Source organism: Schistocerca piceifrons, chromosome 2 (assembly GCF_021461385.2).
Source record: "Schistocerca piceifrons isolate TAMUIC-IGC-003096 chromosome 2, iqSchPice1.1, whole genome shotgun sequence".
In the NCBI taxonomy this organism is placed as follows: domain Eukaryota; kingdom Metazoa; phylum Arthropoda; class Insecta; order Orthoptera; family Acrididae; genus Schistocerca; species Schistocerca piceifrons.
The window spans coordinates 267,946,422-268,234,779 of NC_060139.1; the positions used below are offsets into that span (position 1 = coordinate 267,946,422).

At 42.0% G+C, this 288,358-nt stretch overlaps 1 protein-coding gene across 1 annotated transcript; it reads right to left on the reverse strand.

The window, feature by feature from the left end:
* Nucleotides 1–88,662: 88,662 nt before the first annotated feature.
* Nucleotides 88,663–215,231, reverse strand: LOC124777135 (xaa-Pro aminopeptidase ApepP-like). Its single transcript, XM_047252428.1, has 13 exons — nucleotides 215,050–215,231; nucleotides 185,341–185,520; nucleotides 158,902–159,013; nucleotides 156,998–157,120; nucleotides 152,300–152,561; nucleotides 144,956–145,076; nucleotides 144,677–144,823; nucleotides 140,390–140,603; nucleotides 120,154–120,387; nucleotides 120,032–120,073; nucleotides 104,693–104,769; nucleotides 103,934–104,029; nucleotides 88,663–89,113 (listed from the first exon to the last, which is right to left on the reverse strand). Exons 1-13 carry the CDS (start codon nucleotides 215,158–215,160, stop codon nucleotides 88,979–88,981), a joined length of 1,854 nt encoding a protein of 617 aa, XP_047108384.1. The 5' UTR covers nucleotides 215,161–215,231; the 3' UTR covers nucleotides 88,663–88,978.
* Nucleotides 215,232–288,358: the final 73,127 nt, after the last annotated feature.

Sequence of the window (288,358 nt, forward strand, 5' to 3'; positions counted from 1 at the left end):
CATCCATAGTTCGTGGATATCATGTGAGAAAAGGAGCAAGCTGAGTTTCACACACACAGTGCTTATTAAAACTGTGCTGATTTTTGGACCGAAGATTTTCCCTCTCTCTCTCTCAAGTAAATTTATGACATTCGAAATGAGCATATGGTCAAGGATTCTGCAGCAAATCGCTGTTAAGGAAACTGGTCTGTAATTTCGTGTATCCGTTCTTTATCCTTCTTATACATAAGTCGCCTGTACTTGTTTCCATTTGCTTGAGACTTTGCGCTATGTGAGAAATTCGTGATAAATGCAAGCTAAGTAAGGGGCCAGTCCTGTAAAGTACATTTTGTAAAACCAAATTGGGATTCCATTAGCACAGTCCCCTAAAATCTTTCAACAAAGTTTGTAAAACCAACTCTATGTGAAAAATCTAGAAACATACTAAACTCCTCAGACCCTGCGTATCGCTCCCAAAGCGATCGCAAAAAGAAGAATTGACTAGTTATAGTGAGCACAGACACATTTCCATATGTGAATGGATTCAGAAAATGACCTAATAAATGGTACAATGGAAAGTACCCTCCTCTGCCATGCACTTTAAAGTGGTTTGCAGAGAGTAGATGATGCTGTAGAAAGAGGTTTTAAACGCAAAGTTTTGGATATGTCGCTCATTTCTGTTGTAATTAAAAACACATAGTGAAAAACACCAACACAGTGAAGCAACAAAGAAAAAGATGTCGAAGAAAGAGAAACGCAATGCGTAATAACTTCCACCAAAGATCAAGCAAGATTCTTCAAAATGAAAACCGCTCCTGCATCTCCCTGACAGTCATGAAAAAGATCTATAAATCATTCCATAAAAATTAATCCTCACATCATTCAATAGCCACTACAGTTAAACAAGGTGACACACTAAAAGAATATCACCTGGAAAAAGACGATCATGTTGTGGTAAAAGGTGACTGAAATGATGCTTATAAAACTGAGGACAACGTTCACCGACAGGTTAAGCAAAATTGTATGATATAAACGTCATCATTTCAACATATCAGTTAGTCATGACTTACAATAATGAAAGTGCGAAAACAACTTAGTTGAAGGCAAAATTTGATGTTCAGGAATTTGTCAAACATTTAATTGTTGAATTTCTTAAGACTTTTTTTCTAAAATGAGCCATTGTGAACACAAAAGCGAAATTTCGGGACATAGAAATCAATTAACATATCTGTATATTTTAATTTACTGATGTCCTTGGGATAACATTGTACGTGAATTCCTTATTTAGGTGAAAAGAATTCATCACACAAAAAAGGTATCATAATTAGAATTATATGTTGGGTCCACACACAAACATCTAGCAGACATCTGTTTTAACAACTACAAATATTAATTACAAACTCCCAGCACATTTATTCAGTCATGAAAAATGTTGTAACAATCAACTGTAGTTTGAGAATAATAGAGATATTCACTAGTACAATATTAGATGGAGAAGAGATCTGCTCTTCCCTCTAGGGCATCCAACTTTAGCACAGAAAGGAGTGGACTACTCAGGTTTTTATGTATTATTGCTTATTTGTTTTCTAGTTACGTAGATCCTTGGAGTGAGTGTACTGTTAGGATGTAGAACGCATCAGATTATTATAGTACTAACCAACTATATGCAAACGGTCATGAGACTTACAATCTAAATCATATACAAACAGATAAATTTTTCAAAAATCTAGCCAACATGAGTTCCCCAGTGTCAGGCTGAAAAACTGTGCGTGACCTATAACAAAAACTGCAGAACTTACCATAGAACTAAGTAATAAGTTGAGTGTGCTTGAAAATAGCACAGAGATGGAAGAATGGTCGAACTGTACTACTGTCCATATGGACAGTTCTATGATCAACGCTAAATTGAGTCTGCAAAGCAAAAAAGATAGTCCTATTTGTAAACAAAGTAAAAAATATACGCTAGAAATAGACATGATCCCTTTATTCTCGCAGACAGCCATGAAAGAGGTATGGCTGAAATCATGAGTACTAATAAAACAGGATTCCAAACAACAGGCACAATCAAACCAGGAGCTTCACTACATTAAGTTTTAAACAGCTGTAAAAAGTCTTTGATAAGTGGTACCACAAGCGATAATTGGAGATGCCAACAATGTACACTACAATGAAACTAGATGTGCTATGGAAATTTTAAAAAAGTAATCTGCATAATGCCCGAAGTTAAATTTTTAGTTGTCAGTATTCCTCACTGGTCTGATCCCATGGAAAACACATGCATCAATAATGAGATTATTACAGTCAACAGACTTTTTGCCAAGATATGTAGAGGTTATCCTAATGCTACATATATTAGGATAACTACTGATTGTGGAGAGCATTTTACAAAGCATGGTCTTCACAGAAACACGAAAGGGAAAGAAGCCATCAGTGCTGAAATATTGAATGCTATCAAAGACTCTAAACTACTGTCACGCACTATCACACTATAAGTTTACAAAACAAACAGTGAATATCATGATTATTGTACAAGAAGTCAAGATGATCTTCACAGAGATACAAAAAAGTGTGGTACAGAAAGGAGTACATTATTGAAGCATAAAAGTCTACACTAAACTACCAGTTCAGGTCAAGTAAGTCATTGTGGAGACGACTAAGTTAAAAAAACAGCTAAAATATATTTTTTGATAGCTCTTTCTATTCTCTGCAGGTATTTTTTGACAACGTGTGATAAATAATGAAATGTGTATAATTTTAAGCATTCCTATAAGAGCTGACATATAGCTCTGGTACATAAATTATATAGATAAATAAGTATGCCTTATAATTTGTTCATTCTACCGTTACTACTACCATAAACTGTGTTATTATCTGAACACTTGGACCTCACTTTCATTCATTTCATTGTATTATCTTCCTGTAAATCGTTTTCATGATAGAGGCATTGTCAGAAGTGTAATTAGCATGCTAAGCACGTGTAAAACAAACATAATAACAGAATACCACTTAAATAGCTATTTTCAATGCGTTTTTGAGAGCACAACATTTGTCATGAAAAGGTACAGAAATGTTAAGACAAAAGCTTTCCACACATTCAAAGTACTCATTTATGTCATAGAAACTTTTGCTTAAAAGGTGATTTTTAAACTCAGTCATAAATTTTGCTTCATCTATTACTTCCTTCATGTACACTGACAGAACATTGTAAAGTTTTATTCCAAAATAATTTACATGCTTTTGAGTTTCTGTTATCCTTACTATTTGCATATGTAAATTTGTACAAGTGAGTATTATAATTGTGCCAATCCTCATTGGTACGTAAATCATTCAAGTGCGCTCTTGTACACAAAATGCTTTTAAATATATACAGTGATGGTATTATTAGTGTAAGTATTTGTAAATGTTTGAAGAGGGGATTACAGTGAGTTCTTAAAGATTGTGTGTTATAATTTGAATAGCTCTCTTCTGTAGTTTGAAGGTATCTCTTAATCGTGATTTAGTTTTACCCCATAGTACTATATTATAAGACACAAAAGACTGAAAGTAAGCTAACTACACTGCTCTAGCACTTCTGTACTGCATACTCTAGATATTATTCTCAGTGTGAAACATGCCGAATTGAGCCTGTGGGATAAATACTTGATATGTTCTTTCCAGTTTAGGTTTTGATCAAGTGCATGCCCAGAAACTTTGTGGATTGCACATTCTCTCTCTCTTTGTCACTCAGTTTTAACTGGAGGTCATTTCTTTGGGTTCCTTCGTTATACTGTATAAAATCTGTTTTACTTAAGTTTTGGCTCATTTGTCGTATATACTTCAAGACTTTGTCAGTGGTGGTGGATTGTGATTTTTTACGAGGGCTATCCACTAAGTACATTACGTTTTGGAATTAAAAATAAATAAAGTATTGGAAATTTTTTTATTATCTACAGATGAAAGCCACACTTAAATACTACTTTTCTACATAGTTGTCATTTAAATTAAGGCACTTATCGTAGCGATGGACGAGCTTGGAAATTCCTTCGTCGTAAAATTCGGCCGCCTGCGCCTTCAACCACGTGGTTGACAGCTGTCAGCAGTCTCATATGCCAGGCATCTCAAGGCATCGCTTGTCTCTACCATTGAAGGCTTAATAGCACAGGGCGTGTTGACACACACACACACACACAAATGGTTCAAATGGCTCTGAGCACTATGGGACTTAACTTCTCAGGTCATCAGTCCCCTAGAACTTAGAACTACTTAAACCTAACTAACCTAAGGACATCACACACATCCATGCCCGAGGCAGGATTCGAACCTGCGACCGTAGCGGCTGCGTGGTTCCAGACTGTAGCGCCTAGAACCGCGCGGTCACCCCGGGCGGCACACACACACACACACACACACACACACACACACACACACACACACACACACTTGTTTAACCATACTTAACTACACAGCATGGCTCTCGCCTCGCCGCAAAACTTCTGCTGCACGACAACTCGCCATCTAAAACGTTCTCAACGTTATTCTTACCTCACATGGCACTGTAAAAAAATAACATACAAGTCAACCTCTCGGAAATTGTATAATGTCCCAGAAATACACTCCTGGAAATTGAAATAAGAACACCGTGAATTCATTGTCCCAGGAAGGGGAAACTTTATTGACACATTCCTGGGGGTCAGATACATCACATGATCACACTGACAGAACCACAGGCACATAGACACAGGCAACAGAGCATGCACAATGTCGGCACTAGTACAGTGTATATCCACCTTTCGCAGCAATGCAGGCTGCTATTCTCCCATGGAGACGATCGTAGAGACGCTGGATGTAGTCCTGTGGAACGGCTTGCCATGCCATTTCCACCTGGCGCCTCAGTTGGACCAGCGTTCGTGCTGGACGTGCAGACCGCGTGAGACGACGCTTCATCCAGTCCCAAACATGCTCAATGGGGGACAGATCCGGAGATCTTGCTGGCCAGGGTTGTTGACTTACACCTTCTAGAGCACGTTGGGTGGCACGGGATACATGCGGACGTGCACTGTCCTGTTGGAACAGCAAGTTCCCTTGCCGGTCTAGGAATGGTAGAACGATGGGATCGATGACGGTTTGGATGTACCGTGCACTATTCAGTGTCCCCTCGACGATCACCAGTGGTGTACGGCCAGTGTAGGAGATCGCTCCCCACACCATGATGCCGGGTGTTGGCCCTGTGTGCCTCGGTCGTATGCAGTCCTGATTGTGGCGCTCACCTGCACGGCGCCAGACACGCATACGACCATCATTGGCACCAAGGCAGAAGCGACTCTCATCGCTGAAGACGACACGTCTCCATTCGTCCCTCCATTCACGCCTGTCGCGACACCACTGGAGGCGGGCTGCACGATGTTGGGGCGTGAGCGGAAGACGGCCTAACGGTGTGCGGGACCGTAGCCCAGCTTCATGGAGACGGTTGCGAATGGTCCTCGCCGATACCCCAGGAGCAACAGTGTCCCTAATTTGCTGGGAAGTGGCGGTGCGGTCCCCTACGGCACTGCGTAGGATCCTACGGTCTTGGCGTGCATCCGTGCGTCGCTGCGGTCCGGTCCCAGGTCGACGGGCACGTGCACCTTCCGCCGACCATTGGCGACAACATCGATGTACTGTGGAGACCTCACGCCCCACGTGTTGAGCAATTCGGCGGTACGTCCACCCGGCTTCCCGCATGCCCACTATACGCCCTCGCTCAAAGTCCGTCAACTGCACATACGGTTCACGTCCACGCTGTCGCGGCATGCTACCAGTGTTAAAGACTGCGATGGAGCTCCGTATGCCACGGCAAACTGGCTGACACTGACGGCGGCGGTGCACAAATGCTGCGCAGCTAGCGCCATTCGACGGCCAACACCGCGGTTCCTTGTGTGTCCGCTGTGCCGTGCGTGTGATCATTGCTTGTACAGCCTTCTCGCAGTGTCCGGAGCAAGTATGGTGGGTCTGACACACCGGTGTCAATGTGTTCTTTTTTCCATTTCCAGGAGTGTAGTTAACGCTCGCGTTCTAGCTTTCTCAGGTTTTGTGCACGGAAATTCTTCCCATAACAGAACCTGTTTACGAAAATAACATCCAGTCCACTCTTCCCAACGCTCCTAACGTGGTACTCTTCCAGCTGTCAACATACGCAAACGTTCCCTCCTATATCCCATCGCAATCGATCCAGCATTCTGATTAGCTCTTATCGAATTTATCCGCCGCATTAGTGATGCAACCGGTATCGGAGCATGATCTACTTTTTCTTTCTGAGGTTTCCTGTGCTTGTATTGCCTAGATCGCTAAATTGCACTGACAGTTAAACACGAAAAATTGCCTACACATTATCAAATACATACCAGATTCACAAGAATGTTGGAAGAGAGGAAGACATTTACCAGTGTAACTAAAATTAAATATTTCTATTGCTACTACATTCTGACACTGGACAAAGTACAGTTAATCTCTCCTCTTGACGACTGCGCCTCAGTATCTGTAACGCATATAATTTTCCACGTAAAAAATTGATCACCGTTATCCATGTACTCAATCTATATGTTCCTCACGATAGGACACGTAGTCATTCTCTCTAGTCATCCCATAACACAAACAATAGTAACTTTACAATGCAATATATACACACTTTACACAGTGTAAGCCACACTAACTTTAAAATACAATACATGCACATTCCACACAAACAGCGCACTTACCTTTTATATCTGTACAGCATCCGAAAAAATTATCGTACGACCACACTCACACCGCCTATATGTCACGGTGCTTCCCCAGTCCTAGGGAAAAACTGTCTTCCTCTTCTTTCTTTCTACAGACGCTACACTCAACGGTAATACACTATTTTACACTGATCACCATTTTGCACTGACAACTAAACATCGCAATGTTGTCTACAGGTCATCATATACATACCAGACTCGCAGGAATATTGGAATGTCAAACCGATCACCAACCAGGGAATATAACACCGAGTACAGTCTCGATATAGTAAACATGCGATTCATATTTCTCACCATACCAAATCATCCCCTTTACTACAGCGAACCGACGTCACTCTCAGAACTGATGTGCAAGGAGAGGGTCGTCTCCCGGTGGCACAAACGCGTTACGTTTTCCGCTTTCTTTCTCGCATTTCTACAGACATCCCCAACTCGCCAAGTACAAGAACATCCATATTCTCGCTATAATATTATGCCATTTTAGCTGTACTTCTCGATATCAAGCACCAGGCAGCATCCTACCGATCACTCACGCAACATAATTCTGAACATATAGACTGGGAATAATTTCTTTACAAACATGAATCTTTACCTAAGTGGAGCCTGCTCTAGACATTTCAATAACTAGAAACAAACAGACAATCCAACGTCGTGATAAAATCAGTGAATTTTGAACGTCATTCGGCTAAGGAACGCGGATGTAACCGGTATATGCAACTCCTGCACACCGCTAGATATTTATCCAGCATGTGTACCATCTTGGTTTACGTCAGGAAACGGATGATAGTATCCTCTGCTGGTGGTACTATTAGACCTCATGGAGAACACACTGTTTGCCGATATCATGAATAACTACTTGCATCATCAGTTGGTGTCACTGTGGCGTCCTCCGACGGCGAGAAAATGTACTAAGCCAGTTGGGGTCTGGAGCTCGTGGGGAACACACTAGATGGCGCCATCTTAGATTACGGTACTTGCGTGACTACAGAATCCTCTAGTGGCATCGATATGAACTAAGTCAGTTGGGCTATGGACTCAGTGGCGAATACACTTGGTGGTGGTGCTGCCTCTAATTGTTTAAATATAGGCTGGTGTATGATTTCGACAGTTGACGATTAGCAAGCAGAATCTTTTACATGGATTATTATTTTGACAATTTAGGGGTTGTTTGGCTATCTGGACCTAAGTGATCTGCATTGTTTATGAGTGGTTCACATGTCTATAGGCTGTGTAATGTGTTATTTTTGACGGTTTGCAATTAGCAAGAGTTTGTGTAGAGGTTTATACATGAGTTATGTAGGAGTAGTTTGGAGGTCTGTATGCTGTGGGGACATGTTAGAGCGTGTGTTCTGTGATACGTGTACTCCATCCCTAAATAAATTGCTCCCAAATAAAAAAAAGTACACTCCATCAGCATAAAACATGCTGAGTCCTTTTAACACCCGCCCCTAGGAAGAGGCGGCATGACAAAGTTTCACCATTATCTGTTTCGCTGGAAGTTTTATCTAGTGACAGATCATAAGCCACTTCAGTTTTTGTTTCATCTGTCCAAACCTGTTCCCCCACACAGGGTGCAGAAGCTGCAACTTGGTCTTTGTTATTGTCTCAGTAGCAGTACAAAACATTATACCGCCCAACGTAGAGGCATGCAAATCCGACACCCTCTCTCGCCTTCCTGTTAGTCCTCATTCTGAAGTGGATGCTACTGTCACATCTTGTCAGATCGACGAACAGGGCACTGAAGTTTTACAACCTTTTCCACTGAACTACAGGAAAACTGCACAGGCCACAGAAGCACAGCCTGACTCGAACCTTTTGTATACTATGTCCATACTGCTAGATATCGTTTCATAACAAACATTCAGAAATCTTTTATTCACCAATATTTTGCTCGTGGGCATAGTCTCTCCATCCAGCATAATGTGATTTTATTGCAAAACGAATCTGGACAATTGCGGCTGTTGCAAAAAGATGTGTTGCAATTGCTTTACTGAGGACCCTGGGAAACTGTACGCACAAAACTATTATTGCATTGGCATTGTACCTGACTGGGCATGAACAGCCACTTTAGAGAGATGACATCAGTGTTGCACTGGTGCTGAAAATCTACTGGCTTGGCCGAAGTCTCAATCGCCATGGCGACGAGTACTTATTGACTTTGCTGTTCTTTTTAGAACACTCATTGGCTTATTGTGTGGACTCTTTTAGCTAAGATCCGTTTGCAAACCCCGTGAACTCGACTTGTTGTGTAGTTCCGTTCAGGCTTTGTCATCTATTTTTTGTTTGGGGAGTCTGCCTACAGTGTTGGTTACAGACAACGGACTACAGTTTATGGCTCAGGAGTTTGAACAGTTTTGTACAGCCAATGCTGTCACTCACTTTACCAATGTTCCATTTCATCCCAGTCGAACACAGAAGCTGAGCGATTCGTGCATACATTCAGCAGCAGACGAACGAACTATGTGCCTTCCACACACGGGAGCAAATGCTGCTGCTCTTCCTCAGAATGAGCTGCTCCCAGCTCGGCGATGGCCCGTTACAGACGGAGCTCCTACATGGCCGGCGCCACCACACGCTGCTCCAGTGGCTGCACTCACCACAGCACATGGCGCCTCTCATGTTCTACAATTATCGATTTGCGTCTAATGATTTTATTATTTTCAGAATTTTTGGTCACACCCGGCGCTGAGAGAGAGGAACTATTGTTCGAAATTTGGGCGCTTGCATGTAATTAACACAAGGTCCTGTTGGGGTGCTGCGCCGCTGTCTCGTTGCCGTCGTTGTCGTCATCGTCGCCCTCTCCATTTTTCGTTGACCCAGCTCAAGAAAAGGGGTGGCGCGTTTTCAGGGGTTATCTGACCGACATTGCCCTTGGAGCGCAGGACGGATATTGAGGTGCAGCCATGGGCTTAGCTGCAGGCCCGGCCAGGGGCTCAGTATCAGTACCAGTTGAGGCTCCCAGCCCCTTACACTTCCCAGCTTCCTGCCTCCCATTCTCCCCCATTGTTGTAAGATGGCTTCCTACAGGACAACGGTGCAGCAGTTGGGGGCGGGGGGGGGGGGGGGGGGGGGTGTGCAGTCCCAAAGTGCTGACTGCACACTGACCAGTAGGCTGCTGTAAAAAGTCATCAAGAAGGCACTGACCCGTGTGCCAGTGGAAAGAGGGGGCAGCACCACACCTCCAGTAAGACAAGTGTTCAGTGACTCCTGTCAACGCTGACTTAACCTGCAGCCCATCACTGGTTGGGCCCATTTTGGTAACACACTTCGAGAGCATCAGTACTGAGTATTAGGAAAATGATACTTAGCCTGCATTCTGCGAGCAGTAATAGAGAGTAAAAGTTATAGCATGTAGAGACACAGGAAGCACATCAAGCCATCCCATAATGAGAAGTTACGTTAGGTTTCTTTCCTTTTTCAGAAATAAAGTGCAAGTGTTATGTAGAGATCATTTTGAATTCCTGCCACTGGCCATCTCATCTTCCCTCCTTCCTTATTTGTAACAGTGCTGATTCCTACAGTAGCCAACACAACAGACTCCATGTGGGTGATCTCCATGATGGCGACATCCAGGGTACAGTGACCTTACCTAAAAATTTTACAAGGACCAGAGTATGGAGGTTGACGACCAAGCCTCACACCAACTCAGACCACTACGTGCATGGCAGAGACCAAATTTATATGAACAATGGAAGATGGGGTGCCATGCTGAGAGCCGGGTTGATGACATATGTTTGCAATAGGGGAGCAGTGTCCATTCAGGAAGGTTGGAATGTCAGAGGCAGAACTGGTAGCAGAGGGCTTGACTAATTCTCCAGGTATCCTAAGGGGCTCACAGAAGACTATTTCAGCTGCTGAGGAGTCGAAGTCCATTTTGATGCTGGTGCGAATGCCGAGAAGGATAATGGAGAGTGCAGTAGTTCGTACCATGTTGCGGCAAAGTAGAGCAACTTACAAAGTGTGATGCCATCTGTCGACCATATCCTTGTTGACAGGGTGCTATGCTGTGGTGTGGTGATGATGAGTGCCACTGAATCAACAAGCTTGTTGAACAGTTGGGATTCAAACTGCCTTCTATAATCTGTGGTGGTGGAGAGTGGGAAACCAAAATGGGCAATTGATGTACTCACGAACACTCATGTCTCAGTTTCAGCCAAGCCCCTGGCCATCATGTGACATGATTCATGATAGTGAACAGATGCTAATGTCTGTCAGAGATGGGTAGGGGATGGATGTCGTCAATATGCACATGGGTAATCCTCCCTGTAGACTTGGGGAAATCACCAATGGGAGCATGGATGTGCAAGCCAGCCTTACTATGCTCACAAGCAGCACACCAGTGGGCCCTGTTGTGACAGTCTGACTTGATGCCAGGCAAGACGTAGCAATGGGTAAGAAACCTGGCACTGAGCCTAACAGTAGGGTGTTACAGGTTGTGGATGCCATAAAAGGCCTGCCAGCAGAAAGTGGCAGGTAGGAATGGTCTTAGCCGGCCAGGGTGGCCGAGCGGTTCTAGGCGCTACAGTCTGGAACCGTGTGACCGCTACGATCGCAGGTTCGAATCCTGCTTCGGGCATGGGTGTGTGTGATGTCCTTAGGTTAGTTAGTTTTAAGTACTTCTAAGTTCTAGGGGACTGACGACCTCAGAAGTTAAGTCCGATAGTGCTCAGAGCCATTTTTTTTTTTTTTTTTTTTTTTTTTTGAATGGTCGTGGCTTGCCAGTGGAGATGTCACAGAATAATTTTGTGTCTGCACCAGGGATAGAGACACAAGGGGCCAGTGTTTAGATCTTGGCGATGTGAGTCCAGATCCTTATTGACCTTTTGTGCTGCACTGAGTGCAGCAAAATCGATGCAAACAATGGCCGTGACAACTCGTGCCAGGCAATCGGAAATAAATTCGTCCATTCCCAAAACGTCCCGAATGTCTGTGCTGAACTGCGAGATATATTCCAAGTGAAAAACTGGTGTGGTGAGCAGTGATTATTCGTCTGCTGGAAGGTGTATGTGATGGGTTTGTTGTCTGTAAATATCATAAGGTTCCTGTCTTCCAGTGATGGGCGAAAGAAGCAGATTGCCTGATAGATGGCAAGCAGCCCCCTGTTAAGGCATTCAATTGGCTTTATGTAGGCGTAAGCTTCTTTGCAACGAACGCCACCAGTTGTTGGGAAGCACTGAGATGTTGCTGCAAGGTTGCACCTAAGGTATGCTGGCTGGTGTCAACCGTCAGTGCCAGCAATGTGTCATGTGCTGGGTGAGCCAGGCATGTAGCTTCAGCAAGGCTGTTTTTAGCACCAGAGAAGGCAATGTATGTTTGGTCCGTCTAAGGGACGAGATTGTTGCCCTTTGTGCCAGGGACAGCAAGAGTCACTGTCAGTGGCTGCTGAATGGGGACAATAGAAGTTCACCATTCTGAGGAACTGGTGGAGTTTTCGAAAATTTCATGGGTACTTTGAGGGCTTCAATGTGGGCTGAAAGCAGCTAAAATTCCTTCCAGGTCACGGTAGGTGCTGAGTATTGTCGTCCACTGTGCAGGAAGAAGGTGCAGCTCTCGTGTCAGTGGCGGTGTTGGTTAGCCTGGTTGCAGCATTACGAGCTGGGCCAGAAAACAGGGCTGCAGTGAGGGCCTCTACCACTGTGTCAGCGGCAGTCACTAGTTGTTGCTATAGAAATGTCTGCTGAGTTGTGAGAATGACACGTGATTGGCAAAGCCAAAGCACACAGAGGAGCTCGAACTGTGCCAATTTCTACCTTGCTGCTAAGGTAGCACAGGAGCTGTGACAGGGTACTATCGCCAGTGTCATCGCCAGTAATCAGGCGACATATGTTGTCAGCCTGGGACACACAGAGGTGGGATATGAGATCACTCTCGCGGCACTGTTGTGTCTCAGTAGATGGGCATGCATTGATAATATTGGCGATCTTAGCTGCACGGCATCAGTTGAGCTGGCTGACAACATAACACACTCTGTCAGTATGCCAATGCAATGGAAGCAGGCTTTGGTCTACTTGAACCAGAGGGCTGGACACATAGGCTAGAAATGTAGTAGTTGGATGGTGAGGTTTTCTTTTTTTTTTTTTTTTAGTTTAGGGCGCTCAACTACTAAGGTCATTAGCGTCCAGTCACAAACGTTAGTGCACTAACAGCGTAGAAAAACGCAAGGGGGCAACATCAGAAAGTACTTACAGAGACGCAGAGAAACAAAATAAAAGAGTTAGATCTTTGTGGACAAGTCCATCAGCATAATAAAACGAAGGACACGAGCAGCTGCAGGAGTGTCATCAGTTAAAAGTTCCTGTAAGGTAGTCGGCAGACATAGGACAATACGAGAGTGAATAACGTGGGGACAGGACAATAAAACATGGCGCACCATCACTGGATGACCACAGGGGCACTGTGGGGCGGGGTCACTGGACAACAGGTAGTGATGGCTAAATCGACAATGCCCAATCCGCAACCTGGCCAAAATAAACTCCTCTCGCCGGGAATGGCGTGAGGAGGTCGTCCAAGCCTCAGGATCGGTTTGATGGCCCTAAGATTATTTTCATGGAGAGAGGACCCAGCCTCATGCCACAATGATGACATGCGCCGACAAAGAACCCCACTAACACCAGTTGATGGGACACAAAAGGAAGCTCTCCGAGGCAGGAGGACAGCAGCCTTGGCCACAGCATCAGCAGCTGAGTTCCCAGGCACACCAACGTGTCCAGGAATACACAAAAAAAAGGACACGAGCGCCGGTATCAGCTAGCGACTGAAGGGACCGTTGAATTCGTTGCACGAGAGGGTGGTCCGAATATGGGTCACGGATACTCTGAATGGCGCCCAAAGAATCAGAGCAGATGGCATAGGGAGAATGACGATGGCGGCGGATATACTGAAGAGCCTGATAGAGAGCAAAAAACTCAGCTGTAAAGCTTGAACACTGGTCAAGGAGCTGGTATTGAAAGGTATCATCCCCAACGATAAAGGCACATCCGACGCCAGCAGTAGTCTAGGAGCCATCTGTATAAATAAAGACGCTATTAGCGAGTCTCGAACGAAGTTCGACAATCCCCGAACGGTTTATCGAATCCGCGGTAATCTCCTTTGGGAGCGAGCTGAGTTCAAGGTGAACGCGAACCTGAGCCTGGAGCCAAGGTGGCGCCGGTCTCTCACCCACTCGAAAAGTCGTAGGGAGGGTAAAATCAAGTTGCTGAAGCAGGCGACAAAAGCGAACTCCAGGAGGCAACAGGGCAGAGACATACAGCCCGTATTGGTCGTCAAACAAAGAGAAATATGACGGGTGGTCGGGCATTGACATCAGTCGGCAGGCGTATCGACAAAGCAACATATCGCGCCGGTAGTTTAGCGGTCATTCGGCAGCTTCGGCATACAGACTCTCAACGGGGCTGGTGTACAATGCTCCAGTCGCCAGACGTAACCCCCGATGGTGGATAGAGTTTAGACGGCGTAAGATGGACGGCTGGGCAGAAGAGCAGACAAAGCTCCCATAATCCAGCTTTGATTGGACAATGGACCGATATAAGCGAAGCAGGACCATTCGATCTGCTCCCCATGACGTACTGCTGAGAACACGGAGGACATTGAGGGAACGGGTACAATGAGCAGCCCAGCAAAGTTTCCTGTCAAATGTAAGACCTAAAAATTTCGTTGTCTCCACAAATGGGAGAGCAACGCGACCGAGATGTAAGGATGGTGGAAGAAACTGTTTGTAACGCCAGAAGTTCATACAGACCGTTTTCTCACCAGAAAAACGGAAACCGCTAGCGACACTCCAGGAATATAGACGGTCGAGACAATGCTGAAGACAGCGCTCCAAGAGACATGTTCTCTGAGCGCTGATGTAGATCGTAAAGTCGTCCACGAAAAGGGAGCCTGAAACGTCAGCTGGAAGACAATCCATTATTGGATCGATAGCTATGGCAAAAAGGGCCACGCTCAAAACGGAGCCCTGGGGCACCCCATTCTCATGGCGAAAGGTATCTGACAAAACAGAACCCACACGTACCCTGAACATTCGATCCATTAAAAAGGCATTAATAAAAAGAGGGAGGCGACCACGAAGGCCCCAAGTGTGCATGGTGCGGAGAATGCCCGCCCTCCGACAGGTGTCGTAGAGGTGGGAGAGCACAGTAAGCAGCTAGCTACACAATGACGTGGCAGCATCGTCAGCACCAACGCCATGGTCGGTGGGAAGTGCCTCGTTGTGGTAATCCTGATGTATGCACACACACCAAGCAATTGATCTGTGACAGCTGGGCATCACCACTTTGAGGTAATTTACATAGGATGTATAACAGACATGATCTGGCGTATAAAAGATAAATTGCTCTCTAAGTTAACATTTATCAATAGCACTGTTTATTTAAGAACCTAGTGACATAACTGTCATAATGTCCTGAAAAAACTTCGCAGGAGCGACCACTTATGCACCGTGCAGGAGCAACCAATGAAAAATATTGTAAACAATCCATTGTTCAGACGACTACTGCACTCACTCACTGACATAGCTTGTTGCCCAAGCGACCACTGAAATCACGACACTGTCACAGCACATATGCTGGTCCAGCGAAGCTGCAGCAGAAGGGGCACAACTGAAACCTTCATTCGATCCGGCCCCCTTAAATTGGGCACAGAGTGGGATAAAAAACCGTTGATAAAAATTGGATATCAAACTCGCAGCCTACGTCATTTCGGATGCTGTATTATATTTCTACCTGGGTAGGCACATCTGCATAGTAGTTGCGCCGTAATGTGGTCGACTCCTTAAGCTCACAGCTTGACTAACTGTGCTAGTAGTGTCAACTATCGGTCTACACTGTAAGCGTTTGCAACAAAGTTCCAGAGTTTCAAGGGCTCCTAAAAAGCATTGAAGCTGGCAAATATTAGGCCAGAAAGCTCGTTAAACCCTGAAGTTGACAGTGGAGAGATATTTGGGGAGAATTTAAGCATGTACTGAAATGGGAAATGTAGGTAGCGTCTTTGTCACAGTTGACAAGAAACTCAAATCCACCTAGACAGAAACCGAAGCAGCACGTGAGACTGTTTGGGCAAGACTCAGTGCCAAGGGAGGGAATAATTTATAATAGGGTCATTATCGACCGCCAGAGTCACCTACTGATGTAACTGAACATTTAGAGTAGTACAGTTCACTCAGGTTTAAGTTTCTCTTACTGAGAGTACCTACCTCATGAAGTGATCTATTAATCGGATTCTGTTCGTAATATATTCTTACTGTGGCCTTTTCGCCGATTCTTCATACAGTGGTCCTGTTATATGATGCCAATAATTTCCATCAGCGGTGTGTTGAGGGCTATAGAGAGGACTGTATGCTCTAGTAACTACCTATAACATCAAGTAACCCTGTTTTTAAGAACAATTTTGTATTTATCGGTTCTCATAAACCACCGTAACATCAAGTAAACAGATCTCTCACACGCAATATGCCCATAGCTAGTCTGGACACGATCAGTCATCAGATGACAGACAGTAAGTAAGACGTTACATAATATAGCTTCATTTTTTCTGGGGCTACACCACTGTCATCAGGACCTTTTCCTCTGGAGTCCACAGCATCCCCAAAGCGCAACTGCAAAGTGTAAATGAATTCTCCATTGCAAGTTCTCATACTCGCTCGTCGTCGCGTCTTGTGGATGCACTGTGCTCACATTTCACCCTTCAGATCCGCACATAATTCCAAAAATGCGCTCACGGGGTGTAGTTCTTCCTACACACTGATTAACAAAATCATGAACAAACATCTTTCATTGGTGTAGCAGGAAGAAGTGAGACGTGTAGGCATATTAAATGACAACATATACCAGTACACATTTTACAGAAAACCTCAGACCCCTTGTACACAACTTGCCTAATGATATTGTAATCGTTGGAGGACATTCTAATCCCCCCACAATCGACTGAGATAAGTATACAGTACTGGAAAAGAATTAGTACACCCTTTTAGAGGTTTCCAATTGACTCAAGATTTATTGTTGGAATAGTGTATATAGAGTACATGAAACGATTGCATCTACAGAGCAAGGGTACAAGTGGTTCTGGGCTACCGGGCGTCGACCCACACTGAAACACCCATATTAGTACGAGGTGTAGCTTCCACGGGCATCACTGCACACCCTTGACTCTGGCAGCCAGTCGATCGTACAGATGGTGATTACTGTCCTGGGATACGTCACGTCACGCATGCTCGACCTGTTCACGTAATTCTGCAAGAATTGTTGGCTGAACAGTAGCACAAGCCACTTCTCCACCCGTAATATCACACGATTGGAGACACGTCCGGAGATCCTACAGGTCAGGGAAGTTGCTGCACGTCTTTCAAAGCACGCTGAGTTTCACAGGCAGTGTGTGGGCGAGCATTATACTCTTGAAACAACATCACCTTTTGTTGCAAGAAAGCCAAAAGAGCAGGCCTAAAAACATCCTGCATCTACTGAGCGCTGGTCAGTGGAGGAAACGACAAAGGTGCACTAGAGTTTTAGCTTATCGCACCGAGGGCATAAGGAATGGGGTGGGGCCAGTGTTTTTGGACGAATGTACTCTACGAGACAGCAATCGCCAGGTCTTCCTCGCACGCAAATACGACTGTTACTTGCATGCAGGCAGAATCTGCTTTCATCACTGAAGAGGTGTGTGTGTCCATAGTCCCACTGCTAATAACCAGGTCGCAAAACTTCGCGTTGACATGTCTGGTCTCACAAGCCCTCCTTTTTGTGCTGTGGAAGCTTGACAATCTGTCACTACTGCTCTTACAATGCGACGATCCTGGTGGGCATCTGGGCTGCATGGACGTCCAGAACCTCGTCTATGGGTGTGAGAATGTTTACGTGACCACTGGTACAAGCATTGTTGCACAAGTTACACAAGTAGTAGGGCAAAGACGGAATCACCCCACATTGCATTGTTGAAAAATTTATTCAATATGGGGGATCCAAGATGGCGGATCCAAGATGGCGGATCCAAGATGGCGGTGGTAGATATGGCAACGTAGCAATGACGTCATCCTGGGAAATTCAAATTTTTGTGGGAAAATAGGTCACTTGGGCTACCTCCACTAACCTAATTCCTCCAACCACCACCTCTTCCTTGGAATTTGCAGGAAAAGGACTCATCCTGTGCTGGGCTGCTGGAAAGAATGGATGTAAGTCTTCATTTTGCAGGCGGTCTTTATTTAAACAATTAGAGGCAGTAGATCCATCCAGTGTGTTCACCATGAGGTCCAGAGTCCAACTGACCTAATACATAGCACTGCCACCAGAGGGCACTATTGTTCCTTCCATGACATAATCCAAGATGGCGGTCTGGGGGAAAATGGTGGGAAAAGGACTCAGCCTGTTCTGGACTGCTGGAGAGAGGAAGGACTGTACTTTGTTCATTTTTGAACATATTAATTTAGGGACGGATTTCACGTAGTTTATTTGTTACACTGATACAAAACACTCAAAAAATGGTTCAAATGGCTCTGAGCACTATGGGACTTAGCAGCTGAGGTCATCAGTCCCCTAGAACTTAGAACTACTTAAACCTAACTAACCTAAGGACATCACACACATCCATGTCTGAGGCAGGATTCGAACCTGCGACCGTAGCGGTCGCGCGGTTCCGGACTGAAGCGCCTAGAACCACTCAGCCATTCCGGCTGGCTCAAAACACTCACCCTGGCGTGCTTCGGATCACAGTAAATAGTCTATAGACCTGCAAACTACTCATAAATCACCGAAGTAGTGCAGTTCACTGATGTACAGACACACAAACAACACTTAAATTATCGAAATAATTAATAGCACACCATACAGATCTTCAAACTACTCGTAGATCACCGAAATAATAGATGTAAAACACTCTGCAGACATGCTTGCTAATTGTAAACTGTCGAAATAATGCATTGCACAGCCTACAGACCTGCAAACTACTCATAAACCACCGAAATAATGCAGTTCACTGATGTGCAGACACGAAAACAACGAGTAAATTGTCAAAATAATGCATGTAAAACGCTCTACAGGCATGCTCGCTAACTATAAACTGTCGAAATATTGCATTGCACAGACTACAGCGCTGCAAACTACTCGTAAATCACCGAAATAATGCAGTACACTGATGTACAGACTCAAAATAATGCATTGCACAGCCCGCACACCTGTTCGAAAAGTAATGCAACAGACATGGAAACAACCTGTAAATTGTCAAAAAATAATGCGTGTGTAACACTCACATCACTTAAGCAGCCGAAAATGATGCAATGCATATACACTCATTGCATGTAGAAACACTTTTGAACTATTGTCAACCGCAATGTATCAGAGGCTCCAACACGCGCACGTGCTGACACTGCAGACCCCAGATGGGTGCTATTTGAGGCAGCCGCCAAAGAGACGAATGCTGGGGCGTGAGCTATTGCTTTCAGGCCACTACTGCATGCAGCCAGTAGATGAAAGTTGCATCTGTTTTCGGGTATACAGTCGGAATTCTTTGAGTGATATACTGACATCACATGTCTATGTAAATAAGAGCCATGTCACCTTCTGGACATGCACGTGTTACCTTTGCTGGAATGACGCCTCTCTACCTGCTGTCCAGCGAAGACCTAATTGCTGAGCAACTCACCATGGTAGGTGCAGATAAAAGGTTCTCAATATTGTACTGACAACACAGGTCACACAATAGAAATCTATTGCAGGGCTTCCGAGAATAGCACAGGGTGCATTGTTTCTAGTGATCCTAACAGGACATGAGAAATGTGTCCAGCTGCGCACGTGTTTACTGTGACTGACGTCTACCTGCAAGTCCAGTGTCAAGTGAAAGATGTCTGCATAGCGGCTCACCCGCACAGGTGCAGCAAAAAGGTTGACAATTTTCTACTGATGTCACATGTCTATGTAAATAAAAGCCAAGTCTACCTCTCAAAAATAGTAAAGTGCTGCAGAAATAGTTAACAGTCGCTCTTGTAGGAGCTTTTGTGATGTCTCAGCTTGTCTGTGTCAAAATTCGTGTCCTAACAGGAGCTGTTTACGAAAATATCCCAGACTAACACCAACTGCATTCTTCCCGATGGTCCTCACAAGGCACCCTGTCCGTCACGTGTTACCCTTCCTAGAAATTGTGATGTCCTGTTTTCAACATATGTCTCATAAACGGTAAATGTTGTCATTGCTATGTGGATGCTCCTACATCCCAGCACAAAGGATGTCTTGCAAATAAATTGAGCATTCTATTCAGCTCTTACTGAATTTACCCACTACATTACTGATGCTGCCAGTGTGGAAGCACTGGCTGCCTTTTTCATTCTTTCTGCAGGTGAGACTTTCAGCAGCAAAACTATTTTGTACAGATCGCCATATTACACTGACAGTTAAACCCTACAAAAGTGGCCTACAGATCGTCAAATATGGAAAGACACGCTGCTCTGGCACTGAGAACGAAAGCTTGAATTTTAGAGCATGAAACTGATCTCCAACCCAGCATTATATCACCGCATACCATGTCGATGCAGTAAACACATAATTCGTATCCTGTGCCATCCAAAATCGCCCCTTTTGCATCATGCATACAACTATTGACCGCCAGAAACTCATACATATACCGTGAAGACAGACAGCATAAACACATACACTGTAGGTATACTCCTCACTGCACTAGATATATCCCACGAGGTCGGGTGGTCGTCCACCGCAGCCAATGGTCACAAGTCATCTGCTCCCAACGCATGACCAAAGTACCTTCAGCAGACTGAAGTCACTCTCAGAACTGTTGTACAAAGTCAGGGTCGGCTCCCCTTGGCACAAAGGCATTACTGTTTCTGGCCCTGACCTGCTTGCTTGCTTTCTGCGTCCATCTCAGGACTCTGGGATTACAAGAACAGATGTAATTTCACATGTTTGCCAGAATATCATGTCATTTTCGCGAAACGCTCGTACATATGCCGCGAAGACTGTTGTACAAAGGCTGGGTTACTTCCCCTCTGCACAAAGGCATCACCGTTTCTGGTCCCAACCTGCTTGCTTGCTTGTTTTCTACACCAATTTCCAGACCCTGGGATTACAAGAACACATGTATTTTCACATGTTTTGCAAGAATATTATACCATTTACGCCATACTTTTCGATATCAAGCACAGAGCAATATTGCTTGCATAGCAATATCACTCACACAATTCCAAAGGTATAGACCGGAAATTATTTATCTAGAAACCTGAAACTTTAGAGAGGTGAAGTGTGCTGCAAACCATTGAGGAACTAGAAACTTATCCCATCTGGAAAGACCTTTACATGAAAACTCTAAAAAAGTAAGGATACTGACATTTCCACTTGCGAAAACCAAAGCTGGCGATGTAACAGATTCCAAATCAAACCTGTAATTTACAAAGTCAACTAAGGTGTTTCTCATGTCTAGAGAACCCGCAAACGTGTCGTCCATCTGTCTTTCACCTGCTAGATGCACACACCATAATCGATGTTCTCTCAACTAATAAAGACGGGAAATGTGAAGAAGCTGTCAACCGGACAATTTACATGGGAAGGAAAAATGGACCAGCGCAAACACATGTCCATGCCGAATCTTCTCAAATTTCCACACGATCACGAAAGCTGTCCAACACATACCAAGTATTAGTTGGCTATTCGAACATCTAGAGGACGACACAGTTAAGTCAGCTACATTCCTGCATCCCAACAGGCCTCTCCATTTGGACAACTCCTACCATTAGCCGGAAACATGAATCATTCCTGCTACAGGCCACCACCGGCGCACCACGTACCCCTAGACGGAATTATCCTAGGAAACCCATCACATAAATAGCTGATCACTATACTTATAATTAAATGCTACGATTGTGGTTTCAGTTGAACGACATTCGACAATGAGCGAAGTATCGGAAATACACTCTGCTGGCGGCTGTGGCTCTGGAAATAGAACTATCTGTGCCATTCTTATGACTTGACATACTCTTCCCTTTGCTATCACAGTATTCCACATCAAATCCATACCTTCCTTACGACTGGATGTAGTTATTTACTTTGCACATGTCGGAACACAAACACATACTTTATAAGCCTGATGTTCAAGGCGAACCTATCATACATCCCCTACTACTATGTATAATACTTCGTCAATGACAGATTGCTAGCGATGCGAAATAATACAGACCGAAAATCAGCGATGGGTGGACATGTCTCATAAGTTTTTCTTGCGAGTGGTACCACTGTGTCTTAGAAAGAGACGCATATTCGTCTTACAACCCGCCATATGTTAAAAAATCGGTTGCAACAACAATATGTTACTGTCACAAGCGGTCTTGATTCTACAGGTGCATACAAGTATCCATGTTAAAAGCTATAACTGGCTTTATAAAACGAGACATGGCATTACCTCCGAATGAAGTGGTTTTTCCAGACAAATACCGCGACACTGAATATAGACAGTGATCGCTGGAGTGTATATTATCAGACCAACAGTGCGGTTACACGTCGCCGATGGTGCAACCTTGTGATAAAATCACTGAATGTAGAAAGTGATTCAGCTAAGGAACGTTGTATGAAGACAGTGTTTGCATCTTCCTAACGCTGCCGCTAGGTATTTCTCCAGTATTTGTAATGCATTCTGTCTCAATGCCATGTCGGAGGTACGGCGATATATAGACTGGGTTAAGGCAATGATTGATTGAGAAGGATCACAAACAGTAGATGGTGTACTGATTGAGGTCGTAAGAAATGTACACTAGCTTTTCAGATCTGTAGTGTTACGCTTTCCGGGTAGAAATGATTTCTATGATTTGGAATCAAGTCTTTCCATTCATTCACATACCTGCGTTGTATCCGATGGAGAAGTCCTTTCATGATTACAGCCACTAGTGTATCATATTTCTGGCACTTTCATATCTCGAAACGAGTCACATTTTCGAACCTATCTACTACCGTAAAATTTCAGATAGCCCTATGCTTCTTGCAACTGCTGCCATTTCTGCAGCTTTTCGCATGTGATTGTTCCAAATCTATTACATTCCGCAACCTTTGTAGAAACAGAGTGACCTGAGTTAGTACGGCGGAACCGTGTTTTGACCATTCGGTGGAAATGGGAACAAGTTGTCATAGCTCAGCCAACAGTGTACGATGTGTAAGGTCAGCGCCAAATGAAGTCCGTTCCTGCAACATAAGATAGTCTAAAGACAGTACTGGAAATGGGAGAAGGATGAGAATTTTGCCACAGCGTTGTGGTGCTTCTCCCAACTACGTACAGATACTGCAGTCCAAAGCAGATTTGTGTCCCTCAAGGCCCATTCACGTTTATCACCCCAACATGCTATCATCATTATACTGTACCATCCAACAGAGAAAATTACGAACTATAAAATTCCACTTATTTCATCTGATAGAAAACTCAATAAGATACTTACAGCGTCTCTCTCCTCCCATACATCGAAAACAAATACTCTGTGCATGCCGGCATCCAGCACATGTGACGATCCTATTAAATATACAGTATTGATCCATTGTGCAGACCAGTTTAAAGTTGCATCGCCTGTACTGTAGGAGGATGACATATCCCACAAAATACACTGTAAGTCGCAAGATACGCTCCCTGTGACCCTGTGTTGTGGTTTGAAAAATCGTTTTTGTTTTCTGCTGTAACACGCTTTGTACGCTGCCATACATTTTGTTTTTTCCACCACGACTTCGACTACCAACTGCGCCAGACTCAATTTTTATATGGGCGTTGCCCACCGCAGCGCCGTATTTCGTCTGTTTATGTATCTCTGTATTTGAATACGCATGACTATCCCAGTTTCTTTGCCATTTCAGTGTACTGCGCTCATGATATACTGCATCGAAAGTATTCTTTGCATCGCCTTGGTGAAATAATTACGACAATGCAAAGAATACTAACATCACTACAACTGAGTGTCAGCTGTTGGTAGACCGCTATCGGTAGCCTTTCGCCCTGTTCGCGAGTAGAGAATGCGAGGCAATGCCCACGGGCAGCTTCACAGGCAGCTCACGCATTGTCATTGAAATACCCAACAAGTTGTTAAAAAAAAGCCTTGTCACTTTTTGAACGGAAATGTTTGTTTATAGAAACATAGCTATCTGTGTCAAAAATTCTGAGGTGGTCAACTTTTCCTGCTGGTCGATCGTACAACAAAATGGTTCAAATGGCTCTGAGCACTATGGGACTTAACATCTGAGGTTATCAGTCCCCTAGAACTTAGAACTACTTAAACCAAACTAACCTAAGGACATCATGCCCGAGGCAGCATTCGAACCTGCGACCGTAGCGGTAGCGCGGTTCCAGACTGAAGCGCCTAGAACCGCTCGTCCACACAGGCCGGCGATCGTACAACAACTCATATGGAAAAATGTCTGGAAGCAACGGCTTTCCAGTATGATTTAAAATGTTAGACTGCCATAATGCAAGCCTCTGCCCACAATCCTCTTGGTAGTTTACTTGTGTTCTGCACCGAACGTGCAGCTTTAACAATTGTTCTAATTTTAAATTCGGCCATACTATTTTATTCAGGGGTATAGGGTAGAGGATCCAGTAATTCTGTTCCCTTATCTATAAGCAATTCCTTAACTCTGTTGTTATTAAATTATTTGCCTCCATCACATCTGAACTGTTTAACAGCACATCCAAATGCACGCACACTAGAACCTAGTTTTCTAATGTAACCACTTCAGGAATATCCAAGTCACTGAGCAAAATAAAATACCATTTATTAGAGGTAAAATGCTTAGGAGCACCACTTTCACAATACCATTTATTTACGTCAAAGCAATTTTTAGTAGGTGAACCCATGGACATGAGGAAAATACAGCATCTCCACTTACTTCTTCTTGCTGCACGCTACTGCAGTCAAGAGCGTTCAATGGACTCTCTGCTGCCTATTGACCTAGTTGTTTACATTTACTACACGGAAATTTTTGTTTACTCAATACAATGACACAAAGTTTTTCAATATTCAAGTTCAAACTCTGGTTTTCACCGTCATTGTATTCCAGAGGTCTTTAAAATTATCATATTCCTTGCCCATCATAGATAAAATTTGACAATTTAATATTCCTTCAGACAATGTATTCTCTTCATATTTCGCTAATTCGTCACTAGATCTACAAATAACTTTTTACGCTGTTTCGTCGCGTTCGACTCGAAAAAAATATTACATTTAACATGTTCAATCGTTGCGTGCTGCTATGTTCAAATCGCGCACATACTTTGTCCCATATTTCTCTAGCAATATTGTATGTCAACATAAGCTGTTGCAACTCGTTTGATTAGCGCACTTGCAATCAGATTTCCTGCTTTTACCTCATTCTTTTGCCATTCTGTGTATGGATAATAAATGGTTCGAGTTCATATGAATGGAGCACCACACAGATGTTCCATTTCTACTTTTCCCAAACCTCAGGCTCTTCAACTTATCAGTATTCACATTATAATCTCCATTTGTAGCCATGTTCTTGCCGTACAACTCGTTTCAGTAAAAAAAAAAAAAATTTCTCTCAGCACACACTGGATCAAATAAATCTTTTTTTAAAAAATGTATTTTGTTCAGTTAGACGTGGCCTGTGCTCATAACCTGTTATTAATCAGTAAGTCTGAACAACACAGCTTCATTTATGAATGGCAATTATCTTAGGACAGAGCTTTATTTCGCAACTAAAACGAATTTCAAAGAGACTGTATTAAAAACAAGGATATTCCAAAATATACCAAGGCGTAACACTTTACTATGAACGCTAAAATATTTTTCCTTTTATCGCAACAAATCTCATCCAAGTCGCGACAGGCGTCTACGCGTCATTGTTTTTGTTTGAGAGTCAAGGTGTGCGAGCAAACTTTGAACATACTTTTCTCTTCTTCAGAACATTCTGGAGAATGTCTTGAACACTTGATTTAGAGTTGTTGGTCCAGTGTTATTTGTGACACAACTACGTTGCTCACTACGGCCACTCGTCCCCCACTTAACACTCGTCACAGCAGACTCGTCGTCTCTGATGTTATTACGCCGACGTTGCTTATTTGCCAGGAGTTAAATAACTCTCTCAACTTTTCGTACGGACGGCGTAAGCTGCAGATTTTTTTTTTTTTTTTAAAAAAGGCAGAGCAAGACTACCGTCCTATATTGTTGACATCCAACTGTTGTAGAAACTTAGAGCATATTTCGAACGCGAACATAATGAGGTATCTCTAACAAACGACATCCTCCATGGCAACCAGCATGGGTTACGAAAATATCTGCCATGCAAACGGCTCTGAGCACTATGGGACCTAACATCTGAGGCCATCAGTCCTATAGAACTTAGAACTACTTAAACCTAACTAACCTAAGGACATCACACAGATCCATGCCCGAGGCAGGATTCGAACCTACGACCGTAGCCGTCGCGCGGTTCCGGACTGAAGCGCCTAGAAGCGCTCGGCCACCGCGGCCGGCTATCGGTCATGCAAAAATGACTTGTGCTATCATATGACATCCTGAAAGTCATGAATCGAGACAGTCAAGTGTAAGCAGTATATCTTGACTGTTAAAAAGCATCTTACTCAGTTCCACACAACGGCTTTCTGTCCAAAGAAAGATCTATGTTGTTGTTGTTGTGGTCTTCAGTTCTGAGGCTGGTTTGAGGCAGTTCTCCATGTTACCCTATCCTGTGCAAGCTTCTTCATCTCCCAGTACTTACTGCAACCTAGGAGTATCATATATAATGTGCAACTGGAAAATTACTTAGAACAGATAGTTCGGAACACCAACCATGATGGAAATATACAAGATCTGATGGCAACAAATAGATCTGACCTATTTGAGCATGTCCACATCGAAACAGGTTTCTGTGACCACGAGGCAGTTATAGCAACAATGAATACCAAAGAGCAAAAAAAAAAAGCACTCCGTCTTCAGGCCACGAGTGGCCTACCGGGACCATCCGACCGCCGTGTCATCCTCAGTGGAGGATGCGGATAGGAGGGGCGTGGGGTCAGCACACCGCTCTCCCGGTCGTTATGATGGTATTCTTGACCGAAGCCGCTACTATTCGGTCGAGTAGCTCCTCAATTGGCATCACGAGGCAAAGGGAAACTAAAACAAATAGAAAGAGTTACACTGATTGGCCGGAACATCATGACAACTGACCCACTATCGATGCAAACCCGTCCAGACGATAGCAGCGTCACCTGGCGGGGAATGACTGCTAGTCACACACACGTACAGTGTCTGCGTGAGCCTAAGTGAGCGTGCTGTTTGCGTGTTTGTCGAATGAGGAAGGAGTGCGATCTATCTGAATCTAGCCGAGGGCAGACTGTGATGGCGCAGGGGCTCAGCACGTGCATTTCGGAAACTGCACGACTTGCTGGATGTCCGAGGAGTGCTGTGGAGAGTGTCTGCAACACGTGGCGAAACCAAGGTGGAAACATTTCCAGATGCCGTGGGGTTGGGCGGCCACTTCTCATCACAGATGTTGGACATTGTAGGCTGGGCAGACTGGTAAAAGAGCACACACGGCAAACTGTGGCGGAACTAACGTTAGACTTTCATGCTGGACAGAGAACAAGTGTGTCAGAACATACTTTGCACCAAACACTCCTAACGACGGGCCTCTGCAGCTAACGACCCATGCACGAGCGAATGTTAACAACACAACATCAACAACTATGACTGAAATGAGCACGTGATCATGGGCACTAGACCTTGGCGCATCGGCAGAGCGTTGTACGGTCTGATGCATCCCCCATACCTTCTTCATCATGTCGATAGGAGGGAGCGAATACTTCGTCTTCCAGGGGAACAGCTCCTTCACACCTCTACCACGAGACGGAGACAAGCTGCCAGCGGCTCTATTGTGTTATGGGGAACATTTACGCGGGCATCCATGGGTCTGGTGGAGCTCGTGCAAGGTACCACAACGGACAAGAAGTATCATACACTGGTTGCAGACTACATACATCCCTTCACGACGGTCACATTTCCCAACTAGAGTGCCATTTTTCAACAAGATAACGCGCCATATCATAAGGCCAGCAGTGTAATGGAGTGGTTCGAGGAACATAGTGGCGAGTTCCAATTGATGTCCTGGCCCCCCATCTCGCCAGATCTGAACACATCTGGGTTGTGACTGAACGTGACGTGTTATCAGAACTTATCGGCCCCCTCCCCAGAATCAACGGGAATTAGGTGACTTGTGTGAGCAGATATAGTGGCAACTCCCTGCAGCGGCCTACCAAGGACTCACTGCTTCCATGCCATGACATGTCACCACTGTTATCTGTGCCAATGATGGACATGCCGGCTATTAGGCAGGTAGTCATAATGTTCTGACGGATCAGTGTATATGCACAGCAAACTAGACAAAGAAGCAGTAGTATCAGAGCTCAAAGAGGAACTTGAAACTTTTAGTTCAGGACAGGAGGATGTAGAGGAAGTATGGATCAAGTGTCAAAAAATAGTTCACTATGCATTGCATAAATAAGTACCCATAAAACAGTCCGTGATGGGAGAGATTCTCTATGGTATACAGTCAATTTAAATAAACTTCTAAAGGAACAGAACAGGTACAAAACAGAACAAAAAGGGTATAGATAGAGAGACGTTGATGGAACCGCGTTTGGTAGTCAAGACACCAATACATAAGGCCTTCAGTGACTACTGCAGCAGAATATTGTCGAAAAATCTTTCACAAGAAGCAAATAAATTCAGGTCGCATGTAAGGGTGTTAGTGGCGCCAAAGTTAGTGTCCAGTTACTAATGGGCAAGACAGGAACTGAAATTGAGATTGGCAATGCAAGGCAGAAATGCGTAACTCGCTTTTCAAATGTTCCTTTACAAAGGAAAACCAAGGAGAATTGGCAGAATTTAATCCTCGTACCACTGAAAAGATGACGGAAATAGACATTAATGTCAGTGGCGTTGAGAAACAGCTGAAATCGTTACAACTGAACAAAACTTCAGCGCCCAATGGAAACCCTGTAAGTTATCATATCCAATTCGCGGTTGAGTTAGCCCCTCTTGTAACTGTAATCTGCCGTAGACCCCGCAAACAGAAAACTGTGCACAGTAGCTGGAAGAAAGAGCAGATAATATCGTCTACAAGAAGGGTAGCAGAAGTGATATACAAAACGACCGTCTAATATCCTTCACATCTATTTGTTTTTAAAAATCTTAGCATGTATACTGAGCTCAAACATAATGAGGTATCTCGAACAGAACGATCTTTTCCTTGCCAATCAGAATGGATTTCGAAAACATCGATCATGTGGAACCCAGTTCTCACTTTTCTCGCATGACATCCTGAAAGCAATGGATCAATGCAGTCAGGTAGATACAGTTTTTATCGATTTACGAAAATCTTTTGACTCAGTACCACATCTAAGCTTATTGTCAAAAATACGATCGTATAGGGTATCAGGCGAAATCGGTGACTGGATGGAGGATTTCTTGGTAGAGCGGATGCAGTACGTTATCTTGGATGCAGAGTCATCGAAAGATGTAGAAGTAACTTCGAGTGTGCTCCAGGGAAGTGTGTTGTGTCCCTTGCTGCTCATGTTGTATATAATGATCCTGCGAACACTATTAATAGCAACCCCAGACTTTTCGCATATCATGCAGATATCTTTAGCGAAACACTGTCTGAAAGAAGCTGCAGAAATATTCAGTCAGACTTTGATAAGATTTCAAAGTGGTGCAAAGATTGACAATTAGCTTTAAATGTTCACAAATGTAATATTGTTGGCCGGCCGCTGGTGGCTGAGCGGTTCTGGCGCTACAGTCTGGAACCGCGCGACCGCTACGGTCGCAGGTTCGAATCCTGCCTCGGGCATGGATGTGTGTGTTGTCCTTAGGTTAGTTAGGTTTAAGTAGTTCTAAGTCCTAGGGGACTTATGACCTCAGCAGTTGAGTCCCATAGTGCTCAGAGCCATTTTTTTTGTAATATTGTTGATTTCATGAAACGAAAAAAGCATTGTATCCTATGAACATACCATCAGTGAGTCACAGTTGGAATCGACAAACTCATACAAACACACCTCAGTGTAACACTTAATAGGGACGTGAAATGGAATAAATACTTAAGGCTGAGTAGTGGGTAAAGCAAGTAGCAAACTTCAATTTATTGGTAAAATACTAGGCAAATGCGATCAGTCTACAAAGCAGATTGCCTACAAATCACTCCTGCGATCCATCCTAGAATATTGCTCAAATGTGTGGGATTCGTTCTAAATGAGACTACCAGGAGATATTGAGTTCATACAGAGAAGGGCGTACGACTGGTCACGACTGTGACAGGAGAGTGTCGCAGAGATGTTGAAAGAGTTGAAATGGCAGCCTGTTGAAGATAGATGGAAACTATCCCAAGAAAGTCTACTACCAAAATTTCAAGAACTGGCTTTAAATGATGACTCTAGGAATATACTACCTCCCCTGCGTATGACTCCCATAGGAATCTTTAGGACAAAAATAGTTTAATTATATTTCCCGCTCTCCATATGCGAATGGAACGGGAAAAAGCCCTAAGAACTGGTACATACGCTCTTCCATGCACTTCACAATGCTCTGCAGAGTCTCTTGGGACTCTTGGCGTCCATATTGTATATTTATGGCCTGTCAGACGACACTAACAACAAACTCAGTCATTTTGTAGATGAATAAGTAATCTATCATGGAGTAAGCATCTGTAAAAAGCTGGACAAATATCCAGTCATATCTTGATAAAATTTCAAAGTGATACACAGTTTGGCAACTTGCTTTTAAGCGTTATGTAATCTATAACTGTTCACTTCATTAAACACAAATACATACTGCCCTGTGACTGCAATATCAAGTTAGTTTCATGTTACATGGATTAATTGTACAATAGATCTAATAATGTGGAATGGGAGATTTTACTTTCATATTACACATACATATGGTAAATATTGCTACATAGTGACCATTTACAAGTCTATTTTTGAAGTGTAAATTAATAGTTTTTGCCCACTACCTTTTACAAATTACATAAGTAGAAATTTTTCTAACAAGAGTTTATTTTCAAATTTAAGTTTGTTGTCTGTCAAAAATTTTATACCACTGGGTAAATAACTAAAAATTAGTGTCACAGCTGGAATCAATCAACTTGTACAACTATTTGAGTGTGAAAGTTTTGGGAATATGAATTCCAGTGTCGAAGCGAAAGCAGATGTCAGATTTTGGTTTGTAGGTACGGTACTTTGGGCCTGGCAGCAAAGTTTCTTTAAAATATAGATGATCAGTTAACTTCGTGCTGCCAATGAAATTATTTTTTGGAGGTTTTGCTGCTATTGTGTGGCATCCTTTTTTTACATACAAAAAGAAACACGCACTTGACAAGAATATTTCTCTCTAAAACCATTCCTGTCTAATTTGGAGTATTATTTATTTTGCCAATACCTGCCAAATCAGGCGTTCTGTTGGGTCATAATTTTTTTTGTTTAAGGCTGATACATTGACCGTTTTCCCCAATGTGCAGAAGGAGGACAAGCCTTGTGTGTCTTCCCTTGGACTTGCTTCCTACAGTGTCCTCCCAGTATGTGTTCACAACATGTGTGACACAGTATGGCTGCACTCTCTTGTAAATACTCCTTTGCGTGGCCTGTACCCTTTCCCCTCAGCCTCATCAATCATCACAAGATCAAAATTAGTGAATAATTTTATTAATGTTTCCCAAAAGTAATAACTGCAATAAAAGACAAAAGCATTCATTAACAAATAAAATACTGCTCCACTGTACAGAAAAAGGTTAAGTGGCTCAGTTAGTAAATGCGATGCAGATTTTAATGTATGAATCTCACACACTGGAGCAGAGAGTGCAGAGTTTTGAAGCCTTTGAACAGATTAAAATGTGCCCCACATTAAAATTTGAGCATGGAAGCTCGCCTTATGTGGGCAAAACTTTACTAACGAGGGATGTCAATTATATACGTTCTGTAATGAGTAACATGTCGTCCAAGAAACTACATACCTTACAGAGTGCATTAAATTAACCATCTTTCGCAAAGAAAATTCTTTGGGCTTTGGAAAGCAATGAGACACATAGAATTTATTTAAAAGCAATACAAAATTATAACTTAAACATAAGAAATACCATAGTTTGATAAGCTGAAATCCAGTCTTACATCCTTCTTGAGAGTAGGTTGCCTTTCGTGCACTTCTATTTTTTTTATATCTCTAGTCTGATATTCATAGATTTGCACATTATTAACACTTCAAGTATTTTACAAGTTCCTCTGTTTCCCTATGTATCTTTCCTTCCCTGTCACCTGATTGTAATTGTATATGTGAACTTCTACAATGGTGAGTAGCACTGGCTTCAGTTCAATCCTCAAAGGAATAACTGATCACTTTGTTACTCATCCTAACTTATTGTCTCATCGTACTTCCTATTTATAACAACACCAACAGCGTATTTGACACCATTCACCAGTGCTGTTGTTGTCAGAGTATAATCATTTGACTGGTTATTTTCCATTTCACTTCACTAAAACCATAATCATCGTCTGAAAATGCACATTATACTTATAAGTGTGATACTCTTGCAGGTCTAAATTAGTAAATACCTTGCCTTCTTATCAAACATTCTCATATCCACAACATAGTTTAACTTTCAGTTGAGCCTACTGCCTACTGTTATTGTTATATGTAGTGAGAGCTCATCAAATATTCCAGCTACGGGTTCTGAAAATTATTACGTACAGTTATGTTTCATCCAGAATTCTCACTACTCTTCGTATATCCTTAAGTGACAGGTCAAGATTCGACTTGATTCAGTGTCAGTTGTGAGCAGAAACAGGAAATATTACGTACGAATATAATTATACAAACGATTCAACAAGATGATATTATGGTACTCACCACCCACTCTTCTGGTTCCAACGCAATTCTATGATACTCAAAATTCGGAAGACGCTGCGACAGAAAGTCTGCAAGATAGTCTGCATGGGCAAATTCTGTGCAGTGTACGCAACCAGCAACGACGATGAGTACCATCCCTCACTTGTTTATTCAATATGATCGCTCTTGCCGTCTTCAATGTAACAGTAATGCTTGACTTCGATTGTTAACTTGAACTCAAACTTTCACTAAGCGTAATATCTTTGATCATCTTAAAAAGTTTCAAGGAACATAAACAGATAATTATATGCCTCACATGACACAAAGAGTGCAACAGTAAACACTCTTGATAATAATAAATATAATCGCAATTTCATAGCTCACATTCATTTCGTTCGTTCATGCGTTTACTATGCAATATAGTAACTTCTTCCCATACTACAAACTTACAGAACGAACAAGCCAATAATGCACTGTCGTACACCAGTCGAAGTACTATGACGTTGTTATTTCGCTAACAAATATAGCCGGAGGCTATTTCTTGTATGCACGATATGGATACCCTACTTTAACCACAAGTTTCCAAAAGATATTGTTAACTTTCAGGTTTTATAAACGTAGTGCTTCGTCGACAGTCGTTGTCGGTTTAATATTTCGTTATGCTAGTGCGCAATGCGTGATCCAGAAGAGAAGAGCTTCTTAAGAGTTTTGTTGAAGGAAACATTATGGAAGTTATGTCATTATAGTCATCAGTGCACTTATGGTCTAAGCGGCTCTTCTGCTCTTTTAGGAATCTTGTAATTTCTGTGACAAATATTAGGCTGTTGTTTGCGAATACGTCACGATTTCAGCGGTTGTGGTTACACCGGGACCTAACAACATTGCTTAAATCGTTGCGAGTGAAATGAATATCAAAGATGTTTACAACCACTTTTATCATGAACGTTACACAGTTTTCTATAATACATCACAATTTCCGAGATGCTTGTTAAGATGAGACCTTATAGCTCAGCTTACATTGTTGTGAGTGAAACAAAATACCGGATACCTTAATTTACAAAGGAAAGGAAACTGTAATCGCTCAATGTGGTTGGCTACATTTGTCCGACTCATGATCCGTCGTGTTTATTTCCCATAATTCATCACGCGGACTATGAGCAACAGCACTATGCAACAGAATACCCGCGAGTGCACTTATCATTTGGAATAAAACTGTCGACTTTAAAGGTGCTTCTTTCTTTCCAACATAAAGCCCTATTTTCATTGCCCTTGCTTTCCGCATTGTGGAATGTATTAGTAGTGAATAAAGAATAAAAGTACTGTTTCCATAGGCAACGAAAACTTGCACATGCATTTCCTCAGGACCGCACCGGCCAGTCAACTAACATGCCAGCTTTTTGACTGTCAGAAAAGTTGAAAGACGTTTTAAGAAGCGGTTACACAGATAACGTCAACTGAAATAAATCGTACAATACGTAATTGTGCGTGTTGCTCAAGAGATCACAGAAACGTTAGCAAAAAGGTCATGATCCCCATAAATATTGGCACGAAAATAAGTTTCCCGTAGAAACCATTTGGGGGCGAGATGCACACAAAGAAGTGTTATCCTTGGTCTCCGAGAGCCAGATGCAAATTTTCGTTGCCTATGGAAACGCGGCGGAGGTACGATTTTTCTTTCACTTGGCATCTGTTATATTTTTCTTTCGTGTGAAACTTGCATCGACTACTGTTGAATGCAAATGTTGTCTCTCATTCAGAACTGCAGCTGCTTTTTGTCTCTGATAGTAAGCCACCCAGGGCTGAAACATTTCCATTTATTGTCTACTTCTGATGTCTGCAACACTTACTGAAATTCGTGTACGTAACGAAATTAGGAAGTCTTGTGGACTCGGAGCACTGTAGAACAACAGAGTTTACAAAGATGAATGCTTTTCTGAACACATCTGTAAATATTTTGTCATTACGTTTAAAATACATGAAACACAACAGGCTGGAGTCAGTCTGCAATTTCATTTCTTATAACTGTTACTCAACCTTCGATCATGCAATAGTCCTTTTTTCTCTTGCTCGAGTAATGCGAGCTTTTATGTTCGAATGGGTCACTGATGATTGCAAAGGTCATAACACCCTACTAATGCTGTCTCTCTGATTAATTGAGTGTCTGATCTGCGTGTAGTACTGGGCTGATGAATCAGCCGAGTCTCGGCGAGCCATCGTAGCAATGGGAGTCCTGACAGGGAGAGAGTGGAGGTCCCGTAAAGTACAAATATCTATGGAGCGAGCGTGCGGATGCGGAGAACGAGAATTCTGTCCGCAGTATATCTTGCAGTTCAAGTCACGTGATTTTGAGACGGCTCATTTTAGCTCATTCAGCGTTCAGCGTATTTTGAGTGTTATTACTTCGCTGCTACAGACAGATCGCATTCAGGAGTATCGGGAAACTTTGCAAAAGACTTTACAGACATCTTAATAATTTGATAATAGGAACTGAAGTTGACTTAAAAAATGTGGTATTGTGCTTTTTCGCCATAGTATCATTGCTTGGATTTCATTTTATTTAGGGTTTTCTGGCAAAGGGATAAGAAGCCAATAATATTTTTTTACGTCTTCTTTTGAATTTATTCATACTGTCAAATCTCTGTTCTAATTAATTAGGTTACAATGACACTGTAGAAGGCACCGAAGTTTCACAAAAGAAAATAAAGCGTTTGGAACTATGAAATTGTTACAGTAAGTACAGTAAGAATTTCTACCATTTGCTCGTCAGTCACTATTTTCAATTTTTCTTTATTTACCCTTCTGATTTTTATAGACAATTGTAATATCTGTAACCTTTTTTCGCCATCTCATCGGAAAAGTAAAACCATACACAACACATAAAAAATAAGAAGTACAAGATCAATGCTAGAATTCTGGAGTTGGTTTTCTATTGCACCGATTCATATTGTTGAATCTGTTCTAATTAATTATGTGGCAATGATACTGTATAGGAAACTGCCTTGTGCAGAAATGCTTAGATACGCACAAGGGTTTGAGAACCTGTATAAATTGGAGGAAATTAATTAGACTTTCATGTATAACTGTCTTCTGCATATGAACATAGCACTAATATGTATACAATGACTGGCAGTTTACTCAAACACACTTGCAAATTTATCTAGAACTTATGTCGTAAACACATGACCATAAAATCGCAGAAATTATTTCTACAATACAAGACTTTATAATACCTTAACATTTTTCAACATATGGAGTGCCTCATATCAATGTTGCATTTACAGTTATACACTTGTTGTACATACCTATGAAAAGTAACTAGTTCTCGTTTCACATACTTCCCTTTGCTTCCGTACCAACTGACAGTACTGCACCATAGCTGTTACTAAAAGTCAAACATGCAGAAATGTGTATAGCTTGTTCAAAAATCCCCATTTCAACCTTCTAGCGCTTGTACAGCGCAGTGAGTACATAATATTTTGAATACAAACCCATGTCCAGAAAAGGACCGTTTCCATTCTACGATGGTTTCAATTCAAATATTTAACTCATCCACTTCTGCTTCAGGAACTGAATTAGACGCGATGCAGTAGAATTATTAGGTAACAATTCGAAAGAAAACAGAAAGAAACATTTATTTATCACTTAAGCACATTTGCTTATAGTAACATTATTCCAAACACAAAAAAACCAAGATTCTGTATGTACAGAATAGTGCTGATGCATGAGAACAGCAGCTTGATGGGGTGACCACCAATGTTGCTACAGACATTGTATCTACGAAGTGTGTTGTGGTCACACTGTCCATCTCACTTGGTGTCTCTCCTGTTTGTAGTGCAGCAGCCAGAACTCATGCCTGCACATCTTCCTCTGTCTCCACACGATTCTCGTAAATTAAACATTGCATGTGACCCCACAAGAAGTACACATCTACCCTATTGCATACCAGGAAAAGCCACTGCTGAGACTTTTCTTTTCCACTCAGCAGACGTGAAGGCGCTACACAGCTAAATTGAAAACGTCGTAGAACGAAAACGGTATGTTTCCGGACATGGGCTCCTGTTTAAAATATCATGTTCTCACTCTCCTCTTCAAGTTCTAAAAGTCTGCAACGGGAATTTCCGAACGCCTTGTATAAAACAAGGTGTAATATTCACGTTTCTCTATTACCGCAAATTGCAGATAAGCACCGTCGCCCCAGAATCACGTGACTAGCCTGGTTTGGTGTAGAGAACATCCGCAGTAGACTGTGCCACTCCACAGATATATATGCGCAGTAGACTGTGCTCACGGCACATATATACATGCTCTATCCCAAAAAGAGATAGCCTAACTAAGAGCCGTGCCGTGTGGACAGGCCAGCTCCCCGCCCTTTGTTGAGCCCTGTCCGGTGGCCTGTCGCTTCTCGGCTGACCACTGCGGTACCGGAAGGCTGCAGCTAAGCAGCTGGAAGACTTTTTCAGAGAAACTGATTAGGCCTGTGGCGAACAGGCTGTACGATTAACCTGTAGTTATAGGAAATGAAGAAAGAGCTGCAAATGTAGGAGACCACACTGTGTCCAATTCGACCAAATAGTACACCCTGCAGCGCATGCTGGTCGCAGGTCATAAAAGGACAGAGTGCGGGTAGCTGGAACGAAGATAGAATCATGGCAGCTCCATGGAAGTGCAAAACTTGTGGAATGTTGGGCTTACTTTGAAAAAAGCCGGCATGAGTTCATGTTGGCATGTATATTACTGACCGATTTACTGAAGAAATTGGGACGCACCATGATTGGACGGTGCCTAAAGAAGTAGACAGAGTTGGAAATTAGGCGTCGTTTTCCAAGAAAAGGAGGCGTCGGTTTGTTCTCATTGGTCTGTGCCACAACTTTTCTCGAGAGTGGGAGACTGATATCTGATTGTTAGCATTTTGTTTAACTTGGAGAAATAAGGGATTGGATCTACATCTACATCTACATGGATACTCTATAAATCACATTTAAGTGCCTGGCAGAGGGTTCATCGAACCACCTTCACAATTCTCTATTATTCCAATCTCGTATAGCGCGCGTAAAAGAATGAACACCTACAGGGTGTTACAAAAAGGTACGGCCAAACTTTCAGGAAACATTCCTCACACTAAAGAAAGAAAATATGTTATGTGGACATGTGTCCGGAAACGCTTACTTTCCATGTTAGAGCTCATTTTATTACTTCTCTTCAAATCACATTAATCATGGAATGGAAACACACAGCAACAGAACGTACCAGCGTGACTTCAAACACTTTGTTACAGGAAATGTTCAAAATGTCCTCCGTTAGCGACAATACATGCATCCACCCTCCGTCGCATGGAATCCCTGATGCACTGATGCACCCCTGGAGAATGGCGTATTGTATCACAGCCGTCCACAACACGAGCACGAAGAGTCTCTACATTTGGTACCGGGGTTGTGTAGACAAGAGCTTTCAAATGCCCCCATAAATGAAAGTCAAGAGGGTTGAGGTCAGGAGAGCGTGGAGGCCATGGAATTGGTCCACCTCTACCAATCCATCGGTCGCCGAATTTGTTGTTGAGAAGCGTACGAACACTTCGACTGAAATGTGCAGGAGCTCCATCGTGCATGAACCACATGTTGTGTCGTACTTGTAAAGGCACATGTTCTAGCAGCACAGGCAGACTATCCCGTATGAAATCATGATAACGTGCTCCATTGAGCGTAGGTGGAAGAACATGGGGCCCAATCAAGGAATTACCAACAATGCCTGCCCAAACGTTCACAGAAAATCTGTGTTGATGACGTGATTGCACAATTGCGTGCGGATTCTCGTCAGCCCACACATGTTGATTGTGAAAATTTACAATTTGATCACGTTGGAATGAAGCCTCATCCGTAAAGAGAACATTTGCACTGAAATGAGGATTGACACATTGTTGGATGAACCATTCGCAGAAGTGTACCCGTGGAGGCCAATAAGCTGCCGATAGTGCCTGCACACGCTGTACAAGGTACGGAAACAACTGGTTCTCCCGTAGTACTCTCCATACAGTGACCTGGTCAACGTTACCTTGTACAGCAGCAACTTCTCTGACGCTGACATTAGGGTTATCGTCAACTGCACGAAGAATTGCCTCGTCCATTGCAGGTGTCCTCGTCGTTCTAGGTCTTCCCCAGTCGCGAGTCATAGGCTGGAATATTTCGTGCTCCCCAAGACGCCGATCAATTGCTTCGAACGTCTTCCTATTGGGACACCTTCGTTCTGGAAATCTGTCTCGATACAAACGTACCGCGCCACGGCTATTGCCCCGTGCTAATCCATACATCAAATGGACATCTGCCAACTCCGCATTTGTAAACATTGCACTGACTGCAAAACCACGTTCGTGATAACACTAACCTGTTGATGCTATGTACTGATGTGCTTGATGCTAGTACTGTAGAGCAATAAGTCGCATGTCAACACAAGCATCGAAGTCAACATTACCTTCCTTTAATTGGGCCAACTGGCGGTGAATCGAGGAAGTACAGTACATACTGACGAAACTAAAATGAGCTCTAACATGGGAATTAAACGTTTCCGGACACATGTCCACATAACATCGTTTCTTCATTTGTGTGTGAGGAATGTTTCCTGAAAGTTTGGCCGTACCTTTTTGTAACAGCCTGTATATTTTTCCGCACGAGCTCTAATTTCCCTTATTTTATCGTGGTGATCGTTCCGCCCTACGTAGGTCGGCGTCAACAAAATATTTTCGCATTCGGAGGAGAAATTTTGTGATTGGAATTTCGTGAGAACATTCCGTCGCAACGAAAAACGCCTTTCTTTTAATGATTTCCAGCCAAAATCCTGTATCATTTCTGTGACACTCTCTCCCATATTTCGTGATAATACAAAACGTGCTGCCTTTCTTTGAACTTTTCCTGTGTACTCCGTCAGTCCTACCTGGTAAGAATCCCACACCGTGCAGCAGTATTCTAAAAGAGGACGGACAAGCGTAGTGTAGGCAGTCTCCTTAGTAGGTCTGTTACATTTTCTAAGTGTCCTGCCAATAAAACGCAGCCTTTGGTTAGCGTTCCCCACAATATTTTCTATGTGTTCTTTCCAGTTTAAGTTGTTCGTAATTGTGATACCTAGGTATTTAGTTGAATTTGTGGCTTTTAGATTAGACTGATTTATCGTGTAACCGAAGTTTAACGAGTTCCTTTTCGCACTCATGTGGATGACCTCACACTTTTCGTTATTTAGAGTCAACTGCCACTTTTCGCACCATTCAGATATTTTTTCTAAATCGTTTTGCAGCTGTGGTGGGTAAAATAAACTTTTCAGGGGGGAAAGCAAGATGTAACACGTAGCATCCCATTGTAAGTGCATTTAATAAACTTCCTGACTGGCAAAAGGCTGTTTTTGATGGCTTCTCTGCGGAGAACTTGGAGGAGCATTGTTTTGCAGACTTCTTCTTAGCTTGCGGATTCGGGAAGAGATAGATGATTTAGACATGGAGACATGAAGACAGGAGGCCATCTTCGCTCTGAAGATATCTGCTTTGGCTTTTCGTTTGTCCAGGTGGTGACTGCAGTCTACCTTCTTGTGACTAAGAACCCTGGCAAGTTCCCCCTGCGAAGGCGTGTGAGATGACAGTGATGACACAATTCTAGGCGCGTTTCTTTGATAGAAGTTTTGCTTTGTGCCCGATGGCTCATGCATGATTCAGGCAGTTGGGGTTCCTTCATGTGATACCCTTCAAGTGATTTACCCGACAGCAGATCGACGCAATTTTCATGTCCGACACGGAATCGTATATTTGATTTACTTCGGTGGAAAGCGACTTAATTACCAGATTCTCTTCTCTGCTCCTTCCCCGCAGGCTTTGCCTTTTGGTGGTTATATGTAAGTGAATTTATTATAAGGTTTTCGTATACAAGTTTTAGCTACTCTGCGTTGGTTTCGAGAAGTTATTGTAGTTTTTCAAAATCATGTTTTTGTTCTCATTTTGCATTTTCATAAAAATAAACTGCAGTCAAGTAGACCTATCTATGCTTTCAGTAGATAGCTGAACGCCTTAACTCCATTTATTACTACTGATTTTGGCAAGGACCTAATAAAGAATACGATGCTCCAAAATTTTTTTTGTCTTTTCACCTAGCCATATGTAAAAACGATAATCATCGCGTTAATAATGGGAATTTCAGAGAAATTAGGTAAACTGCACTACTGTGTTTGTAATACTAATACACTCCTGGAAATGGAAAAAAGAACACATTGACACCGGTGTGTCAGACCCACCATACTTGCTCCGGACACTGCGAGAGGGCTGCACAAGCAATGATCACACGCACGGCACAGCGGACACACCAGGAACCGCGGTGTTGGCCGTCGAATGGCGCTAGCTGCGCAGCATTTGTGCACCGCCGCCGTCAGTGTCAGCCAGTTTGCCTTGGCATACGGAGCTCCATCGCAGTCTTTTAACACTGGTAGCATGCCGCGACAGCGTGGACGTGAACCGTAAGTGCAGTTGACGGACTTTGAGCGAGGGCGTATAGTGGGCATGCGGGAGGCCGGGTGGACGTACCGCCGAATTGCTCAACACGTGGGGCGTGAGGTCTCCACAGTACATCGATGTTGTCGCCAGTGGTCGGCGGAAGGCGCACGTGCCCGTCAACCTGGGACCGGACCGCAGCGACGCACGGATGCACGCCAAGACCGTAGGATCCTACGCAGTGCCGTAGGTGACCGCACCGCCACTTCCCAGCAAATTAGGGACACTGTTGCTCCTGGGGTATCGGCGAGGACCATACGCAACCGTCTCCATGAAGCTGGGCTACGGTCCCGCACACCGTTAGGCCGTCTTCCGCTCACGCCCCAACATCGTGCAGCCCGCCTCCAGTGGTGTCGCGACAGGCGTGAATGGAGGGACGAATGGAGACGTGTCGTCTTCAGCGATGAGAGTCGCTTCTGCCTTGGTGCCAATGATGGTCGTATGCGTGTTTGGCGCCGTGCAGGTGAGCGCCACAATCAGGACTGCATACGACCGAGGCACACAGGCCAACACCCGGCATCATGGTGTGGGGAGCGATCTCCTACACTGGCCGTACACCACTGGTGATCGTCGAGGGGACACTGAATAGTGCACGGTACATCCAAACCGTCATCGAACCCATCGTTCTACCATTCCTAGACCGGCAAGGGAACTTGCTGTTCCAACAGGACAATGCACGTCCGCATGTATCCCGTGCCACCCAACGTGCTCTAGAAGGTGTAAGTCAACTACCCTGGCCAGCAAGATCTCTGGATCTGTCCCCCATTGAGCATGTTTGGGACTGGATGAAGCGTCGTCTCACGCGGTCTGCACGTCCAGCACGAACGCTGGTCCAACTGAGGCGCCAGGTGGAAATGGCATGGCAAGCCGTTCCACAGGACTACATCCAGCATCTCTACGATCGTCTCCATGGGAGAATAGCAGCCTGCATTGCTGCGAAAGGTGGATATACACTGTACTAGTGCCGACATTGTGCATGCTCTGTTGCTTGTGTCTATGTGCCTGTGGTTCTGTCAGTGTGATCATGTGATGTATCTGACCCCAGGAATGTGTCAATAAAGTTTCCCCTTCCTGGGACAATGAATTCACGGTGTTCTTATTTCAATTTCCAGGAGTGTATATCAAGTTGTTCAGTGGTTAAAAACGATGTTTGATTTCAGCTAAATAAGTAGAAAAACTGTTTACTGTCGGATCCACTTCGCATCCACGTCTGCATTAATGCTCAGCAAGCGGCCTTATGGTGTGTGGTTGAGGGTAGTTTTGGCACCACTAACTGATCCCCCATACCCTCTTCCGTTAGAGCGAATGGCGCTTGGGAAGAATGATTGTCGGCAAATCTACGTATTAGCTCTAATTTCTCGAATTTTCTCGTTGAGGTAATATAGCAAGACATATGTGGGAGGAATCAATACGTTGCTTGATCCTTATTGAAACATACTCTGGCAGAATTTCACAAGCAAACCACTCCATACTACAGAATGACTTGTAGCGTCCGCCAGCGGAGTTTTTTGAGCATCTCCGCGTCCGGTAAACAGTGCAGTGTCACGACGTACTCTCCAAAAAAGAAGAAATTTAACGCTTCATCGTGTAAAGTGTGCAATAAACGTGTGACGAAGAGTATTTTATGTATATCGTGCAGCAGCTGGAAACATGAAAAATGTGGGAAAGTTAATCTAAAATACATTGAGGACGATTTTCGGTGGGCGTGTCCCGAGTGCTTATAGTGTGAGAAAAACGAACTTATAAGCGAAAGCATCTCTAAAGACCATATCATTAAGGTACTACAGAACGATGTTGAACAACTCAAATTAAAAATAGAGTTACTTAGAAAAGAAAATTATGATCTGATACGTAAAAAAAAAAGTCATATGTGAAAATTCTCCGAAAGTGTCTGTAACTAACCGCAAAATTCCAAATAAGAAAAACGACACAAATAACGATCCAAGTACTCAAAACAAACAGAATTAACAGACAATTAGAGCTCCCATATAACTTTACTTGCGGGAAAAGAAAATAAGAAAGAAAAAAATTGTGAATCTAGGGGAAATGAAAATAAGGACGACAAAAATTACGAATCCAGTGCTCGCAGAGGGACCAAAAATAAAATGGAATTAATAAATAAATATAAATGGACGCCAAAATCATCCACCAAAATCAAGGAGCAACGGAGCAGTAGCCAAATTCTGAAGGAAAATTATTTTCTTATTATTGGGGACTCTTTGCAGAAAAACGTGGAAGTCCAAAATTGTAAAATGGACGTTCTGCCAAGAATCAGGAAACACCAACTTAACGTTCTCAACTGTCTCAGCTCAAAAGAAGGCAGTAACTTCGATATAAATATGACCTACAAAGCCGTTTTTGTTCATGTGGGAACAAATTCTCTTTGGAGCAGCAGTGAAGAGAGACTTATCAACAATACAAAAAACCTAATTCGATCTGCAAGAAGCTTGTTCCCAGCATCCAGACTTATAATTAGCGGAATTATCGAGAGGAAAACTGTGAGTGACAATTATTAAATATAATATTAAAAAATTATTAAATGTAATATTAAAAATCTTTATAAAATAGAAAATTAGACATGTGTTTCGAAATATTGGTACTAGTTTAGTGCTATATTACTATATTAGTTATTTTCAAATACTTAAATATTTTTAGGGTGTAAGACACTATTAAAACCTGCAATTTATATACTTTTTGGCTAAAAGTGTTAGGCATGCTGTATTAACGTTATTAACTGTATTAAAGCATTGAGATCTTGTTTTTATTTAATAAACCCTGAGCCTTATTCAAAGTAAGCTTAAATTAGCTATTTCACTTACTTATCAAAGTGCTATTACAGTGTAACAGCAATATTTTATGTTTTATTCTTTTAATGATAGTTTAGGATTTATTTAAACACAATTTTAGTCTTTTCAGAGCTATATATCCACTGCTCTGTAATAGTCTATAAGCATGATTATTACTGTAAATTAAATTAGCTTTTTACGAAAATACCATGTGTGTTTATTTTTTGTTTCTTTTTTCAAAGCCAAAAAATGTGTCAGGGTTGTCGAGTATCCTGGAGTGTCGGCTTATCGAGAGTCCAGTTTTTGGGGTTCTAATGTTGACTATCTAAAATGTTTAAAAAACTTTATAACTGACTATTTTTCATCTGAAATTTGGAAAATTTCCTGAGGCAAGACCCCAGTATGCCCCCCCCCCCCTCCAATGTTTTTTATAAGTCAGCGCCCCTGTACATCAGCATACAACATGTTACATTATTAATGTCATCGATATAGGCCTGTGGATATTACGCGTCTTAGTTCAGTAATAACACACTTTAGCTGTTGAATGGAAATTTATTTAAGCACAGAGCAAGGTGAATGCAACATGGCTTTACAAACGTAGCATGCTGAGAAGAAATGGAGAAAAGTAAGGTAAAAGGTCCTTGGGGTCCAAAGATATGGCGCTTTACTCCAGAGGCTTCACAGAGAACCCCCCCCCCCCCCCCCCACTGGCAGTGCAGAGCATGGCTGAGGGAAACTCTCAGTTTAACACAAAATCTTGGTGCCAGCATGGCAGTTGAAGGCCATGTCCAGCGCGAGAAGTGGGCGCCTCGGAAGCCGCGCCATCAGCGTCATGTGCATCTGACTGCTGCGCAGACAGTGGGGTATCACTGGAGGTCAGGTCGGCGGCGTCAGCGGGCGAGGCGGCGACGATGGCAGGCAGACCAGAAGCTTCAGAACGCAGTTCAGCGAGGGACCACACCCGTTTTAATCCGTTGACTGAAATCATATTGGGTCATTCATTGAGAAGTATCACGAAAGTATTCGCTACGCAGTGTTAGACGCAGTGCGGACTCGAGTAAGGTGGTTGCAAGGCCGCACATACGGGGTCGTCATACAGCATTATGAACTCGCACGATTCCAGATCTTTGTGTACAAACACTGGCAATGAGGAATGAGAGTGAGGCAGGGGTGGTCAAATTGGTCAGTCGGGGGTGCATCCTCGGCGAATTCAGCTGGCAGGAGGAGTGATTCTCCATATAACACCTTCGCCAGAGAAGCATTCAGGTCCTCCTTGTGGGTGGAACGGATGCCGAGTTAGAGCCAAGGAAGTGCCTTGGACCAAAGCCCACCATGGCACATGAGAGCAGCTTTTAGAGTTCGGTGCCATCGCTCAATCAGGCTGTTCACCTGCAAGTGATAGGCCATAGTGTGGAATTTTGCTAAACTGCACAGCTTGCACAGTCTAGCGACAAGTGTGGGTGGACTCGAATTGTCATCCCTGATCCATAGTAAGTGAAAGGGGGCAGCCAAATCTCACTACCCACGCCGATAGGAAAGCATGAGCTATGGTCTCTGCCATTATGTCGACAGGAGGGATTGTCTCAACCCAACGGGTTGCGCATTGGATCATAGACAATATGTATTTGTCGGAAGGGGGGAGAGGACCGACCATGTCAATGTGCACGTGCCAAAGATGACCCCTGGGGACGTCGAACTGTCCTAAAGGAGGCTGCATTTGTCTGCCCACTTTACAATGTTGGCAAGGGACACATGTGAGGGTCCAAGAGCGGCAATCATGCCGCACACCAGGCCAGACGAAACGCTCAGTGACTAGTGTCGTCTTTGCCCATGTTCTGGGGTAGGCCAGGTTGTGTAAAGCATCGAAGATCCCGCACTGAAGAGTAGACAGCACCAAGGGGCAGAGGGAGCCCATAGAAACGTCGCAGAGGATCAGGGTCGTCGACCAGTTTAGGACAACAGGTTTCATAGTAAGTAAAGACTCGTTGTTCGAAACCAATTGCTATGTACCTGCATCTTCAGTCTGAAGTCAGAAGAGGTCTTCTAAGGTCAAGGGTGCGGAGAGCACCAAGATACGAGATAGATAGTCAGCTATAACATTTTCTGCACCGCAAATGTAACAGGTGTCCGAGGAATTTTGGCAAATAAAGTCCATTGCCGAAAGTGTCACAGCAGGAGACCCTTCACCAGGTTGCATATTGCCTCAATGAGAGGTTTGTGGTCTGAGTAGATAGTGAAAGGACGCCCCTCCAGGTCGCTTCAGAAGTGTTTGACTGCCTCATAAACCCCGAGAAGCTCGTGGTCAAAAGTCGACCACTTAATTGACTCCTGGTTAGGTTTTTGAAAAGAAACAGAGTGGCTGAGTGGAGTCTGGGGTGTACTGTTGCAAGACAGCGCCCACAGCTGACTAGCTAGCGTCGGTCGTAACAGAAATACAGGCCTCAGGGTTGGGGTGGGCGAGAGTGACCGTTATTGCAATCACAGTTTTCAGATTATCAAATGTGTCGAGCATGGGCTTAGTCCAGTCAAATTTTCGCTTTCCTGTGGTATTTTTACCGGAGAGGGCGTCGATAAGGGCTGATTGGACAGAGGCTGCCTGAGAGATATGGCATCGATAAAAATTTACCATACCCAGTAAACGAGGGAGTTGAGCATAATCCTAAGGAAGAAACAGTGCGAGAAAGGATTCGACTACAGAACCTGATGGTCGGAGGCTGTCGGCCGAGACAGTATGGAAAAGGAATGTAACAGATGTAGAACAGAGTTGAGATTTGTCGTGGTTGATCACCACACCGTTGGCCGTGAGAGCCGAGCAAACTGCGTGTAGGTGAAACTGGGGCTCCACGGCAGACAAGGAAAAAATCAGGATGTCATGCAAATAAGCGAAAGCGAAAGGTAGAGGTAGTAAAATGGAATCAATGAACCATTGCCACGTCTGCACAGCATTTTTGAAGCTGTAAGGCTTGTAACAGTATTCAAATATTCCGTGGGATGTGATGATGGCCATCTTTGGAATATTCCGCAGGTACATAGGGATTTGGTGATATGCCTTCGAACAATCTAAGACAGAGAAGAACTTTGAGCCATATAATAATTGCGTGAAATCCTGGATATGAGGGATGGGTTAGCTATCGATAATTGTCTGAGCATTAAGGGACCTGTAGTCCCCACACATGAGTAACGAGCCGTCCTTCTTAGAAAGAAGGTGGATAGGCGAAAACCAGTTGCTTTCCAATGGTTGGAGCATACTGGAAGCCAAACAATCCTGTACAATTTCTTTCATGTGCACAAGTTCGGAAGCGTTAAGACATCTAGCTTTACGTGTACAGGTGGGCCACCTGTGGTGTGGATTCTATGGCAAGTGCCATTGCTGTTGCCCAATACCCATGAACGGAGGCAGGCAGAGGGGGGCGAGAGGGGGGGGGACCAGCGGTTCACTGACCATGCCGGGCCAGAATGGCGTGGGCAGAGTATCAGCAGCAGATGATTACGGAGGGTGTGGTGCAGAAGCCACGTGATATGAGGGATCCCGCGAAGCGAGAGCATGAGCTTCCTTGCTGGGCCAGAATGGCATGGGCGGGGCTTCAGCAGCTGACCATGATGGAGGACGTGGCGTGGTAGCCACATGATGCAAGGAATCTCAGGAAGGGAGAACATGAGCATCTTGTAGATTCACTTGCGGCAGTGTGGAACCAGCAGCAGGAGAAGGGAAACTCGAACAGTGTGAAGTTGCAGTATAAGTAAATGACGGTTCCAAATGCTGTAGCTCTGCAGGCAGGCTGTGAATCAAACCCTGTGCATGAACCAATTCAGCAGAGGTGGTGGCAATGCAGGTGTGTAACGCTTCATTATGTGTGCAGAGCTCGTTGATCTGTCTACATATGTCCGATAAGTCAGAGAGTCATGCAGTAATACCCTCGATCAGAGATGCGCATATGGAAGTGGTAGCCAAGGGGGTGGAGAGCAGAGTCAAGCCGAACTTGTTCGAGCACAGAACGGCAGAACCATACACGTGTCAGAGAGTTGTGGCCTGGTGGTCTGGCGAAAGTTCGTAATGGTATAGAAAATCCAACCTGATCACAGGTTCATCCATATTGGCTACGTGCAAAGTCCAAGGAAGGTGGCGATTGGTGATAGTTGACGCGACATTTTGATGGAGCCTAGGACTGTGATAGGAGAGTGATTTGTGGCGATCAAAGCAAGGTTAGCAGAAGAAAGCATTTTGCCTGCGTGCTTGGCCGGGATAACACTGACGTTGGCGTCGGTGTCGACAAAAGAGCGGGCGCCTGATGACAAATCCGTGACATAGAGGCAATGCGTCACTGGAGCAAGAGGTGTGGCGGCAGACGGTAGGCACCATGGACAATCATGGTGGGACGTGGCACCTAAACGTGCTGCTGGAATCGTTTGGGTATGCACAAGGTGTGTGGCAGTTGCAAGTGGCATCCCCGTAAGTCGCGGGGTACCAGCATAGCAGGTAAGCTTGGACGCGTGGCGGAATGGAGTGTGTGGGGGAAGCAGCTGATGGCGTCGTTGACCAAGACCACTTGGGCTGCTGCTTGAGCAGGGTCTGCCACTGTCGGGAGGTCGCATGCAGCACCTCCTGTAGGCCACCAAGTGGCAGCTCCCGACAGGCTGCTGAGCTGCTGAGGCGTGAGCACTGGCCCCTGCTGGCAGGGCACGGAACTGAAGGTGCGGGCGTGCCAACTGAAGATGATGATGACGTCATCCGTGACAGGCAGTGTGGCTGACGAATGACTGTGTACGCCTGATCAGCCGTGCGTAGAGGAACCTCGAGAGGGTCAGCTACATGAGATACCAGGTGAAGTTGCAGGCCCAACAGGAGTCTGACAATCCACAAGGTCCAGAGCATGGTGCCTGGTAGTGCTTGATCATCAATTAATGCACGAAGGCGCCACCAAAGCTGCGAAGGTGTGCAGTCATCGAGGTACTCGTCATGAATGATGTGGTGGATAGCCTGTGCTGGTGGGCAAGGAAGGCGTTCGACGAGCAATGTTTTCACTGTTAAATACTTGGGTGAGGTGGACAGTGAGAGGAGCAGATCACTGATGAAGTCTGGACGAGCATGTAGGTGGCTCACCAGGTAGACGAAACGTGCATCGGCGTCCGAAATACCGTGGCTATCCAGTAGATGATCCACCAAAGCGAACCAAGTGTTTGGGTTGTCATTTTGCAAAGCAGACAGCTTAGGAAACCTGCTGGGTAACACATGTTGATGCCGACTGGGAGGCAAAGATCTGAGTGAGCAGGGTAGGAACCCCCAAAACTTGGAGTGCAGTAGTGGTGGACAATGCGTCGCCTGAGGTCTGGGGAGGGGGGGGGGGGCACAAGCAACACACAATGTGGAGTGAGCTGGTGCAACCGGCATGATGTATCCCAACTGCAGGCCCAAATGCGAACGCGGTGCATGTGTAACGGCTGGTGCCATTGCAACAGCGGGTGGAAGGTGGTCATGGTGCAGCCACAGGAGGGCTGATCTGGTAACTGGCGGGGATGGAATGGCTGGTGCTGTTAAGAAAGTGGGTGGAAGGTGATCATGGTATGACCACAGAGCTATGCTGTACAAACGTAGCGCACTGAGAAGATATAGACAAAAGTAAGGTCAAAGATCCTTGGGTGCAAAGATATGGCCCTTAACGCCAGAGGTGCCACAGGCCTATCGTTATGTACATCTGTTCTACGACTCTTCTTGAAAACCGTTACGATTTGCTCTTTTTTTCCCATTGCTACATACTCTTCATTCCCCCAGCGATCTATTATAAACTGTTAATACTAGGTTGGTGCATGAGTTTGAAGCATTTTTGTTTTGCATGTAGGTGTTCCAGTTGCTATGGGTTTATTTACCAATTGTCATTTTTTATTTTTATTTCGCTGTTGCTACTTGAGTTTATGTATTGTCATCTTGCAATTTGCAGATAGTAAATAGAGCTGTGGACTCTGGAAAATGGAGCATCAAATGGGAAAATCAGAACATTTTCGACATATTCTCCTGTTTGAGTTCCATGGAGGCATAACAGCAGCAGAGGAAGGAGAAACATTTGCTCCGTGTCTGGGGATAATACCATCGGACAGAGAATGAAAAGCAAACGGTTTCCTCGTTTTAAGGAGGACCGTTTTGACATTAGTGACCTTCCACTTGCAGGAAAACCTTTCGGGTTTGATGAAGATCGTTTTACGCATTAACCTACAATGACCCACCTCATTGTACACGACAACTGGCAAATGTGATAAACTGTGCTCATTCCTCCATCATGCGACATTTGCATGCATTGGGGAAAGTTCAAAAATCGTGTGTATGGGTAATACATGCACCAAGCCAAAACCACAAAAATCAGCAGATGAGCAAATGTGCGCCTCTGCTTGCTCGTCATCAAATGCCTCGTGAACAACACTGACAAATCCTATCCTGCATCTTTACTGGTGACGAGAAATTCCGTCTTCATGCCAAAATAACACAGCAAACACAAAGCACAAACTCCGCATACAAAGACCTGCGAGCGTCCACAAAAGATAATGTTATGCATCTGGTGGAAGAACGACGGTGTGGTGTGCTACGAATTGCTTCCTCGAGGCGTAACCATCACTGCTGACATTTATTGTCAACAACTGAGACGTCTTGCAGATGCAGCCAAACAACAACGGCAAGGAAGACTGATAACACCCACCCGCATTCTGCTAGACTGACAAAGAACACTGTACAAGAGTTGGGTTGGAAAGTCATTCCGCATTGGCTTTATTCATTGGATCTTATGCGATCAGATTTTCATCTTTTCCGCTCTGTACTAAACAACCTTCAAAGAGCTTTCTTTCTGGATGAAAATGTGTTCCGAATATGGCTCGACGAATTCTCCTCAAAACCAAGTGGTTTCTACAGTCGCGGAATCGAAAAATTGCCCCATCGTTGGCAGACAGTTGTAAATAGTTTAGGAGAATATATTATTGATGACTACACTCTCTATCAAGAGTGTCTTTATGTTTACTAAATTTAAGGAAAAACGTTACGAGCTTATGCGTCAACTCAATAGAAAAGGAGTAAGTTCTTTCGCATTATATCTGTAGAATCTAAGATGTGTCTCATGTCAGTATCTGCCATTTCGTCATTCGTACAATGACTGAAAAGAGTGATCGTATGACGATCTTCTGCAGTGAAACAGTTTCGTAAATCGGAATTCAATATTTCGGTTTTCTCTTCGTTCTCCTCCGTTTCGGTGGCAGTATGATCAACGAGCGTCTAAACAGATTATGGATTTTACATAAGGCAAAAATTTCTCATAGTTTTTAGTCAGATCGATTCACAAAATTTTACTTTCAGATTCACTGAACGCTTCTCTCTTTGCTATTCTTACACTTATTTTCCCTTTGTAAACCTTTTGGTCGTTAGCTAGGTTGTGACATAGCTCAACCCTGTGATGAAACTCTCTTTGTTACTGTAGCAACTTTCTAAAACGGTTGTTAAACCATAATTGGTATTTCCAAATCCGTTACACCTAGCTCAGTACGTTTTTGTCTGAGGCATACTGAAAGATGCTTTTGAACTATATCCATTTGTGCTCAACATCGCATAATCAATCATGACAGAAACTCGGTCTTTCACCTTCCATCACGAGACTTACATGTTGGCTTCAAACCTCAACATGGCAGAGTAGTGCTGACAGACCAACCACTGATTCTGACATACACTATGTGATCAAAAGTATCCAGACACCCCAAAAAGATATGTTTTTCATATTAGGTACACTGCGCTGCCACCTACTGCCAGGTACTCCATATCAGCGACCTCAGTAGTCATTAGACATCGTGAGAGAACAGAATGGGGTGCTCGGAAGAACTCACGGACTTCGAACGTGGTCAGGTGATTGGGTGTCACTTGTGTCATACGTCTGTACGCGAGTTTTCCACACTCCTAAACATCCCTAGGTCCACTGTTTCTGATGTGATAGTGAAGTGAAAACCTGAAGGGACACGTATAGCATAAAAGTTTACAGGCCAATCTCGTCTGTTGACCGACAGAGACCCCCGACAGTTGAAGAGGGTCCTAATGTGTAATAGGCAGACATCTATCCAGACCATCACATAGGAATTACAAACTGCATCAGGATACACTCCAAGTACTATGATAGTTATGGTGTGGTCGTGTTTTTCACGGAGGGGGCTTGGACCCCTCATTGTTTTGTGTGGCACTATCACACCACAGGCCTACATTGATGTTTTAAGCACCTTCTTGCTTCCCATTGTTGAAGAGCAATTCGAGGATGGCGACTGCATCTTCCAACATGATGGAGCACCTGTTCATAAGGCATGGCCTGTGGCGGAGTGGTTACACGACAATAACATCCCTGTAATGGACTGGCCTGTACAGAGTCCTGACCTGAAACCTATAGAATACCTTTGGGATGTTTTGGAACGCCGACTTCGTGCCAGGCCTCACCGACCGACATCCATACCTCTCCTCAGTGCAGCAGTCTGTGAAGAATGGGCTGCTATTCCCCAAGAAACCTTCCAGCACCTGCGAGAGCAGAAGCTGTCATCAAGGCTAGGGACGGCCAACAACATACTGAATTCCAGAGTTACAAATGGAGAGCACCAAGAACTTGTAAGTAATTTTCAGGCAGTTGTCCAGTCACTTTTGGTCACACAGTGTATACTAGATCCCTACATAACTCAAGGACCACGACTTACTAGTCCCTTTCCTTGTATCGCAGATGAATAGCATGGATGAGAGTTGGAAGATTTGAAAGTGAAATTTATAATTACTAGTGAATTTAACCACTGGAATATAGAAATTCATTGCGATTGATTAACATGCGGATAATTTGGTTCTGGGATCTGCCAGGGTATTTCTTAATGCTTGTGTTAATGCATGAGGAGAGCTGGTGTACATTTGTGTTTTTTTGCTGGATGATAAGTGGAATTTTCAGACTACTGAGTTGATAGTAAATATGTGTTAGATGGAAGAGAGGTGCGTCAATAGTGATTTGGAAAAGTCTGTTCTGTAGCGTCTGTGTCTTCTTGATATACATGTCTGCCTCCAGAGCCCAGATTTCTGAATTGTAGGTGATGACTAGTAGAAAGAAAGTTTGAAACAATCTGATTTTTGTCTTTAGCGTAAGTCCATTTCCTTTAATAAAACGATACACTTGATAAAAGTTGTGCGTGATCTCTATTGGATGTATGTTCCTTGTGTGTGATATGTTCAGTATACCAGATAAAAAATCGGTAGTGTCAAGTCTGAATGAGTAACTTGAAAGTTTCAGCATGGGGTAGGAGCATGAAGAAGAACTACGGCTCAAGTTTAAAAGAATAGTTCACCATGCACTGGATAGATATGTACCTAGAAGAAAATTTCATAATCCGAAGGACCCTTTACGGTATACAGTCACTGTAAACAAACTTCTAAAGAAACAGAGACTACTGGATAACAAGTGTAAAACAAAGCATAGGACTGTAGGTAGACAGATGCTGAATGAAACACATTTGGCTGTGAAGAGAGCAATGCGTGAAGCCTTCAGTGACTACAATGGCAGAATACTGTCAAATGAACTTTCACAAAACCCAAAGAAATTCTGGTTGTATTAAAGGCTTTTAGCTTCACCTAAATTGGTGCCCAGTCCCTAGCGAATGAGACAGGAATTGTAATTGAGGGTAGCAAAGCAAAAACTGAAATGCTTAACTCTGTTTTCAAATGTTCATTTACAAATGAAAATCCAGGAGACTTATCTCAGTTTAATCATCGTACCACTGAAAAGATGAGTGAAATCAGAATTACTGTCATTGGTGTTAAGAAAACTCTGAAAACGGTATAATTGAACAAAGCTCAAGGGCCCAATGGATCTCTATTAGTTTCTTTATTGAATTTGAAGCTGAGTTAGCCTCTCTTCTAACAATAATCTGTCGTAGATCTCTCAAACAAAAAACTGTGCCCAGTTGTTGAAAGAAACCACACGTAACACCCGTTTACAAGAAGGGTAGTAGAATTGGTCCACAATACTATTGACATCGATTTATTATAGAATCTTAGAACATATTCTGAGTTCAAACATAATGAGGTATATTGAACAGAATGACCTCCTCAGTGCCAACCAGCACGGATTCCGAAAACATCGATCATGTGAAACCCAACTCCCACTTTTCTCACATGACGTACTGGAAGCTTTGAATCAAGGAAGTCAGGTAGAAACAGTATTTCTTTACTTCCGAAAAGTATTTGACTCAGTACCACACCTCCGCTTATTGTAAAAAGTTGGATCATATGCGCTATCAATTGAAATTTGTGACAGGGATCGAGGACTTTTTCGTAGGGAGAACGTTGCATTTTATCTTGAATGGAGAGTCATCATCAGATGTAGAAGTAACTTTGGATGTGCCCCAGGGAAGTGTGTCAACACCCTTGCTGTTCATGTTGTATATTAATGTCCTTGCAGATAATATTAATGATAACTTCAGACTTTTTACAGATGATGCAGTTATCTATAACGAAGTACTGTCTGCAAGAAGCTGTCTAAATATTCATTCAGATCTTGATAAGATGACAAAGTGGTGCACAGATTGTCAACTTGTTTTAAATGTTCAGAAATGTAAAATTGTACACTTCACAAAACGAAGAAAACATAGTATCCCATGACCACAATATCAATGAGCCTCTGTTGGAATCGGCCAGCTCATACAAATACCTGTGTGTAACATTTTGTAGGGATATGAAATGGCTAAGCAGGCATGGCTAGAGGACAAATGTAAGGATGTAGAGGCTTATCTCACTAGGGGTAAGATAGATATTGCCTATAGGAAAATTAAAGAGACCTTTGGAGAAAAGAGAACCACTTGTATGAATATCAAAAGCTCTGATGGAAACCCAGTTTTAAGCAAAGAAGGGAAAGCAGAAAGGTGGAAGGAGTATATTGAAGGTCTATACAAGGGCGATGTACTTGAGGGCAATGTTATAGAAATCCAAGAGGATGTAGATGAAGATGAAATGGGAGATATGATACTGCGTGAAGAGTTTGACAGAGCACTGAAAGACCTGAGTCGAAACAAGGCCCCGGGAGTAGACAACATTCCATTGGAACTACGACAGCCTTGGGAGAGCCAGTCCTGACAAAACTCTACCATCTGGTGAGAAAGATGTATGAGACAGGCGAAATACCCTCGGACTTCAAGAATAATAATAATTCCAATCCCAAAGAAAGCAGGTGTTGACAGATGTGAAAATTACCGAACTATCAGTTTAATAAGTCTCGGCTGCAAAATACTAACGCGAATTCTTTACAGACGAATGGAAAAACTGGTAGAAGCCGACCTCAGGGAAGATCAGTTTGGATTCCGTAGAAATATGGGAACACGTGAGGCAATACTGACCCTACGACATATTTTAAAAGCTAGATTAAGAAAAGGCAAACCTACGTTTCTAGCATTTTTAGACTTCGAGAAAGCTTTTGACAATGTTGACTGGAATACTCTCTTTCAAATTCTGAAGGTGGCAGGGGTAAAATACAGGGAGAGAAAGGCTATTTACAATTTGTACAGAATCCAGATGGCAGTTGTAAGAGTCGAGGGGCATGAAAGGGAAGCAGAGATTGGGAAGGGAGTGAGACAGGGTTGTAGCCTATCCCCGATGTTATTCAATCTGTATATTGAGCAAGCAGTAAAGGAAACAAAAGAAAAATTCGGAGTAGGAATTAAAATTCATGGAGAAGAAATAAAACCTTTGAGGTTCGCCGATGACATTGTAATTCTGTCAGAGACAGCAAAGGACTTGGAAGAGCAGTTGAATGGAATAGACAGTGTCTTGAAAGGAGGATATAAGATGAACATCAACAAAAGAAAACGAGGATAATGGAATGTAGTCGAACTAAGATGCTGAGGGAATTAGATTGGGAAATGAGACACTTAAAGTAGTAAAGGAGTTTTGCTATTTGGAGAACAAAATAACTGATGATGGTCGAAGTAGAGAGGATATAAAATGTATACTGGCAAGGAAAGCGTTTCTCAAGAAGAGAAATTTGTTAACATCGAGTATAGATTTAAGTGTGAGGAAGCCGTTTCTGAAAGTATTTGTATGGAGTGTAGCCATGTATGGAAGTGAAACATGGACGATAACTAGTTTGGACAAGAAGCGAATAGAAGCTTTCGAAATGTGGTGCTACAGAAGAATGCTGAAGAGTAGATGGGTAGATCATATAACTAATGAGGAGGTATTGAATAGGATTGGGGAGAAGAGAAGTTTGTGGCACAACTTGACTAGAAGTAGGGATCGGTTGGTAGGACATGTTCTGAGACATCAAGGGATCACCAATTTAGTATTGGAGGGCAGCATGGAGGGTAAAAATTGTAGAGGGAGACCAAGAGATGAATACACTAAGCAGATTCAGAAAGATGTAGGCTGCAGTAGGTGCTGGGAGATGAAGAAGCTTGCACAGGATAGAGTAGCATGGAGAGCTGCATCAAACCAGTCTCAGGACTGAAGACCACAACAACAACAACATGAAATGGAATGATTACATAGGTTCAACGTGGGTAAAGCAGATGACAGTCTTCAGTTTATTGGCAGAATACTGGTGAAGTGCAACCAGCATACAAAGGAGATTGCTTACAAATCACTCGTGCCACCCATTCTAGAATATTGCTCAAGTGAGCACGACCTGTACCAGACAGGGTTAACAAAGGATATTGACTGTATACAGGGAAGGGCAGCACAAATCTTCACAGGTTTGGTGACCAATGAGAGAGTGTTACAGTGATACTGAAGAAGCTGTACTGGCAGGATATTGAAGATAGACGTGAGCTATGGCAAGAAGTTCTTATAACAAAGTTTCGAGAACCAGCTTTAGATGATGACTCTAGGAATGTACCGCAATCACCTATGTATCGCTCACTTAGGGATCATGAGGACAAGAATAATTACACTACATGCAGCGGCATTCAGACGATCATTCTTCCTGCCCTCCATGAGTGAATGAAATGGGAAGTAACTTTAATAACTGGTACAATGGGACTTACTCTCTGTGCCATGCCATTCACAGTGGTTTGCGGAGTATGGATATAGATGTAGACATGTTTCTGAAATGTTGATTGAGAGTCAATTAATCATCCTTAATATTTGATGTGAGTTTTCCAAGGGATGTCATTCCTATTTAAGGAGGGGTAGGTATCTTGAGGTAATCCTTTAAAGGTAAAGATGATGGATTGACTTTTTGATGAGTTGATAGGAATTTTCCAGAGGAGAGCCCATTGGTGAATTTCTTCTATGTGCCCTTTAAGTTTTTGTGCAACGTAAGTCAGGCTGGAGTTATTTATTTATATAACTGTATCATCAGCTGAGAGTGATAACTGGCAACCTAGTTGATGCAGAATATCATTTCTGTATATAAATTATAGAGTGGGACTCCTGAAATTGTTTTTCGAATAACCATTGTAGTTTTGTATAATAGTATAAAATTGTCTTTTACGGAGAAAGGGATGAATGATCTTGACCATGAGAAGTAGGCAGCTATGTATGCTGACTTTGAGGGTAAAGCCATTGCACCAAACTTTACCAAAGACCTTTTCGGTATATAAGAATATGCACCCAGGACTATGTTTAATCTGACGAGCTGCACATATGTATTTGTTCCAGTAGTCTCATTGTTTGATGAATGCTATTACAATTGTTGCAGAAGTTCAACTATTGGGGTATAATAATGTTTGTTAAGAGAAAGTTTTGAAGAGCACTCAGGATGATGCATTAGGAAATCTTGCTGGTACAACTCAAATAAGAGACTGGTTTATAATTTTGAGAAAATAGCTGATATTTACCTAGTTTTGGTAAGGTGATGACCTATTCCAATATCCATGGTTTTGAAAAGCAGCAATGTGGTGAGATATGTACTGCATTTTGGTGGGAAACGTTTAAGGTGAAGATGTATGTTCTTGTCTGGCTAAATGAAGGGAGTCTTCCTGACGGGGACTCCTGTATTCTTGGAGTTGTGTCATAATTTGTTGGCTAAGTTGGTCTATGTGGTGACAGTCTGCTGGACTTCAGGATTCTTGCCAGCATCCTGTGTGACGTCGTTTCTTTTTTCTGAAAGGCAGTCCTGGAGGTGCTGTGGAAGTGAATTTCTGTTGGTGTAATGAGTGATAATAGAAGTAGCTTCTTAGCTGCTTTCTGTGATGATTGCTGTGAGTGACGTAATAGCTTCATGATGATTTCTTTGCAGTTTGAAACAGATATCGGTGGAGTTCTGTTGGAAACGAAGGTTTTAAATCGCTTCCAGTTGATGTGGCTGGATTTAAAGGATTTCTACATGTCTTGGTGTTGAACTTCTCCTCCCAGATAGACTTGTGGTCTGGGCCTAAATCGTTTAGATCTGAGTGTCATCGAATATTCTTCAAGAAAAATATGTCCAAAATGTTTGGACGAAGGAGATGGTGATAGTGGAAATGGATACTTGTGTTCAGAGCAACAACAGTAATGTTCCTTGTATTTTGAACGAAATCGTGTAGTAAGTGCCCATTCCTAGTAATTGCTCTGCAATTAACGAAGAATGCTTCGAATTTAGATCACAGTGGTCTCTTATCTGGAGATCAAGATCAGAGAGTTCAGGTCAGTTCTGAGTGTTCAGCGGATAATACACAACTATTAGGGTTACTGTTATGTTGTGAATTTGAAGTTCAATCCTTGAAGCCTTTGCTCTGTTCAGATTTGGAGGGCAATTTCTCTATGACCAATGTGGTTTCTCTTGAGGTACTGTTGCCAGGGCAGTTTATATGGTCATTCCTGTAAGTGACATTGTTTCGAATTCTGAAAGGTAGTCATGGTAGGAGATATGTTTCAGTGATCAATGCGATTTCCACTCTAAGCACATCTAGGAATTCTTCAAGGATCTCACATCGTTGTAGAACCCCCACTGGCGTTCCAGTTTGTAAAAGTGAAGTGTTGTGTTCTGTTAGTCTGATCCGTTGAAAAATTATGGACAGCAGAACAAATTACTGCCTTCGAATTTTTAGGACAGGTCTGAGGCCTGTCAGAGCTGTACTACAGTTTTCTGAATTGTAGTGCGGATTTTCTGGCATTTCAGTTCTGAAAACATACCAGAAAGAAATTTCAAGTCATCTCCGAGGCCAAAGGACTGCAGGTTGTTGAGCTGGTTGCTGGTGTAGCGAAGCAGAAGGGGTGAAGTTTAAAACTGATTTTTCTCAGGTCAGCAGCCCCAGAAATTGAACTGAATCCATGTGGAACTCTGCCCCTGTTGATTCTCAGACTGAAGTGCTCTTGCTTTCCTCGAATTTCATTGATTTAGGATGTCGACATATGCAGGGCATTTACAGTAATTTGTCGTGTGGTCGTCACCATAGTTTGCTCTTTTGAGGTGAATTGCAGGTAGTTCTTTGCAGTCAGGTGTTTTGTAGTTTGCACCACCTGTAACACAACGAGGAGATAAGCTGCAGTGCCTATAGCCATGATAGAACTGGTTGGTGTTATGGCGTTATAAAGGATCTTTTGGAGCTCTGTATGACTCCATCTTCACTCTGAGAAAGTAGAATTCGAAACTCATAAATATGCTTACCTGCATCGGGGTTTTCTACACTCCTGGAAATTGAAATAAGAACACCGTGCATTCATTGTCCCAGGAAGGGGAAACTTTATTGACACATTCCTGGGGTCAGATACATCACATGATCACACTGACAGAACCACAGGCACATAGACACAGGCAACAGAGCATGCACAATGTCGGCACTAGTACAGTGTATATCCACCTTTCGCAGCAATGCAGGCTGCTATTCTCCCATGGAGACGATCGTAGAGATGCTGGATGTAGTCCTGTGGAACGGCTTGCCATGCCATTTCCACCTGGCGCCTCAGTTGGACCAGCGTTCGTGCTGGACGTGCAGACCGCGTGATACGACACTTCATCCAGTCCCAAACATGCTCAATGGGGGACAGATCCGGAGATCTTGCTGGCCAGGGTAGTTGATTTACACCTTCTAGAGCACGTTGGGTGGCACGGGATACATGCGGACGTGCATTGTCCTGTTGGAACAGCAAGTTCCCTTGCCGGTCTAGGAATGGTAGAACGATGGGTTCGATGACGGTTTGGATGTACCGTGCACTATTCAGTGTCCCCTCGACGATCACCAGTGGTGTACGGCCAGTGTAGGAGATCGCTCCCCACACCATGATGCCGGGTGTTGGCCCTGTGTGCCTCGGTCGTATGCAGTCCTGATTGTGGCGCTCACCTGCACGGCGCCGAACACGCATACGACCATCATTGGCACCAAGGCAGAAGCGACTCTCATCGCTGAAGACGACACGTCTCCATTCGTCTCTCCATTCACGCCTGTCGCGACACCACCGGAGGCGGGCTGCACGATGTTGGGGCGTGAGCGGAAGACGGCCTAACGGTGTGCGGGACCGTAGCCCAGCTTCATGGAGACGGTTGCGAATGGTCCTCGCCGATACCCCAGGAGCAACAGTGTCCTTAATTTGCTGGGAAGTGGCGGTGCGGTCCCCTACGGCGCTGCGTAGGATCCTACGGTCTTGGCGTGCATCCGTGCGTCGCTGCGGTCCGGTCCCAGGTCGACGGGCACGTGCACCTTCCGCCGACCACTGGCGACAACATCGATGTACTGTGGAGACCTCACGCCCCACGTGTTGAGCAATTCGGCGGTACGTCCACCCGGCCTCCCGCATGCCCACTATACGCCCTCGCTCAAAGTCCGTCAACTGCACATACGGTTCACGTCCACGCTGTCGCGGCATGCTACCAGTGTTAAAGACTGCGATGGAGCTCCGTATGCCACGGCAAACTGGCTGACACTGACGGCGGCGGTGCACAAATGCTGCGCAGCTAGCGCCATTCGACGGCCAACACCCCGGTTCCTGGTGTGTCCGCTGTGCCGTGCGTGTGATCATTGCTTGTACAGCCCTCTCGCAGTGTCCGGAGCAAGTATGGTGCGTCTGACACACCGGTGTCAATGTGTTCTTTTTTCCATTTCCAGGAGTGTATTTCGGTAGTGAAGAGAGCTTCGGGAGTTTGCCTGTACCATCTTTGGCAGGTTCTGATATCTGAGCAACTCTTATAATAAGGAGATCCAGTGAGGTCAGACATTGGTGGATTAATTGAGATGACATGTTGAGCAGAAGTCTATTTATGACCACTTTTAGTGGCTTAACCAGATTCAGTTCGTGGGTGTTGGTATTTGTTTCTTTTTGAAGAGTGCACACAGCAAATGAAAGTTGGCTGATTCAGAAAAGAAATAGTTAATTTTACCTTTCACTGGTTCCGTTCTGAGAGATACTGTCATCGTTGGTTTGATGGCTTTAAAATGTTTGATGTAGTCTTCTGTGTTGGGTGGTACATGTGGTTTTGGTGGATGTTGGATATTAGTATCACATGATACATTTTGAGGTAGTGCAGCAAAGCTGTTAGAAGTATGAACGTTTGAGATTCGGTCTCCTTCCAAGTCTGAGCCTCCAGTAGTGTTCTCTTCCTCATCACAATCAGTGTTTAAAGGATCATCTGGTTCCTCACGTTTGGCTAATTTTGAGTCTTCGAAAGTTCCAGCACTTCTGGCAGCTTGTGACTGCATCTTGTGAGAAGCTTTCGTTTTGTTTTCTGGTTTGTCTCTCCACACCATTCTTCCATATAAATGTGTGTCATGTGTAATCTGTGCTTGTGTTTGTAGTGATAGGAGTTATTAGAGTGGGTAGATTTCACTCTATTGACCTCAGAAACTCAAGGGAAACCAACAGTGGACTGGGAAAGATCGAATGTGAAGAACTTATTACTAACACTAAAAACAGGAATTTAGCCTTGGCCTCTGTGTGCGGCGGATATAACCTAACTTGAATAGGGCCCTGGCACACAATATATTTCGCCCCTGTACTTGATAACCACCTGGGGTTGGTTAGGAAGTGAGTCCACAAGGCACTGAAACAAGTCTTACGTCCTCTTGCAACAGAATTCCTCCTTTTCGTCCGACCCGCTCGCTCGCTACTACTGACTCTCGTTACCACCAGACAGACACTGCCCGAGTGTATGCAGTAAATGGCTGCAGATCTCATGTGTGCAGGTGACAAATTTTTAATCTACTGCTTGCCAGCCACCTGTAGCTCTAGGAACGAATTTTTTAACAACAAGCAGCTACCATCCCGCAGAGGTTTGTGGCGCCTCTGGCGTAAAGCACCATATCTTTGGACTCTAGCACCTTTGTTCTATGCTTCCTCGGCGCGCAACTTCTGTACTGTAGTGTTGTCCTTACATACTTCAGCGGTAAATAAGTGTATAAAGACATCTAAAGTGGTTATCACCTATCGTAGGGAGATAATAACACACTTTGGATGTCATTTGTTTCAGCTCTGGACATGAACTCGTGAGGCAAGAAATTCTTCTGTGGTCATTATTCACAACTGCCTTTAAAATTCTTAACAGAGTCATAGGTGCAAATAACGATGTAAACAGTCAAGACAGTAGCCCCTTAAGCGACAGCAGTTTTCAAATATTTTCAAATATTAATTCACTTCGCGTCACAACCAGGTTCAGCCACTCGCTGAGGATTTGATTGTGCAGTTCCACCAAATTGTGAGGATGTAGTTGTCGGCATTTTATCCACTCTTCCCACATATCTCACAGATTTTTTGTATTGGGCTCAAGTCAGATCATTTTGCAGGCCAGTCGAGATGTAATAGAGTGGGGGGGTGGGGGGGGGGGGTCCAGAAAACCAGTCACACATTCTTCAAGCCTGATGAACTTTGCTGTTGTCATCTTGACAGGGAAGTGTGGACTCGAGTCGTTTACAGTGCAGTTTTAAATGGAAGAGATGATACAGCCAATCAGCGATGAGGTTTCATAATGAAGAAGGAATAGCAGCCAATGAGGGAGAAGGTTCTATGCAAACAGCCATTGAATACAGGAGCAGTCAATCGGCACGCAGGGTGACACACCCTTGCCGAGAGAATTACAACATGCCACAGCCATGCAGACGATGGACTGAGATGACAACCGTACCAGCGGCAACAACAGCAATGAAAAATAAGGTAGTTCATAGTAAAAGCTGTTTTGTATATTAAGTGATACATAATGAGTCCTCTTAACAAACAAGACAGTGTGACTGAAAACAGAGTTGTAGAGGTTAGGTTGTTAGATGAACAGAAAGACCTAAGTGGGACTGGTTCTGTAGCCGATTATAAATCAAACATGAATGTAACTTTGAAGGATGGGTACGAAAGTCCTATTATAGATGAAATGACAAAAGTTTCATTTACATTGTGTGGTGATGTGAGCGAAATGGACGAAAGCTTTACTGAAGTGGGTGAGATTGTTAAGGTTAAGGAGGACGAATCTAGTAGCAAAAGTCAGCAAGGGCAACAGCTTATGGGAGATGGAAATTTGGAAGCGATGTTAAAGCCAATTATGAGTAGTTTGAGTTGTTTGAGTAATATGAGTACGAAAGAAGACATGAAGAGGATGGAAAGTAGTATGAAAGAAGACATTAGTAGGGTGAAAAATAGTATGAAAGAAGACATTAATAGGTTGGAAAAGAAAACTAACGGCATTAGAACAGATGTGGTTAGCTTAAAACATGAAATGAAGAAATAAATTAAAAAGGAAATTAAGGTAATTAGATCAAATCTTTCAGAATTAAATAAGACATTTGATGCAGTAGTTAAGGATTGTGATAATACTAATGAGAAATTAACGTTGAATAGTAAATGTGTAGAAGAGAGAAAGTAACTTTCTGATGAAAATAGTATGAAGGTGGAGGTTTTCGAGAAACAGTGTCCTGAAAATAGAGTTAAACTTGAGAACCAAATCGATCACATTAGAAATGATTCAGAAACGGAGGTAGAAACCAAGTGTGCGTCAGTGGTAGAGGAAAAAACTGGTGAAAGTAAATGAAAATGTAGATTCAAAATTGACTGAAATGGAGAAAAAGGTGGAAGAGGCACAAAAATCTAAAGCATAGAGAAAGTGAAAATGGGTCTGATTCTAACAGCAGTTGTGATGATGATAGCAATGACGAATCCAGTATCGGTAGTGACGAGGATTTAGATGAATGACGAACACTAACATCACTTAACAAAGGTTTATTCAGCACTTGCACATACAAGAGTGCGGAGCAAATTGCATCTGGCCAGAACACATACAGTATATATACAGCTACAGAACATTCCAATACAATGATTCTTGACATTTGTGGATACTCCTAGCATGTACTCGATTCGAATATACACTCCTGGAAATGGAAAAAAGAACATATTGACACCGGTGTGTCAGACCCACCATACTTGCTCCGGACACTGCGAGAGGGCTGTACAAGCAATGATCACACGCACGGCACAGCGGACACACCAGCAACCGCGGTGTTGGCCGTCGAATGGCGCTAGCTGCGCAGCATTTGTGCACCGCCGCCGTCAGTGTCAGCCAGTTTGCCGTGGCATACGGAGCTCCATCGCAGTCTTTAACACTGGTAGCATGCCGCGACAGCGTGGACGTGAACCGTATGTGCAGTTGGCGGACTTTGAGCGAGGGCGTATAGTGGGCATGCGGGAGGCCGGGTGGACGTACCGCAGGATTGCTCAACACGTGGGGCGTGAGGTCTCCACAGTACATCGATGTTGTCGCCAGTGGTCGGCGGAAGGTGCACGTGCCCGTCGACCTGAGACCGGACCGCAGCGACGCACGGATGCACGCCAAGACCGTAGGATCCTACGCAGTGCCGTAGGGGACCGCACCGCCACTTCCCAGCAAATTAGGGACACTGTTGCTCCTGGGGTATCGGCGAGGACCATTCGCAACCGTCTCCATGAAGCTGGGCTACGGTCCCGCACACCGTTAGGCCGTCTTCCGCTCACGCCCCAACATCGTGCAGCCCGCCTCCAGTGGTGTCGCGACAGGCGTGAATGGAGGGACGAATGGAGACATGTCGTCTTCAGCGATGAGAGTCGCTTCCTCCTTGGTGCCAATGATCGTCGTATGCGTGTTTGGCGCCGTGCAGGTGAGCGCCACAATCAGGACTGCATACGACCGAGGCACACAGGGCCAACACCCGGCATCATGGTGTGGGGAGCGATCTCCTACACTGGCCGTACACCACTGGTGATCGTCGAGGGGACACTGAATAGTGCACTGTACATCCAAACTGTCATCGAACCCATCGTTCTACCATTCCTAGACCGGCAAGGGAACTTGCTGTTCCAACAGGACAATGCACGTCTGCATGTATCCCGTGCCACCCAACGTGCTCTAGAAGGTGTAAGTCAACTACCCTGGCCAGCAAGATCTCCGGATCTGTCCCCCATTGAGCATGTTTGGGACTGGATGAAGCGTCGTCTCACGCGGTCTGCATGTCCAGCACAAACGCTGGTCCAACTGAGGCGCCAGGTGGAAATGGCATGGCAAGCCGCTCCACAGGACTACATCCAGCATCTCCACGATCGTCTCCATGGGAGAATAGCAGCCTGCATTGCTGCGAAAGGTGGATATACACTGTACTAGTGCCGACATTGTGCATGCTCTGTTGCCTGTGTCTATGTGCCTGTGGTTCTGTCAGTGTGATCATGTGATGTATCTGACCCCAGGAATGTGTCAATAAAGTTTCCCCTTCCTGGGACAATGAATTCACGGTGTTCTTATTTCAATTTCCAGGAGTGTAGAAATTAAAATTGGACAGTGCAGGTACGTTTTGAACCCACAACCCTCCATGCAAGAGTTTAGTATCAAAACCACTACACCACAGTGCTTCTCAGCTTCTTCTGTGACATTGGTTCCTCCTTAAGTGAAAAGCGTCTCGGTGCTACATCATCCTAGTCCGGGTACGAGTCATCGGTCCTGCATATTCCGACTCCCGCTGACTGATTCTCGCCCTGGAGGTGGTCTTCTTAGAGTTTCTTTTGCCGCTACGCTCTTCGTCATCTTTCCGCTTGTTGCTTGTCGCTGGACCTTCGAATTTACCCTGGGTTGCAGGATCCTGGTAGGGCTTCATTCGAAGGACGTGGACTTTATCTCTGTATCACTGATCTTTCGTCGCCTTGTGTTGGGGTCGAAATCTTCAACTTCATAAGTAAATCAGACAACTGTCTTACAACCTTATAAGGTCCAAAGTAGCGCCCGAGAGCTTCTCAGAGAGCAACCTGCCGAACAGGAGTGAAGATACAGACAAGGTCACCAACTGGTAGACAACAGGGCAGTGGCTTGTGTCATACCTTCAGCGATCGTTTTCTTGAGCCTGCAGCATGTGGAGTCGAGCTAACTGCCTAGCTTCCTCAGCTCTGCTTAACACCTGGCTGATCTAAAGTGCGCGTCATATATCTTGGCGGCCGAGTTTAGGTTCGTTCTGCGCATCTGACGTCACAAAACACAGTCAGCCAATGAACAGAGAACGACGTTGCCAGATCTCGACAGCAGTGCAGAGCACGGACGAGTGTCTTCAGTTTTAGAAACGTTCAGTCATAAATAAAGTAATAGAACAAAAGCAATGTCTTGATAGCAGACTTTCTTTTACAGAAAGTTTGGAAAAAGCATTCTTTATACCAATTGCTTCATATTCTATTAATTAATTAAACCAAACAAGCAATAAGGCTCCTAATTCAGGCGATAGCAAGGAAAGGTGTTTGTTTCAATCTCACGAACTGCTTTTTTGCAATAAAGAACAGCGGTAATTGTTTATTTCCTATTGTACTTCGACGAAGTGTGAGTAATTCATAGTCATACCAACAGTGTTTATAAGTAGTTGCGTGAGGTGTTAGAGTTCTTATGGAGCTACACTGTTCGATGAGCTGAGGTAGCGGAACGGTTAAGGTGTTGGGCTGCCAAGTGAAAGGTTATGAGTTCAAACTTTGTGTGGTGCTTAATATTTTCTTTATTTAAAAACAATATTGGAGTGCCTTACTTAACGAATTTTATTCGTTTGAATGAAATTTCTAGTGCTTTACCTCTTCATTAACTTTTTCGCTGCTGCAGACACGTGCTCCCCGCATTCTGTGCTGTGCACGATTTTGTCATCACTGCACTTCTCGTCTGTGCAGACACATGGTGTTCCCACTGCTTTGACACACTTATCATTCGATCTCACAAAAACTATTTGGCCAAAAAATTTGATTTTTACAAGTCTTCTTGCCTGATACCTTCCCCCCATAAATGACTTGATTTTGTTGTGATGCGCAGCATTAAATGTAGTAAACCATTACACGAAATTTTGAAGAGTTTGCAGAGGTAAAAGTGCATAGCGTATACTTTCCGTATGGTCGATTTTAGTTGCCACAATGTTGAGAATGAAATGTGGACAAGATACCTAAATTTCATATAATATTTACTGTATAACAATATCTCATTTAATATAAGTACCACATAGGTGTCGTATGTAATATTGAGAAATATACCGTCTTTCACGACTGTAACAAAAGTATTATTTACACCGGACGCGTTTGGCTTTATTTTAAAGCACTTCAATCAAGGAAAGGTATGGCACATACACAATGGTATTCATGTTCTATTTCTTGTTTTTGTTCCACAGTTGCAGTTTTACCAATAGTATTGAAATATATCCCTCTTCTGCAACTGTAATAAGCGACTTATTTAGACCAGACACGTTTGAAGCATCATAAGAGGACTGTATATTGTGTCCTCCATTGCCAAGTCACCTTTCGTAGTTTTGTGCTGCGGTAGCACAATATTCAACGTTTGTGTTGGCTCATCAGTGTTTCAGCAAATAAATGCTGTTTATGTGTGCCACACACAAAATTATATTTGACATAGCTCTGAGCACTTCACTGACAGATGGTATATTCAAGTCCTAATGTTTTTGTAAGTCCACAGTTTTGTTTAATGTATTTTGTCTACTTCCTTTTGATTGATTGAAGTGCTTTAAAATAAAGCCAAACGTGCCCAGTGTAAGTAAAACTTTTGTTACAGTCACGAAAGGTGGAATATTTCTCAATATTACATACGACACTTATGTGGTACTTAAATTAAATGAAATATATAGGTATCTTGTCCACATTTCATTCTCAACATTGTGGCAACTAAAATCGACCATACGGAAAGTATACTCTATGGACTTTTACCTCTGCAAACTCTTCAAAATTTCGTGCAAAGGTTTACTATATTTAATGCTGCATAATAACTGCGTTGAACATCGAAACAAAATTAAGTCATTTAAGGGGGGAAGGTATCAGTCAAGAAGATAGGTAAAAATCTAATTTTTGAGCCAAATAGTTTTTGTGGAATCGAATGATACAGAGTGTCAAAGCAGTCGGAACACAATGTGTCTGCACAGGCGAACAGTGCAGTGACAAAATCGCCCACAGCGCGAAATGCAGGGAGCACGTCTTTGTAGCAGCGAAAGGGTTAATGCGGCCGTGGTGGCTATATTTCATGAACTGCGCGCTCCCCCCTACACGTAAGCTTGCGAACTATGCTATACTATGGCGCTGCTTCTATTGGCGCGTGCGTCGTGTGCAACTGGCAACGCAGCAATCTCCAGCGTCTGGGCGGGCATGCGCGAGCCGCCAAGATAAAAGAATTGAAGTATAGTCATCGTCCACGTCATCAGAATGTAACGGAAACACAGTGTCCATCATCGTAGTCGCCTCATGCCCACGAGGAAGGAAAAAGGACGTAAATCCTGTGGTTTCTTGTTTGGGGGTGTTGTAGGCAAACGTCACGAAAGGTAGCACCTCATCCCAGTTGCTCTGCTCAACATTGACGAACACTGATAGCATGTCAGCCCAGCCAAGGTCTTATTAAGGCATTCAGTAAGCCCATTAGTTTGCGGATGGTGGGCAGTCGTCATGTGATGAGTAATGTTGCACTGACGGTTTATCTCTGTCACAAGATTTGATTGAAAAACTTTCCCTCGATCCGTAATTAACGACCTTTGGGCACTGTGTTTTAATACAATGTCTTCCATGATGAATTTGGTTACCTCAGATGCTTCGGCTGTTTTCAAAGCTTTTATAATGGCATAACATGTCAGATAATCAATGCAAACAATAATCCGTCTATTGACAGTAGCAGACGTCGGAAATCGTCCGAGGAGGTCAATCCCAAAACGCTGGAAAGGCGTTTTGGCTGGTGGAATTGGTATGAGTTGGCCAGTTGTTTTCTGGGAAACTGCCTTTCTCCTCTGGCACTCTCGACAGTGCGACACATAGTGACGGACACTCCTAAAAAAAGCTGGCCAGAAAAATCTCTTGCAGATTCTGTCATATGTCTTAATAAATCCTAAATGTCCGGCCTCAGGAGTGTCATGGAATTCCTGTAGAACATCTAAGCGCGTGTGTTTAGAAATCACTGGTAGCCACCTCTGTCCAAACGGATCAAAGTTTTTCTTGCAAAGTAATCCATTAACTAGCATAAATTGTCCTTTCACATCCTCTGACCGTTTTAAGGCAAGCATAAATTGAGATATCGTGGCGTCCATCTTCTGCTCAGCAGAGAGATCCTGGAGTGCAGTGGGACAGTCACTCTTCATCAACGTCTTGATGGTCTTGCCATGGTTTCTTGAGAGACAGTCAGCCTCTTGGTGTTTTCTTCCACTTTTGTACAATATGGTAATGTCATACTCTTGAAGACGTAGTGTCCACCTGGTGAGTTGTCCTGTTGGATCCTTAAGACCTGTCAACCAACAAAGTGAATTATGGTTTGTAACAACTGTGAATGTCCTTCCATAGAGATACTGTCAAAACTTGCACATGGCCCAGATCACAGCAAGACATTCTCTTTCTGTAGTTGAGTAGTTTCTCTCTGCGTTTGTAAGTGTCCTAGAAGCATAGGCTATAACCTTCTCTTTTCCATCCGAAATTGGCACCAGAACAGTACTGATCCCAGACCCGCTGGCATCTGTGTGTAGTTCGGTAGGTGCTGTCTCATCATATAGACTAAGTACAGGGTCAGTCGTCAGAGCTTTTCGCAGCACTTCGAAAGAATCTTGTTGAGCACCATCCCAGGTAAATTTAGCATCAGCTTTTAACAACTCTTGGAGTGGCCTGACTTTGATACAAAAGTCTTTGATAAAATGACAGTAATAAAAACATAATCCGAGGAAGCTTCTCACATCTCTAATACTTTTAGGATTAGGAAATTCCGTTATAGATTTCACCTTTTCTGGTTCTGGCCGCACACCTTCGTTTGACAGAAGGTGTCCAAGTATTTTGATTTCTTCTGCTCTTTCTTGGATTAAGTTTCAGTAGGCCTTGTTGGAGACACTTAAGAACGGCCCTCAGTCTTTTTATATGTCCATCAGATGTGATCTAAATAACAAAGACACATCATCCACTTCAGGTGCCTTAGAAGATTATCCATCATCCGTTCAAGAGTTGCTGGTGCATTACACAAACCAAACGGCATTACCTTAAACTCATCGAGGCCCTCAGGGGTGATGAATGCAGTTTTTTCACGATCATCCTCATCTACTTCCATTTGCCAGTACCCCAAGTACACGTCCATGGTTAAGAAAAACTTAGCCCCCTTCAGACTATCCAGTGTATCGTCGATTCGTGGAAGAGGGTAAACGTCCTTTTTAGTTATCTTATTAAGCTTCCTGTAATCAACACGAAAGCGCCAACTGCCATACTTCTTCCTGACGAGGACCACTGGTGACGACCATGGGCTCTGCAACGGCTGAATGTTGTCATTCTTCATCATTTTCTCTACCTCGTCGCGAATTATTCGACGTTCCATTGCTGACACACGGTGTACTCTCTGGCTTATTGGTTGGTCTCCAGTGCTAAGCTGGTCCTTCACCGTCGATTTGTCTAATTTGATCTTCACCTGTTGATTTAAGCATTCAGAGAACTCTTGAAGAATGGCAAGTAGTTTCTTCTGTTGTTCCTTAGTGAGATCTGGTGATTGTTGAACTAGAAGATCTTGTCTCATAGTGGTAGCGCTAATTTCGCCCACAGACTCAGCATGGGAGGTTTCTATGATGCTCAGCTGTTCTTCAATTAACGGCTCAGAGTTTGCTACACACATTCGTATTGGAAGGATCTGCAGTTCTCAGCAACAGTTAACTATCCACAATTCACTGAATCCGTTATTAAACGAGATGACAGAGCTGGGATGACCAAGTTAGTCTTCAGTTGTATGCTTCTCTTACATTCCACTACAAGATCCATGGGTTGATGCATGACATGACATGTGACAGTTACCTTTCTAGCACTGACTGCAGGAATTATCACTTCAGCACACATAGTCTCCACACACTCAGATGTGCATCTTCCTGTCCACAGTATCTCATCTTGTCTAGCATAATCTTCGAGTGACCATGATCTATAATTGCCTGAGAAGCTTTCAAAAAGACTCATCCGAGAATGACGTCCTGACTACACTCTTGTAAGATGATGAATTCTAAGGGCTGTATATGGCTACTTATACCCACATGAATGAAACATCTTGTACCCACATGAATGACACATCTTCCTGTAGGTTTTACATATTTCCCACTAGCCACTTTCAGGAGAGATGTTTTGTTGTTGACGAATACGGTTTTCTGCAACTGGTGACGCTACTTGTCCGAAGTGACTGAATATGATGCTCCAGAGTCAACAAGAGCTTGGGCTGGTTGGCCATCCATGAGGATATCGACGTAGTTTCCTACCATTTTTGTAGTGATCGACTGTGGAGGGTTTTTCTCTTTGGCAGCCTCACCTCCAAGGAAGGCCGCACCCTTTAGTTTTCCAGGTTGCGGCGGGCTAGGTGATCGGCTGCAGCTTCTAAACGGCGATGGAGACATTGATTGGCATGTTGGGGAGTGTCCTCTTCAGCGGCTAGCTTGCAGCGATGGTGACCTACGTCGTCCTGCACTCACATCTTCTTGTTCATCTTTGTTGTCCCAGAGTTGGCGTCGGCTAAGATCGGTCTGCTGCCTTCTGGCGCGGGCGTCATCAAATGTCTGCCGCCTTTCTCGACAATAGCGCACCACATGCCCAAGTCGTCAGCAGTGGAAACATACTGGTTGGTTATCCTGGGTTCTCCAGATGTCAGTCTTCCTTGGTGCCCAATCAGGTTCCTCATGCGGCATTGTAGGAATGTAACTCCGCCTGGGTATCGACTTTTTCACCGTTTTAAAGGGAAATGAAGGACGAGAGATTGGGTTAAATGTCTGTTCTACTTCCTCCCTTACTACCTCTTGAAGCGCCTCGGTTTTTTGCTCGCTGGGCAATCCAAGTGGCTTTTGAACTTTGTCTCTCACTATCTGATGAAGAACTATTGTGAAATCAGTTTCTTCTTCCATCACAGACATCGATACGACGTTTGAAAGCCGTTCAAACTGCTTGCCTGTAATTCTTTTTTGATGGATTGTCTCGATATACTGGCACCATTTTATGAAGCCGTCTGCTGTCGAAACCTCCTTCAGGTGTAGGGCTTGATACATATCCACAGCAACATCCTTCATGAGATGTGCAACCTTATCTTCCTCCTTCATTCTAGGATCCACTATTTTACACAGCTCCAAGGCGTCTTGAATGTAGGATGCTGAAGTTTATCCTGGACGCTGTGCCCTCCACTTTAGTTTATCTTCATCCTTGCACTTCTGTCTTTGTGTGACGCTGAAATAATTGCACAGTTCCGCCTCAAATACTTCCCAATTTGTAAACGTCTCCTCGTTGTTCTCATACCATTGCTTGACAGTGTCCTCCAAGTAGAAAAATACGTTAGCCAAACACACGGTGTCATCCCATTTGATAAATTTGGCTATACTCTCATATACCTTCAGCCATTTGTTTGGATCTTGGCCATCGTCACCAGAGAACCCAGAAGGCTGTCTCATGTGGTGGCACACAGTTGCTGTCATGGTAACGTCCTCTTCTTCTTCTGTCTCTGATAGATTGTGATCTGCTGAATATGGCTCGAACTCAGGTTTCTCACCACGTAAACGGGGGCTCTGTCATGGCCTGACGGGAGCCACTGTGTCGTCGATAATGTGCTGTATCACAAATTCCACTAACCAGTGCCTCCACCAGAAAATGTCATGTAGAGGAAGGTGTAAGTAGATTAATGACAAACACTAACTTCACTTAACAAGGTTTATTCAGCACTTGCACATATAAGAGCGCAGAGTGAACTGCCTCTGGCCAGAACACATACGGTATATATACAGCTACAGAACATTCCAGTACAATGGTTCTTGCCATTTGTGGATACTTCTAGAATGTACTTGAATCGAACATAGAAATTAAAATTCTACAGTCCACGTGAGTTTTGAACCCACGACCCTCTATGCAACAGTTTAGTATCAGAACCACTACACTAGAGTGCTCCTCAGTTTTTTCTCGAGACGTAAGGTAAATAGAGAATGAAAGGTGTCAGCATATGTGGAGGATAATTAACATCTGAAGTAATCAGCTCATTGATGCAACAGCAGAGGCAATATGCAATAAAACCATCTTAAATACTAGATCTTAATATTAATTGTGGTATAATAGAAGTGTTTGTATTCAGTGCAGTCAGTGTATGGAGGTAACTATCTACCTATAGAAGTGTATCATGGTACAACCTGTTCTAACATTAAGGAATTCCAACTCTGAACGTAGTTGCCTGGAGTAATGTGTGGAAAGAATAAGCAAGATTTATAGGTAGGTCACCCTTCAGGCTAGAATAGCGAGCAATTTGATAGAATACAGGGAAGTAATAGTATTTCTTACAAGGGAACCTCCCCATCGTACCCCCCTCAGATTTAGTTATAAGTTGGCACAGTGGATAGGCCTTGAAAAACTGAACACAGATCAATCGAGAAAACAGGAAGAAGTTGTGTGGAACTATGAAAAAAATAAGCAAAATATACAAACTGAGTAGACCATGCGCAAGATAGGCAACATCAAGGATACTCAGAGCTCACGAGCGCCATGGTACCGTGGTTAGGGTGAGCAGCTGCGGCGTGAGAGATCCTTGGTTCAAGTCTTCCTTCGACTGAAAAGTTTATTTTCGCATAGTTATGATCTGTCCGTTCGTTCATTGACGTTTCTGTTCACTGTAATAAGTTTAGTGTGTGTGTTTTGCGACCGCACCGCAAAACCGTGCGATTATTAGACGAAAGGACGTGCCTCTGTAATGGGAATCGAAAACATTTGATCGCAAGATCATAGGCCAACCTACTCCTCCACAGGAAAACACGTCTGATATATTCTATATGACACTGGTAACGGCATGTGCGTCACATGACAGGAATATGTTGTCGACCCACCTAACTTGTACTCTTGGCGAATGGGTTTTACCTTGCCCGATTTAAGTTTTCTTGCGGATGTGATAATCACTCCCAAAAAAGTGATGAAAACATAAATGTGTGTCACATAAACTGCAACAAATGAATGCAACAGTTTCACAGTCGCACAGTTTTCCTTGTGCTCTGTCAAAACATATGATTTTAACGGCTTTTAAGTTTTAAAATTTTTCCTTGTGTAGACCGCCAAATCCTGCATATGTCCAAGCAAATCTGAACATGTCCTGGAATTTTGGAGGGCGAAGTTGATTATGTGCGAGTGCCCGAACTTTGATAATTGTCTGAAAATAAAACATTAAACTTTTCACTCGAGGGAAGACTTGAACCAAGGACCTCTCACTCCGCAGCTGCTCACGCTAACCACGGGATAATTTTGCCTGATCAGTAATGAGAGTTAAATTTGCCTTAGCATAAGGGTCTGTTACTGTGTTTTTCAGTAGAGTCCATTTTGCATTAGATAAGGAGCACAGGTGTTTGTTTATTAGATAACGAAACAATAATGAAATAAGAAAATAATGAATAATGTTAGGGTCTTAATGGTTAGGGAGCATATCTCTGCAGTAGGGATATTTTTTGAGAATGCAGTCCACTAGTCAGCAAGGTAAGAAATGTAAATAAAATAATGGAGCTGACAGATATGCTTGAGTAATGAAAAAGGTAACTGTATACAAACCAATGTAGTGTAACGATCTTGATAATCTATTTGTGAACCAGGCAACATTAAGAACTGTTTATATTGTGCAATTCATGACACTGCAGCTGGAGTGAGAGATTAACAGAAAGAGCAATATTTACAAGTCATATAATGCTGCATTATTGTATCTACACATATCTGAAAACTTCTGTTTGGGTTTTGAGGAATTACGAGCTTAAAGTGGTAATGTTGGATCAATGAAAATTAATTTTACAGATTAACTGTTAACTGTGATGCTAGACTGATGTGAATATTTGGACAGGTCAACCATTTGGCAGCATTTTGTGAGGATTTAATTTTCTATTTGACTGAGAGTAGTGCTCCGAGTTGAGTAGAGAAGTGGGGTTATGATTTGCTACAACTTACATCTCCTTTATTTTGATCTGATTAGTAATTAAGTTATGTAATGGTGTCTCTATTCTTTTTTTATAACGTAATGATTAGTGCATCTATGCTACTGCACATCTTGAGTTTCTGCTATTCTGCAAATGCAAAAGAAAGAAAAGTCTTTCAAGTTTAATCAGTTTCAGACAGTTATGACTTAAAGTAATGTTTTGTGGTGTAATTTGTACTTGATTTAAATTTTTTTTTCATAGTATAGTCAGTTTTAGTGCTAGTATGGGAAACGGGAATACAGATAACAGTGTACGCAACAAACTGTTCCCATAAATGTTTATACATACATATATTTCAGCACAAAGAAAGATACACTTGTACACTGTAAAAGGTACAAAGGCTGACTGGAAATCAACATGGCGGTTCGTCAGAGTAGTTAGAGTTCAAAGATCATGCTTTATGTGGCGATGTGACCTATCGAAGCCACACTAGTAATTGTAATGTTATGAGAACTATGCAATTTATTTATTTATGATGTAATGACTATCATTTGCCATTAGTGTTAAACATTTTTTAGACTTAAAAGTAAAAGTAAGCGTACTAAAGTAGGATATTTTGTCTATTTTTTTATGTATTGTGGCAGAGGAGAACCACTTCCAAGGGAACTGATAGCAGTGCATTTCCTTGGTAACTGCCACTTGGAACTGTTGAAGGCATGGACAACTTGGTGAGAAAATGTGAAAATGCTAATTAAAAATGTGAAAGTCTTAGTGTAAAATTACTAAACATTAAGCAAGTGAAATTTTCTATCTAAGGTGCAGTGTAATTTAACTTCTTTGCTATCCATGAGGACTAATTGTTTGTTAAGCAAGACAGGACTTGCATAAAATGATACATATCTATAAATGTAATCTTCACTTGCCCAAGAAGGGCATCACTTATGATGAAGATGCTTAATTTTTTGTTAAAAGTATAACATGTGGATATTGTGTGATATTGCACAATAATACACTGTGTGTAATTATTTTGTATGGGTATTTTCATATGGCCAGTTCACATAAGTATAAATTTGAAAAAAACATATATACTGTAGTTTTTATAAGACTTCTTATGTAATATTTTTGTGTGTATATTTTAAACCCAATTTCTGGCGCCACTTGTGGTCATCGAGCTGTCCAGTTAGCTATTTGCAGTATCTATCTGGTCAATACAATGAGGGGGTGATGTCACAAAGCAAGCTGGGATAATTTTACTTTTCTTCTTGTTTTGCCATCTGCCTCCTTAAAATTCATTTTTTCAATTTTGAATTAAGTACCATTAACATACATGAACATAATCTGCATTTTCGTTAAAAGAGAAAGGTTGGCCGTTTGTCTTAAAGAATGTAACACTAGAACTAATTTTGTGCTTAGTTTTATGAATGTACTTGATTTTCTAATTTATTTTGACTATTACTAGTTAGTATCTTTTATTATAGGCCGAAATCAGTAATTGTTTCGTAACTTAAATTCTACTGTTGACGTATAAACAAATATAAATTCTATACTAATTATAAACATTTGGAAGACGAAACAATAGTGTTCTTAAAGTATTTATTTGGCTCTGTTCAAAAACTTGTTAGCAAAGCCAGCCATTAATTAATTACGTAGTAAATAACAGTCTTAACAAAAGTATTGTTTGCGTAACTATATGTTAATTTCATGGTTTAAACAAATAATTCGGCCTAACTCTTGCAATACAAGAAACTGTTGAAAAGATGCAATTTTTCAAGATTTAATTGGATTTTCTGCAAATTAAACTTCGAACAATGTGTAGCTTCAGCACCTATTTTTGTGATGATACATAAGGGCCTGATTTTTGGTCATGAGACAGTCAGCCCACGGCCAAGTTTCAGACGAGAAATCTGTGTTGGTTATAATGACAACAAGGCATCAACTTAATAGTGAAATAAGTGTTAAACAATTAGGCTGTGTGTAAAAACAATGACAATGTGTGCTCCATACGTTCCTTTCCATTCTTCAAGAACTGTGAACTTTGTGGTTATGTTTTTACTGCTCATAGATGGTCAACAGGAAACTATTGTATCAGTATGTTGATGTTAGTGCGCAAACTATTAATGAGGCTTATGGGAAGGTAAAACAATAATGCACTGGCCATATAATTGTGTATTATTGGGGGGTTGTGAAAAGTGAAATAAAAGACTGTGAAATACAACTATGCATCTGTCAGCTACATCATTTACCGTAGTCAGTGTCCAAAATACAAACCTCATTTTTCAGCCAGTGTAGCAAAGCAGTACGTTGTCACTGAGGACAACAAACGAAGAAATAAAAATAGGCGAACCGCTAAATACTGTATTGGATTCATGGCTTGCAGCCAATAGGCTACTTCTTAATGCAAAAAAGACTATTGGCCTAACATTTCATTCAGTCCAGGACAGAAATCCCACCGTCCCAACTATACAGATAGGTGGAAATAGTATCGAACTGGAAAATGTAACAAAATTCCTTTTAATATTGTGGCGGCAGCACCGTCCAACACACGAAGGGCTGAACTACGGCACTGCCGACACAAGTAGGGGCAGCTGTACTGTTACGCCGAATTTCGGCAATGGTGCGTGGCACACCGGACCGCACGGGGACAAAAGCAGGCGGACAGTGCGAGCTAGTCGGCGCGACGCGACACACGTCTCTCAGTTCTCCCGCCGCGGACCACGTGCGTCGAGTCAAAGTGACTCCACCGTAAATGCGTACGCGTGGTCGTAAACGCAGTCGCTGTTCCGCAGTGTGCACCAGACTGTTGAAGTGTCTTTCGCTCCTTCGCGGACGTTATGGTGCCTCCGGTCGCGCCAGGAGCAGAACATTCAGTGACGCAGCCTTTTGTCTCGCTCGGTCCACGCAGTCACGCCACGGCTCATCACTGGAGTGTACACCCTCCGGGATTGGTGATCGAGCCGTGCCGCCAGTGCAACGCATCTGTATGGACGGACATTAGCGACAAATGGTATTCGTCATTTATTGTAATGCTAGGAAGAATAAATGTGTCCTGTCCCGAAACTGCTTTAGTTGTTTTTTGTCACCAAGCCTCTCCCTTGAGCATAGTGTGTGGGTGCAGCGATAAAGCCGGTTCAATGCACGTGAGTGACTGTAAGCGGAGATACCACACGTTCCCGCTTCAATATCTATTTTTGACACTCTAAGCTAGAAAAGGTTCACTGACAGCTTAGCTACCAAGCTAAGAAAAGTATGTTTTATGCTTCTGTCACTCAGGGAAGTGATGAGTATAAATATCCTAATGTCAGTGTACCATGGTCTTTCTCACTCAATCCTAGCACATGGCCTCATATTCTGGGGCCACAGTTCTGAGTCCAATAAAATATTTAAACTCCAGAAGAAAGCTGTCATGATAATGTTATTTAAAAAGCAAAGAGCCTAATGTAAACAACTATTCTGAAAACTAGGTATTCTTTCACTTCCAGGCCAGTACATATTGGAGGTACTAAGTTTTACCAAGCTCAATATTGGCAGCCTGAAGCAGAATCTTTACTATCACCAGCGTAACACTAGGGGGAAATACTTGCTGACACAGTTTCCTCATTCCATCAAATTATATGCTGATAGTGTAAAATGCATGGGGATTAAACTTTATAATATTCTACGAATAAACATAAAAAACATCAACAACCCAGCACAATTAAAAAAAGGCTTACATTGATATTATTAAAATACTCTTTTTATAACTTACATGAATGTTTTGAATGTGATTTTTCTATGTAATATATCTGAATACTTATCTTTCTATACTATAATTTATCTTCAAAATGTAAATTTCCATAAGGCCTAACTGACTGTTAAAAATTGAACTACTTGTATGTACTTATTATATTTATCTAGTAAAACTTAACTATCCTATGAATTATTTAATGCTTATCTGTATTTAATATGGTTTTAAATGTAACCACAAATTTTAATTTTAATTAGGCCTTGTTGACCTTAATTTTGAACAACTTATTACTATACTAACACTATACCTTGTAATCTATAACTACAGGGCTGGCGTAAGGCACGTGCGAAACGTGCCGCCGCATGGGGCGGCACTTTCCACTTTCCACTTTCCGAGGGGCGGCAAATCTGCCGCCCCCCCCCCCCCCCCCCCCCCACTTTTTTTTACAATCTCAACATTGATGTCCAAAAGGGGATTCGAAACCAAGCCTTGGAGGGAGCGGCTTCGGAAACTGTGGCATGGCGCCTCGACTACCTGCCGGCCGCCCCTGTTGAACAAGGGGAGGGAGGAGGACTAATTTCTTCCTCGCCAAAACCATCATGTTTACACCGGAGGAACAGAGAGGGGGAAGCAGTTTGGTGTACACGCCAGTATTCTTATGAGTGGAGCGCTGCCAGCCTGTTACGTGCCGTGCATTTACTCACAACTAATTTTGCAGAAGACGAAATATAATTTGGAAATTCGAATGCAATGTTCGATACTGCGGTTACATGTTTAGCCTGAAGCAATTTTGCTAAGCCCTTCAATGGCAGTTTCCGAGTGTTTTATTCTTCTCACTTTATGGAAAAAAATGGTTGAACATCACTACAGTCAAACACGTCCAGTGCCTACAGTGGCTAGACATATTCTGAATGGGTAAATATGCTGCGAGTAATTACAAGGGATAAAGACATTGCTAATTAGCCTGGCATAAGTTGGGCTTCGACATATGCTCACCTAGAAGTAGTACACATGTGACTGACTATGTGATTTGATCACCGCACCATCTATAAAGGCTTAGTGATTCATCTGTGCCTACATGCTGGGGTGACCAGTTTTTTTTGCCCAGTGAGCATATTGCACCAGCCAGTTCTCAGTGAGTTTTCACAGTCTGTGAAACTCTTGCACACACTACAGTGTAGGATGAAAGTAGCAGGAAGAGGGACAGATCTAGGTGACACTCTCCTATGCCGCTTTGAAAACAGTCGGGCATGGTACGACTATGGGCTAGACCACCTGCAACTATCTGTCTGTACCAGTGCCTGTGCATACAGCAAATCGCTGCAGATCTCATGCGTCCATATGACACATTTTTCATCTACTGCTTGCCTGCCACCTATAGGTCTAGGAACGAGGTCTTTAGCGGCAAGTGGCTACTGTCTCACAAAGGTTTTCTCAGCTCTGTTTTCATGAGGCAAGAAATTATGCTGCGGTATGTATTCACAACTATCCTTAAAAATCATTAACAGAGTCAGATGTGGAAAGAATGATGTAAATGGTAAAGACAGCAGCCCTTAAGTGACAGCAGTTTTCAGATATTAATTCACTTCATGAGTTACAACGTCAAGCTGATGACTTCATAAAATTATTTGTGAATGAAGATGGAGAAGAATACAAAGTGAGTCATGTAAGGCGAAGTACCCATTTTATTTCTTGAATGGTTCCAGATATTGATACGAGGTTTTCGGCTATTGACAGTATGCTGAGGTGCACATAATGTTTTGCATGTGTAGTGCACCAAACTCCAACATCAACCAAGGTATTGAACCAAGTATTTTTATTTTAATGGAACCATTTACTTTTCATAACTATCTACATTCAATAGCTCTTGGAAAGACATTGATATAACTGTTGATATTATTGACATTGAAATCTTTCACAAAAGAATCCAAGAAATGTACTAAAATTGAAAAGCAGTGTGACCAGAATTAGCTATTGTGGTGGAAGCCCACCAAGCAGAGCTCTCAAGCCAGCCTCTGTTATATGCAAAAACAGGCCTACACTACTAAGATCAAACCTCATTTCCTATGTCCTGTACGACACAGCTACAGTGTCAGCTATGACTTTTGTATGTAGTGCTATAGTATAAGATACCTTTTGGCCCTTCAGCTGAGGTTTAGGAAAACTATTTCAAAAGTTTGTACATTTCAGTATTTTATGGAAACAACTACAGTTTTGTCAGACAGTTTTCCATTTAAATCCTTCCCATTGCAGCATATTTGTCAAAACCAAAACAGAAACGTGGGTCGTTCATCGTTCATAGTAATAAACATCCCTATTCATGGAGAAATTACTATATTAGCTTTCTTAGATTTGAAAAAATGCAATACCTAACTTGTCTTTGTCTAGAGATGCCTGAATGTTTCTTAAAGCTAAAACAATGTGTTCTATATACTACTAGAAATTTTAATTAGACAGAATATACTTTAAATAAACTACCTGTAAACATTTTATTCAGGTTGGTTGATGAATTGTCATCAATTGCACTGGCCCTGCCTGTGGCAGGGTGGGGCAGCTATGAGCCAGGATGGTGGTGAGCAAGTGGTGGGGGCAAGGTGGGAGCACAGGTGATTCCAGAGAAAGGGAGCTGCAAATGTAACAAGTTTTTTTTATTGACAGATCTGCACGGGTCGATACATTGGTCCAGTGGCTGGCTGGCCACTGAATCCAAATAGGCTAGCTGCCCATACACCTTGCATTGCTGACACTGTACTGCAGCATGCTGGTGGCCTCATCACATAAGCTGGCTGTACAAACCTCACACCAGCAGTGTGCAAACTGAACGCTGCTGGCCGGCCGCGGTGGTCTAGCGGTTCTAGGCGCGCAGTCCGGAACCGCGCGACTTCTACGGTCGCAGGTTCGAATCCTGCCTCGGGCATGGATGTGTGTGATGTCCTTAGATTAGTTAGGTTTAAGTAGTTCTAAGTTCTAGGGGACTGATGACCACAGTAGTTAAGTCCCATAGTGCTCAGAGCCATTTGAACCATTCGAATGCTGCTGTGTCCGTTACACCCCTGGTGCTGTCTGGTGGTGTCACTGCATGAGATTCCCATCTGACAGCAACAAATGGTGGCTGGTGTGTGTGGAAAGTGATCCACTGCCCCCCTGGGCAGGAGTCGACCATATTACTGGAGGTGACATAATGTGCCCATCTGTGCCATGGCATTAAGTTTGAGGAGGGACTTAATGTACAGAGCTGTTGCCCTGCCTTGACACAGAATCAGTGACCTCTTCTGGCAGGTCTGTGTTGTGACCTTGTCCAGCACAGCCCCATTGTCCTTGTCAGCTGAAAGACTCAGAATAATTCTATTACAAAAATGACCAGTACTTACAGTTGGCAGCAGTGTTCTTGCAGTGCATATGCACCACTACCAATCAAGTATCTTAAAATGATACTGCCATTGCCATTGTGGAAACCTGCCTTGCCCCTTGCAGCACTAGTTAGTGCAGAACCACTGAGATTGCTGTTTCAGCAAGCTAACCTGCCTCACAACACTGCACTGGCCTTGTCGAATTGTTACAGTGACATCATCTTCTGCTTGCTCACAATCAACGCTGCTGCTATGCACTACTCAGGCTCACACTAATATGCCCATCTATTGTCATTACACTACGCCACTGTCTTCTATGAACAAGACCAGATCCATGGGTCAGCCTTAAACCCTAAAATTGGTTTCCTATCAAGCTGCGTTTTCACACAGAATGCAAAGAAATTTTATAACCAAACAATTGCAACTTGTTCTCATGGTTTAGTTAAGGCATCCAATCTTACTTCTTATGCTGCTTATTGCTGCTTAACCTATGAATCCACTTCTTACATCTGTTTTATGCTTCTGGCAGTTCAACTTTCATGGCTTTACATCCATTACATGTTCACACTATGAGGTTTCACTCTCAGTCTCTCTTATGCTCTAGGGAACCAATCTATTGGAATCTGGACTACTAGCAGTTTATGCTGATATTTGGCTCTCCACCTCAAAAGAATAAAAGGTATTCACAACAGAGTTAGACCCACTGTAGCACTTGTTACTGTGATACTCGCCATTGCTGTTATATGTCATTGTCCTTCTTTGAAATGTGTCCTTCCTGTACAGCAATGAACGATCCAGGGAATGCATTAGGTCAGGGTCTGTAGTTTGATTTAGAAATGCTGTATTTGGTGCTGGCAGAAATTCCAAAGATACACCTGGCCAATGCAACTGTGGTTGTCAGGTGTTCATTTGCATGATTCCCATAATTGTGTCTGGTAGATGGAAAATTGGCTCTATTATGTTGTATGTAGTCTCAATGATCAATAACCACTTCTCATCAGTTCAGTCTCTCTGGCCTAAACTGATCATCACCACCATCTGCTTGGCTTGGCTCATCTCTCTTCCTTGTCGTGTTCCTTTAAAGTGTTCAATGTGATAAACAGGCTTCATTGGCAGTCCCTGTGTATGGAAACTGGTATATCAGAAAATACCTATCACGTGGGCTTCTGCTGCAGCACTCACTGTGCTGAAAAGCGGAAGAACAACACTGTATTCTGATGCAAGACACAGCTGATTTCTACAGTAGAACTTGAAGGCAATATTATAGAAGAGGAAGTAGATGAGGATGTGACACGAGATATGACACTGTGAGAAGAACTTCACAAAGTACTGAAAGACCGAAGTTGAAACAAGGCCCCTGGAATGGACAGCATGAACAGCATTTCATCAGAACCACTGATATTCTTGGGAGATCCAGCCATGACAAGATCTACACTGATGGAAAAGAATCACAACACCAAAAAGCAATTACTGTAGGATGACAAAATTTCAGGAATACATTTGTTTAGGTAACATGTTTAATTGATCAACATTGCAAAATCACAGGTTAATTGATGCATGAGATAAGCTATTGCAAATGTGAATTGCTGATGCGCTTATAACCAATGTAACCACCAGAATGTTGAATGCAGTCGTGCGGGTATGCATGTGTTGTCTTGTACAGATGCTGAATGTCAGTGTGTGGGATGGAATTCTATGCTTGTTGCACTTTGTCAGTCAATACAGGGGTGGTTAATGCTGCCTGTGGATGGCACTTGATTTGTCGTCCAATGATGCGCCATATGTGTTCAACTGCAGACAGATCTGGTGATCAAGCATGCCGAGGTGTCATGTCGACACCTTGTAGGGCATGTTGGGTTTCATCAGTGGTATGTGAGTGAGCATTATCCAGTTGGAAAATACCCCCAGAAATGCTGTTCATGAATGGCATCACAACAGATAAAATCACCAGATTGATGTACTGTTTTGCGGTTAAAGTGCATGAGATAGCCACAAGAGTGCTCCTGCTGTCATTCAAAATTGCAGCCCAGGTCATAACATAAGCCCAGGTGTATGTCCAGTGCATCTATCAAGCAGACAGATTGGTTGCAGGCCCTCAAGTGGCCTCTTCCTAACCAACACATGGCTATAACTGGCACCGAGGTAGATCCAGCTTTCATCAGAAAAAACAACAGATCTCCATTCTGCCCTCCAATGAGCTCTCACCTGACACTGCTGGAGTCAAAAATTGCAGCGGTTTGGGGTCAATGGAATGCATGCTACAGGGTATCTGGTTTGGACATGTCCTTCAAGTGACTGATTTGCAACAGCTCATTGTGTCACTGTAGTACCAAGTGCTGCTCAGATTACTGCTGCAGATGCAGTATGATGCACTAACTAGAGCTGTACACCGAACACCATGATCTTGCCTCTAGTTAGAACACTGCATCGGAATAACACAGGCTCTGCTATATCGTGTTTATCTGCCGATACTGGGCAAGCGACTTTCAAGTAAAATTTCTCCCCTGTACCAGAATGTACAAATGGATGTATGAGTTCAGGTTGTAGATACATGGTTGACAACATATGGAAGTTTGTGTCTGGCCATGAGTTGTGCTCAGATAGCCAAATGACAAGCTGATCGCTTGCGATAAGTGGGAAATCTGGGATCAAGTCTCAGTCCGGCACAAATTTTCATTGTCATTATTCCATTATACAGCTGATGGTTGTCTATATTCGCAACTGCGAATACATTTCCTGTATTTCACAATAGCTGTAGTCACCACAGTGACAGGAGCATTGCATCATAATTCAGAATAACACAGGCACCGCAATATCATTCAAACAAAACCAGTTTCCCCTTGACAACTTCTACTCTGTACAAGAATTCCTATTACTGTAATTTGCAAAAGGTGGTAGGTAGGAATTAATAACTCACATTTGTAGATATTTTTTAAAAAAACTTTATAAACGTTTAGAATGTAGCCATATTTAAAAATTAAGTTTTGATGTGTGTTTAAAATGTCTCATTTCACATAATTACAGTTTTCATGCAAATCACCCATGGATCATGAAACTAACTGATAAACTAACCAAGAAACTGCTTTTTGTTTGTAACAAAACAAAAATCTGGGATAAAATTTGCTTATCTCCTGAAGCAACTCAAATTTTTGTTTTGTCATATTTATTCTCACTAAAAGACTCACATAAGAAACTCAAAAGTGGCAGAAAATCACATTAAAAACTCATATTTCACAGCCATAAATAAGACACACTGGTTGTTTCAAGCTGATCTGAATCTTATTTGTGTTTAAAATCTCCTGTAGTTTGCCAGAAACACTCCATGCCATTTTTAATCTTCTGGTTATTTCTTTTGCTCTTTACCTAGTTAGTGTCTTCAAGTGCCTAAATTTTAAAAGTCATAAGCTAAAGCTATTACTTCATTGTTAATATGTACAATTTTTCTACTGGTGTGCTGATTATACATCTCTTTAGTCTAACAACAATCCTTTTTTTGGCCTAAATGCAAATCTGTTCTATTAAGTTTTTGTATTTGTTGTAGAAGTTTATCTGCACTATAAACAATCAGTATAGTTCCATGATAAAATTAATGTACTTCACTATGCCAACACAGGTAGAACCACTGCCCTGTTTCTCAATGGCTGTTAGTACAGATTATGTTGAAATTGAGTCAAAAGTTTAGTCAAAAATCTATGAATCCCAGAAAAAGTGGTAATTCAAACTCACTGCAACGTTTTATAATTTCATGTACAACTTTCAAATGTGTTGTGCCACACCCAATTCGAAAAACATCATGTTCCTTAGCTTTTTTCCATGTGTACTGCCTATTTTCTTTCTTGTAAAGTAGAACAGTTAAGCAGTGTTTGAATTTTGGGGATATTATCTTCTTCCACAGATCATATGCAAATAATGTCACCAGTACCTTTATTACTATTTGGTCTCTGGTTTCAGTTATGTCTATTGAAACGTTATCATTCCAGCCACTTTGCACTGAATGGCTGTTGGTAGGGCCTCTTCAACATTTTGACAAAGTCCTGCAAGCACACACATCGACAACACATTGTGATCTTTCCTATCCCTTGCAGCTTTTCCTCAGTACTATATTCAAATTATCTGCTTTAAACATACCACACCACACTAGTCAGGATGTTAGATAATATGAGTTGCTTTTAGCACTGGGAATAACATACAGACCATTTGAAAATTGTAAAGCAATGGAAAGAACCAATAGATCACTTTTCTCAGAATTAAAGATTTTGAGAAGGTAACTGGATTTTTTTTTTATTTTAATACTCACATGAAAGATCTGAATCACTCCTGGCATTATTTTCATTAACCAAAAGTGCAAAAAATTATTGTTTCGTGTACTGCCTAATCAGTTGTGTTTTGTGCAATTTCCATTAAGTGTAAGATAAATGGGTTCTCCTTTCATCAATGAAATTTGAAAAAAATGTTGTCTCATTTACTGTCTAATCAGTAATGTTTCGTGAAATTCCCATAAAGTGTGAGATAAATGGGTCCAAGAAGTGGATGATATTAAACTTGAACATTAATACAGCACCCTGTAAGTAGTTTTATAGCAACAGCTTACTCATTTTTTAATATTTTGGATGACCAATGAATAAATCAAGGCCACATCTATCTCAGACTTTGATGCAATGCTTATAACACATCTCTAACAGGATATATATATCACACAAGGAACTAAGATAAAAGAATTACACACATCTTCCTGCAGAGATAGCATCCATCCTGTTGGAGTTGACAGTGTGTGAGATGTTGTACGCTAGAAAGACAGCACTACATTGACTGTACCAAGTACTCGTATGTCTTAACTTTGTGTACAATTGTCCACATTCAGAGTAATAAATGTATGGAAAACATTGACACATTATTTACTAAGCAGAGTGATCAAGTTATGTAATTTTAACGTATTGATTACAGGTTATGTTCAAGTGTTACTGTTGAATCACAGATTTATTTTATTTGGCTTGCTCCTTCCACTACAGTAGAGAGCACCAAGTATCAAGTGAAACTTAGTATTTGAAGTTGTGTTGCTCCAAAGCTAAACATGAAGCAGCTTGGAATTTATGAAAAACTTCATTGTATCTCATGTTACATGAATTCTGAGAACATCTATCATGAATTAATAAGAATTCATTTAGTAAATATGGAAAACAACTAATAAAAACTATGAGCAAGTATTAATTTTCTACATAATGTCTGACTCAGATGTAACTGGTGAAACAGGAGAAGACTGTGGGAGAAAGTGTGGAAACTGGTGTGCAAAAGAAATTGCAGGATGTATTGTGCAGTCTGCAATTGGACTTATAGGGCTTGCATGTATGGGGCTCATGTCATGTATCGGTAGGTGTTGTGGTTGTGCTAAATAAGAGCAGTGAATGATACACACACTCATTTAAAGATTAACTGTAAAAGATTGCACATCAAGATTCTTGTTTCAGTAATGTGCAATTGTGTTGTTTCTTTCTGCTAATGCTATGGTTTCATTAATCCAGTCAATTATGTTGAAAAGTAGCTGTGTTACCAGAATATCTTCCTGTGTAATCTATGTGGCTACAAAAATATAGCTTGTAAAAATTCTTTTGAAATTTAGTAGCATGTAGAGGAATATGAAATTTAAGGAAAGATGTTTTTTGATTACTGTTAAATAGAAAGATGTAACAGTTTGTTGATACAGTAAAAGAAAAAAAACTTTAAAATAGACCATCATTATTACAATATATATGTGAAACCATCATTATTACAACATATATGTGAAAGCAGTTTCAATCACAGCCTGAGAGCACCAGTAAATCAAGAAGTTGTTCATACAACAGTAAACATTATTTTGCAAGTAAAAGAAATTTATTTGGTGGCTAGACATCAGATTGACACATAATATTTTCCTTTCTTCTAACTGCTCTGTCATAATGAATTTGGGCTGAAGCTCACAGCTGTTTACATGGTCAATAAAATTACATTCTGAATCTTTGTTAGAAAAATGTCACAATTTTTACTTATTTGGTATGAGACTCCAATTCATTGTTTAAAATATGAAATCTTCTAAAATACATTTTGATCAACTATGCAGTAAGAGACTATTTCACGGAAGTTAGAGGACAGTAACACAATAATTCGACATTGTGGTGGATAGAAATTACATTATATTTGCCAGTGACACTTGTATTTATAATTTAAATTTAAATATATATATCTAAAAACAAAGATGATGTGACTTACCAAACAAAAGCGCTGGCAGGTTGATAGACACACAAACAAACACAAACAAACATGTGTGTGTGCGTGTGTGTGTGTGTGTGTGTGTGTGTGTGTGTGTGTGTGTGTGTGTGTGTGTGTGTGTGTGTGTGTGTTTGTTTGTGTTTGTGTGTTTGTTTGTGTGTCTATCGACCTGCCAGCGCTTTCGTTTTCTTTGTTTTTAGATATATTTTTCCCACGTGGAATGTTTCCCTCTATTATATCCATAAATATATATATATATATATGTACATGAGACTGAGTTTCATACCCAAAATGCAAGAGACAGTAACTGTTCAGTTGATTTGTAAATTTATTTCAGGATTATCAACATAGGAACTTCATGTTAGAATTTCATATTAACTAAAGCATACAGACAATGTTCATCACAGAAGTTATAATTACACTTAATAATTCAAACTGCTTCCTTCTTCTCACACATTTTTATGTGGCAGTCTTTTTTGTGACCAAAACTTACTCTAAGACATTGTTTTTCATTTCAGTTTCTTTTGAATTAAGTGTGTTCTTTCACTAATTAATATTTCCATACATTTTGAAGGGGCAATGTCTTCTCAACAAGCCATGAATAAGTATCAAAGTCATTTTCATATAACAGTTGAGCACCCACAGTTTTCCGAACTCTATCATGATAGCTGTTCAGCCATTTAACCTGTAAAGAAATAAAAAAGAAATAGAAAAATTTACTGAGAAGAAAGTACAGAGTTAACAATGTGCCTGGTTAAATAAGACGTAAATTTTTATTAACTTGCATAAAGCTCTGTAAACAATAAAGTTAGAAAATGTTAAATAATTGGTTTAGGATGATACAGCAGAGAACATAGGAAACATGAACATAGGAGACATTAAGAGATGAAATGTTTTTTGAAATACAGCTATCTTTTTCTAAAAGCAGAAAATGCAAAAACTGTGCATAAAACTGTGAATTGAACTAAAATTACATATATTATGCATCCAAATGTAAGCAGTAACTTCTCAAACAACAGATGTTCAGAATCAACAAATTACAGTGTTTTCTGTCTGAGTGTGAAAAAGTTAGACATTTGTTTACATCAAAATTGACTTGTAGAAGATACCATTGGAATCTTAAATAAATATGAAAATTTCGCAGTACCTAACAGCTTTTATGAGATTTTTTAAAAATTTTATTTATTATTTGTCCATCTTTAGTGGCTATGGTGGTCTAGCAGGTAGAATGCTACACTCCAGCTATGGAAGCCCCTGGGTCTGTCCCAGGTAGGGATGCAGATTTGTCTTCATTCCAGTCCCTTCAGGATGGCTCCAAGTCCACTCAGCCTGTTATCAAATGAGTACCAGGGATCTCTTCTGGGAGTAAAAGACAGCTGAGTTCATAGGCTCACTACAAACCCCCTGCTAGTTCTATGATGAGTAAAGGTTGTACTACTACTCTTATCTACAGTCACACCAATAGCTCAGTCAGGGGCTGTGCACCACAGACTTCACCTTTTTACCTCATCCATTCTCCTTTAAACGTTTGCATGTAATTGAGGTAATGATGAATTTAAAATGGCTTTAATTCGGTATGCTCAATGTGATAGAAAACATGGTTTTATACCTAAAATCATAATATCAAATGGTATGTAGTAAGCTATAAGAAACAAATGTTAAAATAAATAACCACTCATCTTGCAGAGTCCTTTTTAAGAATGTTCTTACATTCATTTCCTAGTACATTTACTCCTTAACAGTTCTTTTTGCTGATAATAAAAATGAGTTTCATCTGAACTGTTATTTGCACAATTAATTTAAAAATAAAGAATCTCTATCAACTCCAATGAAAATTTAGAGGAAGACACCATTAGTCACAGCTTCTGTGAATTATCTGATTACCTGGATTCAGGGATTGAAACTTCCTGTTAACCACATAACAAATAGCAGAGTTGATAGTGAAGCTGCATGACAAGTAGTATTGTACTTACTTAGTTAGTTACTTACTTCATATAACATATTCATGATAAATGTTATAACGTGGGATGCATCAACTGAACAACTCTGTCATATACCAGCTCTGCTGCAATCACTGCATGGACTTTTAGTACTTCAGTACAACAACCAACAAGCAATCCATGAGAATGAATGGCCACCACCAAACTGTGGCTAAGAACAAAATAGATCACCCATTCGCACAACATGCACCTGAACACAACATTCTTGATTTAAATTTTTGTTTCATGACTTGGGTTATCTAGATTCTCCCCTCTACCACCAGCTTTTCTGAAATGCTCAAATGGGACATGCAGATGCAACACATCCTTCACTCCTGGAACCATCCTGGCCTCAATATCTGTTAATCGACTGTCCCCACACCCTTAAACAAACAGCTTGCTCTTCGTCTGTCCTGTCACCCCCTCCCAATTCGCCTCTCCTCATCCACTTCATTGTTCACTGCTCCTCAGTGTATCCAATACCCATGCATTACATGGATAGCCCAGGCACCTGCCACATCTCTCTCCTGCATTCCTAGCCAGAAAATCAACTGCGTCCCTACAGGCTACTAGCTACCCAACCCAACCCTCTTTGTGCCTCACACTTCTTTTCCCCTCTATCCGCTCTTTCCAACACAACATCTGCCCGCCATAGTCCACCTGCCGAACTGCATTCCTCACACTGTGCATCCAGCTGGCACTATGTAGAAGTATAGAGAGCAAGAATTTGTGTGTGTGTGTGTGTGTGTGTGTGTGTGTGTGTGTGTGTGTGTGTGTGTGTGTGTGTGTGCACATGTGGATGCAAGTGTGTGCTTTTGTACTCCAGCTCAAGAAAAGATTTATTCTCAAAGCTAGCAAATTTTTTGTCATTTTTGTGTGTGCCTGTCAATGACTCGACACTTGTCCATTATGGTGAGTGGTGTCCTTTACTCCCACAGTATCAGCAATCAGCTGAACAAACATGAAGAGAGAGAGAGAATGAGCGGTGAGGGGGTGGGAAGAATGGCGGGGGGTGGGGGGGGGGGGGGGGAAGGGGGGTGCAGTGCTCTGTTGTAACAAATGTTGGGGGGCAGTGCTTTGTTGTAACAAATGTTGGTACCTGTTTTCTTTGAAAAATACCAGTTTATACATGTAAATATTCAGCTACCAATCGAGAAATTACAGCAGCTCTTTAACATAACTAGGAAGCAGCAGCTATTTTCTAACTAGTGGCTTTCCTTCTAATGTGCTAGATTACACTTAGCTGCATAAGCAAAAAAACTGTGTTCAGCAGTATGATGACAGATCACAGACTCTAAATCTGTAGATTGTAGACTGTTTAGTGCTATTCATACCTGTGACACCTAAATGTAACCAAGTAATTTATGCAGAAAGCTATTGTTCTGAAAAAAAGTTGATGCCTCCTCAGTTTCACAATGAAGCTGCTGTTTACTTGCTATTATCAGCTTAACATTTGTTTGATCACAATGGTATTAAAAAAAGGTTGGCATAAAGACACATTAATATCTGACTATACAACTACAGAACAATCACTGGACTAACCCACATCTATTAAATATCTGGGAAAACGCAATTTAAAATGGAACTACCACATAAAATTAATCACAGGTAAGGCAGATGCCACACTGAGATTTATTTGAAGGTTCCTCTGGAAGTGTAGTCCACTGACAAAATAGTTAGTGTAGAAAAACCCTGTTTTGATCAATGCTTGAATACTGCTCGGCAACAGGGATCTATGCCAGGTAAGACTGATAGAAAATATAGAGAAAATTCAAATAAGAGCAGTGTGTTACATCACAGGTTCACTTAGAAAATGTGAAAGTATCACTAAAATGCTCACCAACTCCAGTGGCAGATGTGCACAATTGATAACAAGATCACATGTTCCTAGAAGGATCAACTGATATACTACCCCTCCTACATATATCTCGTGAAAAGACTACAAAAAACATTAGTAGGATTTGAGTTCACACAGACACTTACCAAGACTTCTTCATTCTGCTGACCTTTTGAGAATGTAACACGAAAGGGGTGAAGTGGCACTGGTATACTAAGCACCCTCTGCCACACACCATAAGGTGGCTTGCAAGGTATTTACATAGAAGTAGAAATAACTTGTTGTGTACACCACAGAATGATGTCTAGTTCAACATATTACTTCATCACTGCTGCCATTGGTACAAACTCACCATGAACATTTTGATGTGAAGATGATTAGTTAACAAAAACTGGTCACCAAGTACAAATGAAAAGTGATTTTGGCTGTTTGAAGGTAAGCTTTTTTTATTTGTGTGTTTTTAGGAAAAAGTATTATTTGTAAGACACAGAATGCTGTTTATAGTAGTTTGGGAATTTTCTAGCTATTTTTCTGCTTAATGATATAGATATGCTTATGTACCTTGTTTCAGATGTCTTGAGCAAAGATAAGTAATGCAGGCATCAAAACCAAACTCAGTAAGCAACATCTGTGCACTGTAGAACCTCCTGAGAGCAAAATATAAGGTTCTGTCTTTCTCAACAGCCATTCATAAGTTTCATTGTCTCCCACCTGAACCAACTGTGCACCAATTATATTACGAACTTGAAAATTATAGTTGTTTAACCACATTATCTGTAAATATAAGAAGATGACAGTAAGCAGAATTGCATTTGTTTGCAAATACAACAAAGCTTTGTGCCATGGATAACCTGTCCTTGAATCTGTTAGAATACAATAGTGAACAATGGTTTTTCTGAAGGAGGACTCAAAAGTAGGTACTTAATTACATCTTAAGGTGGATTCACACCACACCGCTATTAGTACCCATAAATTAACAAACTTGGTGGAGTGCCTTATTGGAAACAAATGTGGATGGCTTATCTTCAAACTGGATTGCAGATACCCAGTTTAACACAGTCTGCTAGGGCCCAGACCAAATGTGTCATTGGTGAGACGAACCCTGACACATTGCTAAATGACAATACTGAGTGACAGATTAAGGGCTTTGCAAAAAATGATGCACACACCATCTGGTCATCTTGTTCAAATGTTGTGAGAACAGAAGCACTAAGGTCTGGGTTTAGTATGCTGGAGCACAACTCTGCCAAAATTTAACACCATTTTTGCCTCTCTCCAAAATCTCAAGGTGTGAGACACATGACTTCCACGAACATTGAGTGAGACAGTTCAGTGGTTAGCACAATGGACTCTCATTTGGTAGGATGTTGTTTCAAGCAAATGTCTGACCATTTTCATGCAGGTTTTCTGTGATTTTTCTAAATCACTCCAAGCAAATGCCCAAATGCCAGGGTGTTTCATTTGAAAGATCATAGTCAATTGCCCTTCCCAGCCTTGAAACATTCTGAGCTTGTGCTCTATGTCTAATGACTTCATTGTCAACAACACATTAAACCCTTATCTTCCATCTTTCTTCCATCCAGGAACATCAGTATTCCGTCTCAGGTGAAAAAATATTGTGAGCAGTGAACTGAGGGAACTCTAGCAGTAGCTTCAAGACGTGGAAGGAAGCTTGGTCCCTTTTGTGCAGGCACGTTGTAACTCAAAGTTTAGCTAAATGGACAAGAACAAGGACCTTTTTTTGTGCAATCTATGTCCTTGATTATTTATGTACCCCAACCTCTGTCTTCCTCTACCAATGTTCCCCTCCACAGCTCCTTCTAGTACCATGGAAGTCATTCTCTGATATCTTCACAGATGTTCTCTGTCTCTTCTCCTTGTCAGTGTTTTCCACATATTCCTTTCCTCTCCAATTCCGCACAGAACCTCCTCATTCCTTACCTTATCAATCCACCTAATTTTCAACATATGTCTGTAGCACCACATCTCAAATGCCTCCATCTTTCCTGTTCCAATTTTCCCGCAGTCTATGTTTCATTACCATACACTGCTGTGTTCCAAATGTACATTCTCAGAAATTTCTTCCTCAAATTAAGGCCTATGTTTGATACCAGCAGACTTCTCTTGGCCAGGAATGCCATTTTTGTTAGTGATAGTCTGCTTTTGATGCCCCCCTTGCTCCATTCATCATTGGTTATTTTGCTGCCTAGGTCACAGAATTCCTTAACTCCATCTATTCTGTGACCATCAATCCTGATGTTAAGTTTCTCGCTGTTCTCATTTCTCCTACTTCTCATTACTTTTGTCTTTCTTAGATTTACTCTCAATCTGTATTCATCAGACTGTTCATTCCATTCAGCAAATCATGTAATTCTTCTTCACTTTCACTCAGGATAGCAATGTCATCAGCAAAACATATCATTGATAGCCTTTCACCTTATAATTTAACCCAGCTCCTCAACCTTTCTTTTATTTCCATCACTGCTTCTTCGATGTACAGACTGAACAGTAGGGGCAAAAGGCTACATCCCTGTCTCACACTCTTTTTAATCTGAGCACTTTGTTCTTGGTCAGCCACTCCTATTATTCCCACTTGGATCTTGCACATATTGTATATTACCCATCTCTCCCTGTAGCTTACCCATATTTTTCTCACAATTCCGAACATCTTGCACCATTTTACATTGTCAAACTCTTTTTCCAGTTGACAGATCTTATGAACGTGTCTTTATTTTTCTTTAGCCTTGCTTTTTTCTTTAGTCTTGCTTCCATTATCAAATGCAACAACAGAATTGCCTCTCTGATGCCTTTATCTTTACTAAAGTCAAACTGATTATGACATAACATGTCCTCAATTTTCTTTCCCATTCTTCTGTATATTATTCTTGTCAGCAACTTGGAGGGATGAGATGTTACGCTGATCATGTGATAATTCTTGCACTTGTCAGCTCTTGCAGTTTTCGGAACTGTGTGGATGATATTTTTCCGAAAGTGAAATGGTATGTCACCAGACATATATTCTACACAACAACATGAATAGTCATTTTGTTTTGCCGGCCGGAGTGGCCACGCGGTTAAAGGCGCTTCAGTCTGGAACCGCACGACCGTTACGGTCGCAGGTTCGAATCCTGCCTCGGGCATGGATGTGTGTGATGTCCTTAGGTTAGTTAGGTTTAAGTAGTTCTAAGTTCTAGGGGACTTATGACCACAGCAGTTGAGTCCCATAGTGCTCAGAGCCATTTGAACCATCATTTTGTTTTGTTATCACTTTCCCCAATAATTTGAGAAATTCTGATGGAATGTTATCCATCCCTTCTGCCTTAAGTTATCTTAAGTCCTCCAAAGCTCTCTTAAATTCTGATTCTAACACTACATCCTCTATCTCCTCTGAATTGACTCCTGTTTCTTCATCTATAACATCAAAAAAGTCTTCAACCTCATAGAGGCCTTCAGTGTACTCTTTCTACCTATCTGCTGTCTCCTTTGCATTTAACAGCAGAGTTCCCATTGCACTCTAAATGTTACCACCCTTGCTTTTAATGACAGCGAAGGCTGTTTTGACTTTCCTGTATGCAGAGTCAGTCATTCCAGCAATCATTTGTTTTTCAGTTTCTTCACATTTTTCATGCAGCCATTTCATCTTAGTTCCCCTGCACTTCCTATTTATTTCATTCCTCAGCGACTTGTATTTCTGTATTACTTAATTTCCCTGAATATTTTCGTACTTCCTTCTTTCATCGATTAACTGAAGTATTTCTTTGTTACCCATGGTTTCTTTGCAGTTACCTTCTTTGTACCTATGTTTTTATTTCCAACTTCTGTGATTGCCCTTTTTAGAGATGTCCATTTCTCTTCAATTGTACTGCCTACTGAGCTATTCCTTATTGCTCTATCTATAGTCTTAGAGAACTTCAAGTTGACTCATCATCCCTTGGTACTTCTGTATCCCACTTCTTTGTGCATTGATTCTTCCTGACTAATCTCTTGAACTTCAATCTACTCTTCAACTCTACTACATTGTGATCTGAGTCTATATCTGCTCTGGGGATGACTTAAAATCCAGTATCTGATTTTGGAAACTCTGTCTGACCATGATGTAATCTAACTGAAATCTTCCCGTATCACTTCGTCCTTTTTTAGTATACCTGCTCCTCTTGTGATTCTTGAACAGAGTATTCACTATTACTTGCTGAAATTTATTACAGAGCTCCATTAGCATTCCTCCTCTCTCATTCCTTGTCCCAAGCCCATATTCTCCTGTAACCATTTCTTCTACTCTTTCCCCTGGGCTATAGATTTCCAACTATTGCTACTATTTTTTATTTAGAGGCAACAAACTGCAGAGGTCTGGAATACAAAAACAGAGCTTAATAGAGTTGGAAGAGGATTCAAATCACATCATGTAGATTATAGTAAGCTTATCAAAACTGAAAATAGAGGGAGAGAGAAAGAAAACGATTTATTGCAAACAAGAAACTCAAAAGCATGATAACAGAATTGAAGTAATCTCAGGGAGAATAGAAAGACTTGTTTTTAAAAATAAATTTAAGTCTATGCATCAATGTGTTCAAATTCTAATGTGAAATACAAGTCTTATACCTAATAATTTAATTGGATAGATAGAAAATTCACTCACCAAGTGGTGGCAGAATACACACATAAAAATGTTATTATTAGGCAAGCTTTTGGAGCCTGTGGCTCCTTCTTCAGGCAGAATGGTTGAAGGGGAACAAAGAGGGGTGAACAAAAAGGACTGGAGAGGTCTAGGAAAAGGGGTAGATTTTGGGAAAGTCAGCCAGAAGTGCGGGTCAGTGGAGATTCACCAGACAGGATGAGAAGGAATGACTGATTGTTGGAGACTGCATCAGGCAATATTTGAAAACATGGAAGCTTAAAGGTAGAAGACAGGGTAATATACAAGACAAAGATTACTGCTTAAACATCATGCATGAGTTAATAAGAGTTAAAACCTAAGTGCATTCTATGTAACAGAGGTGGGAGGGGGCAGTGAAAAATAGATGGGTAAGACAATGAAAGATGTAGAAAACTAAAATGAAGTGAGGAAAAGAGTAGTTAATGTGAAGAAACGCTGAGACAGAAGAAATTAACGTAAATTAAGGCTGGGTGGGTGTCAAGAGCCAAGGACATGTTGTAGAGCTGCTTCCCACCTGCGGAGTTCTGAGAACCTAGTGTCTGGTGGAACAATCCAGATGGCGCGTGTTGTGAAGCAGGCACTGAGATCACAATTGCCATGTTATAGAGCTTGCTCTGCAACAGGATATTGTGTGTTGCCAGTATAGATGCTCTGCCTGTAACGGCTGGTATATGCCATGTCATTTCACAGGTGGTTCTCCCTCTGACAGGATATGTTTTGCCAGTTACAGGACTGGTATAGGTGGTGGTAAGAGAGTCATAGGGCAAGTCTTGCAGTGGGGGGGGGGAGTCACAGGAGCAGGATGGGTCTTCACATAAATTCCTGGAACTGATCCCTCCAAAAAACAACTTCAGAGCACGCCACTGGTAACTCAGTGTTATCCTGGTCTGGAATGTATTAATCAGCTACTTCAACAAGGCCATGACTTCTTAAAATCATGACCTGAAATGAGATCCATTCTATCTGAGACTTTACCCACCACACTTAGAATAGCTTTTCAGTAGTGAAGCAACTTAAATCATTTAATAAAAGCAAATCTTCTGGTCCAGACTGTATACCAATTAGCTTCCTTTTGGAGTATGCTGATGCATTAGCTCCATACTTAACAATCATTTACAACCATTCGCTCAATGAAAGATCCATACCCAAAGACTGGAAAGTTGCACAGGTCACACCAATATTCAAGAAAGGCAGTAGGAGTAATCCACTAAATTACAGGCCCATATTGTTAACGTCAATATGGAGCAGGATTTTGGAACATATATTGTGTTCGAACATTATGAATTACCTTGAAGAAAACAGTCTACTGACACACAGTCAACATGGGTTTAGAAAACATCATTCCTGTGTAACACAACTAGCTCTTTATTCACATGAAGTTTTGAGTGCTATTGACAGGGGATTTCAGATTGATTCCATGTTTCTGGATTTCTGGAAGGCTTTTGACACTGTACCACACAAGTGGCTCATAGTGAAATTGTGTGCTTATGGAATATCATCTCATTTATGTGACTGGATTTGTGATTTCCTGTCAGAGAGGTCACAGTTTGTAGTAATTGACGGAAAGTCATTGAGTAAAACAGAAGTGATTTCTGGCATTCCCCAAGGTAGTGTTATAGGCCCTTTACTGCTCCTTATCTATATAAACAATCTGGGAGATAATCTCAGCAACTGTCTTGGGTTGTTTGCAGATGACACTGCCATTTATTGACTAATAAAGTCATCAGAAGATCAAAACAAACTGCAGAACAATTTAGAAAAGATATCTGAATGGTGTGAAAAGTGGCAGTTGACCCTAAATAATGAAAAGTGTGAGGTCATCCACATGAGTGCTAAAAGGAACTCATTAAACTTTGGTTACACGATAAATCATTCTAATTTAAAAGTGATAAATTCAACTAAATACCTAGGTATTACAATTATGAACAACTTAAATTGGAAGGAACACATAGAAAATGTTGTGGGGAAGGCTAACCAAAGATTGCATTTTATTGGCAGGACACTTAGAAAATGTAACAGACCTACTAAGAAGACTGCCTACACTATGCTTGTCCGTCCTCTTTTAGAATACTGCTGCATGGTGTGGGACCCTTACCAGATAGGACTGACAGAGTACATCGAAAAAGTTCAAAGAAAGGCAGCACATTTTGTATTATCACGAAATATGGGAGAGAGTGTTACAGAAATGATACAGGATTTGGGCTGGAAATCCTTAAAAGAAAGGCGTTTTTCATTGCGACAGAATCTTCTCACGAAATTCCAAATCACCAACTTGCTTCTCCGAATGCAAAAATATTTTGTTGATACCAATCACCATGATAAAATAGGGGAAATCAGAGCTCGTATGGAAAGATATAGGTGTTCGTTCTTCCTGCGTGCTATACGAGATTGGAATAATAGAGAATTGTGAAGGTTGTTTGATGAACCCGCTGCCAGGCACTTAAATGTGATTTGCAGAGTATCCATGTAGATGTAGATGTAGATCACCCTCCCAGTCTTCACAATATTCTTGTCAGATCCTACGCTTCTTCTGCACCCATCTTCCTACCCTATGGTTCCTACTCCCGTGACCATCCTCACTGCAGGACTTGCCCTATACACCCTCCTACCACCACCTATACCATCCCTGTATTTGGCAAAACATGTATGATCAAGGGAAGAGCCACCTGTGAAACAACAATCATTCACCAGCTGTTACGTAAACACTGTTTGACCTTTTACATCAGCATGACTACAACCATATCATCAATTAGAAGGAATGGGTATAAGCAGAGGGCCTACAATATCCTGTTGTAGAGCATGCTCTGCAACAAGACAATCATGATGTCAGTGCTTGTTTCACCATACTGCAATCTGGGTTATTCTGCCAGAAACCAGTTTCTCAGAACTCTGAGGGTGGGTACTAATGCTACAACATGTGCTTTGCTCTTGACACCCACCTGGCTGTAATTTATGTTAATTTCTTGTGTCTCAGCATTAATTCACAGTAACTACTCTTTTCTTCACTCCATTTTAGATTTCTACTTCTTTCTTTGTCTTACCCATATATTTTCCACCCTCCCCCCCTCCCACCTCTGTTACATACAATGCACCTTTATTAACTCATGAGGCATGATATTTAAGCAATAATCTTTATCTTGCTCTTTATCCTGTCTTCTACCTTTAAACTCTCAGATTTTCAAATATCACCCACTGGAAAGGATGAGGCCACTCTGTGATCCAAAATAAACCTACAAATTTCTTCTTATTGCAGTATGGCTGTCATGCAAAAAGAAATATTTTGTGGGATGAAAAAGATCACCATACTAGTAGCAGGTTTTGGACACAGTACGAAATGTTGAGAAGTACGGAATAGAAAAGAACAAGAATGTGAGAAAGGATCTGGAAGGCTACATAAGCCCCCACCTAGACAGACTGAGGCAGAATGAACTGAGGGAGGGTGAAAGAAGTTGCGCATGCCACATTTCCACTAATCGCCATCAGAGGGCCATAACCTTCAGACAGCCAAGCACACTTAGTATGAACAACTGCTTTTGTGCATGTTTCTCTGTAACTATCATGCCTTCCATACTTGCTTGTTGGCTGAGTACTTGGGGCTGAGGGCACTGAATTGCATGTACACTATGTGATCAAAAGTATCCGGACACCCAGCTGAAAATTACTTACAAGTTCGTGGTGCCCTCCATCAATAATACTGGAATTCACTATGGTGTTGGCCGACACTTAGCCTTGGTAACAGCTTCCACTCTCACAGGCATACATTCAGTCAGCTGCTGGAAGGTTTCTTGCGGAATGACAGCCCATGCTTCACGGAGGGCTACACTGAGGAGAGGTATGGATGTCGGTCAGTGAGGCCTACCCTGAAGTCGGCATTCCAAAACATCCCAAAAGTGTACTATAAGATTCAGGTCAGGACTCTGTGCAGGCCAGTCCATTACAGGGATGTTATTGTCATGTAACCACTCTGCCACAGGCCGTGCATTATAAACGGGTGCTCAATCGTGTTGAAAGATGCAATCGACATCCTCAAATTGCTCCTCAGAAGTGGGAAGCAAGAAGGTGTTTAAAACATAAATTTAGGCCTGTATTATGATAGTGAAACACAAAACAAAATGGGGTGTGAGCTCCCTCCATAAAAAACATGACCACACTATAACACCACCACCACCAAATTTTACTGTTGGCACTACACACACTGGCAGATGACATTCACTGGGCATTCACCATATCCACACCCTGCCATCAGATTGCCACATTGTGTCCATGATTTGTCACTCCACACAACGTTTTCCCACTGTTCAATCATTCAATGTTTATGCTCCTTACACCAAGTGAGGCATCGTTTGGCATTTACAGGTGCAATGTGTGGTTTATCAGCAGCCGCTTGACCATGAAATCTGAGTTTTCTTGCCTCCCACTTAACTGTCATATACTTGCAGTGGATCCTGATGCATTTTGGAGTTCCTGTGTAAGGGTCTGGATAGATGTTTGCCTGTTACACTTTATGACCCTCTTCAACTGTCAGCAGTCTCTGTCAGTCAACAGACAAGGTCGGCCTGTACACTTTTGTGCTGTACATGTTCCTTCCCATTTCCACTTCACTATCACATTGAAAACAGTGGACCCAGGGATGATTAGAAGTGTGTAAATCTCACGTACAGACATATGATACAAGTGACAACCAATCACCTGACCCTGTTCGAAGTCCGTGAGTTCCGCAGAGCACCCCATTCTGCTCCCTCATAATGTTTAATTACTGTTGAGGTCGCTGATATGGAGTATGTGGCAGTAGGTGGCAGCACAAGGCACCTAATATGAAAAACGTATGTTTTTGGGGATGTCCAGATACTTTTGATTACATAATGTATAAGCGGGCGTACTCCATTCAAGACTGTATTTCATGTTTCTGTCCTCTCAGAGAACCAATTAATACACTTGGCAATTACTCTATAGGCGTAATTCTTTGTTTTCTGACAATGGTGGCATGAGGTCTCACTGGTGATATTAGAGTTCATAAAAAATAACGTGGCCCCTGGGCAGAAATGCATTCTAGTTCCCTGCATTGGGCATCTCCAGCCCTCTGTTCCAAAGGGGCGCCTGTCTCGATTTGCTGTAACCTACTAAGCTGTGCTTTTCATCATTTATGAACAAAACATTCTCTACCCACTTTGGTGGTGCTGCTGACCAACTCGCTGCACTGTGGAAATGAAGGTGTAAGCATGCCCCCAGCTCTGCAATCTTTCTCAAATGTTTTAAAAGAAAGTATGTGGTAAAAAAAATTAGGTTCTCTCACATTTCATAGATTCATTTGTCAGCTTCATGATGAACTACCTATTATTTTGTTAAATGGTCATAATTATTGTGATATACCAACATTAAGTAAATTATTGCATGACATTTCAATTAGTTTACAATAAAAAATATAGGTTGCAATGAGTCTGCATTTGGTACATGTCAGGTAACACATTGCTGCATATGAAATGTAGCTAACATATTGAATTTTTCTGTTAAATTTGAAACAAGATTTATATCTATCTCCAATCTCAAGAAAATGGATTGTAAGTAGTGCACTCACTTATGCTCACATGCACAAAGGACAGAGTGAAAGTGAAATATTCGAAGCATTTGTCTTTGCTCACAAACAGTTGAGATACAAAATGAGTTTTTGGTAAATAATTGCAAGCAATGCAGAGAGCATTTTTCCATGTAGTTCACATGCAAAACTTCCTACTGCAATACACAAGTAATTACAGACTTTTTTTCAATGAAATAATGCAAGTGGAAGAGGAAAGAAAATGACTAATCATGGTATGTGTACCATCCACCACACCCCATATGGTGACTTGCAGACTATGTATGCAGATGTAACTGTAGATGTGGATGTGGATGTAAGCGGACAATGAACATTTGTTATGTTTGTAGGCCGGCCGCGGTGGTCTCGCGGTTCTAGGCGCGCAGTCCAGAACCGTGCGACTGCTACGGTCACAGGTTCGAATCCTGCCTCGGGCATGGATGTGTGTGATGTCCTTAGCTTAGTTAGGTTTAAGTAGTTCTAAGTTCTCGGGGACTGATGACCACAGCACTTGAGTCCCATAGTGCTCAGAGCCATTTGAACCATTTTATGTTTGTAGTCTGAAGCTCTGTTTGTGAACTGTATCTGACATCATCACCATCATATTTATTTTGTTGGAGGAACTGCCCAGAAGTAGTAATTTCATGTGTCAGTATTTTCAGTTAATGCTAATTTCATTTCAGATTCTGATGCACCACTAATTTTGATATTTTAGGCTTTCACTTCACAATGATAATGGATGGAGATGCTTGATGCAGTAAGGCACATGGGATTAGGCTGGAAAATGTTTCACCTTCTTTCTACGTCCTCCGCTGAGTAGTTTTAAGTAATAAGAGGTATTACTGTCACTAAAATCTTCCACCAATGGGCAGCAAGTAAAGAAGCGTAAGCTGAGAACTGCATCAAAATGCAGTCATATTAATAATGAATTTCTTCCAAGTATTCACTGATCCAGTCCCAGTCTATAAAGGTATCCAATGCATACAAGGGTTTGATAAGTTGTTTAGTATGTCTCAAGCCAGCTGTTGGACCATTATGTACCAAAACCCAGTCATATTTGGACAGTTGCTGTTGCAATAGTTACAAAAACCAACTATCCAAAATGTAAAAGTTTGCAGCACTTTCTATCCAGCAAGAAATTTAATTGGTAGTAAATGAAACCTGCACTGTGTCTACATTCTCATCAGTGTTATGGTTTCTTGTTTTGTGTCCATAATGTTCAGTGTCCTTCTCAAGATATTTACTCTCCCTATATTTGCAGACATCTACAAATTCACAAAATAAGTATGCAATTTGATAATGAAAGTGATACAAAAAAACGAGCTGGAACCTGAGAGTAAAGTCATTATTACATTGTGCTTCTTCCTGCATTTCTTTTTGTTTTATTTCATAACATCTGTTAAAAGTTTTAAAGTTGACTTACAGTGTATTACATCTGAACTCTGTTCTGTAACTCTACATACCTGGTCTGCTGTCATAAGTTGGGTGTTTATGAGCTTTGGTTCATAAGGGACTAGAGTGACAGTTTCAAATGTCAAGAATGTTTCTCCAGACTCGCCCTGCAATTATAACATGATAACATAAATTATTAGCTCTTGTTACAGTTCAGAATTCAGTATTATCATTATTTGAGCCAGAAAAGAGATGGCTGTTTACCATTAGATGAAACGGGGCATTACAGAGCAGGACTGACACACAGAAATTAGAAATCAAGCACTGAATTTCAGCACTTTCTGATTTTAAATGAGATTGTACTTCAAGAGAAAGAAGAAGACAAGAAATGAGGAAAGCTCCTCTGACATGGTGTGTGAAATTACTTTCACTTTATTTTCTCCTTTTTTCAGTCTTCTTTCTTTTCTTTCCACATTATATAAGAACTACATTGAAGTATTTGAATACTTTAATTCACAAATGCTTAATAATGTGTGTTCAGCAATGCTCCAGTTGCTGCTGTTGCAGTGAGTGGCGAGTAGATAATAGTGATCTCTTCCAAGCAAAGAAGTTTACTTATGCATACTAATGACACTGTGTGCAAGGGTTTGTAGCAAAGGAAAGAAGGATGAGTGCAGAATAAAGATGGTGGAGACATTCATAAGGTCAATGGGAGGCTGGTGAAAAAGAATAAGGGCTAGTTATTCCTTATTCTCTGCTTTGTCATCTAGTGGTGTAAAGCGTGTTTCCAAATTATCGGAGTAGGTTATGTTTTTAAATATTAGACTTACTGAGACATTAGCAGGAACAACAGTCACTATATTTTCAAGTCTCATTCCAAACTCATTAGCTCTGTAGTAACCAGGCTCTGAAATGAGAAAAATTATTGTCAGTGATAGTAACTTGAGAGGAAATTTAAAAAAGACTGGGAACATGAAAATAAGTCACTGCATGACAAAAAATACTTTCTAGCAGAGACAGTTTATACAGAAAATGATTCTAATGGCATTTTGAGCTCAAACATCTAATTTTAGCAGAGTCAACAAACATCTTTCTTGTAATGTAGATAAAGGATCTGCCAGTTAGCTAGCAGGTGTGATCAACCTGTTCCCTGATTTACTTGGTCAGACTAGTCTAATTGTTGCAATATAATCACTTGTACCACTTTTATTTTTATAAAATAAAGTCATTTTAATAATTCTACTTGTAATAACTCTATACTGCCACAAGTTGTGATGTATGTAGTGCAGCACAGCAGTTAGCGTCACTGGTTGGCATGCTGTGGGTAACCACTTCAAATCTGACTACCAGGAATTATTTGTTGCATAGTAGTTATCATTTCTGGAATGTTCTTGAAGTATGTATTTTATGTTTATAATGTCTGTATATTCTGGAATATTCAGTGCTTTATAAATACCAGCATTCTGGATTATTTGATGTATGTTTGTATAAATAGCTGCACTCTCTGTCCAGGAAGTCAGTTCTGGTCTGTCTCTACATTGGTGTTCATAATAAATGTGCTTTCAGTTCCATATGTTGTACTTCACTGATACCACTGCCTCTGGATTTGGACTTAATTATAGTTTTGATGTGACACTGTTTGGTAGAAATGCCCCATACATCAAAACATCTACATCACTGCGGTTCCAATTAGGCAATGTGAAAGCTGTTCTCTCCTTGTACAGCAACCAGAATACAAGGAGTACATCATTCCCATGGCTCACATATTCAGGACACCTATGAATTCCAAGTCAGCAGTAAGTCACTTGTACACCAGTGTTCACTGGAGATACTGATCACGACCCAATGAAATATCTGAAGGGATTCAACTGTGTCCCTCAATACAACAGGTGGAATGACATGATGTGGTTGACAAATTTATACATTTACTTGAAAGACATAGCCCAGCAACAGTTTGAGAACAATGAAGAGAAGCTCAATAGCTCGAATAAATTCCAGGCTGAACTAAAGAAAACATTTGGTGATAATCAACAGCAAGATACCTCATCAGAATTACAACTGAAAAACAAGAGCCCAACATCAAGTGAAATTACACAATTGTACATAAAAAATGTTTTACCCCTATGCAACATGGTGAATTCAAATCTGACAAGAGTCAACAAAATCTCATGTCTGGTGAAGGAGATGCAAAGACAATTATCAAGCTGTTCTCGGAAAGGATGTCATGACAGAAGAATTCATCAGATAGTGCCAGTGCATCAAGGAAACACACAAAAAAAGAAAGATCAGATGAAAGAGGTATGGTTATCTCCCAAATGTGGTCCCTATGGCAGTTGTAAGAGCAGAGATACAGCATTTCATGGTGTCCAGAACTGTCATAAAGTGCACACAAGACATAGCAACTATAAACATCAACCCCATAGGTCAGGAGGTAACAAAGAATGTTGAAGAAGGGGTGAATCAATCTTTGGCACCAGTCTCAATCACTACTCAAACGCATCTTGAAGAATGTACTTGTCCATTACCGTCAAACAACAACCCAGTCTCTGGCTGACTCAGGAAACCCACTTTTCCACCAATTAAAATGCCCCACAGGAAAACACACATTCAGAGGACAGTGGAGAACACACTGCTCTGTTTTCACTGTGTCAATAATTGTTATGCTGCAAGACATCAACAATCACAAGAGTCAACTGCAGGCAATTATAGTTGACCTGTGGGACAAAGCTCATCATTATACCCAGCAGAATCTCACTCCCCAACATACTGTAGGCATTTCTCTTTGCCATAAAGAGGACCAGCCACTTGCCTAACTGACAAGATAACCCTGTATCCATGGATGACAGTTGCCTAGATACTTGGAGAAATGAATGATACACACTGTGCTATCTTACAATGTATTTTTTTTTTTTTCACAACTGGTTTTGACCATGGATCATCTTCACAGTGGAAAAATATGTATCGTGACAACTTCACATCATACATGCTATTTAACCAGGGACGTATACACCATTTCTGGGTAAATAGCATGTATGATGTGAAGTTGTCACAATACATATTTTTCCACTGTGAAGTTGGTCCATGGGGTCAAAGACAACACAATGTGTATCATACATTTCTCCAAGTATATTGCTGCTGTTGACAGCCACCTGAAAAATTTTTTTAATTGCCAAGATGTCAGTAAATCTCATTGATACTATCATTGACAGTCAACCAGCATAGGCACTTGTAGACTCTGGGATTTCTTTGTCTGTAATGATGAATGCTTATCACAGCCAGCTAAAGAAGACTGTGTTCCATGATGATGAAAGCAATTGCACTAAAGTTGCAAATAAGAAATATGTTCGGCGAACAGAAACATGAACTGCAAGAATAACTATCAGTGAAGGAGCACTGCCCTTCCAATTTTTCATTTTAACAAAATACAAGTATGATGTTATTCTCAGAGGGGCTTCTTGCAGGCTTCACAAGCAGTCATAGGCTGTGAAAGATCAGAGCTCCAAATTTATGAAGCTGTTCCAACAATCACACATTCAATGATCTCTCTGGGTAGTTATTTGCCATTGAAGGTAAGTACTTCAGCTGCTGCCACCAATAGTGATAATAACAATAATAATAATAATAATGTTGACAATAACAGTATTGATAGTGGCAGATATAAAAAGAATTTACTGGTGACAAAATAGATGTTTAATGATATTTTGAGGTCTGGGGAAAAGAAATTTATGGAGACTGCACCAGCTAAGTATACAGGGAAATGGGGAAGACCTTGTTGAAAAGAAGGATGTACAAGGGTATGAAGTGCATATAGGGGCAATGGTATTTCTTATTGTTGCTTTAGTAGATTTGTCATTAACTGTCTTCTGAAGCTGGAGATGTTATTCAGTTCGCTAATACAAAGCGGAAGGTTTTTCCAGAGTTAGGTTCCTACTGCCGAGAAGGACTTTGAGAAAGTGATGTGGACCCTGACCACAATCTATTGGTTATGAACTGTAGATTAAAACTGAAGAAATTGCAAAAAGGTGGGAATTTAAGGAGATGGGACCTGGATAAACTGACTAAACCAGAGGTTGTACAGAGTTTCAGGGAGAGCATAAGGGAACGATTGACTGGAATGGGGGAAAAAAATACAGTAGAAGATGAATGGGTAGCTCTGAGGGATGAAGTAGTGAAGGCAGCAGAGGATCAAGTAAGTAAAAAGACGAGGGCTAGTAGAAATCCTTGGGTAACAGAAGAAATATTGAATTTAATTGATGAAAGGAGAAAATATGAAAATGCAGTAAATGAAGCAGGCAAAAAGGAATACAAACGTCTCAAAAATGAGATCGACAGGAAGTGCAAAATGGTTAAGCAAGCATGGTTAGAGGACAAATGTAAGGATGTAGAGGCTTATCTCACTAGGGGTAAGATACATACAGACTACAGGAAAATTAAAGAGACCTTTGGAGAAAAGAGAGCCACTTGTACGAATATCAAGAGCTCAGATGGAAAGCCAGTTCTAAGCAAAGAGGGGAAAGCAGAAAGGTGGAAGGAGTGTATAGAGGGTCTATACAAGGGTGATGTACTTGAGGACAATATTAAGGAAATGGAAGAGGATGTAGATGAAGATGAAATGGGAGATACGATACTGCGTGAAGAGTTTGACAGAGCACTGAAAGACCTGAGTCGAAACAAGGCCCCGGGAGTAGACAACATTCCATTAGAACTACTGACGGCCTTGGGAGAGCCAGTCCTGACAAAACTCTACCACCTGGTGAGCAAGATGTATGAAACAGGCGAAATACCCTCAGACTTCAAGAAGAATATAATAATTCCAATCCCAAAGAAAGCAGGTGTTGACAGATGTGAAAATTACCGAACTATCAGTTTAATGAGTCACAGTTGCAAAATACTAATGCGAATTCCTTACAGACGAATGGAAAAATTGGTAGAAGCCGACCTCGGGGAAGATCAGTTTGGATTCCGTAGAAATACTGGAACACGTGAGGCAATACTGACCTTACGACTTATCTTAGAAGAAAGATTAAGGAAAGGCAAACCTACGTTTCTAGCATTTGTGACTTAGAGAAAGGCTATTTACAATTTGTACAGAAACCAGATGGCAGTTATAAGAGTCGAGGGGCATGAAAGAGAAGCAATATTTGCAAAGGGAGTGAGACAGGGGTGTAGCCTCTCCCCGATGTTATTCAATCTGTATATTGAGCAAGCAGTAAAGGAAACAAAAGAAAAATTTGGAGTAGGTATTAAAATCCAGGGAGAAGAGATAAAAACTTTGAGGTTCGCCGATGACATTGTAATTCTGTCAGAGACAGCAAAGGACTTGGAAGAGCAGTTGAACGGAATGGACAGTGTCTTGATAGGAGGATATAAGATGAACATCAACAAAAGCAAAATGAGGATAATGGAATGTAGTCGAATTAAGTCAGGTGATGCTGAGGGAATTAGATTAGGAAATGAGACACTTAAAGTAGTAAAGGAGTTTTGCTATTTGGGGAGCAAAATAACCGATGATGGTCAAAGTAGAGAGGATATAAAATGTAGACTGGCAATGGCAAGGAAAGCGTTTCTGAAGAAGAGAAATTTGTTAACATCGAGTATAGATTTAAGTGTCAGGAAGTCGTTTCTGAAAGTATTTGTATGGAGTGTAGCCATGTATGGAAGTGAAACATGGACAATAAATAGTTTGGAGAAGAAGAGAATAGAAGCTTTTGAAATGTGGTGCTACAGAATAATGCTGAATATTAGATGGGTAGATCACATAACTAATGAGGAGGTATTGAATAGAATTGGGGAGAAGAGGAGTTTGTGGCACAGCTTGACTAGAAGAAGGGATCGGTTGGTAGGACATGTCTTGAGGCATCAAGGGATCACAAATTTAGCAATGGAGGGCAGTGTGGAGGGTAAAAATTGTAGAGGGAGACCAAGAGATGAATACACTAAGCAGATTCAGAAGGATGTAGGTTGCAGTAGGTACTGTGAGATGAAGGAGCTTGCACAGGATAGATTAGCATGGAGAGCTGCATCAAACCAGTTTCAGGACTGAAGACCACAACAACAACAAGTGTTTGTACAAGTTTCTTTTTTGGGTCAAGAGGGAATAGCCTTTTTACATCTTTGTAGGTCATGGAGAGATACTGATGGGTTCTTGCACATTGCAGTTGTCTGCTCAGTCCGTTTTAGATTGTCTTCCATTATTACTCCTAGACTCTGTGCTGAAGTAGAGAAGTTGATATTTGTCCCATTTAGGGTTAAATATGGTAGGGATTCCTGGCATTTGAAGCTAATGAGCCTAGAGTAACCAACTAGTACCTCTTAGGATTCGGATGGGTTGAACTTTAACCCTATACCCTGCATCCATTTAGACAGTGCACACAATTTGGTACTGAGATTCTCAATAGCAGCCTTCAGGTTTATTTGTTTTGTACTTAGATACAATTGGAGGTCACCAGTATACATGTGGTATCTGCAGCAGGACAGAACTGATGATACATTATTTACATACAATGAAAAGAGGTCCTAACACCAGAGCCTGGGGGAAGCCTGATACTACCTTCCTCCATTGTGACTTTATGGTGCTGAACATGATGCATTGTTGGTAAGGCGTCAGATATGCGGGAAACCACTGCACTGCACTTGGCAAAAAATTTTGGCTGCTAAGTTTGGCATGTAAAATATCATATTCGACAGTGTCAAAGGCTTTGCTGAAGCCTAAGAATAAGATGATAGTTGCCTCTTGTGCATCCATGGCAAACTTCCAGTCCTCTGTTACCTTTTGTTAAGGCAGATGTTGTGCTGCAATGTTTACAGAAACCTAATAGTATTCGTCTAGTACATTGTTTGTAGGCAGGTAGGTTAAATTTTATATATATATATATATACACACACACACACACACACACACACACACACACACACACACACACACACTGGCATACCTAGTCTTTGTCTTCAGGCCTCAGGATAAGTTACCAAAGAACTTAGTGAACTGGAAGAACATGACAAGTTCCACAGAATGCCCAACAACATTACATCACAACTTGCAAACTTGTGATCAAAACCACGTGCTTATCAAATGCACCACTGAAAAGTTTTAGTTTGACTGATTGATTGAGAGGTGTTATGGGACCGAATTGCAAGGTCATCATTCCTGTGATTCCAAAGTTACTCACTAAAAGTGAATGGGTCCAGTCAGGGGAGTCAAACTATAAAATGAGGAAGTTATAATACACACAGCAGAAGGCATCCAAGGTTATAGATCAAATCTAAAAACTGGGAAAAAGATCAGTTTTTACATGGGGGAGTGGTCATGGTGTCCCAGGCCAAGAAAACGTGAAGAGATGCCCCAACCACAACCACCCTGCTCCTGCTCCAGGAGTAAAGCAGAATCTTATATCTGGAAATAAAAACCCCACCCTGCTCCTGCTCCAGGAGTAAAGCAGAACCTTATATCTGGAAATAAAAACCACTTTCACAGCGGAAACTGAGGACCACTTCAACCATCCATGGATCGTCTGCTAACATTAATATTAAGGAATTGGGAAGACTATACTTAGTACATAGGGCCAAAAGAAGGGGACATTCCACCAATACATGGGATACCATCAGTCTGGTTCCACAACCACATTGTGGGGGTGGTTTGTTACACAGGAGGAAACAATGGATGAGCCTGGTATGATCAATGCGTAGACAACATAAGACAGTGGACTCCTTGCGAGAGGAGCAGAAGTAAGAGCACCAAACTGCAGTTGTCTCCTTGATTGTGCAGAGTTTATTACTGAGAGCAGTAGTGCACCAGATGTCATTCCACGTTTGGGCAAAGAGAGATTTGATGTAGATCTACATATCCACAGCTTGAGTCATGAAAGCAAATGTGAGGTAAGTATCAGCTTCTCTAGCCAAATGGTCAGCCAGTTCATTCCCGGGGATACCCACATGACTTGGGACTCAAAGAAAGACAACTGAGCAGGCGGCATGGCCACAGGCAGAGAGAAGGTCATGGATAGCAGAGACCAAGGGATGATGAGAATAACATCGGCCGATCACCTGCAGGCTGCTCATTGAGTCGGGACATATTAAAACACTATGGAGGGAGGCCTGAATAACAAAATGGAGGGCTCTGGTAATGGCTAGCAGCTCTTCTGTGAACACACTACATGATACCATCAAAAAATGGCATTCTAAGCCGGTAGCTGAAGTGAAAGCATATCCCTCTTTATCTATCATCTTAGAACGATCAGTGTAGAAGATGGTAGCATCCTGGAACTCTGCAAGGATGGAATGTACAAGACGCCAGAAGAGCATAGGGGCAACAGAGACCTTACAACCCTGGAATAGGTAGGTCCAAGTTCATGGTCTAGGCACCATCCAAAGGGGGGGGGGGGGGGGCTGAGAGGAAATACATAGGGAGCATTTCAATGAGTGGAGATGGAGTTCCCGACAGAGAGAAATGAGACGCATTCCAACCAGCAATTCCACCCATGAGCAGTGATCAGGAGGGAGACATACCTCGTTTGCAAAGAGGACAGGGTACATGGGATGGTCAAGAGATCTACAAATGGCGATTGCATAAGAAACTAGGAGTTGGCTTCACCATGTTTGTAGAGGGGGAATCCCCACTTCTGTGAGGGGACTACGAACGGGACTAGTGCGGAAGACAAAAATAGCCAGGCACACCCCACAGTGGTGAACAGGTTCAAGTATTTTCAGAGGAGCAGGAGCCCCTGAGCCATAAACCAGACTACCATAATCTAGTCTGGACAAGACCACAGCATGGTAAAGATGGAGAAGAGTAGCACGATCTGCACCTCAAGTTGTGTGGGCCAGGAGGTGGAGAGCATTAAGCTTCTGCATCCCTGTAGTCTTAAGGTGGCGAATATGAGGCAGTCGTGTCAGCTTTTTATCAAAAATAAGGCCCAAGAAATGGGACTGTGCTACAAGATCTAGCAACTGGGTGTCTAAATTAAGTTATGGATTGGGGTGTACTGTGGGTTGGTGACAATAATGCATAACCTGCATTTTGGAGGGAAAAACTGGAAGTCATGGGAAACAGCCCACACAGGGGCACCTTGGAGCCAGCACTCAGCAGATGCTACTGACTGGGAGCTACACCAATGCAAAAATTGTCAACTTACAACATCTGTGTAACCAAAGGCCCAGCAGAGGTTACAAGCTCATTGATGGCTATGAGGAAGAGTGTGACTCTTAACACAAAATCCTGTGGGATACTATTCTCCACAATCTGAGAGGGGTGCTGAGTGAACTGACAACTCAAACCAGGAAGACCTGGTGGGATAAAAACTCATTAATAAAAATCAGAAGGGGGCTGTGAAAGCCCCAGTCATGGAGGGTAACTAAAATGTGATCACACCAAGCCATGTCATACGCCGTACGTAGCTCAAAGAAGACTATGACAAGGTGCTGGCGGTTAGTAAAAGCCTGACCAATTGCAGTTTCCAATCTGAGTAAATGGTCAGTTGAAGATCATCCTTCCCGAAAGCCATACTGATATGGGGACAAAAGACACCGAGATTTTAGAACCCAACATAATCAGAAGCTAACCATCCTCTCAAGCAGCTTACAAAGTACATTTGTCAGGCTAATTGGGTGATAGCTGTTGAGAGATGTTGAGTTCTCCCGGGAATAACTATACTGTCTCACCACTGCGATGGGAAGGCACCGATGAGCCAAATGTTACTGAAAACCATGAGTAGATGTTGCCCCTGCATAACATCCAAGTGTTGGATCATATGGTTATGGATGGAATCCGGGCCTGGGGCCATGTGAAGTGAAGAGGTAAGAGCCTGCTAGAATTCCCATTCAGAGAATGGTTCATTATAGGGTTCAGCTTGATGAGAAGTGAAACAGGGCAGGGTCAGTTCAACCTGGTGTTTCTGCCAGAACAAGGAAGAAGTATAGGAAGAGGACACCAATGCTGTCGCAAAGCATATCGCAAAGTGTTCTGCAAGGACCAATGAATCAGTACACACAGCACTTTGGAGGATAAGGCCCTGGACAGTTGACTGTCACTGGCAGCCCAGAAGGCTGCAGAGCTTGGAACAAACATGTGACCAAGAGGCATAGATCCCCAGGGAGGAAAGACAGCACTCCCAGCGTTCCTTTCTACTCTGCTTAATAAAGTAATGAGCCTTAGCATGGAGACACTTAAAAGTGAGGAGCTTGTCTGTGAAGGGTGTCATTTAAATAACTGCAGTGCCTGTCAGTGGTCCTGGACAGCGACTACAACGTCCTTGGTCCACCACAATATTGTTTGATGTCGAAGAGGACCTGTGGACAGGGAGACAGCAGTGCCAGAAGAATGAACAATAGTGGCGGAGATGCCGTGCACGACCGCATGTATGCAGTTCAAGAGAGAGGTGTTGAAGTGTACAGCATACATATATAAAGGCCAACTGGCCCTGCAGAATGCCCAATGTGGGGACCTGTCTACCTGGCGATGTCAGAAGAATGATAGAATCACTGTAAAGTGGTTATTGTCACAAAGATCATCATGGAGTGACCAATGTAGGCAAGCCATGAGAGCAGGGGAGGAGATTGTGAGATCAATAGCAGTAAAAATTCCATGAGCAGCACTGAAGTGGGTAGGGGAACTATCATTGAAGAGACACAAATCAAAGTCTGTAATAAGGGAGGAGATATGAGGGCAGTAGTTGCTTTATTAAGGTAGATGGTTCAACATAAGGAACTGGCCTAGAAGGTAGACATTGCAAATGGTGATTGCCTGAACTGTTGCACTCTAACCACTACTGCTTCCAGGTTGGTATGAAGGGGGATCCAGTCGCTGATGACATTAGTACTAATCAAAGTTTAGACCCCTCCAGACACTATCCCAGGCCTGTCACGATTCCAACAGGACACTTGATAACCATGAAATATTGAAGAGAGGTCATCACAGAAGAGCATTTTTTGAAGAGCAAGGCAGAACACAGAGTAGGAGTAAACAAGGTGTTGTATTTCCAGTTGGTGACAGTAATATCTGTAGCAATTCCACTGGATTATTGTGTGGTGAGAGTCCAGGTGAGACGTAAAGAAGTCGAGGGGAGGTCATGTCACTCAGTCAGTGGTTGTCAGCAACAAGGATAGGGTGACATCCATAAAAACTGGGTCTAATTTGGGCTGAAGAGGAGGGGCTACCATCCAGGCAAGCCTCATCCTTTGACTTGCACTGCTTCTTCTCCTTCTCCCTTGGAGGGAGGGAGGAGACTTCACCAGTAAGAGATTAGGTGCAGTGAAGTCAGAATCTGACAGAGAACAAGTGGCTTTGGTGCTCTCAGAGCGTGGGTCTCTCGTCCGACCCAAGGGTGCAAGCTTCCTATCCCAAGAATACTAGGGAGGGGTGTTCTGAGAGGGAGCCCCACCCCTAGCAGGAGCCAGCGAAGAGAATGTCTTCCCTGGCTGAGGAGGAGAAGGAGGAGGAGGAGGAGGGGTTCCTGGAGGGGCTGCGATGGGAGCCGCCAAGGGTGAGGAGAGAGAAGGGTGGTAGGATGAGGGTAAGGGGGGGGGGAGTGTGAGGGGGGAGGGGAAGATGTAACTGAGGCAAAAGCAGAGGAGAGATTGATAGGGTGAAGTCTGTCAAACTTTTTCTGGGCCTCAAAGTAGCTGAGACAGTCAAAGATATTTATTTTCTGAATTCTTTTTTCCTTCATGTAGACTGGACACTCCAGTGAGTGGGGAGAATGGAGATGAGAGCAGTTTACACAGTAAGGCAGTGGGGTGCAACGTATTCCAACATGAAGATGACAGCCAAAGTCGCCACAGATGGTAGTGGCATTGTATTGCGAGGACATGTGACTGAACTTGAGGCCACAGAAGCAATGGATGGGAGGTGGAATGTATGGTTTCACTTTGCATCTGTACATTGTTACCTTGAACTTCTGAAGCAGGGTATCCCCCTAAAATGCCAGAATGAAAGTGCCAGTGCGAATGCCACATCATTCAAGATTAGCTCTAAGTTCATCATGGGACTGGAGGAGAAGGTCCCTATGAAAAATGGCGCCCTGTGTCATGTTGGGTGACTTGTGGGGAATGATAGTCACAAGGATGTCTCCTAAACAGTTGCAGTCACAGAGGGAGGCTGATTTACTGGCAGAAGTTGTCTTTATATGGAGACAGCCAGATCTCATCTTGCTTAATGACTCAACTTCACTGAACTTGTCCTAATATGTTCCACAAAGAAAAGAGGTTTGGTGGCAGTAAAAGCCTCCCCATCAGTACTGGTACAGACTAGAAACCGTGGAAAGGGTTTTGCCTCAAGCCAGTGGGCCTGGCCCTCCTCCTAGGGGGCAGCCAAGGAGGGTAAGACCGGGAAGGCAGAAACAGGAATTGAGACAGAACTCTGTCGAGGAAGAGATGCAGCTGCAGAAGAGTGGCCAGAGAGTTTAACACATTTTATGTGCCAAATGTCTGCCCTAGTACCACCCAATTTGAACAGGGGCTTGGCTTTTGGGTGAAACCCAGCCACAGCAGTGGCTGCCTGGCAGGATGGTCACTGCCTTGAGTTCCGATTCCCTGAAAAGATGGGCAACCATTCCTAGGCTTGCACAATGTGTTCACAATGCAGGTACCAGCAGTGTGATCCCTGCGGTGTCAGAGGACTTAGCTAGATGGGTACATAACAGCCCCACCACATGGACTGGCTATCAAGCTGGTGACCTAGCAAGGAGGTGAAAGGGCTATGGCAGGGAGGCAGGGGAAGGGGGGAAAAGGGAGAGCCAAAGACGATAGGGAGGGAATTCTTCCCCATCTGACTCACACTACAGATTTCAGGTTTAGAGATGGAGGTCAATCCCTGAGGGAGGACAAAAAATAAAAGCCAAAAAGGAGGAAAAAACTTAATCAATGAAAACTGCAAGAGGAAGCAAAGTCACAAGGATAGCCAGGCCAACATAAAGAAGAACACCAAGAGAGGGAAAGGAAGAGGCAAAGGGAAAGGAACAAGGACAGGGAAGGAGAAGGAGAAGGAAGGGGAAGATAAAGGAGTCCGGAAAAGTATAAAGGCTGCAATAGCTTGGGGACACATGTGCACCACACACATACCAACAAAAGAGCTGTGGTTCCCCTGGGGGAAAAAGTTTAGGTTTTTAGATCCCAAAGGAAGAATAAACAGTACAAACTGCAATGGAATGTTAAAGGTTACAAAAATGATGCTGTATGATGCCTGGCAAATTAATTATTAAATGAGTGGAAGTTCTATAGTTTGAAAAAGATGACTCATCTTTATATAATAAAGGCATTGACAATTACTGGCAGCAATACATTTCAAAAACAGGCTTATCATTCACAGAATTAAAGTACCCAAATGTTTCAAAACTTGTTAAGATTTTGCCTACATTTTTCCATGGTAATGCAGACATAGAGATATTCCATTTTAAAGCACACATTACATTAAGACAAGGCAGGAATGATTGAAAGATTTGTAAATAATATTTAGACTGTGAGGGGTGCTCTGGCACAATATACCCATTTACCTTCAGTACCCAATGACTGACAATTCATTATGTATGGAGAGCACTTGCAAATTATGCTGCTTACAAGGAATAATGTGAAAATGAAAGCAAATCTGAATTAGAAGAAAAGCAAAAGGAGACACACAACTGAATGTATCTTGAAGAGGAGATTAAAGAGATGAATAACATGGAAAAATCAGTTGACTACCAGCTAGCTGCTCTGAAAGAAAATAAAAAGGAACTCCAACTATCTAAGGAGGCATGAAAAGAGCTTGTCCCTCAAGTTTCAGATAAACTGAAGAAAACACGTGAAGAAAATGATTTACAGACAGCAACATTGGCCCAGAGTATGCTTGAGGATGCACAAGTCATGAAAGTAGAAGAATGAGCGAAACAACTCTTGAGAAAAGAAAATCTAGTATGATTATTTAATTTTTTCTAAGATTCCTAAGAAACAGTAATACAACAATATTTTGTTGATCTTTTTTCAGTATTGAAGTGTAGAATGTCAATATTTGTAAAAATAAAAATGCATTGGAGATTTTGTTTGTGAATTACGATTACCAATACCGAATTACCAATGTACCTGCATACCAGTGCATTAATAAATTTGTATGAGGAAGTTTATTATGGTATTAACTGGCCCTTTTGATAGAGAATATCAAAAATGAAAATAATTCATCCATGCCATATTTTTTGTGGAAATAATTTGTCAATTTTAATCACTTTCTTAAAAGGTCTTATCACTTTTTTCAAATATTTTGTTATCTCTCTCGCATTCTTCAACTACCATCATGGCTCCTCACCCTGAATGATATGATTTTGCGGGTACATTCAGTGGTATATGTGCATACTATCTGCACAATATGTTGCAAATAGAATTAGTAGTAAGGAAGTAATACATTAAAATGTCACACCTGATAATGAAGTCTTACTGCATGAACAGTAAAAATATAGTAAGTGATAAACTTTTTTTCTTTTTATCATTTTGTGTGAAGTGTCAGTGAGAAAAAGTTTTGTATAGTTTTGAAATTACTGTATAGAGTTTGTTGGAAGTTGCTAAGTGCTCCATTCTTAAATCTGGATGAATACAGTCTTGGTGTCTATTTGTGGAGACTTAAGCCATCTCAAAACATATACAGAGTTTCTGTCTGTAATATTTGTCTCATTGCATTAAATCTTTAACACAAGATTATACATCATGTCGAGTAGATTATGGCCAATTTTTAAATTTCCTCAGTAATTATGTAAAATAATGAAAATCAGCTTTTTGTTGCCCACTGGAATCTGTTAGATAGGTAACCTACAACAGAGATAGGACACGGACGCTCATTCGAACCAAAAAGTCTAGTAAACATGGGCTGCAAAATGCACAGCTTGAAAGCTATGAGCAATTCTTCATCTTTGGTATTGTCAAACTGATCTCTCGTACTGTAAGCTCTTTATATAGTATATTTTGGGAGGAGGTAATATGGACCAAAACAAGAAAAAAATTATCTAGTAAACATAAAAATATGTGCCTTTAGAGCTATGAGCACTTACTCACTATAAGAGATGTTTTTCGCAGTAGTGAAGATAAATGAGTCCTCATAACTCTTAAGGTTTGCACTTTAGAGCCCTTGTTTGTTTGACATTTTTTTCTTTTTTTGGTCCATACTATCAGCTCCCAAAACATGGGAAGTAAAAAGTTTGTAGTATGAAATATTTGTTCCACAATATCAAAGAAGTGCTCATAGCTCTTAAAGTGTGCATTTTAGAGCTCACATTTATTACACTTTCTTCCTTTGAATGATCATTCCTGTCATATCCTTGAATACTGACCATTCCTCCTGGGACACCCAGTAAATATGCAAGATCAAGAATCTCAGGAGCATGATTAATATCAGTCACAAGAATGCTGAATTGAGATCAGAAAAAGAATTCATGCATTTATTTCTTAACTGCTAAGTCAACTTTATAACATAGGTTTGTGATACTTTCTCTCCAAAGTGCAACTAAAAGTATAATTTTGTTATCTCTTAACATGAGTGCATGGTGGAAGAGAGAACAATGTTAGTTATACCATGCTGAATGATTGTCGCTCACAGCATCTAGCAGACATATTACGATAAGGAAGGAATCATACCTTATGACAAATGTTGGTGATGAAAACGTTTTCTGAGTGCCTTGTGTAAAATTAGTGACTTCTCTCTTCCCTTGTTAGGAAACAGAATTTCAGCAGCAAAGGCATTTGGGGACAATCATTCAGTAAGTCCAGAATTATGGTATTGGTAAAGCAACATGCTTCAACAGTACTACTTGATAAAACTGGAACCACCCCCATCTTTTTATGCTCACAACATATAGATAACACTGTTTCAAGAGGCTCCCTTGCTCATGGAATCTGGAGACTTATGAATTGTTCTTGTAGATATATTAGGAAGGAATAGTAACCCATAAACATATGTACACTAAAATAAAATGGGGTTCAGTGTTGTAAAGCGGTCTATGCTGTCATAACAGCTAATAAAACCATCACAATTACATGAAATGGCTTGTGATTTCCATGCTCCATATCTGCTATTGTCAAATTTAATAAGGAAATGTTGGGTCCAGTAATAATTTGGACACCCTGAAATACATCTCTTCATGGACAGTTTGTCAACCATTTGTAAGTATGATCCATCTCTCTTCTTGTAATATTATCTTATGCAAATGACTACACACCTTGTGATCCAAAGAAGTTCTCATGGTACGTAGTGTTGAAAGCTGAAAATAAAACTGATTGTTAGAAGAATGTAAATGTCCTAAGCAAGTAATAAGAATTTGAATTAAAAGAATTATAAGACCTTCATGCACAGCTAAAAACGAGCCAATCCCATGTGTACTTCCATGTCCGTAGTTCAATCCAAGACTGTATAAAGGTGCTCGTATTAAAATCTCAAGTTCACTTAAAGTTTTGCCTTCAGGAAAAATAGTTGTTGCAATATTAATGCAACCCATGAGCAGTTTAGTGTATATAGTACGTTGCTCTTCAGTTGGTACTCCATAATGCATTGTGCGAGTGACATCTGTTGTTCCATCTACATAAACAAAAATTTAAATTTGAGTACAACACTCATTACACACGTACTCTGCAAAAAAAAAAAAAAAAAAAAAAAAAATGTGATAGTAAAAATATCTTTAGATGTTGCACAAAACAGAAAAAAATATCTTTAGATGTTGCATCTGTAAAAACTATAAGTAACTTATTTGTGAAACAAAATAATGGTTGGGACAGGTCACCATCAACCTCTTAGATGGAGTGTATTATGATGGATACATGAACGTACAGAAACTGATGTATCTGCTTAGCTCTCAAATTTTTTACTGTCCCAATTCCTGGATACTTATTACTAAAACTCTGTCTTCTCATCCCCCTCCCAACTTCTATCTCACCAGATGCACATGAACAACAGACAAAAATCATATCTTCTGAAACAAGAGGAAATTGTTGGAGGAAATGAGGCTGATACAGAAGTAGACAGTTTCTCAACCTAAAATCCAAAATGTGTTTTTGGACAAACATGTACTATCTGTTACTATAGGTTATCCGTCTTGAGCTGACTGCTACTGCTGTGGAAGATGGCCATGCAAACACATGTATTAAACATGTACTATGTTGTTGTTGTTGTGGTCTTCAGTCCTGAGACTGGTTTGATGCAGCTCTCCATGCTACTCTACCCTGTGCAAGCTTCTTCATCTCACAGTACCTACTGCAACCTACATCCTTCAGAATCTGCTTAGTGTATTCATCTCTTGGTCTCCCTCTACGATTTTTAGCCTCCACGCTGCCCTCCAATACTAAATTGGTGATCCCTTGATGCCTCAGAACATGTCCTACCAACCGATCCCTTCTTCTGGTCAAGTTGTGCCACAAACTTCTCTTCTCCCCAATCCTATTCAATACTTCCTCATTAGTTATGTGATCTACCACTTTAATCTTCAGCATTCTTCTGTAGCAACATGTACTAATTTTGTACATAATACTCTTTTGGATCAGATCACTTTGTACAGAATTTTTTTCCTTGAGCAGATTCCATTCCTGAAATGTGATTCTGGATGATCTACTCTTACTTTTTGTGCCCATGGCATAAGCTATTACATATATAGTGCAGTGGTGGAGAAAGTCAGCTAAAATAAGATGGCCATGTGATGATTACAAGCAGCACCAACCATGTATATAGAAACAAAATCAAGGCAGCCCTGCAATGGTTGTGAAACTTAAAGCCAATACAACTGAATATAAACATTTTCATCACAAACAAGCCACTGTGACATGATCTGCCACAACAGTCATGTAAATGCCACAATAGTCACGCAAAAAGAGAAGTACAGCTCTACAATTATGAGCTAAAAGAGTTGTGTGATAAGTTTATCTATGTAGATTTGCTAGAACTAAGTAAAATGAACCATTAAGAACACATGAGCAATGGACTGAATATAAACAGAAAGGGAAATACCAAGCTAGTTCCCCTGTTGAGTGAACTGTGCAACAAAGCTTGTAAGCAAGAGGATCAATTGTCCCTAGACTACAACCATGAGTCCTTTCTAGAACAAAGACCATCGTACAAGTATTCAGAGATGTAACTCAAATGTGTCTGAGTCCTATTCACTGGATATATATGTAATGACTCCTGCTATATACATTCCACAGTACAGTGGTGTAGACTGTATGAGAGTTCCATGGTTCTATACCCCATTGTGTTTATTCTTTGTTTTTGATTATATGGTTAATCCTTGTTTTGTCTTGTTGACATGGAATATCATGCAAACCACATAAACAGAGACAGAAAACAATGGTGTATCAAAAAGTTTGCTGTGTAAAACATGAGAAATGCATAGTTCTGCAGAGAAATTAAAAATTAAGCTATGAGTATCAGTGTCTAAAGAAGGAAAACTGCAAAGATGTCTTAACAGATGGCATTTCCCAATGTAGGTGAGAAACCATGGGGAAATCACAGCCACTTATGATGCTTTACCTCGATAAAGTGAAATGTTTCTTGTTAGGAAAAAAAAGTTACTCATTTTCTAGTAGTTCAACAACAGAATGAAAATACCCTTCGGAATTGTAAGGTAGCTACAAACAATATGGCCACACAAATGAAGAATTTACTTTTGCATAATTAATTTAAATGTGGAAATAAACCTTTTCATGAGTTAACTACATATAAACGGTGCCGTGCAACATGATCATGCATAACAGTGGTTCCATGCTGGCCTGACATTCCGTGACATGTGAAAACTACAACTGTTACTCCTGCACCAACCATGTCAGTTTTTCATTCAGCACAAAGATGAGTTCCTCACCAGTGCCTACTGAGCCAGCCTCACGTAATGGAAATTTTAGCAAGGTTACGATCAAACAACAACCTTTTTGGCAGCATGACCCCTTGCTTTGGTTCACAGAATTAGAGAGCCAGTTCATCTTAGCACAGATTACGACAGATGAAACAAAATATAGTTAAGTGGTAGCTGCATTAAGGGATGATCTTGCCACAGAAGTCCAAGACATTCTTCCTACACCTCCTGAAATCAAACGATATGCTGCCATAAAGAAGGCATTGATTATGTGGTTGTCCCAGTCTGAAGCTAAATGTCTGGAAAAGTATTTATAAATAGAGGGATTAGGCAAAAGAACTCCATCACAACTGCTTCATCAGCTGCATACTCTTGCAGGTAATACTGCCAGTAATGATGTATTATGCAATACATGGCTATCCTGACTACCAGTGGATGCACAGAAGACTTCTAGCTGAGCTTACAGTACAAGTGACTGCATTACAAAAAGCACACAAAAGGTAACACACAGGTCAATGGTCAAGGAGTCGAAATCATTTGTCAGTGATACACAACATATGTTGGCACCACAGAAAATTTGGTGAAGATGCACATAAATGTATACTATCTTGTAAAGTAAATCGTGATGCCGATACAGTAGCAGTTACAGCCACGTCAACAGGCAGTGCACAACACTTGTTTATTAAGGAACACAACACAAAAGTACAGTGCCAGATAGACCACGTTACCTTGTCACAGTCATGATGACGCTTGCCTGTATACTGCAAATAATACAAATATTACGACATATGGACACATCACTTTACTACTCCACTTCAGACTGCATAGTACCTTCGAGTGGCGGTATACTGTGGCTGATGTATCACACCCCATACTAGTAACAGACTTCCTGGCATTCTATGATCTTGTACCTGACCTATCACAACAGCAATTAGGTGATGCTACAATGTACATGCCTGCAAAAGGTAAGGTGAATTGTACTGCCACCACAACAGAGTGATCGCTGGGCACATGTAATATACACGACTACTAAAAAATTTCCCAGAGATCACAAGGCATTCATTAATGTTAGCACCTATCAAACACTTGATGGTTCATCATATCCTTGCTACTCCAGGTCTGCCAACTGATGCAGGCCCTTGACTTTTAGCAACAGATAAATTACAAATTATCAAAAAAGAGTTTTGTAGCATGTTAGCTCAAGGTATTTGCCATTCTTCAAGTAGCAGCTGGGCAGACCCTCTTCATATGGTACCAAAAAGAAGAACGGTTTGGCATCATGATGCATTCTTATCCAAAACTGCAAAGAGCGGTGTCACTGGAACACTCATCCAATTGCTAGAAACATATGTAAAGGGTTTACAGCAATGCATGGAGATTCTGTACTTTAAAGGAGAAATACTGGAGAGGAGAAGGTCAGCTACAAGAAATACATATTTTGGTGTTCCTCAGGACTATTCATATGCTATGTAAATGATTTCCCTAGTTCTCTTACAATGAGCAGTTGATCACTATGTATGCAGATGATAAATCTGGTGTCTGCTATGCAGACAGTGAGCCCAGCCTAACTGAATAGATACATAACTTTACTGAAAAGGCAAGAACTCACTTTGAAAGAGACAACCTAAAGGTAAACATAGAATAAACTAATACTATTCATTTTAAGCCAAGTGGTCCAAACAGTCAAAATTTGTGACTGATGAAATTCTACCAAAAACTATACAGATAGTAAATTCTTGGTTTTATGCATAGATGATCAACTTTCATGGAAGCAATAAGCTGATTATGTCTGTATAAATGACACCCAGTCCATATGTATTAAGAAGATTATCACATCTTAATTCTGAAACCCTAAGGACTGTATATTATGAATTGATGTACCCTTTCTTCTCTTATGGAATAGTACTGTGGGGTGGGACATGCCAAACTAACATGAAAAGGGTTTTCATACTGCAGAAGCATACTACAGAACCAGGATGAGGATACACAGCAACTTCTCAACAGCACCTCCACTTTGCTGTCTTTCACCAAAGCAAGACTCGCCAGCATCCGAGAGGATGTCACCGTGCGACTCATCCACCAGCACCCTCCAACCCCTCATCCCCACCGTGCCCCACTGTTTAGTGTTTGACACACTACTTTCTCTCGGACATCCTGGAATTACCGAGCGAGGTGACGCAGTGGTTAGCCACTGGACTCGCATTCGGGAGGACGACAGTTCAATCCCACGTCCAGCCATCCTGATTTAGGTTTTCCGTGATTTCCCTAAATCACTCCAGGCAAATGCCGGAATGGTTCCTCTGAAAGGGCACGGCCGACTTCCTTCCCTAATCTGATGAGACCAATGACCACGCTGTCTGGTCTCCTTCCCCAAACCAACCAACCAACCAACATCCTGGAATTAAGTCATCGACATTTATCATGTCAGAAAGGTTTGTGTGGCAAGACATGAAGCGCAGTTGTCAGACCTGGGCATGGAACTGCATCACCTGCCAGTGCAACAAAGTCACCAGGCACATGTTCCACCTCTTCCTTGCATTGATTGTTTATCTCGATGGGTAGAGGCTGTACCTCTCACCAACATAGTTGCTGAAACTGTATCTAAGGCTTTTGTTTCTTCCTTGATTTCCTGCTTCGGCTGCCCCACTACCATCACCTCCGACCAGGCCTGGCAGTTTGAATCAGCACTCTTCACCCAACTCTGCCAGCTGTGTGGTGTCAACAAATGATGCACAAATGCCTACCATCCCGAAGCAAACGGAGTGGTAGAACAGTGGCCTCGCACTTTCAAGACAGCACTGCAGTGTCACAAGTCTTTGGACTGAGGCTCTCCCATGGGTACTACTCAGCCTACGGTCATCATGCAAACCAGATATTGAGGGCACCATGAGTGAGTTTGTCTATGGTGAAAACCCTGTCCTCCGAGCTGTTACAATCCCCCTCTTCCCCGACAACCCCCCTGCCCCTTCCCGACTTCATAAGCCAGATCCAATCGCATTTTGCAAACATTTCCCTGACCTCTCATCTAGCCATATTCCCCCTCCCCCCCTTCCCCCACCCCACCCTACTCCTATTTGCCCTCCAATATGCCACCCAAATGTGTGGAGGATGTCACCGTCCTCATCAACGATAACATCTTCATCCTTCTCCAAGACAACTCGCCCCACCCGACCAGGGACCCAGTTTGCCAGTTGATCGCTGGCTCCCACCCACTCCCGCATGGGGTCGATCACACACTCCTCCAAGCTATGGTAACCCCCCTAGGAATGGTTACAGTTCGAATGCTGCCAGACAACCACATGGGGGACACAGTCCCTCCCCACACCACTACATCCTCACTCATGGGCCAATGCCTCATCTGCCCACACCACCTACAGGAGTTCCACGTCAACCTTCCAGCATTGGCCCTGCTGCAACAACCTCTAGAGATGGAAATCCCCATCACATCACTGCCATCACACTCACTGCCTTCACTGCTGGACGTGCCCCCCTTCCAGCAAACCATGCTCCACACTATGGGGGAGGGGAGGGGGGTGTCCATGTGGCATTGACAAATATGAATGATAGATCTCTGCCATCACAAGTTCTTTGACTCTGAACCTAACGGCTCATGCCATCTTGCTTGTTCAGTTCGCTTTATAATTTGTTATAATGTGGACATTTGTATGAAATATACTGATTCTTACAGAAATGAGTGTGTTTCTTTGGGCTACAACCCAACAGAAATCCCAATAATATAATGTAATAAGAAATAATGTAAACTAAAAAAAAGTAATTGCTAAAACTGTATACTTAGCTGAAAATGCACACGCAGGTAAAATTACATGTTATGAGCAATAAACTGTATTGAATTGAAGACCCCTGTGGTGATTACTGGCAATTAAATGTGAGAACCATTCCAGAAAGGTAACCTGTGTTGCATATTGAGGATTTCTCTGCTGGGATACAAGGCAAAATGATTTTTTCAACAATAGATTTGGTCAGAGCATACTATCAGATTCCACTTGCTCGTGAAGAAATTCCTAAGATGCTGTCACCATGCCATTTGGTTTATTCAAGTTCTCATGAATACTATTCAGGCTCTGTAATGCAGCACAGACTTTTCTGAGATTCATGGACGAGATAACGCATGATCTAGAATTTTGTTATGTATCTGAAGAGGAATATATGCAGCATTTGATGAAGTTGTTTGAATGTTTGTATGCAAAAGGACTGATAGTGAAGCCAAGTAAGGTGTTGCCAACAACTGAGGCATATTGACTACACTGGCCAGTTTCCAAACAACATCATATATATGCAAGGCAAACTTAATATACCTGCTGACACACTCTCAGATTGAGACAATGGGTGTAATCAAGTATACAACATTACAAATAGAGGCCATAGCTGCAGCTATTGAATTTGATGCCATGGGATGGGTGCAACAAGGAGACCTGCTACACTAAGTGAGGATTTTTTATGGTACCGAGTAAGCAGAAAGAGAACATGGAAAAAGATGTAAGTAAAACTGTCCATCTTAAATACCAGTGTGACAATAGTGAGACGAATATAAACACCGGACAAAGATACGATCCAGATTTAATGACACAAACTGAAAAAAATCACTGCATAGTACCAGAAGCAAAGGGAGCAAGTGAAGTGCTTAGTATATTACAGGAAGGGGAACTATTACATTTAAAGCCAACTGTTAGAATACTTCACCAAAATGTTCAATACATAAACAATAAAACAGAGGAACTAGAGGTAATATTACAGGAGTATAGGCCAAACATTCTAGTAGTTACAGAACATGGGCTAAAAGAAAATCACATAGGAATGTACAACTTGAAGAATTATGTGAAAGTAGCCAGTTTTTGCAGAACGTCCTATAAAGGTGGTGGGGTTGCCATTTTTTCTAACTATAAATCAACTAAAGCCATAAATATAACAAAATATGCAATAGAATTGAGCTTTGAAGCTACAGCACTGGAAACTAAAATTGCTGGGAATTTATGTTGTGTATTAGGTTTGTATCAATCACCAAATGGTATAATTAAAACCTTCTTTGAACAGCTGGAAGATATAATCCAACACCTCTCAAAAACATATGCTTATTTGATCATTATAGGAGATCTGAACATAGACACGAGTAAAAATACAGACAATACTAAGACCCTACTGGACTTATTGTGCATATACAATCTAAAAATAAAAATAGATAAACCAACCAGAGTAACAAAGCATAGTGAAACTATTATTGATCATGTAATAACAAATATTCCTACATGCTATTGTGACACACAGGTAATAAACTCCACATTAGCAGACCATTTTGCAATCATGATAGACATAAATATAAAGACTAGTGATTCAGTGCAGAAGATACGGGAGATGAGAAGACAGAACTACCCACATAACATAAATCTGCTAAAAAAGATGTTAGAGGCAGAAAACTGGGTAACAATATATGCAGCTAAAGATGCAAACACCAAATGGAACCAGTTTTATTCTTTATTCAATTATTATTATGATGTTACATGTCCTGTTAGTAAAAGGCTTGTCAAACAGCAACAAAAAAAAGAAAAGCTGGGTGACTGGAGAAGTAATCCATGCCAGAAATAATCTGAGAGTGTATTACGACCTCTCCAAACAAAAAAATAATGAGGCCTACAACACACTGTATAAAATAAAAAGAAAGAGTACTGTAGTTTTATCAGAAAAACTAAAGCATCATTCATCAGGATGTCTATAGATAAGGGAAAGAACTACTCAAAAGGTTTATGGTCGTTCATTAATGGAGAGAGAGGAAAAGTAACAAATCGGGCAGAGGACATCTGCCCACTGATGAGTGGGAAAAGCAACACAAACCCTCTAGAAGTAGCCAATACTTTTAACAGATATTATATTACTGTAGCAGACGAATTAATAAGTCAAAATAAAACAAATGCAGTAAGTAAATTGTTAAACCCCCCCACATACAAATCATACTATGGTTTTCATACCTACAACAGATGCAGAAGTGTCAAACCTAATAAAACAACTTAAAATTAAACATTCTTCTGGCCTGGATGGTGTCACATCACATCTCATAAAGGAATGCAGAGAATGTATATTAAAACCATTGACACACTTGCTGAATGCTGCGATAGAAGAAGGTATATTTCCAGATTCAGTGAAAGTAAGTAAAGTGAAGCCAATATTTAAGAAAGGGAACAGGGAAGAATTAGGAAATTACAGGCCAATATCATTGATCTCAACATTTGCTAAAATCTATGAAATGATAATAAAGAATAGAATTGTAAGTTTTATAACAAAGTACAGTATACTGCATTCATCACAACATGGTTTCAGAGAAGGGAAGTCAACAAAAACAGCATCAACAGATATAATTGAGCACATTCTTAATTTACTTGACAGGCAACAGAAGACTTGTGGGATTTTTATGGACCTATCTAAGGCATCTGATTGCGTGAACCACTCAAAATTAATGATGAAATTATATCAGTATGGAATTAGAGGAAAATGCTATGACATACTTAAATCATACATTACAAATAGGAAACAATGCACAGAAATCAGACATACTAGTGGGGGAAATATAACAAACTACATATCAGAATTACAAACAGTTAAACACGGTGTGCCGCAAGGGTCTGTGCTTGGGCCAATACTATTTATACTCTACGTAAATGACTTCCCTAGCTATATAAATCAGAAACTTATAATGTATGCTGATGACACAACAATCATTTGCACAGCTGACACAAAGGAGGAGCTTGAGAAGGAAGCTCTCCTGACTATTGAAAATGCAAATAAATATTTAACACAAAACAACCTGTTTATGAATCAGTCTAAAACAATGAATGTAGTATTTCAGACCAAGCATAGTGAAAATTATAATATAAATGTCAATATAAATGGAAAGACTATTAAAGAAGTAACCAGCACAAATTTTCTAGGAACTCTAATAGGCAAACATTTGGCATGGGGGGAGCACATAGATGCACTGTGTAAAAAGATAAACAAACAGATCTTCATCATGCATAAAACAGCTAAGACTGTGGGTGATAAAGTCCTCAGATCAATGTATTATGGACTTGTCTTCCCACATTTGTCTTATTCAGTTCATATATGGGGAAATGCACAAGCTGGCTACCTAAAAAGAATATTCACAATTCAGAAAAGGGCAGTGAGATGCATTGCAAAAATACCACCAAGACAGACCTGTAGGCAAGCTTTTGTACACTATAATATAATGACAGTATATTCACTGTATATATACCAAAGTATAATGGTGGTAAGGTCAAGTGATAAACACCTCCTAAATAAAGATGTACACAAACACGGTACAAGAGGAAATGAAAATTACTACATGATAAACAGAAATCTAAAATTGACTATGACTGCCCCAGAAGAAGCAGGCAAAAGGTTCTTTAATAAACTCCCCAAAATCATTAAAAAAGAAACAGATCTAAAATGTTTTAAAAATCATTTGAAACTATATCTCACAGAGAAATGTATATACAGTTTGAGTGAATACTAAGATGGTGTTTAAGTATATCATTACTGAAATTACCTGTAAAAATTATCATTTCTGTATGTTTTTTTATTTGTGTGTACGTATAATGTGAAACATGTAAAACCTTTGTATGATTATGGACTATTTCTGTTTAATCATTTGTTTCATTTATATATATATTGAAATCAAGTTTGATGTTAATAGGCTATTGTATGACACACCCAATACTCTCAGCTGGATTTTCAGCTGGAGTCCATGGGCAAAGAATAAATAAATAAATAAATAAATAAATAAATAAATAAATGAGGAGCTGCATACATTGTGTGGCAACAATCAGGTTTCCAACTATGAAGAGTGACAAACCGGGCATGAACATGGAGTTATATTGTGATGTCACCAAGCTAAAGTTTCGGCCATTTGTTCTGCAGCAATTTTGAACCCAGGCAATCAGTTCAATACACAATCTAGCACATACCAGAATCTGAGGAACCATAAAGCAGGTTAAATGGAGTTACATCTTGCCCAGTATGAACATTGTTAGTAAATTGTATGTCTAACAATGTATGGCCTGTCAAAAGAAGAAAGTCACGCAACATGTCAGGGCACCATTAGGTACAACACTATGAAAAGGAAAGTTTCTACTCATTATATAGCAGAAATGCTGAGTCGCAGATAGGTGCAACTAAAAGACTCACAAGACTGTGGATTCAGTTGCATAATACTGCAGTCATGTCTGTGAGCTGCATTTGCATGAGAATGTTTGTGTGTGCATCTGTCATCTATTGTTGATGAAGGCCTTAATGGCCAAAAGCTTTATTTGTGACAGTCTTTTGGTTGTACCTATCTGCGACTCAGCATCTCCACTATATGATGAGTAGCAACTTTGCTTTTCATAATATTATTACATCCGGATATTGCATTGTTTGATTTTACCATTAGGTACATTTAGACTGCCTAACTAACAATTTGATCACAGCCACATGGATATTGTAGGTCTACTATCAACGTCCAAAGGCTACAGTTACTGCCTTAAAATCGTGGACAGATACTCAAGGTGGCCAGAAGCATTACCTATGGCAGATGTCACTGCAAAGAATGTGGTGAAAAAGTTTTTCAGAGGATACATTATGCATTTTAGCATACTGTTGAGAATAATGACAGATCAAAGATGTCAATTTGAGGCACGCCTCTTTATGGTCCTTGCCACATTTTTAGGTGGCAAGCGAACAAGGACCACCACTTATCATCCCACAGTAAACACCGTGGTGGAACACCCGCACCAACAACTGAAACCAGCCCTTTGAAGTCACACAAAATACAAGTGGACAGAAAGCCTATCAGTTGTTTTACTAGGATTGAGAACAGCATTCAAGTATGAACTCCAAGCCACAGTAGCAGAGCTGTTGTATGGCCAATTGTTACACCTGCCTGGAGAGTTCATCCATGACATGGGAGATAAAACCATCACAGTGCCAGAGTTTGTTATCAAGCTGCAATCCCACATACATCAGTTTCATCCAGTACAGCCTCATGAACAAACCAGATGCCACATGTTTGTCTTTGAAGATTTAGCAACCTGTTCAAGTGTGCCATTACATAATGACACCATATACAGACCACTGCAACTGCCATAAGCAGGTCCATATACAGTAATTAGTCAAGGTGACAACAATTTCAAGAATGACATCCATAGGCTACCCTATCAAAGCTGTGCTTAACTGTATCAGTCTGGCATTTCAAGATTCACGACCAACAGAAAAAGAACTGGCATTGAGAAACATGAAGAAGGGAGAGGCAGCAACTAAAGATTCTCCCACACAGCAAGCTACAGAGGAGTCTCAATGAACATTGGATGCTGCAACACAGGAAACACCAGCAGGATCTACAACCCTGCAGCTAGAAGAACACACCCATTCCAAGGAGATGCCCCCTGGGTTTTAAGAAAGGCATGAAACTGGATGGCATATCAAATTTAATGAGAAGTACTGCTGACACTGGGAGTGGGGGTAATTGTTTAGTGACTCCTACTATACACATTCCGCAGTACAGTGATGTAGACTGTACTAGAGTGCCATGGTTCTGTGCCACATTGTTTTTATTCTGGGTTTTGGTAATATAATTATTCCTCCTTTTGACTTGCTGACACTGAATGCCAAGCAAACCACATACTTCTGTGTAATTAATTTATATGTAGAAATAAATCTTTTCATGAGTTAACCACACATATATGCTTCATACAGACTTAAATTCATATGAGAATAATCTTATCATTTTTTGTCATAATGTACAAGGCACATGAAACAAAATAAACACTTTTGAATAATTTGATACAGTACTGCTGGATGTGTTGTAGTCGTCACAGAAAATCAGTAACCAGTAGATAAAATTCATTGTTTCAAATTAGAGAGCCACAATCTAGCAACATCTTACTATAGTGCACATAATGAAGGCAGTGGTGTTACCATTTACTTGAGGAAAAGGTAAGCTTATAACCACCATACAAAAAGTGCACTGCTTGAACAAGTTTGCTGTTGAAAATGATTTCAAATTTGTAATTCTCAAATTTGTATTTCATATTGTTTCTTTTCTTTTTTGAAGGCATATATTGATACCTCTCTGGAAATTTTAATACTTTCCTGAAATCACTTGATGGAGTTTTGAGAAGGTTAATGTCAGGTCATGTAAGTGTAAGTCTCATGATATTCAGAGACCTGAACATCAACACTTTACATGATTGCCAGGAAAGCAAATGTTTTGCAGATTGTATCATATTTTATGAGGCTAAAGATCTACTGGATCTAGTACCCACTAGAATAGTTAGCACACATAATAGTTCAGTAAATCATGTTTTAACAAATTATGACCACATGTTCTCAGCAGACATATTAAATGGCCTCTTCTTGGATAATTTACTCAGAGACCAGTGGCTAGACTGTGATTTTTAATTGTCTAATTGCCTCATAAATTTCCTTTTGTACAGCAATTTACTTGTAACATAGGACATGTTATTATGATTACAATCTAGCAATATATGCAGTACATATAACAGCTTCCACAGTAAATACATATAATAGCTTGCACAATGTATGTATAATGTTCCATAATGCATGGTGATTTACAGTACATAATCTTTTAACTCGGGTATCGTCAATGCCTACACCATGATGTCAGCCACCGCATGACCACAGGTCACATGTAAGACAGCTCACAGGCAGCTGTTCCACACAGGTGCAGAGCTACCAATGAGGACAGCACAGACATGGCTCATGCATGTAGCTGCCTCCACTGTAACATGGCAATGTCCAGCCAGTGTACTCACATCAAATAGCTACATGACGGTACTGCACCAATCGTGCAATGCCATGCCACAGTAGACTCACTGATGGTAGGTATATTTCTACGTTGCCTGGGGCTTTATAAGTGCATGCAGCCCTTCACTAGAGCAGTTTCATCTTGGGCTTCACTACTGCTGATACCATGAGGCTACACCATTCAGATCACGATCATCAGGATATCAATCCCACTCTGGAAATGGACTACCCCAAGGATTCTGCTTCACAGCACTCAAACCTCAGTGTCAGCCACAGACTCTGCTGACATCCGTCCCAGTGGCTGCTCTATATCATTAATTGGCTTTTTCCTTATTGTGGAATAAACTTGTTTTCTATGCACACATACTGTTATTTGTTTTTCTACATTCACAGACACAAGAAATAGTGGTCACAGAGGCTGGTTCTAGTACTGTTTTACATTTTCTGCCCTGGTGGCATGTCCGTGCTTTCCATGGGTATGTCTCATCACCTCTGATGGGGAATCTCTGTTGTTCATTTCCAGAGTGGACGGTGTTTAGATTTAGGTTTTGGAGGAGTGTCTCTTTGTTCTTGTGTTTGTCTTACTTGTCACTTATTCTTTTTTACCTTGGTGGCTGCCCAGCAAGAGGAAACCTTGTCACAACAGAAACTTCTTAAGTTTCAGTGAATGCAGTACACTCAACTGAAGGACAAGATATCATTGCTGTTGGAGGTCTGACAGCTTCTGCAAAAAGCCCTGTTTCAACTTGTCACCCATGCTGATGATGACAGCAGCAGACACCATTCAGCTCCACCATTCTGCAAGCTGGATGCTGTCACAGAGGAATGGGATGAATACAAACTGCAGATGTTTCAACACTTTGTGGCTTTCAACATTTTGTTTGATTTTCAATGCTCATGGGTTGGCATGGGTATCTCAGGAATTTGCACTAAGCTTTTGTCACTTACTCAGCCTGAATCTGTTTCTTTTCTGGAATTCACTGCTGCTCTTGATAAGTATTTAGACTCAAAGTTGCTGGTCACTGCTGCACCATATAGGTTCTTTCAAATGAAGTGCTAACCTATCCAGTCCTATTGGCAGTGGCTCAAAGAGTTACGTGGTATGACCCACACCTGCCAATTTACATGCCTTTGTAGTAAGTCTTACACAGATGCCATGCTGCAGAACACTATTGTTCAGAATGTTACTGATTCCTGACTGTGGGAAAATGTCCTCAAACTATTGGATCCTTCTCTTGAGGATGCCAGTCATATAGTTCAGGTGCAGGAATTGTTTGACACTGCAGAGCTGGAAATGTTGCCTCCTATGGTGGCCACTTTTCACACCCTCTGATCTTTTTCAAATGGTATGTCTGCTTCTTCTGGGCACCATGAACAATCTATGGCATGCCTGCTGAGGTCTCATATTGGTGGCAAATTGCAATCCTGCAGTGATAGGGATGCTTGTTTCTGCCAAGCCAATATTTGTTTTGGAAAAGGTTGGGCACATCCAAGACATTTGCTCAATGAAGTTGCAGTCCTGCTTGTTCCCACAGCCACCCAAGGTTCTGAGACAATGGATATTCACAATGCCACACTCCTCAACCATTCAGTTCGTGATGAGGCATTGCCTGTTCAGACCTAATACAGTATTTACACGAGGCAGAACTCATCCCAGGTTTCCAGTCTGACCCAGTGTTTCTCAGTGCTTATAAGTGAGCCATTGAAACTTTTCATTTGGCTGCGTATTCAGAATCAGGTTGTACAATTCCAGCTTGATACTGGGGCTTCTGTGACGTTGATCAATGGGTCCACATTTGGAAAGCTTGGGCCCCCATGGCTCAAAGCTCTGAAACATGCCATCACCACATGCAATTGTAATTGCATCACAATCCTAGGAACTTTTTCCCTATAGATGCAGTACCAATCTACGTATAAGGCAATTCCTGTCATGGTGCTTCACCCTTATGACCGTTCTACCAGTTTTAGCCTTAATATTTTTGACACCTCTGGCCTCCAAATCTTTGATAATGCAGTAGTGATTAACTCCCATATCCCCTTTAACAGCATCATGAAGCTCTGTGACAAATACCATCAGCTTTTTGACAACCCTCAGGGTAGGGGAAAATACTTTACCACCATCAGTTTGAAAGACACTGCCCAGCTGCAATTTTTCAAAGCATGAGAGGTGCCCCATGACATTTAGGAGGATTCTGGGCAGAGTTCAGACATATATAGGACCTGGGGGGTATCACATCCATTTCTGCCAGTCAGTGGCCTTCACCCCTCGTCACAGTAAGAAAATCCAACACGTGACTCCACCATTGCACATATTTTATGTTCACCTTTAATTAACAGTCTGTCATGGATTCATACCCTCTCTCTTACCCTGAACAGTTAATGGAAAAAGTACAAGGAAACATGTTCATCTTAAAGATCAATCTCAAGGATGCCTATTTGTAAGTCCCATTGGATGAAGTGACAAAATCTCTCCTTGTCATCAACACTTATATTGGGCTGTTCTAATATCATTGTCTCCCCTTTGGCAGCACTTTGCCCCAGCTATCTTCCAAACTTTTTTGGAGCACCTAATATAGAAGGTACTGTCCTGCTACAATTATCTGGATGACATCATCATCTTGAGCACTACTTTAGATGAGCACCTCCGGAACCTGGATTACTTTTTCCAAACCCTCACTGATGCAGGACTCAGGTGCAATTAAAAATAGATCACACACCACACACACACACACACACACACACACACACACACACACACACACACACACACACACACACACACACACACAAATGCAACTCACACACGCATGACTGTAGCCCCTGGCAACTGAAGCCATGTGCAGAGTGTGTGTCTGTCATCTATTTTTGATGAAAACCTTGCTGGCCTAAAGCTTATTTCTGACAATCTTTTCATTGTGCCTATCTGTGACTCAGCACCCCTGCTATAAGGTGAGTAGCAACTTTCCTTTTCATAATATTGTTATAATATTTTATACTATTTTGTAGTTTGGCAAGTCCAGTATCATGAATGTGAATAATATGGGTGCTAAACAAATAAATAAAGATACTGGTCTGTAATAGTTAGGATCTTAATTCATTCCTTTTTGTGAACAGGCATTATATTATTTAACTGAAGTTGATCAGGAAATAACTCCATTTTAGAATGAGCAGTTGACAATATCCAATAGTGGTGTAATTATTTCTGCTGCCACATGCTTGATTATGTACTTTGACACTTCATCATGTCCAGCAGAATTCTCTCTCTTAAGCAATTTTTTATAACCTTTACCACTTCCTCATCAGATACTGGTCTTAAGAATGTTTAGTGGCTTGGGTTATATGTGACTGTTGTCTGGTGACTTTCTTAGCTATCACTTCAATGTTTTAAGTTTTCTACAGTATCTAGTAGTTATTACTCAGAATTTTGGCAATTTCTTTTTTATCTGAAACTATTTTGTTACTCACTTTCGTCCTTTTGGTTTCATTTGTTTTCTGTGCATATTTTTTGCTGCCCCTCTCAATGCTAATTATATTCCAAGCTATTTTTATTTTATTTGTTGATTCTGAAATAATCTCATTTAAAGATCATCTTATCTACTGTCTACACTATAGTGTAGGTTTCAAAACTTTCTCTTCATTCTCTGTCTGACTTTGCTGACTGTAAATTGCGGTGCAAACATAAGTTCTGCAAAGAAGCCACGATATTGAAAGCAGAAAGAATTAGCCAACAGGCACAAAGCTAAGATAACATTTCAAAGTCTTGCTAGTCAGTTGTAAATAAAATTACAAACAATGCAACAGAAACTAAAAGTAATGACGCAGAATTAACAGTAAATAATGAGTCATTCCTGATTCCCTTCTAGTTAGCAATATTTTTAATAATTACTTTAGAGGTACTGTTGAAAGTGATGTCTGCATGAAACTGGGTGCACAGTATGCATTTGAGTCTGCTAATGAACATATATGAAGTACACAAACATGCAGTATGCACTGATCACATTCTGAAGCTTATTGACAGCCTCAGAAACAAAAAATCTACAGGATTAGATGAAATTTCTCCATTTTGGTTGAAGAAATGTAAATATGAGCTAGTAAAACCACTAGTTTATCTACATTTACATCTAAATGATTACTCTGCAATTCACAATTAAGTTCCTGGCAGAGGGTTCATCGAAGCACCTTCAGGTTATTTTTATACCATTCCACTATTGAACTGCATGTGGGAAAAACTAACATTTAAATCTTTCTGTGCAAGATCTGGTTTCTCTAATTTTATTATGATGGCCACTTCTCCCTATGTAGGAGGGCACCAGCAAAATATTTTCGCATTCAGAGGAAAAAGCTTGTGACTGAAATTTCATGAGGAGATCCTGTCACAATGAAAAATGCCTTTGCTTTAATGACTGCCATGCTACTATTCAAATCTGTGGAACCCTCTCCTGTGTTTCACAACAATACAAAATGAGCTATCTTCTTTGAACTTTTTTGATGCCCTCTGTCAATTCTATCTGATGAGGATCCCACAACACACAGGAATACTCCAAAGAGGATGGACAAGTGCAGTGTAGACAGTCTCTTTAGTAGACCTATTGCATTTTCTAAGTGTTCTGCCAATAGATCACAGTCTTTGATCCACTTTCCCCACAACATTATCTATGTGATCATCCCAATTTATATTATTCATAATTGTAATTCCTAAGTATTTAGCTGAATCCACAGCCTTTATATTTGGGTGATTTACCATGTAACTGAAATTTAGTGAATTACTTTCCGTACACTTGTGGATGACTTCCCACTTTTCATTATTTAGAGTTAATTGACACTTTTCACATCACATAAATATCTTGTCTAAATCATTTTGCAATTGGTTTTTACACCTCCTGTCAATAGCAGTCATTAATTCATGAGAATAAAGAGAAAGTTGTGTTTCACATGAACACTATTTTCTGTATCTGTGATGGTTATTTGTCAATAAGTCATTTTCTTTGAGGTAATTCATAATGTCTGAAGACTGCATATGTTCCAAAATCTTATTGCAAAATGACATTAGTTATATATAATAAACTGTGTTCTTGATGATAGTGTACTTGACAAGTTGAAACTGGCTGTACTCAAAGCCTTACACAAAAAGTCTAGAACTGCAGATCTATTATCCTGACCTCAACATTCAGCAAACTGATTGGGAAAATAATGTTAAAAGGAATGTTGGCACATTATATTAATTATATGTATATAATTATTGAGTGATCCAGCATGGTTCCAGAAGAGGTCAAAGTACCCTGTCAGCTGTAGTACATTTTGTAATATGTAGCTGAAAAAAAATAAATAAAAATTCCCAAGCAGTAGGAGTATCCCTTGGCCCTTCAAAAGCTTTCATAGAGTATTTGATGACATGCTCTTATCAAAAATTGCAGTGAGACACGTCACTGAAAAAGTCATGTGATTACTGGAAACGTATTTATAAAGCAGATAAGAGTGCACAGAAATTATATTTTCTCGCCTCTTGTCCATCTTTCACTATTAGTGTAGGCTCTTGGGAGAAATCACAGCTGAAATTCTTCTGTATCTACATCTACATACATATTTTATAAGCTCCCACACAATGCACAATGGAGGGTACCAATGATTTCCAGTTCCTCTTACAAATGATGTGAGGGAAACCAACCATCTATATGATTTCTGCCCTGATTTTTCCTATCTTGGCTTCAAGTCCTTCTGTGAGATGTACTAGAATCATTCTAGTGTTTGTTGCAATGCCAGTTCTCTAAACTTCCTCAACTGCATTTCACAGAAAGAACATCTTCTTCAGCCCAGTGATTCTCATCTGAGGTCACAGAGCATTTCTGTAGTACTTATTTATCAATCAAACCTACCACTAACAAAAGTAGCAGTATGCCTCTGAATTGCTTTGATGTCTTCCTTTAATATGACCTGATGGTAATCTCAAACACCTCAGCAGTACTCATGAATGGGTCACATTTTTGTTCTGTACATGGTCTCCTTTAAAGATGAGCTACACTTTCCTAGAATTTCTCCAATAAACCAAAGCTGAACATTTGCCTTCCCTGAAAGTGATCTTATGTGCTTGTCCAATTCCATGATGCTTTGCTATGTTACTCCTAGATAGTTAGTCATCATGATTGTTTCAAGCAGCACACCAATAATACTGTATTTGAATGTTACATGATTGTTTTTCTTACTCACCTGCTGTAACTTACATTTTTCCATACATATGGTTGCTCATTAACAAATTTCCTTTTCTATGAAAGGTAGGCATAGCTCTCTTTCGGTTTCTGGCAGAATGCACTGTAAGCAACACAAATGTTTAACTTGCATTAGTCATTTGGCGGCTCTTATTTGCTGCTTGGAGCTTTGTCTTCTTTACATTTATGGCTGACTTGTACTGCCTCAGAGAACCTCTTAATATTTCTTGTATCTTATTCATGTCCTTTTTTGAATTTGTGAATAGAGTAAGTCATTAGTGAATCTTACGCAGTACACTGGCTCTGAATTTGTCTTTAGTCGTCTCGTTTTCTGTTCTTAAGATGTCATCACTATCTTCAATGAACATAATAACTAAGTGTGGACAAATATAAATAGATATTAATCATGAAAAGTATAGTTGCTATTCACCATATAGCAGAGATGCTGAGTTGCAGATAGACTGTCAAACAAAGCTTTCAGCCAAACAGGCCTTCATTAGAATAGTGGCAGCCAGAGACTGTGGTTATGTGTGTGTTGCATTTGACAGTCTTTTTGTTATATCTCTGTCTGTGACTCAGAATCTCCGCTATATGGTGAGTAGTAACTATCCTTTTCACAATATTGTCATTCCATCCTGGATTTTCCATTGTTAGATATTAATCATGATGTTTGTAAATGCAAAAACACCATTATTGACATACAAGCACAGCTACAACACAAGTTTGTACTTGCCAAGATACTGTCCACCAGAATCCAGCATGAACAACCCAGATGTGTCTATACGTAAATTTGTACTGTTTGTGCTCTGATAATGTGGAAGTGCTGAGTTAATTCCAAAAGCTGCAATAGTTCCAAAGCTAGAACCATTGTTATAAACCTGCCGCAACCTGTACTGCTCAAGAATTTCTACTGCTTGCAGTTCATCCCAGTACTCTCCATTCAACACCTGAAAATAGTAAATGTAGATCTTGTTAATAGTAGCTACAGAAATCATATGTAAAATAAACTGATTTTCAATTTCTATAACTGAAAGAATCCTGCTTGTGGAAACTGCAGTACTTCAAAGTAACAGATACAGTGGAATAAATTTTTTGGTACAAATCTCTTACAATATAAAATATATTTATTTTTTATTCTTAGTGCTATAAAACAATTTCACTTGAAAATTAGCTGTCTGTAAGGGATAGGGTGAGCAGCGACAAAAGTATTCTAATGATGTGGCAGTGAATAAAATAATCATTAGAATATTTTCAATTTTTAAATAAAATCATTCTGCTTTTTGCTGTTAAAACATTATTTATTGTGACTGCAATTTCAACATTGGTCATTTTCAAGTATTGTGGGATGCTGCAATCCACTCAATAATCTCAAGCTATGACATTCTGTGTTTGAGCAGTTGCATGTGGTGTTGTGTACTTATCTGCTGTTCCATATACCAGCCATGTCAGAAAGCTGGTGAAATAATGATTTAAACACATGAGTTTAAATTTCATGTAACGGGCATGGTAAAGGATCACAAAAGTGGCAAATATGTAAACAAGTGTGGCAGTGAAACTTTCTGGTAGATTAAAACTGTGTGCCAGACTAAGACTTGAACTCATGCTGTAGCTAAGCCATGTCTCCATTATATCGTTTCTTCCAGGAGTGCCAGTTCTGCAAGGTCTGCAGGAGAGCTTCTGTGAAGTTTTGAAGGTAGGAGACGAGGTTCTGGTGGAATTAAGGCTGTGGGGATGGGTCATGAGTCATGCTTGGGCAGCTCAGGTGGTAGAGCACTTCTGTGTGAAAGGCAAAGGTCCCAAGTTCGAGTCTTGGCCCGGCACACAGTTTTAATCTGCCAGGACGTTTCATATCGGCACATACTCCACTGCAGACTGAATATTTCATCTTGGAAGTGTAGCACTGATGCAAACAGTGATCTTGCATTCAGAACTGTGATTCATGTCTAAACCTACATCTACATACATACTCTGCAAGTTGCAGTACAGTGCATGGTGGAGGGTACCCTGCACTACTATTAGTCATTTCCTTTCCTGTTCCACTTACGAAAATGACTGTCTATATGCCTCCATATGAGTCCTACTTTCTTCTGTCTTATCTTTGTGGTTCTTATGTGAAATGTATGTTGGTGACAGTAGGATCATTCTGCAATCAGTTACAAATGGAAATTCTCTAAATTTTCTCAACATTGTTCCTAAAAAAGAACATCGCCTTCACTTCAGGATACCCATATGAGTTCCCAAAGCATCTCTGTAACACTTGTGTGTTGTTCAAACCTACCAGTAACAAATCTAGCGGCCCTCCTCTAAAGTGTTTCACTGTCTTCCTTTAATCTGACCTGGTGCAGATCCAAAATGCTCAAACAGTACTCAAGAGTAGGTCACACTAGCATTCTACATGCAGTCTCCTTCACAGATTAACCACACTTTCCTAAAATCCTCCCAATAAACTGAAGTCTACTATTCACCTTCCCTACCACAATCCTTACATGGTCATTCCATTTCATATTGTTCTGCAGTATTATACCCATAGATTTAAATGAGATGACTGTGTCAAGAAGGATGCTACTAATGCTGCATCTGAACATTACAGTTTTGTTTTTCCTACTCATCCACATTAATTTACATTTTTATATGTTTAGGGCCAGCTGCCATTCATCATACCAACTAGAAATTTTGTCTATGTCATCTTGTTTCATTGCAGAGTCACTCATCTCTAACACCTTACCATACGCCACAGCATCATAAGCAAACAACCACAGATTGCTGCTCACTAGTCTGCCAGATCATTTACCTATGTAGAAAATAATAGTCGTCCTATCACACTTCCATCAGCACTCTGATGAACACTCACAATCAAGGGCAACATACTGGGTTCTATTATTTAAGAAGTCTTCAAGCCACTCACATAACTGGGAATCTTTTCCATATGCTCATGCCTTTGTTAACAGTCTGTAGTTGGGTACTGTGTCAAATACTCTTCATGAATCAAGAAATATGGAATTTGTCTATTGCTCTCCATCCATAGTTCACAGTACATCATGTGAGAAAAGGGCAGGCTGAGTTTCACACAAGCAGTGCTTTCTAAAACTGAGCTGTTACATGAACATAAGCTTATTGGTCTTCACTTGGGACTTTTTGGGTGAGAGTTTCATGATAAACACAAGCTAAGTAATGGGCCAGTGCCTAGGGTACTTTTTATAAAACCAAATTTGGATTCGATCCGGATCTGGTGACTTATTTGTTTCCAATTCTTTCAGTTGTTTCCCTATACCAGGGATGCTTATTATGCTATGTTGCTGATACAGGCCTCTGTACGATGGACAAATGACAGTATCCCTATAAAGTCATGAATGCTTCAATTTCTCATGCCTAAATAAATATCTCTTGTCTAAATGTATCAGAATGGTTCCTATGACTGACTGACTTCCTTGGCCATTCATGGGCAACAGAGCCAGTGTAATTTATGAAATGTATAGCCTAATTTCTATTAAGAATAATAGTGTGTATATGTGCTTGGTGCCTGTGTGATGATGGCCAGATGGCAGTACAATGAAGAAATACACATAAAAAGCATTCTCTTAATTTTATTTTCAGTTTTCAGGAACTTTTAATTCCATGTCTTATTTCTGAGGACAGCTCCTTAAAGATTTTTGCATCACTTTGTCAAGATTATGACTTCCTTTCTTTATGCTTTGAACCAAGGAATCTGCTTTGACTAAATGCATTTATACTAGGGCTGTTATACCATAAAGAGAGACATAATATTTTAATATGTTTGCAAAGTACTGTTCTACAAAAAACTGCCTTCACATCCATGTGTGCAAATCTTCTCACGGACAGGGCTGATTTGTGAACATTTTTATATACAAGTGACATAACATTTAGTGCTCCCATTTTCCCCTCAAACACTTCCACCTACTTCAGTTTTTGCTACTAAATTCTGATATGCCCTCTATGGAAACCTTACAGTTGTGACACCCCTCTCAGCTTGGCTCCATAAGTAGCAGCTTGTGTCTCTTGAGCCTTAAATTGACTCTGCTTGCAGCCATCCTCCAACCACTTTTGGTTCAGTTTAACAGAATTTCAAAACTTAACACAGGCAGCAATCACTTGTAAGGAAAGTCATGTTGTTTGCCGTCATTACTACTTGCAGTAGGATTAACAAACTAAGCATTATTATGATAAATTTCATTGCAACTAACCAAAAATTCTATAAAATAATTAAAGATTATATTGTAAATTAGTTTTTGCTGTTAATCAAAGTAATTTCATGGGATATCCTGATGATTTATTTCAAAACAAGCTATATGAAGTTACTTTGTTTGTCTCGCCAATGGATTTATAAGGTAGATGAAAACAAAGTACAGTCTCATTTGAACAGCAGTGCAGAAGATTCTTAGTGCAAAGTTTGCATATTTTGTGAAAATAGCATATCTGGTTGCATAAGACCAAAATAAAATTGTTTTTGTCTCAGTATAATTATGTGAAAACGGCCAAGCACTAAATGTGCAAGAATGAAGATTAGAGTTTAATGCCTTATCACCAGGGAGGTCAGTCAGTTCTAAGTTCCAGTTCAGTCTGAAAAGTGTAGAGGAAACAGTAAAAGGTAGCTTTATTGTTGCAACAATCACAGCATTCATTTGGAGTGATTTAGCAAAACCACAGAGATACCAAGATTTCTGTGTTTAGTCTGGATACCATTACTCCCCAAATGTGAGAAAATAATGTTTTCACCACCATACCATCTTGGTAGTAAGTTTACCTGTATACAAGAGACATAGTCTCCAGATTTCCAACTTTGTAGCAGCAAGAAACCGTCAAACTTTGTTAAAAAATTTGAAAGGTCATTAAATGCAGTGGTTCTATTGTGGGATACACATATCTCAATTATTATATAATTATCTTATTAGTATTAATTTTGCATTAATAATAAGGCTACAAATCACATTATAATTGCACAATTATGGCAAAAACAGTCAGATTTGGAAACTTCCTGGCAAATTAATCAGAGATATCTTACACCATGTTCTAGGTCTGCAAGAAACTGACAAAGAGCAACACCATCTCGTATATGTGCGTTCCACATTCCCATAGCTTCAACAGAATTTTTTCGTGTTTTCATCAAAAGAACAGGTGATATTTCTCTTTGTATCTTCTGCTCTGGAATCTGGAAAACAATCATTCAGAAAATATTAATTTTATGCTAAGGACTGCTCAATTACGTTTCACGAATAGTGCAAAGAACTGATAGCTTCAAAATTCAAACTGTTGTAGCAATGAAGCTTTGTCTGCTACATACCTGTATATACACAAGATAACTAACTCCTTTGGCATAGCTGTACTGTTGTGGCAAAATTACTTTTGTGACTCTCTGTCCCAAGGCAGCCAGGTCATACCAAACTTCATTATAATTTTTTATGCTGAAAAAATAACAATCATTGTTTTTAAATGACTACAATAGCAACCTCACAAAGTCACACGATATAAAACACTATTTCATGCCAAAAACAAATGACGTATTTATTTGGCAACTCAGAAATAGATCTCTAAGGTACTAAGCATGGTGACAGCACTGGAATTCTGTGGTGTTTTGAGAAGTGTTATACGCATAAAGTAGCAACCCCTCATAGTCACATAACATAAAAGACCATCTCATAAATTTCAGCAGAATAATATTTCATACCCAAAACAAATGACATCTTTGTTTGACTATTCAAAAATAGATCTCTAAGGTACTCAACCGGGTGACAGCACTGGAATTCTGTGATGTTTTGAGAAGTGTTATACGCATAATTTTGTTGTGGAATGTCAAGATAAAGTGCAATTCCTCATATTTATACATCTAGAGATGAGCTCACCCTCTAGGTGTGCAGTTACTGGGCTCCAGTAAGGAAGGAAAGGGGGTGGGGATATTTTGTTCTCTTCATGGCAATTCCTGTCACAATCACTGTGCCGCCCACTTGGTGCTCTGCTAATTGTAGATTCCGTGTCATAGTTCTTGGTGTTTCTGATAATACACTCCTGGAAATGGAAAAAAGAACACATTGACACCGGTGTGTCAGACCCACCATACTTGCTCCGGACACTGCGAGAGGGCTGTACAAGCAATGATCACACGCACGGCACAGCGGACACGCCAGGAACCGCGGCGTTGGCCGTCGAATGGCGCTAGCTGCGCAGCATTTGTGCACCGCCGCCGTCAGTGTCAGCCAGTTTGCCGTGGCATTCGGAGCTCCATCGCAGTCTTTAACACTGGTAGCATGCCGCGACAGCGTGGACGTGAACCGTATGTGCAGTTGACGGACTTTGAGCGAGGGCGTATAGTGGGCATGCGGGAGGCCGGGTGGACGTACCGCCGAATTGCTCAACACGTGGGGTGTGAGGTCTCCACAGTACATCGATGTTGTCGCCAGTGGTCGGCGGAAGGTGCACGTGCCCGTCGACCTGGGACCGGACCGCAGCGACGCACGGATGCACGCCAAGGCCGTAGGATCCTACGCAGTGCCGTAGGGGACCGCACCGCCACTTCCCAGCAAATTAGGGACACTGTTGCTCCTGGGGTATCGGCAAGGACCATTCGCAACCGTCTCCATGAAGCTGGGCTACGGTCCCGCACACCGTTAGGCCGTCTTCCGCTCACGCCCCAACATCGTGCAGCCCGCCTGCAGTGGTGTCGTGACAGGCGTGAATGGAGGGACGAATGGAGACGTGTCGTCTTCAGCAATGAGAGTCGCTTCTGCCTTGGTGCCAATGATGGTCGTATGCGTGTTTGGCGCCGTGCAGGTGAGCGCCACAATCAGGACTGCATACGACCGAGGCACACAGGGCCAACACCCGGCATCATGGTGTGGGGAGCGATCTCCTACACTGGCCGTACACCACTGGTGATCGTCGAGGAGACATTGAATAGTGCACGGTACATCTAAACCGTCATCGAACCCATCGTTCTACCATTCCTAGACCGGCAAGGGAACTTGCTGTTCCAACAGGACAATGCACGTCCGCATGTATCCCGTGCCACCCAACGTGCTCTAGAAGGTGTAAGTCAACTACCATGGCCAGCAAGATCTCCGGATCTGTCCCCCATTGAGCATGTTTGGGACTGGATGAAGCGTCGTCTCACACGGTCTGCACGTCCAGCACGAACGCTGGTCCAACTGAGGCGCCAGGTGGAAATGGCATGGCAAGCCATTCCACAGGACTACATCCAGCATCTCTACGATCGTCTCCATGGGAGAATAGCAGCCTGCATTGCTGCAAAAGGTGGATATACACTGTACTAGTGCCGACATTGTGCATGCTCTGTTGCCTGTGTCTATGTGCCTGTGGTTCTGTCAGTGTGATCATGTGATGTATCTGACCCCAGGAATGTGTCAATAAAGTTTCCCCTTCCTGGGACAATGAATTCACGGTGTTCTTATTTCAATTTCCAGGAGTGTAGTTGTCATTAATCATTATTCCTTATTGCTTATTCCTTGTAGCAGTCATCTGAATGGTGTACCATTCAGAAGTTTATGCCACTCTTCACAAACACCACTGAGACAAGCAATACATGACATTTGCACCACTCTTTGCAGAAAATGGAGTAAACTGCCAGATGACATGCCACTCAAATTGCCACAATAACAGGACAAAACTTCCTACATTCGAAGTCTTTCTACTGCATAATTTCTTTTTAGATCTACAGGAGTGTTATATCACTGAATCATGCACCACACCTACCTTGCTTTTGTACCTGTGTCTCACAGGCATAGCCTGTGCACCTGCCACCCCTCCATTCCATGTTCTTAGCCAGCAAACCTGCTGCCTCCCCTCTGAGCCACTAGCTAAGTCCTGGTGATGTGTGTGTGTGTGTGTGTGTGTGTGTGTGTGTGTGTGTGTAAATTATTTGTCTTCTCACTTATTTAGATACCAGTGAAAAAATTACATCCATCCTCTTCTAATCACATAACAAACACAATGTTTTGATGGGTACCCTGTGGTAATCCACGAAAGCTTTCTGGGCTGGTCTGTCACACTACCATGCCACAAATGCATCATCAGTATTGAAATAAGTTCTTGGGTTTCTACTGAGATATTTGACACGTCATCTTGTAATGACTATAAATTCCCACATATCAGTGTTATTTACTTTCAATTTGTGTTGCTTCCCTTATGCTTAGTATCCCATGTTGCTGCATATTAAGTCCTGGAATCAATAGTCATGCAAGAACAGCTGGTTAAACTGTATCCATAAGAAAAAAATATAATCTTTGCCTGCAAACAATGTTTTTTGAATTATTATTGTTATTTGTGTTGTGTGTGCTCTGGGACTAATGTTTAAATTGGACAAAGCTTGTTAGCAGCACTCATGAGGTACAAATGCATTGAGGTGTCTGTTTCAGGATAATGGCTATATAACTACACACTTATGGAGATTATGTTTGTGTTACATTTACATTATACTTCAAATTTCATCATCATGCAATTTATTTCAGGTTGTAGTGTACAGGATTTTTCTAAATTATAATGATGCATGAATTTTTTGGAGGTTGATCAATTGCAACCAGGGCCAAACTGAGGGGATCCTGGGCTTCAGGCAGAAATGCCAAAGCTGTATTACAATCCTCCTCCTCATGCCTACTTACCTTCTGCAGTGTTTTTCAACTAATATTTAGAAAATTTTATAATTCTGTAAGAAGCTTTAATAAAAGTGAAGCATTGAACAACTGATGAAAAATATTGCACACAACTGCTTAAATATATCACTCTACTAAATAAATTATGAATTGTATAAACTTTCTAAAAAAAAAAAAACTTAAAGTAAAACAAAATCTATATCTTATGAAAAGGATAGACTACTATTCATCATGTAGAGAAACACTAAGTCACAGACTGAGCAAGGTGGAGCAGCGGCTCACACACTGGACTCACATTCAGAATTCAGGAGGACGACAGTTCAAACCCACGTCTGGATATCCTGATTAGATTTTTTCCCATGTTTTCCATGACTTCAGACTAATGCCAGTTTAGTTCCTTTGAAAAAAGGCACAGTCAATTTCCTTTCCAATCCTTCCCTAATCCAAGCCTGTGCTCCATATCTAATGACCTTCTTGTTGACAGGACATTAGACACTAACCTCCTCCTCCTCCTCCTCCTCCTCTTCCTCTTCCTCTTCCTCTTCCTCTTCCTCCTCCTCATTCTAAGCTGCAGGAAGCACAATGAAAAGACTGCTATAAATTTAAGATTTTGGCCAAAAGGTCTTTTTCCCCAAAGTAGAAAAGACACACACATTCACACAAGCGCAACTCACACACATATGTCCACTGTCTCTAGCCACTAAGCCCACAGACAGTGGTTATATGAGTGTGAGTTGTGAATGTGTGTGTGTGTAATTGTACTTTCTTGCTTTGAATGGCCAGGAGAGCAGTGACCCTCTGTATCTGCATCTGGTGATGCCTGAGGGCTGAGGATGACACATCAGCCAATTAGTACCATTATGGCTTCACAGCCTGTTCAGACAGTGTTGGTTTGTTTTTGCTTTGAGTGGAGTTGATACAATGATTATGTCACTGAAGTCAAGGTTAGCAGCTGTGTTGTGTACTGTTGACAATATAGCTAAATCTGACAGTCTGCTTCTTTCACCAGTACTCAACCATAAGTTTCTTTTTATCATCTTTAATTTGCTGAAAATGTGTTCAAAAGGTGAGATACTGTGATCACTGGCATCCATAAATACCTCAAAGCACAGAAATTTTGTGATCAGACAAAAAAGTGGAAAACTTGAAATACTGCAGGGAATTCAGACAGAAACAGAGATATGAATAATAATATAACAATAACAAAATTAACTAAGTAACAGCACACTACCCACAACTCCAGCCCTCTTAAAAAGGCGGAACTCTGCACCTGTTCTGAGAACCACACCCATACGAGACATGATTAATCACATGGGTGAACCAATCCATTCTTGACAGAAGAGGAACAGGAGGAGATAGGTTAGCAATGCCTTTTTTGGAGGGGTGAGAAGGATACTAGGAGTGGTAGTCCTTATTTCAAAAAAAGATAGTTGAAGCCCTAGTCGAGGGAATTGTCCAGTGGTGCAACTCCATGGTGTCAATCAGTGACAAACAGGGTGTACTATTGTGGCCTGTCAGTACATGTATAAGGAGTACTGGGTATATGTGGAGATAATATACAGGATTCCTGATTCTGGACAAGATGGAAAAGGTAGCATCATTTTGCAACGACATTAACAAGGCTTCTGGTGCACTGGGAGAAGGACTGCTTGTCATTGTTGCTGTTCTGATTCCAGAGGATCAGGCTGAATGAAAGGAATTTTTTGGTGTGGAATGAATAGCAGCTGTTGATGAGGAGGTAGAAATACACATTTTTACAACCAAAGTACAGTTCAAATCACTATAATTATAAGACTGGGTTCTCTGTGATGATGCAAAACACAAACTTCTTTTTTCATCCCCTTTCTCAGCCAAGCACCACATTTTTGCAACAAAGGTGTTTTATGATACAATTTGTGAATGAGAAATAGGTCTAAAACTATTTTTATATACTGCAGTCATTTACCTCAGATCACAATAAAAAAAAGTGATTCAGGTATAGTTTTTATTTGTAAATGTTATGATGAAACATCTTGTGTTTTCAAACACTAGAAGGAGTAGAGGTAAATACTCAGATACACTGAGTGATCACTAGGCATATAAACAAGATTGGAAATATTGCTAAGCTTTTAGACAATATCTTTTCTTCAGAGCTAACTAATGCAGAACACTTACAGAGATATATACACACAGATAAATTGTTCCAACTGACTGCATTGTATTAGCACTGCAGCTTAGCTACTGGTGGGGATGCAAAACATGCCAAAAATATTGTTGTACGGAAAACTGCTGTTAGAACATTCAAAACCCAAAGATTGAATATATCAGCTCACTCTGTTTTGAATAACAAAAAGTAAACAATATTATGTAATACCTTACAGCATTCTGTCACAATGCTGTAAATTATTATGTACTAGTATTCACTATTTTTTTTTTATTTTTTTCATGTACTATGTGATGTAATGATATAAATGTTTAAGTACCACGTAGGTTCCATAAAGGTAGGCTGGAGGTGAAAAAGGGTTGGTAATGCCTGACATCCAGTGGCATGTTGTGCAGGTAGTATTAGAATGCATTCCCAGGAGTATAAGTGAGGATGGGCATGGCTGAGATGAAAGAGGGGGGGAAGGAGGAGGTGGATAGAGAGAGGGAAAGGAGATGATGAACAGCATAGACACAGAGAGAGAGGAAAGGAGATGGAAAGAGAGAGGAGGAGAAGGAGGATGAGATGGACAGAGTGTGGGGGTGGTGGAGATGTGTGCAAATTATATGTTGAACACATATATGGCCAAAGCTGCAGAAAAGGGCTAATAAATAAATAAAATGACAAGCATAAGTTTATGGTCTAATTATACTGATGAGCCAAAACATTTTGACCATTGCCTAACCCAAGACAGAATGCCACCTGATGCCATTATAAGCATATGACATGGTAAGGAAACAATATAAGCAGAGCAGAGGCAGATGGGGAATCATTCTACCAATGATATGGGGAGCAAATGGGGAAATCCACTGGCTTAAGAAAGTGTGACAAAGAGCAGATTATTACGGCCCTATTGTTGGAAATGAAAAATTGAAGGAGGTTAGGTGCTCATGTACAGCTGTCATTATCATCTATGGAAAATGGTTGAAGGGCAGTAGGTGACAAGATGTCAGACTCTCACACCTCTTCACAGAATTTAGAGGTTGGAGGCTTGCCAACTCTTTAAAGCAAGAGAAGTGATGATCTGTGGCAGACCTGACAACAGAATACCAAGCTGGTACATATGCAAGAGTCTTGGAGCACACAATTCAGCAAATGATGTTGAACATGAGGTTTCTCAGCAGGTAACCTCTATGTGTTCCCTTGTTGACCCAACAACATCTTCAGTTACAATCGAAGTGGGCACAGGATCTTTGAGATTGGACTAGGGATCCACAGAAACATATCATCTGGTTGGATGAATCATCTTCCTAGTTCCACCAGGAGGTTAATTCTATATGGGACATTCATTTGGGGTTACTTGCAGTAAAATTTGAAGGCACCATGACAGCTGTGGGCAATGTGAACATTATTGTGCACCACCTGCTCAATGCCGTTGCCGATGGTGATGACATCTTCCAGCAGGATTGCAAGGCCTGAATCTTGCTGCAGTAGTTTGAGGAACATGATAGTGAATTGATGTTGATATGTTGGCCACCAAAGTAACCTGATCTGAAGGTGACGGAACACATCTGAGATGCTGTCTGGTGTTAGGTTCATGCCCACAATCTGGAAGCCCGTAATTTACGGGGACTGCATGACCTTGCACATGACATCTGGTGCCCCACACCTCTGGAAACATATTAAGGGCTTGTTAAATGAATGCTACAGAGAATCGCTGCTGTATTGCTCTTGAAAGGTGGCTCAACATGCTATTTGGCAGGTGCTAAAATGTTTTAGCTTGTCTGTGCACACACACACACACACACACACACACACACACACACACACACACACACAGAAATGAAGTGAGTCCTGTCTGTAAGCTAATTTGCAATAAAATGGTGGGTCATTTTGCACTCACCGCACACTGTCTTGTGCAACCTCAGAATCACTGTTGAGATGCGCCACAACAGCAGCAGTGCTTTTGCCTGCAGGCAGGTAGAGTGTAGCATCCTCCAGGGTAATTATCAGATAGGAGCGGAATACTGGCGTGTATGGAACATCACCTCCTCTCAGGTTCAGGTTCCATGCAATTTCATCCAAGGCCGTCAGTACAAGAGCATCCGCAGAGCGTTCCTGCAGCCAGATCCTTAATCTGCCTATTTTATCTTGCCATGACTCTCCTATACAGAACAGTAAAACAGAATCTACTTGCTCCTTGTAAATATTTTGCAATAATCATGAGACAGTCATTTACACTTAACTGTGTTCCATTCCCCCCCCCCCCCCCCCCCTCTCTCTCTCTCTCTCTCTCTCTCTCTCTCTCTCTCTCTCTCTCTCTCTCTCTCACACACACACACACACACACACACACACACACACACACACACACTATATTATTATATATTCAGAAGTTTTGCTATGGAACAGAAGGAGCTGTCAAGCAAATATGAATTCAGTTTGTGTTTGAAGTTAATCTAATCTCTATCAGATTCCCTATAGCCCTGGATAAGTGGTCAAAGATTTTTATGTTTGAGTATGTCATTTATTTTTGTGTCATACACAGGATGGGTGCCCATATCTATTATCATATTTATGATGTAACTATAAGGGAATAAAATTTTATGTATCGCGAGGCTGCTGTCAGTATTCCCAACTGTTTAAAGAGCTTTTTACAACAGGTCCTTATATGATCCTTATTACACACTTCTGTGCAACAAACAACTTCTTTCTCAATGATCTTACCATGGAAAATGAAGCTTTAGGGTATTAGTGAATTGAAATAGAAAAAAGCCAACTTTTTGACATTTTCATCTCCAAAATCTGATATTATCTGCAATGTGAAAGTTGCAGATCTTTGATGTTTCAATTGTTCTGTAGCATGTAACTTCCAATACAGGTTCTCATGAATACAACTACCTAATAATTATATATAAAAACAAAGATGAGGTGACTTACCGAACAAAAGCGCTGGCAGGTCGATAGACACACAAACAAACACAAACATACACACAAAATTCAAGTTTTCGCAACAAACTGTTGCCTCATCAGGAAAGAGGGAAGGAGAGGGGAAGACAAAAGGAAGTGGGTTTTAAGGGAGAGGGTAAGGAGTCATTCCAATCCCGGGAGCGGAAAGATATGTGCGTGTGTGCGAGTGTATACCTGTCCTTTTTTCCCCCTAAGGTAAGTCTTTCCGCTCCCGGGATTGGAATGACTCCTTACCCTCTCCCTTAAAACCCACTTCCTTTCGTCTTCCCCTCTCCTTCCCTCTTTCCTGATGAGGCAACAGTTTGTTGCGAAAGCTTGAATTTTGTGTGTATGTTTGTGTTTGTTTGTGTGTCTATCGACCTGCCAGCGCTTTTGTTCGGTAAGTCACCTCATCTTTGTTTTTATATATAATTTTTCCCACGTGGAATGTTTCCTTCCATTATATCAACTACCTAATAATTTATTCAGTTATTGATTTATCTTCATCTACTACTCCTAATGGTGAAATCGTACCATGTGTACAGAACTTGATGTCTTGTGTTTTATTTAAGTTGAATGACAATTCATTGGCAGAGAACCAGTTGTTAATTTTCAATAAAATTGAGTGATCTTGATGCTTGCATATTTGGCAAAGAGAACCATTTCAGCTTGTTGGATAAATATGGCAAAACATAGAGTGGATGTTATACCAATCCCTGTGGTATACACTTAGTGATTACTCTCCATTCTGAGGAAACTGTTTCATAGAGGGTTTATTAATGTAATGCTCTGCATCCTTTTAATGATGCAGGACGAAAAACACTTACTAGCTGGATCTCTAAGAAGATTACTTTTGAGATTATCTAGGGCTTATGGTGAACCACACAATGAAATGCTTTTGACAAATCACAAAAAATACCAGTTGCCAGTATTTTGTCATTTAATTTTTTATAATCTGTTTCATGAACTGAATTGGCCTGTTCTGAGGAGAGTCTCTTTCAAATTCCATTTTGAGACTAAGTTTTAATTTTGGGATAGGTGTATTGTTCTTGTGTACTTAGTCTTTGCTATTACCTTTGAGCAGGAAGCAGACATAAGACTGGACAGTAATCTTAAGATCAATCTTTTTATTTCTCTTATAAAGGGGCCTGACAATATCATATTCCAGTCTCTGGAATATACCCCGTAATAGTGATGTATTGCATATGTGACTATTGCTCTATTTTGTTCTTCCAATCCTGTCGAAAATGTAAGAGAAAGCAGCTACAAACCAGCTCTCTTTTCACTGTCATTGATGCTTTTCCATTCAAATATAACGCGTTTATAAAATGCCTGTTCTCTCAGTCAATCTTCTTTTCCCTTACAACTATTACAACTTATTCCAAATCACATTGTTAAATGCCTTTTACAAATCTATAAAACGCATATAGAAGCCTCTTCCATTCTCAGTACACTTCTGTTGAAAATTCACAAAAGAACTGTTGCATCTCTTGTGCTCATATAGTTTCTAAAACTAAACTTCTCCTCAGTCAAATTCTTCTCCACTACCTTTCTCAGTCTTTTATTTGTGATCATCAACATAAATTTAGCTGCATGTGAAATGAGGCTAATCATCTAATAATCACTGCATTTCTTGGTTCCCTGTTTCTCTGGTATTGATAGCATTGCCACAGTCAAGTGGTCTCTGTCCATTCCCTCTTTCATTTCTTTTTGTCCCATAACCTCATCATTCTGTTATTCCTCTTTGGTTCATACATTGTAATATTTCTCTTGGTATGTACTGTTATCCCATTTTATGTTGCAACTATTGCTCTCATTCTCTCTTCCATTATGGATGGTGATCCTTTCTAATCATCATCCACATTGTTCAAGGATTCGAGTCCCAGAATTGTTTATTAGTTATCTGTGTCATACAGTTCTTTTTATAGTGCTCCCATCTCTGGAGGACTTCAGTGTGATCTTAATTTTTTTCTGAGAATTTCCAAAGTAGCACTTATAGGTCTGTTTTGATCCAAATTGTACTCTTTATTCTGTTGTACAATAAGTCATATCTTCTCTTCCTCGCTACTTCTTCAGTTGTGTCTCACTCCTCTTTTAGCCATTTTTTCCACAGCTTACTATGTTTCTCCACACAGTCCATCATTCAGCTTCCTGTACATCTGTCTTGGTTCTTAACTGTTCTTCTTTGTGAATTTCACTCTCCCCTCAATCTTGAAAGTCATTCCTTGCTCAACCCAAGACTTTTCCCTTTTATGTGTTCTGTATTTTCTGTCCAGATTTAATTATTCCTTCTCTTTAGTGAGACTATTTCCAATATACTGTCTTCTCTTATACTATAATTATCCCCTAGTCACTTCCAAAAGTACTTTTGAACCATGTATTTATCACTATTAGTTGTCTTTATTTTCAGAAGTTAGTGAGTTCACTATTGACCTCTGTCATTCCTCCTTCTAAGACCATGATTGACTGCCATGGTCCTCTCTTTCTGTTCTCCCACTATGGTATTCCAACCCTTATTACTTTTTTGCAGAATCTGCAATTATGATCCATGATTTTCTGTATTCTACTGTATGTTTTCTTTGTGAGCTGGTCATTATGATCTGAAAGTGGCATCTAAATCTGGATAATCAATATGCTTCTTTGTACTCCTAGGTTACACTTGTAACCCTCCCATTTGCACAGGTTATGCCTTCTACACACTTAACCATTTCCATTCTCATAATCACTCAGTATCAGTTACTTCCTATAATGTCCTCACAAACAGTAAATTATTTGTTCATCTGATTGCAATTCTCCAAATCTGCATCTCAGCAACTTCTATCGGGTTCCCTGCTGTTACCCACCTCCTACAACCTGTATCTTTTCCTTTCCTCTCTTGTTAAAGTGCAGACCGTGTCCTCTGTCTTGTGCACCCCATCTTTCAGTATCACCAATTGGCACACCACTGATGTGTGTCCCATACAAAGTCAGCAGCAACACAGTCAGTTTCTGGTGGTATAAAAAGGGGGGGGGGGGGGAGGCCAAGAGAGGGTAGCATAAGACAACCTTGTAAATGGTTAGCATGTTGCTATGTTTTTACTGAGAAAATATTATGATTATAAGACTCACTCATTCCACAACATAGCAGGAGATCATATAATCCCAAATGTATTTGTATCATGAATAACATCAAACCAAGTGGAGCTGTTCCAGATTTATACATTTAACACTGATAATACGAGAATGAAATTTGCTGAGAAATCCTGCATTTTTCATATTATTTGTTTCAAATTGTATAATGAAGGCTGGTGTAAGACTGTGATCTGCGCTGTTTGCTGTGAAGCAATTTTAAAGTTGTTTAGCAACTGTCTCAACAATGCCTCACAAGACTGAAATCAGACTCTTGCTTAGTATGCTGGTATGAGTCATTGGAAAACAATACAGTTTATAAAAGCATTGTCGTATACATCATTTACATTTATCAAGACTAGGACATAAGCATGCATATTACTGATATTTTTATTTTTATCGACTCCATATTCTAAATTTTCCTTTACCTTTGTGTTTTATGAATAAAATAATGGCTAAATACCTCACAGTTTATTGGCATGCTTAGTTAATTATTTAATTAATAGTGTATAAAATGATAAGCATATCATGATTAGTGAAAGACCTGTGAACTGCTGGTCAAGTACAAATATTTTGTCAGATGGATAAGGAGGCTGTCCATTTTCAGATCCCCATATTTCATCAACAAGATTATTTGTGATGACAACAAGGTCCAGACCAGCTTCATCTGAAACAAATCATGTGGTAGCACTATAGAGCAATACTTTCTTTATATAATACTATGTATTTCTGTAAAGATGTGTGCATGTTAAGTTAAATGGTAAATATGTTTGGTTGTAAATCTACTGAATTACATACCCAGATAAATATTTCATAAGTAAATTATTTATTTTTGTACTGGTAACTCATCAAATGATGGGACATGGAGGTGTGGGATGGGAATCTGAAATTAGTTGTTGTGATCATTGATAAAACATCACAAAACAGGGCTATGTTGAACAAGTAGTTTTCAAACAAATAATATGGCAGGCTATATTATTCCATGTAAGTATTTCTCTCTTATAATGTGATAAAAAGACATAAAGACAACATTTTAACTCACATTAAATAGTGCCTAATGAGGGTATGCATTTATCTTAGATATTGGAGCAACATAAAATTCAAGAAATATTTCAGTAACTAAGAACTGATAATGGTAATTGAATAATATATATTATATATCAAGTAACATTCACATAGAGACAGAAATAATTTCTGTTTACCAAGTGGCAACATAGACAAGCACAAATAGGAAGTTAGAAAGAACGCTAGATTTTTCTTACAGTTGCAAAATGAAGGAAAAGCTTGAAAAAACGTATTAATTGTACATAAAATAAGGGTATGACAGACACAGGACCCAATGCTAACTTAGGCACAGCTGGACAAGAATGCAGGTGCAATGTAATCTGCTCCGTGCATTACGCTGCAAGCAAGCAAGAAAGCAAGAAAAGGCAAGGAACTGAATGGTGTTCTCAAAATCAAACATGTGTTCTTCATTTAGGCAGTGCTCAGCCACTGCTGATTTCTATTCTGTCAGAAAAAAATGGAATACCCTCAAGAACTGTGTTCAGTGGCACAAGGATACAATATGTGCATAGTGAATGGCTGCGATGTTAGTGATTAATTTGTCATCATCACTGGCAATCAGGTGGTGGTTGGGAAGTATCTCTGTGCACCCTCTGTCTTAACTCTGTAGGCAATAACTGTGCCGGCTTCATAGATAAACAGTGTTCGCAACATTCATTCTAGAGTACAATCATGCCCCTCCACTAAATATATACTCTGGCTGAACAGTTTCATTCATTTGAATGTTGAGTGGGATCACACTGTGGGTCCATGGGAAGCTGGATGGACATATTGACAGATTGCTGCACTTGTTGGGCACACCGTACCAGTGGTGCGTCGCCCCTTTCAGCAGTAGTTTGTAGATTATTCCCACATATGTAGGCCAGGTTCTGGACGTAGTCATAGTATAGATGCACACCAAGATTAGTGCCCTGAATAAGCAGTGCTGGCCTATTGATCATCATCTAGGAAATAAATCCTAGAACATGTTGCACCTCCTGTGTTACCAGCTACCATTAGGAACTGTCTCTTGCAGCAGGAATAAGATTACATGTCCCTCTGGCCAGCCTACCACTGAAACCATGAAACCACCAAACTTGGCTACACTTTGGTGTTGTGAAAGAGTTGACTGGAGCATGTAATGGTGCCCTGTTATCTTCAGCAATGAGGGTGGGTTCTCTCTGTTTGTGAGTGATGGATGTACACATGTATGGCATAGACCTGGTGAGCTGCCTATTCCAGAGTGCATTTGACTGCAAAACACAGGGCCCATCCCAGACTTCATGGGGGGGGGGGGGGGGGGGGAGTATCGGCTGTAAATCACAGTAACATCTGGCGTTTCTGCAGAGTAAAGTAACCAATGCCAGCTACATCGCAGTCTTTATATCTGGTTTCAGTACTTACATAAACTAGAATTCCATGCAGACCATTCATTGTATGATGCTAATTTGGGATCTGCAGATACATTGACTCCAGGGTTTAAAGATGCTTTCAGCCATTCTGCAATTGATGGTGTCTGAAATGTGAAAGAGCAACATGTATAAATAAAATACTGGTAGTGAGGCCACACACAATAAGTTATACTGTAAGATAGAGAAGTGTTTACGAGTTTTAGGTTGTAAGGTAAGTAGACACCAACACCAACTGAATAAACATTATCTTGAATAACTCGTGTTAATTTCAGAATAATTTAACATCTACAAAAGCCTGTCACAATAGAGAAGCACACGTCAAGGAGATAGACAAAAGAAAGTAATCTTAAAGATATCATACACTAATTTTGTTTCATTGTACAAAGTGATAGGTCAATCACTGAGGTCATTACAGCAGCCCCCCCCCCCACCCCCCCCACCCCCCCACCCTTTTTTTTTTTTTTTTTTTTTTTTTTTTTTTTTTTTTTTTTTTTTTTTTTTTTTTTTTTAAAAAAAAATCTAGGAGCAACGAAGATGTCAGGGAAATGGTGTTTCACAGTTCTTCCAGCCACTGCTGGTAATAGTGGGAATAGTGTCCTTATCCAGTGTTGGGTTTAAGTAGAGGTCAAAGCATCATCCAGATCTTCTGTGCTGCTGGCTTGTGAGGTGGAGAGGAAATACTGTTTCTGCTCCTGGTCATTTAGACACTGTGACCAGTGGCCAAAGGCACTTCTTGTCCTTTTCTGAACAGGCTGGTTTCAGGCATTCGATGGAAACAGTCTTGTCCTTATCATTCTCTCCAGTTTGAATGTGTTGGCGTCTAGTTGTAGGACTCTGTAACATCCCATGTATGGAAATCATAAAGGGTGCCGTATATAGTTGTCCCTCAGCCTGACATGTGTCATTACCAGGAGGTCCTTGTGGACAAAGACTGATTTATCTCCATGTATTTTTGGTGCTGTTGGCTGAATTTGAGCCATTCCTCTCAGTAGATGTTGGCTGAAGTCTATCGCAGCTTCTTCACTTGGAAGATGTCTTGGTTTGTTGGAAATGAGCTCAGCCAGAAGTCATATTTGTGCTCCACATACCAGTTGTGTTGCATGTTGCACATTATAACTACCTCCAAAGTTCTAAGAAACCTTTCTACCATCCCTTTGCTTGTCGGATGGTAGCTTGTGGTTCTGATATATGAGCAGCCACATAGGTGTAGAAGCTCATGGAGTACAGTGACTCAAATTGCCTCCCATGATCTGTTGTCATATGAGCCACCCTAAATCTTGTGATACAGCCAGCCACTGACAAAAGCTCTGGCAACAGTTTCTGTTGCCATGTCTATGATGGGAATGGCTTCCAGCCAACAAGTAAATCTACCTACCACTGTCAACAAGCAATTATACTGTACAGCAATGGACTCATGAAGTCCAAATGTAGATGCATGCACTTTTGACATCTTTTGCATGACTGCACCCAGTTTTGGCAATCTTTTCTGATCCCCTGCCACATTACCTTCTTTGTCAGCAACTTGATAGTAGCTCTCACTCATGAATGCACTAAATTATAGGAAGCCTCAAATAACTGGCGTTGGAGATGTCTGGGTATAGACACAAGATGCAGGTTGTGGGATGTGTCACACCACAATGAAGTTTGTAGTTCTGGTACATAAATCTATGACACACTGAAGTTGGCCGTTTGCTGTGCAATCAGAATGTGTAAGTCACTGTCATCCTGTTGTTGCTCTATTACATTTATCCAAGGAATAGCCTTGATACTTGCACAGTAGTGCAAGAAGTCAACCACAACATCCTTACTGCTGCTGATATGACTCATGTTAGTGGTGGACTGAGAAATGTACTCGCCCTGTCAGCATTGTCTAGGTGAGCTTTGTGCTGTGACCTTTGATAAGAAAGCAGTTGAAGGAACTTGGTCCATGTGGACAGTGAAATGCTTGCCTTCCATGAAGCCTCTTAAGTGCTGTATCACAGCATAGATCAGATAGTTAAAACAACAGCTGATTCCTCAAACTGGGGGGAGGGGGGGGGGGGGGGCTATCAAGTACGCGGTCCCACAGGGTTCGGTCTTAGGTCCTTTACTGTTCTTCATATACATTAATGACTTACCATCCCACATTGATGAAGATGCAAAGTTAGTTCTTTTTGCTGATGATACAAGTATAGTAATAACATCCAAAAACCAAGAACTAAGTGATGTAATTGTAAATGATGTTTTTCACAAAATTATTAAGTGGTTTTCAGCAAACGGACTCTCTTTAAATTTTGATAAAACACAGTATATACAGTTCCGTACAGTAAATGGCACAACTCCAGTAATAAATATAGACTTTGAACAGAAGTCTGTAGCTAAGGTAGAATTTTCAACATTTTTAGGTGTGTCCACTGATGAGAGGTTAAACTGGAAGCAACACATTGATGATCTGCTGAAACATCTGAGTTCATCTACGTATGCTATTAGGGTTATTGCAAATTTTGGTGATAAGAATCTCAGTAAATGAGCTTACTATGCCTACTTTCATTCACTGCTTTCGTATGGCATCATATTCTGGGGTAATTCATCATCATCATCATCATCATCATCATCATCTTGGACAGTTTCCAGCCACTGGCTGGGTCTGTCGGGAACACAAGCCTCTCCATCGTGTTCTGTCTTTCCACCATTCCCTCTCTTCCACCTTCGTCCAGTTCTCTCCTCTTCTCGTCACACATTCCTTCACTCCCTTCACCCATCTATCTCTTGGTCTTCCTCTGGGCCTCTTCCCCTCCAGTTGCAGATCAAACATCCTCTTTGGAATTCTTCCCTCATCCATTTTCTTCATGTGTCCATACCACTGCAGTCTTGATTTTTCTATCCTGTCCTGTACTGGTTCCTCCTTTAGTCTTTCCCTCACATACACATTTCGCAATCTATCTTGTCTTGTTACACCCAACCTGCTCCTCTGGAACTTCATTTCACTAGCCTGTATTCTACTTTTGTCGCTTTTGTGCATTACCCATGTCTCACTTCCGTATGCCAATATGGGGACAAAGTAGGTTCGGTATATAATTCCCTTGGATTTCTGTGGCACCTCCTTGCTCCAAATAAGCCCCCTAATGCATTTGTAGAACTGCCCTGCTTTTCTGCACCTTTCATTTATTTCCAATGCGTTTCCCCCCTTACTTTCAATCACGCTTCCCAGGTACTTGAAGTTCTCTACCACTTGTAGTTTTTCCCCTCCACAAGTTATATCCACATTTGGCCAATTCGTCTTCCTTGTTGTGACAATTATTTCACTTTTCTTTGCAGAGAAATGCATTCCATATTGTGCTGCCGTTGCCTCCCATGCATCTAACTGCTCTTGCACCTCCTTCTCGCAATTTCCCCATAACATCAGGTCATCGGCAAAAAGCACTGCTTTCATTTTATGATCTCCAATTGCATCTGACACTTGCTGTAGGATTTCATCCATAACAATAATAAACAATAAAGACGAAAGTGCACTTCCCTGTCGCAGCCCATTTTCCAGCTTGAACCATGCAGTACGTTCCCTCCCCACTTTCACACAACTCTCATTTCCCTCATACATTTTTCTGACTTTTCGTGTTATCTCTTCATCTATCCCTTTTGCGTTCAGCACATCCCAGAGCTTGTCCCTACAGATACTGTCATACGCCTTCTCAATATCTAAAAAGGCCATGATTAAGTCCTTCCCGTACTCATAGTGCCTTTCCTGCAGTTGCCTTACCGCAAATATGAGGTCCGTTGTTGATCTTCCCGGTCTGAAACCGTACTGCTCCTCTTGCAGTCTACTTTCAATACTGCTTCTTATTCTCTTCTCCAGGATCTTTTCATAGATTTTTCCACAGTGGCATAGCAGGGTGATTCCTCTGTAGTTCTCACATCTCCTTTTATCCCCTTTCTTGAAGATCGGGACTATAATTCCTTTCTTCCAATCCTCAGGAATTCTGTTCTCCTTCCACACCACCCTCAGCACTCTGTATAGCCACTGGGTTCCTACTTCTCCTGCTGCTCGTATCATATCCACTGTTACTTCGTCCCAACCTGGTGCCTTGCCCCCTTTCATCGTTGAGTAGAATTGCTCAAAAACGTGTAATCAGAATAATTGCTGGAGCCCACCCACGGTCATCCTGCAGACATCTATTTAAGGATCTAGGGATCCTCACAGTAACCTCACAGTATATATATTCACTTATGAAATTTGTTGTTAATAATCCAACCCAGTTCAAAAGTAATAGCAATGTGCATAGCTATAACACCAGGAGAAAGGATGATCTTCACTATGCAGGGTTAAATCTGACTTTGGCACAGAAAGGGGTAAATTATGCTGCCACAAAAGTCTTTGGTCACCTACCAAACAGCATCAAAAGCCTGACAGATAGCCAACTAACATTTAAAAATAAATTACAAGAATTTCTAGATGACAACTCCTTTTACTCATTGGTTGAATCTTTAGATATAAATTAAGGGGGAAAAAAAGAACAACAACTTAAACATTAGTGTCATGCAATATTTTTTATAATGTAATATCTTGTACAGACAACTTTTATTAACCTGACACATTCCACATCATTATGAAGTGTCATATTCATGATCTATGGAACAAGTATTAATCTAATCTAATCTACAGTTCTCTAGCTATTGTACTTCACTTTTGTTGCACTGGCGTAGGCATCTGCAAAAAAATGCCAGGCTGTGCGAGGCTTTATTCACCAATTGCTGTAATGCTGCTCTTAAGGCTATCTGACTGGTATATACCAATACTACCAGTAATGAGTCACGACGGAAAAGCATGAGCAGCATGGCATGAGCTGCATATTCCTTCATTTTATGGAAGGCTACCAACTGCTCTTAAGTCCACTTCACTATCTATCCACCTGAAGTATGTTTGCCTTTTAAAATGTCACTGAGTGGTGCTTGTAGTTCCACAGCTGTAGGCACATGCTTTTTACAGTAATTAAGCATCCCTAAGGAACACCTTAGATCTTTGTAGGTTTTCAGCACTGGAATTTTATGTATGTTTCACACTTCCTCTGGCATATGAGTTACAACCACTGCAGACACATTAAAACTGCGAAAGTTCAGATTGTCTCTACCCAAGATGCATTTGTCCTCATACATAACTATACCATACTATTGAAAGTATTAGAAAAGCTGCCTGAGATGAGTCTTGTGTTGTTTCTGGTGAATCAGAGAACACCAAATTATCATCCATGCCACACAACAAAAAATCCAAGCACTGAAGGACTTGGTGTATGAATCATTGCCAGGTGTGCACCATGTTCTGCAAACCATAAGGCTTGTAGTGATATGTCAACAGGCACAATGGGATAGTGACAGCTGTCTTTCAATGTCTTCTGGAGCTACCGGTATTTTTGCATAGGTTTTCTCACAATCAGTGACACTAAATACCTGTGGGTTCACAGTTGCATTGTTGAAGTCCATCACATGTGGAATGGGATATCTATCAGGCACTGTCATTGCATTTAGAGCACTGTAGTCACCACATAAACACCATATATTGTTTCTCTTCAAAACCGTATGGAGCAGTGAGACTCATCAGTGGGGCCCATTATACCTGCCTTTATTTGCCTGCTTATGTCCTCCTGTGGCTACAAAAATTTCTTTGGAGTTAGATGGTGAGGCTTAGCAGCAACTGCTGATATGGATGATGTCCAAATATAATTTATTATATCGTGTTTGCATGTTCGCGCTGCCTTCTCTGTAGATGTGGTCTCCAGAAATTCCTATACAGTGTAGTCAAAAGGAAGCTTAAAGTGCATTTAATCTACCTCCACTAATGACAGATGGTACATCAGGTACTATGAAGGTCCACTAAATTTTCCTGTTCATAATGAGGTCCAATTCTAGATACTTCCTACCACAAGTTTGAATGTGCAGATCATTAGCAGCTGCCAGTAACTGTGTAAATCTGTGCAGTGAGCTATGTATGCTGTGTAGGTAGGAAGATGAATAGCTGAGCAAGGATTTTTAGGTTATCTGACCACGTTGTGAGTGACATTTGTTTTGATTTGTGTTTTGTCACAGTCTGAAGCATTTAAAGTCTTGGTTTTCAAAAGAAATTAGCTATGTAATTTAGTGCCTGTGAATTCAGGTTTTCAAAAATGTCTTCAGACGAATGTTTCACCGAAACCACTACTCCATGGTAGACAAGTCGAGAAGCAAAGATGATTACAGTACATGGAAGTTTGGAATTAAACTCATTCTAATGCACAAAAAATTATGGTATATTGACATAGATGCAAACACTGTTACAAACACAAGGAAGCATATAGATGCTTGGACACTTATCCTTTTGCATATGTTCAAATTCTATATGTATAAGTGGAAAACACAACAAATACAAAGGAAGTGTGGGAGACTCTGGAAAACTTGCTTGCTGGTAAGAATAAAGCTTGGTGGATGAATCTCTAGGATGCTCTGTTGGATACTACATTATCCAAATTTGAAGCAAATGTTCAAAGTTATGTTGCTCATATTCTGGATGTAGCCAACAAACTGCAGAGCATGGCAAACCATTTGATGATGGACTAATTGCAGTCATTACTCTCAGAAGTTCACCAAAAGTTTGTGTGCCTTACCAGATGGGTTAGAATCCAGTACAATGGACGAAAATTTCACCTCAGAAAACATCAAAGCAAAGTTGCTAAATGGAAGTGTGGAAGAATACCTGAAGTTAGAAAAAGATAGCAGTGTTAGTGCCTTGTTCACAAAGCATTGTATGAAATCATGTCTGGATTTCTGCAAAGACAAACAAGAAAAACATAAGATAAAATGTTTCAGCTGTTGCTAGTATGATCACATCAAGTCTGACTGTCCCCAGAAGCAAGAATCACCAAAGAAGGATTCCAAGGGAGCAGACACATCATTGCTTTGTACACTTGGTATGTCAGATTTCAACCAGAATGAGTGCATCTTTGATTCTGGGGTCCCATGATACATGACTTCAACAATGGAAGGGCTTCACAATTTTGTATCTGAACACTCCAAACAAAAAAATTTCCAATACGCTGATAATGTTGAATTAGTAAATTAAGGGAAAGGAGATGTTATTGTCAATTCACCAGACATATCTTCTATCGGAAAGTACCTTCTCTCCATCTGCAAAATTCTTCTACTATGCAATTCCAAATTCCTGGAACCCATAACACACAATGAAACTCTTGCCCCACACGAACTAGAGCAACATGCACAATACCACCCAAAAAAGCTCTCCACCCTGCTCACTTCCTGTTCCACCTTGGAGTACCACTGTCCACCACCTCTACAACAACCCCCAAACCTCTCCCACGTCCTCTCATCACTGACAAACCCCTGTCTCGCAGGCCTACTCCACTTACCTCACCCTCTAAAACTCCCTTCCACCACTACACACAATCCAGAACCTAAAAAGTCTTGCAACACAGTCATTAACCTTTTCTCCAGAAGCCTTAGTCCCACAGAAATATCAATCCTTTCCAAAGACCTCACCTTTCGGCCCACTCCCAAATTCAATCATGCAGGACTTGTTAAAGACAGACCTCTCCTTCTCCCAGTCCCTACAGTGGTAACACTTTTTCACCACCAACAACCCTACCAATCAGACTCAACCCAAGACCAATGTCGAACCCTGCCTAACTCAGTTCACTCCTCCATTCAACCACAATCCACCCCCACTGCCTCCAAATCACCTCCTGTTAACTTTCCAGAACTTCTTAACCTTGAACTTTGCCTCACCATCATTCCCCAAATCCCTCAACATGCAAAATAACCTTACATCCACAGAAAGAATCGCAGCACACCATCTAAAAACTGATCCCAACCTTATAACCCTATCTGCAGACAAAGGCTCCACCACTGCTGTTTTGAACCACAAGGATTACCTGGCAGAAGGACTCCACCAGCTATCAGATACTTCCACCAACAAATCCTGCCACAGTGACTCCATTCCAGAAATCCAGCAGGATCTCCAGTCACTATTCAAATCCTTAGGTCTGTCCCAAACCTCTTCCTAGAGTCCACCTCTCTGCTCACCCCTACCACTCCCTGCACTCCTGCCTTCTACATGCTTTCTAAAGTCCATAAACCCTACCACCCAGGATGCCTCATTGTGGCCAGTTACTGTGCCCCCACTGAGAGAATCTCTGCTCTTGTATGCCAACACCTTCAACCTGTTTCCTGGAACCTATCCTCCTATATAAAAGGTACCAACCATTTCCTCCACTGACTCTCCACAGTCCCTAATGCCCACGGACTTACTGCTACTGAACACTACCTTTCCCAATGCCTGAGAGGTTCCAAACCAACAACCTCCGTCCTAGTCGGCACGACCAACTATGTCCTCACCCACAATTACTTCTCCTTTGAAGGCATTACCTACAAACAAATCTGGGGTACAGTTATGGGCACCCACATGACACCTATTCATGTGTCATCTAGAGTAATCCTTCCTAAACAACCAGAATCCTAAGACCCTCACCTGGTTCAGATTCATTGATGATATCTTTATTATCTGGATCAAGGGTGAGGATACCCTGTCCACGTCCCTCCAGAACCTCAACAACTTCTCCCCAATTTGCTTCACCTGGTCTACTCAACCCCTAGTTGTTGACCACCACCTCAAAGATGGTTGCATCAGTACCTCCATCCACATCAAACATACCAACTGCCAGCAATACCTCCACTTTGACAGCTGCCTCCTGTTCCATACCAAGAAGTCCCTTCCATACAGCCTAGCCACCCATGGTCATCGTATCTACCTCTTGAAATATACCAAGGGTCTCACTGAAGCCTTCACAGACTGTAATTATCCTCCCAACCTTGTACAAAAACAAATCTCCCATGCCTTATCTTTCCAGTCTCCTGCCATCTTCCAAAGTCCCACCATCCAGCCACAGAGGAGCATTCCCCTCATAACTCAGTAACATCCAGGATTGGAGCAACTGAATTACATTCTCGGCCATGGTTTCAACTACCTCTCATTGTGCCCTAAAATGGGAAATGTCCTGCCCACTATCCTTCCAATCCCTCCCACAGTAGTATTCCGCTGTCCACCAAACCTACACAATATAATCATCCATCCCTACAAAACCCTTGCTCCCAACCCGTTACCTCATGGCTCACACCCCTGTAATAGACATAGATGCAAGACCTGCCCCATACATCCTTCTGCCACCACCTAGTCCAGTCCGGTCACAATCACCTGTCCAATCAGATGCAGGGCTACCTGTGAAACCAGTCATGTGATCCACAAGCTAAGCTGCAACCACTGTGCTGCATTCTATGTGGGCATGAAAACCAACAAGCTCTCAGTCTGCATGAATGGCCACTGAGAAACTGTGGGCAAGAAACAAGTGGACCACAGTGTTGCTGAGCACGCTGCCAAACATGACATCCTTCATTTCAATGACTGCTTCACAGCCTGTGTCATATGGATCCTTCCCACCAACACCAGCTTTTCCAAACTGCACAGTTGGGAACTTTCCCTTCAATATATGCTACATTCCCATAACTCTCCTGTCCTCAACCTTCATTAGTCATTGTCCTCACTCATCCAGCCCCTTCCCAGTTTCCATTCCAGCACTACACAGCCCTCATTCCACCATCGCACACAGTCTTTTTACTTCTCCCCTTTTCTGCTACCCCCCTCTCCACCTCTCCCCTGCCCTCTGTCTAACCTGCAGCACTTCACTGTCCACCACTCCTATCCTACTATCCCTCCCCCTCCCTGCCCCAGCCTCCTCCTTACCCCAACCCAGTCGCCACTCCCATCATATGCCATGCACAGGTGCTGCTGCTCGCAGTGTGGCTTCAGTTGTGTGAGTTGCATTTGCATGCTGTGTGTGTGTGTGTGTGTGTGTGTGTGTGTGTGTGTGTCTGTTGTCTGCCATCTATTTTTGACGAAGGCCTTAATGGTCAAAAACTTTATTTATGAAAGTCTTTTTGCTGTGTCTATCTGCAACCTCAGCACCTCTGCTATGTGGTGAGTAGCAGCAACTTTCCTTTTCATTACATTGTTAGCTTCTATCAGGAACATTATTCTTGTCCCTGGCTTAGCCACCAATTTGTTGTCAGTTTCTGCTTTGCTTGAGAAAGGCACAAATGTTGTTTTTTACAAAGATGGATATAAGATGCTCAAAAGTGGAGAGACATTTGTTCTGGGTCATAGTCAAATGGAATTTATCAACTAAAAAATTTTGAACCTGTGTTGTCAGATGAGCATGCTCTAACTGTTAAACAAAATTAATAATGTGGAAGAGTTATGGCACCATAGACTTGACCATGTTAGAGTTGACACTGTACTTAAGTTACGTTTACAGAGTGGTGGCATCAAGTTGGAGTGTTGCAAAACTGAACACATTACCAAGTGTAAACTGTGTGTGCTTGGTAATATTTCAAAATTTACATTTTCTAAGACTGGAAGACAACATGGAACTGGGATGCTTGTTCTTGTGAATATGGATTTATGTGGCCTCATGGAAAAAATGTCGCATGGTATGGCGAAGATCTTGTACGTAGTAGTGGATGATTGTTCCAGGAGGATATTCTGTTATATTCTTGAGAGTAATGATCAAACATCGGAATTTTTCTCTGCATCTAAAACTTAGGAAGGAAATAGAGTGGGTGCAAAGATCAAATTAGTTAGATCAGACACTGGCAGTGAATTTGTAATCTCTAAGTTTGATTCATTTCTCAGAAAGAATGGAATGTAGCATCAGACTGGTGTGCCCTATAGTCCAGAACAGAATGGTGTATTGGAGAGGACTAACAGAACAATTTGTGAGATGACATGGTGCATGTTATTTGAATTGGGTCTACCTAAGCAATGTCGGGCAGAAGTATGAATTACAGCTGTGTTTGTCACAGAGCAATCAATGGTAAGACTCCATAGAAGTTAGGGAAGGGAATAGTGTCTTTTTTGAACCATTTAAAGGTGTTTGGTTGATGGGCCCTTCTCCTTATAGCAGATCAAAATAGAAGAGACTGGGATGCCGAAGCTAAAGAACTTGTTTTCATATGTTATGATGAAACAATGAGAGGCTACAGACTAAATGATCCATAAAACCCCACGAAAATTGTGAAAGACAGAAATGTCATTTTTGTGGTGAATGAGTTCATGACTAACAGCACCAGGACACTCGTTGTAAATAATGAAGATTACTGCATGTTATGGCTGAATGAATGGTATACTGAATGAGGATAGACAGAGGAAATAGTGGACATCAGCAATGCTGGGACTGACAAAGCCGATACTGATCAAAACCCACACTATATCCCAGATACTCAGTCAGTGGTAGACATAGTAGAGATTGAGATGCAGCCAATGGACCCTGATGCTCCAGAAGGGACCATCCAGTCAGAAGGTACCAAAACCCAAGGAGTACCCAGATTATGTCACCTATTTGGCAAGAGTTTTTTTCTGTTTGGGAGAAGATCCTGTTAACTTGGAGGACACAATGTTGACAAGTGACAGAGAAGACTGGATAAAGGTCATGAAAGAGGAAATAAAGGGTTTCCAGAACAATGGTGTTTGGTAACTTGTGGGCCCACCAAAGAGTAAAAATATTGTAGGTAATAAATGGGTATTTAAGTCGAAAAGGAATGCAGGTAGTACAGCACTCTACCAAGCTAGACTTATTGCTAAAAGATTTACACAGAAGTTTGTTAAGAGATTATTGTGAAACCTTTTCATATGTTGTGAGATATAGTACTCTTGGAATTTTCATTAGTTTAGCTGTAAATGTTGATCTTAAGATTTATCATTTTGATATTAAGACTGCTTTTCTGTATGTGGACTTGGAAGAAACTATTTTCATGAACAACCAAATGGTTTTACTTCAAAAGGACATTTACAGTTTAAAATTCAGCTAAGACAGTGGACTGAAAAGGCAAAAGTGTGGTTTTAGATCTAGATTATGCTGCAAATAATGATGAAGAGTTTTTGTTTATTAAAAGGTCAGGCAAAAATCTTGCAATTGTTGCTTCATATGTGGACGATTTTTATGTAATGTGTAATAACAATGTGATGAAAGACAAACTGTATTGGGTATTATCTGAGCTTTTTGAAGTTAAAGATCTAGGAGAAGCAAAGCCCTTTATAGGTATGTGTATAACAGGTCATTATCTCAAGGGTACTATGAATTGTGGCACTGTGTTTTACAAAGGAGATTTTGAAGATCTGCATATAACTGTTTATGTTGACTCAGATTTTGTAGATGATTTAACTACAGGGTTGTCACAGAATGCAAGTGCTTTTCTGTTGGGGAGAGAGCAAGAAACGGAAGCAATTTGCAACTTCACTTACTGAAGGTGAATGTGCAGCTTTAAATTCTGCAACCAAAGAGGCAGTATATTTAAGATGGCTGACAGGAGAATTGTTAAATAATATGCATCAAAATACTGTAATAATTTTTCATGACAACCAGAGTTCTATTAGACTGACACAAAATCCTGTGTTGCATTTTAAATTGAAATACAGTTGTGCTAAAGAGAATTTTATTATACAATGTGTAAAAAGGAATGAGACTGTTGTTAGGTACTTGCCGTCAAAGGAAATGCTTGCTGCTGTGTTAACTGAACCACTTGCTAGAGAGCAATACATGTATTTTGCTCACAAGCTGAAACTGTTGCCACCTTAAGTAGCACTGTTATATTGGTAATCTGGCTCCTTGTTTCTTCTTTGTCCTTGCTGTCTATGAGGTGTGAACTATCTTTGAGTAGCAGTTCCTGTTTGTGTGTGTATCATGTATTATGTTCTCTGTGGATATAAGTATTATGAACAATGTAATCATTATTTATCTTTATCACTACAAAATTCACTCTGCTATCACATCTTGTGTGGTACAACTGACGGCAATCTGCTGGGATGAGCAGAAATTTATGTTTACTGAAAACACGACATGATAGCCATGGGTGGAGGATAGGAGGGAGAGCGACTAATTCGATGTTTGTGGGCATGAGATGCATTTGGGTGACTGCAGAGTGCAACATATTTTTGAGCCTTGCTACCACATCTTTGATGATACCACCACCAGTTACTGCTAACAACACAATCCTTGTCATCCTGCTCTTGAATACAAGTTTTGGTTCACCATTTGTTACGTAGTATGGCCTCTGAGTGTTGTTTGTGTTAAAGCGCTGCTATTTGGGCACCACTTCATCAGTTGTTGCCATGGGCATGCTGGAAGTTATGCATGGTTTGGGTCCACTATGTGGCCTTGCCCAAAGCATGCACTGTCCAGGGCTATCTGTCATGTTGTTGTTTGCTATCTGTCATGTTGTTGTTTGCCTCCATGCTGAAAACATTCTATTGCAAGTTGTTTGATATGGTATCCACTTTACCCACCAGAACACTGAGAGGCATCTCTGTTTTAACTGCTAAAATGGTCCGAATGTTAGGTGGATGTTTGTTTGAGCCAAAACATGCACCAGTGACATAAGTTTCTTTAATAACTGTTTGAGAGACTTGATTTAAATGGCTCTAAGCACTATGAGATTTTACATCTGAGGTCATCAGCCCCTAGAACTTGGAACTACTTAAACCTAACTAACCTAAGGACATCACACACATCCATGCCCAAGGCAGGATTTGAACCTGCAACCGTAGCGGTCGTGTGGTTCCAGAATGAAGCGCCTAGAACCGCTTGACCACACTGGCCGGCTGGTAGATGTGCCTCCTAATTATTTATCTCTGAGTAATTTCTCCAGTCAGGAATGTTTTAATGAAATAGTTTCTTAATTCAATGTAACACTGAGTTTGCAATACGTTTGCTTGAACTATCTGCACTTCAGTTAAGTGCGCCAAGAAAACAATCAGTGTTACTCCTGATGCCATGCTGTTCAAAAATGCTCTCTGCTTGCCTGAATCATAATTCTGATCTTGTTGTCCAGAATGACTGCAATTTTAAGTGGCTCAGAATCCTACCTTATATTGAGATTGGGAGGAGCCTGAAGTGCTAATTGGTTGATGAACTTGCCTCAGAGTGCTGTATGGTAGGCATGCTCCTCTGTGTTTCTTCTTGCTTGAAGTCATCATCAGCATTGAGGTTAGCAACTGGAGCCCACCAACTCTCAGCACTGTGTTGTGTACGAGACAAGTGAAGCAATGCATTGTCCCGGAGACTCCCTCTGAAATGTTTGTTGGCAGACTTGGATAATTTTTAGGCCCTGCTACAAATATCCTGTCAGTTAAATTAGGGTCACCATCCTCACTTTGACTCAAGAGACAGGGTTAAACATTCACTTCCTCTATACAACTACTCAATTGACTGTAGCCATCTGACTACTCTCAAAAGACTCCTAAATCTGACCACTGGACTGGACAACAAACATGTTCCAAACCATTTTGAAAGCTTTATTACTCTCTAACAACTTACAATAAATTTCTCTTAGAAGAGGAGCAATTTCTTTCGCATTATCTATTCAGAACTGCACAGGTACACCATTGCATCCACTTTTAATCCTTCTGTGCAGTCAGTTTGTTTGTTTTTCGTGATCACAATCACTTATCACTTAACATGTAGTTTCAGAGTTTGTGCCGAGTTCAAAGGAGGAAGCATAGGTCCACAGCAAGAATATTTTCAGGAAAACAAGAACAAAATACTTTCAGCCTTCTCTTTGTTGGCTTTTTGAGTTGGTTGTGTAACAAATTATCATTGCTCATAGTGGCACAAACATTTGTATGTCTTCAATGGGCCAAACAACACAGAAAGTGGACAACAGTTGACTGGAGGCATGTAGTGCCCTCCAGTGAGTGCAAGGTTGTTGTAAAAGGATGCAAGGAGTCAAATACACCAAAGGGCCCCACAGAATTTTAGCCAACAGTGTGAGAGGGCATAGGTCGGTCCAGGAGTGGTCATGTTATGTTTTGCGGAGGCTTTTTGGCCCACTAATTCTGGTTACTGTGAATGTGCACCAGGAGATTTACTTCAACATTTTCAATGCCAAAGTGCTGCCCTTTCTTCTACATCTTCAGGATGAGCATTCTGGGGAACTCCCTTCTTCCAATATGACAATACAAGGAGCTGCGAACATACGTACCTGGTCTGATGAACACTCAGGATCCTTACATCACCTTGACAGTCCACTAAATCACCTGATCTTGATCTAAGAAAATGTCTGGGACTTTCTAGAATAGCAATCAATGTTGTTGTTGTGTTGTGGTCTTCAGTTTGAAGACTGGTTTGACACAGCTCTCCATGCTACTCTATCCTGTGCGAGCCCCTTCATCTCCAAATAACTACTGCAACCTACATCTTTCTGAATCTGCTTAGTACATTCATTTCTTTGTCTCCGTCTATAATTTTTATCCCCTCACATTTCTCTCAAATATTAAATTGAAGATTCCTTGATGCCTCATAAAGTATCCTGTCAACCAATCCCTTGTTTTAGTCAAGTTGTGCTATAAATTTTTTGTCTTCCAAATTCTAATAAGTACTTCCTCATTAGTTACATGATCAATACATCGAATCTTCAGTGATCTTCTGTAGCACCACATTTCAAAAGCTTCTGTTCCCTTTTTATCTCAACTTTTTATTGTACATGTTTTACTTCCATAAATGGCTATGGTCCAAATTTTGCTTCTTCAGAAATGCTTTTTTTGCCATTGCCAGTCTACATTTTATATCTTCTCTACTTTGGCTATCATCAGTTATTTTGCTGCGCTAATAGCAAAACTCACCTACTACTTGAAGTGTCTCATATCCTAATCTGATTCCCTTAGCATCACCTGATGTAATTTGACTGCATTGCATTATCCTTGTTTTGCTTTTTTTTATGTTCATCTTACATCCTCCTTCCAATGCACTGTCCATTTCATTCAACTGCACTTCCAAGTCGTTTTCCATCTCTGACAGAATTACAATGTCACTGACAAACCTCAAAGTTTTTATTTCTTCTCCCTGAACTTTAATTCCTACTATTGCTTCTTCAAAGTACATATTGAATAATATTGTGGGTAGGTTACAACCCTGTCTTACTCCATTTTCAACCTCTGCCTCCCTTTCACATCCCTCGACTCTTATAACTGACGACTGCTTTCTGTATATGCTGTAAATAGCCTTTTGCTCCCCTGCTACCTTCAGAGTTTCAAAGAGTGTATTCCAACCAACATCATCAAAAGCTTTTTCTAAGTCTACAAATGCTATAAATGCAAGTTTGCTTTTCCTAAATTTATCGTCTAAGATGAGACATAGGGTCAGTATTGCCACTCATTTTCCTGTATTTCTCTGGAATCAAAACAGATCTTCCCTGAGGTTGGCTTCCACCACTTTTTCCATTCTTCTCCAAAGAATCCAATTGTTTTTTGTACTCACGGCTTATTAAACTGATAGTTCAGTAATTTTCACACCTGCCCGCAACTGGTGGATGTTGCTTTTGAAACCACAATTTCCAGTGTTTCTTGGCTGTTTAGTGACAGTCGTGATGACAGATCAACCCTGGGATTGGGAGTGAATATTGTAAGCTCCCTTACCATTAATTCTACAATTATAGTTTGTTCCGATGAGTAGTGACCTCACATCCATAGATTGCATTATGGTCAACAATAATCATGGTACCTCAGCAAATATGAATCCAGTTAGATTTCTAATTTTAAAATAGTTGTATTATCAATGAAAGGAAATCTTGAAATAAGGATGTTTTTACCATTTAGCTCCACTGTTGCTGAGTTTATTTTCAAAGTGTTAGTGTAGCTAATGCCTATCCTTTCGAAGTCACATGCTTCTAATCTATACGACACAATTTTACCTTTCCATTTGAGTAAGCATACAAATGTTGATGAGAAACTTTCACTGAAGATTAAATTATTATGAGAAATACTAGCAACTTATTCCATACTTCTTATATACAATGAGGCGACAAAAGTCATGGGATAGTGATATGCACATATACAGATGGAATATACACAAGGTATAAGAAGGCAGTGCATTGGCAGAGCTGTCATTTGTTCTCCGATTATTAATGTGAAAAATTTTCCAACATGATTATGGCCACATGACAGGATTAACAGAATTTGAATAAGGAATGGTAGTTGGAACTAGATGCATGGAGCATTCCATTTCAGAATTCATTAGGGAATTTAATATCCTGAGAATCACAGTATCAAGAGTGTACCAAGAATAACAAATTTCAAGCATTACCTCTTACCATGGACAATGCAGTAGCCAACGGCCTTCACTTGGCGACTGAGAGCAGCGATTTATAAGTAGAGTTGTCAGTGCTAACAGACAAGCAACATTGTGTGAAATAACCACAGAAATCAATGTAGGGCATATGGATAGTGTGGTGAAATGTGGCATTAATTGGCTATGGCAGCAGGGGACCAACCCGAGTGCCTCTGCTGACAGCACAAATCGCCTGCAGTGCCTATTCTGGGTTTCTGACCATATTGGTTGGACCTCAGACAATTGGAAAATTGTGGCATGGTCAGAAGAGTCATGGTTTCATTTAGTAAGAGCTGATAGGGTTTGAGTGTGGCACAGACCCCATGAAGCCATGGCCCAATTTGTCAACAAGGCATTATGCAACCTGGTGACAGCTTCTTAATGGTGTGGGCTGTGCTTACATGAAATGCACTGGATCCTCTGGACTGGAAATGATAATGTTCAGCTACTTGGAGACTATTCATGGACTTCAGGTTCCCAAACAACAACATCATTTCAGTGGGCTACAACTGTTCGCAATTGGTTTGAAGAATGTTTTGGATAATTTGAGTGTATGATCAGGCCACCTAGATCACCTGACATGAATGCCATCAAACATTTATGGGATATAATCGAGAGATCAGTTCATGCATGAAATACAGCACTTGCAACACTTTTGTATTTATGGATGGCTAAAGAGGCGGAATGGCTCAGTATTTCTCCACAGGATTTCTAACAACTTGTTGAGTCCATGCCATGTTGAGTTGCTGCACTATGCCAGGCATAAGAAGGTCTGACACAATATTAGGAGGTACAGTGCTATAACAGAGACAGTGTAAGGACATCCCTGACAGCTCGCAGCACTGTTGCCGGCTTTCAACTGTGAAGCACTAATGGCTGCAGGCAAAAACAGTAGCCCTGTTCAGAGCTGTGATAACAATGAACTGTTGCCTTAGAGACATTTACAAAATTGTGTACCTCTACTGGTTGAGGTGGGTCTGGCAAAGGTGCCATGCCCAGCCCACTGCGACCATCAGGGATCAACGTACAGGGACTCAACTATAGATGAAATGACTTGGTGGACACCATGCTTCAGCTTAACCATACGCCTCACATTCTTAAGCTCACATCATTGTTCATTGATGGCAATGCTCGAACTTTAGCTAGCCATCCAGCAGCTCAAGGTAAGCACTGGAGGAAATAAAAAAGAATATCACCTCAGCAAAGCATTTGAGCATATATGGTAAGTTTACAGGGGTGAAAGCAAGGGATGTTTAAAACAAAATTTTATGTTTTCTATACGTAATTGAACTGAAATGATAATATTATCAAGAAATTATCTTATCACTCATTCTGTTGGATCTTCCTTTTACATTTAAGAAATAACAATTTACAGTGAGACTTGTGTTCCAACCAGGATCAATAAATTACATGGACAAAATATTAAGTACTACACAATGCATTTGAGATTGCTGTTCCCTTCATTGGCTATTTTGCATTGCTTGCTTAAGATTGCTGTTGACCAAGAATTAACTTGCTCTTGCACCTGGAGGGGAAAACGATAGTGCATTGAGAATGGCTAGTTTATAGCTTAAATCTAGATCTGCCAATAAAATTTCAAAAGGACGACTGATAGCTGAAATCCATTATTTACAAGTCAAGGTAATTTTTATTGCTTTTAGTAATATTAAACTATAATGTGCCTAGAACATGCTGTAATATGCTAACGTGTCATACACTATCGAATAAATTGAGATGTATCAATGTGCTGTCATGATACTGCACACACTCAAGCTGATAATTAGCAGTTTAAACAATTGAGTATAATATTTCAGAAATATAACTAGTTAGAGAATCAGTTAAATTCTCCAGTGTTTCATTCATTAAGAATGGTAAAAACAGCCTAACAATCAGAGTGTGGAGATATTTAAGTTTTATTAAGTGAGTCTATGAGAATTAATTCAGAGGTGAATGCAGTGCATCACAGGCTGTCCAGGTAGCGTGTTCGGGGGTAGGTGCGGATGGCAACCTCCCATTATCATGTCCTCATGTAGAAACAGCCAGCAGTGGTGGAAGGGGTAGGAGCAGGCGCAGGGATGCAGAGAAGGGACCAATTGTAAAAGCTAAAATCCAGTTCCCGTGGGTCAACACTCCTTCACTTTGGTCCCTGTGGACAAGTCCATCAGCGGACCCAACCAGAGGGAAGGGACGGAAAAATATTCCATTGTACATTTTATTATGGTAGACAGTGGAGAATTTGCCGTATTTATAAAAGCATTGTTGAGAGTTTGTCTTCATGCACATAATTGGAGAAAATGCTTTAACTGCAAGCAGAGGTAATATGTGGTAAAGTGTGGTGTCTGATGTCACTGCCACCAAGAATTGTGAATTGTGAGGAGACACGCCACTGTTGGAAGAGACGTGTCTCAGCAGTTGAACGGGACCGACATGTGGCTAGTGTTGCTCCTTCTTAATGACACAATAGGCTTTGTATGCCACATGTGGTGCTAGTAACGTCATTTAATTAAAATCATGCAGATACTGAACTTTAATAATGTGTTTTAAGAATATTTCTGCTGGTGACAATTTGCAGAGGCTTACAAGTGAATAGTTCACGAACATAGCTTGAGGCATGTGCGACGCAGTCCTCCCGTGTGTGAAGGTAGGTGAGTGCAGTGTACTGGTGAGCTCTTCTCTACTCAAGAGCTCTTGTACTGTCGTCACCGATGACCCTTCGGTCGTGGCTTGTAATATGTGAGGTTCGTTGACTTGGAGAATATCTGATTGTTTATTTGGAGGTGGGAGAATTCTCGCATGGCAAAGAGCACTGACGGTATTTTCCCATCACGGATTAGCCGTGTTGTGATATTTATAAAACAGAAATTCTTACGTGAGTGCAGTTTCTTATCTGTTATTTGTACCACTGGTAATGGCACATTCATATTTCAGCAAGTTCTGTAAATTCTGATAGGCACGTCTTTAATTTTTTTGATGTAATGATGAATGCACAGCCACTTAATTTGAAGACATTGGACCTCCACAATATAGTTCATTTCTGACAGAATTAGTTTCTCCTTCTTGGTAGTTATATGCAAATTCCTCAAATGCAGTTGTGTCGAAAGATTAATTAGGGAGAATTCATATGTTGGCGCGCAGCATGCTGGTAACTGCACTAGAGGTAAGGCCAGGTGAGTTTCACAGGTTGGTGCACTGCGGCTGGTCTTCAAAGATGCAGTACTAGCAGGTATGTCAGTACTAACATGTTGCAACCCCCCCCCCCCTCCCCCACTCTGCCCCCCTAGCCCTGCCTGTCTTCTACTTTAACAGTGAATTATGTCCAACGGAATGTTGTCCAGCAGATATTTTGTCATTCCATGATCACTCAGATTCACCTGTAAGTTAAGGAGCATTTCGCTCTCATTTAAGTATATGGCCGAAAGAGTCAGCCTTCAGGAATTGTAAAACGAACCCTGTCATCCAGAACTGTATGTTACAAAGAGTGCAGATTCGCCATGAGATAGGGAAACTATCTATTGTGGTGTATGAGGGCTAAGCGCTGTAGTGTGAGAGTGAGACAGATGAAAACCTATGTCATAGGGAAACCCCTTAGAAGCTGTTTGTGGCCAAGGAGACGTAGAAGTGTTAAATATGGCGGACCTAAGATCGGCCATAATGGGAAACATTTATGAAAACTATTTAATTCGGTAGCAATTCAGGGAATGAAGTCACGGTAATTTTAATCTACCATCATTCATAAATTTTCATGGTAATCCCAATAAAACTTCAATATCGTTCATATCTATAATAGTTTAGGATTTACTGTTAAAGTGAAATTAACAAGTTTTGTAACAAAGAGCGGAAGGCTAAAATCTGAATACTTTGTTCGATCTTAACGATCGATATTTCATATAGAAGAGCATCATTAAAATGACAAACGTTGTAAATATCATTTGTTTAAAAGATATAGTAACTTTAAACTATCAGTATTTCAGTTAAGTATCAGACCATCATTTCCTCCACGCAAAACACATTTAACGATGACAGCATGACACCTTATTGAATCAATAGGTAATAGAATATTTGATGTAAGGTTTAGTGCATAATAGCTACTTTTTTGTTCTTTATTTATTTATCAGAAAGCACAATGGTGCAAGGCTACTGGCCATGACATTCAAAGTTAAGAAGGAAATTGTACTGGTTTTATGTAAAAGAATTTAACATTTACTATGAAAATTGATATTATTGTTACTTTATTTAGAACGTGAATGTGGTCAAGCTTTGATTATTTAAATATGTCAAAATGTAAAATAAATTTAAAAACAAAGATGATGTGACTTACCATACGAAAGTGCTGGCAGGTCGATAGAAACACAAACAAACACAAACATACACACAAAATTCAAGCTTTCGCAACAAACTGTTGCCTCATCAGGAAAGAGGGAAGGAGAGGGAAAGACGAAAGGAAGTGGGTTTTAAGGGAGAGAGTAAGGAGTCATTCCAATCCCGGGAGTGGAAAGACTTACCTTAGGGGGAAAAAAAGACGGGTATACCCTCGCACTCACACACATATCCATCCACACATATACAGACACAAGCAGACATATTTAAATATGTCTGCTTGTGTCTGTACATGTGTTAATTTAAATATGTCTGCTTGTGTCTGTATATGTGTGGATGGATATGTGTGTGTGTGCGAGTGTATACCCGTCTTTTTTTCCCCCTAAGGCAAGTCTTTCCACTCCCGGGATTGGAATGACTCCTTACCCTCTCCCTTAAAACCCACTTCCTTTCGTCTTTCCCACTCCTTCCCTCTTTCCTGATGAGGCAACAGTTTGTTGCGAAAGCTTGAATTTTGTGTGTATGTATGTGTCTGTTTGTGTTTCTATCGACCTGCCAGCGCTTTCGTATGGTAAGTCACATCATCTTTGTTTTTAAATATATTTTTCCCGCTTGGAATGTTTCCCTCTATTATATTGATATCATTAAAATGTAAAATAATGTAGAGAAAGCTGTAGCCAATCAGACGGACGGCCACAGGAAAGGGAACTGCTCTAGTCAGTTGAGCGAAGATGTTCGGCGCGCCGAAAAACACGGCCGGAGACGGGCAGAGAGGAAGAGTTCGGATTGAGACGTGTAAGAGGACAGTCGGCCTTGAGGCAGCTAGGAAATGAAACGACTTAGAAAATTTCGCGTTGTGTGGTATCGCGAGACAGTCTCTGAGCGGTGAGCAGCCGCGTGCCTGGTGTGACCTCTTAAATTTTCGTGTAAATGATGAGGTGGAGTATCGAACATCTATTTCACGATGAGATTGTGAATGATCGAACTGTATCAAATGGATATGCGGTCGAGTGTAACAGTAACTCTAAATACGACCACTTTCGCTATAAGTTTGCTTTCAGAATAAACATTATTCTAACCAATTCGCAGCTGTGTGGCCTAAATCATTTATGGGTCGTTAACTTAGTTCTCGATATTATTATAATATGTTATATTAACTTTGTGTTCCGCAAACTTGCCATCAGCCAGACAATTTAACCAAAGGGTCACAAGTCTCTAACTCAGGGCGTGTAATGCGACTCGTGCGGTTCAACCCTTAGACGAGTTTGAGCCAAGACATTTCGATGACCACTTGTGAGCCCAAACATCTTTGGGATGTTAGCTCGCATGGCCGATGTAATTTTTTGGTGTTCGGCACCAACACAATTGTTAGTTTCGTCGTGAATATTAATCTGACCACGAGAAGATACAACAAATGTTACAAAGTGATTATTTATTTCAGCACAACAATACGTCAATTTATTTGTTTTGATGTAGGACTGGGACTACATTTGGCAATCACACGTACTTTCACATAACAGTGACGTTGTTTTCATAATTTTTAGGTGCTTAGGCTTAATATCGAATTTTCTGAGTATTTTAGATATTCAAGTTCTTTTATAACTTAAATGCTGTTCACTTTGAGCACATTCTACAATTCTGGTGATGCACTCGAATGTTTTAAATTTAGTATTTAAATCTTGTACTGCCCCAGAACCAAAATAACCTTTTCATTACTAAAAATCTACACTTAGGAGCGAGAAGGTTAGGAGAAGTATAACTACAGGATCAGTTTCTATTTAATTTATCCGCTTCATTAGCAGCACACAAGTCAAAGCTACTAGGCCGTAAAACGAGTCACTACACAGTTTACAGAACAATGATCAGAAAATTTTTAAACAAAAGATTTGATAAAAACACAAAAAATTGTGAGAAATTGCAGGAGAACATAACACTCAAACCTACTGCGTGGAGCTGCTCTGTAGGATGGGAGTGTGCCATAATGAAACCTTTCATCTCAGACCTGAAGACTTCAGGTTTATCTACCAATTTTTTCAGTTCTGCTAGAAGTATACTGAAGATCTAATTAAAGCGCACCCTTGTATATAATGTGTAAAGAGTGATATCCTACTCAGTATGAGTTTTAGGGTTCCGTGCCTCAATCCGTAAAAATGTTGTCCATCTGTCTGTCGGACTGTTATAAACCATTCTTCTCAGGTATGGGTAGACATAGCAAGTTGGAATTTATGTCACACACTAATATCTATGGTCCCTTGGCGGCGTAAAAATTGAAGCTTCTAAGTCAGTGCAATCAAAAGATATGCCCATTTATGTCACATGTTTTGATAGTCGCAAACTCATTCATCAAAACCTATAGGGTACTTCCCCTTGACCTACGACAAGAAGTTTGGCAAGAAGAGATGTTTCACAGTACAAGTAAAGGAAAAAAATCATAAAATTGTTAATTTGTAGTTATACTACATCAAAAAATATTTCTTTTGTTATTTGTTATCAGACTTTGGAGTTAAAATAAAAATGTTCTCAAAAGTCTTGGAATTCCTGGGATCAATATCTCGCCAGTATCAAAGTCGATAACAGGCAAAAACTGCCGAGATTCTCGACTCGAATGGTGAATGAACTGTCTATATACATAAGTTTGTACAGAACCCTCAGAGAGCGAGGCCTATTCAAACCTTGCCAATTTTTCCATCTGGTGTTTATTGGATGAATGTTGCACTTTCTCCTCAACGAGTCAATATTGTCAACAGCAAATCCCATGATGGCGGCATCAAGTAAAGGTAAAGCCAAGGTAAAATAGTCCCAAGGACAATATACAGCAAAGATATACCCATTCATAGGCTTACTGTTTAGATAGGACAGTATTCTGAGCGACCTGAACAATGACCTAGGCCAATTCGAGAATTAATAACATGGATCGGCCTGATTGTCCTTTGATGGGCTAAGAATATTCTTAGCGAGTGCACAGGGGTACTACAAAACATAGCACCACTGGAGATGGTGAAGCAGAAGTAAGCTTTGATACTTTTGGACCTCCTACCTCAGTGTGGTATCAGTGTAAACTATCAGTTTAATAAGTCACAGCTGCAAAATACTAACGCGAATTCTTTATAGACGAATGGAAAAACTGGTAGAAGCCGACCTCGGGGATGATCAGTTTAGATTCCGTAGAAATGTTGGAACACGTGAGGCAATACTGACCCTATGACTTATCTTAGAAGAAAGATTAAGGAAAGGCAAACCTACGTTTCTAGCTTTTGTAGACTTAGAGAAAGCTTTTGACAATGTTGACTGGAATACTCTCTTTCAGATTCTAAAGGTGGCAGGGGTAAAATACAGGGAGCGAAAGGGTATTTACAATTTGTACAAAAACCAGATGGCGGTTAAAAGAGTCGAGGGACATGAAAGGGAAGCAGTGGTTGGGAAGGGAGTGAGACAGGGTTGTAGCCTATCCCCGATGTTATTCAATCTTCATATTGAGCAAGCAGTGAAGGAAACAAAAGAAAAATTCGGAGTAGGTATTAAAAAAATCCATGGAGAAGAAATAAAAAACTTTGAGGTTTGCCGATGACATTGTAATTCTGTCAGAGACAGCGAAGGACTTGGAAGAGCAGTTGAACGGAATGGACAGTGTCTTGAAAGGAGGATATAAGATGAACATCAACAATACCAAAATGAGGATAATGGAATGTAGTCAAATTAAGTCGGATGATGCTGAGGGAATTAGATTAGGAAATGAGACACTTAAAGTAGTAAAGGTGTTTTGCTATTTGGGGAGCAAAATAATTGATGATGGTCGAAGTAGAGAGGATATAAAATGTAGACTGGCAATGGCAAGGAAAGCGTTTCTGAAGAAGAAAAATTTGTTAACATCGAATATTGATTTAAGTGTCAGGAAGTCGTTTCTGAAAGTATTTGTATGGAGTGTAGCCATGTCTGGAAGTGAAACATGGACGATAAATAGTTTGGACAAGAAGAGAATAAAAGCTTTCGAAATGTGGTGCTACAGAAGAATGCTGAAGATTAGATGGGTAGATCACATGACTAATGAGGAGGTATTGAATACAACTGGGGAGAAGAGGAGTTTGTGGCACAACTTGACTAGAAGAAGGGATCGGTTGGTAGGACATATTCTGAGGCACCAAGGGATCACCACTTTAGTATTGGAGGGCAGCGTGGAGGGTAAAACTCGTAGAGGGAGACCAAGAGATGAATACACTAAGCAGATTCAGAAGGATGTAGGTTGCTGTAAGTACTGGGAGATGAAGAAGCTCGCACAGGATAGAGTAGCATGGAGAGCTCCATCAAACCAGTCTCAGGACTGAGGACCACAACAACAACCTCAGTGTGTTATCACGTATCAATACCACCCGACAGGTGTTCCAAAGCTGAAAACGGATTTGGAAGTTTCCACTGGGTGCCGACAGCAGTTGCGCAGGATCTGGAAGACCCAATGGTGTACAACCGCTGAGCCATACCTCCAGCAGCTCTTTACCGCGAGCGTCCTCTGCCGCCACAAAACAGGACGGCCGGTGGCAGCCGCTCGGGTCACTCACACTTAGAGCCCCTTCGCTAGGACACCACCGTTCGTGGTTAGATCAGAGAGCCTCTTCATCGGTGATATTGAGCACTGGACTTCATTTATTGCTGCATTATTTGTAATGAGTCTTCATACACTTGGAGAAAGTAAAACTTCAGTTAACCGTGTTAACTTGTTCGCTAATCACTTCTGCTCCTGTCCAGCTTTCCTATGATGACAGTTGGCACACCAACTAACTCATCTCTCCTTACCATTGTGTAAGAAATCGTCACAACACTTGGCTTCAGTCTAACTGCAACTACTGTGTATGCAAACATCAGCTACCACATCACAGATGAATTCCTTAGCGTGTGCTGAAGTTACAGAAACATATGTTCACAACAGTGGGCGCTTGCTGGGTACCTACCTGTGAGTCGCCGGTGCGCATGAGCTGCCAGTTGCAGTCGAGCTGCTCCTCGGCCTGCAGGTAGTAGCGGCTGTCCGTCCAGAGCGCCGCGGCCTCCAGCGTCACCACGGCGTCCCCGGCGCTGCCCGTGAAGCCGCTCACGTAGTCGCGCCGCCGGTCATGGTCCGCCACGTACTCGCTCTGCGAACAGGTGGGAGGTAGCGCTGCTTACCTAGTCCACGGTTGTGTACATCGTACCACACTGCTGTGAAAAATTTAAGGACGAAAGGAAATTTCACATGATGCCTCGTTGATGTTGTTGTGGTCTTCAGTCCTGAGACTGGTTTGATGCAGCTCTCCATGCTACTCTATCCTGTACAAGCTCCTTCATCTCCCAGTACCTACTGAAACCTACATCCTTTTGAATCTGCTTGGTATATTCATCTCTTGGTCTCCCTCTAGGATTTTTACCCTCCACGCTGCCCTCCAATACTAAATTGGTGATCCCTTGATGCCTCAGAACATGTCCTACCAACCGATCCCTTCTTCTGGTCAAGCTGTGCCACAAACTCCTCTTCTCCCCAATTCTATTCAGTACTTCCTCATTAGTTATGTGATCTACCCATCTAATCTTCAACATTCTTCTGTAGCACCACATTTCAAAAGCTTCTATTCTCTTCTTGTCCAAACTATTTATCGTCCATGTTTCACTTCCATACATGGCTACACTCCATACAAATACTATCAGAAACGACTTCATGACACTTAAATCTATACTCGATGTTAACAAATTTATCTTCTTCAGAAACGCTTTCCTTGCCATTGCCAGTCTACATTTTATATCCTCTCTACTTCGACTATAATCAGTTATTTTGCTCCCCAAATAGCAAAACTCCTTTACGACTTTAAGTGTCTCATTTCCTAATCTAATACCCTCAATATCACCCGACTTAATTCGACTACATTCCATTATCCTCGTTCTGCTTTCGTTGATGTTCATCTTATATCCTCCCTTCAAGACACTGTCCATTCCGTTCAACTGCTCTTCCAAGTCCTTTGCTGTCTCTGACAGAATTACAATGTCATTGGCGAACCTCAAAGTTTTTATTTCTTCTCCATGGATTTTAATACCTACTCCGAATTTTTCTTTTGTTTCCTTTACTGCTTGCTCAATATGCAGATTGAATAACATCGGGGATATGCTACAACCCTGTCTCACTCCCTTCCCAACCACTGCTTCCCTTTCATGTCCCACGACTCTTTTAACCGCCATCTGGTTTCTGTACAAATTGTAAATACCCTTTCGCTCCCTGTATTTTACCCCTGCCACCTTTAGAATTTGAAAGAGAGTATTCCAGTCAACATTGTCAAAAGCTTTCTCTAAGTCTAAAAAAGTTAGAAACGTAGGTTTGCCTTTCCTTAATCTTTCTTCTAAGATAAGTCATAGGGTCAGTATTGCCTCACGTGTTCCAATATTTCTACGGAATCCAAGCTGATCATCCCCGAGGTCGGCTTCTACTAGTTTTTCCATTCGTCTGTAAAGAATTCGCGTTAGTATTTTGCAGCTGTGACTTATTAAACTGGTAGCTCGGTAATTTTCACATCTGTCAACACGTGCTTTCTTTGGGATTGGAATTATTATATTCTTCTTGAAGTCTGAGGGTATTTCGCCTGTCTCATACATCTTGCTCACCAGATGGTAGAGTTTTGTCAGGACAGGCTCTCCCAAGGCCGTCAGTAGTTCTAATGGAATATTGTCTACTGCCGGGGCCTTGTTTTGACTCAGGTCTTTCAGTGCTCTGTCAAACTCTTCACGCAGTATCACATCTCCCATTTCATCTTCCTCTACAAATGGTTCAAATGGCTCTGAGCATTATGGGACTTAACATCTGTGGTCATCAGTCCCCTAGAACTTAGAACTGCTTAAACCTAACTAACCTAAGGACATCACACACATCCATGCCCGAGGCAGGATTCGAACCTGCGTCCATAATATTGTCCACAAGTACATCGCCCTTGTATAGACCCTCTATATACTCCCTCCTTCTTTCTGTTTTCCCTTCTTTGCTTAGAACTGGGTTTCCATCTGAGCTCTTGATATTCAAACAAGTGGTTCTCTTTTCTCCAAAGGTCTCTTTAATTTTCCTGTAGGCAGTATCTATCTTACCCCTGGTGAGATAAGCCTCTACATCCTTACATTTGTCCTCTAGCCATCCCGGCTTAGCAGTTTTGCGCTTCCTGTCGATCTCATTTTTGAGACGTTTGAGTTCCTTTTTGCCTGCTTCATTTACTGTATTTTTATATTTTCTCCTTTCATCAATTAAATTCAATATTTCTTCTGTTACCCAAGGATTTCTACTAGCCCTCGTCTTTTTACCTACTTGATCCTCTGCTGCCTTCACTACTTCATCCCTCAGAGATACCCATTCTTCTTCTACTGTATTTCTTTCCCCCATTTGTGACAATTGTTCCCTTATGCTCTCCCTGAAACTCTGTACAACCTCTGGTTTAATCAGTTTGCCCAGATCCCATCTCCTTAAATTCTCACCTTTTTGCAGTTTCTTCATTTTTAATCTACAGCTCATAACCAATAGATTGTGGTCAGAGTCCACCTCTGCCCCTGGAAATGTCTTACAATTTAAAATTTTGGTTCCTAAAACTCTGTCTTACCATTATATAATCTATCTGATACCTTCTAGTATTTCCAGGAATCTTCCATGTGTACAACCTTCTTTTATGATTCTTGAACCAAGTGTTACCTATGATTAAGTTATGCTCTGTGCAAAATTCTACCAAACGGCTTCCTCTTTCATTTCTTTCCCCCCATCCATATTCACCTACTATGTTTCCTTCTCTCCCTTTTCCTACTCTCAAATTCCAGTCACCCATGACTATTAAATTTTCACATCCCTTCACTACCTGAATAATTTCTTTTATTTCATCATACATTTAATCAATTTCTTCATCATCTGCAGAGCTAGTTGGCATATAAACTTGTACTATTGTAGTAGGTGTGGGCTTCGTGTCTATCTTGGCCACAATAAAGCGTTCACTATGCTGTTTGTAGTAGCTTACCCGCACTCCTATTTTTTTATTCATTATTAAACCTACTCCTGCATTATCCCTATTTGATTTGTTATTTATAACCCTGTATTCACCTGCCAAAAGTCTTGTTCCTCCTGCCACCGAACTTCACTAATTCCCACTATATCTAACTTTAACCTATCTATTTCCCTTTTTAAATTTGCTAACCTATCAGCCCGATAAGGGATCTGACATTCCACGCTCCGATCCGTAGAACGCCAGTTTTCTTTCTCCTGATAACGACGTCCTCTTGAGTAGTCCCCGCCTGGAGATCCAAATGGGGGACTCTTTTACCTCCGGAATATTTTACCAAAGAGGACGCCATCATCATTTAACCATACAGTAAAGCTGCATGCCCTCGGAAAAAATTGCGGCTGTAGTTTCCCCTTGCTTTTAGCCATTCGCAGTACCAGCACAGCAAGGCCGTTTTGGTTAGGGTTACAAGGCCAGATCAGTCAGTCATCCAGACTGTTGCCCCTGCAACTACTGAAAAGGCTGCTGCCCCTCTTCAGGAACCACACGTTTGTCTGGCCTCTCAACAGATACCCCTCCGTTGTGGTTGCACCTACGGTACGACCATCTGTACCGCTGAGGCACGCAAGCCTCCCCACCACCGGCAAGGTCCATGGTTCATGGGGAGGGGGGGGGGGGGCAGTTACTTAATGAAGTAAAAAATTTTGAAAAGTGTACGTAAATGTTGTCAGAAGCAAATTTCAGAATACCAACAGGCAACTCTTCGTGACCATGAGCAGTGATCTTTGCCTCTGTAATCTATTGACGAACTGACATGTTCCACATTGTAACGCGGATGCATTGCTGTGCATAACTTAAGGACGAAAGTAACTTCCGCATGATGTGTGACTGCCAAGTAACTTAGCACGATGAAACTTGGATCATACATAGAAAGACTACTACAGTATAGTACGCAATGAAATAAACAGAAATGGCATTTTTATTCAGAGAGAGTAATTATGTGGAAGTCACTGCAGTTCAGAATGGTCCCTAGAACATTACAAAAGATGGGGCATGGTCCGTAATAGGATGTGATCAGCATGGATGGCTGTGCATGCTCTGCATATGTTCCAATGCTGGCCACAAGATTGGCAAAGAGTTCTTGTGGGAGGGCGTTTCATTCCTTCAACTGTGTGGTTAACAACTGCTGGACGGCCGTTGGTACACTTGAACGTGCTGCAGTATGTGTCCGCAAGGCATTCTGCACGTGTTCTATGGGATTTTATTCGGTGGGACGGGAGTCGTGTTCGACAATGCTGGATGCACTCTCATATGGCGAGGAGTGGGAACAGGAAATGCAGCCAGGAACAATGTCGAATGTGATCGTTTTTATGGTCCAGGTGTATGGCGTGGAGAGGCATAATGTTGCGTGGGCTTACTGAGCTCCAAATCTTTAAAGACAGGACACTCATGGGCGACCTTACCCTTCGACCGCTCCCCACTACTGACCCCCTAGCTCTGAGGGGAAGGGAAAAATATAGTGTAGTCAGGAATTTTTCTTTGAAGAAAATTATTTAAATGCCCAGAATGAAATTTTCACTCTGCAGCAGAGTGTGCACTGATATGAAACTCGCAAAGGTCCCGAGCTCCAGTCTCTGTCTGGCACACAGCTTTAATCTGCCAGGAAGTTTCACATCAGTGCACACTCCACTGCAGAGTGAAAATTTCATTCTGGAAACATCTCCCAGGTTGTGGCTAAGCCATGTCTCTGCAATATCGTTTCTTCCAGGAGTGATAGTACTGCTAGGTCTGCGGAAGAGCTGTGGAAGGTAGGAGTCAAGGTCTGGCGGAATTAAAGCTGTGAGGACGGGTCATGAGTCGTGCTTTGGTAGCTCAGATGATAGAGCACCTGCCCATGAAAGGCAACGATCCCAAGTTCAAGTCTCGGTCCGGCACACAGTTTCAGTTTTAAATGCAATATCGATATCATGAAGGTTTTTAATGGAGTCGGAACTAGAACTTTTTTATGGTTACTTAAAACCCACCATTTGTCTTCCAGAATTTTAAAAATACCCCATACCCCCAAGTCTGTCCACCCCCAGTAGCTGAGTGGTCAGCGTGGCAGAATGTCAGTCTTATTCCCGGCTGGGTCAGAGATTTTCTCTCCGGTCAGTGGCTGGGTGTTGTGTTGTCCTAATCATCATCATTTCGTCCCCATCGGTGCGCAAGTCGCTGAAGTGGCGCCAAATCGAAAGACTTGCACCCAGCGAATGGTCTACCCGATGGGAGGCCCTAGTCACAAGATATCGCACCCTCAAGTATGTCCCCTCCCCTTACGAACTATCCTATGGTACTCTTGGGTACACTCACCAGTCACCATTAGTGTCACACTGCACTCCTTCCACATTTTCGTCTTTTCGGGGTAGCTCTCAGACCTCACTTCATTTTCACGGATGACAGTGTGCAACTACTTCGAACAGCGCAGGTAGAGGAGCTCTAGGAACGAGAGGATATTCGGTGAATGGTTGGGCTGCCTGTTCCCCTGACTTAAATACCATCTAACAGATGTGTGATTCGCTGGAGGGGGGGGGGGGGGGGGGGCGGCTCGTGTTGCAGCACGTCCACGTGCACAGACCATATTACATTCTTAGGGGTTGTTTTGCTCATCGTATCTGGCAATCTGTCGCAGCATAAGTCCTGAAACAGTAACTGTAAAAAAAACTATAAAGTTATTTTTTAAATAATTAATCCTGTTTTTTGTTTCTACTGAACATTTATTATAATCTCAAATTAATTGAAAGCATCTTGATAAATCTGAAACAAGTTGTAATATACTTACAATAATGAAATAAATCCGCACAACAAGCTACATGCTTTCTGTCTAAAATCCAAAACCAGACTGACTCCTATGCCAATATATATATATATATATATATATATATATATATATATATATATATATATATATATATATATTCTAAACAATCCCGAACAATCCTCGGCATTGTTTAGAATCATTTTTCGATTAATTAGCAATTAAAACTCTCATCCTAAAACAAATGTCACATTTTAAAGATTACCTAGATTCTTATACATTAAATACATTAGTGAATTCTAATCTTTATATAAATTGATGTTATATTTACTACTTACAGGAGATTCATATTATATGAAATGTTCCTACCAATTAACAGACTTCTAAACATTAGTGTAATTAAGATTCTGTAATCATTTCCTTCGTAACCTTTTCACAAGTACATATTTCCATACACCTCTATGTCAGAAACTACTGTTTATGGTTAAAATTTATGCGTTTTTATTAGTTTTAATTGGACTATTATGTTTCAACCACCATCCAGTAGTTGTCAACTGTGCTGATGGAGGAATGCAATGCTCTACGACAAGAACTCCTTACACACCTGGTGGCTAGCATGGGATCACATAGCAGAACATGAGTTGCCATCCTTGGCGATCAGTCTCTCTACTAAGAAGCCGTGTTGCGCCTTTTATTACGTCCAAGGGACTAGCAAGTATCGTGATTACTTCAGTGTAGTTATCGTCTTTCAATAAAAGCGTCATTTCTGTTCGTCTAATTCTGCGTTTCTGTGTGTTATCTTCTGCACTACACTGCCCTGTGACAATTCTTTATGTGTACGGTCCACGTTTCATCGAGCTACAGGGTCGCGCACGAAATGTGTTACCAATTGTTTCTTTCGCAATTTACGACACACATTAGATATCCCGCTGGGATCTCTACAGCAGTACCAGCAGAGCTTGGAAAAACAAATGAGTTACGAAATGACGTGTAATTCACGATACTGCCGCTAGGAGACTTGTAAGCAGCAATGGCTGACAATGGAATACTGGCGCCACAGCAACGATTGGCAATTGTGTTACTTTTTCATGAAACGAAAAGCCTTGTTGTGAGTCAGATAAGTTTTCGACAACAATTTAACACACGATGGGTCCCTTGCAAGAAGACCATCCACAAGTTGTACGATAAATTTGTACAGGAAGGAACAGTATTGGAAGCGAAGCGACCTCGGCCTAAGTCTGTTTGTTCACCGGAGAATACTGAAGCGGAACGAGTTGCTGTACAGAGAAGTCCTGGGAAATCGTGTAGAAAGGCAGCAGTGCAACTGGGAATATCCAGACGCTCCGTTCAACACATTCTTAAAAGTGACCTCCATATATACCCATACAAGATGACCTGCGCACAGAAGCTCGCTGAAGAACACAAGCAGCAGAGACTACTGTTTGCTCAGTGGGCGGAGGATAGAGAAGAAACTCTCAACAACGTTCGGTTTTCAGCGAGGCGCATTTTTATTTAGACGGTGTGGTTAACAAACAAAATGTACGCTTTTGGACCACTGAAAACCCACAAGTGCTTCATGAACGACAACATTATGCTCCGAGGATTGCAGCATGGGCAGCATTTTCCAGTCACGGACTTATTGGACCCTTTTTCTTTGAAGAAACAGTGAACAGCGAGCGTTATTTGAGCATGCTTCGCAATAGCTTCATTCCACAGCTTCTTGCTACTGCCTTGCCCTTCAACACGCAGTGGTTCATGCAAGATGGAGCAAGGCCACATACCAAACACTGTGTTGGAGTTTTTACACGAGCATTTCGACATGCGGATCATTTCATTCAGGTTTCCAGGTCGCTTCAATCACGGACAAAATTGGCCCCCCAATAGTCCAGACCTCAATCCATGTGACTTTTTTTCTTTGGGGGTACTTAATGGAAAAAAAAATTTCCGAAACGTCCACGTGATTTAATCGAGCTCAGAAGACTTATTCTTCAAGCTTGCAGTGAAATCACGGAAGACATGTGCCCTAGGGTAATCACTAACTTCAGGGTTAGTTTGAAGGAAGTTAGGAAACAAAATGGTGGAGATATTGAGCATGTGCTGAGTTAGAACAAATCTCCATGGACGGCACTTCATTGTAGTATATGTTCCTTTCAGATTGTATTAACAATAAAGTTTATATTCAAAAACAAAATGATAACACATTTCGTGCGCCACCCTGTACATTACTGTTCAGAGACGCATCATACAGGGTTATAAATACAAAGTCAAATAGGGGTAATGCAGGAGTAGGTTTAATAATGAATAAAAAATAGGAATGCGTGTAAGCTACTACAAACAGCATAGTGAACGCATTATTGTGGCCAAGATAGACACGAAGCCCACGCCTACTACAGTAGTACAAGTTTATATGCCAACTAGCTCTGCAGATGACGAAGAAATTGAAGAAATGTATGATGAAATAAAAGAAATTATTCAGATAGTGAAGCGAGACGAAAATTTAATAGTCATGGGTGACTGGAATTTGAGAGTAGGAAAAGGGAGAGAAGGAAACATAGTAGGTGAATATGGATGGGGGGAAAGAAATGAAAGAGGAAGCCGTTTGGTAGAATTTTGCACAGAGCATAACTTAATCATAGGTAACACTTGGTTCAAGAATCATAAAAGAAGGTTGTACACATGGAAGATTCCTGGAAATACTAGAAGGTATCAGATAGATTATATAATGGTAAGACAGAGTTTTAGGAACCAAAATTTTAAATTGTAAGACATTTCCAGGGGCAGAGGTGGACTCTGACCACAATCTATTGGTTATGAACTATATATTAAAGCTGAAGAAACTGCAAAAAGGTGGGAATTTAAGGAGATGGGACTTGGATAAACTGACTAAACCAGAGGTTGTACAGAGTTTCAGGGAGGGCGTAAGGGAACAAATGACAGGAATGGTGGAAAGAAATACAGTAGAAGAATGGATAGCTTTGAGGGATGAAGTAGTGAAGGCAGCAGAGTATCAAGTAGGTAAAAACACGAGGGCTAGTAGGAATCCTTGGGTAACAGAAGAAATATTGAATTTAATTGATGAAAGGAGAAAATATAAAAATGCAGTAAATGAAGCAGGCAAAAAGAAGTACAAACGTCTCGAAAATGAGATCGACAGGAAGTGCAAAACTGCTAAGCAGGGATGGCTAGAGGACAAATGTAAGGATGTAGAGGCTCATCTCACTAGGGGTAAGATAGACCCTGTCTACAGGACAATTAGAGAGACCTTTGGAGAAAAGAGAACCACTTGTATGAATATCAAGAGCTCAGATGGATGTAGAGGCTTATCTCACTAGGGCTAAGATAGATACTGCCTACAGGAAAATTAAAGAAAAGAGAACCACTTGTTTGAATATCAAGAGCTCAGATGGAAACCCAGTTCTAAGCAAAGAAGGGAAAGCAGAAATGTGGAAGGAGTATATAGAGGGTCTATACAAGGGTGAAGTACTTGAGGACAATATTCTTGAAATGGAAGAGAATGTAGATGAAGACGAAATGGGAGATATGATACTGCATGAAGAGTTTGGCAGGGCACTGAAAGACCAGAGTCGAATCAAGGCCCCGGGAGTAGACAACATTCCATTAGAACTACTGACGGCCTTGGGGGAGCTAGTCCTGACAAAACTCTACCATCTGGTGAGCAAGATGTATGAGACAGGCGAAATACCCTCAGACTTCAAGAAGAATATAATAATTCCAATCCCAAAGAAAGCAGGTGTTGACAGATGTGAAAATTACCGAACAATCAGCTTAATAATCCACAGCTGCAAAATACTAACGCGAATTCTTTACAGACGAATGGAAAAACTAATAGAAGCCGACCTCGGTGAAGATCAGTTTGGATTCCGTAGAAATATTGGAACACGTGAGGCAATACTGACCTTACGACTTATCTTAGAAGAAAGATTAAGGAAAGACAAACCTACGTTTCTAGCATTTGTAGACTTCAGAAGGACGTAGGTTGCAGTAAGTACTGGGAGATGATGAAGCTTGCAGAGGATAGAGTAGCATGGAGAGCTGCATCAAACCAGTCTCAGGACTGAAGACCACGACAACATCAACAAGTAACTGGGCATTCATACGAGCCTCATGGAACAAACCAATGCCGGCCGTTGTGGCCGAGCGGTTCTAGGCGCTTCAGTGCGGAACCGCGCGACTGCTACGGTCGCAGGTTCGAATCCTTCGTCGGGCATGGATGTGTACGATGTCCTTAGGTTGATGATCTCAGATATTAAGTCCCATAGTGCTCAGAGACATTTGAACCATTTTTTGAACAAACTAATGTTAATATTGCTCGATAAGAAAGAAAACATTTACGACATAAAAAACTATCCTCCCGTATGTCTAATCTGTATTCTGCACAATGCTTTTATAAGGATACTGTTAAATCGTGTCCGTCCCATCTTTGACGCAACTCAGCCCATTGAGAAGTCTGGATTACGCAGCATTTTCCGCACGTTAGACTATATTTTTGTTCTCTGGGAACTGATAAGCAGAGCAAACAAATACCGGGTGTGTCTACTACAGTTTTTGTAGATTGTGAAAAGACCACTGATTCAGTTTGCCATCCTGCTGTCGTTGAACCCTTTGCTTAGCAAGCGGTCGAAGTGACCAATAATAAAACGCTGCAAAATATACACGTAACGTCTACAGCTTTTTTTAAAGTCAGAGACCCAATTCAAGAATTTCCAATTCACAGAGGAGTGAAACGAAATGATCGCTTGATCTCCCAAACTGTTCTCTCCCGTCTCGGAAATGAGAATGTAAAAATTGAACTGGCAAGAAAAGGGAATTATAATCAACAGGAAGAGACTTGCAGACGACGTTGTGCTATTGGCACATGTTTCGAACAGTTACATACGACGTCCGATCTCGCCTCGGAATATCAGGCAGGGGGACTGAAAGACAAAAGTTATGTCTAATAAATGGAACACGATAGGAAACATACAAATCAAAAATAGAGTGCTGGATACTGTCAGAGAATACATCTGCTTTGGCCAGCTTGTAAATATGACTGGAGACATAAGAGCAGAAATCTTTTGACGCATCTAATTAGGCTCGCAAGCATTTGGAAGGAATAACTATCATCAGGTCAAACATGGCAACAAAACTGGAAAAAAATAATTTTTCATCAATGCATCTTCTCCGTGTTGACATGGCTGTGAGACCTGGTCACCTCAAGAATAAACAAGACGCCAGCTTAGAACTCCACAGTGGTTTATAAGGAAAGAGAAAAAGGGGCAGAAGACGTCAGATCAGTGATCGAGGTCAATGGCATCCTTGAGATAACAGCAAGGTCTCCAGACCGATGGGGCAAAGACCTGGGAAGATCGCTGGAGTTAAGTGGTTGAATATCGCCTAAGACCATTGCTCGTGAAAGTAGAAGTTGTAGATATATCTGGCATCAGTACTTGGAAAGGCCACATTATAATGTCCCGTGTAACAGTACCTTTTGGTGGTCTGTGCCAGGGTTACGCTGAAGTCCTCAACGTCAGGGAAGACGGAGATGAAGTTAATCGCTCCAGCGGAACTAGTGGAAGAAAAAGCCCGGCTTCCTGGACTCAAGTGAAAGCTAGACATCTCTAAGCCCTCTAGCGCAGGAGCGTCCAACGCTTTGGCTTACCTGGATTACATAGGAAGAAGACGAGTATTTTTGGCCCTCATACGGTACATTCAACACTAACAATAACTACTAAGAACATAAATAAAAAATAAGGAGAAAAGGAGTCCGGAGGTACACAGTTAACACATTTAATTTTTCAAATGGTTCAAATGGCTCTGAGCACTATGGGACTCTGTGGTCATCAGTGCCCCAGAACTTAGAACTACTTAAACCTAATTAACCTAAGGCCATCACACACATCCATGCTCGAGGTAGGATTCGAACCTGCGTCCATAGCGGTCACGCGGTTCCAGACTGACGCGCCTAGAAGCGCACGGTGGGGTAAGCTTTTAATTCATCATTATTTATACTAAAAACAACAAGATGGAACTAATTTGACATTTTATAAATGATATTCCACTAACAATGTTGTAAACAGGGTGAGTCTCTAACTACTGTCACCTAGAATAACACCGAAAGTACGATAGTAGCCGAAAAGTTTGTGGGGCAATAGTTGCATGGGGCACCGGGGGCCATAAAGTGACGTTGGTTTGTTGTTGCTAAGTGGGGTCGCTTCAGAGATATGAAGGTCAACGTTTTTTTTTAAATGGGATGCTATAGTTTGGTACTTATTTTCTGATAGCGGCTATCGAGACGAATCCAGTGATTTGTAACAGTAAGGTTTTTGAAGGTCTACGAATGTCAAAAAGGTGGAATGAAGGTCCTTTTACAGAAAGTGTTCGAAGTGATGACCATTGGTATCAATGCATTGCTGCAATCTTCTTTTCAAGGATTTAGAGGTATTCCTTATCACTTCGGCATTTATCGAAGCACATGTTCCGACAGTTCTATCTCGCATATCTTCGGGTGTAGTCATAAACAATGTCTTTTACGAATACCAACAAGAAAAAGGATTGATTTTTGTGGTGGTACGATCATGCTCTTTGTGAAGAATGGATTACAGGCAAGATTAAGTTTGTTTTATTTGTAGCAGCGGTTTGATAATGCAGAATTCCTGGCTCGTCAGACATCCTGACCAGGAATCATTTTGCTTTTCATACTTTTTTTCCCTATTTATGGATCATTGTGAGAGAAATGGATTTAAGAAATTGATTTTGGAATTTTGTTTAAGGAGAGATCATATGTGAAACTTAATTTTTGTAATCCTTGGATCTCAGTTTTCGAAGAAAACTATTATTGAAGTTTCATTAAATGTCATTAACGCAAATGGTATGAGATTGCTATTGAGTCTGTTTAACCTAGAATCATTGTCCACATCCAAAGAGTCAGTAATTTTTCAATTTACTTAAAACCATTGTCAAAAATTATGAACCAAGATTGATAGAAATGTTTTTAGAGAACGCACTGCACCTTTGCGTACCTCAGTTATTAGATTTTGCAGCTCTGTCATCGAGACGCGCTGTATCTACGAGAGTAGTTTGCACGGCTTTATTCAGTGTGTAGAAGTATGAAACCGGAATTTCTAGCCGTTCAATGTAGGGCCCGTGAGACCGCGTCTGCAGCGCCTTCTGATTGCTGTAACGGCTGACGACGAATGTCAACACCCAGTAAACCAAGTTCCATACATCGGTGTCTGTTTCAAACCTGTAAACATGTCGAGTTTTGTGCCTACGAACTACGCATTGGTTTTCTGTTATCATTTGAAGAAAACTGCTGCGAAATCGCATCGAATGCTTATCGAAACTTTCGGCGAAAATGGTTCAAAAAATTCAAAAGTGGCGATTTTGACGTGAGAACCGACGAGAGCGGGAAACCACTGAAAAAGTTCGAAGACAACGAATTTCATGCCTTATTGGATGAAGATGATACTCAAACTCAACAGGAACTCGCGGAACAATTGAATGTGACGCAGAAAGTCGTTTCTCTTAGGTTGAAACTCGAGGAACAATTTAACGTGACGCAGGAAGCCGTTTCTCTTAGGTTGAAAACTACGGGAAAGTTGCAGAAAGTGGGATAATGGGTTCCACACGAACTGAATGAAAGACAGTAAGCAAATCGAAAGACCACTTGTGAAATGCTGCTCACCAGATACGAAAGAAAGCCATTTCTCCATTGAAGAGTGACAGGTGATGAAAAATGGATATATTTTGGGAATGCTGAGCGTCGTTAATCATGGGCGAATCCAGCAAACCATCGACATTCACTGCAAGACCAAATCGCTTTGGAAAGAAGACAATGCTCTGTGTTTTGTGGATCAGAAGGGTGTCACATATTATGAGCTGCTAAAACCTGATGAAACCGTTAACACTGATCGTTACCAACAGCAAATGACCGATTTAAATCGAGCATTACGTGGAAAACAACCGGAATATGGAAAAATGCAACACAAAGTCATATTGCTCCGTTATAGCGCCCCATATAACACAGCAGAACGGGTCAGAGAAACGATCGAGGCGTTTAGCTGGTAAATACTAGGGCGTGCGGCTAATTTCCAGACTTGGCTCTGTCCGATTATCATCTATTTGCAACTCTAAACACACTCTCGCTGAATAACGCTTCAATTCGTGTGAAAATGTACGAAAATTGCTCGCTGACTGGTTCGCTTCAAAATACCTGCTTTTTCTTCTTTTTTTGTGGTATTCATAGGAAATTTTTGGAAATTTGTGGTAAGATCCTATGGGACCAAAGTGCTGAGATCATCGATCCCTAAGCTTACCCACTACTTAATCTAATTTAAACTAACTTGCGCTAAGGACAACACACATACCCACGCCCGAGGGAGGACTCGAAAAAAGTAAGTAAACTGTAACCTGCTTATTATTTCAAAGGTAAGCCATAACATTTATCCTACTGTGAGACAAGACGGTCGGAGCTTTCACGTAAAAATGTTTGCGGTTGCCTACGGAAGAATAATTTTACCCAGAAGTGCAACTCTTCGACGGAAGCAAATCGACGCCCACGAATGTTTGGCTTCTGGGCTCCAAAAATCGGATGCAGAATTTTAGGGTTTCCCTTAACAGGTCAGGCGTGCACTACACGTAGGAAGCGGAGTACGTGTGGCGTGCACATGGTTTTTTTTTTAAGTTAGAAAACCCCTCCCTTGGGATCAAAGACGATTTGCCTGCTAAATCAGCCACAGTGACCTCAGAGAATCGTGACCCTCGTAGATCAGAGATAGAAAAGATTAACATGATTTTAGTAAACTGCAGGAGTATCCAAGGAAAGGTCCCAGAATTAGTACCTCTTACTGAAGGTAATAATGCACAGATAGTATTGAGAATAGAAAGCTGGTTGTAACTAGACGTCAGTAACAACGAAATCCTAAGTTCAGATTGGAATGTTTATCGTAAGGATAGGTTAGACGCCAATGGTGGCAGCGTTTTTATTGCAATAAAAAATTCGATAAAATCTAGCGAGGTTATCACGGATTCCGAATGTGAATTAATGTGGGTGAAACTGAGTGTCAAACAACGGTCAAAAATAGCGACTGGATTCTACAGACCACTTGGGTCAGGGTCTACAGTTGTAGAGCGCTTCAGACAGAATTTGCAGAATATCATTAGTAATTTTCCTGATCACGCCATTGTAATATGGGGTGACTTCAACTTACCAGGTATAAATTCGGAGTATTATGCTATCAAAACTGGTGCCAGATACCAGGATTGGTGTGGCATTGTTCTGGATGTCTTGTCCGAAAATTATCTTGAGCAAATAGAGAACCAACTCGTGAGGGTAACGTCTTAGACCTCCTAGCAACAAACAGACCTGAAATTAATCGATCAGTTAACGTGCAGGAAGGTATCAGTGATCATAAGGCTGTGACAGCATCTATGACGACGGATCCTACACGAATGTTAAAAAACGTAGGAATATATATTTGCTCAGCAAAGGTGTCAGGATACAAGTTTCAGAATACGTTAACAGTCAGCAGCAAATATTCTGTGATTAGGACAAAGATGTGGAAAACAAATGTAAGAAATTTAAATGCATCGTTCAATATGCCCTAGACAAGTATGTTACGAGTAAGATTTGAAGGGATGGGAAAGACCCACCATGGTTTAATAGCCATGTTAGAAAAGCGCTACGTAAACAAAGAGCACTTCATCTCAGATTCAAGATAAGTAAAAACATAGCTGACAAACAAAAGCTGAACGAAGCGAAAATGAGCGTAAGCAGAGCAATGAGAGAATCGTTCAGTGATTTTGAAAGCAAGACGTTGTCAATTAACCTGAGTAAAAACCCTAAGAGATTTTGGTCGTATGTAAAATCAGTAAGAGGGTCAAAATCATCTATTCATTCTCTCAGTGATCACACCGGCACCGAAACGAAAGGCAACAGAGAGAAGGCCGAAGTACTGAATTCGGTCTTCCGAAGTTGTTTCACCGCGGAAGACCGTAACACTGTCCCTCCTTTCGATCGTCGTGCGAAAGTCGAAATGGCAGATACTGAGGTAACCGACCGCGCAATTGAAAAGCAGCTCCAATCGCTTAGTAGTGGAAAGGCGTCAGGACCAGATGAGACACCTATAAGATTCTATACAGATTTTGCGAAAGAACTTGCTCCCCTTGTAGCAGTAATTTATCGTAGATCGCTTGAGCAACAAAAGATAATTAACGACTGGAAAAAAAAGCGCAGGTCATTCACGTTTTTAAGAAAGGCCGTAAGGCAGATCCACACAATTATAGACCTATATCGTTGACGTCAGTCTGTTGTAGAATTATGGAACATATTTTATGTTCGCCGTTTAATGAAAAGAATACGAGCTCTCGGAGTATAGGAGCAGACTTGCGATGGGATTCAAGACTTTATTGCAGATAGAACTCAACAGGTCGCTCTTAACGGAACAAAATCGACAGATGCAAAGGTAATATCGGGAGTTCAGACTGGCTCTAAGCACTATGGGACTTAACTTCTGAGGTCATCAGTCCCCTAGAACTTAGAACTACTTAAACCTAACCTAAGGACATCACACACATCCATGCCCGAGGCAGGGTTCGAACCAGAGACCATAGTCGTCCGCGGTTCCAGACTGTAGCGCCTAGAACCGCTCGGTCACCGCGGCCGGCTATATCCGGAGTACCACAGGGAAGTGTGATAGGGCCGTTGCTGTTTACAATATATATAAATGATCTAGTAGAAAGCGTCGGATGCTCTTAAAGGCTATTCACGGATGGTGCATTGTCTATACCAAACAGGGTTGGAGGGATCAGATAGCGGTACGAAAGTACCTTCCGCCACTTACCTTTAGGTGGCTTGCGGAGTATGATGTAGACGTAGATGTAGATGAAAAATATGGAAATCGCACAGGGAGAGATCGGGATAATATGGAAAATACGTAATCGTTTCCCAGCGAAACTTTTACAGCGTAGCCGAAACAGCGTTGTCAACATGCAGGCGGGAATTAACCTGTGACAGAATGATGCCGTCCGTTAACATTCCTGGACGGTTGAATTCAATGGCGCACTTCACTTCTTGCAAAGTGCCCACGTATCGCTGTGCATTAATTGTGGCGCTGTGCTCCAGAAAAGTGAAATAAAAAGACCAGCATGACTTTCCGGGAGCTAGCATGCGTGTTGTTTCCGCTGCAGGAATTTATCTGGGAAGCCATTACACATCCTGTATGCAGCCACGATCTCTCCCCCATGCGATTTACATATTTTGGAAGCCGTGAAGAAAGGCATTCGGAGCCGTTGATTTGCTTCGGACAAAGAGGTGTTCTCCTCGGTACAATCTTGATTCCGTAGGCAACAGCAATCATTTTTTCGTGAAGGCATCAACCATCTTCTCTCACAGTGGGATAAATGCGTTAACAGTTATGGCAATTACTTTTGGAATAATGAACAGTTTATTTACTTTTTTCCATCATGTTTTGTGTGCATTTGACCGCCCCTGTGGTTCAAATGACTCTGAGCACTATGGGACTTAACATCTGTGGTCATCAGTCCCCTAGAACCTAGAACTACTTAAACCTAACTAACCTAAGGACATCACACACATCCATGCCCGGAGCAGGATTCGAACCTGCGACCGTAGCAGTCGCGCGGTTCCGGACTGAGCGCCTAGAACCGCACGGCCACCTCTGCCGGCACTGCCCCTGTGTCCGAGGAGTAATGGTCAATATTTAGGAATGTGACAGCGACCATCATTCGAAGCAGAAAAGTGTAGTAAGCATGGGCTCTAAAACGCACACCTTAAGAGCTAAGGACACTTGTTCAGATTTGTTTCTTAGTGTCGAAGATGAAGAAACAGACCATTATTCATGAGACATCCTGCAAATTCGTTGATAAGAAATTTATTATTTTCAGAAATGCTTTTCTTGCATTCTTTTATATGTTCCCTACGCATCGTAAGCAACTACATTCCATTACCCTTGTCTTACTTTTGTCGACACTTACCTCGTAGCCTGCTTTCAAACTACTGTCCCCAAGTGTCACCCAAGCTTTGTTCTACGCCGGCCGGAGTGGCCGAGCGGTTCTAGGCGCTGCAGTCTGGTGCCGCGTGACCGCTACGGTCGCAGGTTCGAATCCTGCCTCGGGCATGGATGTGTGTGATGTCCTTAGGTTAGTTAGGTTTAAGTAGTTCTAAGTTCTAGGGGACTGATGACCTCAGCAGTTCAGTCCCATAGTGCTCAGAGCCATCTGAACCATCTTTGTTCTACTCAGTGTTATTGTTAGTTGTTAGTTACCAGAGATGGCAACTCTGTGTAATACATTTCGCTCCCCGTGTACTAGCAAATCATTTACAAATTTAATTGCGTATAATTCTACCTCCTATACTGTGTACATAGAATACGTAAAATTCAGTTTTTTTGCTGTCCTTTCTGGTGTTGTCATTTTAAAAGCCAGCAATCTAAAACGACCAATGCTAAAATTTCACATTTTCTCGGAGCAGCAACTTTGCGCCGGCTGCATCGGTCACCTGCACCTCTCGGCTCGATTAGTCACGGAAGTACTCCGCTACCAGTACAAAGCATGGCTCTACTTCTGGTGCCTTTTTCCGTCAGAGAAAGCGGAATGTCGACAATAGCACGCCGTCCGTCGAGCGTAACGAGCAGCTAGCTATTTTTGACTTGGGAGTGTACTCGCACGCCTCCGTGTAACTGAGATATTTCCAGCGCTATCGGCCTTTACTAAGTACCAGTGATTGGCTGGAATAATTTTTTTCAATTATTACGAGGACGAAGGGATAAATTTTGAGCCAGGCATGGAGATAAATTGGATATCATTTAAATCTATTTCCCTTCGAATCGACAGTCTGGAATACCGTCTTGACAAAAGATTTTTGCGACCACTTTTTGACGTATTACTGTTTTGTCAAATAATCATATTACTGCAGAACCGTGGTTGTTATACCCGTCGACTGGAGTGCTCATATCTTTAAGCCAACAAAATATCGCGCCTGCTGTAGCTCAGTGAATTCCTGTCTTGAGATTTACACACGAATGATCGTTTTTAAAAGTGTCTTGCGATATGTACGATGAAATGGATAGATGAGACGCGCTGAAAGTCTATTACTAATTTTCTAGGACGGAGAAGCTGGACAGTTCAAGAAGAGACTACAGGGTAGATAACATTTATTTGGTATTGTATAAGAACTGCTTATAGGACAGTTAAACGTCTCAACGCTGTAAAGTGGTGCAAGATTGAGCACTTACGGTTTAATTAGGGATATACTGAAGAAAACTTCACAAATTACAATTATATTTTAACTGCCATTTCATCTAACTTCTGCCTATTATATAACAGTTTCTGAAAACCATATGTGCAATTTAAACTGTAGTTCGTACTTAGTAAAAAAAGTAATGGAAATGCGCAGTCTTACCCGCCCGTGGGGTAGGAGTGCGTTTCTAGTGGGGTAAATTTACATATTATTATTGGAGAAAAACACATGTGCCATTCAGTTTTTCTTCTTTATTTAATTTATAGAGTACATAAACATAATATACCTTGTTTCTGTTATTGTTGATACAAGATTTGATTTAATGAACAATTCTGGGGTCTGTGAATAAAAACTCGTAAAAATATTACAATAGGGGGGAACAATTGTTTAATAGAGATCATAGATGAAGTGTCCAGAACCTCCGTAAAAAGAACAGGATTCATGCCACCATTCCTTGCACTTTAGACATTGAATCCAGTCTTCTGTTTGTATATTATTGTACTTTTCAGCACAACTCGGCCAGTGAAAAGTCTGTGGGATTTCCATCTACGTATTTAGGTTTTGCTTTGCTTTCTTTTTGTTTGCTTGATATGAATCAAACAGTTTCCTCTTTGGCTTCTTTGAAAAATTGGAAATTTGTGTTAAGTTCCTATGGGACCAAACTCTTGGGGTCATCGGTCCCTAGGCTTACACACTACTTAAACTAACTTACGCTTAGAACAAAACAAACACCCATGCCCGAGGGAGGACTCGAACCTCCGACGGAGGAAGATCAGCGGACCGTAGCAAGGCGCCTCAGATCAAGCGGCTACCCTGCGCGGCTTGGCTTCTTTATTCCTTGTTCTGTTACCTGGGATTCCAGTTACTTCTTAAACGGGATTCCAGATACTATTTCTTTTCTGGCAATTTCCATAATGGAAGCATCCCGAAAACTGTGGCTAAGCTGTGTCTCCGCAATATCCTTTCTTTTACATGTGGTCAAGTGGAAACGTATTGACAGTTCTTTTAACAGCGACAGAATCACTGTTCTTTAGTGAATACATTTTTTCCTTTTTGCACTGTGAATTCTTGTAATTCACCGCTTCCACAGGAGTGGAAGACAAGACAACAATTTCGAACGCAGCATTATTTGTCTAACGATTCCATAGGAATATATGTGAAATGCTTTAGTAAGATTCGCTTATGTGCATAATGTCAGGTACTTACACAAAATACGCACATACGTTTTCTGACTTTTGCTTAATCTAGTACAGATACCGAAACGATGTCAAGATAGGTAGCGTAATATATTACAAAATGTTGATTATACTGGTGCAGTGAGCTACATATTAACGATATGTCGTCTCAAAAGCTTAGTCATTCACCACGTTTTACATCTCAGGACCAACATCCACCCCAATTTTCAACTTATGGAAATACCTCGTGTATTTTAAAGTGATTCACTTACACAACCGAGATTTTCGTCACTTTACCTAATATGAAGGATACTAAGAAACACTTAGCATATGTCTTTACTTCTGAATCTATACTCCGTTCATCATAACAATAAACCTGATGTAAACAAACACAAGCGCGATGATTGGTTAGAAGCCTTAGCACACGTACACTTGCGTTGTTTCGGCCGCGCGGGATTAGCCGAGCGGTCTTAGGCGCTGCAGTCATGGACTGTGCGGCTGGTCCTGGCGGAGGTTCGAGTCCTCCCTCGGGCATGGGTGTGTGTGTGTGTTTGTCCTTAGGATAATTGAGGTTAAGTAGTGTGTAAGCTTATGGACTGATGACCTTGGCAGTTAAGTCCCATAAAATTTCACACACATTTGAACTTGTCTTGTTAAGTTCTTGGAAGTAGGTCCTACTTATGTACTAGATATATTATTCCTAAGTTGCGTTAAATGAAACTGTAAGATATTCAAATGTATTAACAGCCATCAATATTTTTCCTAATCACGCTTTAGCTACGTACTTTTTATTTCAAAAATTATGTAGTCACAGCCTCTGCAGTGTTGGCTCTGTCGCGCCGTTACAGCGCAGTATGAAAATGTCTGAAGCTGCTTCCTGTTCCGTAGTGAAACACGTGTGGAACACGATGCCGAGAAATAGGTTGTTCCTAATGTTTTTCATAAATTTACAGAGATAATCGGCTTTTAAGTTTTCCGAGAGAGTGTGTTATATACAGTTGCGACACAACTACTCATCGGATGTATATCGGAATCGGCAGTGTAATTGAATGATAACCAATTACAATTCATGGTTCGCTGGTTTAAATCTCGTCCGAGTCATTTTCTTTTCTCGTTCAATTTGAAATACCTACATCTCATAATTGTGAAATTCATCATCATTTTTTATGAATAATGCACGTCTTCTTGTTTCTAATTACGTATTGCACGCGGAATCCCTGTTTTCATTTCAAATACAAATTCTTAATTAACGATATTTTATGAAAGACTGTTAATCGAAGTTGCTGAAATTAAGAAAACGTAATTTTTTAGGCAAAAATGAAAAACAAAATACTCTTTATTTGGACTATGTCCATCATTTTATACCACAGATGTAGATAAGCATCGTAGAAACATGAAAAACAATCATTTTCATAGCATCGAGCACACCATACAAATACTGCAATTTAACGTTTGCCACTGTACCATTACAATATGAACCCAACAGAACTGATCTGGAGCCAAGTTACAGGATTTGGCCAGAGAAGTGACAAGACTGTTCAGCTGCCAAACGTTCTGTAACTAAAGCCCGCAGCTGTTTTGCACGTCGCTGCCGAACGTTGGCGGCAAATAGAACGGCTCGTCATGAAGGAGGAGGAAAAAATGCGGCGCCTGGTTGGCTTCGTGGATTCCGTTGTTGATAGGCTCGTTATCAACGTAGCAGCTGACACTTCCAGAACTGAAATGTTGGGACTCGGATAAGGAAGGCGCTAAGAGATTACCAGACGCCTGATTGTAATTAATACTTTCAGAGGCTTCAGTATTCAACAGAACGATGAAATCCCTGAATCACACACAGCTCGCTCAGAAAAATTACCGTTTAAGTTTTCATCACTCTTGTTTGTAATTAGGATAATATGTCAGGTGAGAACGAGAGCAATTTATGCTTACCGTCTGGTCACCTAAGTAGCGCGCGTTACTGCTGGAGTTTTTCCGAATATTATTCCCCCTCTTTAAAAATTAAATGAGATTCGAAGCTATATTGTTTCTTTGCTCGTCTGTTTTTACGTCTGAACTGCAACTACCCACATCATTGCAGGTTAGGCTTATTTCACACCAAGCCGGCTGCCGACATTTTTGCCGGGCCGACAGGGGACCTACCGCCTCTTCACACGTAGCCGACAGCCGGACGGCATGCCGTGACGACCTTCCGTGTCTGGTGCATATTCAGTTGGCCTCGACTACAAATGGGGCAGGAGCAGCTGTTAACGTGGTATCTCCTGTACAGACGTTTGGAAAACAGAAGAAGAGTGCATTGGGTCCATCAACTCAATATGAGAAGAGACGAAGTGGGTGCAGTCTGTCCTTTTTAACGAATTAAGGGGAGATGAAGATAAGTTTTTCAATTATTTTCGAATGAGTTTACGAAATTTTGACGATCTACATGCACGAATGAAGAGTTCCATTCAACGCCGTAATACATCCTTCCGACAATGTATCCAGCCTATACAAATGTTTGCAATAACAATCAGGTGAGTGGGAAAGAAAACAATAGCTAAATTAAAAAAAAAAAAATTGTTATCCTGCAGGATGTACATTTTTGTTGTCACCTTGAAAAATTAAAACATTTGTTAAACGTTAAACAACCCAATGATGAATTTTCAGAGACCTATGAAGCGTGGGGATTCGGAAGATGTTCCTGAAAATGGTTCCACTGCTTGTTCGCAATACTGTGTGTCGGTAGTGGGTGGTTAACTATTTACTGCAACATTTGTAGCTTCTTGTTCCTAATAGAGAGGGAAACTTGAGGTTATGGCAAAGACAGTGATTCTACTATATTTAAAGAATGTTCTTTGTGGAAATCAGTGATGGAAAAAAACTGGTAATCCCTGAAGACAGGTGCCTTTGTAGTACAGTAAGTCCAAAGGTACCTTGGTGGTGGAGCATTTGGACTGCATCAACACCTTCTACGACCATACTCTGGACACCAATGAACAGTTGCTAAAAGAGTGTTCAATTAGCGCCTACGAAAAATGGCTCTGAGCACTATGGGACTTAACATCTGAGGTCATCAGTCCCCTAGAACTTAGAACTACTTAAACCTAACTAACCTAATGACATCACACTCATCCATGCCCGAGGCAGGATTCGAACCTGCGACCGTAGCGGTCGCGTGGTTCCAGACTGTAGCGCCTAGAACCGCCCGGCCTATCGCCTATGAAGAGCCCGGAGGAACGTAGAATATTGATTTGGGATACTGACTAATAAATGGAGGATTTTCCACAGAGCTATAAATTTAAAACCAGATTTTGTCAAGGCGTCCGTTGCTTTGCACAATACCATTCTTAAAAAAAGAAGGCTACAACCCCGAGGATACTCTGTCCATAACTGGACTTGGAAGTATAACAAGAAGTGAATGTGTACGTGGCGGAATTTCTGCCAATAATGTTCGAAAAATGTTGACGTATTATTTTATGACACCTGAGGGATCTGTGAAACGGCAGTTATGTAAAATTTAATGCGCCACTGATCTAATTTTTTTTGTATTTAACGTAAAAAATAAAGACTTGTACTTACCATAGTCGTCTCTGTCTTTGTCACAAATCCGTTCGAAGCCTTCGTTCAGTTCTTTGCAAACTTCGATCCATGCATTCCTTATTTGTATTCTATCCTTAAAAGTACCTAAAGTCTTGTCCCACGAAACTACTGATGTAAGGATTTCGACATCAATTTCCGCCATGACACAGTAGACTGCCCGCATCTCGTGGTCGTGCGGTAGCGTTCTCGCTTCCCACGCCCGGGTTCCCGGATTCGATTCCCGGTGGGGTCAGGGATTTTCTCTGACTCGTGATGGCTGGGTGTTGTGTGCTGTCCTTAGGTTAGTTAGGTTTAAGTAGTTCTAGGGGACTGATGACCATAGATGTTAAGTTCCATAGTGCTCAGAGCCATTTGCACCATTTTTTTTTTTTTTTTGACACAGTAGACTAGAAACGTCCAGAACAGATTGAACCACCAACAAAGCAAAACACAACTGGCCGGCACACGATAGTTGTCGGGTAGATGTGTAGCGCTCTACTGTTTTGCATGCCCCATCACCTGCGCCACCGACAACGGGCCGACACGGTGAGGGCCGCCGGCATCCCACACCCTCGGCCCGGCTGTCGGCCTGGTGTGAAACTTCCCGCAAGCGCCTCACCCTCACAGCCGGCTGCCGGGTAGATGTGAGATAAGCCTTAGTTGGACCGCTGGCTGGCCAGTGCTGTCCAAGTTTAATGCGTCGGTACGGCTGTTGTCCTGCATTATCGCTCAGTCTATGTGCGTGCAACACAGGATAAAACGTATCCTTATGATCGTACTTGGCTGCACTGGTCACAGTTTGGCTTCCGCTTCACGTGAAACGAAATCCGATGAGAGTCAAGCACACGCGGAAGAATACAAGGCGTAATATTTACGTCACGTTTATTCTTATGATGAACAGAGCGTAGTAAAAAGCACAACAGCACGACATTTGATTTGTAAAAAGAATGTCGTAAATTGTGCAGTCCAAATGCGTAATTACATACTCGGCTTCGGGCTCCTAGTCACATGACTTATATGTTGGTTTCAGTAAAATGACTTCCAGCGCTGTCTATGTTATCTATGGTCTATGCTATTTCGTGCCCTGCAGAGTAGCCAACTGCTGGATTATTAAAACTGAGATATATGCGTTGCGCAGTCTTGTCTGCCGCTCAACTTACCCCACTCTACTCTATAGGCTGAAGAATGTGCCCGAACTCCAAAGACACAATTTCAGCCGTTGTTGAGGGGTATTTTCTGAGTTTTTCGTATGAGACACCGGGTGGCTTGTTACAGAGTAGTTCTATTTCGTTTGATTTCTTAACCTCGTTTATCTTCGTATCTATGTTGCACTGAGAATGTCGGCACATTAGAGCAAATACCGATGATGTGCGCTGTGTGTCTTGTTTGGAAACAACTTTGTTCCATTCACTCACGGCCGTTGCTGCTGACAGTATTAATGTCCAGTTCGTTCTTCATCCTCACATTTGCGTTTAGTACTGCACAGTTCAATCGTCACGGGTTTGCTCTTCTGGCAGTGTTCGCTGCGATAACAGCGCCTAACAGTGGTAGTCGACAGAATGGGTAGGTTTACAGACGAAAAGTTGACCGACATGAACCTCGTGCATCGGTGCACTGATCAAATTCATCCTGTGGGTGTTTATTACGATCACTAACGCCACCCTGTGTGTCAGAGATGACACATTATCATCAAACTGAATAAATCAAGAAAATGGCGTTCCTTTTTTTAAATATAATGATCTTCATTATGAATGCCCACGAAACAGCCACCCTCTCAAATCCCAATCTAGCAGCTGTTGCCTGTACCGAAGAGCAATCATGAAAATAACCGTGCAAACCGACAACTTCCAGCCATTGTTTACTAACAGTCAGCGTACAGAACGCACGATAGGCATTACTAGCAGAGACAGTAAAATCAACAGCCATTGTTTACTAACAGTCAGCGTACAGAACGCACGATAGGAATTACTAGCAGAGACAGTAAAATCAACAAATAGATAAGGAGAAAATGAAGTGTAGGATTTAATTTTAACAGTATTGAAAATGAAATGGATGTGAACGAGGCGTACAGCGAGGGGAATGAGTCGTCTCTCGATTACGGAAATTTCTTGAAGATTTCAACGATAAAGCGGCCTCTAGACAGTCAGTATTGCTGCGCAGTATTTCCAAATAAGCAGTAATATTGAACGTAAAGGGTGAGATTGAGAAGTTGCGCAATAAGATTGAGGAAATAAAAAAAATTGAAATAGACTGCGCTGCCTGAAAATGTGGGCAGTATTGACAATATCATCGCTATTATGACGCGTGATACAGTCTCTGGGTATGTATGTGTTCGCTGTTCATTGTTTTTGTATTGAAAATGAGTTCAAAACAAGACAAAATACTGTTCCTAGAGTGCACCAAAATTTGGGATATTAGGGCAGATGAATACAAAAATAGAAATATTAAGAGTGAATCAAATGACTTGTTGCTCACAAAATACAGGGAACAGTATCCTAAGCCACGAAGGAACATATTTAAAAAAAACTAATTAATGCACAGTTATGAATAAAAATACACGACGTTAAAAACACATATTCTATATTTTGAGAGGGGGTAAAGACAAAAATATCCAGTGTACATGGGCCCTAAACTGCATACATTAAGAACTTTGTGCACTTGTTCGGCTTCGCTGTAATGTGAAACACGTCTCTTCTACTGTAAGCTGCAGCTTTTTTAAAGAAATATATTACATTTTTCGCTGAAGCCGACTGTGTGCTGTACATCTTCCCAGTATGTTAATACTATTATTAGTCCTTTTCAATTGGTTGGTTGGTTTGTGGGGGTTGAAAGGACTAAATTCAATTCTTTAGCCTTATAGCTTAACTTCAAGTATTCTAACTGTTTGTTTTCCAATCTCGATGTGTCTAGAGAAGTGCTTTCAGTCGCAACCCTACTGATTACCATAATTCTTGTTATAAATTGTATGAGGGAGAGTTATGTTATATGAAATGACAAAGGAGTTGAGCATAGTTGTATTACAGATTTGCTATGAACATTTAAATTAAAATGTCCACTTGGCATTACGGTATCTCATTTTCCGCAGACGCTGTAGAGAGTGTAACAGTAGACAAATAGTGTGAATGTGGTTCGAAGAACCCTCTGCCAGGCATTTAAGTGTTAACTGCAGAGTCGTCATGTAGATGTAGATGTCATTCTGTTTAGAAATTAAAAGCTTTAATAATGCCTGTTCATAAGTCACTCAAAATCATCAGATTGAGCCCATTGTATCGTGACTGTTACTAAGAACGTCCAGTCAATTCTACTTCTATAGCACAATTTACAGAATGCTAATCACTGCAAAATCGGAGGGCGTATTTTATGTTACTTCCTAGTAAAAATGACCACTCCGCCCTCCACTTCTCTTCTCGTAGTAGCTGGTAGTCCCTGAATAACTATAAATTTTAACATAAAGTTCTTACTCAAATTCAAATGTGTGTGAATTCCTAAGGGACCAAACTGCTGAGGTCATCGGTCCCTAGACTCACACTCTACTAAAACTAACTTGTGCTAAGGACTACACACACACACACACACACACACACACACACACACACACACACCCATGCCCGAGGGAGGACTCGAACCTCCGACCGGAGAGGCCGCGCAATCCGTGACATGGCGCCTCAAATCACGCGGCCACTACGCGTCGCAGTTCTTACTCAACTTGGGCAAAACGAAACGAAACAAAACGGCACAATCACGCTTAATGTATAAAGAAACGAGTCTCAGAGATATTGGCACACACCGCCGCTAACCAGCCAGGCAGTCGTACTGGGTGTACAAATAGCATGTGATTCTTCAGAATGCCTGGGGTTTCCAAGCGATCAGCGCTGCGATTTATCCACACACGTACGATCTACGAAGAGATCGGTCGCCTAGACACGTGCGATCTATGTAGGGATCGGTCGTCCACGCGAGAAATCGATGCGATCCGTCCCTTTTATGTTGGTCCCTTTAGGTCGTTCGTAACATCAAAAAGCTTGGAGTAGAAGAGATGTGTTTCACAGTAGCAAAAATTAACATGCGCTCATTGTTCTTGAGGTATGCATTTTAGAGCCTATGTTTATTGGACTTTATTTCTTGTTTCCGTCCATACGAGCACCTCTCAAAAGCCGGGCTATCTTCTTTTAACATCCTGTGTATTTGGATATTTATGTGTCTGTTACATTACTTACTCGAATATAATCACTTAGTGCATCTATTATTTGCAACAGTTCTCCAAAACTATGTCTCAAATAGTCTGAAGTGATTGGCAAGGTGCCAGTTTAACAAGTTGCATTGAGCTGTACCGCAGATCTACTGCATTGTCCCCACTCGGCAAGTGTAAAATGGCAGCGTAGAGAAGAACGTGGTAGTGTCCAAGGGTAAAAAATTAGATGCACTGTATAAGTTGGATAAAGGTGAATAGTTGAAAGCATTGCTGCTGAATTTGGCTTTGAAGCATGATGGAAAATTCCAGGTTGCTCACTCAATGGCGTAAATGAGTGGCTGTTAAAAGACAATGTCTGGCTACGTTAAGATTCCTGATGACAAAATTGTCGTCGCATGTTCGTCTGCAGACAATGACGATAGTGATGTTGGGTCAGCTGACAAAACTGACGTTCAACTGAATATATTATGATGCATACGGGCACAACAATGCTTCTGGGCAAAATAATGGTTTATTTGGAAGTCCGAAAAAAACTGCGGCCGAACTATTACTGTGATCCAGTGTATAAAACTCGCCTTTTTTTCCTTTCAATATCTCGTCAAAATATAATACGGAATAGTTTGTCGCTTCGCATGAAAATAGATGTAACGCGTGTCTTACAGCATTTAATCCATTCTACATTTTCTAAATTTTCGAACTAGCCGGATTTTCGATGATCCGATATCTAACGGTCCCATGTTTTTCAGATAAACGAGGTTACACTATAAAAAAACTGGACTTGATTTGAAGGTAGAAATTTCTTAGGATATACATTATTGGTCACAGCACTGATTGGAAGTGTCATGCACTATGGAAGAACAGGAAAAGATGAGAATCGACTCGTTTGCGACGTGGTGTTACAGGAAGGTGTTGAAAATTAAGTGGACAGAGAAAATAAAAAACAAGGAAGAATTGGAAAGGAAAAGGGTATGTCGAAAATACTATTTACAAAGGGGGAACATGAAGATAGGTCATGGGATGAGACATCAGTGAATTAATTCGTGCTACTAGAGGGAGCTATGTGGAGCAGATATTGTAGGCCGGGGCCAGCGATTCAAATATATGAAAGCACCCCGTCATCAGGCGACGAATGGCCTACCGGGACCATCCGACCGCCGTGTCATCCTCGGTAGAGGATGCGGTTAGGAGAGGCGTTGGGTCAGCACACCGCTCTCCCGGTCATAAGATGGTATTCTTGATCGAATCCGCTACTATTCGGTCGACTAGCTCCTCAGTTGGCATTACGAGGCTGACTCACCCCGAAAAATGGCAACAGCGCATTGCGGCCCGCATGGTCACCCATCCAAGTGCCGACCACGCCCGACAGCGCTAAACTTCGGTGATCCCACGGGAACCGGTGTATCCACTGCAGCAAGGCCGTTGCCGCGATTCGAATATATAAAATAAATAATTGAGAATGTTGGATTTAAGTGGTGTTTTGATATAATAGATTGGCAAAAGACGCGGTGGGCAGTGGTCTTAATGTTTTGGCCAATCGGTGTGTATCAGTAAAGTCCTACTATGCATATGGCCCGTAGATGTCCTATATTATTTGGTTTGAAATCCGTGCCACTGAATGCAATCGTAGTAACGGTACAGACGCTGCTAGCTTCAGAACGTAAAGGCACAGCAGGGGATGGTTGTCAGCAGCTCGGCTTACCTGGTGTTCATCGCTGGAGGTGACGATGTAGGCGGCGATGCCGTAGTACTCCATCCGTTCCCTGAGCATGCGCAGCCGTTCCGTCGTGTTGACTGCTAGGGGGTGCGGCATGCAGACGTCGGTGGCGCGCAGGGACACGGCGGGGGCGGCGGAGGTGGGGGCTTGCTGGAGGCGGAGGTAGGTCCCAGCGTCGGGGGCGGCGGCGGCGGCTGCAGCGGGCCGGCATAGCGCGCTCCCCACCACCAGCGTCGCTGCAACACGGAGGCGGGTCGTCCAGCACAACACAGTCCCACCGCCTTAGGCGCTACTCAAGGCTAGCGACCGGCTCATTCACAGGCAATTATGTCCCGGACGTCTACTCAGCCGACGATCTAAGGCGCGGTCATGGTCTCCCTAGTAAATATGTTTGTTATCAGTTTCTTGAATGATTTCGTGATTTCTTCAGCTGGTATTCTCTTTATTTGATGTACAATTGTACTATTTCCGTCTTTTAGGCCATTTTAAAGCACCTAAAACGGAAGCATTAGTATCACTTATGAATTTAACACAGGAACAAGTCATATCCCAAAATATACTACGAGGACTATAACTTACTGTTTAGATGATTGTTTAATGGGTTATTATGATGTGTACGACTTTGCTCCTAAGACTGATTCTAATTGCATAAAATAAATTAGAAATAATATTTCGTTACTGTTGAAGCATGTTGGAAAGCTCTTATACAGTGTGTTTCAAAATTACACCGACAAACTTCGAGGGGATGTAGAAGACGTCTTGAGGAACGAAGTCAGGACGGGAATCCGTGTCCGAAAACGCCATCCAACGACACTGCAGAGCGTCAGAACTATAGGTGCATAAAAAGAATGATTCTGTGATGATGTTACAAAGCTTCAACGATTGTAGAGATGGACAGATGTACCAATCTGAGGTAAAGGGTCCTGGTCCAGAAACAAACGAGTCGCAAAATTAAGAGCGAAATTCGTTCTCATACTTCTGACAGAGGAATACATGTACTAGTGATGTTGTTTAAGATTGTAGCTACGCAACTTTCAGAGGTGGCAGTATGGATAAAAATAAAATAAATGTCTTGTAAAAACTGGCTCTAAAATGCATACTAAAAGAGCTCGAGCTGTTGTTTAATAGAGGAGATGTGTTCCACATCAGCGAAGATGAACATGTGCTTATAGCTCCTCAGGTATGCATTTTAGAACCCATGTTTACCGGACATTTTTTTCCTTTTTTTGGTCCATACTACCACCTCTGAAAGTTGCATACAATACAATCATAGCAACAACAGTTCCAGTACATGTATTCTAACATTAAGGGTATCAGAACTATTTTCTCTTATAGTCTTATAACTCTTGACTCTTTCGTTTCCCTATCGCTCTCCATAATTCCTGAAAGTTTGAAGCATCATCGCTGACTCACCCTGTAAAAATACATTTACAGGTGCTAGCGCCTATAACTTTGATGGTATGTAGCGTCGTGGGATGACGTTTACGGACACGGGTACCTATCCTCGATTTATTTCTCACGACACATTCTACATTCCCTACACGTTTATCAATGGAATTTTGAAACAGCCTGTATATAAGGTCGATATTTTTCTGGTACTTATGCTATGAAGATCGTAATTATTTTCCAGAAATCCACTAATAATCTTCCTTGTGTAGGTATGTTAAAAACATCGACCTTAGATGAACTTCCCAACAACTCTCAGAAGTAAAGTTCTCCTAAAATAATAAGAACTATTTCTAATTCACTTTATTACAATTACATACAGTCATAGTAGTAAAGACGTACATGGTATAACAGACCATTAAAGAAACGCCTATAAAGTAAGTTGTAATCCTCATACATATCCTGGGATATGACTTGTTCCTATGATAAAATGATAAGTGATACTGATGGAACCAACGTATATTGTTTCCGATGTAGGTACGTGAAAATGGCCGACGATCGAAATTGTACAACTGTACATCAAATAAGAGAATGATAGCTGAAGACATCATGAAATCATTTAAAAATTTCATCGCAGCTGCAGACCCTATCGCAATGAAGTTTATTAGAAAAGTTTATTTTTTGTTTTGTTTTGTTTTTAGATACCAAACTTCGCAACTAACTTTCGGAGAAAGAAGTGACAGGAGAATTAAGCCCAAGTCTCGAAAAATTGCGAGGTGTATAGAAATTTGAAGCTACATTCAACAATACAAAAAGTGAAACAATTTCCTCGGAGGAAATTCACAGTCCCTGGTTACAAACTGGTTTTTCATTGTCCGTCTCGATTGCACTGCAGTTGCGTGCAATCTAGATGGACAATAAAAAAGTCTGTTTTACATTTAAGAAAGCTACGGTTCAGTTGCTTTCAAGACAGCCTGCCAGGTAAGTGCGTGTCCAGCCCGACCGTCTGCAAAGGACATTTCAGCGAGCTAAAGGCGCACACATCCACAGCACAAAGGCTGGCCTGGAAATAGGCGGAAGCGAATGCCTAGAACAGCAGTGCCTCCCAGTTAAGCACCGAGATAAGTGGCGCAGTGGTTAGCACACTGGACTCGCATTCGGAAGGACAACGCTTCAAACCTGCATGCGGCCATCTGATTTAGGTTTTCTGTAATTTCCCTAAATCGCTTCAGGCAAATCACAGGATGGTTCCTTTGAAAGAGCACGGCCGCCTTCCTTCCCCACCCTTCCCTAATCCGATGGGACCGATGACCCGCTGTTTGGTCCCCTCCCCCAAATCAACCAACCAACCAATCCCAGTAAAGCCGCGTGCACAGCGGACCGCGCAGAACCGAGAGGAGAGTTTTAGCACAACGTGACACGTTCGGCGTGGACAGCAGATGGTGCTGTTCTGCACATTGTCGAGGAACAACGAACAAGTTCCGCGCAGCGTTGGTACTTCAGAGGAAACGGTTCGTTCTAGTGCGCTCTGTTCGGGCGGATTTTTCTCGCTACAAAACCAGAACATCGGACCGACGAGAAGTGTGTCAATTAATTTACGTTCTATTTCAAAATGAGTTTCGAGTGGGATCACTGGTACATTAAGATAGTCTTGTTTGCTTGTGGTAATTATCCACACAAACACCAGTGTGCACTAGTACATTTTTTTGAGATAGTTATTGATACGAACACCAGAGTACACTGCTGTTAAGTCAAACATCTCTGACTATTGATTCTAATCTGTTGTGGAGATGTTTGCTAATAAAGAAAGAGTTTTTGCTTTGAAATCGTGGTACGAATGTGGTTCTGACGTAATAATAAATGAGCGGAATAGTAATTTCAACATTGTTCCAGCTGCCGGCCGGTGTGACCGAGCGGTTCTAGGCGCTTCAGTCTGGAACCGCGCGACCGCTATGGTCGCAGGTTCGAATCCTGCCTCGGGCATGGATGTGTGTGATGTCCTTAGGTTAGTTAGGTTTAAGTAGATCTAAGTTCTAGGGGACTGATGGCCTCAGATGTTAAGTCCCATAGTGCTCAGAGCCATTTGAACCATTGTTCCAGCTACAAGGAAGGCTGTCTACCGTGTACGGATACGTTTTGAGAAAAGTGGATCTGCAGCGGATTGCCACAGGTCAGGCTGGCCATCAATAAAAGATCCAGAGTCCTAAAAAGTCTACTCGCAGACTATCTCTTGAACAGGATATTTCTAAACAACTGTGCGGAGCATATTACATAAGGCAGAATTCAGACATTACATACCTCGTCTCACATACGGGCTATTGGAAAATGACCCTCATCGTAGGCTTCAATTTTGCGAGACAATGCTAACTGAATTAACAGAAGCTGATAACGAGTTGTTTTCTAAGATAATTTGCAACTTCAGTGGAGAATGAGGTTGTTTAAAAATTTCAACTGTTTATTTTGAGTTCAATTATGTTACACTGGGTAGTGACTTTTGGCCCACACTGTATAATGATTACCACATAAAGAAAGAAAAAGAACATGATGCAGAACACACTCCTGAGTACAATCTTGTTTAATACAATTCTGAACCACTGACCCTTTAACCTCTATGTTCCCCAAATCGTGCAGCGCTATCGCCCCTTCGAGAAGGACATGTACTTCCCTATATCGTGGCTCTTTACAGGAATGTGTTAATAATTCTCTCTCCGAGGCTGTACTGTCCGCCTCCGTAGGTGAATGGTCAGTGCGGCTAACTACTGTGGGGAGGATCCGGTTAGATTCCCAGCACTGCCAGGGATTTTTCCTTAGTGCCAGGACTGGAACGGCGTTCACTCCCTCGTGGTGCCAACCGAGTACCTACTTGAGCGAGGAGTAGCGGCTCCAAGGTCAAGAAACCCGACAACGACCGAGTGAGCCGTGTGTTGCCCACAGGACCCTCAGTACCGCATCCAATGACGCTATTGGCGTAGGGTGACACGGCGGTCGGTGGATATTCTTAGGTCCTCCAGGGGCCGTGGTCAGAGTAAACGCTAACGTACATTACTAAATTGTACTGGTAATAAAGGAAATTTGGAATAAAGTATATACGAGTGTCATCCACAAAGTATAGAACGATTATGTGCCACACCCAACGGTGACCCCCACCACCGAGATTGCAAGTGTACCATTTAGCCCCTTCCCCAGTCTCAGTGTGACCCGAGTTTTGCTCCCGAATGTCACGTCTCTTGTTCTGTAACGCGGGCCGCGGCAGCCGAGCGGTTCTAGGCGCTTCAGTCCGGAACCAAGCGGTTGCTACGGTCACAGGTTCGACTTCTGACTCGGACATGGATGTGTGTGATGTCCTTCGGTTAGTTAGGTTTACGTAGTTCTAAGTCTAGGGGACTGATGACCTCAGATGTTAAGTCCCATAGTGCTCAGAGCCATTTGAACCTTTTTTTCTTTTTCCTTTTTTTTCTGTAACCTTTCGAAATAGCGGCGCACGCTGAAAATCCCGCCAAATGCGCAGTGCGTAGTGTCATTCGTTTACTGAACGTACAAAGTATTCGATCTTTTCGAAATTTAAAGGCAAGTAAAAAATGTTTATGGTTGTAGTTGAATGAACGAGTCTTCACTGACGTAGATTGTTATCGCCAAAAGTGTTTCTGATTTATGACAATGTGTGGCCTCATCCACCAGCTCGTACACAGCAAGAACTACGACGTTTCAAAGTAGGAAATCTTTGGACATCCTCCGTACAGCTCTGAGTTGGCACGAAACTAAAGGAGTTTCTGGGTAGAAAACAGTTCGCAAACGTGAAGAACTGAAACAAGCAGTCAATTCCTGGTTCAGATCTTTGGTGGCAGAGTAATACAACATGAGAAGTGAAAAACTGGTCTCATGTTGTATAATACGCGACTACAATGAAAAACAGAGCAAGGCATTTGAACTTTGTAAGTAAAGTTTTGTACTGATATCTTTCGTTTTTATTTATCTATGCCAAAACGTTCTTTACTTTCTGGTTTTTTTCATTTTAGCATTAAGATCCTCCACATTTCAGAGACAATCACTGAGATAATTTGCTTGGAAACTTTGAAGAGAGACGTTAAACTTTCATACGAATAAAAAAAAAAACAGTTATTGCTTTTTCTGTTTAGAACATGGCGCATTTCTGTAATTAGTGTCTTGTTATTTTTTTTAATACTGGTTCAATCACGGGCGTCTGCAGAAATTTATCTGGGGGCGGGCACGGGGGAGGGGACAAGACTCTTAAATTGCCTTATTTATATAAATGGTTTGGTTGAAGCGTCGGGGGCAAACTCCCGGCCCTGCCACCCAACATCTCCCCCCCCCCCCCCCCTTTGCAGGCGCTTATGGGATACCAATATTGGCTGAAGTAGAGCTATGAAGGTGAATCGTGAGTCGTTCTTGAATAGCTCATTGAGTAGGGCACTTACCCACAAAAGTAAAGGTCCCAGGTTCGAGTCCGGCACACAATTTCAATTTGCCAGGAAGTTTCATTTATAATCAATCTTGTCACAAATATTTGCGATTTCCGAGGTTGTTTTTAGGATGGGACCTAATAGCACAGCTTAAGTTGCTGTGAATGAAAAGGGCAGCGCTGACATTTATAACCCTGGTTGTCAGAAATATTTGACTGTTTTGAGGTTATTGTTAATTTGCGGCCTAAGAGCACAGCTTCACTTACGAAGCATAACAAATTACGAACAACAGTGTGATTGGCCACCCACATTCGATTAATGATTCGTCGTTTTACTTCCCGTCAAAAGTCACGGAACGTTACCAACTGCTGCACACAACAGAAAGGCTTAGGACGCCGTAAGTGCACTTGTACATTTGCGACTTGTAGATCTGAAGCAACAAATCACTAGAAATGTTCACGATTTCCTACATCGTTACGTGATCTACGATACCTGTACGTATTCATTAGGAATAGAAAGCAAAAAAGCTCAATGGCAGGCTTGAGGTCAGTCACATCATCAGTTTTGTTTTAAAACAAAGAAAAAATGATATGAAACAAGATTATTGTTAGATGAGCGCACAGGTAGGCGTCGCTAAAGCTTCTTTCCTACACAGAATTTCAACAACGTTACGATAGCGTTCGAGAAACTGGAAAAGGAGTTAACAAATAGAATTCAAGCTTCAGACACGGGCGAAGGATGTCCAAATAGATTAAGAAATACTGGACAAAAGTTGGAAGGCGTAAGTGTACAAAACTGGCTTATGATATAAGATGTAGATATAATTACCGATGGCACGATAACAATTAACGCATAAGCTAGCGGTATCATCAATATAATAATTCATTCTTAGATCTAATTTAATCACCCGGATATTCATGGCGAAGAGTTATATTCCGTCTCATAATTTTGATGTAGAAAACAAAAGAACATATACTAAGGCACGATATTTATTCTAAGACTTTGTCACGTCCCTGTGTTCATATTATACTGTCACGTCGTAAAATGTCACTTCTTAGAATTTGTGTGTGTGTGTGTGTGTGTGTGTGTTCGAAAATGAAATTTGCTATACGAAGCAGTGTTCGCTGGTTTTTAATTTTATGATAGTTTAAAGCTACGAACATGCTCGAGCCCCAAAACTACGGGGTTTCCCAGAAGCAGACCTGTATTTATTGTTCGAACTGAAGTGAGCAAATAATTGGTGTGATGTAACAGCTAGCTAGCGCTAGATTCCGTTAACCAGTTTTGTCTATGAGCACTTTAGTCGTTATAGTCGTTTATCATAGATTTTCCTGTGCTTGCACAATATAACGATTAAAAAGATCTCGCTTCATGCAAGGGCACAATATTGCCTTTAATGGTCAAATCTTGCTTCATAATTGTTGTAGATTTGTTAATAGGCGTTTCTTATTTCTTTTTGAAATATGGACGTGAAATATGTATGAACGTAATGTTCTCTGGCTCTAAAATTTGTACATTTTCCTTTTATCTTTCTTTTTTTAAATTTTACATTAATTGTGAAATCTGTGTTATTAGCTACAAGGCTATGCTGAAAGCAGGATGTTTTCTGCAAGAAAAGGATGCCAAGACACCTATATCGGAATTTGAGGTATACTTATCAACATTCGGAAAGTACAGTACGAGAATATGTTAGTGAGAAAGGTTCGCTTATATCAACTGTGATACTTCGTCATAGTTCACTCTGAGCCATGCTTGATGGGCTGCTAACCCCCTCTGTTAATTTTTTTCCAGTTTCTTCTATTCACCGAGATCCACAGTTGACTAATACAGAAAAAATGCGAAAAACATCAACTCAAGATATAAACATTTTCTACCTGGGAATATTATAATACTCTAGTCACGTTGTCTGCGTCAGTTATTCTCCGTGTGGTGCTACACTTAATACATGAGAAGTACGTTGGAAGTTACATGGTTGCCTCTATGATCGCTGAGTACCTTCCACAAAAATGAAATGTAAGCATTTTGGCCACAAGAAAGAATCATTAGGGCAGTGGTTCCCAATCTAAGACAACTAATTTTTTTTGAACAATTTTATTTTTAAAATTATGAAAGCTAAATAATATTTAGTTTTTGTGAGTGTAATAGAACAAAAGACTCACGAGACGACAATTGGTACTGCTTATTTCTAAGAACTGTTTTTATAGTATAATGAAACAGTTGTTACTGATTCGCGATTGCTATCTACAACTCTTCCTCAGACAAGGCGGCTAAACTATCCACGCTGAGGGTCGACAATTGTTACATAACATGCTTTCCTGCACCAGTCCTCTCTGAAATGTAACAGCTCATTCTTCAGCTGATTCGAAGAAATAATTTAATTAATCATTCACGTGACAATAAAGCTAATTCAAGGTTCATTAATGTTATGTAATTAGGTAGTACCATGTAGGTAATTTCACCTTTTGAACATTGAACTGTAATTTTCAATAGCATTACGTCAAAATACTCATCAATATTACATCCATCCATTGCTGGGAACACGTATAATCAGTTCGTCTAGTTACAGTTCGAACTGTTCAGTTACAAACAATCAAATGCTGAAAGAAACACAAAAATACTGTTTTTATAATGTCTGAAACATATAACAACTCTGATTAACATACTTTCAGCTTACTATGAAACTGCTAATCAAGAGGACAACTAATTACTTAGGAATTCCTGAAACTAACTTAACGAAATCTTATTCACGATGCAAACAAAGCGATTATTTGGACTACAGTAATATTTATTGAAATTCTGTTCACACCAAAAAACAATGTACGCATATTTGAAACCAGAAACATGTTAGGTGAGATTAGGGATAGAGTAGTATTTCTGTAATTAACAGAAATGTAATCAGCATTATTTATTTAATGCTTTTTGACATCCCCTTAAAAACTAAAGAACTGTGGTTGATTTGTATCTCTTTCTATAAATTTCATTTGTACCTACCTGATGGTGTTATTTTTCGTAACTGCCCATAACTTTTGTCCTTGTAATTGCCGAGTTTGCAATTTCTGTTCTATTGTGGGAACTGCCGACAACTCGGAGAAGGCATTTCATAATATATTTAAGCATATGCGATATATGTGTCTCAGTTTTACTGCCATAGATGGATGGTACGATGTACTTGTAGTGGGTGGTCGACGTGAGGAAGATGTTCATAAGTTCGTTTCCCAAACTGTAGCCTCCACCACAATACTAGTATTTAAAATAAGAAAATAAATCATTGGTTACTTATGTACTCAGCATTACCCTCTTACGAAATAGTGATTTTTTAAAAAATTAACTTAATTTGGTGACCGAAAAACAATTGAACCATTTTGCTTTTACCCCTCACAAATATCTCTTTACCCCGAAGGGGGGTAATTACCCCAGGCTGGAAAGTACTGCACTAAGGAGATGGCACTTTCGTGTGCAGTGGCAATGCAAATAGGAAACAGATATAACGATTTGAATAGTACGCGAATCGCATCTCGCGGAAATTTACTGTGTGACATCTAAGTACTACGAATGTGATGTACATAATGTAATTCTGACAAGAAAATAGTACCATTCTTTCTAACATTAGTAGCAGCGATTCGAGGTAGGAAGAGGCAAAGAAAGTGGCAAAGTTCACAGAAATGGAAACAGACAAAAAGTAGGAAGTTGAACAATAAATTTCTGGACGAATTTCGTCAACGAGGTATTCTTTGTTATCTTCCGAGTCACAGAGAGACCCTGAAGCAACGTTTCGACAAATTTCCTACGTATCTTCGAGTGAATGATCGAAATGTTGCTTCAAAAGGCCATATTAGTCGGATTGTAGACCAAGACTTTGCCATTATCTTGCTCAAGTGGTTGTGGTTTAGGCCTTACTGATTAGCAGGTAGGTTTTTTTTTCTTTTTACAAGAGCATCGTGTTCTGAAATAATTCAGTCTTCTTGTTATTGAGGAAGAATGTGTCATTTCATGTTCACGATGTGTGAGCCAGATATTCGGTTATGAGGGGTAACTGTGACTGTTGTATCCAACAGACCCACTATTGTCGTTGACTGCTTTCCAGTTTTCAGACACATCGCTAAATATCTATCTAACTATCAGCTAAAACAGCTGGATTTCCTGTTTCCTATTGCGTATATTCATGAGTTTTCTTAGGAGTAGTATGTTCGTTGACGAGTCAAAGTAGGATGTGCTGGATTTTCAGAAAGTCAGCCTGTTTCAGTGTTATAGATAACTAATCAACCAACTGATACAGTAAGTGTATCAGGGGTGATTGTAGGTATACAGGTGTAACTTCAAAGGCTCTGAGCACATTTTAGTGATCCGCTTCGTTACGAAAGAATCAAGGTTGCTACATAGAATAGCCAAGCTTCATAAGTTAGCGCGAGATGTCTCTGTAGTCTGGAGTAACGAGGCGAAGCAGTGACGCGAGATGTCACTGCAGTCTAAAGGCCAGAGCGGCGCAGTGCTGTTCTAGATGGCTAGCAAGTCGGTGAAACCATTGTGTTTCCGATTTCACAGCTGCGAATTTCTTACAATAGTGCAGCTGTATTTCCGTCGACTATTCGGCCCTGCAACTTTTGACTACTCATGACATTAGAAGGTGGTACAACAAATTTGACGAGAATGGATGCTCGCTTGTGGTAAAACTCTGGTCTGAGGAGACGTGAAAACTCGACAGTACGCGACTATCGACGCGACGTTCCCGGCTTTCCTTGCCAATACCGTTTGGAATATATTATAGTGACATGGCATGGAATTCAGCTTCTCCACGCACTTACTGAAGGTGGTAAAGAAATTCGTTGAGTTTTGGTGAGCGAAGCAGAACATGAAATCTTAATATTGTGTTCGGTGTTCACTGACGAAGTAAAGTTTTAGCTTTTTGGAAACGTTTTTACAGAACATATTTACAGTCTGGGAAAACCAACACAGGTATGAAACGTGAAAGAGATGCTTCCTAAATTCGTTCCATACTGTTTTGTGGAAACAGGTCAAAATTTATGTTTCATATTTTTAATTTTTACTTTATTCAAGAAAACGTAGTCGCCGGATTCCGATATTGTGAGGCTGCCTTTTCTATACTTACAGAAAAATAACTGAGTTCCATTTTCCAGAGAAACAATGAGCCGCTAGTGGGTATTTATGACCAACGATATATTCCATTATCGGATTGGGCGAACGAACTAAAGTGACAAATGTCATGGCATACCTCCTAATATCGTGTCGGACCTCCTTTCGCCCGGCATAATGGAGCAACTCGACGTGGCAAGGAGTCAGAAGGTCGTTGGAAGCTCCCTGCAGAAATACTAAGTCATGCTGCTTCTATAGTCGTCGATAACTGCGAAGCGGCCACTGTGGTCGAGCGGTTCTAGGTGCTTCAGTCCGGTACCGCGCTGCTGCTATGGCCGCAGGTACGAATCCTGCCTCGGGCATGGATGTGTGTGATGTCCTTAGGTTAATTAGGTTTAAGTAGTTCTAAGTCTAGGGGACTGATGCCCTCAGATGTTAACTCCCATAGTGCTTAGAGACATCTGAATCATTTTTTGATAACTGCGAAACTGTTGCCGGTGCAGGATTTTGTGGACGAACTGATCTCCCGATTCTGGCCCATAAATGTTCGATGAGTGGCCAGATCTTTCGCTCGAATTGTCCTGAATTTTCTTCAAACCAGCCGCGAACTACTGTGGCCCATGACATGGCGCATGTTATCCATAAAAATTCCGTCTTTGTTTGTGAATATGAAGTCCATGAATGGCTGTAAATGATCTCCAAGTCGCCGAACAAAACCATTTCTAGTCACTGATCGGTTCTGTTGGACCAGAGGACCCACTCCATTCCATGTAAACATATCCCACACAATTGTGGAGCCACCACTAGCTTGCACAGTGCCTTGTTGATAACTTGGGTCCATAACTTCTTGGGTTCTGCGTTACACTATAACCCTACCATCAGCTCTTACCAAATGAAATCGGACTCATTTGACCAGGCCACTTTTCTCCAGTCGCCTACGGTCCAACCGATACGGTCACGCGCTCATGAGAGGCGCTGCAGGCGATGTCGTGCTTTTAGCAAAAGCAATCGCATCGGTCATCGGCTGCCACAGCCCATTTACGCCAAACTTCGGCGCACTGTCCTAACGGATACGTCCGTCGTACGTCCCACAGTGATTTCTGTGGTTATTTCACACAGTGTTGCCTATCTGTTAGCACTGACAACTCTACAGAAACGATGCTGTTCTCGTTGGTTAAGTAAAGGCCGTCGGCCACTGCGTTGTCCGTGGTGACAGGCAATGCTTGAAATTTGGTACTCTCAGCACTCTTGACGCTGTGGATCTCGTACTATTGAATTCCCTAACGATTTCCGAAATAAAATGCCCCACGCGTTTAGCTCCAACTACCTTTCGGCATTCAAAGTGTGTTAACAACCGTCGTGCGGCTAGAATCACGTCGGACACCTTTTCACGTTAATCATCTGAGTGGAAACGACAGCTTCCCTTTTATACATCGTGTACTCGATACTACCGGCATCTATATAGGTCCACATCGCTATCTCATGACTTTTGGCGCCGGCCGCGGTGGCCGTGCGGTTCTGGCGCTGCAGTCCGGAACCGCGGGACTGCTACGGTCGCAGGTTCGAATCCTGCCTCGGGCATGGGTGTGTGTGATGTCCTTAGGTTAGTTAGGTTTAAGTAGTTCTAAGTTCTAGGGGACTTATGACCTAAGATGATGAGTCCCATAGTGCTGAGAGCCATTTGAACCATTTTGACTTTTGGCACCTCAGCGTATTTTTAGGAGCGTTGTTAAGAGGTTCGCTGCACGTGCTACATTTTCCTAACACTTTGGATGACAGCAGTGGTTAGGTCAGTAACTGTAGATATGTGAAAAAGTAATATTTCTGATCGGGGGGGGGGGGGGGGGGGAGAATTAAACCTTATATGATTTATTCGTGGGAATGGCGTTCATATTTTTAATAGCAATAATTAATTACCAAATCCAACAATTGTAAGCATGCCTGCAAAGAATATTACTTCAAACGCGTGAGGTAGGATAATTACATTATACACACATAAAGAAAAGGTTTTGCATTACCCCGGTTCCGAGGACTCCTGAAGACAGACGTTGACTGTGGATATTGTATCACAGACACAGTCCCTTTGACTGTTCAGAGATGTCACTAACCTGCCTTAAGATGTAAACAACCATGCGTGAGCAGCGGCTATTAGACGGAGGGGGTCGACAGCCGATCAGTTCCAGTCTTTCCACGTGGAAGGAGGTACACGGCTCGTGTTGTCTGTAATTCAACCATGCCTAGACGGTCAAAACCGCGGTTCGATCGCGTCCGCATTGTTGCTTTGTGCCATGAAGGGCTCTCAACAAGGGAAGTGTCCAGGCGTCTCGGAGTGAACCAAAGCGACGTTGTTCAGACATGGAGGAGGTACAGAGAGACAGGAACTATCGGTGACATGCCTCGCTCAGACCGCCCAAGGGCTACTACTGCAGTGGATGACCGCTACCTACGGATTAAAGCTCGGAGGAACCCTGACAGCAACGCCACCATGTTGAAAGACCGCTTTTCGTGCAGCCACAGGTAGTCGTGCTACGACTCAAACTGTGCGCAATAGGTTGCATGATGCGCAACTTCACTCTCGGTGTCCATGGCGAGGTCCATCTTTGCAACCACGACACCATGCTGCGCGGTACAGATGGGCCCAACAGAAAGACGAATGGACCGCTCAGGATTGGCATCACATTCTCTTCACCGATGCGTGTCGCATATGTCTTCAACCAGACAATCGTCGGAGACGTGTTTGGAGGCAACCTGGTCAGGCTGAACGCCTTAGACACACTGTCCAGCGAGTGCAGCAAGGTGGAGGTTCCCTGCTGTTTTGGGGTGGCATTATGTGGGGCCGACGTTCACCGCTAGTGGCCATCCAAGACGCCGTAACGGCTGTACGACACGATCGACAGTGCAACCATGTCGGCAGAATATTGGCGAGGCATTCGTCCTCATGGACGACAATTCGCGCCCCCATCGTGCACATCTTGTGAATGACTTACTTCAGGATACCGACATCGCTCGACTAGAGTGGCCAGCATGTTCTCCAGACATGACCCCTACAGAACTTACCTGGGACGGAATGAAAAGGGCTGTTTATGGACAACGTGACCCACCAAACACTCTGAGGGATCTACGCCGAATCGCTGTTGAGCAGTGGGACAATCTGGACCAATAGTGCCTTGATGAACTCGTGGATAGTATGCCACGACGAATACAGGCATGCATCAGTGCATGGTGTGTACAGCGGTCTTGACCACCACCTCTGAAGGTCTCGCAGTATGGTGGTACAACACGCAGAGTGTGGTTTTCATGAGCAATAAAAAGGACAGAAATGATGTTTATGTTGATGTCTATTCCAGATTTCTTTACAGGCTCCGGAAATCTCGGAATCTAGGTGATGCAAAACTTTTTTTGGTGTGTGTAGATTCGATCATCTCAGATAAGGAAAAGAAAGGAAGGGAACTACCAGCTTATCATCCTGTCGATGACGAAACCATTAGAGAGACTGCATGAGCTCAGGTAAGGGTGGGGGGAAAAATAGGCAGTATTGCTGTCATAGAATTCATCCTTGCATTTGTCTTAATCGATTTATGGGAGCCACGGGAAATCCAAATAAAGATATCTGGATGTGCTGAGAAATAGGAGTCCAGCGCCTTAACCAATGGACAACCCCACTCGATCACCAATTAGTTCCGTTACCCACCCGATGTAAATTGTGCGATCCAGGAAATTACAAATTTTCTCCCTACTTTTTGGAAAAGGAAGTTCTTTAAAATCCATATAAATACAATGCTTTGAAGACTTATGGAGACTACTTAATATAGAAGACTGAAAGGTATTTGATATTGAGATTACCTTTGGTAGCAGAAGACACCGTTCAGTTTCCTGGATTAGGCCGGCGAGCAGTTCAGCGCGTTAGATCGCAGCTGCACGGGCAGTGCCGGCTCCCATTAGCTGCTAGAGCTAACGTGTGTCTGGTGCCGTTCATCCCCCCCTCTATCGTGGCTGTGCACCTCAGTCGTCACGGGGCATCGTTCAATGTGGTACAACACCGGAAAAATCCAAGGCAGGATCCTCCATCATAGCTGGATGTTGTTCGGAGGTTACGGGGAAACTGTAGAATGCCGAGGAGTGGTCGTCCAAGTAAATCCTGGCCTTGGAACGAGCACGACTGAGAAAGGCGCCGTAGCGGCGAAGGCAGTGGTGGACTGGGATTCTGGCGGCGCGACGTTCAAATTCCGTCCACATATTGCGGTGTAAGTTCACTGTGGCTTTCTTATAACATTTGCAAGCGAATGCCGGTTGATTCTTTGAAAATGAACCTTATGCTATGAGCACGGCAGACGAGCAGACAATACGCTACCGTATCTACATCTTGTACCACTACTAGTCATTTTCTTTCCTGTTCCACTGGCAAACAGAGCGAGGGAAAAGCGACTGTCTATATGTCGTCGCACAAGCCCTAATTTCTCTTATATTCGTGGTCCTTACGCGAAATGTAGCGCAGTAGAATCGTTCCATACTTAGCTGCAAAAGCCGGTTCTCTAAATTTTATCAATAGTTGTCCTCGAGAAGAACGCTGCCTTGCCTCCAGGGATTCCCATTTGAGTTCCCCAAGCATCTCCGCAACACTCGCGTGGTGATCCAACATGCCGGTAACGAATCTAGCCGCCCGCCTCGTAATTGTTTCGATGTCTTCCTTTAATGCAAATTGGTGGGAATCCCAAACAGTCGAGGAGTACTCAAGAATGGGTCGCACTAGAGTTCTATAAGCCGTCCCCTTTACAGATGAATCACACATTCCTAAAATTCTCCCAATAAAGGGAAGCAACCATTCGTTTCCCCTACTACAGTCATTACGCATTACGTGCTAGTTTCATTTCATATCGCTTTGCAACGTTACGCTTAAATATTTAATCAATGTGACTGTGTCAAACAACACACCAGTAATACCGTATTCGAACTTTACAAAAGCTTTTTTCCTACTCATCTGAGTTAACTTACATTTTCATACATACAGAGCAAGCTGCCATTCATCTCACCAAATTGTAATTTTGTCTAACTCATCCTGTGTCCTCCTGCAGTGCTCAAGGACTCACCTTCCCGTACACCACAGCATCATCAGCAAACAGCCGCAGATTCCTGCTCACATTGTCCGTCAGATCATTTACGTACACAGAGAATGAAAAGGGAACTATCACACTTCCCTGGGTACACCTGACGATACCCTTGTCTCTGATGAACACTCGCCGTCAAGGACAACATGCTGGGTTCTATTACTTAAGAAGTCTTCGAGCCACTCACACATCTGGGAACGTATTATTCCATGTGCTCGTATCTCCGTTGACAGTCCGCACCTGACGATACCCTTGTCTCTGACGAACACTCACCGTCGAGGACAACGTGCTGGGTTCTATTACTTAAGAAGTCTTGGAGCCATTCACACATCTGGGAACGTATTCCATACGCTCATATCTTCATTGATAGTCTGCAGTGAGGCACTAAGTCAAACGCTTTTTGGAAATCTAGGACTATGGAATCTGCCTGTTGATCTCCGTCCATGGTTCGCTGGACATCTTGTGAGAAAAGGGCAAGCTGAGTTTCGCAAGAGCTATGCTTTCTAAAACCTTGCAGATTCGTAGATAGAAGCTTTTCCTCTGTCGGAAATTAATTATATTTGATCTGACAATATGTTCAGGAATTCTGCAGCAGGCGGATGTTAAGGATATTGGTCCGTAATTTTGCGGGTCCGTTCTTTTATCCGTCTTCTATAGGAGTCACCTGCGCATTTTTCCAGTCGCTTATGACTTTGCACTGGGCGAGAGATTCGCGGCTTAATGGTTTCCAATTCTTTCAGTTGCTTCTCTACGCCAGGGATCCCTATTACAATGTCCTCCATACGTAAATGTTAGGCTGCCTTCCACCCGATTGTTGGTCTGAACACCACAGTGATTTACTATGTATGGTCCTTCTTCTTACTTTTGAACTGGCTCAGGCAGTTAAAGGGATTCCTATTTTTTAATGTCGACATCGAATCACAGTGCAGCTTGGCATTTCTTACAAGAGCGTATACTGCTAGATGTGGTATAAGTGATAAGTAACAGTAAAAATTACAGGTAATTGAACTCCAGATCTTTGGGCATAGGAAATTGAACCCCAGATCTTTGGATCCATGGCGTAGCAGTTCTGTTTCTCCTTCATAACATTTTTCAGGCCATTCCCGTTCTTTTATCCTGAGCTCGAGGATGGCTTCCATCGTAGTCAGCGTCATACAAGTCTCTTAAGGAGATATTGCGGATAATAAATAGAGTGCAGACGTTCACAGATCTCTTCGTATTACTACCACCAAGATGTGACAGTACTGACGTTTATACTGACCTAATGTCCACGCTTTACTATTGCTCCACGTTTATTCCCTCGTCTAAAAAGACCATTGCATGAAAATACGAAGATCATAGACTCATTAGTTTTACGAGTCACCCATTATGTCTCACAATTTGGTTTTAGACAGGGGCTGGGTACAAGAAAAGCTGTGGTCCCTTCTCCAGAACCGTTGCGATAAAAGAAAATGTTATGGCTATGCTTGTTAGGTTATGAAAGAGCTATTTGATGGGATGCAACATAACAAACTGATGCAGCTCCTCAAAATACTTGATAAGGTTCGAAAGGACATCGAAAGAAGGAACATTAGTTTTAAGGTCCCGTCGATGACGCGGTCATCAGAGACATTTTGTGTAGGAAATTGGTCTTGCCCTTTCAAAGAAATCACCGTCATATCTACATCTAAACTCCAATCCTGCAAACGGTGTGCGGCGGAAAGTTCAAAGTACTTCTGATAACACTAATCAGAAAAATCAAATGCGCTATGGAAAAAATACAGAAAAGGAAAAGGTGGGTGTAGACGGCGACGTCATTAGAGACAGAGCACAAGTTTACATTTGACAAGCATTAGGAAGGGAATCAGACAACCTTTTTCAGATGAACCATCCCAGTGTTTGCATTAAGCGGTATAATTAATACACGGGAAATATATATCTGGACAGCCAGATGGAGAGTTGAAAGGTCGTTCTCCTGAACGAGTAGGGTCCATTGCCTGAAACACTGCGCCATGTTGCTCGGTCACACAGTGTGGTTTATAGCGAGTTTAATAAATTCCCCACTGGAACAATACGGTCTATTTCTACTTTAAAAGATTACACTACAGAAACAATATGGTTGTAAATAAGTTATACAGCACTGCAACCAGTCACTTTTTTGAATAATTATGTTTTATTTCATGAACCGGTTTTCGAACCTTTTCAGGTTCATCTTCAGATGGTTTCATGAAGTTACATCATTACTGCTAGCATAATGCTGGGTGCTGGCTCTATGACAAAAAGATGGGTCACATTTTAATGTATCGCCTTGACTATAGCTTATCTGTCGACATGGATGTAAATTTAGTTTTTATTTACTGTGACAGTATAGTCGGCTTTTTTCGGTTAGTGTCCATCTGTCTGCTTCCATTTTGATGTCCAGTAGTTATATCAGTACACACACTTCCACACAAACTATATTAATTTACACTCTGACAGCGAGACTTTTCCAGCATCCTGCATGCGCCTTACAACTGTTGCTTGTCACAAAGATCTTGACAGAAAGTTATGGCATAGGCCTACTTTGTACAGAGATGTAATTTGTTGTTCTTTATATGTATTAAAGTCGATGTAAGGGCAAGTATTTTAATCAGAATAGCGATAACATGAGAGCACAAGATAACATAAATAAATAAATTACTACAAGAACAAACTTCAGGTGATCTGAAATCTTATTTCTATTTGTATATTACAGGGAGTTTATAGAAATTTTTTTAATTTTTTTTATCATGATTCGCATTAACATGAATACCCAGGAATCAATAATACAGAGATATTGTATCTGCAGGGAAATGCAGCTGTCTGTATGATTAGGACCTTTATATTTAAATTAATAACAAATCTTCAGATGAACTGTTGGCTTATTTCTGTTGTTATGTTAACATGATCTGGGCTATTATCAAGAGTAGGTTTTGTTTATTTTAGCTAAAGGTATTTGTATAAAAGTTATAGTGATTGTAAAGGACTAAAGCTGTTTGTATGGCTGTACACTTTATATTTAAAAAATCATGAACAAAAGTTCTTTAACTGTTGACTTATTTTTCTTCTTACATTAGAGTGATCTGGAATATTGGTAAAGGCAGCTTCTGTTTGTTCCAGTTAGAATTACTATGTATATAAGTACTGATTTACGTTAGCAGTAGAAGACTTTATCATTTAGAAATACTGTATAATACAGTTTTTATTCTGTGGTAGGATATTACCTTGACACCAGTGTAGTTAGGATGTAAGGAGAGGGAGGGGGGAGGTCGTTGGAAAGGGGGGGGGGGGCGATGGGGAGCCGGTGTAGGGTTCGTTGGGTGGTTACTTGTTTTGAACTAGTAGATCTTCAAAGTTCTGAAGCAAAAATTTGTTTCTCAGTTCAATTTGATCATTGAGCAGGTAGTCAGGTGCTGTATTTGTGTAGATAAATATTTCGATTTCTTCAAGAAGGTCAAGTATTGTGCCTTTGTTGGCAAAATGGAGTATTTGGAGATTCTGTTCTATGTTGTTTGCAGAATGATTGTGTTGGGCAAGATTTGAGGCAAAGCTGGACTTGTTCAGGTTGTTAAGACGGAGTGCATCTATGTGTTCTTTAAATCTTGTTGTGAAGCTTCTACCAGTTTGTCCAATGTAGAAGCTTGGACATGAGTTGCAAATGAGTTTGTACACACCTGACTTTTGATACTGTTGTGTAGTGGTTTTTGTGCTGTGTATGATTTTATTTTGTATTTTGTTGTTGGTGAAGAAACTTATTTTTATGTTGTATGTCTTGAAGAAGTTGGGAATTTGGTGAGAAGTCTTCCCTAGGAAAGACGGGCTAATAAATGTGGTCTTCTTGTTTGTGGGTGGTTGTTCAGCAGTTGGTTGATTTAATTTTGCTGTATGGATTAGTTAATCTATTATTGCAGGGTTGTACCTATTGGTGGAGGCAATTGATTTAGTGGTTTCTGTGTCTTTTTGTCTTTCACTTGTGTCCGTTGGGACAGTCATGGTTCTAAAATATCCGTAATGGATAAGCAAAACAATACGGTTTATTTCCACTTTTATAAACACTCCATAGGAACCATTCCACTTTGAAATTAATTGCCAAGTCCGTTCCTTCGACCAGTAACCACATCCACCTATCAGCTCCTTGATGTAAGCCACTACATGCTTTAGCAACTTGTGAATGTCTAACATACTGCCATTTATGCAAACAGATAAACTACACATACCCTGTAAAAGGCCTCCTCCATATCATTCTCCCGTTATAAGTAGGCTGTTTAAGGTATTTATGTTGGTAAAGACACGCAGCGCTCTGTATGAAAATCACTGACTGTCTGCAGTCTGTGGCTGGTTGGCAGTCAGTGCTTCGGTAGCTCAGATGGTAGAGCACTTGCCCGCGAAAGGCAAAGGTCCCGAGTTCGAGTCTCGGTCGGGCACACAGTTTTAATCTGCCAGGAAGTTTCAATTCGCTATTGTAGTGTTGGGCAGTTGGATGTGAACAGCGCGTAGCGTTGTGCAGTTGGGGGTGAGCCACCAGCAGTGGTGGATGTGGAGAGAGAGATGCCAGAGATTTGAGAGGTTACTATAAGTAGGCTGTTTAGGTTTTTATGTTGGTAACGACACGTAGCGCTCTGTATGAAAATCACTGACTGCGCTGTGTGCAGTCTGTGGCTGGTTGGCATTGGTCGAATATTCGCTATTGTAGCGTAGGGCACTTGGAGGTGAGCCGCCAGCAGTGGTGGATGTGGAGAGAGAGATGCCAGTTGTGAGGGGTTACTATAAGCGAACGATCTGGACGTGTGTCCACCAGAAAAAGGAAATTTGTAAAGATGGATGTCATGAATTGATATATATATATATATATATATATATATATATATGTATGATGACTTTTGAACACTATTAGCCGGTCGCGGTGGCCGAGCGGTTCTCGGCGCTTTAGTCCGGAACCGAACGACTGCTACAGTCCTGCCTCGGGCATGGATGTGTGTGATGTTCTTAGGTCAATTGGGTTTAAGTGGTTCTGAGTTCTAGGGGACTGATGACCTCAGATGTTAAGTTCCATAGTGCTCAGAGCCATTTGAACCATTTGAACACTAGTAAGGAAAATACCTCGTTTGTTCCCAGAATGAGATTTTCACTCTGCAGCGGAATGTGAGCTGATATGAAACTTCCTGGCAGATTAAAATGGTATGGCAGACCGAGACTCGAACTCGGGATCTTTGCCTTTCGCGGACAAGTGCTCTACCATCTGAGCTGCCCAAGTACGACTCACGCCCCGTCCTCACAGCTTCACTTCTTCCAGTACCTCGTCTCCTACCTTCCAAATTTTACAAAGCTCTCCTGCGAACCTTGCAGAACTAGCACTCCTGAAAGAAAGGATATTGCGGAGACATGGCTTAGCCACAGCCTGGGGGATGTTTCCAGAATGAGATTTTCACTCTGCAGCGGAGTGTGCGCTGATATGAAACTTCCTGGCAATTTAAAGCTGTGTGTCGGACCGAGACTCGAACTCGGGACCTTTGCCTTTCGCGGGCAAGTGCTCTACCATCTGAGCTTTCCAAGTATGACTCACGCCCCCTCCTCACAGCGTCACTTCTGCCAGTACCTCGTCTTCTACCTTCCAAACTTTACAGAAGGCTGTGGCTAAGCCATGTCTCCGCAATATCCTTTCTTTCAGGAGTGCTAGTTTTGCAAGGTTCGCAGGAGAGCTTCTGTGAAGTTTGGAAGGTAGGAGACGAGATACTGGCAGAAGTAAAGCTGTGAGGACAGGGTCTGAGCCGTGTTTGGGTAGCTCAGATGGTAGAGCACTTGCTTGCGAAAGGCAAAGGTCCCGAGTTCGAGACTCGGTCTGGCACACAGTTTTAATCTGCCAGGAAGTTTCACATTGTTTGTTGTCTATCAAAATCTTTTATATGCTAACTATGCCTATTAGTTGTTAGTGCCTTCAGTAGTTAGAATCTTTTATTCAGCTGGCAATATTGGCCCTCGCTGTATTGCAGTAGTTCGAGTAACGAAGATTTTTGTGAGGTAAGTGATTCATGAACGCTGTAAGTTATTGTTAGTCAGGGCCATTCTTTTGTAGGGATTACTGAAAGTCAGATTGCGTTCCGCTAAAAATATTGTGTGTCAGTTTAGTGAGTAAAGAAAGAACTGTCTGAGTATTTTCAGTTTTGCTCAGCTGTTTGAAAATCAAATAACATAGAAGTTTACCAGCGCAGTCATTAATAATTTTTCAAAGGGGACGTTTCACCGTTCACATCTTCTAATTGACACTGATGTAACAAATTTAAGGGTGAAAATAACTGTGTCACTGCCAAGTAACACAGCTCGATGTAACATGGACCATGTGGAAAGAATAGTTACATTATAATACGGAAATTAACTGAAAGAAATATGCAATAAGACAAAAAGAAATGACACCTTTATTCAAAGACAGTAATTACTCTGAAGTGACCGAGATTCGCGATGGCCCCCTAGATTTTATAAATGCTGGACAGTGTTGTAAATGGTGTGTGTGATCACCACGGGCAGCAATTCATGCTCTACAACGTGCTCCCATGCTCTGGTCGTTGGCGCACGTGGATGTGCTGCAATACGTATCCCACACGTGCTCGATGGGGCCACAGCAGAAGCGTCCACGTCGCGGCCCTGGGAGGACTACTTGTAGTCCTGCTGATTCTGCTACCACCAAGCCATTACAAGGAAGAACAAAATGCATGACGACTCTCATCATCGGTCCTTCCTAAGACCACGTTTGACTATCATCTCCATAAATGTGGAGGGATTATCACCTGCCAAACAGGATATACTGGCTGATTTGTGCAGAACGAACGAATGTCACGTCCTATGCCTACAGGAAACGCACCGAGGCCCAAACAGCAATAGACCTAAAATTGCGGGCATGAAACTGGCAATCGAACGGTCTGACGATCACTACGGAAGTGCAATTTTCATACGAGAGGGAGTAGCCTACGACGGGTTTCAACTTTCAGACAAAAACAACATTGAACTTCTCAGAATTGAGACTAATCATATGACAATAACATCAATATATAAGCCTCCAAATACGCCATTCGAATATGACCTGCCGCGCAGTATTCCCCTTCCCACGGGCAGTATTGTAATGGGTGACTTCAATAGTCACCATACACGCTGGGGATACAATGAATCTAATGAAGACGGACTCAAGGTGGAGACACGGGCAGATGCTGAATCACTCTGTCTCATACACGACGCCAAACTCCCCCCATCTTTTAACAGCGGCAGGTGGCAAACGGGATACAACCCTGATCTCGTCTTCGTCAGCCAGAACTTGGTAACTGAGTGTGCGAAAGATGCCCTGGGTCCTATTCCACACTCTCAACAAAGACCATCAAACTCACAGTTACTTCAGCAGTGGTGCCAGTGCGAATTCCATTTCGACGAAGATTTAATTTCAGGAGGGCAAACTGGGAAGGTTTCGCAATTGGAATCGACGAAAAGCTGCAAACTCTAGAACCAACACCCAGCAACTACGATAAGTTCATAGAAATCGTCCAGAATGTATCAAGAAAGTCTATCCCTAGGGGCTGCAGAACGGAGTTTGTACCGGGCCTAACGAAAGACAGCCGGCAACTATACGATGCATATAAGGAAAAGTATGAGGAGAACCCATTCTCTGAAGCAACTCTTGAACTTGCAAGTGCACTTACCGACCAGCTAATCGAGAAGCGCCGAGAAGAATGGCAACATCTAATTGAAAGTGTAGACATGAAACATTCTAGTCGGATTGCCTGGAAGACAATTAAGAAGCTAAATAATGACCCTAAGCAGCAAACGGAAGTACCAAGAGTAACAGCCAACCAAATAGCGCACCAACTGGTTCTTAATGGGAAAACGAAGACTCCAGCAAAAACCATCCCAATAAGAAGTGGCGAAAGTGACACGAACTACTACAGCCGTCCATTTACCATCGAAGAGCTAGAGTCCGCACTTAAATCTCTGAAACCTGGCAAAGCAGCAGGGCTAGACGACCTTAGGAATGAACAGATCCTCAAATTTGGCGAGTACACGAAAAATTGGCTGCTCCTACTTTTCAATACCTGTATCCGGCTAAACAACATCCCGAAAATCTGGAGAAAGGGCAAGGTCATAGCCATTCCAAAACGCGGCAAACCATTGGACGAGCCAAAAAATTTCAGACCGGTAACATTACTTTGCTGCTTGTACAAGGTGTTCGAGCGCATGCTGCTGAATCGACTTGTGCCTAATATTGATCATCAGATAATTCCGGAACAGGCGGGGTTTCGCCCTGGGAAAACTTGCACTGGACAGGTCTTGATCTTACCCAGTTTATGGAGCATGGGTACGAGAACCGTCTAATTACTGGAGCCGTACTTGTCGACCTCTCATCCGCATTCGACACTGTAAATCACAAACTGCTGCTCACTAAAATATACGCTATGACTAATGATTACAGGCTGATACATATTATATCAACTCTTCTCAGCAACAGACGGTTCATCGTAAACCTAGGAGGGAAGCGAAGCCGATGGCGTATCCAGAAAAATGGACTACCCCAAGGCAGTGTCCTCGCACCCACTCTTTTCAACATATATGTGAATGATCAACCAGTTGCACCAGGGACTAGGAGCTTTGCTTACGCAGATGATCTTGCAATAGCCGTGCAGGGTCGGAACATTAACGACATAGAAATTAACCTTACGAATGCCCTCAGCGGTCTAGCGCCATACTACGAAGCCAACTGCCTACGCACGAATGCAGCAAAAACATTGTTGTTGTTGTGGTCTTCAGTCCTGAGACTGGTTTGATGCAGCTCTCCATGCTACTCTATCCTGGGCAAGCTTCTTCATCTCCCAGTACCTACTGCAACCTACATCCTTCTGAATCTGCTTAGTGTATTCATCTCTTGGTCTCCCTCTGCGATTTTTACCCTCCACGCTGCCCTCTAATGCTAAATTTGTGATCCCTTGATGCCTCAAAACATGTCCTGCCAACCGATCCCTTCTTCTAGTCAAGTTGTGCCACAAACTTCTCTTCTCCCCAATCCTATTCAATACCTCCTCATTAGTTACGTGATCTACCCACCTTATCTTCAGCATTATTCTGTAGCACCACATTTCGAAAGCTTCTATTCTCTTCTTGTCCAAACTATTTATCGTCCATGTTTCACTTCCATACATGGCTACACTCCATACAAATACTTTCAGAAACGACTTCCTGACACTTAAATCTATACTCGACGTTAACAAATTACTCTTCTTCAGAAACGATTTCCTTGCCACTGCCAGTTTACATTTTATATCCTCTCTACTTCGACCATCATCAGTTATTTTACTCCCTAAATAGCAAAACTCCTTTACTACTTTAAGTGTCTCATTTCCTAATTTAATTCCCTCAGCATCACCCGATTTAATTTGACTACATTCCATTAACCTCGTTTTGCTTTTGTTGATGTTCATCTTATATCCTCCTTTCAAGACACTGTCCATTCCGTTCAACTGCTCTTCCAAGTCCTTTGCTGTCTCTGACAGAATTACAATGTCATCGGCGAACCTCAAAGTTTTTACTTCTTCTCCATGAATTTTAATACCTACTCCAAATTTTTCTTTTGTTTCCTTTACTGCTTGCTCAATATACAGATTGAATAACATCGGGGAGAGGCTACAACCCTGTCTTACTCCTTTCCCAACCACTGCTTCCCGTTCGTGCCCCTCGACTATTATAACTGCCATCTGGTTTCTGTACAAATTGTAAATAGCCTTTCGCTCCCTGTATTTTACCCCTGCCATCCTCAGAATTTGAAAGAGAGTATTCCAGTTAACATTGTCAAAAGCTTTCTCTAAGTCTACAAATGCTAGAAACGTAGGTTTGCCTTTTCTTAATCTTTCTTCTAAGATAAGTCGTAAGGTTAGTATTGCCTCACGTGTTCCAACATTTCTACGGAATCCAAACTGATCTTCCCCGAGGTCCGCTTCTACCAGTTTTTCCATTCGTCTGTAAAGAATTCGCGTTAGTATTTTGCAACCATGACTTATTAAACTGATAGTTCGGTAATTTTCACATCTGTCAACACGTGCTTTCTTTGGGATTGGAATTATTATATTCTTCTTGAAATCTGAGGATATTTCGCCTGTCTCATACATCTTGCTCACCAGATGGTAGAGTTTTGTCATGACTGGCTCTCCCAAGGCCATCAGTAGTTCTAATGGAATGTTGTCTACTCCCGGGGCCTTGTTTCGACTCAGGTCTTTCAGTTCTCTGTCAAACTCTTCACGCAGTATCTTATCTCCCATTTCGTCTTCATCTACATCCTCCTCCATTTCCATAATATTGTCCTCAAGTACATCGCCCTTGTATAAACCCTCTATATACTCCTTCCACCTTTCTGCCTTCTTTGCTTAGAACTGGGTTGCCATCTGAGCTCTTGATATTCATACAAGTGGTTTTCTTCTCTCCAAAGGTCTCTTTAATTTTCCTGTAGGCAGTATCTAGCAAAAACATTATCCTGCCTATTCCATCTTCGAAACCGAGACGCCAAACATACCCTAAACATCACGTGGAACAACCAACGGATTGCGTTCAGCAGCGCTCCTTGTTATTTAGGCGTCACCCTTGATCGCACACTTACTTACAGACATCATGTAGACAAGGTCAGGGGCAAACTATCAACAAGAAACAACCTTCTGAGTAAGCTCATCTCCACAAAATGGGGTGCCGACCCACATACTTTACGTACGTCGGCACTTGCACTCTGCTACTCGGTTGCTGAATACGCTGCCCTAGTTTGGGAAAGATCAGCGCATGCGAAAAGAGTGGATCCTCTGCTGAACGATGCCTGTCGCGTAATCACGGGATGCCTAAGACCCACCCCGGTTAGCCAACTTAATTTGCTTAGTGGCATAGCTCCACCCAACATCAAACGAGCTATAGCAAGCGAAGCAGAGCGCCTCAAGCAGCTGCGCGACCAGCGCCATCCTCTCTTCGGACAAAACCTTTCACACACACGTCTAAAATCAAGACGGAGTTTCCTCACCTCAGTTCAACCGATCGAAACCTCAAAACAAAAGGCCAGATTGTCAAAATGGAAAGCAACACTGCCTACGGGAGACAAGGCACCTCTAATCTCACCCAACGAACAATTGGCCTCTGGAAATGAACTAAAATGGCCATTATGGAGAACCCTCAACCGCCTACGAACTGGGGTGGGCAGATGCAACGTAAACATGTGTAAATGGGGATACCGAGACGGGACGGACATGTGCCAGTGCGGACAGACCCAAACAATGGACCACCTCCTGGAATGCAGCAACATGGGGGAAGTGTGCAGGAAAGAAGATCTGGCAAACGCTACGGCAGTGGCAGTTAAATGCGCTGAATTTTGGCGGGACGTGATATGATATATATACTATGTTTGTCTTTATATTGTAATGTGACTCCCCATTTTGTGTTTGTTTTACTTATACATATGTGTATTGTATTTGTATTTGTGTGTATATGTAATATGTGGGTTGTCTATGGCTTGGACACGATTAAATAAATAAAAAACGTGCTCGATGGCGTTTAAGTTGGAGGAACGAGCAGGCCAATGCGTTCGCCGAATAGCCTCTCTTTCGAAGACCTTGTCCATCTACGCTGATCGATTGGTTGTGCATTGTCATCCATAAAAATGAAGGACTACAGTGTCATAATAACTATGATTGGTAAGTGTAGCGTGTTCAACGAACTGGAGGCCAGCACGCCCATGCAACAATATGCCTCCCCACTCAATAACACCAGGACCACCAAAACTATCATGATCGACAGTGCTGAAAGTACCCTCATATGGCAAGAGGTGGGATCATGTAGTGCATCTAGAAACACTATCTAGCATCATTGTTCTGTGGTCCCAGCGTTATGGGGTGGGGAGGCATAATGGTGGATGGTCATACTGAGCTCCAGATATTTGAACACGGTACACTCACAAGTCAAAGTTGTTGTGACACTGTACTCCTTGCTCATGTGGGGTCTCTTCAGCAGCGGATTCGGCCGTGTATTCATTTTTATGGGTGACAATGAGCGACCGTGTAGAAATAGCGCAGATCGACGATCTCTTGGAATGAGAGGATATTCGGCAAATGGACTGACCTGCCCATTCCCGCGACTTAAATCCCAGCGGTGTGTGATATGGTGGGAAGACGTACCGCAGCACGTTCACATGCAGAAATGACCACCTATAGGCGTCAACCGAGTTGGTGGAGGAATGGAACGCATACCACAAGAACTCCTTACCAACCTTGTGGCATAGGACCACATTGCAGAGCATGCTTTGCCGCCCATGCTGATCACACACCTTATTAAGCACCATGTACTGCTTTTTGTAGTATCTAGGGGATCATCGTGAATCTCGGCGACTTCAGTGTTACGAAGGTGAGTCAAATGAAAACCTTAAATTTGTAATAACAAATCGAGATTTCGCGCCGTTATCCTGTAAGTTGGTAAGCGTGCTACAAACAGCTTGCAGAATGGTGGCAGCATAGTGCAGAGGCACACATACCGTCGCAGTATGAGTAGTATAAAGATGGCCTCCCCACTTGCGACTTGCATCAGGGCAGAACAGCGTCCTGTTATTCGGTTTTTGCGTAGTGAAGGTGTGAAACCTATTGAAATTCGTCGACGAATGAAGGTTCAATACGATGATGCATTTTTGTCACAGCAGCAAGTCTACGAATGGAGTAGGAAGTTCGCAAATGGTGTGACTTCAGTGGAAGATGCTCTTCGTCCAGGTCAGGCCCAACGAGTTGTGACTCCGCAGAACAATGCAGCAGTTGAAGCCATAGTGAAGGAAAACCGCCGAGTGACGCTGAATGACACTGCAGCATGTCTACAAATTAGTCATGGGTCAGCACACCACATTGTGCATGATGTGCTCCAGTTTCACAAATTGTCTGCAAGATGGGTGCCACGGCAGCTGACTCCTGAAATGAGAGAACGACGTGGCGATGCATGTGAAGAACTTCTTCGGCGCTTTGAATGAGAAGGTGATGGCTTCCTTGCAAGAATAGTTACTGGGGACGAAACCTGGGTTCACTTCCACTAACCGGAAACGAAGAGAGCGAGCAAGGAATGGCTCCATTCCTCATCACCAAAACCAAAGAAGTTTCGAACCGAACCATCAGCAGGGAAGGTTATGCTGACTCTCTTTTGGGACGAAAAAGGCGTCTTTTTGGAGCATTACATGCCTAGAGGGACCACTGTCACCAGTGCATCATACACAGATCTCCTAAAAAATCATCTGCGGCTTGCAATCAAATCAAAGGGACGTGGATTGCTGTCAGCAGGTGTCCTTTTGCAACAAGGCAATGCAAGGCCCCACACCGCCCGTGCAACAGTTGCAACAATCACAGACCTGCATTTTGAGTGTCTTCCTCATCATCCAAACTCACTAGACCTTGTCCCAAGTAATTTCCATATGTTTGGACCACTCAAAGAAGCAATGGGAGGAAAGAAGTTCCGTTCTGATGAAGAGGTACACCACGCGGTGCATGAGTGGTTGCGCGGACTACCAAAAGAATTTTTTTCTAAAGGAATTTATGGACTTTGTAAGCTCTGGAGGACTTGCATTGAGCGTGGGGGAGATTATGTTGAAAAATGATACAGCTTCGTACCACTTCTGCACAATAAATAATATTTAAAAAAATATTTAAGGTTTTCATTTGACTCGCCCTCGTATTATTGTCTTAGAATAAAAGTGGCATTTCTGTTCGGCTCCTTGTACACTTTTTGCAGTTACGTTCTGTACTATACTGCAGCAGTTCTTCCCATCAATGCTCAAAGTTTCATCGAGCTCTTACTTGGTAGTGACGCATCAAGCAAAATTTACTTTCGTCTTTAAGTTTCGCACGCCAGTGCACATTTAATGTTTTATGAAGCCCTTTGCGAACACTCAGCCACAATCTGAGAACGACAGTAAAGTTCATAAATACAACATTAGGAGGAGAAATGACTCACCCTACTTTCATTCAGCCTTAGAGTGGCACGGGAAGTAGTGAGGCATTCAGCCATAAAAATCTTCGACCACTTACGTAACGATGTTAAAAATTTATGAAGGTGTATTAACATAAAGTGTATGCGTGTTATTGAGGGACAGAGGGAGAGAGAGAGAGAGAGAAAATGGCTCTGAGCACTATGGGACTCAACTGCTGAGGTCATTAGTCCCCTGGAACTTAGAACTAGTTAAACCTAACTAAACTAAGGACATCACAACATCCATGCCCGAGGTGTATTCGAACCTGCGACCGTAGCGGTCTTGCGGTTCCAGACTGCAGCGCCTTTAACCGCACGGCCACTTCGGCCGGCTAGAGAGAGAGAGGTATTGAACATAGTTAAGTATAAGTCACAGTTTCTAACAAAAATGTAGCCTAAGCAATCATGTAAATGCAGGTATATTTACAAATGTGAGACTGACGTGAAAACGACATCGTAGCGTGATATCGTAACTGTTATGGTGAATGGAACATGCAAATAACTAAACTAAGCCAAACTATTCAAAACACCAGTTGTCATACTCTGTCGACCCAAGTAAGGAACGGATGGTCGTCAGAGACAATGAGAGGCTTACTGGCACCTAGCGACTTTTCACGTGACTGCGCTTGTTGTGATGCCATTCGATTAATTACACGAAACCGAAAGGCAATGCAGACTAAATTTTATCAAAAGAAATTAAGCTTCTTTCAATACCAGACTGGACCGCAGTCCTGGTAATATCACGGATAGAAACAGAACGGGAGAAAAAGGCCTCTACGCTCCCTTAAATCTCTTCCGGCAGCGAGAAAACACAAGACAATTGAAAAATTCATTGTTTTCGCGTGATAAACGTACTGGGACTGTACCTGAGGAACATCGCCCCTCCAATGGCGCACCACCATGTGTTAAACGGAAAGAATTCATGGGGGAAAAAGTGGGATATGATATCTGTTACTGCAATATATTGGCTGCTAAGCAGAGTTCAAGTAGCCGTATTGGACGTTGTCTTTCACAATCTTGTAGCGCGGCTTCTGGGAGACTAGTTTGTGATTTATAGAGCAGAGTGTCGGGCTTAAATGACTGGGCAGCGACTTATCGCCCTCGCGCCAGAGGACAGCGATCAGCGGTAATCCGCCCCTGCTGGCGGCTAATCCCAGGCACTTTAACGCGTCTGATAAACTGTCACATGGGCGCGGACGCTGACCGAATAGCCGAGGGCCGCGCCGGCTGCGGGCGTCGGATGGCCGTCACGTGACCGCGTCACGTCGCCCAGGCAGCGGCGTTCTCTGGTTGTGTGCAGAGCTGCCACATTCTTTCTGAATCCGCATTGGCGCTCCCCAGGAAACGATGCTCTGCGGTAAACAAAACCAGTGATGAACGCCGCCTGCGCGTCTTCATGTACTATACACGACGCAACATGGAAAAAGATACTTATAACCAGGAAAATTGTTTTCCAGTTACAGTAGCACAAAACGACGAGACAACTGAGTATGTTCTTTGAGACAACTGAGTATGTTCTTACCGTGGTAATTGTCTAAAAACTTTATGGAAGTTTGGGGCGCTGTATTCGTGCCTCATTTGCACACAGGAGATAACTGGATTTTTGGGAGCGTTTTTTTTACCGGATATTGTTACACTTTGTCCGCTGTTAAACCATACAGTCAGCGTCTTTAGCTACTCCTGCGTCAGAAAACATAAAATATGATAATGTAAGAATATAGAGCACCGAGCGAGCAGATACAGTAACTAAGACACAGTGTGAATGAACCAAACTGTAGAGGGCAACTTCCTTGTAAGGTGGAAATTCTTTGGGCTTCTCGTGCTGAAAAGACGAGTTTTTCGATTGGAGTGGATATGCGTTTTCAGTCAGTAGAAATGGGACCGTGGCGTGTCAGTGGTGGAGCCAGTAGGTCGCGTCACGTGCAAAGACAGGCAGAATAAAGGTTATACAGAAGACTGGTGAATATTAAAAGTCAGAGAAATGTCACTGACATGTAGGATGTGGAAGTGCGAGAAAAAAAAAAGAAAATTAATTAAAGAATTCAGGGGAAAGCAGAGTAATATTTCTAAGAAATCATTAAGAAAGCTGCATGTGGATTTAAGTGTCTCAAGTGTTTCAGATTTACAGCCACGTATGCACAGCAAAGATAGACACGAAGTCCACACCTACCACAGTAGTATAAGTTTATATACCAACTTGCTCCACAGATGAATAAGAGATTGAAGAAATGTATGATGAGATAAAGGAAATTATTCAGAAATTGAAGGGAGACGAAAATGTAATTGTCATGGGGGACTGGAATTCGATAGTAGCAAAAGGAAGACAAGGAAAAATAGTAGTGAATATGGGATGGGGGTAAGGAATGAAAGAGGAAGCCGCATGGTAGAATTCTGCACAGAGCATAACTTAATCATAGCTAACACTTGGTTTAAGAATCATGAAAGAAGGTTGTATACGTGGAAGAGGCCTGGAGACACTGGAAGGTTTCAGATAGACTATATAATGGTAAGACAGATATTTAGGAACCAGGTTTTAAACTGTAAGACATTTCCAGGGACAGATGTGGACTCTGATCACAATCTGTTCGTTATGAACTGTAGATTGAAACTGAATGAAGAAACTGCAAAAAGGAATAAATTTAAGGAGATGGGACCTGGATAAACTGAAAGAACCAAAGGTTGAAGAGAGTTTCAGAGAGAGCATTAGGGAACGTTTGACAAGAAATACAGTAGGAGATGAATGGGTAGCTTTAAGAGATGAAATAGTGAAGGCAGCAGAGGATCAAGTAAGTAAAAAGACGATGGTTAGTAGATATCCTTGGGTAACAGAAGAGATACTGAATTTAATTGATGACAGGAGAAAATAAAAAAATGAAGCAGCAAAAAAGAATACAAACATCTAAAAAATGAGATGGACAGGAAGTGCAAAATGGCTAAGCAGGGATAGCTAGAGGACACATGTAAGGATTTAGAGGCCTATATCACTGAGGGTAAGATAGATACTGCCTATAGGAAAATTACAGAGACCTTTGGAGAAATAGAGAACCACTTCTATGAATATAAAGAGCTCAGATGGAAAACCAGTTCTAAGCAAAGAAGGGAAGGCGAAAGGTTGAAGGAGTATATAGAGGATCTATATAAGGGCGATGAAGTTGAGCGCAATATTATGGAAATGGAAAAGGATGTAGATGAAGATGAAGTGGCAGATATGATACTGCGTGAAGAGTTTGACACAGCACTGAAACATCTAAGTCGAAAAAAGGCCCCAGGACTAGACAACATTCCATTGGAACTACTGACGGCCTTGGGAGAGCCAGCCATGACAATACTGTATCATCTGGTGAGCAAGATGTATGAGACAGGCGAAATACCCTCAGGCTTCAAGAAGAGTGTAATAATTCCATTCCCAAAGAAAGCAAGTGTTGACAGCTGTGAAAATTACCGAACAATCAGCTTAATAATCCACAGCTGCAAAATACTAACGCGAATTCTTTACAGACGAATGGAAAAATTGGTAGAAGCCGACCTCGGGGATGTTCAGTTTGGATTCCGTAGAAATGTTGGAATACGTGAGGTAATACTGACCTTACGACTTATCTTAGAGGATAGATTAAGGAAAGACAGACCTACGTTTCTAGCATTTGTAGACTTAGAGAAAGATTTTGACAATGTAGACTGGAATACCCTCTTTCAAATTCTGAAGGCGACAGGGGACAAATACAGGGAGCGAAAGGGTATTTACAATTTGTACAGAAACCAGATGGCAGTTATAATAGTCGAGGGGCACGAACGGGAAGCAGTGGTTGGGAAGGGAGTGAGACAGGATTGTAGCTTACCTCCATCGTTTTTTAATCTGTATATTGAGCAAGCAGTAAAGGAAACAAAAGAAAAATCTGGAGTAGGAATTAAAACCATGGAGAAGGAATAAAAACTTTGAGGTTTGCCGACGGCATTGCAATTCTGTCAGAGACAGCAAAGGACCTGGAAGAGCAGTTGAATGGAATGTACCATGTCTTGAAAGGAGGATATAAGATGAACGTCAACAAAAGCAAAACGAGGATAATGGAATGTAGTCGAATTATTTCAGGTGATGCTGAGGGAACTAGATTAGGAAATGAGACACTTTAAGTAGTAAAGGCGTTTTGCTATTTGGGGAGTAAAATAACTGATGATGGTCGAAGTAGAGAGGATATAAAATGTAGATTGGCAATGGCAAGGAAAGCGTTTCTGAAGAAGAGAAATTTGTTAACATCGAGTATAGATTTAAGTGTCAGGAAGTCGTTTCTCAAAGTATTTGTATGGAGTGTAGCCATGTATGGAAGTGAAACGTGGACGATAAATAGTTTAGACAAAAAGAGAATAGAAGCTATCGAAATGTGGTGCTACAGAAGAATGCTGAAGATTAGATGGGTAGATCATGTAACTAATGAGAAGATACTGAATAGAATTGGGGAGAAGAGGAATTTGTGGCACAACTTAATTAGAAGAAGGGATCAGTTGGTAGGGCATGTTCTGAGGCATCAAGGGATCATCAGTTTAGTATTGGAGGGAAGTGCAGAGGGGAAAAATCGTAGAGGGAGTCCAAGGTATGAGTACACTAAACAGATGCAGAAGGATGTTACTCGGAGATGAAGAAGGTTGCACAGGATAAAGTAGCATGGAGCGCTACATCAACCAGTCTGTAGACTGAAGACCACAACAATGACATGCACAGTTAAAAATGGTAATTTTCCTTTATCGGGATTCATTACACTTCAATAATTTTCATGGTGAATTTTCGAGAATAGCACTAATCCGAATGAAAAATTGCTGTAGAAGGAATTATATAAAGGGGTTTGTGACATGCGACTCTTACAGATGCAGGATGATGAAGTGTAGAGTGCAGTGGCGAGGGCCTTCCTGGTTCCCTAGGGTGCTAATGAGACAGAATTGGCGGTTTACACGTTGATTGTTTTTAGTTTTCTAATTGAATCATCTCCTCCGCAGCAGCAATGACAGAAGCGGGGTTTGGAACACAGTAATGCGTCCACCACAGTAGTCTCAATGGTGCGGTCGCAGTAAGGGCCGCCAGTAGAAGTGGTGCCATGCAAGGTAGTCATCCCAGCTGGTGGCTGGCATTGCCTGTTCAGCAATGACGTCCAACAGCGTGACGATACTGTTTACTAGGACCTATTCTTGGATATTGAAATAGCACCCCAGTAAGCTCCCTGAAACTCTGCAAGGGATGGTGGTTTGACAGAGAGCCAAACACTATCAGTTTCATTCCAGTGGTCATGTGTTAGAAGACTCCAAGTCTTCACATTAGGAGAGGAGGGGATGGCAGCTCAGAATGGCTAAGTCCAACAGGCTGGGGTGGCCGTTGTGTCGAAGATAGGAGTCATCTAGCGATTGGCAGTCAATATATCACTGGTCCTGCCTCTGAACTGGCTAACTGCAGCTGAGTAGAGGAAGGGCTTGGAAACCCTAGTGTTTGTAGCTGTCTGTTGGGGGAAATGACGTTATCTAATGGTTCTAATGGCTCTTAGCACTATGGGACTTAACTGCTGTGGTCATCAGTCCCCTAGAACTTAGAACTACTTAAACCTAACTAACCTAAGGACATCACACACATCCATGCCCGAGGCAGGATTCGAACCTGCAACCGTAGCGGTTGCGCGGTTCCAGACTATAGCGCCTAGAACCGCTCGGCAACCACGGCCGGAGAAATGACGTTATCCCTTGACAACGATGACCGAATCTGACCTAGTTTTCTCAGCCCATCAGTGTGCTTCGCTGTGCCAAGCTATCGCAAACTCTCGTTTCTGGCTTTCAGCTTGTTACTTTCTGCAATGTCAGTGTGCTGATAGTCGTTCTTGGAAATGATTTACGAGTTGTTACTCCACTGTGCATGACTGATGGAACGACATCACGCTCCGTTCACAGTGAGGCCATACTGCTGATCGGCAATTCAGGTACCGCGCTCAAGCAACACCTTCTAACATACAGGCCTCCCAGCCAAGACGAGTAGGCCATGTGACGTCACTTTCACTAGGCCAGTGGTGGAAAGACAGATTTTGCTACAACTAGCGCTGCTGGTGGCCAAAACTGGATCTAATAGCCATGCCAACCATGCAACAAAAGGCACCGGTAGAATACATTGTTCGTTTAATTGAAAATGAGTATATGAAGCACTGCAAGAAAAAGTAGCACCGTTTACAAAGCAATATGCGATAAGAAATCTGCACCGTGAGATGCTGTGCTTAATTTGTATGAATTTACCTTTATAAGCAATTCGAAATTCTGTGTTTATGTTGGCTAACCTACCCGGGAAACAAAACTTGTGTTCTGTTTACTTTCAAAGTATAGTGGTTGATTCGTCGAAATTACATCTCCGTTTAACTCTGAGATTTGATTTAAGCGTTCGAAATGGTGTATAAGTGTTGTGTTCCACGCTGCAGAGGAAATTACGAAAATGGGCCACGAGTAGCGGTGTTTTCTTTTCCTAAAAGCACTGAACTACAGCAGAAATGGATATCTGCAATACATCGTGAAAATTTCCAGGTTACACAGAATTCGAAGGTAAGCTCAGGTTCTTTACAATTCAGTTAGATTGTCTCAGGGTGTGTGTTCTTTAATTTAGAGAGCGGGAGCAACTAATCACATATTTAAGTAGCACGCTCTTTAGATGTTTATTAACAGCTGAATTCGATTGACTTGATGCCCTTCTCTACCCCCCAGGGGCTCAGCATTCATTTGCTGAGTACGGGCTTGGCGACCCCGGGGTCCTGAGCTGGGGACTGGTCAGCGCCGCCAGTCTCCTGTCACCGTAACCCCCGGACATGCTTCAGCGACCACCGCATGGCGCGGCGGTGGAATGTTGTGTGCTGCGGGGAATGGTAATCTTGGCTTGACCGCCTGGATTGCGAGGAAGGTAAACCTCTATAAAAACCCCTCAATCTTACGGTTTGCTGCGCGCCTATAAGATGCATGGCTGTTGGGGTACAACAGTCGCAAGCGGGCAACCTCTGGGGCACCTGCCGCGCCCCAGTTGTATAAGGCTTACCTAGGCACGCGGGGCTCTGTCTAGGTGGACTTCTAGTTCCCTAGCTGCTCGTGGGACCGAGATGGAACCCTCGAACTTTTATTCTTCTCCTGCCAGCGGAGAGGGTAGAACGCTGGTGGGTTCTAACACCCAATCCAACAAGAGGGCTCGTGTAGCCAGTCCTCCTGATTCAGTTACTCGTAACAGAATGCAAACTGCTTCGCAGAATGTGTTTCTCATAATTAAAAGAAAAGATGGGAGTTTTGAAAAAGTTTCGCCATTTTATATACAGAAGGGCTTAGAAGGTATTGCTGGCACATTAAAATCTGTGAAGCGCTTGCGAAATGGCACCTTGTTGGTTGAAACATCTAGCTTCCAGCAAGTCCAGAACCTTCAGAAGGCACAATTTCTTGGGGAGTTTGCGATAGAGACTGAATTTCACAACACCTTGAACTACAGCAAGGGTGTTGTGACTTGCAGAGATCTCGTTGACATTCCCCAAGACGAACTGAAGGCTGAATGGTCCCGGGAAGGAATTGTCGACGTGCAACACATTATGAAACGGGTGGATGGTGCTCTCATAAAGACTGACTCATTTATCCTTACATTTAACAGCACCAAATTGCCAGAGCATGTGAAGGCAGGTTTCCTACGTCTCAGTGTGCGGCCTTATTACCCCAACCCCATGCGGTGTTTTAAATGCCAACACTTTGGACACACTACTCTCGGCTGCAGAGGGGAAGCCACTTGCGGGAATTGTGGTAAAGCCGCCCATGAGGGAGTTGGTTGCTCCTCTCCTCCCAAGTGTGTCAACTGCTCTGGGGATCACCCTGTGTGGAGTAGGGAATGCAGAGTTTTCCTTGAGGAACGGAAGATCCAGGAATTAAAAACTACAAAACGCATCCCGTATGGTGAGGCGAAGAAAATCTACAAGTCCATGCAGCCGCCCACGTTCGGTGCTTCCTTTTCTTCCGTTCTCAAACAACCAGTCTTGAAAACCGATGCCGCTACACAAACGGAGGTTGCTACTGTCAGCACTAGCACCTGCGCTTGTCAATGTACGTGTGCTGCTGCCATTCCTGTGAAGCCTGCTGCTCCCCCCCGGCCTTCTGACCAGGCCGTGGTAGCTGACATCATGGAATTTCCTGCCCCTTCCCGGGTCCAGTCTTGTGCACCGCCCAGCGCTGCTACACCCCCTACTGCTTCTGAGGTTTTGGCTCCAATGCCACCTCAGGCCAGAACATCGAAGCCAAAGACAAAGGTGAAGACTCGCCCACTAAAGGAGACTGCAGTTATACAGTCTCCTGATGTGGATGTCATTCTCTCTGACGTCTCTCTCGACTCCTCTTCTGCGGCGATGGAGGTTGATGTCAGACTGGGGCAATCATCTCGCCCCAAAACTGAGCCTCCACCTGTTGTGGGCTCTCCTCCCCAACAGAAAGTGAGAATGAAGGTACTCCCACCCTGATAGATGGCTCCCATTATACAGTGGAACATGAATGGATTCCGGGCACATGTGGAGGAACTGAACCTCCTAGCACGGCAACGCCCCCTGTGCTTGTGTTTACAGGAAACGCATTTAAAACCATCTGATGCTCCTGTACTAAGGGGCTATGCGTCATATCGCAAAGATGACCTGACTGGAGAAAGGGCCAAAGGCGGAGTCGCTGTGTTTGTCAATAATGACCACCACTCCTCTGCCCTCCCCCTGGATACCGACCTGCAAGCAGTTGCAGTTGAAATTTATTCACCTCGGAGGCTTACCGTTTGCTCCCTTTATTTACCCCCTCTGGATGCAATGACCTTAGACGCTCTCACAGATCTTATCGACCAACTCCCCCGCCCATTTCTTCTCCTGGGAGACTTCAATGCCCATCATGTCCTGTGGGGCTCCACTTCTCTTTGCGCTCGAGGTCGAATTTTGGAGAGCCTCCTAACATCTCAAGTGTTGTGCATCCTCAACACAGGTACTCCGACTCATTTCTCTACTGCTACAGGGTCATTCTCAGCCATTGACCTCTCTTCCTGCTCTCCAACCCTCACCGACTCTGTTAACTGGGAGGTCATTGACGACCTTCATTCCAGTGATCACTTCCGTATCCGCATTCATCTCCTGGATGGTGTATTGCTGGAGCCGCGGCCACCATCGTGGATGATTGGCAGGGCTAACTGGCCACTGTTCACTTGGTTGGCTGTCTTTGACCGCCACAATAACGTACAGGAATGGGTGGATCACATCATGCTTGTGGTCCATCATGCTGCTGACCTGTCCATACCACAGTCTTCTGGCACTCCTAAGCGGCGCCTTGTGCCTTGGTGGACAGAAGAGTGCCGTTCAGCCATCCGGGACAGGCGTGCGGCTCTTCGCCGATTTAAATGCCGCCCAACAGCGGTCAATCTTACCGCTTTTCGAATCGCGAGAGCCAGAGCACGGCGTGTCATTAAAGAGAGCAAGAAAAGGTCATGGCAGGAGTTCCTGGACTCCATCAACCGTTCCACTTGTTCCACAAGAGTATGGGAAGCCATCCGGAGGATTTCCGGTAAACATAGCCGTTTACCAATAGCAGCAGTCCTGAACCAGGGATGCCTCCAAACGACACCCAGAGCCATTGCTCAGACGCTGGCAGAGCATTTTGCACAAAGTACTGCCACTGCAAATCAGGATCCAGCGTTTCGTCGCTATCGTGCGACTGTCGAAAGAGCGACCTTGGACTTTCGGTCGAACAGTTCTGAGGCCTACAATTCCCCTTTCTCCATGTGGGAACTTGAATCGGCACTTACTGAGACTTCTGACACTGCACCAGGTTACGACCGCATCCGGTACTCCATGCTTCGACATCTGCCAGCGGCGTCAAAGGAAATCCTCCTCGAATGTTTTAATCTCATATGGCAGACAGGAGTGTTCTCCACCTCGTGGAGGGAGGCAATTCTCATCCCTCTCCTCAAACCAGGAAAGGACCGCACATGTCCCGGTAGTTATCGTAGTATCGCCTTGACAAGCTGTGTCGGAAAGACTCTGGAACGGGTGGTTAACCGGTGTCTGGTCTGGCTGTTAGAGACCAGACAGCTCCTTAGCCGCTTTCAGTGTGGATTCCGAAAATTTCGGTCCACGGTCGACAACCTGACCCTCCTAGAGGCGGCTATTCAGCAGGCTTTTCTCCGTCAGCATCACTGTATCGGTATCTTCTTTGATATCAGTAAGGCATATGATACTACATGGAGACACTGTATTCTGGCACAAATGCATCAATGGGGCTTTCGTGGCCGCCTCCCCATTTTCATTCGGTCTTTCCTGTTTCAGCGGTTTTTTCGGACCCGCGTTGGTAACACACTGTCTGATCGCTTTGAGCAAGAGAACGGTGTCCCCCAGGGCAGTGTTTTAAGCGTTACCCTCTTTGCCATAGCCATCAACAGTATAACGTCTATAGTGAGGAGTCCAGTACAGTGCTCCTTATTTGTGGACGACTTTGCTGTTTTCTGTTCCTCCTCCAATGTTGCAACCGTGAGCCGTCAGTTGCAGCTAACAGTGCGGCGGTTAGAGGAGTGGGCTGCAAAGACGGGTTTTCGGTTTTCTGCCGAAAAGTGTGTTTGTGTTCATTTTAATCGTTCTCGTCATCTTTCTACTTTGCCTGCCTTGCATATGGGGGATACTGTACTACATTTTAGAGACACAGTGCGGTTTCTGGGCCTAATTTTTGACTCCAGGTTGTCATGGCTGCCACACCTACGTGACTTGAAAGCCAGAACGCTGAAGGCACTGAACATCCTCAAGTGCCTCAGTCACAGGTCTTGGGGCGCGGACAGGGCGCGTCTCCTACAGTTTTATGGAGCTTTTGTGCGTTCACGGCTGGACTATGGGTGCACAGTATATGGGTCAGCGAGGCCATCTTATTTGCGGATCCTTGACGCTGTTCACCATGCTGGGATCCGACTGGCCACGGGTGCTTATCGGACCAATCCCGTACCCAGCCTCTGTGCTGAGTCTGGCGAACCGCCACTTACCATCCGGCGGCAGCTCCTGCTGGTGCGCCAGGCTTGTAAGTTTCTTGCAGCTCCCATCTCGCCTGCTCACCATCTAGTTGCCCATCCACCTCTGGACCGCCTTTTTTCCCGCCGTCCCCGGGCTACGTTGCCGTTTGGGATCCGTGTGCAACGTGTACTAGAGTCCCTTGGTGTGGAGTCTGTACAACCCCAAATCCAAGGTTTTAACCGCCTGCCAGCCTGGTTACTGAAGAGGCCCGGAGTGATTTTAGAATTATTGCAGTACAAGAGAGATTGCACTCCTGCCACCGTTTTTAATGCAGCATTTTCTGCCATTTTATCTGAGCACCACGACTATGTAGCTGTTTTTACGGATGGGTCGAAACAAGGAGATTCTGTTGGTTGCTCAGTTGTTTTTCCATATCGTGTCCTCAAGGTCCGACTGCCTCAGGCTTTTACTGTCTTTGATGCAGAATTGTTTGCGATCTTGCGGGCACTGGAGCACATGAGACATTCTTCCTCTCCTAAATTTCTTGTCTGTTCCGAGTCACTCAGTGCCCTTCACTCATTGCAACGTTTGTATCCGGCAGACAAAATTGTCCAGACCATCCAGGATGTCCTCCACCAACTACAGCGACTGGGGAAGGTTGTAGCTTTCTGCTGGGTTCCGGGGCATGTTGGCATTGCTGGGAATGAAAGGGCAGATCTCGCAGCCAAGGAGGCGTGTCTCGCCCCACAAGTATCTCAGTGTGCTATCCCCTTGCACGCACTCACCTCGCTGTTGAGCTCACGGGTCATGCGTCGGTGGGAGGATGAGTGGCTGGAAGTGACTGACAATAAGCTCCGTATAGTCAAGCCCACAACGCGTGTGTGGTGTACTTCCTTTCAGCCCCATCGACGGGACGAGGTTCTCCTTACTCGGCTTCGAATAGGCCACAGCCCTATGACGCATGGCTTCCTTCTCCGGCGAGAGGACCCTCCAATGTGTGGTGCTTGCGGCGTCCAGGTCACTGTGCGCCACGTTTTATTGGATTGCGTTTTATTTTCTGACCAGCGGGTCGCGGCTGACTTGCCAGCGGACCTGCCATCTCTTTTAGGCAACACTCGGACGAATGTGGTTAAAATTTTAAAGTTCTGTGCCCTGTCAAATGTTTTTACAAAGATTTTAGGGAGAGGATTTTAATTTTCTCACTGTGTGACAAGCTCGCCCATATTTTATGTAAATGGCCAGCCAATAACAATTTCCTGTGACATTCTTGTTGCTATGTTTCCCCTTTCCTTGGGTTTTACTTTCTTATGTAGCATTTTCCTTCTTTTCCTGTTTTCTTTGAGTGTGTGCTTTAGTTTTCTTAGGTCTGTCCACATTCGTTCCTTTTAATGTGTGTCAGGGCGCTGATGACCTCGATGTTGAGCGCCCATAAGCCCTAACACACCACCACACCACCACTACAGCCCTTCTCTAGAACATCAACTGCATTACATACATTACTGAGTCACTGGAAAACTGTGATTTACTTATGCAAGAATAGCTTTAGCCTTTTAACCTGAAATACCGAGTGAACAATAATCGATTTGATCTGAAGGTAACTGACACTAATCCCATGTGTTAGCATTAGTACCCCTCGGGATTATTACATGTAGCTGATAAAAGATTTTCTCATTATTTCAAGGTCTGCGAGCTCCACTTCACTGAAGACATCATTCTGAAACATAGTGAATATTTCGACAGTTCCACAGGGAAGAAATATTCTGTGCCACTTCCAAAACCTCGCCTTAAAACAGGAGCCATACCATCCATTCTGCCTAACTGTCCAAAGTATCTTTCGTCAGCTTCTTGTTCAAGGGAAAGTGGAGATGAGAGACGAAAGCGTCTAGAAAATAGAGACTTAGAAATAGCTATTGCAGCGAGTGTAGCAACTCATGCTCAGTATGAACAGGAAAGACATTTTGTGGACTTTAATGGTTTTGTTAAGTGTTTAGAGGGTATCAAGCTGCCTAATGACTGGCATCTGATAAAGTCAGAAAGTTCTGTAACTTTTGTTCTAATAGACGTCAAAGGTATTCCTACACTTTTGTGTTCTGTTGTGGTGACTACTGACCTGAGCATGTCTTTATATGAGGGTAAAAGTGTAATCTCAAAACTTGGAACAAGAAAGTTCCCTTTAACTATAAACCATTTAAATGACTTAATTAACACTATTGATAACTTGGAGAACTTTACTAGGAAAAACAATGGTAGCACTGGAAAAGACCACTTGCTATTCATTACTGTTTATTTGAAAGATATGGCAAAACATTTTGATGAGAGTGAAAGTAACAAAATAAATTTTTTATGTGAGCAATTGAATCTAATGGGAGTCCACAAGAGCCATTACAGATACTCAACAGACTGTATTATATTTTGTAGTATTCTATTTTCAATATCACCACATGCTTATAAGTTTATAAGAAGTACACAGTATCTTGTGCTACCTCATCCTAATACCCTGCATAAAATCTGTTCACATTTTCAAACAAACCCAGCAGCTGAGCAGCTAGGTGGCAATTTTCTGATGCATATAAAACAGAAATTCCAGTTTCTTTGTGAATCAGATCATGTTGTTTCACTAATGTTAGATGAAATACACTTGAAACCTTATTTAGACTTCACAGGAGGTAACATTTTGGGTGCTGCATTCAATTCTAAAAATGTGGCAACTAGTGCTCAGGTTTTTATGATACAGAGTTTGTTGTCTTCATATAAAGATGTAGTCCACATTCTTCCAGTAAAAAATATAAATGGTGAAGGACTTTTCACTGTAATAAAGAAAACAATTTCCGGACTGCATGCAATAGGTTTTAAGGTAGTCTGTGTTGTTAGTGACAACAATTCAGTTAACAGAAGGGCAATGTCATTCTTTGCTTCCCCTCCTCAACTGTCAATTGTGTACAAACACCCCTGTGAAGACACTGATCCTCTTTTTTATGTTTTAGATTCTGTTCACATTTTAAAATGTGTCAGAAACAATTGGATTAATAAAAAAGATCCTGATCAGACAATTATGTACCCCCAGTTTGAAACAGATTCAGAAAATACACAGCTGTATATGGCCCAATTCTCTTCAGTTAAAAAACTTCATGACATAGAGTGTACACAGATAGTAAAATTTGCCAATAAGCTTAATTTAAAGTCTCTTTTTCCAAGTAACCTGGAGCGACAAAATGTCAAACTTGTACTTAATGTTTTCAATGAGATGACTGTCCAAGGTTTGCTAGCCTTGGGGGAGCATCATCATATTGAAAGTTTTGAGAGCACTGCTAAATTCATTAAATTAATTTGTACATGGTGGAACATAGTTAATGTTAGCTCACCTGGTAAAGATATCTGTTTCAGGGATGCAATGCTGAAACCACTCTCGAGCACAAGTAATGAAAATATCAGATATTTAGAAAGATTTCTATCATGGCTGGGTAAATGGAAACATATTTCTGATAGTACATTTGGATTATCCAGTGATACACATTTGGCCATATCACGTACCACTCATGCCCTTCTAGAACTGGCCAAGTATTGCACTGGGGAGCTGAATTTTATATATCTTTTGCCAGGTAAGGTTCAGACAGATGCTCTAGAAGCAAGATTTGGAAAATATCGAACAATGGCAGGATCTCAGTATTTGGTATCTTTGAGACAGGTATTTGAAATTGAATCCAAGCTAAGAATTCAGACTCTGCTTTCCTTGAAAATTTCATCCTCTGTTCTTGGTGAAGTTGGCATAGATTTAGATTCTTTTGAAAGTGATTGTGTAGATGATATTACCTTACCACCACCATCAAACTTTCAGAGCATAATGGATTTCAGTGAAGAACAAGTTCAGTCTGTTCAGGAATACTTGCCTGTTTTCACATACTTGTCAGGATACTGTGCCAGAGCTGTTCTTAAGAAGCTGAGGTGTGAAACATGTAAAACATACTTAGTGCTTGATAAAACATTATCAGTAACAGAAAGTGATGAAAGCTATGGACTTCTAAGAAATGTAGATAGAGGTGTATTGTATTGCCCTAATAATGAGGTCATTAATGCTGTTATTTTCACTTATTTGATTGTTAAAAACTTGGTGTCTGGAGAACATGAGCTCTCCTTCATGAGATGTACATCCCAGAGAAATCTAGTTATAAGATTAGCTGTTGATGTAATTAAAAGGGAAGACTTTTTCCTAAGGGAGTTTTCTTGTAGTCAGGTAGATCACACTGATGACAAAATTCTTCAGTCTGTAGTAAAAGTAGCATGTAATATATTTCTCAATAATTATGTTAAAAAAATTAATGACAGCCATATTGGCAGTAAAATGAAAAAGAGAAAACTGTCAACTGTAAAGTAGTTTAGAATAAATTTTGTGACAGGTTAACAAACATTTACATTTGTCATTCTCTCCTAATTCCTACTTTTCTCTACTTGATGTGTGTAGCTGCACTGCTTAAAATGAATGTGCATAAAATTAGGCCTATATTCTATTTACAATGATGTCATATCATTATCAAGAATATTCTGTTAACTATTTGAGAGTTTTGATGAGAGAGACAGACAAAGGTGTCAAACTTAGAAAATCCCTGATTTTGCTTTGTGGGTTAAAGGTTAGAGTAGATTCAGTTTTTGTACTGTAGACTCAAAAATGATATGAGTCTCATGGGTGTGGAACATGTCAGAAGATATAACATAAAAACATAGGACACTTTAATATAATACTCACTTCCCTGATCATTTTGCCAGTAGATTGTCAAGATATCCAGATACTTTACAGTAAACTGAAACTGCTAATATCTACAGAATGCTACGGCCGCAGGTTCGAATACTGCCTCAGGCATGGATGTGTGTGATGTCCTTAGTTTAGTTAGGTTTAAGTAGTTCTAAGTTATAGGGGACTGATGACCTCAGAAGTTAAGTCCCATAGTACTCAGAGCCATTTGAATCATTTTCTACAGAATATACACAGTCAAAACGAAACATAATTATACACTTTTACTAAATATCTCATACACAAATTACCTAATCTTGACTGTTGTGGCCAAGTGCTGTCAGAGCTTAAATCTAACAGACATTTTTACTTCAGCTGTTCTAACAGTCCCTGTTAAAAAATTCATCTATAGAGTACAAAAGGAGTTACCTACCAAGAAGCTTTTCAACCTGTGCTTTATCTTAAATCAAGTTTTTAATGGTTGCTGGTAATTTATTGAAAATGTGTATTCCTGAATATTGGACCAAGGTAAGTGATTTTACGTCTTTATGTAGATTGTTCTTATTCCTAGTATTGGTACTATGTATTGAGCTATTGGTTGGAAGTAGAAACATATTGTTTGCAACAAATTGCATTAAGGAATAAATATACTGAGAAGCAGTGGTTAAAGTAACCAGTTCTTTGAGTAGGTTTATACATTATGTTCTTGAATGTACACCACAAATGAGTCTTATTTCACGCTTTTGCATTGGTTAAATGAGCGTTTGTAATTAAACTTCTCACTGTGACAATATCTCCAATATCTATGCGATCTTTGATGAGCCATTCATGCCGCAGTGAATTACATTTTTGCCCCAGTAATAAACTTATGATCACTACAATAATTTCGTCATCCTGTCTGTTAACTGTTACGAAGTATCTCCGTTAGTGTCATTTACTGACTAATGGATATAGGTTTCTGTAGAGACGTTTTTCTTAACGAGTAAGTCAGATTTTGCATACGATTTTAAACACAACAGAAGGAGATCACACTGTGTTGTGATCAGTGTGCCACGTTGCGCGCGATATCATTTCTCTGTAAAGGGCAAATTTAACGATCAGTGAATTTGTTATGGTTTCACGAAAGAAATACACGTTCATCGGCTCTAGCGCACAGGCTGTCTTGCAGCGGCAGAAGGTGTTAGCCTAGCGCTGATGGCGTCATAGTTCCGCCGTGAGGCCTGTGTATCAGAAGGTGTTGGCTCAAGCGATATGTAACAATGACGTTGGTTGTATGCCACACCATTTGCAATATCGGCTCTACTGGCTGTTTGACCTTCCAGCGCAGATATCGTGCACGAGCGTACCTTGGCTTGGCTCGTTGCTGGCCAGAGCGAGACTCCAAAATATTTTACATTCACCCACGATATCTTTCTGCTGCACAACACACGAGTGCAATACTATTAAGTTGAAAATGTCGTCCAATTATCAGTTTCTGGTTGTAGCAATATACAGAACATCCGACGGAAAACTAGGACATAAAGTGTTTGGGAAACCAGACATTTGCATGCGGATTCAGACGACAATCCAGCACAGAAGAAAGCTCTGCTACATACGCTGACAACCCAAGCTCACCGAATTAGCGAGTCTGACAACCTGCAATATGAACTGAACAAGCTCTGGACAATATTCTGTGCAAACGGGTATAGTAACAACAATATATGAACTTTGAGGTACAGTGAAGATGAAACAGACAAATAAACAGAAGAATCTCTTCCTGTTACTCGCTTGTCTTACGTGAGAGAAGTAAGCAAGCATGGAGGCAAAGTGCTGCCCCATGGAAGAATTAGACCTATATTCCAGAGTGGCTGCAAGATACGAAATCTGATGAGGCTCACGAAAGATTCCATAGATGCGTTCCACACTGCAGGCATCTATCTCCTACAACGTGAATGTGGCGAAGTCGGGAGACCGATTAGTTCTTACTTGTCGGAGCACAAATGCTAAGTGCGATTGGGGCAACAGATCGAATCAGCTATAGCCGATCACCACCAGGACTGTGGCTGACCTACTAATGTACAAAAACCTCATGTGCATGCTCAGAAGCAATGAATGTAGCCGTGAAAAATGAGAGGCCATTGAAATAATTAAATACCCCAATATCACGAACAAGGAGGATGGCTACAAGTTGCCGCCGGCCTCATAGCCGGCGGCCCCAGTTGATCAGAAAAAAAAGGTTCAAATGGCTCTAAGCACCATGGGACTTAACATCTGAAGTCATCAGTCCCCTAGACTTAGAACTACTTAAACCTAACTAACCCAAGGACATCACACACATCCATGCCCGAAGCAGGATTCGAACCGCGGCTGTAGCAGCAGCGCGGTTACGGACTGAAGCGTCTAGAGCCGCTCGTCCACAGCGGGCGGCTGGTCGATCAGACAGCTTGTATTCGCCAGCCAGCTGCTCCACATCAGTTAGGTTCTACGAGAGAACTGCCGTGTAGCACCAACGTCTCGCTGCAGGGAAACGCTACCCCCAGGTACTGTCTGCTGACTCACTATAGCCTACCAGTCACCTGCCAGAGTAGCACTGGAAATATCCATCTCTCCATAGCAATCTTTACTTCGAACTATCCAATGGAATTCCAGAACGCGATGGCGGTAGCCACCTGACAACTGCAATAAAGCAGTATATAGAGGAAAACAATCATCAAAATCCATCAGTTAGTCGCCTTGAAAAGGACCTCTGTAAAGACGGTTGAAACATCGAAGATTTAGTTGGTATTTTGTTATTTTGGTGCTCCATAATGACTAATACCTAAAAGGATTTCACTGAAAACGACTGGTTTATCTCTCAGCTGAACCGGTGGGACTACATGCCTGCGATGAACAATGATGCCACACTCCCCTACATCGCTCATCATATGACAGAGCAAGTGGATTCTTTCGATCATGTTTTTTCTACTCTCAAAAATAACCAATCTTTTTCGCAAAGTTTTATCTTATTTCCGAGACATTTATCTGTAGACATGTGGTAGTTACCAAAAAACATAAAAATATTATTTACACCCAATTTTACTTCAATTTATTACTCAGATTATTATGTAAAATGTTCTGCTTCCATCTGTGTAATTAATTTTGAGTAGGGCATTCTAAATTAAAAGTTACACTTCATTAAAGTTAACACAGTAATTCGCTAGATGCAAAAACCTACGACCTCATACTTATATTTGAAGAAAGTGATCCATACCATTTGAAAGTTAAGCATTCCCACTTCTGTAAAGTATTTGAAATTACCTATCACTAGTTACCGGCAAGGAAAGCGTTTCTGAAGCAGAAGAATTTGTTACTATCGAGTATAGATGAGAGTGTCAGGCAGTCTTTTCTGAAAGTATTTGTATAGAGTGTAGCATGCATGGAAGTGAAACATGGAGGTTAAATAGTGTACACAGGAAGAAAATAGAAGCTTTCGAAATATGGTGCTACAGTGAATGCTGAATATTAGGTGGGTAGATCACGTAACTAATGAGGAGGTACTGAATAGAATTTGGAAGAAGAGGAATTTGTGGCACAATTTGAGTAGAAGAAGGGATCGGTTGGTAGGACACGTTCTGAAGTATCAAGCGTGGAGGGTAAAAGTTGTAGAGGGAGACCAAGAGATGAATACACCAAGCAGATTCAGAAGGATGTCAGTTGCGGTAGTTACTCGGAGATGAAGACGCTTGCACAGGATAGAGTAGCATGGAGAGCTGCATAAAACCAATCTTGGACTGGAGATGACAACAACAACATCACTATTTACTATCCACAATAATTACATTTGAAGTTCTGAACCACTAAAGTTTTCGATTGCAGATTTCGTCAAAACAATTGTTAAATTCTGGACTTTGTCTGCATACTTTTGTTGCTTAAATTTTTCCATTCGGTAGGAATACAGAATTGATTTATTAACTTCCTAATCAATTTCATGTAATTTACTGTGTTTTGCAAAATGGCACTCATTCGTATAAACAATGGGATTCACAATGGTGTAAGGATAATAGCTTCCTGCATTTTCCTAAGTTTCTGACTTGCAACATTTTCTATAAATAAAAATCTTATTAGTTCTTATATTTCATGAGATACAGTAAATTCCGATATTGACATATTTTAAAGCTTTCTGGTGTTTTCAGCGTAACAGATTTTTCCTATGTCAGTCCTTATAAGATCATCCTAGTCCTGAAATTGTCAGTTTGCAGTTACAGAGCAAACGATAAAGACCTATACCGGACGTCCTCTTGTTATTGAATCAGACTTTTATTATGTATATTTTGCTCGCGGGAGCACGAGCATCGGAAGGTGCAAAAGTCACGAATTTTAATGGTTAGTTACTTTTGAGCGAATTCTGTACGGTATGCAAAATTAATGACTATTCTGCCTGAACGGTGGTGTGATTATCACAATGTATATAGCTGTTGTCATCGAAGTGAGTGATTGTTAAACTGGGTGTATCTCATTAGGGACCAGCTTAACTGAACTACTACACTGTGATCTTCTTCGTTAAGAACCTAGAACCTACTGTAGGACAGTGTTAGCTGTGAATTGTGTCGATTTTATGTAAAAGTGAACTGATTATTTTCTGCCACAATTGAATAGTTCACCACTGTAATTGCGTGTGCTGGCCTGGAGAATCGTGCTAATAATTTGTTTGTAATGTAGAAACTGGTCACTGTAATTAATAATCAAAATTTATGAGGAATAAAGTATGTAATAATGTCCATTAAACTGTTGGTGTTGTGTACATTTTTTCAAGCCACCATTCCACACTTATGTGAACTTTCAGCTTCAAGATGATCAGGAGTAGGTGCTACGACGACGAAATTCTGGGTAGTTCTGTCGCAGTCATTACTATTGTCCCATTTACTGTTGCAGACGTGGGACATTCTGCTGAACTGTACAGATTGCTCAAGTGGTTTTTGGGGTCATAAGAGTATTGAGGAACATGTTACCAATTTAAAAAAAGAACGCAAACTTTGCAAGTGTCACAAAACTTTTTTATCATTTTATATATAAAATATGAACAGTAGAGGGCACACAAGATTACTTGGCTCCTAGTTGTGAAGACAGTGCGGTAAGGGAGTGGACAAAACAGTAGTGGTGGGGGTTTTTGTGTGGATGGGCAGAGCACAGTAGGGGAGGTGTAGCTCTACTGCTGAAGCCTTCACACAAACGTCTGTCCCGCAGAACTTGTAAGCTGCAGCTAGTGAGTTTGCAAACGATCATATTAACGTGTTATGCCAGTACAACCAATAAATCGACAACTCAAATGTTTGTTATTAAATACAAAATGGGTTACAAGATTATGCTGAAACTGCAACAGAAGGGGTGATCATTTTCGCCTGACCTGTAACCCTTTTTTTCTTTCTCTTGTTAAAATTAGCTTTTGTGCGAAAAGAAAGCGGTGTTTTAAACAATTTTACTTCACTAACATGCTAATGTAGTTGAAATTGCGACAGAATCCTGAAACAGCTTGTTATTAAATAAACAACAGAGGAAAAGTCATTTCAACAGCATATGAAGAGAGCATAGCTTAAAAATAAACATATATTTTTTCACTTGTGTTGTTCCAAATCAATAATAATTCTCACGACAACAGCTATCAATGGCCATTAAAATAATTACACTGCTTCAATAAAAAATCTGTAGTTAGTCATGCGTCACAGCACATAAAAAGGACTTGCAAGTTAACTACAGGGCAATATACCCTCTGTTTTGCGTGCTCTTACTCGCTAAAAACTTGTTTCGATACGTCGAACCCTTTACGAGATATGAGGGATGTTAATGAAAAAAAACGGTTCAAATGGTTCTAAGCACTATGGCACTTAACATCTGAGGTCATCAGTCCCCTAGACTTAAAACTACTTAAACCTAACTAACCTAAGGACATCACACACATCCATGCCCGAGGCAGGATTCGAACCTGCGACAGTAGCAGCAGCGCGGTTCCGGACTGAAGCGCCTAGAACCGCTCGGTCACAGCGGCCGGCGTGCAGTAGCTTTAATGAATTGCACGCACGTATTGACATTTGCTGCGTCGTGGTACCCATATGGAGGACCTGTGATGTGAGTTAAAAGGCAAGGAGAGATACTTTATCCACTGATAAGTGTCTATTTCCTGTATATATTGTAGTTTCATCTTCTGGAACCCCAGAGGTACTTAAAATAACCCTGTATAGCAATGGAATTGGGCAAAAAATTAAACTTTTTTTAAATACTGAATGTGAAGCTGAATCAGTGTTTTAAACGTGAATCGAGTGGCAATCTTTCGCCTTTAATTGAACTAGAAGATAACAGATTCTGTAACGTCAGTCTCCTATCCCTGAAAATTAATTCGTATAAAAAGGGGCCAGACGTAAATCACGAAGTAAATGAATTAGGGAGGTTTCTGGAACATTATTATCTCCTCCCAGGACATGGATTACGGAAACAAGACCCAACCTTCTCTCACACGACATCCTGAAAGCTATCCTTCAAGGCAGTCAGGTGCTTTTAGTATCCGTCGACTGACGAAAAGCATTTGACGAGTGCCAAACCAACGCTTATTCAGTATATCAAAAAAATTTTTGATTCAATTCATGATTTCTTGGTAGGGAGGATGCAACACGTTATCTTGGGTAGAGAGTCGTCAAAGGACGCAACTTCAGGTGTGCCCCAGGGAAATATGTTATGTCAGTTCTTGTTCACGTATTTATTAATGGCACAGCAGACCATATTAATTGTAAATTCGGACATTTTGTAGGTGATGCAATTGTCTATAATAAAGTACTGTCGAGAGATTCAGTCAGCTGACAAGATTTAATAGACTGGCAGTACCCTTTAAATGTCAAAAATGTAAAATTTTGCTCCTGAAAGAAAAAGGTGTGAGTGGTTTGAATTTAGTCAACCCCTACAGATAAGTAGGTATAACAATTTATAAGGATATGAGATGACTGGCTCAATCATACGTCCTGTGATAAACAGAGCTATGTTCTCAACAAAACTGAAAACTTGTAGGTCGCTTATCTGCTAGATAACGAATTGAAGGGAAAAAAGGGGAATGTCTCCGTCCTCCCTGATTCCTGCGACTTCTCTTCGGACAGCAGAGAGAGAGAGAGAGAGAGAGAGAGAGAGAGAGAAACAGGCAGCTGTTGGTGCCAAGTCTAAGAAACCGTTGCGCGGCAGAACACTGCACTGAATGTGCGAGGTCAGCGAACCTGGCATTACGACTTCCGTGGTGGATTGGATTCGGCCCTGCCCTACGGAACCTGTTTGCTGAGGCGACCCACGTGTTTGCATAACGTAACGTCATGCTTTCAGCACGTGGGAGTGGCGGGTAACCTTAATGGCATTCCGTAGCCCAGGGATCAGTGTCTCCGCTCTGTCAGTCTGCCGCGAAACATAACTACAGTCACCGTTTCCTCCTCAGCGTATCTACTTTGGGTCTGGAAATGCATTCCTGTTTCTGGGAACAAGTGGTGAGACTGGCAAGAGAGAAGATGATTTACGTTAACCTCAGGAAGTACAATGGGAAGATTGTAAGACAGGCAGACGAGAACACTAATCTACAAGTGCATCTACAACTATACTGTACGAACCTCTGCTGAGTGAATGCAGGGGATACGGCCCATTGTACCAGTTATTAGGCTTTCTTCAAAAATGGTTGATATGGCTCTAAGCACTATGGGACTTAACATCTGAGGTCATCGGTCCCATAGACTTAGAACTACTTAAACCTAACTAACCTAAGGACATCACACACATCCATGTCCGAGGCAGGATTCGAACCTGCGACCTTAGCAGCAGCGAGGTTCCGGACTGAAGCGCCTAGAACCACTCGGCCACAGCGGCCGGCGTAGCGTTTCTTACCGTCCCAGTCACGAGTGGAACGAGGGAAAAACGATAGTTTAAACGCCTGTGTGCGTCATGTAATTACTCTAATCCTACGTTCACAATTGTTATGGGAGCGATATGTAGGGGGCTATAGTCTACTCATAGAACCATCAGTTAAAGCCGGTTCTTGGAACTTCGTTAGGAGGCTTTCTCGGGATATTTTCCCTCTGTCTTCAACAGTCTTCCAGTTCAGTTCTTTCCCAGGGACTCTCCAGCGGGCGAAACAAAACTGTGACCACAATTTGAAACATGAAAAATGGTAGTCAGCATATTACATCATTTCAGCGAAAGATGGCGCTGTTACGATCAACGATTTAAGTAACGCCCAGAGATGCTGATTAAATAAACCTTCATTCGCTGTCAGTTTCGGCCACACGAGCATCATCACGTAACAAAGTTATGTACGTTGGTCTGTATTGCATCGTTCTTAGAGTGGCGACAAAACATAAAATAAAAAGCTATCATGTGTCACTGGAAACTGCCGTCACAGTAAACTGTGAAAGGAATTAATATAGCTGATAATCTTATTTTACTGTCTGTTTTCCATCTTCGTGTTTGGAGCGCTCTCTCCATATTGACCAACGGTGTTGTTGTCGTGGTCTTCAGTCCGAAGACTGGCTTCATGCAGCTCTTCACGCTACTCTATCCCGGGCAAGCCTCTTCATCTGCGACTAACTACCACTCCTTCCGTCCTGAACCTACATCTCTTGGTCTCCCTATTCAGTTTTTACCTCCCTCTCCTCTCTTCACATTTCCCTCAAACACTGAATTGACGATTCCATCATCTCTCATAATGTTCCCTGGTAACCAGTCCATTCTTTTAGTCAGCTTTTACCACAAATTTTTTTCTCCCCAGTTCTGTTCAATACCTCCTCATTAGTCACGTGATCCACCAATCTAATGTTCAGCATTCTTCTGTAGCACCATATTTCGAAAGCTTCTGTTCTCTTCTTGTCCAAACTATTTATCGTCCATGTTTCACTTCCATACATGACTACACTCCTTACAAATACTTTCAGAAACGATTTTCTGAGACTTAAATCTATACTCGATGTTAACAAATTTGTCTTCTTTGGAACGCTTTCCTTGCCATAGCCAGTCTACATTTTATATTCTGTATAGTTCACCATCATCAGTTATTTTGCTCTCCAGATAGCAAAACTCATCTACTACTTTAAGTGTCTAATTTCCTAATCTAATTCCCTTTTGTTGATGTTCATCTTATATCCTCCTTTAAAGACACTGTCCATTCTGTTCAACTGCTCTTCCAGGACCTTTGCTATCTCTGACAGAATTACAATGTCATCGGCAAACCTCAAACTTTTTATTTCTTCTCGCTGGATTTCAATTCTCACTCCAAATTTTTCTTTGGTTCCCTTTACTTCTTGCCCAATGTACCTACCAAATAACATCGAGGATAGGCCACACCCGTGTCTCCAACCCTTCTCAAACACTACTTCCCTTTCGTGCTCTTCGGCTCTCTTAACTGCCGTATGGTTTCTGTACAAGTTGTACATAGCCTTTCGCCCCCTGTTTTTAATCCCTGTTATCTTCAGAATTTGCAAAAATTTATTCCAGTCGACACAGACAAAAGCTAAGTTTACGAATGCTATAGGCGTCGGTTAGCCTTTCGTTAACCTGTGTTCTAAGACTAGTTGTAGGGGCGGTACTGCCTCGCGTGTTCCAACTTTTCTCCGGAACTCTGTCATTCTTCTGTAAATTCGTGTCAGTATTTTCCAGCCATGACCTATTGAACTGATAGTTCGGTAATATTTACACTTGCCAGCATCTGCGTTCCGCCGAACTGGAATTATTACACTCTTGCTGAAGCCTGGGAATATCTCACCTATCTCATACATTGACGAAAAAGAATCGCAACATCATCAAGTTCCAGTCAACGCTGCAGTATGTCAACGCGATTATTTTTTAGTGGTACACAAGAGGCCTCAAGATGGCATAATGAATTGCCGAAACTGGTAACGAAAAGAAAATAAAATAACTTCTGAATTGCACGGCTGCTTGGCGAATTTCATTGTTTAGTATTTGACCACCCGCTGTCCCATGTCCACAGTGGATCAACAGAGACCATCTAGAAGTTGTGCAACACAAACGAAAGTTGGTAAGCGTGTTTCTACATCTGAAAGATGATGTTTAATCAAATTTCGCGCCTGTCGCATAAGAGTGGCGCTAGTAGCACCACTATGAGGACGCAAATCAGGTTTGCTTTAAATACACACTGTGACGGTCATGAGCGTTAGTTATCTTTGAGGTCGGACGTGGTGAACTGATGTTGGTCAAGAATGTCTTTAAAGCGACAAAGACTCTGTTACCAACACCTCACTGACTTTGAATGGGGTCGCGTAATACGACTACGAGAAGCTGAAAGTTGCTTCTCCGGCAGTGCAAAAAGACTTGGCAGGAATGTAGCCATTGTACATGATTGCTGACAGTGGTGGTCACGAGAATGCACCGTCGCGAGAAGACCGGACTCCGAACGACCACATGGCACTGCCGAAAGGAAAGACTATCGTGTTCAGCGTATAGCTCTGGCAAATCGTACTACTGTAGCAGCAACTTGAGCAGCAATTGGCATCACAGTGACGCAACGAACAGTTGCAAATAGGTTACTTCAGGGACAGCTCCGAGTCAGAAGTCCTGTAGCGTGCATTCTATTTACCCTAAACCAGCAACATTTGCGATTCAGTAGTGTCAAGCCAGAGTTCGCTGAAAGGAAGGGTGGAATTCTGTTGTATTTTCTGATGAAAGCTGGTTCTGCCTTGGTGCCAGTTATGGCCGTGTATAGGTTAGGAGGCTAGTCGAGGGCCTGCGACAAATCTCCCTGCGTGCTAGATACGCTGGACCTAAACTTGGAGTTATGGTTAGGGTTGAGATGACATATGACAGCAGGAGCACTCTCATGGTTATCCGACGCATCCTGACCGCAAAATTGTACGTAAATCTGGTGATTCGACCAGTAGTGATACCATTCTTGAGCAGCGTTCCAGGGGGTAGTTTTCAACAGGATAACGCTCACCTATCGCTGATATAACCAAATACAGAGTGTTGCATGCTACATTGGCCTGTTCGGTCACCAGATCTGTGTCAAATGGAGCACATATGGGCTATCATCGGAAGATAACTCCAGCGTCATCCATAAACAGCGTTAACCAACCCTGTATTGACTAAGTGCGAAATACATGGAACTCCATCCCACACGCTGACATCCGACATCTGTACAACAAAATGCATGCACGTCTGCGTGCGTGCATTCAACATTCTGGCGGTTACACTGTTTATAAATGTACCAGTATTACACGTTTGCAATGACTTCTCTCGCGCATGCATTAACCTATGATCTTGCATTGTTAATCACATAAATATGTGACCTAGACAAATGTATTTCCGAAATTTGGTTATCCTATATAAATTATTTTTTTGGTGTTGCGATTTTTTTCCGTCAGTGTAAATCTTGCGCACTAGGTGGAAGACTATCGTCATGGTCAGCTCTCCCTAGAATTTCAGTGGTTCTGAGAAATTTCCGTCCTCTCCACGAGCCTTGTTTGGACTTAGGTCTTTCAGCGCTTTGTCAATTCTTCTCACAGTATAATATCTTCCGTCTCATCCTCATCTATTACCTGCCCCTTTTTTATAATATTGCCCTCAAGTTCAGTTGCAGAAATCAGTTGTGTCTTTCGTGAGAAAGTAGCGTTGTTCTTCCACTTTCCCGGCTAATGAGTGTAGCGGCGGGTGGCCATACCACAGGCGCTTTCCGAGATACCATGTTCCATAGACGGGGCCTGCCGATGAAGCCTATTTATCGCGTTGAACACTTGCCAGGAACATGAGAAGGAAGAGAGGTGAGTAGTGTCACGCAGGTGGCCGCGATCGGTCACCCAGCAGTCGGGCAGACGTCGCTGGGGTTGGTTGGGACCCCTGCCGCTGTCAGTGTCGCTGTCCCTCCCTTGTGGACACGGCACAGATAAAGGCTCTCCTCTTGCCGTGATAACGCAGCCGCCAGTGCCCAGCGACTGGCAGCCCTTGTCACATGCTTGACAGGCGCCATTTCCCCTTAATCACTCCGTACAATTGATAGCCCTCTATTTTCACCCTTTCAGCACAAGGTTGTTTTGATGCAGCGCTGCATTGCTATCGCTTGCCAGCATCCTCTTCGTCTCAGCACAGGTGCTGATTGCCATACGGTTCTCCACATGCCTTACGTACTCATACGCAGGCATATTTCTGCAGTTCTATCCCGTCTACAGTTGTAAAACAGGAGTAGGCTACCGTAGACTATCATAAGTAAGCGTAGACTATGGTAGTTCACCTTGTAGCAGTGCTCAGTTAAGATCGTAACCGCATTACCTCTATGTTAAGTGTGTTGCATACCTATCAGGCGTTACCTCATTTTAATCGGTTTGTTTGCGCACACAATCAATGTCTTACTAGATTCCTCTAGGAAACGGAAGCCATGGACCTTCTAAAAATAGAGTAGGATGTTAAAAAGCCTTTTGACCTACAGAACACTTTTGTTCTGCATTGTTATCCTCCTGTCTGTTTCTTAAAAATAAACAACACTTGCAGCAAAATTTAAATTGTCATTATTTAATTCAGGTCTTATTCAAAAATTGATGATTAGCAATGCGAAACAGAGGGATGTTGAAGTAAAAATAAAAAACAATTCAGATTTATCATATAGCGCTAGAAAATGCAGTTTTCTGAAAAAAAGGTAAAATCAAAGAAAAAGAAATGCAGAAGAAAAACATGTCATACATCGCTTCAATACTTCACTGAGATTATATAAAAGTTTCTTTTATTCATAATCAGTTTTCACAGAGACATCTGATTTCTTTCATCCAGCAACCACTGTGAAATGACACAAACAAATTACAAACATTGGCTGCGAGTGGACATTGATTTAAATCGCGTGAAACCCAGGTCACTCTCTTCGTCCACGAGACCCAGAAAGCAGTGGACACAGGTGACCATGTAGATGCCGTGTTCCTTGACTTCCTGAAGGCGCTCGATACAGTTCCGCACAGCCGTCTGCTGAGTAAATTACGAGCGCACCGAGAATAGGACCAGATTTGTGACTGGACTGAAGACTTCCTAGCAGATGGAACTGAACGTGTTGTCCTTAACGAGAGAAAATCGACAGATCTAAAGGTAATTTAGAGAGCATCGCTAAGGAGTTTTATAGCACGATGAAGCTTACGATACATATTAATGATGTAACGGAAAACACTGGAAGCTACGTAGGGCTATTGGCAGACAATGCTGTTATCTACAAGACCGTTGCAGTGTCAGAACACCGTAGAGTAATCCATAATGACCTGCAGAGAACCGATGACTATTGCAAGGAGTAGCAACTCAACCTGACCGCAGATACACTGAAGCGTCAAAGAAACTCGTATAAACATGCGTATTCAAATAGAGAGATACGTAATCAGGCAGAATAGGCGCTGCGGTCGGAAACGCCTATATAAGACAACAAGTGTCTGGCGCAGTTCTTAGATCTGTTATTACTGCAACAATGGCAGGTTATCAAGATTTAAATGGGTTTGGACGTGGTGTTACAGTCGGCGCACGAGCGGTGGGACTGTTCAAGCTGCTGGAGGACCTGTTATTGTGTTGGGCATATGAAGTTGGAGTCATCAGGGATCCCTGATACGTCTGGATACCACTCTGGCAGGTGACACGTACGCAAGCATCCTGTCTGATCACCTGCATCCATTCACCTGCATTCCAACGGACTATAACAATTCCAGTAGGACAATGCGACATCCCGCACGTCCAGGATTGGTGCAGAGTGGCTCCAGGAACACTCTTCTGAATTTAAACACTTCCGCTGGCCTCCAAACTCCCCAGACATGAACATTACCGAGCATATCTGGGATGCCTTGCAACGTGATGTTCAGAAGAGATCTCAAGCCCCTCATACTCTTACAGAGTTATGGACAGGCCTGCAGGATTCATGGTGTCGAGTCCATGCCACGTCATGTTGTGGCACTTCTGCGTGCTCGCGGGGGCCCTACACGATATTAGGCAGCTCTACATTGGTTTCTTGCGCATGTCAGTGAGCTCGCGATGATGTTTTGGCCATCAGTTGCACTTGATGGGACGCTGTCAGCGCTAGCTCCGCGGTAACTCACACCACTGGCCCGCGTTTTGCGTGATTCTAGGCGTAGACGTCTGCAGCCAGATACCTCCGGAAACCTACTACAGACATGGCGAATCCGTGTTACACGGGAGCGCTTCTGCACTGCGTTGCAAAGGTGGCCCACACGCTACTGAGCTGATGGTGATAAGTTTTTGGCTCGTGGGTGTAGGTCTCTCCGGACTCTCGCTCCTACGTATTTTAGTGATGTTGCTGTTGCCAGTGGTTTATGGCCAGTAGCGTTATCGAACAGTATTGGACATTTTTGCTTATGTATTCGCCATTCGTTACATTTACACTGAAGAGCCAAAGGAACTGGTACTGCTGCATAATATCATGTAGGGCCCCTGTGATCACGCAAAAGTGTCGCAACACGACGTGGCATGGACTCGACTAATGTCTGAAGTAGTGCTGGAGAGAACTGACATAATGAATTCTGCGGGGCTGACCATAAATCCGTAAGAGTTCAAGTGGGTGGAGATCTCTTCTGAACAGCACTTTGCAAGGCATCCCAAGTATGCTCACTACTGTACATGTCTGGGGAGTTTGGTGGCCAGCGGAAGCGTTTAAACTCAGGAGGGTGTACCAGGAGCCACTCTGTAGCAATTCTGGAAGTGTGGGATGTCCTATTGTCCTTCAGTAATTGCCCAGGTCTGTCGAAATGCACAATGGACATGAATGGATGCAGTTGATCAGACAGGATGCTTACGTCCGTGTCACCTGTCAGAGTCGTATCTAGACGTATAAAGGCTCACATATCACTTCAACTGCACACGCCCCACACTATTACAGAGCCTCCACCAGATTGAGCAGCCCCCTGCTGACATGCATGGTCCGTACATTCACGAGGTTGTCTCCATACCCGTTCACGTCCATCCACTCGATGCAGTTTTAAACGAGACTCTTCCAACCGGGCAACATGTTTCCAGTCACCAACAGTCTACTGTGGGTGTTGACGGGCTCAGGCGAGGCGTAAAGCTTTGTGTCCTGCAGTCATCGAGGGTACACGAGTGGTCCTTCGCCTTCGAAAGCCCATATCGATGATGTTTATTGAATGGTTTGTACGCTGACACTTGTTGATGCCCCAGCATTGAAATCTGCAGCAGTTTGCAGAAGGGTTGCACTTGTGTCACACTGAACGCTCCTCTTCAGTCGTCGTTGGTCCCGTTCTTGCAGGATCTTTTTCAGGCCGCAGCGATGTCGGAGATTTGATGTTTCACCGAATTTCTGATATTCACAGTACATTCGTGAAATGGTCGTACGGGAAAATCCCCACTTCATCGGTACCTCGGAGACGCTGTGTCCCACCGCTCGTGCACCGACTGTAACACCACGTCCAAACCCATTTAAATTTTGATAACCTGCCATTGTTGCAGTAATAACAGATCTAAGAACTGCGCCAGACACTTGTTGTCTTATATAGGCGTTTCCGACCGCAGCGCCTATTCAGCCTGATTACGTATCTCTCTATTTGAATACGCATGTTTATACGAGTTTCTTTGACGCTTCAGTGTATCTGCGGTCAGGTTGAGCTGCTACTCCTTGCAATAGTCATCGGTTCTCTGCAGGTCATTATGGATTACTCTACGGTGTTCTGACACTGCAACGGTCTTGTAGATAACAGCATTGTCTGCCAATAGCCCTACGCAGCTTCCAGTGTTTTCCGTTACATCATTAATATGTATCGTAAGCTTCATCGTGCTATAAAACTCCTTAGCGATACTCTCTAAATTACCTTTAGATCTGTCTCGTTAAGGACAACACGTTCAGTTCCATCTGCTAGGAAGCCTTCAGTCCAGTCACAAATCTGGCCCTATTCTCGGTGCGCTCGTAATTTACTCAGCAGACGGCTGTGCGGAACTGTATCGAGCGCCTTCAGGAAGTCAAGGAACACGGCATCGACATGGTCACCTGTGTCTACTGCTTTCTCGTGGACGAAGAGAGCGACCTGGGTTTCACGCGATAGTTAGTTTCGGAACCCTTGTTGATTCCTACAGAGGAGTCTGCCGGGCACCAGAAATGTCGCAATACGCGAGCGTAAAACATGTTCCGAACTTGTGCAACAGACCGTCAGAGACATAGTCCTATAGTTTTGTGCGTCGGTTGGACGACTCTTCCTGAAGACGGAAATGTCTTTTTCCATTGATGAGTGGATATAACGCCTTCGCGTCACCCTTCTTAACAGAATCAGTGTTAGCGTCCAGAACAGAGGGGGTGCAGCGTCATACTTATAAGTGGGCTCCTACTGCCATGTTCCTTGTAATTTGATAGTATTTTGTAATCACTGAAATAACATCAGAATCGTTCTCAATTCGTGAAGTATCATTTCGTCTCCTCCTACCTTCTGGGTGTTCTACTTTTTTTTGTGAGCCAGTGAATATTTCAACATTCTCTATGACCAAGTGTTTCCTTTCTCCAAGACCTCCGTAACAGGTACGCTGTCGAAACTCAAACCTCCATGATGACAACAGGTGTCTTCACAGGATACTGAGTGCACTATCCGAAAATTACCTCGAGTAATTAAACAGAGAACCGACTCGTGGAGATAACATCTTGGACCTACTGATAACAAACAGACCCGAACTTTTCACTCTGTATGTACAGAACAGGGAATCAGTGATCATAAGGCCGTTGCAGCATCCCTGAATATGGAAGTTAGTAGGAATAAAAAAAAAGGGAGGAAGGATTATCTGTTTAGCAAGAGTAATAGAAGGCAGATTTCAGACTACCTAACAGATCAAAACGAAAATTTCTGTTCCGACACTGACAATGTTGAGTGTTTATGGAAAAAGTTCAAGGCAATTGTGAAATGCGTTTTAGACAGGTACGTGCCGAGTAAAACTGTGAGGGACGGGAAAAACCCACCGTGGTTCAACAACAAAGTTAGGAACCTACTGCGAAAGCGAAGAGAGCTTCACTCCAAGTGTAAACGCAGCCAAAACCTCTCAGACAAACAGAAGCTAAACGATGTCAAAGTTAGCGTAAGGAGGGCTATGCGTGAAGCGTTCAGTGAATTCGAAAGTAAAATTCTATGTACCGACTTGACAGAAAATCCTAGGAAGTTCTGGTCTTACGTTAAATCAGTAAGTGGCTCGAAACAGCACATCCAGACACTCCGGGATTATGATGGCATTGAAACAGAGGATGACACGCGTAAAGCTGAAATACTAAACACCTTTTTCCACAGCTGTTTCACAGAGGAAGACCGCACTGCAGTTCCTTCTCTAAATCCTCGCACAAACGAAAAAATGGCTGACATCGAAATAAGTGTCCAGGGAATAGAAAAGCAACTGGAATCACTCAACAGAGGAAAGTCAACTGGACCTGACGGGACACCAATTCGATTCTACACAGAGTACGCGAAAGAACTTGCCCCCTTCTAACAGCTGTGTACCGCAAGTCTCTAGAGGAACGGAAGGTTCCAAATGATTGGAAAAGAGCACAGGTAGTCCCAGTCTTCAAGAAGGGTCGTCGAGCAGATGCGCAAAACTATAGACCTATATCTCTGACGTCGATCTGTTGTAGAATTTTAGAACATGTTTTTTGCTCGAGTATCATGTCGTTTTTGGAAACCCAGAATCTACTATGTAGGAATCAACATGGATTCCGGAAACAGCGATCGTGTGAGACCCAACTCGCTTTATTTGTTCATGAGACCCAGAAAATATTAGATACAGGCTCCCAGGTAAATTCTATTTTTCTTGACTTCCGGAAGGCGTTCGATACAGTTCCGCACTGTCGCCTGATAAACAAAGTAAGAGCCTACGAAATATCAGACCAGCTGTGTGGCTGGATTGAAGAGTTTTTAGCAAACAGAACATAGCATGTTGTTATCAATGGAGAGACGTCTACAGACGTTAAAGTAACCTCTGGCGTGCCACAGGGGAGTGTTATGGGACCATTGCTTTTCACAATATATATAAATGACCTAGTAGATAGTGTCGGAAGTCCCATGCGGCTTTTCGCGGATGATGCCGTAGTATACAGAGAAGTTGCAGTATTAGAAAATTGTAGCGAAATGCAGGAAGATCTGTAGCGGATAGGCACTTGGTGCAGGGAGTGGCAACTGATCCTTAACATAGACAAATGTAATGTATTGCGAATACATAGAAAGAAGGATCCTTTATTGTATGATTATATGATAGCGGAACAAACACTGGTAGCAGTTACTTCTGTAAAATATCTGGGAGTATGCGTGCGGAACGATTTGAAGTGGAACGATCATATAAAATTAATTGTTGGTAAGGCGGGTACCAGGTTGAGATTCATTGGGAGAGTCCTTAGAAAATGTAGTCCATCAACAAAGGAGGTGGCTTACAAAACACTCGTTCGACCTATACTTGAGTATTGCTCATCAGTGTGGGATCCGTACCAGATCGGGTTGACGGAGGAGATAGAGAAGATCCAAAGAAGAGCCGCGCGTTTCGTCACAGGGTTATTTGGTAACCGTGATAGCGTTACGGAGATGTTTAACAAACTCAAGTGGCAGACTCTGCAAGAGAGGCGCTCTGCATCGCCGTGTAGCTTGCTCGCCAGGTTTCGAGAGGGTGCGTTTCTGGATGAGGTATCGAATATATTGCTTCCCCCTACTTATACCTCCCGAGGAGATCACGAATGTAAAATTAGAGAGATTAGAGAGCGCACGGAGGCTTTCAGACAGTCGTTCTTCCCGCGAACCATACGCGACTGGAACAGGAAAGGGAGGTAATGACAGTGGCACGTAAAGTGCCCTCCGCCACACACCGTTGGGTGGCTTGCGGAGTATAAATGTAGATGTAGATGTAGATGCAGACGTTATTGGTTTGACGAGTTCGCAGTCACCCTACGGCACGTGGACGCGTCAGCTAAATCACACCACCTCGGTCCCGTATAAAATATCTGAGAGTATTTGGGACAGCCGGTGACACGTAACAATCAACATTCCCATTTTTTGGTAGCTGTGTGGGATCTAATCATCAAGGATGTGCGACTATATCTGTAACTGTGCACCTCAAGTCACGGTGTGGATGACGCCTACATAGCCCATTAGTATCGTTTTCCCTTCGTACGAACCCGAATTTCTCTAATATTAAGACGTAGTCATTAAACGAGGGAGAATTAGTACTTTACTTGACTCGTTTTGGACGTTGGGTCATTAGAATTTTGTGAGTTAGCGTCTCCGCGATGGTAAACCTCTTCCTTGTACTGTGTTCCACTGCAGGTTGTGAGCATTCCTGTGACATTCTCGCACTTGCAAAGCAAATCCGTGACTGATCGCGCAGTTCTTCTTTGAATCTTTTCTACGTCTTCCGCTAATTCAACTTGATTAAATGTCCCAGCGTGACGAATGGAACTTAAGAATTGGTGAAACGATGGTATTGTACGTGACTTTCTTCGTGCGTTAATTACACATTGTTAGGAATTTTGCAACCGAACTTTTGCCTAGGTTGCACCTTAAATTAAATGGCTCTGGATAGAAACTTGCGCTAAAAAGTTAGTAATCGCCGCTGGCGTAGACAGACAATGTCGTGGCTTTGAGTCTGTTCACACGTATTACTTATTATACTCGCATGTAAGGCAGACAAAACAAAACTGGCCCGGAAAATATTTACAATAAGATTAACGTGGGATTGGACCCTTGTTACTGAACATCACAGAAGATGCAGGAGATGGTCACTGTTGACGCTGATGCGGCGCTGTGCTAGATTTATTTAACTCTGACCAAGTGTAACAACTCTGCCTGAGAGATTGCAGCAATACAGTTTTCAGTTTTCTGCTTTATCTAAATGGTTCAAATGGCTCTGAGCACTATGGGACTTAACTGCTGTGGTCATCAGTCCCCTAGAACTTAGAACTACTGAAACCTAACTAACCTAAGGACATCAGACACATCCATGCCCGAGGTAGGATTCGAACCTGCGACCGTAGCGGTCGCGCCGTTCTAGACTGTAGCGCCCAGAAACGCTCGGCCACTCCGGCCGGCCTGCTTTATCTCTTCCAGTGTGTGAGGTCTGTTTCAGTGACCTGACCCTCAATTTTCCTGACAGGTAAACTTCACATGCAGAGAGATCAGGCGATCGAGTTGGCCAGGAGATTGCACTGCTCTGCTGACTGTCCTCTATCGACAGACCACCTCACGCACTCGTGACGAGTTTGTCAAGCCGGTGTGTGCTGCTGCTCCACCTTGCTGAAAACATCCATACAGCCGTTCTTCTTTTGCGAGTTGATTCATTTATATATTAAACACCTTCTGATAATATGATAAGCATTAACACTTTGATGAAAGAATCGTATTACGATGCGGACACCAGACACTACGTACCAATCACTGACCATGAGACTATGCAGCGGCTGTTCAAAGTACCGATGGGATTTTTCTGATGCATAGTGACGCATTTTTGTGAGTTGAAATACCCTCACAGGCTCAACCAGATCTCATCTGAAGAAATAGAAAACTGAGGACTGATGGTTCAAATGGCTCTGAGCACTATAGGACTTAACATCTGAGGTCATCAGTCCCCTAGAACTTAGAACTACTTAAACCTAACTAACCTAAGGACATCACACACATCCAGACTGAAGCGCCTAGAACCGCTCGGCCACCACGGCCGGCACTGAGGACTGACAAGTCCTAATTCCACTTTACTCAGAAGCAACTGACAGAACCCAACACGCGGAAGTTCTTCTGGACTCTTTAACTCATGAACAGCAGTAAATACGTAAGGATACAGATGTTTCGACACTACGATTTGTTAACTCCCACTGGCACAGATAAACGGCGTTGAGCTTTAGTAGGACTTTGTTCCAGGCTTTCCTTTGCTTGAGCAATATTTTCTGGCGTTCCGAGTCTTTTCGGATAATTACAGTTCTTATTCCTAACAGAGCCAGTTTCGCGCCATTTTGTCGCTAAATTTTGCTTTGCAAACTTTGCTGAAGGTTTTCCCTGAACACTTTCAGTGTTAACTTCTTGCACCAACAATTCCGCAAACGCTTTCCACGAATTGTGCTTTTCACAACACTCGACAGTGATCAAGTGTTGTTTTATCGTGAGCACCACTGTGTGATTTGCATTCAGCTGCTCACTAAACGCGTCTGTTCCTCTCACTTACTCAGACGTAAGCCCTGTTTTGTTGCCCTTCATGGCAAGCAATGCTGGGCTTATATTTCAGCAAGACAATGCTCGCCCGCACATGGCGAGAGTTTTTGTTGTTTGTCTTCTTGCTTGCCAAACACTACCTTGGACAGATAGGTCGCCAGGTGTCTCTCCAGTTTGGAGCATTATGGTGAACAGCATCATCCAGCCAGCTCGGGTTTTTACGATCTGATGTGCCACTTGGACAGAATTTGGCATGATGTGACTCAGGAGGACATCCAACAACTGTATCAATGCGAAGCTGAATAGCTGCTTGCATAAGAGGCAAAGATGGACCAACCATTATAGACTTGCTCTATTTGTGAAGCTCTTTGTCTTGAATAAATCATCCAATTTCTTGTAAATTGTGATCATTTGTTTATCTGCACATGTACATCATATCTGCTGATTTCCGTTCCTTTCTGACAATTCTTACGTGGTGTGACGCTTTTTTGTCTTAGAGTGTACCGGTGAAAAAAATACGTTCACAGTTCCTTTTGTTTAGAGGCTCTTGAGCCCAAATGCACGTCTGTTCACATATTCATTGTGGACGTATGTTGTTTTATGTAACGCTACGGAACTGTACCGACGGCTTTCCGGAGATCAAGAAATTCCCCATCCATATGAGCCGCGCTCATTTAGTCGCTGAATTGTTGTTGCGTAGCCCGGTGTGTAACGAGTTTTTGAGGACAAAATAGTTTGGGCAAGGACCGTTCCGTGACAGAAACCTCCAGTGTTTACAAAACACAATCGCATCTGGTAGGTTTGTACTCTCATTCCTCAATGCGACTGCTGGTAGGAGGCTGGGAGATGGTATTCTCTGCACACTTGTTTCTTGTTGTTCGAACATCACCAGCTAAACGAACCAACAGACAAAAGAGGCTGTTTATACTTGCGTTTGACAGCGAATGAATATCAAAGCGGTAAAGGCATAGAACTTCCTCTCAACCTGGCAGCTCTCAAAGCATACATATGTATGGCGAAGCTTGACGACTTTGTTTGTGCGTGCTGTGCAGTATTCTCTATTCTAGTATCTGAGCCACTTTTCTGCCAGTAATGAAAGACCGGATACCACTTATACAGGTAACGGGGAAAACAAGCTGTACTGGAGTCGTCGAGACTTGCCGCCTGCTACGACCGACGCAAACGCGCACGTCATTGTCTTGTAAAAGTATTGAAGAAGACAGTTTACGTGGTAGCACTCCGTACACGAGTGGGAAGAAAGCCTGATGCGTGGAACACGGAAGTACCCTCTGCCGTGCACTTCGCAGAGGTTTCCAGTGTGGTGGTGGTGGTGGTGGTTAGTGTTTAACGTCCCGTCGACAACGAGGTCATTAGAGACGGAGCGCAAGCTCGGGTTAGGGAAGGATTGGGAAGGAAATCGGCCGTGTCCTTTCAAAGGAACCATCCCCGCATTTGCCTGAAACGATTTAGGAAAATCACGGAAAACCTAAATCAGGATGGCCGGAGACGGGATTGAACCGTCGTCCTCCCGAATGCGAGTCCAGTGTGCTAACCACTGCGCCACCTCGCTCGGTCCAGTGTATGGATGTAAATGTAGATGTGGATATCAAAGTATACCTCGGTGTCCAACGAACACACCGCAGACCTCAAGGAACTTGGAAAGTTTGTCGTAACTCGAGGACAAAATACCGCACAGATCCGTCTTTAATTTTCTTTTCCTTTCTTTTTATGTAATTATCTCTCCACTCACAGCCGAGGATGGGATGCCTATCGCACAAATATCTGTTCTTCAGCCAAAGTACTCTGTCTGGCAAAAACTGAAGCACCCAGATGCCAATGTAACTTCGTACGTGTACTCCCCATCGGCGGTTATGTAAATCAACAGAGCTGCAATTCTCTGTGACAGATAGAACAGATAGCAGATTGCGTTAGTGGAGATCGTTTTTATTCTTGTTACCAGTACTGGTAGAGTATATAAGGAGCGTGAACAGCGTCAGACGTTGAGTAGTCAATGGGCTCAGAGATGCCGCATACTCGTGAGAGACAGCGTTATCAGCATCTGGTGGAGTTTGAAAGGGACCTCATTTCGGGTCTCTACGGTCAAATCGTGCAACATCCAGATTTGTGGAACATTCGGATGCAGCAGTGGTCTGATGTCTTATTTTATGAGAACGTGATGCTAGGCGTACTATTCGAGGTTCTGTCGACCATGTCCCACCAACAGAACGAAATAACGCCCAAATGCATAACCACTTTAAATGTCCGCCTGTCATCCAACATCAAGAAATGGATTCCCCGTCACAATCTGTGTCACTCCGCGCCGTTGGTCGGAGACTACAGTTGGAGTCACGAACGATGGCCGTCGCGTTTAGGCTTGTTCTGCGCACCTACGTGACGTATTCTCCGACAGCCAGTGGGCGTACAGCATGTCCTGAGCGCTCCGCTGTGAATGCCGTAGCTAATGCGAGCATTAAACGTGATCTTATTGAGTTGTGTAGTGAATTTCGATTCCATTTGTTGCTAGTTGTGGTGATAAATGATAAATCCTAAGTAAGCAAGTGAGATCCGTAATTTGCAGGATATACGCTTTCTTCAAGTGGAAAGCACGCGCATGCGCCAACCGCAACTGTCGCTTGGAATCGTCAACACTGCAGTCCACGCCCGTGCAAACCGCATATAAAGTACCATTTACAGCTCGATTCAGAAGAGGATACAACGACTTTATGACACTTTCCCCAACCGAACTAGTGTACGCATCCAAGAGATAAATGGGGCAACGTCCAAATGATAAGTGAGCTTCATACTGCCAAGTTTTTCGTACGGGCTGACAATTATTGAACTATATGAAATAAAATCAACTTCTGACCGGTGTGCGTTAGGACGTTCAAATTGCACGGCTGGCCGCGGAGCATTATGGGAATTAGTAGGCGCATGTACGGCTTGGTTCAGCGACGAAGCCCACTTTCACTTGGACGGGTTCGACAATAAGCAAAATTGGCGGATTTGGGGACTGAGAATTCGCAATTCGGGATCGAGATGTCACTTCACCCTCAACCGGTGACTATGCTGTGCAGTGTCCAGTCACGGAATAATCGGTGCGATATTCCATGATGGCACGGTGACTACCGAAGGGTACGTGAATTTTTTGGAACATGATTTCATCCCTATTATCCAAAGTGACCCTGATTTCGAAAAGATGTGGTTCAAGCGAGACGGAGCTCAACCCCATCGAAGCAGAAGAGTGTCTAATGTCCTGGAGGAGCATTTTCGGGACCGCACTCTGGCTGTGGGGTACCCAGACGCCACTGGCATGGGCCTGGATTGACTGCCATATTCTGAACACATGCGACTCCTTTTTGTGGGGCTATTTAAAGACAAGGTGTACACCAATAACTCCAAAACCACTCCTGAGCTGAAAGCAGCCATTCAGGAGTTGATCAACAGCATCAATGTTATGACACTTCAGCGGGTCATGCAGAATTTCACTATTCGTCTGCGCCACATCAACGCCAATAATGACAGGCATATCGAACATGTCATAATCTAAATCCGAATATCTGCAGTGACGTTTACATGTTGAATAAAGTGTGTGCACGCCGTAGTTTGTAGCTAATTTACGTTTTTTTTCATATAGTTCAATAATGTCACCCTGTAAATGTGACTAGCTTTTATATTCACTGAAATAAAATCGTATACCCTCGCAATCTGTGATGTTTTATTTCGTTTTGTCCTCCCACTCTCGGAGCCTCACTTTTTTTGGTCAGGCAGTACTTTTAAAATACAATCATTTGGAACCTTCCGCTCCTCTAGAGACTTGCGGTACACGGCTGTTAGAAGGGGGCAAGTTCTTTCGCGTATTCTATGTAGAATCGAAATGGTATCCCGTCAAGTCCAGTGGACTTTCCTCTGTTGAGTAATTCCAGTTGCTTTTCTATTCCTTGGACACTTATTCCGATGTCAGCCATTTTTTCGTTTGTGCGAGGATTTAGAGAAGGAACTGCAGTGCGGTCTTCCTCTGTGAAACAGCTTTGGAAAAAGGTGTTTAGTATTTCAGCTTTACGCGTGTCAACCTCTGTTTCAATGCCATCATCATCCCGGAGTGTCTGGATATGCTGTTTCGAGCCACTTACTGATTTAACGTAAGACCAGAACTTCCTAGGATTTTCTGTCAAGTTGGTACATAGAATTTTACTTTCGAATTCACTGAACGCTTCACGCATAGCCCTCCTTACGCTAACTTTGACATCGTTTAGCTTCTGTTTGTCTGAGAGGTTTTGGCTGCGTGTATACTTGGAGTGAAGCTCTCTTTGCTTTCGCAGTAATTTCCTAACTTTGTTGTTGAACCACAGTGGGGTTTTCCCGTCCCTCACAGTTTTACTCGGCACGTACCTGTCTAAAACGCATTTTACGATTGCCTTGAACTTTTTCCATAAACACTCAACATTTTCAGTGTCGGAACAGAAATTTTCGTTTTGATCTGTTAGGTAGTCTGAAATCTGCCTTCTATTACTCTTGCTAAACAGATAAACCTTCCTCCTTTTTTATATTCCTATTAACTTCCATATTCAGAGATGCTGCAACGGCCTTATGATCACTGATTCCCTGTTTTGCACTTATAGAGTCGAAAAGTTCGGGTCTGTTTGTTATCAGTAGGTCCAAGATGTTATCTCCACGAGTCGGTTCTCTGTTTAATTGCTCGAGGTAATTTTCGGATAGTGCACTCAGTATAATGTCACTCGATGCTCTGTCCCTACCACCCGTCCTAAACATCTGAGTGTCCCAGTCTATATCTGGTAAATTGAAATCTCCACCTAAGACTATAACATGCTGAGAAAATTTATGTGAAATGTATTCCAAATTTTCTCTCAGTTGTTCTGCCACTAATACTGCTGAGTCGGGAGGTCGGTAAAAGGAGCCAATTATTAACCTAGCTCGGTTGTTGAGTGTAACCTCCACCCATAATAATTCACAGGAACTATCCACTTCTATTTCACTACAGGATAAACTACTACTAACAGCGACAAACACGCCACCACCGGTCGCATGCAATCTATCCTTTCTAAACACCGTCTGTGCCTTTGTAAAATTTCGGCAGACTTTATCTCTGGATTCAGCCAGCTTTCTGTACCTATAACGATCTCAGCTTCGGTGCTTTCTATCAGCGCTTGAAGTTCCGGTACTTTACCAATGCAGCTTCGACAGTTTACAATTACAATACCGATTGATACTTGCTCCCCGCATGTCCTGACTTTGCCCCGCACCCTTTGAGGCTGTTGCCCTTTCTGTACTTGCCCAAGGCCATCTAACCTAAAAAACAGCCCAGTCCACGCCACACAACCTCTGCTACCCGTGTAGCCGCTTGCTGCATGTAGTGGACTCCTGAGCTATCCAGCGGAACCCGAAACCCCACCACCCTATGGCGCAAGTCGAGGAATTTGCAGCCCACACGTTCGCAGAACCGTCTCAGCCTCTGATTCAGACCCTCCACTCGTCTCTGTACCAAAGGTCTGCAGTCAGTCCTGTCGACGATGCTGCAGATGGTGAGCTCTGCTTTCATCCCGCTAGCGAGACTGACAGTCTTCACCAAATCAGATAGCAGCCGGAAGGCAGATAGGATATCCTCCGATCCATAGCGACACACATCATTGGTGCCGACATGAGCGACCACCTGCAGATGGGTGCACCCTGTACCCTTCATGGCATCCGGAAGGACCCTTCCCACATCTGGAATGACTCCCCCCGGTATGCACACGGAGTGCACATTGGTTTTCTTCCCCTCTCGTGCTGCCATATCCCTAAGGGGCCCCATTACGCGCCTGACGTTGGAGCTCCCAACTACCAGTAAGCCCACCCTCTGCGACCGCCCGGATCTTGCAGACTGAGGGGCAACCTCTGGAACAGGACAAGCAGCCATGTCCGGCCGAAGATCAGTATCAGCCTGAGACAGCGCCTGAAACCGGTTCGTCAGACAAACTGGAGAGGCCTTCCGTTCAGCCCTCCAGAATGTTTTTCGCCCCCTGCCACACCTCGAGACGACCTCCCACTCTACCACAGGTGAGGAATCCGCCTCAATGTGGGCAGTATCCTGGGCAACCACAGTCTTAGTCCGATCGGGGGATGCGTGGGACGAGCTGGCCGTTCCCGACAAATCCCCATCCGGACCCCCACAGTGATGCCCATTGGCAACAGCCTCAAGCTGTGTGACCGAAGCCAACACTGCCTGAAGCTGGGAGCGAAGGGATGCCAACTCAGCCTGCATCCGAACACAGCAGTTGCAGTCCCTATCCATGCTAAAAACTGTTTTGCAAAGAACGTCTGAACTAATCTACAGAGAGCGCAAACAAATCGACAAAATTTAAACGGTTATTAAAATACAAGATTGCCTAGTAAATGCAGTAATGCTGCTACTTGCGCACTGCTGACACACTGATCAGCGGCGGAAGGAGGCTACGCGATTTTACACTAT

Excerpts from the sequence above, each read along its gene's own strand:
- LOC124777135 (XM_047252428.1), bottom strand. The coding sequence starts at position 215,160 with ATGCCGCACCCCCTAGCAGTCAACACGACGGAACGGCTGCGCATGCTC. Across the intron at positions 152,562-156,997 it reads ACTTGACCAGCAGTTCACAG|GAGAGTCATGGCAAGATAAA; the intron begins GTCTTTCACTAA and ends TGTTCTGTATAG. Across the intron at positions 120,388-140,389 it reads TTCTGGTGGACAGTATCTTG|ATGGAACAACAGATGTCACT; the intron begins GCAAGTACAAAC and ends TTGTTTATGTAG.